This window comes from Pinus tabuliformis, chromosome 4_1, assembly GCF_031772625.1.
Source record: "Pinus tabuliformis cultivar Carrire ecotype Pingquan chromosome 4_1, CPIR1, whole genome shotgun sequence".
In the NCBI taxonomy this organism is placed as follows: Eukaryota; Viridiplantae; Streptophyta; class Pinopsida; order Pinales; family Pinaceae; genus Pinus; species Pinus tabuliformis.
This window is the reverse complement of record NC_142303.1, coordinates 71,743,280-71,952,424: the sequence shown is the minus strand read 5'-3', so window position 1 is coordinate 71,952,424 and position 209,145 is coordinate 71,743,280. Positions and strand designations below refer to the sequence as shown.

At 37.8% G+C, this 209,145-nt stretch overlaps 5 protein-coding genes and 2 pseudogenes across 12 annotated transcripts; 4 read left to right on the top strand and 3 right to left on the bottom strand.

Moving 5' to 3' along the window:
* Nucleotides 1-46,890: 46,890 nt before the first annotated feature.
* LOC149174204 ((-)-limonene synthase, chloroplastic-like) lies at nucleotides 46,891-50,938 on the bottom strand. The gene is made up of 10 exons (XM_089419238.1): nucleotides 50,614-50,938; nucleotides 50,288-50,490; nucleotides 50,079-50,194; nucleotides 49,708-49,916; nucleotides 49,038-49,147; nucleotides 48,723-48,821; nucleotides 48,423-48,638; nucleotides 48,175-48,313; nucleotides 47,808-48,056; nucleotides 46,891-47,565 (listed from the first exon to the last, which is right to left on the bottom strand). Exons 1-10 carry the CDS (start codon nucleotides 50,878-50,880, stop codon nucleotides 47,266-47,268), a joined length of 1,908 nt encoding a protein of 635 aa, XP_089275364.1. The 5' UTR covers nucleotides 50,881-50,938; the 3' UTR covers nucleotides 46,891-47,265.
* Nucleotides 50,939-65,275: 14,337 nt separating this feature from the next.
* Nucleotides 65,276-66,487, bottom strand: LOC149174203 ((-)-limonene synthase, chloroplastic-like). Its single transcript, XM_089422551.1, has 3 exons — nucleotides 66,348-66,487; nucleotides 65,975-66,223; nucleotides 65,276-65,733 (listed from the first exon to the last, which is right to left on the bottom strand). Exons 1-3 carry the CDS (start codon nucleotides 66,447-66,449, stop codon nucleotides 65,434-65,436), a joined length of 651 nt encoding a protein of 216 aa, XP_089278677.1. The 5' UTR covers nucleotides 66,450-66,487; the 3' UTR covers nucleotides 65,276-65,433.
* Nucleotides 66,488-74,615: 8,128 nt separating this feature from the next.
* LOC149174202 ((-)-limonene synthase, chloroplastic) lies at nucleotides 74,616-144,797 on the bottom strand. The gene is made up of 7 exons (XM_089422550.1): nucleotides 144,678-144,797; nucleotides 76,519-76,628; nucleotides 76,186-76,284; nucleotides 75,886-76,101; nucleotides 75,638-75,776; nucleotides 75,257-75,505; nucleotides 74,616-75,014 (listed from the first exon to the last, which is right to left on the bottom strand). The coding sequence occupies exons 1-7, from the start codon at nucleotides 144,756-144,758 to the stop codon at nucleotides 74,715-74,717; spliced, it is 1,194 nt and encodes a 397-aa protein (XP_089278676.1). The 5' UTR covers nucleotides 144,759-144,797; the 3' UTR covers nucleotides 74,616-74,714.
* A 3,941-nt stretch (nucleotides 144,798-148,738) lies between these two features.
* Nucleotides 148,739-149,374, top strand: LOC149174201 (oligopeptide transporter 7 pseudogene; annotated as a pseudogene).
* Nucleotides 149,375-155,297: 5,923 nt separating this feature from the next.
* LOC149174199 (uncharacterized) lies at nucleotides 155,298-188,922 on the top strand. Of its 6 annotated transcripts, XM_089419234.1 has the most exons (6): nucleotides 155,298-156,397; nucleotides 182,792-183,945; nucleotides 184,090-184,231; nucleotides 186,580-186,658; nucleotides 186,835-187,117; nucleotides 187,233-188,922. In XM_089419234.1, the coding sequence occupies exons 4-6, from the start codon at nucleotides 186,644-186,646 to the stop codon at nucleotides 187,466-187,468; spliced, it is 534 nt and encodes a 177-aa protein (XP_089275360.1). In that variant the 5' UTR covers nucleotides 155,298-156,397; nucleotides 182,792-183,945; nucleotides 184,090-184,231; nucleotides 186,580-186,643; the 3' UTR covers nucleotides 187,469-188,922. The 6 variants fall into 6 exon arrangements, with proteins under 6 accessions (XP_089275360.1, XP_089275361.1, XP_089275358.1 ...); XM_089419235.1 differs by lacking the exon at nucleotides 182,792-183,945 and having other exon boundaries at nucleotides 184,090-184,218; XM_089419232.1 differs by lacking the exon at nucleotides 182,792-183,945.
* LOC149174200 (E3 ubiquitin-protein ligase PUB22 pseudogene) lies at nucleotides 173,130-173,591 on the top strand (annotated as a pseudogene).
* A 2,891-nt stretch (nucleotides 188,923-191,813) lies between the features above and the next one.
* Nucleotides 191,814-203,711, top strand: LOC149174198 (uncharacterized). 3 transcript variants are annotated; one of them, XM_089419230.1, is made up of 4 exons: nucleotides 191,814-201,143; nucleotides 202,907-202,978; nucleotides 203,283-203,384; nucleotides 203,485-203,711. In XM_089419230.1, the coding sequence occupies exon 1, from the start codon at nucleotides 192,624-192,626 to the stop codon at nucleotides 193,998-194,000; it is 1,377 nt and encodes a 458-aa protein (XP_089275356.1). In that variant the 5' UTR covers nucleotides 191,814-192,623; the 3' UTR covers nucleotides 194,001-201,143; nucleotides 202,907-202,978; nucleotides 203,283-203,384; nucleotides 203,485-203,711. The 3 variants fall into 3 exon arrangements, with proteins under 3 accessions (XP_089275356.1, XP_089275357.1, XP_089275355.1); XM_089419231.1 differs by having other exon boundaries at nucleotides 191,814-202,978; nucleotides 203,517-203,711; XM_089419229.1 differs by having other exon boundaries at nucleotides 191,814-202,978.
* Nucleotides 203,712-209,145: the final 5,434 nt, after the last annotated feature.

Below are 209,145 nucleotides of genomic sequence, written 5' to 3'. Positions count from 1 at the left end.
GGACCATTGACTGTTCCTTCTTCTGCTTCTATACCATCTAACTCTTTAAGAAAGTATGCGTTGTTTCCTTTGAAATCATAGATGATGTATGGTCCTTTCCATAGGAAGTCAAACTTCCCATGTTTCCCCTTGTCCTCTCTTCTAGAATCCCATCTTAACACTTTATCTCCAAGGTAGAAATCTTTTGCCTTGGTTCTTCTGTCAAATATCTTCTTAAGATTCTCCTGCAACACTTGGGATCTTTGGTACACCTCCTCCCTGGTTTGCTGCAAATTGATAGTCTAGTTTATCCTTCTTTGAATATAATTAGGTTCCACTTGAGCTTCTTGGAGTATTTTCATGACAGGAACCCCTAGTGATGAAGGAAATACAACCTACATGCCATATACTAACTCATAAGGGCGGTTTCCAATGGATTTTTTGGTTGTAAGCTTGTATGCCCACAAAGCATTTATCAGTTTTTTGTTCCAAGTTTTCTTGTTTTATTCCAACAGTTTTTTGATGATATTAATGAGACTCTTGTTGGAAGATTCAGCCAGTCCATTCCCTTGAGGGTAGTAGGCTATGGAATGGCCCAATGTAATGTGATACTTGTTATAGAAACTAATAATTTTCTTTGACTTGAAAGCTGCAGCATTATCAGTAATGATTTTAGTGGGGCAACGAAACCTGGACAATATATTGGTCTCTAGGAAACCTATGATCACTGTGCCATTGGCATGTCTGGAAGGAATGGCCTCTATCCATTTAGTGAAATAGTCAGTGCCAGTGAGAATCCATCTCTGTTGGCCAGAAGAAGGTGGATGAATTTGTCCAATGAAGTCAAGACCCCATTGTTGAAAATATTTCTCGATGGAAATGGGTTTTAGGGGTAAAGGTAACAATTTTCTTTTTCCTTCAAAGATTTGACATTTATGGAAAGAAGTTATAAATCTTTTCACATCTGCAAACAAGGTTGGCCAATAGAATCCAGCCCTTAGGATCTTATCTGCAGTTGACTTCCAATAGAGATGTCCACCACAGTCTCCTGCATGAAATTATTGGAGAGCCTTGTCAGCTTCATCTTTTAATAAACAATTTAACCAAATTCCTTCATGATTTTTCCAAAAAAGAGTATTATCTAAGATACAAAACTTTAAAGCTTTCATTTTTAAAAACCTATTCTTAGTTATGGATAACCCTGGAGGAGCCTGTAGGTTTTGTAAAACATAAATTACATCAGCATACCAAGGTGAGTCTGAAAAATCCTGGCTGATTTGTGGAGTCGCCATCTCCTGCTCGTTATCTAGTTCATTTATGTCTAGGGCTTGATAATTAGTTTCTGCCATAAGTTTAGCCAATCCCTGACCTTTTATCAGTTTGGTAGGTTTTATCTCTATATCATACTCTAAGATGGTAGCAATCCATTTACCTCTTTTGCCCTCAATTCCATCCTGAGTTAGGATGTCTTTGACAACTATATTAGGAACATAAGATATCACATGAGAGTATAATATGTAGACTCTAAAGTCTTTAATGGCTTTTACCAATGCAAAGGCTTGTTTCTCCATTGTTTTGCATTTTAATGATGCATTTCTGAGTGCTTTACTAAGAAAGGTTATAGGTTTTTCACATCCTTGATCATCCTTTTGTAATAAAACTGCAACTATGGTGTGTTCTGATGCAAAAGAAAAAATGATGAAGTCTCTATCAAATTGTGGACTGGTGAGGATCGATGTTTTGGTTAAGGCCATTTTGATTTCTTCAAATGATTGCTTGGCCTCTACTGTCCATTTGATACTTGAATCCTTTTTTAGCATGTTATTTAGTAATCTAATGAGTTCTACTAAGTTAGAAATGAATCTTCTTACAAAATTTATCTTCCCTAGGAAAGCTTGAATTTCTTTAATGCTTCTTAGATGAGGTATCTGTAGAATAGCTTTGATCCTAGAAGGGTCAATTCGAATGCCATATTTGGAAATGATGTGACCTAAAAGCTTACCCTCCTCCAGACCGAACAAGGACTTCTTTGGATTCAAAGAAATGCCATATTTTTTGCATTTTAAAAAGACTTGCTTGAGATGGTCCAAATGTTGTTGATCTGATTTAGAAAAAATAGTTAGATCATCCAAATATATAACAAGAAAATCATGAATTTCTTTGGCAAAGGCAATGTCCAATGCCCTTTGGAAGGTTTCTCCTACGTTTTTTAGTCCAAATGGCATTTTGATGTACATAAAAGTGCCCCATGGTGTTGTAAAAGCAGTTTTCTCTTGGTCATGAGGATGAACCAAGATTTGGTTATATCCTGAAAACCCATCTAAAAGTGAAATTATACAAGAACCCACTACCCTTTGCAAAATATGATCCATTTTGGGTAAAGGATAGTTATCTTTAAGAGAAACCTTATTCATGTTCCCGAGATTGACACATAACCTAATTTCCCCAGTCTTTTCCTAGTAGGTACCAAGTTAGACACCCACTCTGAAAATCTAATAAGGGCAATGATCCCTGCTTCATACATACGTTTGATTTCTTTTTCAATTAATGGTAATAACACATGGTTAATTCCTCTGAGTTTTTTCTTAAAGGGATTTTGATTTTATTTTAGAGGTATAGTATGCTGAATAATAGAGGTGTCATAGGATTTCAAATCTTCGTAACTCCAGGCAAAGACATCCTGGAATTCTCTCATAAGTTCAACATACTTTGGCTTCTGATCAGGAGGTAAATATTTTGAAAGTTTTATCATTTTTGGATTGTCCTCAGTTCCTAAGTTGTATTCTTCAATATCTGCTTTTAATGGTTCGATTTTAGGTTTCTTGGGAATGTCATTGGAATCAAACAGATCTTCTAGGGAAGTCAATCCTTTGGGTAAATGATTGCCCTTTGGGTTGATAACCTTTGTTTCTTCTTCAATTATTTCATCTAGGTTCATTTGTTTCAGATCTTGAACTTCGTTTTGTGTGAATTTTGTGGGATGAAGAATATTTATTGAATTTTCCTCCAAAATGTTTGTTTCTACTTCATCTATTTGATTAGAGCTAATAACTATATCAACATCTATGTTACTGTTAGAAAATTCTTCATCTAAAGTTAAAAAGTTATTGATCTGCTCATCACTATCAAAAACCTGCCAGTTCTTTAGATTGTCAAGGATGGTTGGTCTGTGCCTAATATCAATAGTATACTGATTATTAGGTTGAAAAGGTAATTTGCAAGTGTTGGCAAACATGGCCAGGCTGTGGGCTTGCATGTTGTGTTTTCAAGGAATAGTTGCAAGCTGTGTTTCTAAGAAAGTATTGAGAATTTCTATGACTGTTACTCTATAATATCCTAGTCTAGGATCCCTAGTTGAGTAAGTTCCTTTAATCTGTTTGATTATTAATTCTGAATCTCCTATGATTGGCACTCTGATTTCTCCTAATCTTTTGACAAGTTTAAGACCCAACAAGAGAGCCTCATACTCTGCTATGTTATTGGTGCACTTAAAATTTAATCTGTAGGCATGGCCTTCAACATGATAATTTTCTAAATTATACACCCAAACTCCTGCTCTTGCCCCTATTTTATTGACTGAGCCATCAAACTCTAAATGCCAAAGGATTTCATGCTCATAATTAGTGTCTGGGGTAGTAGGAGCTTGTTTAACAGTGGGGTCTAGTTTTTCGTTCTCATATGATTTTTCTTTGTTATTTGATATTTCCTTAATATGAACACTTGATTTTTCTTTTTTAATTTCTTTCGATTCTGCTGCTAAAACTTCTAAAGTATTAGAAGGATTGGTTTCTGCATTGTAAAGAATGAACGAGTCCATATTAGAGTGTACTGAGTAGATGGGGAAATTTTGGGGTCTTTCCTGACTACTTACTACATATTTCATCAATGTTTCTCTGTATAGTTTCTTTGGTTGTCCAAAAACCGATATAGTAGCATATGACATATCCAATTGAAGAGATCCTTGAAGCTTAGCACCCCAAGATATGGATAATAACATGTCATATTTAGGTCGTATATCTACTACCACTATATCCATTAAAAAAAAATTTGCAGGGTATTGAACCAATGAGACACACAAGTCTTTTATCAATCCTAAACATCTCACCTAACTAGAATCAAAAGAAAACAAATATTTGTATGGTCTAGTGATGTCTAGGCCTAGCTTTTCCATTACAGACTTGGGCATGAGATTATGAGATGCCCCAGAGTCAAACATGGCATTGCGAAGGATCTTATCATGTATGTTCAAGCTCACATAGAAGGGAGGAATTCCTCCTTCCAATGGTTTTTCGTTTAGTTCTAGGCCAAAGATTAATTCGGGCTGGTCATCAAAAAGATTAACTGAGTCTTCAGTTCCAGTAATTTTCAGTGATCTATTGATTTGAGTTCGGTAGGCATCATGTTTAGCTAATTCAAATAATGGGACAACAATTTTTTAGCTTACCTACTTCAGTTTCTAGATTAAAGGGTTTTTCCATTTGGGCTTTTGGATTTTGAACAATAGTATTTTCTCTGTTTTCTGTGTTTTCTGTGTTTTTCTCCATTTGAGGAGTGGAATCAAGATTTGTTGTTTCTCCTAAATCAACTTCTAGAGGTTCTTCCAAAGTTCCTTTAGAAGGAAGGGAAGTGGAGGGTTGTTTATTGTTTGGTTGATTATTAGAGACATCTTCAATTATGGGGTTAGAAGAATTAGTGTTTGATCTAGAAATAATATGTATAGGTGTGGTTACTGTCTTACCTTTTTTGGGCTGATTTGGAATATTTTGCTTGTTTGCTTCAGGGACATCAATTCTCCTACTTCCTAGGTTGTATTGCTTGTGAACCTCAAAGATGGTTGTGTCATATCCTTCCCTAAAGTCGAATGATTCACCTGATTGAGTTTGAAACTGTTTAAGTATGTGGGCTTGGTTATCCTCTTGGGTCAAGAAAAATTCTCCTTCATTACCAAGCCCCACCAGATTAATTTGAGTATCTTCTTCTGGTTCTTCAGAGTTTAAAGCTTCTGCATAATTCTCCTAGAAAGGGGGTCTAATGTTTTGGTCAGGACCACTCTTCCCAGTGTTTGGGTTTTGATTTTTCTTGAAATTGGGATTTTTCCTTATGTTGGTTTGCTGACCATCCCAAGGAGCTTTCCTTTCAATCGTCTCTATCTGTCTCCTAGTCTATCCATTCCTCTAATTATGGCATCTAGCTTTTGTTCAAAGGGTGAGATTTCTTCCTTTAATGGTATCCTCCTTTCACTCCTAGCCTTGGCTCTTTTATATATCAAGTTGGCTTCAACACTGACTGCTATGCTTTGCATATCTTCCAAAGTATGAGGGGCTTATTCTCTCAGCTGGAAAGCCATATCAGAATCAAATCCATCTGGGAATTTGATTAAGGCTAAATCAGGTGGGGGTCTAAGATTTTGAGGGATGGCATTATAAACACTGTTGAATATGGTGCAATAATCCTGCACAGTTTCTTGTGTTCCTCTCTTTAGGTTTTCGTATTCAGATAGAATCTGAAGAGGGTCTTCATTTTTCTCCCATCTGTTCAGGAATTGTCGATAGAGAGTTGCTAGGCTGTCTATACTATCGGCTGCTAAACCTCTAAACCAAGTTCTGACTTCCCTAGATAAACTCTAAACAAATATTCTCATTTGCACATCATCAGTATCTATTTCATAAATTTCAAAATAATCAGTCATCTTCTTGGTGTGTTGTTGGGCTGTATAGGTACCATTACCATCAAAAGTAGTGATATTACTTTGGTAATCCTGGGGCATGGCACCTAAGTTTGCTGGTAGTACCAATAGGGCATACATGGAAGTCCTTTACTCTGTAAAATGCCAAATTTTTCCATAAATTCATCAATGTCTTCCTACATATTCTAACATTTTCTTTCCACGTTCCGCATTAGAGACCTTTTGGTCAATATTTTCTTGATTTCTAGGATGGTTCCAATTCTATCCTCAATATTCAGTTGTTCTAATTGGTGCCTATTTATGCTATTTATAAAATTTATTAACCTGATAGCTTCTTCACACTTTCCTCCTAGCTCTTCCTTGGTTTTTGCAATCTCTTGAAGAGCAGTTTTGACTAAGTCAATATGTTCAAAAATGATTTGGATTGATGACCAAATAGCATTGATTGATTGCGTGATGTTGGTCCATAATATTTTTCTGATATCTGCTAAAGGCTTTTCAAATGTGAGATCCTTTTCTAGTGCTTTTACTTGTTGAGCCAAGCCTTTGTTTTTTCTCACTTCTTCAGCAAAATTGATTTTTGACACATCATACTTCTATTCTAAAGTAACAAATTTCTTCTTTACCTTTTGCAATTCAGTGACCTGGAGCTTCATCTCCTCCATGGATTTGATCAATTCTTCAATGGTCTGATTTGAAGCTCCTGCCTGTGCTGTACCTGTACTTGTACCTGTAACTGCCATTGTTTCAGCTGTCGTCAAAGGTACATCTAGAGCAGTTGCAAGTGTAGAAGGAACTGCAATGGAAACCACTAGTACTACATTTTGAGGTTGAGAGGTCCACTCACTCTGCCTCCTCTTTAGTGTTTTCTCTAATTCCTGCTCTGTCTCCTTTAATTGCTCATTTAGCTTGAGGACCAACTCCATAAGCTCTTCTTCAGCCTTCTTTTCAATTACTTCAACAGTGTGAGGATGCATCAATGGTGGCAATTTCAGTTGCTTTCTCATGGAAGCTATATCTTCATTTTTCTTCTTTATCAGGTTCTCTGCATCTTTTACATCCTTTGGGTTATGAACCGATCCAATAATCGAATCCTCCAATGATTTGATTCTATTGTCTTTTTCCTGTGAGGAGGCTCTTTCCAACTGTAATTGAGCACTGGTATTGTTCAGTGAATTCTCCAATCTATGTGCCATCATGGCCTTGCTTGTCAATGTTGAATAAACCATTTCCCCTGTTTTCTTATGCAATTCTATTTGATCTATGGGGTGAATGTCCTTGGCCAAGACCTCAAAATCAGTTTTGAGGTAGTCTGCAAGTGATTTGGGTTGCTGTACTATAGGCTTTAAAAATCTCATCTGCATTTTTCCTTCTTTGATGTCATAAGCTGACATCAACCTAGTTTGATTGGTAGGAGCCATATTTAAGTATTGTGTCTAGTCTTGGGCCTTTAACTATTCATTCTTGGCCTTTATCTCCTTGAATTTTTCTTTGATGTTAAGGTCTTGTCAGATGAAGACCTAAAGGATGAAACTTCAGTTCTTTGTTGTCTTTCAAGCTCCTTTCTTTTGAACTAGAAGGTGTCCCACCTACTAGGAAAGTATGCTGACTGTCTCCACCTTCTTTCCTCAAACTCCCTGTTGTTTCTTCAAAAACTCTTCTTCTGAATGTGGATTTAGCATGTGCCTCTTAGCACCAGGCTGGTCTGAAGGACCACTAGCAGGGGTAGCTACTTCCCTATATCTTTTAAAACTCTTTTCATCATTCAGAGGAGTTTGCAAAACTGGGGGATCTCCCATATTAACTTGAGCTGGATTGGTCTGTGGTTGAGCCTATTCTTCAGAGATTTCAGGCTGCTTTGACATATCTGATTGCCTTAACGCTGGAGTACTGGTTTCTTGTTCTTTTCCCTGTGATGGTTCTGCAAGAGGTTCACTAGTTTCCTGGAAGTGCCTTTGAGAAGTGTTTTCTGTAGAGGCACTAGTTCCTGGAGTTGGCTTCTGAGAAGTTCCAACTGGTACTTGTTCAAAAGAGACTAGATCAAGTCTCTTTTCTAGGTATTTCATCAAATTATCCACATTGACCTAATCACTATCCATCACAACTAGAGTTCCTTCCATCCATTCATCCATATTAGCATATTTCTCTATTTCAGGGATTCTGTCATGAAAATATGGTGATAACCTATTTTTAATTCTCCTATCACAAATGAAACTATGTGGGTCATATCTCCAACCAAAAATTTTATTCAATTTCATTTGTTCTAGGATTTCTTCTACTACTTTGCCTGCTTCTCTATTGTTGCAGACAAATGGGCCTAAGTGATCCTTAATTCTCAACTGTGCTTTTTTCTGGCCGTGGTAAGTGAATATGATCTGAGTTTATCATTGCCTATAATACTCTAATGCAAAAAACCTCATAGGAACATATTTTGGTAGTTTGAATGGAGGAAGCTCACAACCATATATCCTAATCTCTGTGATTCTGGTAGAAGTACTAGTTACCTACCTTGTACTCTTTGGATAGTTGAAGGATTCTTTTGATTTCGTCACTAATCCTAGGAGGAGGATTTCTTGTCAGCATGGTGGTCACTAGGTGGGCAAACTGGTCAATGAATTCATTATATGAATAAGGACATGCAAATGAATGGTGAAAGATAGAAGTCCAAAAAATGACTGATCTAGGATTACTCTTTGTATCAATTTTATTTATAGAGAATGGGAACTTGTCAGACTGATAGTAAAGGATAAGGTGATAGATGAATGTGGAATATGTGAACACTTTTTCATTTTCCAGCCTCATGAACTAGTCATGTATTTTCTCAGCAATAAATGTAGCATAGTTGTACTTGACAGCAGGAGGCTGACCAGGGGTAAAGATGGACATCAAAATTAGGGTCAATTCATCCACGTACTTACTAGTATTGAAACCCATGACTGCAGGCACCATATCAACTATAGTTTTGCCTATCGCTGTGAAGAAAATTGACAAATAAGGAGGGGTATTTTTGGGTTGATGCTGCTTATCTATGAAAGTCTGGTAGAGGTGATTGAGTTCAGACTGGGAAAATTTGGATGATTTCTCTAGCAGATCTCCAAGGGAAATGGGGGTGAGGTTTTGACTAAGCTAAAACTGAAGCATCTCATTGATTGAGTCTGCAGTAATTGTGAAGAGGATAGTTTGATTGGGGACATTACTGCTCTGAGGTTGGGATCATAATTGGCATGACACTAATGGATAATGTTAGGGAAAATGCACACAGAGGGAAGAAAGTACATTGAGAGATTTGATTGCCAAAGTCCTATGGTGTCATAGCCATTCATGTGATTGTCCCCACATTGGCAAAACACTTTCAGGTGGTCTTTGTCAGTATCCAAGTCTTTTATTTGAAAGTAGTTATCTGCTAAGGGAAGATAATCCAAATCATAGTGAGGGGTAGTAACAGGTGCAATATTGAGGGCTATGGGGGTTTCCATTCTGGTTCTTATGGATTCAGATAGGAAACTAGGGTTCTTTAAGTGAATTGATGAAACAGAGGGTCTGGGAAACTTGAATTCTAAGTACAACAACAAAATTATAATAAAATTTGGGTGTTTCATACTAATTACAGAGGAAAGCACGTATTCACAGGGTTTCTGAATGAAAACTGGTAAATACCCGTTTTTAATGACGGGCAATGGAATGCAGGTTCACTGGGTGCGAGTGGCGGACTTGGAGTGGTGTCAACTACAAATTTGAGGGTGGCTAACAGTTGGTTTTATGAACTGGTTGACCTACACATTCAAGTTGCTGCATGCATGCTTTTTAGAAATAAGGACGAAAAAATGATTATCATTGTTTTTAATGCAAAGTCAACTTTTAGCGGGTTCAGGATTTGGAAAGATGGTGTCAGCAGGGAAATGATTTGACGTTTTATCGGTAGCAGGAGGCGGTAAGTGGTTTTCATCGCATCGCTAATGGAAGGGAGGCGGTATTTAGGTGCGACCATGCGATTCCATACAATGAGAGACACAAAGCGATGGCACTATTCAGAAAACCACTCGCCGTCGGACGCTAAAGTTCAATTGTGGAGGGTTGTGCGATATGCGCGACAACCATCAGATCTGAGGGATCCGATCGGACGGCTATCAGGGAGGTGAGGTGGTGGAAGATTAATGGAGGGCCGGCTGAACATAATTAAAGGTTTTTAATTACATCGGGGGCAATGAGATTGGTCGAAGAAGTTTATTAATTAACCATCGGGGTCAATTATTTCTTTTATTAATATGGCGGGGTCAGGGTTCTTAATTAGTTACAGTTTGACTAATTAATCCCAATTATCAGTGTTATTATGGTTATTTTGCAACCAAGGGTGGGATATATAAAATTTGGGGTTTTTTCATATTTATAATAATATGGGAGTGGGTAACTTTATAGAGGGGAATTATATAATAACATAAATTAGCTATTAATATGACTTTGTGAAATATGCGCTAAGTTTAAAACATTTTCATGCGTATATTTAAAACTTAGGCTAAGTGAACATGAGGGTTTTTATGGAGAATGTTTTATTTTCCCTATTTTACTTAGGAAAAGATTTTTTAGGGAAATGAATAACTTATGAAGGGGTGTATTTATTGATGAATGGGCTTAAGTACTTAGGCATTATGAATTATTGGGCCGAGGGTTTGGTCCCTCCAAAATTTAGAGAAATACTCTAAGCCCCTCTAATTTGATAGATACCTTGGAACTTAAGGGAAGTTAGTGAAAATTTTAGGGGAAATGAATAGGGAAGTTAATTATTTTTGACTTTGCTTTCTTTGATGTGTCTTCCATGTGATACATGCTTTTTCCTTGTGATGAAAGTGAAAGATTTACACATTTAGACTTATCATTCACCACATATTATTCTACAACCATCATCTACTTACCCTACCTACTTAACCTAGCATTTTCACTTCTTTATTAGGGTGCACTTAGACTGGAAAACCCTTATCAAACTTTTTCTTTTACATAGTGATAACTATCTAAATCTAACCTTATTACATCCAAGGGCTCAGATTAAACTGTTGAGCTCCTTTTATTAACTCTACCTATCTAATTATCTGCCAAGATTACACCGTTTGGTCAGATCTTTATTCTCTATTTCTACAACATGAAATTGAAAGATGAACTAGTCAACTTTAAACTATTTGACTATTCATGAATTGTGGCATAGGTGACAAGCTGCACACAATTTTTATTATACAAAAGTAAAATGTAGTGGCATTTAGACTTGCACACTTTCCTAGTCTTTTCTTTTTGTTGGGGTTCATTTTCCTTCATTTTTTTGACCTCTTTTATTCTTTTCATCGTTTGATTTTTCTTTTAGGGTATACCTTCTTTACGTTTTTTAAATTTTTTGATTTTTTACAAATATGGAAAACCTTTGGAACAAGTAAAGGTATGAACATATTACAAAGCTAAACCAAGTCAATCATGATATATGACACCTATTGGTATAGGGCCATAACAGGGGCTCCACTTGGGGATGGCTTTCCCTGGTGGAAAGTCAAGAACAGTAGATCACTGGTCTCTTAATGACTTTGAATATGCTTTGCAATATTCTTTTGCTTGCTGCTTTATTGCATGTATGACAGTGATACTTCTAAAGCTTAAGGCCTTCTCTTCGGGCTTCAACTCCAAAATTTTACTGTCCAATCAACACTATAACATTACAAATGATATAATATGTACTTATGAGGAACATGGTAACATTAGTAAGTAGGATCAAAGTAATGCTTTAACATCCGACCATTGACTGGTCCTTCTTCTTATTCTATACCATCTAACTCTTTAAGAAAGTATGCATTGTTTCCTTTGAAAGCATAGATGATGTATGGTCCTTTCCATAGGAAGTCAAACTTCCCATGTTTCCCCTTGTCCTCTCTTCTGGAATCCCATCTTAATGCTTTATCTCCAAGGTAGAAATCCTCTGCCTTCGTTCTTCTGTCAAATATCTTCTTAAGCTTCTCCTGCAACACTTGGGATCTTTGGTACACCTCCTCCTTGGTCTGTTGCAAATTGATAGTCTAGTTTATCCTTCTTTGAATATCATTAGGTTCCACTTGAGCTTCTTGGAGTATTTTCATGACAGGAACCCCTAGAGATGAAGGAAATACAACCTCCATGCCATATAATAACCCATAAGGACTGGTTCCAATGGATTTTTTGGTTGTAAGCATGTCTACCCACAAAGCATTTATCAGTTTTTTGTTCCAAGTTTTCTTGTTTTCCTCCAATAGTTTTTTGATGATATTAATGAGACTCTTGTTGGAAGATTCGGTAAGTCCATTCCCTAGAGGGCAGTAGGCTGTGGAATGGCCCAATGTAATGTGATACTTGTTATAGAAACTAATCATTTTCTTTGACTTGAAAGCTGCAGCATTATCACTAATGATTTTAGTGGGGCAACCAAACTTGGACAATATATTGGTCTCTAGGACACCTATGATCACTGTGTCATTGGCCTATCTGGAAGGAATGGCCTCTATCCATTTAGTGAAATAGTCAGTGGTAGTGAGAATCCATTTGTGTTGGCTAGAAGAGAGGGGATGACTTTCTCTAATGAAGTCAAGATCCCATTTTTGAAAAGGTTTGTCGGTGGAAATGGTTTTTAGGGGTAAAGGTAACAATTTTCTTTTGCCTTCAAAGATTTGACATTTATGGCAAGAAGTTACAAATCTTTTCACATCTGCAAACAAGGTTGGCCAATAGAATCCAGCCCTTAGGATCTTATCTTCAGTTGACTTCCAATAGAGATGTCCACCACAGTCTCTTGCATGAAATTCTTGGAGAGCCTTGTCAGCTTCATCTTTTAATAAACAATTTAACAAAATTCCTTCATGATTTTTCCAAAAAAGAGTATTATCTAAGATACAAAACTTTGAAGCTTTCATTTTTAAAAACCTATTCTTGGTTCTGGATAACCCTGGAGGAGCCTACAAGTTTTGTAAAACATAAATTACATCAGCATACCAAGGTGAGTCTGAAAAGGCCTGGCTGATTTGTGGAGTCACCATCTCCTGCTCGTTATCCAGTTCATTTATGTCTAGGGCTTGACAATTAGTTTCTGCCATAAGTTTAGCCAATCCCTGACCTTTTATTAGTTTGGTAGGTTTTATCTCTATATCATACTCTAAGATGGTAGCAATCCATTTACCTCTTTTGCCCTCAATTCCATCCTGAGTTAGGATGTCTTTGACAACAACATTAGGAACATAAGCTATCACACGAGAGTATAATAAGTAGACTCTAAATTCTTTAAAGGCTTTTAAAGTCTTTAATGGCTTTTACCAGTGCAAAAGCTTGTTTCTCCATTATTTTATATTTTAATGATGCATCTCTAAGTGCTTTACTAAAAAAAGCTATAGGTTTTTCACATCCTTGATCATCCTTTTGTAATAAAACTGCAACTATGGTGTGTTCTGATGCAAAAGAAAAAAATGATGTGTTCTGATGCAAAAGAAAAAATGATGAAGTCTCTATCAAATTGTGGACTGGTGAGGACTGGTGTTCTGGTTAAGGACATTTTGATTTCTTCAAATGATTTCTTGGCCTCTTCTGTCCATTTGACACTTGAATCCTTTTTTAGCATGTTATTTAGTAATCTAATGAGTTCTGCTAAGTTAGAAATGAATCTTCTTAAAAAATTTATCTTCCCTAGGAAATCTTGAAGTTCTTTAATGCTTCTTGGATGAGGTATCTGTAGAATAGCTTCGATCCTGGAAGGGTAAATTCGAATGCCATCTTTGGAAATTATGTGACCTAAAAGCTTACCCTCCTCGAGACCAAACAAGGACTTCTTTGGATTCAAAGAAATGCCATATTTTCTGCATTTTAAAAAGACTTGCGTGAGATGGTCCAAATGCTATTGATCTAATTTAGAGAAAACAGTTAGATCATCTAGATATATAACAAGAAAATCATAAATTTATTTGGCAAAGGCAATGTCCATTGCTCTTTGGAAGGTTTCTCCTGAGTTTTTTAGTCCAAACGGCATTTTGATGTAGATAAAAGTGCCCCATGGTGTTGTAAAAGCAGTTTTCTCTTGGTCATTAGGATGAACCAAGATTTGGTTATATCCTAAAAACCCATCTAAAAGTGAAATTATACAAGAACCCACTACCCTTTGTGAAATATGATCCATTTTGGGTAAAGGATAGCTATCTTTAAGAGAAACCTTATTCACATTCCTCAGATCGACACATAGCCTAATTTCCCCAGTCTTCTTCCTAGTAGGTACCAAGTAAGACACCCACTCTGAAAATCTAATAGGGGCAATGATCCCTGCTTCATACATACGTTTGATTTCTTTTTCAATTAATGGTAATAACACAGGGTTAATTCTTCTGAGTTTTTTCTTAAAGGGCTTTTGATTTTATTTCAGAGGTATAGTATGCTAAATAATAGAGGTGTCATAGGATTTCAAATCTTCGTAACTCCAGGCAAAGACATCCTGGAATTCTCTCATAAGTTCAACATACTTTGGCTTCTGATTAGGAGGTAAATATTTTGAAAGTTTTATCATTTTTGGATTGTCCTCAGTTCCTAAGTTGTATTCTTCAATATCTGCTTCTAATGTTTCCATTTTAGGTTTCTTGGGAATGTCATTGGAATCAAACAGATCTTCTAGGGGAGTCGATCCTTTGGCTAAATGATTGTCCTTTAGGTTGATAACCTCTGTTTCTTCTTCAATTATTTCATCTAGGTCCATTTGTTTCAGATCTTGAACTTCTTTTTGTGTGAATTTTGTGGGATGAAGCATATTTATTGAATTTTCATCCAATTTTTTTTTTCTACTTCAACTCTTTGATTAGAACTAATAACTGTATCAACATCTATGTTACTGTTAGAAAACTCTTCATCTAAAGTTAAAAAGTTATTGATCTGCTCATCACTATCAAAAACCTGCCAGTTCTTCAGATTATCAGGGATGGTTGGTCTGTGCATAATCTTAGTAGTATACTGATGATTATGTTGAAAAGGTAATTTGCAGGTGCTGGCAAACATAGCCAGGCTGTGGGCTTGCATGTTTTGTTTTCGAGGAATAGTTGCAAGATGTGTTTCTAAGAAAGTATTGAGAATTTCTATGACTATTCCTCTATAATATCCTAGTCTAGGATCCCTAGTTGAGTAAGTTCCTTTAATCTATTTGATTATTAATTCTGAATCTCCTATGATAGGAACTCTGATTGCTCCTAATATTTTGACAAGTTTAAGACCCAACAATAGAGCCTCATACTCTGCTATGTTATTGGTGCACTTAAAATTTAATCTGTAGGCATGGCCTTCAACATCATCATTTTCTAAATTGTACACCCAAACTCCTGCTCCTGCCCCTAGTTTATTGAGTGAGCCATCAAATTCTAAATGCCAAAGGATTTCATGCTCATAATTAGTGTCTAGGGTAGTAGGAGCTTGTTTACAAGTGGGATCTGGTTTTTCGTTCTCATATGATTTTTCTTTCTTATCCGATATTTCCTGAATGTGAACACTTGATTTTTCTTTTTTAATTTCTTTTGGTTTTGCTGCTAAAACTTCTAAAGTATTAGAAGGATTGGTTTTTGCATTGTAAAGAATGAGCAAGTCCATATCAGAGTGTACTGAGTAGATGGGGAAATTTTGGGGTCTTTCCTGACTAATTACTACTTATTTCATCAATGTTTCTCTGTATAGTTTCTTTGGTTGTCCAAAAACCGATATAGTAGCATATGACATATCCAATTAAAGAGATCCCTGAAGCTTAGCACCCCAAGATCTGGATAATAACCTACCATATTTAGGTTGTATATCTGCTACCACTATATCCATTAAAATTGTTTTTGAAGGGTATTGAACCAATGAGACACATTGGTCTTTTATCAATCCTAAACATCTCACTTGCCCCAGAGTCAAACATGGCATTGTGAGGATCTTATCATGTATGTTTAAGCTCACATAGAAGGGAGGAATTCCTCCTTCCAATGGTTTTCCATTTACTTTTGGGCCAAAGAATAATTCAGGCTGGTCATCAAAAAGATTCACTGAGTCTTCAGTTCCAGTAATTTTCAGTGATCTATTGATTTGAGTTCGATAGGCATCATGTTTAGCTAATTCAGATAATGGGACAACAATTTTTAGCTTACCTACTTCAGTTTCTAGATTAAACGGTTTTTCCATTTGGGCTTCTGGATTTTGAACAACATTATTTTCTCTGTTTTCTGTGTTTTTTGTATTTTCCTCCTTTTTAGGAGTGGAATCATGATTTTTTGTTTCTCCTAAATCAACTTCTTGAGGTTCGTCCATAGTTCCTTTATAAGGAAGGGAAGTTGAGGACTGTTTATTGTTTGGTTGATTATTAGAGACATCTTCAATTATGGGGTTAGAAGGATTAGTGTTTGATATAGAAAGAATATGTATAGGTGTGGTTACTGTCTTACCTTTTTTGGGCTGATTTGGAATATTTTTCTTGTTTGCTTCAGGGACATCAATTCTCCTACTTCTTAGGTTGTATTTCTTGTGAACCTCAAATATGGTTGTGTCATATCCTTCCCTAAAGTCAAATGATTCCCCTGATTGAGTTTGAAACTGTTTAAGTAAGTGGGCCTTTTGATCCTCTTGGGTTAAAAAAACTTCTCCTTCATTACCAAGCCCCATCAGATTAACTCGAGTATCTTCTTCTGGTTCTTCAGAGTTTGAAGCTTCTGCATGATTCTCCTGGAAAGGGGGTCTAATGTTTTGGTCAGGACCACTCTTCCTAGTGTTTGGGTTTTGATTTTTGTTGAAATTGGGATTTTTTCCCTGTGTTGGTTTGCTGACCATCCCAAGGAGCTTTCCTTTCAATTGTCTCTACTCTGTCTCCTAGTCTATCCATTCCTCTAATTATGGCATCTAGATTTTGTTAAAAGGTTGAGCTTTCTTCCTTGAATGGTATCCTCTTTTCACTCCTAGCCTTGCCTCTTTTAGATATAAAGCTGGCTTCAACACTAACTGTTGTGCTTTGCATATCTTCCAAAGTATGAGGGGCTCATTCTCTCAGCTGGAAAGCCATATTAGAATCAAATCCATCTGGGAATTTGATTAAGGGTAAATCAGGTGGGGGTTTAAGATTTTGAGGGATGGCATTATAGACATTGTTGAATATGGTGCAATAATCCTGCATAGTTTCCTGTGTTCCTCTCTTTAGGTTTTTGTATTTAGATAGAATCTGAAGAGGGTCTTTATTTTTCTCCCATCTGTTCAAGAATTGTCGATAGAGAGTTGCTAGGCTGTCTATACTATTCGCTGCTAAACCTCTGAACCAGGTTCTGACTTCCCGAGATAAACTCTAAACAAATATTCTCATTTGCACATCATCAGTATCTATTTCATAAATTTCAAAATAATCAGTCATCTTCTTGGTGTGTTGCTAGGTTGTATAAGTACCAGTACCATCAAAAGTAGTGATCTTACTATGGTAATCTTGGGGCATGGCACCTAAGTTTGCTGGTAGTACTAGGGGGGCATATCTGTTTGCCATTGCTATAGGTAATGGTGAAGCAACAACCGGAGTTGGAATAACAGTAGATGAGGGAATCCTTCAACAAAGTTCAAGATGAGGGAAAGTGGGTGATCATTAACAAAAGCAATTAATGATTTCTTGTTAAATGGCCACAATGATAAACTAAGAAGCAGGGAGCAATTAAGAATTCCCTACCTATGATAGCTTAGAAGAAAACATTGAGAATATAAACGATTTTAAAGACAGAATGTAATACAACACTTTGTGAAATATACTTTTTCGTTTATCATTCAGACATGAAACACATATGAAATATTTAAACCAAAAAACTGTAAAAACATAAGATATAAGATACTTATTTGTCCTTTGTTTGACACATGAATCCTGTAAAAGTCCTTTTCTTTATTACTTTGTCCAGCCATTCATACAATAGTTGTTCAACAGCACTTCTATTCCAAATAAAGAGACTACAGAAATGTCTAAGAATCCACCCTTTGTACTTCGAATGAGGAAGTACTTATACAAAAATTTTCAACAAAATATCTCATAACTGAGAGAGATATATTCTAGGAAAGCTAAATATATTCTACATGAATATAGAGACAGATGGCCTCGAAAATAGAAACTAAAAGTGAACTTCTTGGTTGATGTCCTTGTTTTTGTTGGATGAGCTGGAGGCAGGCCCTGTGATTGGGCATCTTGCTGTCCTGCTCGTAATTCTGTGATGGCTGAATGTTTTCATCTTTTCACTAATACTCTTTAACCTGTGACTGATACTCTTTATCTTCTTTACCTTCATTCACCTTCTTTTACCAAAATTGACTATGGTAAATATTTCAGTTTACTTTTTACCAAGGTAAATCATAAAATGTCTGTCATATCAGTCCACCATTCATCCCTTGGTATCCTGGTTCTTGTCACTTTCCTGAAGATTTCATCAGCCTCTGTGTATTTTACAAAATTTGGCTGTACATGAAACAAGTGTTTCAATTCATGCTCAACATAAAAAAGGTTCTCTAGGCTATCATATAGAACTATGCCTGTAGGTAATGCTTTAGGTGCAAATGAACTAGCAAAGGAATTGGCCTGGTTATCTGCATACTGATCCAATTTGTCGACATAATCCTCATCCCTCATTAACTTATCATTGATGACTAAAGGACTTGGAAGTCCTTTACTCTGTAAAATGCCAATTTTTTCCATAAATTCATCAATATCTTCTTGTATATTCTGACATTTTCATTCCAGGTTCTGCATTAGAGACCTTTTGGTCAATAATTTCTTGATTTCTAGGATGGTTCCAGTTCTATCCTCAATATTCAGCTGTTCTAATTGGTTCCTATTTCTGCTATTTATAAAACTTATTTACCTGATAACTTCTTTAAGCTTTCCTCCTAGCTCTTCCTTGGTTTTTGCAATCTCTTGAAGAGCAGTTTTGACTAAGTCAATCTGTTCAAAAATGATTTGGATTGATGACCAAACATCATTGATTGATTGAGTGATGTTGGTCCATAATATTTTTCTGATATCTACTAAAGGCTTTTCAAATGTGAGGTCCTTTTCCAGTGTTTTTACTTGTTGAGCCAAGCCTTTGTTTTTTCTCAATTCTTCAGCAAAATTGATTTTTGACACATCATACTTCTGTTCTAAAGTAACAAATTTCTCCTTTACCTTTTGCAATTCAGTGACCTGGAGCTTCATCTCCTCAATGGATTTGATCAATTCTTCAGTGCTCTAATTTGAAGCTCCTGCATGTGTTGTACCTGTACTTGTACCTATAACTGCCATTGTTTCAGCTGTCATCAAAGGGACATTTGGTGCTAGAGCAGTTGCAAGTGTAGAAGGAACTGCAGTGGAAACCACTGGTACTACATTTTGAGGGTGAGAGGTCGACTCACTCTGCCTGCTTTTTAGTGTTTTCTCTAATTCCTGCTCTGTCTCCTTTAATTTCTCATTTAGCTTGAGGACCAGGTCCATAAGCTCTTCTTCAGCCTTCTTTTCAATTACTTCAACAGTCGGTGGATGCATCCATGGTGGCAATTTCAGTTATTTTCTCAGGGAAGCTATATCTTCATTTTTCTTCTTTATCAGGGCCTTTGCAACTTTTACATCCTTTGGGTTATGACTCAATCCAATAGTCATATCCTCCAATGATTTGATTCTATTGTCTTTTACCTATGAGGAGGCTCTTTCCAACTGTAATTGAGCACTGGTATTGTTCAGTGAATTCTCCAACGTGTGTGCCATCATGGCCTTGATTTTCAATGTTGAATAAACCATTTCCTCCATTTGCTTATGCAATTCTATTTGCTCTATGGGGTGAATGTCCTTGGCCAAGACCTCAAAATCAGTTTTGAGGTAGTCTGCAAGTGATTTGGGCTATTGTACTTTAGGCTTTAGAAAGCTCATCTGCGTTTTTCCTTCCTTGATGTCATAAGCTGACATCAACCTAGTTTGATTGGTAGGAGCCATATTTAAGTATTTTGTGTAGGCTTGGATCTTTAACTATTCATTTTTGGCCTTTATCTCCTTGAATTTTTCTTTGATGTCTAAGGTCTTGTCAGATGAAGACTTGAAGGATGAAACTTCAGTGCTTTGTTGTCTTTCAAGCTCCTGTCTTTGTAAACTAGAAGGTGTCCCACCTACTGGGAAAGTATGCTGAACGTCTCCACCTTATTTCCTCAAACTCCTTGTTGTTTCTTCAAAAAAATCTTCTTCTGAATGTGGATTTAGCATGTGCCTCTTAGCACCAGGCTGGTCTGAAGGACCACTGGTAGGGATAGCTACTTTCCTGTCTCTTTTTAAACTCTTTTCCTCATTTAGAGGAGTTTGCAAAACTGGGGGATCTCCCATATTAACTTGAGCTGGATTGGTCTGTGGTTGAGCCTGTTCTTCAGAGATTTCAGGCTGCTTTGACATATCTAATTTCCCTAATTCTGAAGTACTGGTTTCTTGTTCTTTTCCCTGTGATGGTTCTGCAAGGGGTGCACTAGTTTCTTGGAAGTGTCTTTGAGAAGTGTTTGATGTAGAGGCACTAGTTCCTGAAGTTGGCTTCAGAGAAGTTCCAACTGGTACTTGTTCAAAAGAGACCAAGTCAAGTCTCTTTTCTAGGTCTTTCATCACATTATCTACATTGACCTGATCACTATCCATCTCAACTAGAGTTCCTTCCCTCCATTCATACATATTATCATATTTCTATATTTCAGGGATTCTGTGATGAAAATATGGTGATAACCTATTTTTCTTTCTCCTATCACAAATGAAACTCTGTGGGTCATATCTCCAACCAAAACTTTTATTCAATTTCATTTGTTCTAGGATTTCTTCTGCTACTTTGCCTGCTTCTCTATTGTTGCAAACAAATGGGCCTAGGTGATCCTTAATTCTCAACTGTGCTTTTTTCTTGGCCCTAGTAAAATGAATCTGATTTGAGTTTTTCTTGGCCCTAGTAGTTTGAATGGAGGAAGCTCACAACCATGTATCCTAATCTCTGTGTGATTCTGGTAGAAGTACTAGTCACCTACCTTGTACTATTTGGATAGCTGAAGGATTCTTTTGATTTCATCACTAATCCTAGGAGGAGTATTTCCTATCAGCATGGTGGTCATTGGGTGGAAAAACTGGTCAATGAATTCATTATATGAATAAGGAAAAGCAAATGAATGGTGAAAGATAGAAGTCCAAAAAATGACTGATCTAGGATTACCCTTTGTATCAAGTTTATTTGCAGAGAATGGGAACTTGTCAGACTGATAGTAAAGGATAAGGTGATAGATGAATGTGGAATATGTGAACACTTTTTCATTTTCCAACCTCATGAATTGGTCATGTATTTTCTCAGCAATAAATGTAGCATAATTGTACTTGACAGCAGGAGGCTGACCAGGGGTAAAGATGGACATCAAAATTAGGGTCAATTCATCCATGTACTCACTAGTATTGAAACCCATGACTATAGCTATCATATCAACTATAATTTTGCCTATCTCTATGAAGAAAATTGACAAATAAGGAGGGGCATTTTTGGGTTGATGCTGCTTATCTATGAAATTCTAGCAGAGGCGACTAAGTTCAAATTGGAAAAATTTGGATGATTTCTCTAGTAGATCTCCACGAGAAATGGGGGTGAGGCTTTGACTAAGCTGGAACTGAAGCATCTCATTGACTGAGTCTAAAGAAATTGTGAAGAGGACAGTTTGATTCGGGGACATTACTGCTCTGAGGTTGGGATCATAATTGGAATGACAATGATGGATAATGTCAAGGAAAATGCACAACAGAGGGAAGAAAGTACATTGGGAGATTTGATTCCCAAAGTCCTATGGTGTCATAGTCATTCATGTGATTGTCCCCACATTGCAAAACACTTTCAGGTGGCCTTTGTCAGTATCCAAGTATTTTATTTCAAAATATTTATCTGCTAAGGGCAGATAATCCAAATCATGGTGAGGGGTAGTGTTAGGTGCAATATTGAGGGCTACGGGGGTTTCCATTCTGGTTCTTGTGGATTCAAATAGGAAACTAGGGTTCTTTAAGTGAATTGGTGAAATAGAGGGTTTGGGAAACTTGAATTCTAAGTACAACAACTGAATTATAATGAAATTTGGGTTTTTCATACTAATTACAGAGGAAAGCAAGTATTCACAGGGTTTCTGGACAAAAACTGGTAAATACATGTTTTTAATGACGGGCAATGGAATGCAGGTTCACTGGGTGCTAATGGCGGACTTGGAGTGGCGTCGATTGCAAATTTGAGGGTGGCTGACTGTTGGGTTTATGAACTAGTTGACATCAACATTCAGGTTGTTGCATGCATCTATTTTCCGGAAATAAGGACGAACAATTGATTATCATTGTTTTTTATGCAAAGTCAACTTTTGGGGAGTTTAGGATTTGGACAGATGGCATCAGTGGGGAAATGATTTGACATTTTGTCAGTAGCAGGAGGCCGTAAGCGGTTTCCATCGCATCGCTAATGGAGGGGAGGCGGTATTTGGGCGCGACCATGTGGTTCCATACAATGAGTGACACATAGTGATGGCACCATTTAGAAAACCACTCGCCACCGCACGCTAAAGTTCGGTCGCGGAGGGCTGTGTGATATGCACGACAACTGTCAGATCTGATGGATCTGATCGGACAGCTATCAGGGAGGTGAGGTGGTGGAAGATTAATGGAGGGCGGGCGCAACATAATTAAAGGTTTTTAATTAAATCGGGGGCAATATGATTGGTTGAAGAAGTTTATTAATTAACCATGGGGATTAATTAATTCTTTTATTAATATGGTGGGGTCGGGGTTCTTAATTAGTTACAGTTTAACTAATTAATCCCAATTATTGGTGTTATTATGGTTATTTTGCAACCAAGGGAGGGATATATAAAATTTGGGGTTTTTTCATATTTATAATAATACGGGAGTGGGTAACTTTATATAGGAGAATTATATAATAACATAAATTAGCTATTAATATGACTTTGTGAAATATGCACTAGATTTAAAACATTTTCATGTGTGTATTTAAAACTTAGTCTAAGTGAACATGAGGTTTTTTATGGAGAATGTTTTATTTTCCCTAAGTAAAATAGGATTTTACTTAGGAAAAGATTTATTAGGGAAATGAATAACTTATGAAGGGGTGTATTTATTGATGAATGGGCTTAAGTACTTAGGCATTATGAATTATTGGGCCGAGGGTTTGGTCCCTCCAAAAGTTAGAGAAATGCTCTGAGCCCCTCTAATTTGATAGATACCTTAGCACTTAGGGGAAATTAGTTAAAATTTTAGGGGAAATGAATAGGGAAGTTAGTTATTTTTTCTTTTCTTTCTTTGATGTGTCTTCCATGTGATACACGCTTTTTCCTTGTGATGAAAGTGAAAGATTTACACATTTAGACTTATCATTCACCACATATTATTCTGCAACCATCATCTACTTACCCTACCTACTTAACCTAGCATTTTCACTTCTTTATTAGGATGCACTTAGACTGGCAAACCCTTATCAAACTTTTTCTTTAACATAGTGATACCTATCTAAATCTAACCTTATTACATCCAAGGGCTCAAATTAAATTGTTGAGCTCCTTTTATTCACTCTACCTATCTACTTATCTACCAAGATTACACTGTTTGGTCAAATATTTATTCTCTATTTCTACAACATGGAATTGAAATATGAACTAGTCAAGTTTAAACTATTTGACTATTCATGAATTGTGGCATAGGTGACAAGCTACACACAATTTTTATTGTACAAAAGTAAAAAGTAGTGGCATTTAGAATTGCACACTTTCCTAGTCTTTTCTTTTTGTTGGGGTTCATTTTATTTCATTTTTTTGACCTCTTTTATTATTTTCACCCTTTGATTTTTCTTTTAGGGTAAACCCTCTTTACATTTTTTTGATTTTTTGATTTTTTACAAATATGGAAAACCTTTGGAACAAGTAAAGGTATGAACATATTACAAAGCTAAACCAAGTCAATCATGATATATGACACCTATTCGTATAGGGGCATAACAGTGGCTCCACTTGGGGAAGGCTTTACCTGGTGGAAAGTCAAGAACAGTAGATCAGTTGTCTCTTAATGACTTTGACTATGCTATGCAATCTTCTTTTGCTTGCTGCTTTATTGTATGTATGACAGTGATACTTCTGAAGCTTAGGGCCTTCTCTTGGAGGTTCAACTCCAAAATCTTACTGTCCAATCAACACTATGACATTACAAAGGATATAATATGTATTTATGAGGAACATGGTAACATTAGTAAGTAGGATCAAAGTAATGCTTTAACATTTGACCATTGACTGGTCCTTCTTCTGCTTGTGTACCATCTAACTCTTTAAGAAAGTATGCATTGTTTCCTTTGAAATCATAGATGATGTATGGTCCTTTCCATAGGAAGTCAAACTTCCCATGTTTCCCCTTGTCCTCTCTTCTGGAATCCCATCTTAACACTTTATCTCCAAGGTAGAAATCTTCTGCCTTGGTTCCTCTGTCAAATATCTTCTTAAGCTTCTCCTGCAACACTTGGGATCTTTGGTGCACCTCCTCCTTGATCTGCTACAAATTGATAGTCCTGTTTATCCTTATTTGAATATCATTAGGTTCCACTTGAGCTTCTTGGAGTATTTTCATGACAAGAACCCCTAGTGATGAAGGAAATACAGTCTCCATGCCATATACTAACTCATAAGGACTAGTTCCAATGGATTTTTTGGTTGTAAGCCTATCTGCCAACAAAGCATTTATTAGTTTTTTGTTCCAAGTTTTCTTGTTTTCTTCCAACAGTTTTTTGATGATATTAATGAGACTCTTGTTGCAAGATTCGGCTAGTCGATTCCCTTGAGGGCAGTAGGCTGTGGAATGGCCCAATGTAATGTGATACTTGTCATAGAAACTAATCATTTTCTTTGACTTGAAAGCTGCAGAATTATCAGTAATGATTTTAGTGGGGCAACCAAACCTAGACAATATATTGGTCTCTAGGAAACCTATGATCACTGTGTCATTGGCCCGTCTGGAAGGAATGGCCTCTATCCATTTAGTGAAATAGTTAGTGATAGTGAGAATCCATTTGTGTTGGCTAGAAGAGGGTGGATGAATTTCTCCAATGAAGTCAAGACCCCATTGTTGAAAAGGTTTCTCAGTGGAAATGGTTTTTAGGGGTAAAGGTAACAATTTTCTTTTTTTGCCTTCAAAGATTTGACATTTATGGCAAGAAGTTACAAATCTTTTCACATCTGTAAACAAGGTTGGCCAACAGAATCCAGCCCTTAGGATATTATCTGTAGTTGACTTCCAATAGAGATGTCCACCACAGTCTCCTGCATGAAATTCTTGGAGAGCCTTGTCATCTTCATCTTTTAATAAACAATTTAACAAAATACCTTCATGATTTTTCCAAAAAAGAGTATTATCTAAGATACAAAACTTTAAAGCTTTCATTTTTAAAAACCTATTCTTGGTTCTGGATAACCTTGGAGGAGCCTATAGGTTTTTTAAAATATAAATTACATCAGCATACCAAGGTGAGTCTAAAAAGGCCTGGCTGATTTGTGGAGTCACCATCTCCTGCTCGTTATCCAGTTCATTTATGTCTAGGGCTTGACAATTAGTTTCTGCCATAAGTTTAGCCAATCCCTAACCTTTTATTAGTTTGGTAGGTTTTATCTCTATATCATACTCTAAGATGGTAGAAATCCATTTACCTCTTTTGCCCTTAATTCCATCCTGAGTTAGGATGTCTTTGACAACAACATTAGGAACATAAGCTATCACATGAGACTATAATATGTAGACTCTAAAGTCTTTAATGGCTTTTACCAATGAAAAAGCTTGTTTCTCCATTATTTTATATTTTAATGATGCATCTTTGAGTGCTTTACTAAAAAAGGCTATAGTTTTTTCACATCCTTGATCATCCGTTTGTAATAAAACTGCAACTATAGTGTGTTCTGATGCAAAAGAAAAAATGATGAAGTCTCTATCAAATTATGGACTGGTGAGGACCAGTGTTATGGTTAAGGCCATTTTTATTTCTTGAAATGATTTCTTTTCCTCTACTATCCATTTTATACTTGAATCATTTTTTAGCATGTTATTTAGTAATCTAATGAGTTCTGCTAAGTTAGAAATGAATCTTCTTAAAAAATTTATCTTCCCTAGGAAAGCTTGAAGTTCTTTAATGCTTCTTGGATGAGGTATCTGTAGAATAGCTTCAATCTTGGAAGGGTCAATTCGAATGCCATCTTTGGAAATTATGTGACCTAAAATCTTACCCTCCTCGTGACCAAACAAGGACTTCTTTGGATTCAAAGAAATGCCATATTTTCTGCATTTTAAAAAGACTTGTCTGAGATGGTCCAAATGTTGTTGATCTGATTTAGAAAAAACAGTTAGATCATCCAGATATATAACAACAAAATCATGAATTTCTTTGGCAAAGGCAATGTCCATTGCCCTTTGGAAGGTTACTCCTACGTTTTTTAGTCCAAATGGCATTTTGATGTACATAAAAGTGCCCCATGGTGTTGTAAAATCAATTTTCTCTTAGTCATCAGAATGAACCAAGATTTGGTTATATCCTGAAAATCCATCTAAAAGTGAAATTCTACAAGAACCCGCTACCCTTTGCAAAATATGATCCATTTTGGGTAAAGGATAGTTATCTTTAAGAGAAACCTTATTCACATTCCTCAGATCGACACATAACCTAATTTCCCCAAACTTCTTCCTAGTAGGTACCAAGCTAGACACCCACTCTAAAAATCTAATAGGGGCAATGATCCCTGCTTCATACATACGTTTGATTTCTTTTTCAATTAATGGTAATAACACAGGGTGAATTCTTCTGAGTTTTTTCATCAAGGGCTTTTGATTTTCTTTCAGAGGTATAGTATGCTGAATAATAGGGGTGTCATAGGATTTCAAATCTTTGTAACTCCAGGCAAAGACATCATGGAATTCTCTCATAAGTTCAACATACTTTGGCTTCTAATTCTGAGGTAAAGATTTTGACATTTTTATCATTTTTGGATTGTCCTCAGTTCCTGAGTTGTATTCTTCAATATCTGCTTTTAATGGTTCCATTTTAGGTTTCTTGGGAATGTCATTGGAATCAAACAAATCTTCTAGGGGAGTCAATTCTTTGGGTAAATGATTGTCCTTTAGGTTGATAACCTCTATTTCTTCTTCAATTATTTCATCTAGGTCCATTTGTTTCAGATCTTGAACTTCTTTTTGTGTGAATTTTGTGGGATGAAGCATATTTATTGAATTTTCCTCCAAAATTTTTGTTTCTACTTCATCTATTTGATTAGAACTAATAATTGTATCAACATCTATGTTACTGTTAGAAAACTCTTCATCTAAAGTTAAAAAGTTATTGATCTGTTCATCACTATCAAAAACCTGCCAGTTCTTCATATTATCACAGATGGTTGGTATGCGCCTAAATTCAATAGTATACTGATGATTAGGTTGAAAAGGTAATTTGCAGGTGCTAGCAAACATGGCCAGGCTGTGGGCTTGCATGTTGTGTTTTCTAGGAATAGTTGCAAGCTGAGTTTCCAAAAAAGTATTGAGAATTTCTATGACTGTTCCTCTATAATATCCTAGTCTAGGATCCCTAGTTGAGTAAGTTCCTTTAATCTGTTTGATTATTAATTTTGAATCTCCTATGACAGACACTCTAATTGCTCCTAATATTTTGACAAGTTTAAGACCCAACAAGAGAGCCTCATATTCTGCTATGTTATTGGTGCACTTAAAATTTAATCTGTAGGCATGGCCTTCAGCATGATCATTTTCTAAATTGTACACCCAAACTCCTGCTCCTGCCCCTAGTTTATTGACTGAGCCATCAAATTCTAAATGCCAAAGGATTTCATGCTCATAATTAGTGTCTGGGGTAGTAGGAGCTTGTTTAACAGTGGGATCTGGTTTTTCGTTCTCATCTGATTTTTCTTTGTTATCTGATATTTCCTGAATATGAACACTTGATTTTTCTTTTTTAATTTCTTTTGGTTCTGCTGCTAAAACTTCTAAAGTATTGGAAGGATTGGTTTCTGCATTGTAAAGAATGAACGAGTCCATATCAGAGTGTACTGAGTAGATGGGGAAATTTTGGGGTCTTTCCTGACTACTTACTACATATTTCATCAATGTTTCTTTGTATAGTTTCTTTGGTTGTCCAAAAACCGATATAGTAGCATATGACATATCCAATTGAAGAGATCCCTGAAGCTTAGCAACCCAAGATCTGGATAATAAGATGCCATATTTAGGTGGTATATCTGCTACCACTATATCCATTAAAATTGCTTTTTTAGGGTATTGAAACAATGGGACACAAAAGTCTTTTATCAATCCTAAACATCTCGCCTAACTAGAATCAAAGGAAAACAAATCTTTGTATGGTCTAGTGATGTCTAGGTCTAGCTTTTCCATTACAGACTTGGGCATGAGATTATGATATGCCCCAGAGTCAAACATAGCATTGTGAAGGATCTTATCATGTATGTTTAAGCTCACATATAATGGAGGAATTCCTCCTTCCAATGGTTTTCTATTTACTTCTGGGCCAAAGATTAATTCGGGATGGTCATCAAAAAGATTAACTAAGTCTTTAGTTCCAGTAATTTTTAGTGATCTATTGATTTGAGTTTGGTAGGAATCATGTTTAGCCAATTCAGGTAATGGGACAACAATTTTCAGCTTACCTACTTCATTTTCCAGATTAAAGGTTTTTTTCCATTTGGGCTTTTGTATTTCAAACAACAATATTTTCTCTGTTTTCTATGTTTTCTGTATTTTCCTCCTTGTGAGGAGTGGAATCATGATTTGTTGTTTCTCCTAAATCAACTTCTGGAGGTTCTTCCACAGTTCCTTTAGAAGGAAGGGAAGTGGAGGGTTGTTTATTGTTTGGTTGATTATCAGAGATATCTTCAATTATGGGGTTATAATAATTAGTTTGATCTAGAAATGATATGTACAGGTGTGGTTACTGTCTTGCCTTCTTTGGGCTGATTTGGAATATTTTGCTTGTTTGCTTTAGGGACATCAATTCTCCTACTTTTTAGGTTGTATTGCTTGTGAACCTCAAAGATGGTTGTGTCATATCCTTCCCTAAAGTCGAATGATTCACCTGATTGAGTTTGAAACTGTTTAAGTATGTGGGCCTATTGATCCTCTTGGGTCAAGAAAACTTCTCCTTCATTACCAAGCCCCATCAGATTAATTTGAGTATCTTCTTCTGGTTCTTCAGAGTTTAAAGTCAGGACCATTCTTCCCAGTGTTTGGGTTTTGATTTTTCTTGAAATTGGGATTTTTCCCTATGTTGGTTTGCTGACCATCCCAAGGAGCTTTCCTTTCAATTGTCTCTACTCTGTCTCCTAGTCTATCCATTCCTCTAATTATGGCATCTAGCTTTTGTTCAAAGGGTGAGATTTCTTCCTTTAATGGTATCCTCCTTTCACTCCTAGCATTGGCTCTTTTAGATATCAAGTTGGTTTCCACACTGACTGCTATTCTTTGCATATCTTCCAAAGTATTTGGGGCTCATTCTCTCAGCTGGAAAGCCATATCAGAATCAAATCCGTCTAGGAATTTGATTAAGGCTAAATCAGGTGGGGGTCTAAGATTTTCAGGGATGGCATTATAGAAACTGTTGAATATGGTGCATTAATCCTGCACAGTTTCTTGTGTTCCTCTCTTTGGGTTTTCATATTCAGATAGAATCTGAAGAGGGTCTTTCTTTTTCTCCCATCTGTTTAGGAATTGTCGATAGAGAGTTACTAGGCTATCTATACTATTGGCTACTAAACCTCTGAACCAGGTTTTGACTTCCCTAGATAAAATCTAAACAAATATTCTCATTTGCACATCATCACTATCTATTTCATAAATTTCAAAATAATCAGTCATCTTCTTGGTGTGTTGCTGGGCTGTATAGGTACCAGTACCATCAAAAGTAGTGATCTTACTTTGGTAATCCTGGGGCATGGCACCTAAGATTGCTGGTAGTACCAGGGGGGCATATCTGTTTAACGTTGTTGTAGGTAATGGTGAAACAACAGCCGAGGTTGGAATAACAGTAGATGTTTGTGTTGTGGATGGAGAGCTAGAGGGGATGGTCTGATGTGGAGTGGTTTGAGGTTGAGATGTATGAGGAAATGATGATGAACTTGTAGAAATAGTAGTAACTACAGAGGGATTAGGGGTTCCTTTAGTGGTAAGATCAGATTGTGGTGAGTTATGCAAATACCTATCAATTGACAAATTAGCTGCTTGGGGCTTTAATTCTTGGATGAACTCAGGGTCCTGGACTAGGTCAATTAACTCAGAATCGGATGAAGTCCTAAACAAAGAGGTCTTAAAGTATTCATCAAAGGGTTGGTCTTCAAGGTAAATCCACCTAACAAGACAAAATGAGGATCTGAAGGTGGGTTGAGGACTAACAGAACTTTCTTGTCTCCTTAGAATTCTGGCGATTAGATTGGGGTACTCAAACACTTATGGTGGATTGGATCAGGATTAGCTCTAGTGTAACGAGTCCTTTCTGAAGCTAGGTTTTTTGGTTTTGTTTTTGGTTTTCTTAACTGATATAAAAAAAATCCTATGATTTCTTTAAGATGCTTTAGATTTAGGGTTTAAACTTTCTTGAAGATTTATTTTGACTGAGGAATTGTCTTCCCCAGTGGAGTCACCACTATGTTATCACTCATATTTTACTTGAAGTTGTCAGAAGAAGGAAAGGGGTTTGAGGTAACCACAAAACAACTTTTAAGTACAGAATCTAGCCAATCTGTTCTCAGAGAAGGCTCTCTCTTTATGATTTAGCTTTATTTTATGGGATATTAAGCTAGTTATGAAAGCTTGGGAGGTTTTGATTTTGTTTTCTGGTGGAATTTAGGAGAAGATGGGTAGAACAAAGTATCTCAGGGAATTGGGCTATGGATTCCACTGAAGATGGCTTAACTAGATCAGGTTGATTCAAAAAAGGAGGGCTTCACAGGGCAAGATAGCTAAACAGGAGACAAATGATAACTCAAAAGGGTGAAATGGTCTTGAACGGGAAGAAGGGCAATTAAGAATCCTTCAAAAAAGTTCAAGATGAGGGAAAGTGGGTGATCATTAACAAAAAGCAATTAAGAATTTCTTGTTAAATGGCCACAATGATAAACTAAGAAGCAGGGTGCAATTAAGAATTCCCTACCTATGATAGCTTAGAAGAAAACATTGAGAATATAAACGACTTTAAAGACAGAATGCAGTACAACACCTTGTGAAATATAATTTTTCATTTATCATTCAGACATGAAAAACATATCAAATATTTAAACCAGAAAACTGTAAAAACATAAGATATAAGATACTTATTTGTCCTTCGTTTGACACATGAATCTTGTAAAAGTCCTTTTCTTTATTACTTTGTCTAGCCAGCCATACAATAGTTGTTCAACAGCACTTCTATTCCAAAATAAAGAATCTATAGAAATGTCTAAGAATCCACCCTTTGTACTTCGAATGAGGAAGTACTTATACAAAAATTTTCAACAAAATATCTCATAACTGAGAGAGATATATTCTAGAAAAACTAAATATATTCTACATGAATATAGAGACAAATGGTCTCGAAAATAGAAACTAAAAGTGAACTGCTCGGTTGATGTCCCTATTTTTGTTGGATGAGCTGGAGGTAGGCCCTATGATTGTGCATCTTGTTGTCCTGCTCGTAATTCTGTGCTGGCTGATTGTTTTCATCTTTTCACTGATACTCTTTAACCTGTGACTGATACTCTTTATCTGCTTTACCCTCATTCACCTTATTTTACCAAAATTGACTATGGTAAATATTTTAGTTTACATTTTACCAAGGTAAATCATAAAATGTTTGTCATATCAATACACCATTCATCCCTTGGTATCCTAGTCCTTTGTCAGTTTCCTAAATATTTCATCAGCCTCTGTGTATTTTACAAAATTTGGTTATACAGGATACAAGTGTTTCAATTCATGCTCAACATAAAATAGGTTCTCTAGACTATCATAGAGAACTCTACCTGTAGGTAATGCTTTAGGTGTAGATGAACTAGCAGAGGAACTGGCCTGGTTATCTGCATACTGATCCAATTTGTCGACATAATCCTCATGCCTCATTAACTTATCATTGATGACTAAAGGACTTGGAAGTCCTTTACTCTGTAAAATGCCAAATGTTTCCATAAATTCATCAATGTCTTCCTGCATATTCTTGTTGACACGTAATCCTCAACGGATGGGTGAACTGGAACGTGAACAGTCATCAAGAAGATGAACTGTTCCGTCTCTTTTTTGTATATAATCAATAGTTCTCTAATGAAATTACATATCAGTTTTTCTTCCTCTCATTCTGGAGTTACCCTGGCCTGACATGGTATCAGAGCGCAGGTCCCAGTCCCAGATTCCTTGTAACTCCTCTGGCCATAACGCCTCTATCTGAACCTTTGCCTGGCGCCTCTGCCTGAATGCTTGTCTCTGCCTCTTAATGCCTCTGCCAGCGCTAACGCCTATCTCTGGTTAGAATATCATTTAGTTTCTGAAAATTGACACGCCCCGCTATTCTCAGCCTTGCCCATTCTACGTATCTGGCCTCTTTCTCCGTCATTTTTTCTATGTTTATTCAGAAAATGTGAATCAACTGCCTTGCCGATGCAAGGGCATTCGAGATATATCATGAACTTACTATAACAGGATCTGCAATCTTGATTCTGGTGCCCGTGTCTTCTCTTAGTTGGTTAATCTTGCTGCCTTGTTTCCCAATAACTTTTCCGATTTTGTTCGAAGCCACAACAATCCTGAATACATTGTCTCTGCCTCTAGCTGGCCGCTTGGCCTGAAACCCCATCAGAAGAGTACTGTTCCTCGCTCTCGCTGGACTCGTAATCGTTGTTTTCCCCCATATCTGAAACAGAGAATAAAAAAAAAAAACCGCACAAATCAAGGGTTTGTATGTGAGAGATCTGTGCAAAGTTTGAGTGGAAACAAATACACTCGCCTAGGATCACCGATTCGATCAGGCCACTATGAAAAGGGGCAGAAACTAATTTTTTTTCTATTGTCTTCCCACAAAGTCCCCGATGGCTATTCTCCGTCCCCGTCCCTGTTTCAAGGAGTGTTGTTCTTCGCGTGACAGACCCCAAGCCTTGGGCGCAAGCGCATCGACATAATCCATCTTCTAAGATTAATCAGCGATCAGTGTGATGAAAGTCAAAATCTCTGCGGCGAAGTGTGTTGCACATAGAATAACACCCCGTGCGATACTCACTTAGCACCTTTTTTTTATTCCACTGCATCAAAGACAGTCCATTGCACTCCCTCCGAGCTCCAAACGACAGCACCTCCTAAAGGTGAAATTGTGCAGAAGATTGGATGATTCTGTGGAAGAAGTCCAGCGATGGTTACAACTATTCGAAGGCCTGAAATCTCCTGTCAGAGAACTATTAGCACCGTCCGAGTGGTATATGTTTCCATAAAGTTTGGTATTAAACCGCATGTATATGCCTTGTTGATGATTGACTAGCATATATATATTGACCAGCTGTTCGAATAAGTTTTGAATGCGCTGTAAGCTGTTTGAATAAGTTTTGAATAAGTTTTGGACGTTGTTTCAATAAGTTTTGGACGCTGTTTTGTGGAGGATATTTTATAAAATTTTGGAGACATTTGAAGAAAACTTAGTGCATAAAGAATTTGAAATCTGTTGCCCTTTTGAGTACAATTTCACTGTATATCAGCAGAAAGTTTTTATTGGCAGAAGTTCTTTTTATCAGCAAAAGTTTTTTTTTAGCAGAAGTATTTTTACAGAATGCATTCAATCATCTCTATGGTAGGAATAGTTCTCACTGGCAAGGAGAACTATCCTGAATGGTCCCGGATGGTAAAACACACCCTCATCTAAAATGAATTGTGGAAAGGAGTGTGTGTCGGAGAAGAAGACAAAGACCCTGTGCAGCCTACATCAGACAAAGAACTCGCCATTTGGGAAAATAAGAACAGAAAAGCCTATGCATTAATCGCAGCATCTGTAAATGAAGAAGTAAGTCGTCATATTTCATCTTATTCCACTGCCTTTGAAGCTTTACAAAAGCTGAAAGAACTCTATCATACACATTCTGCACTTGAAGTTGTTCAGCTCATGATTAAGCTCTTCACTCTTGAACTGAAAAATAATGATCCTCTTGCTCTTGCATCTGAAATAAAGTTTATAATGCATGATATTAAATCCACTAAGGTTGATCTGGATATCTCTCTTATTGCCTTTCTCAAAGCACTCTATCCTACCTACTCCAATTATCTTGAGTCATTACAAGCAAATGGAAATCTTAAAGATATAACCTTTGACTCTCTTGTGAAAAATTTTGTTGAAAGAGAGAAAGCCTTTGGAAAGAAAATAGTCCCTGAATCTTCTGAAGAGACTGTTTGCCTTGCTCATAAAGAAAAGAATCCTGCTCAAGATTCTACAAGAGGAAGAGGTGGACGAAGAGGAAGAGGAAGATACTTCAGAGGCAGGGGGGGCAGACATTCTCAAGCAGAAAAGGCAGATCTGCATTGCATTCGCTGCAAACGAAATGGATCACATGATGCTTCTACATGCAAGCTACCATGGGACAAAATTGAGCAGAGAAGAAATCAGCAGAAAGGTAAAACAGATGACACAGACAAAGGTAAATCACCTGAATCCGCTCACTATATTGAGGCACAATGTAACATTGGAGTAAATGAAGATTTGTTTAATGCTTCACTTGCTTCTTCGAAAAATGATTGGTTTCTTGATTCAGGAGCAACCTGTCATATGACTCATAGGAAAGATTTCTTTGAAGATTTCACTGACAATGTTGATGGAGTAGTATACTTTGCAGATCAGTCAAAAATCAAGCCATCAGGGCTTGGCACAATCAGGCTTAAACTGCTTGGTCTTCCAGACTTTCTTCTGGATCATGTTCTATATCTCCCACAGCTCAAGAGAAACTTGCTGTCCCTGGTCCACATCCGCCAGCAAGGTCACTCCATTCATATGTTTGATGGAAAGATTGAGGTAAGAAAGGCATCTGACCACTCACTTGTCATGAGGGGTATAGGAGAAGAAAGACTTCTTAAACTGCAAGGAACTTCTGCTCATGCACAACATTTCTCATATATTTCTCATCATGAAGAAGGTACACTTCCGTCAAGTTTATTATGGCATGCTAGATTTGGACATTTAAACTATGATAGTCTCCGCTTGTTGAAGAAAAATGGTGTTGCTGGTTTGCCTACCATTCCTAGAAAACATAAGCAATGTGATGCTTGCATTCTAGGAAAGCATAGCAAACAGTCTTTTCATGATTCACATTCAAGAGCACATAGGAAGCTTGAACTCATTCATTCAGATTTATGTGGTCCAATGCCTATTCCTTCTGCAAATGGAAATAAATATATCATGACATTTATTGATGATTACACCAGAATGTGTTGGGTTTATTTATTGAAGAACAAATCTGATGCTTTTCAAACATTCAAGAATTTTCATAAGTGGATTGAAAATGATGCACAATCTCATATTGGGTCTATTCGCACTGATAATGGAAAAGAATATACATCAAATGAATTTGAAAACTATCTTCGCCAACATGGGATCAAACATCAAACAACTATACCTTATAATCCCCAACAGAATGGTGTAGCAGAAAGAATGAATAGAACAATCTTGAATATGGTACGATCCATGCTTTTCTTCAAAAATGTAAAGATAATGTTTTGGGCTGATGCTGTTCTATGTGCTGCATATATAAAGAATAGATGTCCATATAGTGCTATAAGAAACAAGACTCCTTATGAATTGTGGTATGGACATGTTCCTTCGGTAAAACATCTCAGGATTTTTGGTTCCACCTGTTATGCTTTAATACCAAAGGTACATAGAAACAAACTTGGTGCTAGAAGTCGTAAGTGTATCTTCCTGGGGTATTCAAACACCTCTAAAGCATACCGTCTCTATGATGAAGTAAATAAAAAGTTTGTTGTATCTAGAGATGTCATTTTTCTTGAATCATCCAAATCTGATAGTGTTGTTGAGCGGCAACTTGATCGCTTGGATAGATTCACAAAAACAAAATCATTTCAAGAGTTTGATAATCAGATTCCACATCTTGAAGGGGGGATTCCTATACTAGATCAACATGTGGAATCTTCTTCTGAAGAACAATCTCCCTTGCATGAAACTCCAACACCGGATGATCCTTTAAGTGATGTAATTGATAGAATTGGGAGACTCAATCTTGATTTAGTCCCAACTCAATCAACAGAGCAGCCTAGACCATCTCATAAAGGTCCCCCAAAGTGGCTGACAAAGACACTTGAAAGTGTTCATCCTGATGAAATTGGAAAAACAGGAACCATAAATACAAACCGACAAGATGGAGGTGATGTAGATAACTCTAATTCACCTGTTGATATGGATGTTACTTATGATTGTGAATTGAACTTGTCTACAGATTTTGAACCAACTTCCTTCAAAGAAGCTGCTTCTCATGATGAATGGAAAGAAGCGATGCAGAAGGAGTATGATGCCCTCATAAAGAATGGCACTTGGAAGCTAGTTGATCCTCCATTTGGAACCAAACCAATTGGCTGCAAGTGGGTCTACAAGAACAAGTACAAAGCTGATGGCTCACTTGACAAGCACAAAGCTAGGCTTGTGGCAAAAGGTTTTGCACAGAAGGAAGGGGTCGATTATGAGGAAACTTTTGCCCCCACAACAAAATGGGCCACCATCCGGACACTCTTTGCACTAGCTGCTCAGAACGGTTGGAAAGTCCATCAAATGGATGTAAAAACTGCATTCTTGAATGGAGATCTAAAAGAGAATGTTTTTATGTCCCAGCTTGAAGGATTTGCTGTGAAAGGACATGAACACAAATTATGCAAACTTTGAAGTCCTTGTATGGCCTCAAACAAGCACCACGAGCCTGGTATGAAAAACTAACTGAGCATCTTCTGAAACTCAACTTCAAACATTTTGATCTTGATGATGCAACTTTATTTGTTAAGAAAGTTGGCAAAACAGTTGTATATCTTGTGGTATATGTAGATGATCTTTTAATGACAAGGAACAATGAAAGCTATATTGCATCCATAAAGAAAGAATTAGGAAAAAGTTTTGAAATGACTGATTTGGGCTATGTTCATTACTATCTTGGCATTGAAGTAACCCAACATCCAAAATCCATATTTCTTTCTCAAAAGAAATACATTGGAGATTTGTTAAACAGATTTGGCATGACAGGGTGCAATCCTCTTTCTACTCCAATGGAACAAAACTTGAAGCTCACATCTATTGAAGGAAGGGAATTTGAGGATGCAACAAAGTATAGACAACTTGTAGGAAGTCTCATCTACCTCACTACTACCAGACCAGACATTTCATTTGCTGTTGGAATCCTCTCCAGGTTTATGCAAAAGCCTTGTGAGGGACATTGGTCTACTGCAAAATGAGTTCTAAGGTACTTGAAGGGAACTCAAGACCTTGGAATCAAGTATACACAGGTGGACGACTTCAACTTGATTGGATACTCTGATTCAGACTTCGATGGAGACAAAGAAACTGGGGTATCTACTTCAGGATATGCTATGAGTCTTGGATCAGGAGCTGTCTCCTGGAGATCACGCAAACAATCAGTACTAGCAGATTCCACAACAGAAGCAGAATACGTGGCAGCAGCTGAAGCAACGAAAGAAATTGTGTGGCTCAGGAAAATTCTTGAAGATTTGTAGGTAAAACAAATACAATCAACTCCACTCATGATTGATAACACCTCTGCAATAAAGTTGGCCAAGAACCCAAAGTTCCATGATCGTACTAAGCACATCAATACTAAATATCATCTGATCCGACATCATGTTGAGGCCAAAACAATCCATCTCCATCATTGTTCCACAAACGAGCAAATTGCAGACATCTTCACCAAAGCGCTTGGAAGAGAAAAGCTTGAAAGATTCAGAACGATGCTTGGACTCACCAACATCCCTTCAGATTAAGGGGGGGAATGTTGACACCTAATCCTCAACAGATGGGTGAACTGGAACGTGAACAGTCATCAAGAAGATGAACTGTTCCGTCTCCTTTTTGTATATAATCAATAGTTCTCTAATGAAATTACATATTAGTTTTTCTTCCGCTCATTCTGGAGTTACCCTGGCCTGACAATTCTGACATTTTCTTTCCAGGTTCTACATTAGAGACCTTTTGGTCAATACTTTCTTGATTTCTAGGATGGTTCCAATTCTATCCTCAATATTCAGCTGTTCTGATTGGTGCCTATTTCTGCTATTTAGAAAATTTATTAACCTGATAGCTTCTTCAGGCTTTCCTCCTAACTCTTCCGTGGTTTTTTCAATCTCTTGAAGAGCATCTTTGACTAAGTCAATCTGTTCAAAAATGATTTTGATTGATGACCAAACATCATTGATTGATTGAGTGATGTTGGTCCATAATATTTTTCTAATATCTGCTAAAGGCTTTTCAAATGTGAGATCATTTTCCAGTGTTTTTACTTGTTGAGCCAAGCCTTTGTTTTTTCTCATATCTTTAGAAAAATTGATTTTTGACACATCATACTTCTGTTCTAAAGTAACAAATTTCTCCTTTACCTTTTGCAATTCAGTGACCTGGAGCTTCATCTCCTCCATGGATTTGATCAATTCTTCAGTGCTCTGATTTGAAGCTCCTGCATGTGCTGTACTTGTACCTGTACCAGTAACTGCCATTGTTTCAGCTGTCGTCAAAGGGACATTTGGTGCTAGAGAAGTTGCAAGTGTAGAAGGAATTGTTGTGGAAACCACTGGTACTACATTTTGAGGCTGAGAGGTTGACTCACACTGCCTGCTCTTTAATGTCTTCTCTAATTCCTACTCTGTCTCCTTTAATTGCTCATTTAGCTTGAGGACCAATTCCATAAGCTCTTCCTTAGCCTTCTTTTCAATTACTTCAGTAGTTTGTGGATGCATCAGTGGTGGCAATTTTAGCCGCTTTCTCAAGGAAGCTATATCTTCATTTTTCTTCTTTATCAGGGCCTCTACAGCTTTTACATCCTTTGGGTTATGACCCAATCCAATAATCAAATCCTCCAATGATTTGATTCTATTGTCTTTTGCCTGTGAGGAGGCTCTTTCCAACTGTAATTGAGCACTGGTATTGTTTAGTGAATTCTCCAATGTGTGTGCCATCATGGCCTTGCTTGTCAATGTTGAATAAACCATTTCCCCTGTTTGTTTATGCAATTCTATTTGATATATGGGGTGAATGTCCTTGGCCAAGACCTCAAAATCAATTTTGAGGTAGTCTGCAAGTGATTTGGGCTGTTGTACTTTAGGCTTTAAAAAGCTCATCTGCATTTTGCCTTCCTTGATTTCATAAGCTGACATCAACCTAGTTTGATTGGTAGGAGCCATATTTAAGTATTGTGTGTAGGCTTGGGCCTTTAACTGTTCATTTTTGGCCTTTATCTCCTTGAATTTTTCTTTGATGTCTAAAGTCTTGTCAGATGAAGACCTGAAGGATGAAACTTCAGTACTTTGTTGTATTTCAAGCTACTGTCTTTGTGAACTAGAAGGTGCCCCACCTATTGGGAAAGTATGCTGATTGTCTCCACCTTCTTTCCTCAAACTCCTGTTGTTTCTTGAAAAAACACTTCTTCTGAATGTGGATTTAGCCTATGCCTCTTAGCACCACGCTGGTCTAAAGGACCACTAGCAGGGGTAGCTACTTCCCTGTCTCTTTTTAAACTCTTTTCCTCATTCAAAGGAGTTTGCAAAACTGGGGGATCTCCCATATTAACTTGAGCTGGATTGGTCTGTGGTTGAGCCTGTTCTTCAAAGATTTCAGGCTACTTTGGTATATCTGATTTCCCTGATGCTGGAGTACTGGTTTCTTATTCTTTTCCCTGTGATGGTTTTGCAAGGGGTGCACTAGTTTCCTAGAAGTGCCTTTGAGAAGTGTCTGCTGTAGAGGCACTATTTCCTGGAGTTGGATTCTGAAAAGTTCCAACTGGTACTTGTTCAAAAGAGACCAGGTCAAGTCTCTTTTCTAGGTCTTTCATCACATTATCTACATTGACCTGATCACTGTCCATCTCAACTAGAGTTCCTTCCCTCGATTCATCCATATTAGCATATTTCTTTATTTCAGGGATTCTATGATGAAAATATGGTGATAACCTATTTTTCATTCTCCTATCACAAATGAAACTATGTGGGTCATATCTCCAACCAAAACTTTTATTTAATTTCATTTGTTCTAGGATTTCTTCTGCTACTTTGCCTGCTTCTCTATTGTTGCAGACAAATGGGCCTAGGTGATCCTTAATTCTCAATTGTGCTTTTCTCTTGGCCCTGGTAAAGTGAATCTGATCTGAGTTTATCATTTGCCTATAATACTCCAATGCAAACAACCTCATAGGAACATATTTTGGTAGTTTGAATGGAGGAAGCTCATAACCATATATCCTGATCTCTGTGTGATTCTGGTAGAAGTACCAGTCACCTACCTTGTACTGTTTGGATAGCTGAAGGATTCTTTTGATTTCATCACTAATCCTAGGAGGAGGATTTGCTGTCAGCATGGTGGTCACTAGGTGGACAAACTGGTCAATGAATTCATTATATGAATAAGGACAAGCAAATGAATGGTGAAAGATAGAAATCCAAAAAATGAATGATCTAGGATTACCCTTTATATCAAGTTTATTTACAGAGAATGTGAACTTGTCAGACTGATAGTAAAGGATAAGGTGATAGATGAATGTGGAATACTTGAACACTTTTTCATATTCCAGCCTCATGAACTGGTCATGTATTTTATCATCAATAGATGCAACATAGTTGTACTTGACAACAGGAGGCTGACCAGGGGTAAAGATGGACATCAAAATTAGGGCCAATTCATCCACGTACTCACTTGTATTGAAACCCATGACTGTAGCTATCATATCAACTATAGTTTTTCCTATCTCTCTAAAGAAAACTGACAAATAAGGAGGGGGGTTTTTAGGTTGATGCTACTTATCTATGAAAGTCTGGCAAAGGTGACTGAGTTTAGACAGGGAAAATTTGGATGATTTCTCTAGCAAATCTCCAAGGGAAATGGGGGTGAGTTTTTGACTAGGTTGAAATTGAAGCATCTCATTGATTGAGTCTGCAGTAATTGTGAAGAGGACAGTTTGATTAGTGGACAATACTGCTCTGAGGTTGGGATCATAATTGGCATGACATTGATGGATAATGTCAGGGAAAATGCGCACAAAGGGAATAAAGTACATTGGGAGTTTTGATTCCCAAAGTCCTATGGTGTCATAGCCATTCATGTGATTGTCCCAGCATTGGCAAAACACTTTCAGGTGGTCTTTGTCAGTATCCAAGTATTTTATTTGAAAATATTTATCTGCTAAGGGCAGATAATCCAAATCAATGTGAGGGGTAGTGATAGGTGAAATATTGAGGGCTACGGGGGTTTCGATTCTGGTTCTTGTGGATTCAGATAAGAAACTAGGGTTCTTTAAGTGAATTGGTGAAACAGAGGGTCTCGGAAACTTGAATTCTAAGTACAACAACTGAATTATGATGAAATTTGGGTTTTTCAAACTAATTACAGAGGAAAGCAAGTATTCACAGGGTTCTTGGACGGAAACTGCTAAATACCTGTTTTTAATGATGGGCAATGGAATGCAGGTTCACTGGGTGCAAATGGCAGACTTGGAGCGGCGTCGATTGCAAATTTGAGGGTAGCTGACGGTTGGGTTTATGAACTAGTTGACCTCGACGTTCAGGTTGCTGCATACATGTGTTTTTCGGAAATAAGGATGAGAAACTGATTATCATTATTTTTTATGCAAAGTCAACTTTTGGCAGGTTCGGGATTTGGACACATGGCGTCAGTGGGGAAATGATTTGACGTTTTGTCAGTAGAGGGAGGCGGTAAGCGGTTTTCATCGCACTGCTGATGGAGGGGAGACGGTATTTGGGTGTGACCGTGCGATTCCATACAATGAGTGACACGTGGCGATGGCACTGTTCAGAAAACCGCTCGCCATCGCACACTAAAGTTTGATCGTGGAGGGTCGTGCAATATGCGCGACAACTGTCAGATCTGAGGGATCCGATCGGACGGCTATCGGGGAGGTGAGGTGGTGGAAGATTAATGGAGGGTGGGCCCAACATAATTAAAGGTTTTTAATTACATCGGGGGCGATGTGATTGGTCGAAGAAGTTTATTAATTAACCGTGGGGGTTAATTAATTCTTTTATTAACATGGCGGGGTCGGGGTTCTTAATTAGTTACGGTTTAACTAATTAATCCCAATTATCAGTGTTATTATGGTTATTTTGCAACCAAGGGTGGGATATATAAAATTTGGGGTTTTTTCATATTTATAATAGTACGGGAGTGGGTAACTTTATATAGGGGAATTATATAATAACATAAATTAGTTGTTAATATGACTTTGTGAAATATGCACTAAGTTTAAAACATTTTCATGCGTATATTTAAAACTTATGCTAAGTGAACATGAGGGTTTTTATGGAGAATGTTTTATTTTCCCTAAGTAAAATAGGATTCTACTTAGGAAAAGATTTATTAGGGAAATGAATAACTTATGAAGGGGTCTATTTATTGATGAATGGGTTTAAGTACTTAGGCATTATGAATTATTGGGTCAAGGGTCTGGTCCCTCCAAAAGTCAGAGAAATGCTCTGAGCCTCTCTAATTTGATGGATACCTTGGCACTTAGGGGAGATTAGTGAAAATTTTAGGGGAAATGAATAGGTAAGTTAATTATTTTTGAATTTGCTTGCTTTGATGTGTCTTCCATGTGATACATGCTTTTTCCTTGTATGAAAGTGAAATATTTACACATTTAGATTTATCATTCACCACATATTATTCCGCAACCATCATCTACTTACCCTACCTACTTAACCTAGCATTTTCACGTCTTTATTAGGGTGCACTTAGACTGGTAAACCCTTATGAAATTTTTTCTTTTACATAGTGATACCTATCTAAATCTAACCTTATTACATCCAAGGGCTCAGATTAAACTGTTGTACTCCTTTTATTCACTCTACCTATCTACTTATCTGCCAAGATTACACTGTTTGGTCAGATCTTTATTCTCTATTTCTACAACATGAAATTGAAATATGAACTAGTGTAGTTTAAACTATTTGACTATTCATGAATTGTGGCATAAGTGACAAGATGCACACAATTTTTATTGTACAAAAGTAAAAAGTAGTGGCATTTAGACTTGCACACTTTCCTGGTCTTTTCTTTTTGTTGGGGTTCATTTTCTTTCATTTTTTTGACCTCTTTTATTCTTTTCACCCTTTGATTTTTCTTTTAGATTATACCCTCTTTACACTTTTTTATTTTTTTTTTATTTTTTGCAAATATGGAAAACCTTTGTAACAAGTAAAGGTATGAACATATTACAAAGATAAACCAAGCCAATCATGATATATGACCCCTATTGGTATAGGGGCATAATAGCTAGATCGGACCCACAAAATCAATCGCCCTCTTATCAAACACCTGCAAATTTATCTGTGGATTTAAGTGCAATTCATCCCTCCGTGATGGTCTCCCTATCCTTTGGGAAGCATCACATGCCCTACAATATTCTTTTACATCCTTATGTATTGTTGGCCACCAAAGTCTCACGCGTAAGATCTTCTGCATGGTTGCTCTTCCTAAATAGTGGCCTCTCGCTACTCCTCCATGTTCTTCTGCAAGGATTCTTGGTTGTTCAAACTCTGGGACATATTGGCGCACCGTCAATAGTTAGAATCTATGAGTACTTCTACCCATATTTTTAAACCTCTCCCTGGCAAGGGGAAGCCAAGAAAAATTACCCTAGAGAATATTTACGATGACATTGAATCTTTAGAAAAGTGAAGAGAAGAGAGAGAAAGCCAACTTAAACAAGAACTATCTACAATTCTCACAAAACATAAAATCAAATTATCTACAATGCTTGAAAATAACTACAAATCATTAGAAAATAAAATGATAGCTCTTGAGATTGAAACCCAAGGAATGAAAGATAGGATTCAATAGATTGAACACAAAAACAATCAATGGTTCAACAAAATCACATTCTGAGAGATGAGATAAAAGAATTTAAAAGAAAAACTAAATAATAAAGCAACCCTGAGTACCATAGAAAATAACTTAGATATCAAACCCATAAAATAGGAAATGAACAAATTAATTGAACTAGGCCATGAGTGTCACAAAAGAGCTCTAAACCTTATAATTGTTGACATAAAAGAGGAAAATGATGAGGACAAATTAGAAATAGGAAAAGAAAAATTAAAAACCAAGTCACAAATCCAAACAACTTATCTAACAGAAGAAAAAAGGGTGGGAAAGATACTTGAGCATAAACATACACTCAGCCTTGTTAAGGTAAGTTTTGCTGACCATAAGTTAGATGTACTTACTAAATCGCCAAGCCTCGAAAGGTCAAGAATCTTTATAAATGAAGATCTTATTTCAGAAGATCAAGCTGAACTAAGGAAAGAGGTTCAAAACGTGAAGGAAGAAAGAAAGGAAGGGAAATGGGAAATCATTTGAAATAGAAAATATGTCATTAGATATAGAGTGCAAAATAAATGTATAAATAGGAATTAAGAACACTCTGGATCCTCTTCTGGAACTGTTGTGGTTTTGAATGACATAATGTTCCTATGTTAAGTTGGATCCCGAGTGTTATTGATCTTATTCTCTTAGTTGAATATTAGGAACATGAGGAATCTAGGGCCCCCCACATTGATGGATTCATTCTCTAGTCAACTTGGAATAAGAAATCCTCTCATAGAGGTTTTGGTGGCATAAATGGCTATATAAAAACTCGTATATCTTCTCACATTCGGCTTCATAAGATCGACCCCTTCATTCAATACATTTGGATTGATATTTCAGATTGAAGTTTGGACATCCTAAATGACCACGAGCTTAACTCTGATTATAGACCTTTATCATTAGCCCTAAATCTTGACATGCACACTAAACACAAGTAAAAGAATAATGAGGTTCAAAGTCATATCCTTTTTTATAGAAGTAAAATATATCTCTTCTTACCAAATTTAAAGAGAGATTTACGTTTCTTGATGTACAATTATAACATCAATCTCATCTAGAACAATTTTATTGAAAACCCTTTCCACTACCATTAACAAATTCTCTTCTGAGGTGTCATATAAAAAGGATAATAAAACTTCCAACCCTTGGTATGATAATGACTATAAAAGTGCCAAGAAATCTATTAGAGATGCTCCTAACAAAACTATGAAATTGGAAAAAATAAGTGTGTACAAAACTCATATTAAAAGGAAAAAAGGCCCTATATTAATAAGAGGCAAGAGCGTCTTCTTAACCTTTCTAAAGTTGAGCCTAGAAATTTTTGGAGGAATGTTCTCGTTCATAAAACTAAAGAAAATAATTTCATCCCCTTACATAACTGGGATATTTATCTTAAGAATCTTTACGACTCTCCAAACACCATGAGAAATATATTAAACACTCCTATAAAGGAGGATATCTTTTATTTGGAAGATGTGGAATTCGAATTAAGAAGCTTGCTAATGGGAGAGCGAGGTTTATTGAAGGCTATCAAGCTAAAAATTTCAAAATGTGAAAGTATATCCTCATCCCTCATATTCATAAACTTCTCAATCTGGAAGTAAAACATGGCTTCTCTAAGCCCTCAACGCAAAGCCTTATTGTGCCTATCTTTAAAAGTGGGGATAAAAATGTTCCCTCTAATGATAGGGCCATTATGATTAGCCACACTTTAGCCAAACTATATGGGCTCATTCTGGAAAAGAAGATTAACCTCTGGCTTGAAAGGCATGTTAAAAGAGCTAAAGGCCAAGCTCAATTTCAGAGATATCACTCAATTATTGACCATGTTTTCACTCTTAGGATCATCGTCGAGGAATGTTGCAATAGTGAAATTGATCTCTTTTTTGTTTCATTGACTTTAGAAAATCTTTTGACATGGTCCCTTGAGATAAGCTATGGTAAAGACTTGAGGAGATTCTCTCAAGTTAAGAGTTGCCATAATTCGGCTATACGAAAATGGTGTTGCCAAGCTTAAGACTACCAAGGGTTGGTTTATAGAAATTAAATGAAATATTAGTGTTAAGCAAGGGTGACCCCTTTCCCCTACCCTTTTTCACATTTACATCGATAAGCTAGAGGAGTGTTTGGAAGTTGTTGGTTACGATGGCCCGAAGCTTGCTAATATGGTCATACTCTTCTCCTTTATGCTGATGATATCATTATTCTTGCTAGAAGCTATGATGATCTTGACAAACAACTTGAAATCCTCCATGATTACTGCTCCAAGATGGGTATGATTGTTAATACTAACAAGACTAAGTGATGATAATTAAGTCCGAAAAGATCAACCATGATAATTTCATCTATGATAACAATTACTTGGAGACAGGGAAAATTTTAGGGGCTAATATTCGTAGGTGGGCTAATTTTCGATGCTTTTTCCAAAAAAAATATTCACCAATTTCAATTTTTTTCTTAAATGATTCGCCCAAATTTTATAGTACAACATTATTTTACTTTAAAAATCGCCAAAATAATATATCGAATAATATAAAATCATTGGAAATCTAAATATTCTACAAAAATATGACCAAAATTTTTACAATTTCCATATGAGAGACTAGTAAGATTCGCGAGGGTTTCTAAATTTTAAGATAAGCTTTCATCCTTAAAATTTTCCCTGCTTGGAGAAGGTTTCTTCATATAAATATTTAGGTATTGACATTCATCATCATTAGGTATTGGGTTCACAAAACTCCACAACAGGTCATTCCTCCTCTTTCTAAAACCATCCTCACCTGTATGGATTCACTATTTAACATTCATCATCATCTCAACTAGAATTATAGCACTCAGAAAAGGATTATTGGAGATTGCAAAGCTTATTATGAGCTTAAAAATGGTTGTAAGTCATGTGATCTCTAGGTTTGGAGTAAGAAGAAGTTCCTCTTTGGGACTCTCGTCACCCCTATTATTTTATATGGTTGTGAGGTTTGGGGTTGCAACATATCTAGGGAATCACGGAGGAAGATCGAGTTGATCCAAAAGCAATTTATAACCTACAACCTCAAGATTAAAGGAAATATTCCATATCCTATCCTCTTCATTGAAGCTAGCATAACCAATTAGATGTACTTGGGCCTGCACAAAATTAATTTGACATTCGGTCGCCTGATACAGAAAATCTGCTTGCGTACCTTTCTGAGATTGGCTGTTGCGTGTTTGGTAGTAATTTTCAACATTTTTGTTATCACATGGGGAAGATGAAGCCACAGATTTTTGCATACACCCATTGGAAAACGGATACCAACTTATTGCTGCTATGATTTGTTACAAAGGCACAGGTTGAAGGACCATAAACCGATATCAACTAATTGCTAATAGGATTTGTTACACAGGTACAGGTTCAAGCACCATAAAGCGATATCAACTTATTGCTAATAGGATTCGTTACAGAGGCACAGGTTCAAGGATCATTCTGCGGACCAAATTTTTTGTCTCCATAGTGGCATTGCTAAATCCATCTCGGTATAGGTAGAGGTGGTGGAGAGCTCTTGTTATGTCAAAAGCGTGTTTCCTGGCAGGCATTGGAATATAGCTATCGGGTCGTAGAAATTCCCAATTTAATTCTTTGATTACATCACTTATCATGGCGTTTATATGTTGGAGAGCATCTTCCTCTGTTGATCCCGGATTGTCTTTCATATAACACGATATGCAGGAAGCTTCTTCTCCACGGGTCCTGTCCGCCTGCATTGAGTACCATGACAATGACAATGACAGTATCGTGGTCATCCTTATGTCCATCGTAGATTGGAGAATATTTTGCAAATCAAGTGTTTGATTTATTTACGATCTAAGTTTTCAAAATTTAAAATATTTGGAAATCTGCAATGAAGTTAGGCTCACGACATCAATTAACTAGTACAAAACCAAAACCAGTGTGAAGGTCACTATACAAATTGCTTCCGTCAGCAAGTGATTGGTAATACCTTGTAGCAGCGTGTGTCACCGCGTAGTCGAAGGAAGGAGGATGCCAAATCGTTGAATCTCGACGGAAAATCGATTCCCGTCAAGACGCGCTCAGGAAGCGGTACGTCCAATGTGAAGATTGGTGTCAATGCTGCCGCTCGATAAGCAGAGCTAATTTTCCCGTTCTCGTAGTACTCCTCAAACGTTGGCAGGTTACCACTGGCGATCCACTTTGCTTCTTGAATATATGACTCGAGATAAGCCTCCCACTGCAAGTGCACACATTAACTAATTACCAGGCCAGTAGAACACTGTAACAAATAAATAAATAAATATTAATCTCTGCAAATATATATATATATATATATGAAATGCTAGCTTCCATACAGCCTTTCGAGCATAGTTGAGGGTGTCTCGGCCTTGTGTCTTCTCCGCCTCTCTGGCCATTTCAGTTAGGGCGCTGTAGAGTGCCATGTACACTGTTTTCATATAATCTGGAAGGCGGTCTGTCTCCGAGGGATCCCATCTGATGAGGCATTTATATATAAACGTTAAACACACAACTTTTGGTACTGTAGAGACATTATAGACACAAACGATTATTCTTCTAAAATTCATTGAATGCACATCACCACCTCCTGACTGCTTCTGTGAAGAGTTCGATTTCGTCCATGGTTCCAAAAGTGTCGTAGATATCGTCAAGAACTGTGTTAAGATGACAAGTTTGGACAAATCCCAATCTGAATGCACGATGTTTGGGGTCAGTCGCAATGCAGGACCCCAAAGTGTAGTATTCCACGTGACGGTGCCGGCTGAAGTCCAGTTTAGGCAAACCCGAATCTTTCCACCATCTACAGATATCATGGGCTTTAAAATTATTCCCATCGAGTCAATGTTTGTCCATGAAAAAGAAATCTAACAACACAACTCATCACCTGCAGATATCCTGTAACTCCTTTAGTTGTAAGGAGTGAAACATGTTGAACTCCAATTTTGCGAGTTCTAAGAGTTTTTCGCCATCCATATATTGTTCCCTGGAAAATGAAATGTAAAGTATTTCAGAAGAGTTTAAAAGATCAGTTGTGTGGTAGAAAATCATTAGGATAAACCTATTTCAACCCTTTTATTAATATTTTAATAATAAATTTAATTTTAATATCCACTCAAAAAATAAAGAAATCTTCACTTTCCCTTGAATATGTAAAATCCAAATGTCAAAAACAGAATTGACTTGAAGTGCGCGCTCCTACTTATTCTTCTTGAGCCATGGACTAGTAGGATGTCCAAATACATCCATGTAATTCCTAGCTTCCAATCTCGGCATATTTGTGTGCCAACCATATTCCAAAGCGTACTCTATCTGCTAGTCACATAATTGAAACAATAACATAGCATCATCATCGCATACTCTAGGCTAAAAAATAAATGAAAAACATCACCGCACCACATTGTGAAATGAAACAGTAATGACATGATCATGTATTTGTAGGTGCTGTCATCATTTTGTAACAGAAAAAGTGAAATCAAAAGAAATTGATTTATTATATTGTAATACGTGATGATATATTTGTAACAGAAAAAGTGAAATCAATTATATTGTAATACGTGATGATATATTTATAAGTTTTTTAGAAAGGTTAAATTTGAAATGTTTAGAAGTAAGTTGTGTGTGGGTAGAAAATTCAAATTATGATGTAAGTTTAGCTGAGATTTAAATTATCAGATAAATTAATATGTAAATAGTAATTAAAAAAAGTGTCAGCTCAGTAATCTATTTTAAATGGATAATAAGTTAAAATAGATAGATAAATAAATTTCATTCAACATCGTTACTATTCAATCTGCTGCCGTGTATAAATTGCAACCTTTAATGATGAAATGAGTAAGCTTCTGAGTTGTGTTGGCACCCCTGATACTCACCTCTTGTGAAAGACTACACACGGAAATCTCTTGCATGGCTTCCTTCAAATATTTTGAGGAGAAGATTTCAGCATCTTCCATGACTTTCTCCCCGGGAAAAGCAATGAGGGAAGCCCGATATAAATTAAGAGCACTTCTAATCTCTCCCTCCGTTTTACGGGGAGAGCACATAAACTGTCCGTTTTGGTCTTGGAAATCCTTCAAAACCTCTGAAATGAATACAATCTTTTAATGACGTCCGTTAAGAAAAAGACCATGCAATTTGACAGAGTTCAAAACAAAATTTAGATGGCAGCTTGGCTGGCTTCCTCAAAGAAATTTATCCAATGACCAGAATTCAGAATTTTTAACTCTGGCGATGGATGGCCAACCTGAGGACACCAGGTATCCGTGTAGACGAAGAGTTCGAAGTCCCAACGCAGTCGAGTTGAGATCAGTGACAACACTCTCTCTCCCACATCCAATGCCTTTTTCGACGCTCCAATAACTGCAGGCCATTGTAAATTCCTGATATAATGAGATGTATTTCATTTATAAGGCATAAATAAATAATGATGAGAAGGGTTATACGGTGGCTGACCTGTAAACATAATCCAACGCTGATTCTATCTCATTTTCGAAATGTCTATCGATCCCCAAACGTTCAACACTGTCGACCATCCAAAGGCGTTGAATCAGATCATTCAGGGGAGTGATTAATTCGCCATTCTCCTCTGACATTGAATTGAATAGCTTCTTTACTTCCCCAATTAGTCTCTCCGCACGTTCAAGGTAAGAAGGTTCCTAGGACATATAAAATAAATTGGGAAAATAAATTATTGCACTAATTCTGAAGGAATTAGGACTGACTATAAACAAGAATAAATTCAACTGAAGCTGAAGCTGAAGCTAAAGCTAAATACTCACCCCATAAGGCGCGGAAAGGGACTGTATGAAATCATCGTCCCAGAGGTTGGAATGGTAATCACCTCTGCGTCTTATAACAGCATCATCAGATACGGCGGTCCTCAAATTCATGCTCATGGAAGCACCTGTCATTAGTTTCCCTTGCCTGCGCATTGCGACATTTGGAATTGTTATATGGAGAGGTTTAAGCTCACGACCAGACCTGTCGATGAACGATGTGGGCAGGCACAAGTGGGAAGGCAACGAGATCACAGAAACAGGAAACATCCCTGCTTGCTTATAATATGATGATATGAGAGCTTTTGACCTATGAGATACCTCGAAATAATGAAGCAAAATATAAGCTGCCAGTGGTATATATAGGGCTTCTTGCCCATGTACGCTACAGTTTAGATACCTAGTTTTGTCCGAGCACTGCTTTCCATCCTTCACTTCAGTTTATCAGCGTAGATTCCTTTCCTTGTCCCGACGTTCTTGCATGGTCAGTTGATAATCCTTTTGTTAAATTAAAGTTATTAAAGAAAGGTGTGAACTTGGATTATGCACATATATAATTTTTTTTAAGTACATATAAATTTAGTTAAGCATACATTATTTAGAATAATAAATTTGTGTTTGTATTTCTTCATGTACATAGATAAAAATATGTTTAAAAAATAAATATTTCATAATAAATAAACGAATAGAGCATAACATCGCAGTACGTCTCCACAACTTAAGGAATTTATGATGATACATAAAGTATTATTACCTAATTATGCAGTGATCTTTTAGATCTCATTATAGATTTCTTTTCTGTTTAGGATGCTCCCTTTCTAGGTTAGTGAATACCAGAATACTTAGTAGATATCAAAATGGATAGTACCTTTTCTTATGGATATATAATTTTTCGTTTGAATTAAAGTGGATACTTCTTTGTATAAAATTAAAAAATAATTTAATATTAATAACAATAAAACATTTAAAATATTAAATTATATTTTTGAATTATTATATATTAATCTTTTATTTATAATTATAGAGTTGAAGTGGATTTTTACCTACATAAAACTAATAGAATATTTAATATTAATTTGGATTTTTTTAATGTATATATGCAAAAATATATTTTTATAATGGAAGAGTTTTTTCTTGATAAATAAAGTAATATAACATAATATTGCACTTCAAAACTAAAGGATTTTATGATGATAAATAAAAGTTTATCATCACCTAATAATGTAAGAATCTAATGTACTATTTTACTTGTTTTGTCTTATTGATATTGAATTTTTGGCTAGTTTCATGTAGGCAAGTACCCACATCAAATCCCTTTGGGTTAGGTGCACTAATAGACATTAAGATTTTATTAGGAATAATACCCACTAATATGGGGAGGTATGCCTTGGGTTTTCCCATGACATAATATATATGTATATATAGTTAATTTCACTAGCACAAAAAGGTGACATCAAAATAGATGATGGAGATTTTAGTAAACATGTTTATAGTGTGTTTTTAAGAAGCTCACGGGTCATATGCACATAGTTGAGTCCACTAGTTTGGGCAATTGTAGTGCATCCTTGTTACTAAGTTCCATAATGCAAATACGTAGTCATTGTTCAACCTTAAGGATGTCCATCCTATTACTAGGGGTATGATTAATATTATAAAATTTCAGGGTAGTGTAACACATAGATATTACAAAGAATATATGACTTATATATCTAATGAAAAATATTGTGCATGTGTTATGATGTCCATAGAAAAAAATGAAAAAATGTGTCCCTCTACTTCGTTTTCTTCTTCCAATGCACCAATAGTCGAGAACAATTGGGAGCAAAAACACACATGTGATTTGGAGAACATAATATTGTCATCTTTTCCATTAGGTACTACTTTTTCCTTATTTTTCCTCAAATAATTGAGTCTTTTTCCTTAGTCTTTCTCAAATGAATTGGAATAAAATTTCAACTTCAATAAAATCATTTTTTGTTTCATAAACAACTTTCTTGTTTTGTGTCTAATGGATCCTTGGAACCTAAAACCCGAAACTCATACTCCCAAGATCTTGATCATAGAAATGTGAACCAAAAACCTCTAATGCAAGAGGTAGAAATGGAGAACCAAACATTCAATTCCTAACCTTCATTATAATATAAATACTAATATATTCATATAATTTATATTTGTAAGACACCTAAGCTTTACATTTAGAGGGGAAGACCATTTCTATTATCCAAGATGTTTCACCAATTTTAACACCCTAGCACTAGTGAGATTCTTTAAACTAATAGACCACACATTTCTATCAATTGGTGCACAAAAATAAATATTAAGATTAGCTGAAAATATTAAATCTAATCTAAAAAGATTTGAAATTAAAATTAAATTATATAAAATTACTCAAATATTCAATATTAATTAGAACAAAAAAATATATATAAAATAGCATTTGAAATTATAATATTATTACATATTAATTTTTTATTATAGATTTGAACAGGATGTTTCCCTATATAAAACTAATACAAATTTTAATAATAATAACAATAAAATATTTAAAATATTACATTACATCTTTTAATCCTTATATATTAATCATTTATTTGTCACTATAGAGTTGAAGTGGATGTTTATGTGCATAAACCTAATCAAATATCCAATATCACTTTTGGATTTTTTAATGCACATATGCAAAAATAAATAAATAAATTATAATGAAAGAGTTTTTTTCATGATAAATAAACTAATAGAAAATAATATTGCAAGTATGTCTTCACAACTAAAGGAATTTATGATAATAAATAAATTATTATTACCTAATAATGTAAGGATGTAATGTACTATTTTATGTGTTCCCTTATTATTGATATTGAACATTTTGCTAGTTTCATGTACACAAGTACCCACATCAAATCCCTTTGGGTTAGGTCCACTAATCTATATTAAGAATTTATTAGGAATAACACCCACTAATGTGGGGCAATATGCCTTGGGTTTTCCCATGACATTTTTTGGGAAAAAAATAGTATATATTACATACTTTTTTACATATTATATGTTAGGGCTTGTCCAAGTGTCATCACAAAATCATGTGAGTCAATGTATCTTGCCACATCATTTGTGGAATGTAATTATTGAATTTCTAAAATGAAGGAAATGTAAAATGTATGGAAGACCAAGGGTCCCACATGGAATATGAAGAGTCACCTAATTTGTTATAAATACATCTCCATGAGTCAAGAGAAAGGACTTTTGAGACTAGAACTTTTTGCATAAAACTAAATATTAAGGCTAGCTAAAAAGATTATATTTAATCTAAAAATATTTGAAATTAAAATTAATTTATATAAAATTACTCAAATATTCAATATTAATTAGATCAAAAAATATATAAAATAATATTTGAAATTCTTATATTATTACATATTAATTTTTTATTTTTTATTTATAGATTTGAAGTGGATACTTACCTATATAAAAATAATAAAAAAAATTAATATTAATAAAATAAAATATTTAAAATATTACATTACATTTTTGAATCATTATATATCAATCTTTTATTTGTGACTTTAGAGTTGAAGTGAATGCTTATAAAGCGAATCGAATATTCAATATCACTTTTGGATTTTTTAATGCATATGGGCATTTTTTTATATATATATAATGAAAGGGTTTTTTCATAATAAATAAAGTAATAGAACATAATATTGCAAGTATATCTCCACAAATAAAGGAATTTGTGATGATAAGTAAATGATTATTACCTAATAATGTAAGGACGTAATGTATTGTTTTATATGTTTTCTTATTATAGATATTTTATATTTTTCTAGTTTCATGTACACAAGTACCCACTTCAAATCCCTTTGGATTAGGTACACTAATCTACATTAAGAATTTATTAGGAATAACACCCACTAATGTGGGGCAGTATGACTTGGGTTTTCCCATGACATATTTTTGTAAAATATATATATATATATATATATATATATATTACATATTTTTTATTTCACTAGCACAAAAAAGGTGGCATCAAAAGAGGTGATGGAGATATTTGTAAACATGCTCATAGTGTATTCTTAAGAAACTTATGGGACCTATGCATAAAGTTGAGCCCAATATTTTGGGCAGTTGTAGTGCATCCTTGTTACTAACTTCCATATTGCAAATGTGTCTACATTATTCAAACTTAATGATTTCCATCCTATTACTAGAGAAAGGCTTCGCCTACACACATGACAATGAAGTTCCATGCCATTAATGCAAAGTCATGGCTTGTCCAAGTGTCATCACAAAGTCACGTGTGTCAATGTATCTCACCACATCATTTGTGGAATGTAATTATTCTATTTCTAAAAAAGAGGAAATGTAAAATGTGTGGAAAACCAAGGGTCCCACATGGAATATGAAGAGTCACTAGAAAGTTCTAAAGTCATGTAGAAGCATAAAGGTCACATGAGAACTTTAAAAGTCATAGTAGAAGCTCAAGAGTCATGAGGGGGGTCAAGAGTCACATGGGAGGTGGAGAGTCACCTCATTTGTTATAAATACACCTCCATAAATCAAGAGAGGGGAATTTTGGGACCAGAACTTTTCACCTTGGTTTCTCTAGTTGGACATAGGAGAGAAGATCTTTCTATGGAGGAGAAAGTGGTGACTCAATGTTTCACAATTGGGACTAGTGTGACAACATTGTACTTGTATATTTTTCCACTTTCACTTAATATATGAAGCTATCAGAGTTGGTGCACTTTCATGCATATGTCGTGAATGATTGTGAGACTATTCTTTCATTGTTTACAATATATGCTTATATGAACACATACTAATGAAAATGATCTATCTCATTGGCTTCGATATGTACCATGTTGAATGTGAGTTGTTAGTTTCTTTTATGATAATTGTTATCATGTGAATGACTTTGCATGTTAATCAACAATTCTCCTTTCAAGCTCTTGTGTGTCTCTTTTAGGATAGTACTATCACTCTTCTTATAGACGCTCACTCTCTCTTTCCTTGCCATGAAAGTACCTTATATAATTTGAAATTGTATGTGTCACAGTGTCAATTTACTTTCTTGTTATAATTATTGTTGTATAATCTCTTATGTTGATAATTGCAGCCAAGGAAAATTCCTAAGAGTAATGGAAACCAACATTATTTCCGGTTTGGGATCTTGCTCCAAACTATGTGAGGTCTTATTGGGACTTGACACTGGGGAGACCCCCTTGGTAGATGGATTTCCAACACCATCAATAGTTGGTACTAGAAGGAGGGATAGATAACAAGCTAAGCACATTGAGTCTATTTGAATCCTTTATCTTGAATGGCTCATTTCCAAATCATAATCTTGGGATGTTTCTCTAATAGAGAAAATCTTAAACTCCTAGTAGAACTTCTTTCCACCATGTCTCAATTAAAATTTGATGGCGAGGGTGGAACATCCATAACTGAGCATACATCTCAATTTCTTAAGTATTTTGATATTAATGAATTAATTTATGAAGATGTTGTTTGTAAACTATTCACCCTCACAGTTGACGACCGAGTTAAATTATGGTGCCATACCTTACCATCTTCTTATATTCATTCATTTGAACAACTCTTTAAGGAGATTCATCAAGCATTTGACAAGTATGATTACCGATATGTTTAAAAAAGGATTAATCAACTTATGATGGAATCTAATGAATCAATAGAGGATTTTTCTAATATATTTCTGCACCTGTGTTATGGGTTTCTTGAAGAAGATAAGGATTAGTATTAATTCAAGGAAATGTTTCTACATTTGGCTCAAATCTCCTTGAAAGAGTCTGAATCTCAATATTTGGTTGATTCTCCTCTCCTAGATTTTTTTAATCATGAGACACCTCCCATCTCGAAGGAGGAAATTATTGTTCCTTTTGTCACTTATCCTCCTCCCTTTTCATTGCCTAACAAGGTTGTCTCTAGTTCTATTGTTGAAGTTGAGAATTCTAAAAATCAGATTGATGATCCATTCATCCCATCCTCATTTTATCTTCTTGTTTGATGCTCTATGCACAAGCAACCTAAGGTGAATATTGGTCCCTTGACTCCCCCAGATCAAATTAATATACATAACTGAAATATTGAATCTAACAACATTAAAAATGTTGTTTCTTCAAAGGACACTTGTCATCCTCTATTATCTACATGTCATGACCCTTTGTACCTTGATTTTCTTGATCAATCTCCTCCACCAGTCAGTACTTCAGATAATTTTGATTTTCAATTTGTTGGGTCAAATGGTGATCAGGTACAAGGTGGTTACATTTCACAGGTAGGGGGGCAAGAGTTTGAAGATGATATAAATCTCTTTTCTCTCTTTCAAAATCATTCCTGTCAAGATGATGGTCCTTCATTCTTGGTTGATTTAGAATCTAGTGATATCGATAGTTAATCAGATGATATCATGATGCTTAATCAATCACAAACCTTGGGAAATCATCATTTTGTTAACCATGACACCATTGATGTATGTGGTGATGGTTGCCTAGGTACATTCATTGATTTCATGATTTTTCAAGAAGGCTTCTATTTGAAAAGTTTAAATCTCATTTGAGGAAATTTCAGCCTAAAAGTTCCCATGGATTTTTCATGTAATTTCCATGTCATAATATGTAAACCAATCAAAATACTTTAAATTTAAAAATAGGTACATGTAAAGATTTTGGAGGGAAAATAATAAAAACTACTTATTGTAATTGTATTTGGCTTATCTCCTTATAGGTTGACTCAAATTTTAAGTCTAGACACTCGCTGGATGAAAAATTAAATTCCACATCCAACGACTACCCATTATGAATACATTTGAGAAGACCCACCTTAATAAAATGTGAAGATACATTAAAAAACATGTTTAACACACTTTTTCAATGTATCTTTAATTTTGATCAATGTGGGTCTTCTCAAAAGTATTTATAATATGTACTCATTCTATGTGGAATTTAATTCCACATCTGACAAGTTTCTACTCTTGAAATTTGAGTAAAACTATAAGGAGATAAGCCAAAAATACAATTAAAAAAAGTAGTTTTCTTATTTTCCGTTCCAAAATTCACAGATCTCATTTTATTAGTTTAACTATTATTTTATTATTTTTCCTTAGGATGGCACTTTTAGGATGAAATTTACTCTAATGATAATATGATTTGTTCAAAGAATATTATGTTATGGACACTCTTTCTTCATCCCACTATCTTTTGTGTTCTCCTACTTACAATGAATTAACTTGAGATGAAAATATTCCATGCTCTTCGTTTTCACAATCCTATGATCTAAAACTTTAAATCGACACAAGATAGTGAGATCATTCATGAAGAATAACAAAGCAATCAAATTATCAAGCATCCATCAAATGCTTTGCAAACTTCAGCCTTGCATCAGGATAATTCTTTAGTACAGGTTGCTGATGAGGTTTATTTGATATATATATATATATATATATTATATATATATAGAGAGATATATATATCCTTAGATACACAATCAATAGAACCTTATGACTTGAGTAATTTGTTTGTTGAAGTTGAATAATATGATCAAACCAATGATGTAGATGGATATTATTAAGATAATAGTGATGTTGTTGTAACTGGTAGTAATTGTCCACATATAGTGTAGAATCTCACTCAACTCTCAAATTGTACTTATCCAACATTTCAAAGTTTTGGGACTTGTCAGGAAGTAGAGACACTTCAACTCTCATTGATGGTTATCTGAGGTTCTTGAAATCCTGATGAGATCCCAAAACTATGTCAGATATGGATTCTCTCACAAAATTCTTTTATTCATATTGTTTCACTCGATGTAGACTCATTTTTGATAATTTTTTTGGTTTTTCAAGATAACACTTCATGTAAATCTCTTGCATCGAACTATGGATTGGAGTGCTCATTCTCCATGGATTCATAGAGTTATGAAGCTTACCATTTTAATCATGATGACAGAGATTCTCATCGGTTGAAAGAATCACATATATCAAATGTTTTTGATAATCATCAACTCTTGATCCTTATTGTGAATATTGTAATGCTAATCATTTTCCTTATGGCATAAGTTATCCTATTGAGTATTAATGAATTATTAAGTTATTTGGTGAATCAAATTCCTCATCTTGATAGATTAATTTCCCAAGTCGATATAAAGGTTAAATTTGATTCATCACGTGTTGATTCATTGTACCCTGATTGGTTTCCCATATTTTCTATACTAGTAGTCATCTTTAATTCTTCTAATCAGATACAAATTAGTGACTTTTCGTATTCAAAATGTGAGGAGAATGATTCCTTTATTCAAATCATTTGTGAAGTTTCTCAGATTGATCCCTTTTTATGTTCAAATAATGGATAATAGGACGTCCTAATCAACCCATATGATCATAACTTTGGCCTTAACAATAGTCTTTCAATTCATTATTTTCCCATGAGTGTATATGATGATAATTTTTTTACATTTGTTGATTCCATCTAGGCCATATATTCTTATGATTCATCATTTGACTTTTCAAATACTTGTCAAGTAGTTAAAGCACTTCAGCTATTGTGAAGGTTATGTTAGGGTTTCGTGATATTGACAAGCCTTATAAACATGATCAAACAAATTTTCCCTTACAATATTCTCCCCTTGATTTCATGCCATTAATTGAAAATTCATTTTCTCAAGGATTTCAAGGTTTTCAAGAGGATTGTTTTGGATTTCATGATCAAATATATCATTTGTTGGAAGCATCTTACTTAGCAATCTCTGTCACTAATAGTAAGCTTCAAATTTCCTTGATTTTTTCTAATGATGATAACACAAATGAAGGTATATTCGCAAGAAGCTTTCAAGGTTGGTATGATAGTTTTTCTAACCAAAAATTTAAGGATACGAGATCGTTAAGGTTAGTTTTTAAGGCACATATTTCTACCTTTAGTAAATACCTTTTATCTTCTATGCAAATTATTCACAATCATATTTAAATTTTATTTTTGCACATTTCTTTATATTTCTTTTAATTGCTCATATCTTTGTATTTGTGGGTCTAGAGTTGTTTCGGTGGCTACATTGGAAATTTTAGTACACTTAACCATGACCTTCTAGCCGGTTAGATTAGGAGTAGGTCTAGACATTCATTTTAGTTTTTTTTTTGCATTGTATGGACCTTGCATTATGCTCCACATCTATTTTTTGCATTTGCTTTATCTCTTTCTTCCATCTTGCATGTTGTTTTTCTTTTTAGTCTTACATTTTTTTTTCTTTTGTCTTTCTTATTTTGTCATGTCTTTTCTTTTGGGTTTTGTTCAATAAGACCATGCATAAAATATTCTTTAATGTCTTTCTCATGAGACCAACATGGTAAATTTTTGAAAAGGAAATTGTCTTGGTGAGTGACTCTTGGCTAATTCGTCTCCCTCTTATTTGTTTGGGCCTACATATCTTTTAAAGCCTATCATGTTTGAATGGAAAATACGATTCATTCAATTAGAAATCCATAAGCAGAACTCTGAGGCCTGTCTCTACCTTAGAATATTCAATCCATGACTCAATATTGTACTTGAATGGTGTTCGACATGGCGATCCAATCAAGTACAGAAGGGGAAGGGGAAACCTAATGGTGAGCATATTTAGTACAAAGGTATATAAACTTTCTCTGATGGAACAACTTCATTTTATCTCAATAAGTCAGGATCCCTCTTCCACCTTGGCAGTATAAATGTTCATAAAATTCCAATGAGCACATTGAAATAAAATAAAATAAGACATGGAAGAAGAGAAAGACTTCCTTCGCAGGGAGGTGAAGCAAGTAACCTCATCAAGGTACTGAAAAGGATGAATGGCAGCGAAGAAAGGCTTGTGTTCCGGTAGTCACTTCGTTGGGGTATTGAACAAGCTTGCTGACAGCTGAGAAAAACCAGAGATGAAATGAAGACTCTGATATTTCCAAAGTCACAACTAAATATTACCCTTCTCCTAGATCAAAACAATTGTGATATGGTAAGCTTCATGAATATTTTTTCTTCCGAGAAGGGGATAGGAGAAACTATACTTATAACCATGATAAATGGGGAAGCTGAGGCAATCCGCATAGTGAATTAATATTTCTTAAAAGAATATACCTTGTTCATAAAGGTAAACCTAAGAAGGGAAGCATGAGTTCTTCCAATGTTTGTCCAAGTGTTGTCGCTATGACAAACACCCTCCAAAATTTCAACTACATTTGAATTTTGGAAACTACTTAAGATCCCATGATCTATCACTTCAAACTGTTCATGGTCGCTTCATGATTGGTTAATGATTTTCTATGTGTTTAAGTCTCCTTCTGAGATTTTGAGTATCAAAGCCACTTTCTCACACATGGGAAACCTTTCATGCATTTGCAAGTACTCTTCTTTACAACAATTTCAACGGTCAATGTTTACCTTTGAAGAGAGACATTTCACAACCCTTGAGAGTAGTCACTACGCAATATTTGATAGTAGTGCCTCTGCAATCCCTAGATACAATGATTGTGTAGTGCCCAGTGATAGTAACTGTGCAACTTGTGATGATAGTCATTGTGTAACCCTTGCTGACAGTGATTGCGAAATTCATAAAGATAATGACTACGTAGTTCTTGTTGATAGTAAGTGCACAATCATAGTTGATAGTGAACATGCAATTGTATGAGATAGTCTCTCTCGCTAATAGTGAGTTTCCTCAATTGTTGTTTTTGTGCGCTTTTTCTTTCATAAGTGTCTCTTTCACTTTCACGACTTTCATTTATGCTTTCTTTCACTTTATCAAGTGTTACTTTTTGTTTTTCTTTTCTCTGTCATGTTCCTCTTTCACTTTTTCTAGATTTTGTAAGTTTCATTTTCACCTTTTCTTATTATTGCAAGTATTTCTTTTGATTGTTTTCACTCCTACATCTGTTGTACTTTAGCACACCATAAGAGGAAACCCTAGCTCATTATGTTATGTTATTTGATCATATATATTATATGAATATTTGGTAGACACTCTCCTATAACTTAGCGCACTTTTCGGTTGCATTCGACACTCCTGTGGTAACTCACATCCTATGTGTCACAAAGTGATGTTTCAACTATCACACTTAGAAATAAGTTTCACTTTGTTGTCACTTCAGGGTATGCATGTGGATTTTGAGTCATGTGTTGATGTTATCTAGGTGTGGGATGATCATTTCATGGCTTGTTTCTTCTCTCTTGTCTCACTGATCCGACACTTGCCTATTTTTGGAGCTTTCACTGTCTTTATGACTTGCTCAATATTTGACCAATATTTCTACCCTTTATAACTATGCATTGTGTAGCCTTATCTCATAGTGAAGCACCCTTTTCTCCTAGAAGTGTGCAGTATGTAGTCACTACCTCCAAGGATTGCATATTACATAATCATAATGCACAATATATGCTTTGTGCCCTTAAAACTATGCAAATCTCTCTCCTAGTGATTCTTCCATTGTACTTTGTGTAGTCTCAATCAATATTCAGGCCTCACTATCTCCCTGACCTACAAAACTACACAATCACCTTAGTATTCTCTAAATTATGCACTGTGCAATCATGGTGAGAAAGCCCGCCTCACTATGTCACTATCTCCCTCAGTTGGGGAGTTTTATCTTCTAGATCCTCAGAAATAACAAATTATGAAATCATAGTTAGTAAGCCTTTCTCACTGTCTCATTGAGTTTCTCAAATGCATGGTTCTTTGTCTCTTTCATTCCAGAACTATGCACTACGAAATCACAGTGAGCAAACCTTCTCCCTTGCCTCATTAATTCCCTTGATTTTGTTGTCCTACTTCCCTATCCCTCAGTTACTGTGCATTGCATAGTAATAGTGACTAGACCTTTATCATTGTCTCCTGGAAACACACATTGTGAAATCCTTGAACCTCCTCCTCAGTATGACACTCTATCCCGGGTTTAATTAGTTGATTTCATGAAGAAGTGTTACACAACATTTTTTCACTGTCCCTGTACTCCCCACTCCTTGATCCTGGAGGACCTCTAGAGTGAACCCCACATGCTTGGCCTTCATGAAGAAACTCCCATTGTGTCCCTCTTCATGAGCATCTCAAATCCCTTTTGCACCAATTCCCTAAAACATGGCTTCTCTAAGCCCTCAACGCAAAGCCTTATTGTGCCTATATTTAAAAGTGGGGATAAAAATGTTCCCTCTAACGATAGGGCCATTATGATTAGCCACACTTTAGCCAAACTATATGGGCTCATTCTGGAAAAGAAGATTAACCTCTGGCTTGAAAGGCATGTTAAAAGAGCTAAAGGCCAAGCTCAGATTTAGAGGTATCACTCAATTATTGACCATGTTTTCACTCTTAGGATCATCGTTGAGGAATGTTGCAATAGTAAAATTGAACTCTTTTTTGTTTAGTTGAGTTTAGAAAATCTTTCGACATGGTCCCTCGAGATAAGCTATGGCAAAGACTCGAGGAGATGCTCTCAAGTTAAGAATTGCCATAATTTGGCTATACGAAAATGTTGTTGCCAAGCTTAAGACTACCAAGGGTTGGTTTATAGAAATTAAATGTAATATCAGTGTTAAGCAAGGGTGACCCCTTTCCCCTACCCTTTTTCGCATTTACATCGATAAGCTAGAGGAGTGTTTGGAAGTCGTTGGTTATGATGGCCCGAAGCTTGCTAATATGGTCATACTCTTCTCCTTTATGCTGATGATATCATTATTCTTGCTAGAAGCTATGATGATCTTGACAAACAACTTAAAATCCTCCATGATTACTGCTCCAAGATGGGTATGATTGTTAATACTAACAAGACTAAGTCATGATAATTTAGTCCAAAAAGATCAACCATGATAATTTCATCTATGATAACAATTACTTGGAGATAGGGAAAATTTTAGGGTCTAATATTCATAGGTGGGCTAATTTTAGATGCTTTTTCCAAAAAAAAAGATTTACCAATTTCCATTTTTTTCTTAAATGATTCGCCCAACTTTTATAGTACAAAATTATTTTACCTTAAAAATCGCCAAAATAGTATATCGAATAATATAAAATCATTGGAAATCTAAATATTTCTACAAAAATATGACCAAAAATTTTACAATTTCCATATTAGAGACTAGTAAGATTCGCGAGGGTTTCTAAATTTTAAGATAAGATTTCATCCTTAAAATTTTCCCTTCTTGGAGAAGGTTTCTTCATATAAATATTTAGGTATTGACATTCATCATCAGCTCAACTAGAATTATAGCATTTAGAAAAGGATTATTGGAGATTGCAAAGCTTATTACGAGCTTAAAAATGGTTGTAAGTCATCTGATCTCTAGGTTTGGAGTAAGAAGAAGTTCCTCTTTGGGACTCTCGTCACCCCTATTATTAGTGAGGTTTGGGGTTACAACATATCTAGAGAATCACGGAGGAAGATCGAGCTAATCCAAAAGCATCTTATAACCTACAACCTCAAGATTAAAGGAAATATTCCATATCCTATCCTCTTCATTGAAGTTATCCTTTCCCCCATTGAAAGCATGGCTATGTTTAGGCCTCTCATGCATGTATAAGAAGAAGATTTACAACATGGAAGTCAAGAGGTTCCCCAAAATCACCTCTAACTCTAGCCAAGACCCCCATCTCCGGTTTACGCATGGATGATGCAAGGATGCCTAGTCTTGGCTCGTCTATCGGGGAATAAAGGAAGAGATCATCCTAGAGACGAAGGATAAAATTAAAAATGCTATTACTTCCAAATTTAAGGAAAAATTGTGGGTTGATAAGGAGCTATAGGGGAAAAGGAAACTAAAGTATTATAAGGAGGTGATCAACATCACTCTTGCTAACCAAAATTATCTTTATGCCTCAACTAGTGCTAAGAAAACAATGAAGAAAGAACTAATTCTCATGAGCTTCGAAGTGAAACCAGAGGTTGGTCTATCCCTAAGACACCTTGGGATGAAAAAATTTGCCACCTTTGTGATACTAAGAAGGTTGAAGATGAAAAACACTTTCTCTTAGATTGTCGGCTCCTACTCACATCTTATCTCATTTCCATAGCATTTGCCATAATACACAAAACTATAGTAATCTAGCAACCCTTCTTTCTCCCTTTTTTTTATCATAGAAATAAAATTTTAAAAGTCTTAATTAATTTCATATCTTTAGGTCAAATATGCCATATCTAAAGTTAATCATCAATGTTACATATTAATTTGTTTAAAGTAAAAAAAAAAAATGTTACATATTAATTCCTTTAAAGTAAAAAAACTAAATGTTAATAGATTTGTTTGTTTACTTTTGATAAATCCAAATGTTTAAATTAGTCTAGTTTTTAATATTTATATATAATTGTTTATTTATTATAAAAAATTTATTATAATATTATGTTTCCCATTGATTTTTTTACCAAACTAAAGCACACCTTACTATTCTTTTTTAAATTTATTATTTTATTATATACATATATAAGTGTATAATTATTTAATTTCATTTTATATAATCAGCTCAACAGTCACCAATTAGATGTACTTGGGCCTGCACAAAATTAATTTGGCATTCGGTCGCCTGATACAGAAAGTCTGCTTGCATACCTTTCTGAGATTGGCTGTTGCGTGTTTGGTAGTAATTTTCAACATTTTTGTTATCACATGGGGAAGATGAAGCCACAGATTTTTGCATACACCCATTGGAAAACGGATACCAACTTATTGCTGCTATGATTTGTTACAAAGGCACAGGTTGAAGGACCATAAACCGATATCAACTAATTGCTAATAGGATTTGTTACACAGGTACAGGTTCAAGCACCATAAAGCGATATCAACTTATTGCTAATAGGATTCGTTACACAGGCACAGGTTCAAGGATCATTCTGCGGACCAAATTTTTTGTCTCCATAGTGGCATTGCTAAATCCATCTCGGTATAGGTAGAGGTGGTGGAGAGCTCTTGTTATGTCAAAAGCGTGTTTCCTGGCAGGCATTGGAATATAGCTATCGGGTCGTAGAAATTCCCAATTTAATTCTTTGATTACATCACTTATCATGGCGTTTATATGTTGGAGAGCATCTTCCTCTATTGATCCCGGATTGTCTTTCATATAACACGATATGCAGGAAGCTTCTTCTCCACGGGCCCTGTCCGCCTGCATTGAGTACCATGACAATGACAATGACAGTATCGTGGTCATCCTTATGTCCATCGTAGATTGGAGAATATTTTGCAAATCAAGTGTTTGATTTATTTACGATCTAAGTTTTCAAAATTTAAAATATTTGGAAATCTTCAATGAAGTTAGGCTCACGACATCAATAACTAGTACAAAACCAAAACCAGTGTGAAGGTCACTATACAAATTGCTTCCGTCAGCAAGTGATTGGTAATACCTTGTAGCAGCGTGTGTCACCGCGTAGTCGAAGGAAGGAGGATGCCAAATCGTTGAATCTTGACGGAAAATCGATTCCCGTCAAGACGCGCTCAGGAAGCGGTATGTCCAATGTGAGGATTGGTGTCAATGTTGCCGCATGATAAGCAGAGCTAATTTTCCCGTTCTCGTAGTACTCCTCAAACGTTGGCAGGTTACCACTGGCGATCCACTTTGCTTCTTGAATATATGACTCGAGATAAGCCTCCCACTGCAAGTGCACACATTAACTAATTACCAGGCCAGTACAACACTGTAACAAATAAATAAATAAATATTAATCTCTGCAAATATATATATATATATATATATATATGAAATGCTAGCTTCCATACAGCCTTTCGAGCATAGTTGAGGGTGTCTCGGCCTTGTGTCTTCTCCGCCTCTCTGGCCATTTCAGTTAGGGCGCTGTAGAGTGCCATGTACATTGTTTTCATATAATCTGGAAGGCGGTCTGTCTCCGAGGGATCCCATCTGATGAGGCATTTATATATAAACGTTAAACACACAACTTTTGGTACTGTAGAGACATTATAGACACAAACGATTATTCTGTTGGAATTTTCTGATAAATTCCATAACAGACAGACAAAAATTGCTCTGTTTTTTGCACTCTGTTTTTGCACAGAAAAACAGAAAATCGCTTGCTGGAAACGGTGTTTCAGCAACACAGTTTGGTGTTGCAGCAACTGAGTTTGGTGTTGCAGCAACGCAGAATAACACTCTGTTTTAACACAGAAAAATACTCTGTTTTTAACTCAGAAAACAGAAAAATTCGGTCTCTGGAAATGGTGTTGCAGCAACGCAGTTTTTCTTCAGTTGTTGTAACTTGTGTTACAGCAACGCTGTTCGTGGTGTTGCAGCAACGTAAATTTTTTACGTCAAGTATTTTTTGAGTTACGGTGTAACAGCAATGGTGACGGTGTAACAGCAACAGAAAAAAATAACTTGTATTCATCAAAATAAACTAACTGTTACAGATTTGTCTTCCTCATACTGAGGGAATTTCACAACTTCTATTACAAAACAGATTTACCAAGGAACGCTTCTGTTCCACACAAATAACATCTACCCTTTCTATCAGCAAACAACCAGAAAGCAAATTACATTCAAATTTCTGCACTGCTGTGCATTTCACTGTTCTGAAATTATTCTTCTTCCTCACGTTGTTGCGTGCTCTCCTCTGCTCTGTGTGATTCTTCAGCTGCTAACCTTAAAACAGAACTGCTGTGTGGTATTTATATGCTAAAACATATCTGATTAAAACAATAAAATATTACAAAATATCTTCTAATGTTTATCTCTGTATTTAATGCAGCAAGGCGGTGATGCTTCTATCAAAAAACAAGTCGGCTGTCTGCAGGGGAATTCAATTGAAACTTTAATGCATATTTATGTGCAAAAATATCGGGCTTGACTTTGATGCACCGATCAGCCTGGAGTATTTACTGCAGATCAGATTCTTGTCCAGTTGTTCATTGTTGCAGTTGGAATTAAATTCCAACACTCCCCCTTAATTTCAACTGCTGCATACCCAGACATTTTCTGAAATGATCAAAACCTTTCTTTGCTAATGGTTTTGTCAAGATGTCAGCTAGCTGATCCTCTGTTCTGCAGTGCTGCAAAACAATCTCACCATTGTTAACCAATTCATGTATGAAGTGAAATTTGGTGTCTATGTGCTTTGTTCTTTTATGGAAAACAGAGTTTTTAGACAATGCTATTGCTGAGCTATTGTCACAGTAAATGGTTGTGCCCTTTTCTTGTTCATGACACAAATCTTTGAGAACTCTTCTCAGCCACACTGCTTGGCATGTTGCTGCTGTTGCTGCCACATACTCTGCCTCTGCTGTTGACAAAGCCACAACTGGTTGCTTCTTGGAATCCCATGAGATGGCTCCCGATCCCATATGAAACACATATCCCGATGTGCTTTTCCTATCATCAACACTTCCAGCCCAATCACTGTCAGTGTAACCTGTCAACATGAAACTTTCAGAAGAGGAGTATAAAATACCAAACCCCTTCGTTCCATTCACATACCTTAGAATCCTCTTGGCTGCCTGCCAATGAGTCTCTTTCGGTCTTTCCATAAATCTGGAGATTAAACTCACAGCGTGCATGATGTCCGGCCTAGTTGCAGTCAACTACATAAGGCTACCAACTATGCTCTTGTACAGTTTTGGATCAAAATATTTGCTGTTGTCTTCTTTGGTTAATTTTAGCCCCACTACTATTGGAGTCACAGCAGCCTTGCTGTTCTGCATGTTAAATCTCTTCAACACAGCTTCTACATATTTATCTTGAGAAATGAAAACACCATTTTCACTTTGGTTTACTTCAATTCCAAGAAAATATCTTAAGAAGCCCAAGTCAGTCATTTCGAATTCACTTTTCATGACTGCTTTAAAATCAGCAATGAGAGAAGCATCATTGCTAGTAAAAATCATATCATCTACATATAAAACAACAATAATAATCTTACCGTCATTCTGCTTTATGTAGAGTGTGGGTTCACCATCACACTTATCAAACCCATTCTCAATCAGATAAGCATCAATTATGTTGTACCATGCTCTTGGAGCTTGCTTCAGCCCATAAAGAGCCTTCTTCAGTTTACAAACTTTATGCTCTTGGCCTTCAACTTCATAGCCCGGAGGTTGATCAACATAAACCTCTTCTTTTAACACTCCATTCAGGAATGCAGATTTAACATCCATCTGATAAATCTTCCATTTGTGTTGTGCTGCAATAGACAACACTGTTCTCACTGTTTCCATCCTTGCTACTGGTGCAAAGGTTTCATCATAGTCTCTGCCTTGTTGCTGCTTGTAGCCTTTCACAACAAGTCTTGCTTTGTGCCTGTCAATCTTGCCTTCAGCATTACTTTTGGTCTTATAGACCCACTTAACTCCAATGGCATCCTTGCCTTCAGGGAGGTCCACTAACTCCCATGTTTTACTCTTCTCAATTGCACCAATTTCTTCATTCATTGCTTCAATCCATTTATCTTCATTTACAGCATCTTCAAAATGGATTGGGTCATCAATATGACAATACAAAGCGAATAATGAATTCAGACCGGTATTGTTACTTACCTCTCCTTGTTCATAAATCTCATTTAGATTTCTGAATCTTGGTCTTCTTGGTGTGCTTGGAGTTCCATCCGAACTTGAGGGTATATCTGATCCCTGTGGTGTTTCAGCAGTAGCTGTTTGTGGTGTAACAGCATCTGTTCTTCCTTGACTTCTCAAGGCTGTTCGGATTCCAGCTTGTGGTGTGGTTTGTTGTACTTGCTGTGGTGTAGGAGGAGCCACCAAGGAAGGATTATTTGCTGCTGTCCCTTCCTCTTGTTCTTCATGAGACACTATTGTCTTTACATTCACTGTTTTTTCCAAGCTTCCATCCCAAGCTTCATCTTCAATGAACTGCACATCTCTGCTTACTATTAATTTCTTGGTGGATGGATTATAGAGTTTGTATGCTTTTGACTCATCACAATAGCCAATAAAGACACACTTCTCCCCCTTACTATCAAGCTTTTTCCTTAGCTGATCTGGTACATGTGCATATGCAACACAACCGAATACTCTCATGTGAGTGACAGTTTGCTTTTGACCACTCCATGCCTCTTCTGGTATTCTGTTCATGACAGCTTTAGTTGGGCATCTATTCAAGATGTAAACTGCGCAAGTAACAGCTTCTGCCCAATACTCATACGGCAAATGTTTTGCCTTCAGCATACTTCTGACCATGTCAAGAATGGTCCTATTCTTTCTTTCAGCAACACCGTTTTGCTGAGGTGTATACCTTGCGGTAAACTGCTTTTGTATGCCATTCTCTCTGCAAAAACGCAGAAAGTCTTGGGAGATGTACTCTCCTCCTCTATCTGTTCTGAGCACTTTGATATAATGCCCACTCTGCTTTTCAACAAGAGTTTTGAAGTGGCGGAATTTCTCAAACACTTCACTCTTCTGTTTCAGCATATACACCCATGTCTTTCTGGTGTAATCATCAATGAAGGTTAAAACATATTTATTTCCAGCAAATGATGGTATTTGCATCGGTCCACACACATCAGAGTGAACAATTTCCAAGGGTGCTTTTGCCCTTATACTCTTTCCTGCTGGAAAGCTTTCCTTGTGTTGCTTGCCCAAGATGCAGCCTTCACAAAGGCTGTCCGGTTTCTCAATCAACGGAAATCCCTTTACCATGCCCTTTCTGTGCAACAGATTCAGGCCTCCGAAATTGAGATGTCCAAATCTCAAATGCCACAACCAATTCACATCTTTCACCTGTTCTTGAAAGACTTCTTGTGTTACAGCCGCAATAGTTTTGCCTTCCTTCAAATCTGCCCTGAGTTTGAGAGGAAACATTCTATTGCTGGTCATCTGCACCTGTGCAATGATCTTCTTACTTGGAGGTATGTCTCTGATTGTACACGTATCATCTTTGAAGAACACGTTGTAACCTTTGTTTATGAGCTGTCCAATGCTCAAAAGATTACATTTCAGACCAGGTACATAGTATACAGCTTGCACAGTCATCTGTTCTCCATTTTTTGCTCGGATATTGACACTGCCCTTACCCTTGACAGTTATCTTATCATCAGTCCCTGTTGTTACCTCAGATTTCACATTTTCATCCAGATTGGCAAACATTGCAATATTTCCAGTCATGTGATTACTACAACCTGAGTCTAAGAACCAAAAATCTTCTTGTTTGTCTTGTGCTATGTTACATGTTAACAGCACGTTCTTTGGGTTCTTATCTTCTTCATTTGCAAAATTAACATTTTGCCTATTATTCATGTCATTTTGTTTTTTCTTGCATTCATTGGCGTAGTGCCCAAATTTTTTACAATAATGACATTGGACTTGGGATTTGTCATACCTTTGTCCATGAGCTTGTTGTTTGCTTGAACCTTCAGCTTGGTTCTGATTGCAACTCCTTCCGCTTGTGCTAGCAGGATAATTTCTGCCTCTGTTTTGGCTTCTTCCACGACCTCTGTTATTTGCTCTGCCTCGACCTCTTCTTTGGCCAAAAGACATCTGAGTCTTGAATGCTTGCTCAAATGAGGAATCTGTTCCTCTACTCAGTCTGTGTTCATGAGATAACAGAGAAGCACTCAGCTCATCTACCGTGAACTGTGAGAGATCTTTTGTTTCTTCTATTGCCACCACAATAGATTCAACTCTTGAGGGTAAACATCTCAAGATTTTCTCTACAATCCTTCTATCTTCAAGAATATCACCATGAGATCTTATCTGGGTTATCAAGCCAATAACCTGAGTGAAGAATGAATCTATTGTATCAGATTCCTTCATGCTGAGATTTTCAAAGTCTCTCCTCAACATCTGCAACTTTGCAGTCTTCACCTTCTCCATGCCTTGATAGGCAGTTTGGAGAATATCCCATGCCTCCTTAGATTTTGTTGCTGCTGCAATCCGCGGAAAAACACTTTCATGTACTGATTGGAAGAGGAAAAAGAGGGCTTTGGCATCCTTCTTTTTGTCACCCTTCAACTGGTCTCTTTCTGTTGCTGTCAAAGCAGCCAACGTTGTTGCATCTGCAGGTTCAGCATAGCCAGTTTCAACCAGCTCCCATATTCCTTGAGAAGCAAACAATGCTTTCATTGTTATGGACCAATAACTATAATTTTTCCCATTAAACTGAGGCAGTTGGGGATTTGTCAAACCTGTTCCAGCATCTGCCATCTTAACCTGTATTGGTAAAGAAAAGATACTGACTGTATTTTGAAAACAAGAAAAAACTTTCTCTGCTGGAAAAATCTGCTCAACAAACTTCTTACAGCTCCTACAGTGAAAAACAAGCTCTGTTTTTTACTCACTGAGTGCCTAGACTAGCTCTGATACCATGTTGGAATTTTCTGATAAATTCCATAACAGACAGACAAAAATTGCTCTGTTTTTTGCACTCTGTTTTTGCATAGAAAAACAGAAAATCGCTTGCTGGAAACGGTGTTTCAGCAACACAGTTTGGTGTTGCAGCAACTGAGTTTGGTGTTGCAGCAACTGAGTTTGGTGTTGCAGCAACGCAGAATAACACTCTGTTTTAACACAGAAAAATACTCTGTTTTTAACTCAGAAAACAGAAAAATTCGTTCTCTGGAAATGGTGTTGCAGCAACGCAGTTTTTCTTCAGTTGTTGTAACTTGTGTTGCAGCAACGCTGTTCGTGGTGTTGCAGCAACGTAAATTTTTGACGTCAAGTATTTTTTTGAGTTACGGTGTAACAGCAACGGTGACGGTGTAACAGCAACAGAAAAAATTAACTTGTATTCATCAAAATAAACTAACTGTTACAGATTTGTCTTCCTCATACTGAGGGAATTTCACAACTTCTATTACAAAACAGATTTACCAAGGAACGCTTCTGTTCCACACAAATAACATCTACCCTTTCTATCAGCAAACAACCAGAAAGCAAATTACATTCGAATTTCTGCACTGCTGTGCATTTCACTGTTCTGAAATTATTCTTACGATGGCCCGAAGCTTGCTAATATGGTCATACTCTTCTCCTTTATGCTGATGATATCATTATTCTTGCTAGAAGCTATGATGATCTTGACAAACAACTTAAAATCCTCCATGATTACTGCTCCAAGATGGGTATGATTGTTAATTCTAACAAGACTAAGTCATGATAATTTAGTCCAAAAAGCTCAACCATGATAATTTCATCTATGATAACAATTACTTGGAGATAGGGAAAATTTTAGGGGCTAATATTCATAGGTGGGCTAATTTTAGATGCTTTTTCCAAAAAAAAAAAAGATTCACCAATTTCCATTTTTTTCTTAAATGATTCGCCCAACTTTTATAGTACAACATTATTTTACCTTAAAAATCGCCAAAATAGTATATCGAATAATATAAAATCATTGGAAATCTAAATATTTCTACAAAAATATGACCAAAATTTTTACAATTTCCATATTAAAGACTAGTACGATTCGCGAGGGTTTCTAAACTTTAAGATAAGCTTTCATCCTTAAAATTTTCCCTTCTTGGAGAAGGTTTCTTCATATAAATATTTAGGTATTGGCATTCATCATCAGCTCAACTAGAATTATAGCATTGAGAAAAGGATTATTGGAGATTGCAAAGCTTATTACGAGCTTAAAAATGGTTGTAAGTCATCTGATCTCTAGGTTTGGAGTAAGAAGAAGTTCCTCTTTGGGACTCTCGTCACCCCTATTATTTTATATGGTTGTGAGGTTTGGGGTTACAACATATCTAGAGAATCACGGAGGAAGATCGAGCTAATCCAAAAGCATCTTATAACCTACAACCTCAAGATTAAAGGAAATATTCCATATCCTATCCTCTTCATTGAAGTTATCCTTTCCCCCCTTGAAAGCATGGCTATGTTTAGGCCTCTCATGCATGTATAAGAAGAAGCTTTACAACATGGAAGTCAAAAGGTTCCCCAAAATCACCTCTAACTCTAGCCAAAACCCCCATCTCCGGTTTACGCAGGGATGATGCAAGAATGCCTAGTCTTGGCTCGTCTATCGGGGAATAAAGGAAGAGATCATCCTAGAGACGAAGGATAAAATTAAAAATGCTATTACTTCCAAATTTAAGGAAAAATTGTGGGTTGATAAGGAGTTATAGGGGAAAAGGAAACTAATGTATTATAAGGAGGTGATCAACACCACTCTTGCTAACCAAAATTATCTTTATGCCTCAACTAGTGCTAAGAAAACAATGAAGAAAGAACTAATTCTCATTAGCTTCGAAGTGAAACCAGAGGTTGGTCTATCCCTAAGACACCTTGGGATGAAAAAATTTGCCACCTTTGTGATACTAAGAAGGTTGCAGATGAAAAACACTTTCTCTTAGATTGTCGGCTCCTACTCACATCTGATCTCATTTCCATAGCATTTGCCATAATACACAAAACTATAGTAATCTAGCAACCCTTCTTTCTCTTTTTTTTTTATCATAGAAATAAAATTTTAAAAAGTCTTAATTAATTTCATATCTTTAGGTCAAATATGCCATATCTAAAGTTAATCATCAATGTTACATATTAATTTGTTTAAAGTAAAAAAAAAAAAAAAAAATGTTACATATTAATTCCTTTAAAGTAAAAAAACTAAATGTTAATAGATTTGTTTGTTTACTTTTGATAAATCCAAATGTTTAAATTAGTCTAGTTTTTAATATTTATATATAATTGTTTATTTATTTTAAAATTTTTATTATAATATTATGTTTCCCATTGATTTTTTTACCAAACTAAAACACACCTTACTATTCTTTTTTAAATTTATTATTTTATTATATACATATATAAGTGTATAATTATTTAATTTCATTTTATATAATCAGCACAACAGTCACCAATTAGATGTACTTGGGCCTGCACAAAATTAATTTGACATTCGGTCGCCTGATACAGAAAATCTGCTTGCGTACCTTTCTGAGACTGGCTGTTGCGTGTTTGGTAGTAATTTTCAACATTTTTGTTATCACATGGGGAAGATGAAGCCACAGATTTTTGCATACACCCATTGGAAAACGGATACCAACTTATTGCTGCTATGATTTGTTACAAAGGCACAGGTTGAAGGACCATAAACCGATATCAACTAATTGCTAATAGGATTTGTTACACAGGTACAGGTTCAAGCACCATAAAGCGATATCAACTTATTGCTAATAGGATTCGTTACACAGGCACAGGTTCAAGGATCATTCTGCGGACCAAATTTTTTGTCTCCATAGTGGCATTGCTAAATCCATCTCGGTATAGGTAGAGGTGGTGGAGAGCTCTTGTTATGTCAAAAGCGTGTTTCCTGGCAGGCATTGGAATATAGCTATCGGGTCGTAGAAATTCCCAATTTAATTCTTTGATTACATCACTTATCATGGCGTTTATATGTTGGAGAGCATCTTCCTCTGTTGATCCCAGATTGTCTTTCATATAACACGATATGCAGGAAGCTTCTTCTCCACGGGTCCTGTCCGCCTGCATTGAGTACCATGACAATGACAATGACAGTATCGTGGTCATCCTTATGTCCATCGTAGATTGGAGAATATTTTGCAAATCAAGTGTTTGATTTATTTACGATCTAAGTTTTCAAAATTTAAAATATTTGGAAATCTGCAATGAAGTTAGGCTCACGACATCAATTAACTAGTACAAAACCAAAACCAGTGTGAAGGTCACTATACAAATTGCTTCCGTCAGCAAGTGATTGGTAATACCTTGTAGCAGCGTGTGTCACCGCGTAGTCGAAGGAAGGAGGATGCCAAATCGTTGAATCTCGACGGAAAATCAATTCCCGTCAAGACGCGCTCAGGAAGCGGTACGTCCAATGTGAGGATTGGTGTCAATGCTGCCGCTCGATAAGCAGAGCTAATTTTCCCGTTCTCGTAGTACTCCTCAAACGTTGGCAGGTTACCACTGGCGATCCACTTTGCTTCTTGAATATATGACTCGAGATAAGCCTCCCACTGCAAGTGCACACATTAACTAATTACCAGGCCAGTAGAACACTGTAACAAATAAATAAATAAATATTAATCTCTGCAAATATATATATATATATATATATATATATATATATGAAATGCTAGCTTCCATACAGCCTTTCGAGCATAGTTGAGGGTGTCTCGGCCTTGTGTCTTCTCCGCCTCTCTGGCCATTTCAGTTAGGGCGTTGTAGAGTGCCATGTACACTGTTTTCATATAATCTGGAAGGCGGTCTGTCTCCGAGGGATCCCATCTGATGAGGCATTTATATATAAACGTTAAACACACAACTTTTGGTACTGTAGAGACATTATAGACACAAACGATTATTCTTCTAAAATTCATTGAATGCACATCACCACCTCCTGACTGCTTCTGTGAAGAGTTCGATTTCGTCCATCGTTCCAAAAGTGTCGTAGATATCGTCAAGAACTGTGTTAAGATGACAAGTTTGGACAAATCCCAATCTGAATGCACGATGTTTGGGGTCAGTCGCAATGCAGGATCCCAAAGTGTAGTATTCCACGTGACGGTGCCGGCTGAAGTCCAGTTTAGGCAAACCCGAATCTTTCCACCATCTACAGATATCATGGGATTTAAAATTATTCCCATCGAGTCAATGTTTGTCCATGAAAAAGAAATCTAACAACACAACTCATCACCTGCAGATATCCTGTAACTCCTTTAGTTGTAAGGAGTGAAACATGTTGAACTCCATTTTTGCGAGTTCTAAGAGTTTTTCGCCATCCCTATATTGTTCCCTGGAAAATGAAATGTAAAGTATTAAAGCTATTAATAATTTTTCAGAAGAGTTTAAAAGATCAGTTGTGTGGTAGAAAATCATTAGGATAAACCTATTTCAACCATTTTATTAATATTTTAATAATAAATTTAATTTTAATATCCACTCAAAAAATAAAGAAATCTTCACTTTCCCTTGAATATGTAAAATCCAAATGTCAAAAACAGAATTGAATTGAAGTGCGCGCTCCTACTTATTCTTCTTGAGCCATGGACTAGTAGGATGTCCAAATACATCCATGTAATTCCTAGCTTCCAATCTCGGCATATTTGTGTGCCAACCATATTCCAAAGCGTACTCTATCTGCTAGTCACATAATTGAAACAATAACATAACATCATCATCGCATACTCTAGGCTAAAAAATAAATGAAAAACATCACCGCACCACATTGTGAAATGAAACAGTAATGACATGATCATGTATTTGTAGGTGCTGTCATCATTTTGTAACAGAAAAAGTGAAATCAAAAGAAATTGATTTATTATATTGTAATACGTGATGATATATTTATAAGTTTTTTTAGAAAGGTTAAATTTGAAATGTTTAGAAGTAAGGGATGAAAATAATATGGAGAATGATAACCGGAAGGGAAAGTTGGTGGAAAAAATCCCTCGTCACAAATCAAACCAGAACAAAGTTATTGACAGACATCATTCCTGTGAGGCCTTGCACACAAGTTTGGAAACTTGTAAAGAAAATATTCCCCTCAATCAAGAATCATATATCTAAAACTTCAGGAAATGGGAAATCAGTGTCAATTTGGGATGACAAAATAATGGGAAAAGAGCCCCTAAACCTTCAACTGGACCTCCTTGGCATACAAAGATGGATGGCAGAAAGAGGGTTGAACACTCTTCGTTCAATTTTAGCATGAGAACAACAAACTTGTCATGAGTGGAAAATCACAACAATCCCCTTAAACTTAAAAGGACAATGGGAGAAATTAAAGCATCACCTCAAAGGGGCAGCGCCCATAAGAATTGAGGAAGAGGACGACTATGTTTGGAATCCAAGTGGAGGAGGATACATGGTTAAAACAGGGTACAAAGCTCTTCAAGATCAGCAAAACCATCAGGACTGGAGCATCTAGAAAGTGGTTTGGAAAACTGAATGTCTCCCTAAAATCAAAGCATTTATACGGACTCTTCTCAAAGGAAAAATACTAACTACTGAAAACTTAAAAAAAAAAAAAAGAATTCAGGGTCCCTCTAAGTGCTCCATGTGCTTGGTAGAGGAAGATTCCATCCAACATCTCTTCTTGGAATGTAGGATAGCCAGAGAATGTTGGAAGCAGATTTCAAGCCCGCTGGAAATCAATTTAAACTTCACAAACACTTTCTCAGAGTTTTATAAAGCATGGGAGAAGAATTACCCTTACTCTACAAAAAACAAGGCTACAATAATCAGACTCTGGAAATGCCTTCCAATAGTATTGTGTTGGCAGATTTGGCTAACTAGAAATAAAAGCATCTTCAAAGACCAAATGCCAAGAATAGGTAAAATCTTTTCAAAAACATGGGGTTTAGTCTAAAAAATTTTAAACACTAAAGGGCTGTCAGCAGTGGATCACAACAATCTTCAGCAAGAGGAGAGAGATTGGATTGGGAAAGCTATATTGGAAAACAATGGGAAAGCGGGACCAAAGAAAGCTCCTACAATAAGAAATTGGAAACTAAGGATGAGTGAAAAAGAACTTGAAGAGTGGAGAAAAAAAAATAGATTCGGTTTTTTTTTCGATGGGGCGTCGAAAAACAATCCAGAGAAAGCAGGAGCAAGAGGAGCGATAAGTGGGGATCTGAATAGGGATAAATTAAAAACCATTTTGGAGCGATCCAGGCGATCTACAATGGCACATCTCGCTAGGGTTTACACTGCGGCTGCATCTGCAGGGGCCGAATCATCCCAAAACTCGCCGAAAGCAGAGGTTCTGCGTCGTCAAAACGTGAACGCGTGGTTTCTACGCGGACTTTTCCATCAAAATGGCACAAGAAAGGGTTTTTTCATTGCAGAATCCAGCATTTTTCCTGCGATTGACCCACTGGACAAGACAGCAACCAGTACGCCGATCCACCTGAGCAAGAATCATGGTAAACAGAGCAATCCCTGCCGCCTTTCGATTGCTTGCATACAAAACGCCTAGAAGAGGGATCTCTCAGCAGTAAGGGAAAATACCCGCATGGGCGTATGGGAAGATGAGAACTGCCAAGCAGCTGGCCAGGCCAAGGGCCTCCCCACTGATAACAGACAACCCATATTGGCCGTCTGCAAGCACCAAACGACTGTCGAGGAAAATAGCCCAGATCTGATTCCTGAGATCATTACGGCGGCTGGACAGCAAAAGGGACAACTGCGCGCTAATGGGTCTGGATCAAGCAAATCTTATAATATTATTGTTGAATGTCTTGGATCTGCTGAATCACACACTGGATCTACTATGGCAGTACCTGAAAAACTGTTGATAGGAGGTGGACAGCCCTATTACACAGTGGGAAGACATATAAACCCTAGATCTGCCATCGATCCACCAGATCTGGCTTATAATCCAGTAAATCGGGGCCTGGATAAGGTAGATCCGTCATGTATGAATACAGATCTGAAGCAAATCTTTATCAGATCGATAGAAGGCAGACATTATTTTGTACAGATCAGGAAAGGGATGAGCGTTCTAGAGTTAAAAAAGGAGATCCAGATCAAACTGGGAACCCCAGTAACATACCAAAATCTGATATTTTCAGGACTCTACTTGCAGGACCAACACACACTCCAGCACTATGGAGTTGTTAAAGATTCAACCATCATCCTCAAATTGAGAGACTGTGAGGCGGGTGCAAGGGGGCCAGCTCAAAAACTACAGGCTCTTTTCGTGATGCAGTCAAAGGAAAGGAACCATTACAACACAGACCAACACCCACAACAGAGCTACCAGGCCCCTACATTGTGGAACAGAAGCCGGAATCACCTATGCTTACATTATCTCTACCGGAGGTAACGGATCTATATACAGATTTAATCCATAATGCAATTATATGTAGATTTGATGGTTACTGGCCAAAAGCAGATGCACTGCATCAATGGATTTTCACATCATGGTCACCTAAATGTGAAATATATCTATGCCCTAAGGGTTTTTTCATAGTTAGATTTAGCACAGAACTGGAAGGAGACAACATCATTAATCAAGGGCCTTGGTTTTGGGGCAATGTTGGTCTCTTTATCACCCCCTGGTTCCCGGACTTTGATGCCAATACCATGGTAGTTTCAACAATGCCAGTTTGGGTAAGGCTGCATAACCTCCCACTGCATTTTTGGCACCAAAAAGCTTTAACGGCCATTGGGAACTCCTTAGGAAAGTACCTTAAAACAGATGAAGACAGAGCTATTCGGGGAATCTTCACATATGCCAGAATATGTGTAGAGGTGGATCTAAGTCAAGGACTACCAGATCACATCACATTGAATTTTAATAATTCACTGTGGACACAACCGCTTGCCTATGAGAACACGACATTCAGATGCCGCGGCTGCTTGCAGACAGGGCACCTACATTATGCCTGTCCATTGGCTAGTAAGGAGCCAAAAGGGAACAAGAAACAACAGAAAAAACCTAAAGGTTGGCAGCATACCGAACCACTGGGGGAGGAGGAACTGAAGACAGAACCCACAGACATGCAAAGGAGACAGGAAAACATACAGGAAGAGAGCACCGAGGGGCCCAATTTGGGGCCAAATAACTTGGTATGGCAACAAGAATTACCGCTGGAAATAAGCGGCATCAAACGAGCACATAGTTCTGAAGGATCGAAATTTGATAAAGAACAACCAATGTACACAGAGGAAAACCAACTTGCTAAAATTATTCCCACCCAACACTGGAATTTGGTGAAAAGTGGAGAAGAAAAAAAGCAAGAAAGTATAGGCATGCTGACATAATATCTCTATTCTTGTTAATTTTGTATTCTTATGCATCCTGATTTTCAGGAACAGCTCATATGCATATGCTCTAAGCATCTACAAAATGTAATTTTCTTCATATGAATAAAATTACGACTTTTTTCCTACGTGAAAAAAAAAAAAAAAAAAAAAAAAAAAAAAAAAAAAGAGGAGTGATAAGTGATCCATATGGGAAAGAGATCGTCACCTACGAATGGGGCCTAGGAGAAACCACAAATAACAACGCAGAATCCTATAGCCTTCTATTAGGCTCAAGGATATTAAAAAAAGCAATTTGAGATCTTATAATAATAAGAGACTCTGCAATTGTTATTGAAGCAATGATCAAAAGTAAAAATCCCAATAATTCGACAATGAACAAAATATATAAGTGGACAAGATTGAATCTAAAAGGATTAGGAAGGGTCAGCTTCAAACATGTCTTGAGAGAACATAATAAAGACGCTGATAACCTCGCCAATAAGGCTACAGAAAGAGAAGCAGGAAGCATCAAGGAAAACAACGAAATATACCACAGCTCCATCCCATAATCTATTACATTCCTCATCAAGAAAGAGCAAAAAATTGGAAAAAATCATGAGGAAAAACAAAAGAACAGTGAGAGTACACCAGAAGATCAAAAGGAAGATTTGTTAGCAGATGCACTCAATGGGTACCTACAGGAGTATAATCAGCAAATCCAAATAAAATATAACACCATCCAAAGCCCGTAGGCCAAGGAAGATAGAAATATTCTCTACCTGAATCGAGCCGATATCTATCATATCAGTGTCAAGTTTCAAGAAAATATGTGTTCATAAATCATAATCGAATGACCATATTCAAACATTGTAACAGGACTTGTATCCTCACGTTCCTTAACAGGCTTAGTAATTTCAATGCTAGCCTGTGTAACTCTCCATTGAATAGCAAAAGTTCCCAGCTATATGTTTTCAGTTTCCTGTGTCAAGCTATCAGTGAAGCATTCTCTCAGTTAGGCATTTTCATACACCTGTGTCATCCGTCGTCCCTTTGCAAGCTCTCTGTTACTCTCTCAGCCATCTCCAAACACGGTAACAGCAATTGTATTCTCGTTTCCCCCAACAAGCATATCACTCTCAATAACTCCCTATGTATCCCACCCTTGAATCGATATAGCATTCTGCCCTGTGTCTCCGTTCCTTTGTGTCATTCTATCAGTGTGTCTCCCTCTTCTTGAAATCTTGATCTTTTCCTTCAGATCCATTTGTCTTCCCATAATGTTTTCTCCATTATCCATTCAGCTTCCGGAAAAATCTCGGTGGACATCCCTTCAAATCGGCTACAAAGTATCTCTTCAAATCAAGTTCAGAGCATCTTCTCTTTACCAGATTAGGCACTGTTGTGTATCAGTCTTTATTGTGCGGTAACAGGCTGCAACAGGACAAATTCTTATTCCAAGGAAAGCGAAGCAGAGCAAAAGAATCTCAGCATAAGGTATATTAAAAACGGCAGTAAGATCAGCAAGAGCACATACAAGAGGAATAGAAAAATTAAAAAAGATATACCAAGTCAGAGGATCAAAAAGGAGTGCAATCCTATAGAAAGAGTTGCAAAAAATAATGGATGCCCAGCATGCAGGGCAAATAAGTTCATGATAGGCAAGTTCAACGAAGCACTCAAGGATCTTGTTGTACCTCTAAGATAATAGTGGTCAGCTATCAATGCCAGAGCATCTAAGATAAATGTTTTGGGGGTTTTGTTTGATTTAGGAGACCAATGAATAAAACAAATATAGAACTAATATACCTAACCCTTTGAATAATATCAATATCTCAGTAAAGGGCTGTTATAAAATTTCACACAGTGATAAAGCTTGAATAATGGTGAGCAGAAAACAAAAAATAATATGGTTATCACAATTCTCAGATATACAATTACATAATCATAAGTATGAAAACCTCTAACTCATGTTCAGAAGGTTCAAGAGAATATGCTTATGATTACAACAAGATGTTGATGATTTATCAATTCAGAGGGAATTAATTAAACAGACAGTCCATTAATCCATTCTCTTTAATGATTATCACTTCAAAAAGCTTATAGGAATATATTGAAACACAATTATTCCTACCTAGTTATCTTTGTAAAGTCATAAGAATATGAAGAAAAACATAATGAGTGATACTAGAAGAACTTACATGAAACACAAACTGTGCAAAACAGAATTCAGAATCCTTTGCTTTGTATTGAGGTTCCAGAAAAGTCAAGTACATCAAATTTCTAGGAATGCTTCATCAAGGGTGCAACAAGGTTCAAAGCTCAATAGTGAGTAATGACCAACGAACAATGAACCCCTAGATAACTCGAGAAGAGAGTTATTTATACAAAAATAAGAAAATATCCTAAACCGTTTAAGCATTTATTCTAGGAAAAGGAAGAATCTTCATGCAAGAATATAGAGATGAAATGAGGGGGAAGTTAACTAAGCAATTGTGAACTTGAGAAACCTTTCTTCTTCTTACCCTTTGCTTATCCTAACATTTTTCTTCACTTAATGGGTGCATTTAAGCTAGCAAACCCTTTTCTTTTCCCTTTTTCTTTTGAAAAACAAACTATCTAATTCTAACCTTATAACATCCAAGGGCTCATATTAAACTAATGAGCTCCTTATTATTCTCTACCTAACTATTGATCTGCCAAGATTAAACTTTTTGGCTAGATCTTTATTCTCTAACTATAAACATGAACTTTAAAGCATGAAGCAATCAAGATTAAACTATTTGACTGTCATGGGTTGTGGCATTTATGACAAGCTGCACACAACCATTATTTTGCAGAAAAAGGTAAAATAGTAGTGGCATTTGAACTTGCACACTTTCAAAGTTTATTTCTTTTTCTTTTCTCTCTAACCTAACATTTTTTTTTTTTTACCTTGATTTTTTAGGGCATCTATCCTAACATTTTCTTTGATATGGACATATTTATGAAAATATTTCCTAACATTTTTATTTAATATTCTTTTTGTCCATATCTTATCTTAACATTTTGTAAACATATTTTCCATTTTTTGACTAATTTATTGTATCTTATCAAAACCCAAAAATTCTACAACATCGGCTCCAACTGGGGACTGCTTTCTCCTATAGAATTCAGAGAACCTGCAGATCCATGTGCCTTCTCCTCGGGCTCTGGATTCTTTGCTGTAGGAATTCTCACTGACCGCTTAAAAATAAAAGAAATTGGAATATTTTACAATGAAATGTATCCCAACTTCTTAGTACTGAATGAAATGTTTGAAAAACCTTCCATTTACAGGATAAGTGGAATATTGTCCCTCAAGATTTTGCAGCACAAAGGTGTTGTTACCCTTTACTTCAGCAATTGCTAATTAACCAAACCATAGATTATCAAACTTGCCATGCTTTCCCTTTTCCTCTCTCCTGGAGTCCCATCTTAGAACTAGGTCACCTTCTCTAAAGTCCCTTTCCCTGGCTCCTCTATCAAATAGGCTTTTCATCTTATTCTGATATTTCTTCAATTTGTATTGAACTTCATCTCTATTTTCATTAAGTTCAATAATCTGATTTATTCTCCTTGAAAAACCATCAGGTTCATCTGTTGAATCTTGCAGGGTAGTATGGAGTTGAATGATGTAACAGAATCTAATATTTCTGGCAAAACTCAATCATTTTAACACTATATAATGTTGTTTCATTATCTGTGACAATTTGAGTTGGGCAACCAAACCTAGATAACATGTTTTCTTCAATGAATTTAATTACTACTAAATCAGTAGCATTTCTTACTGGAATTTCTTTTACCCATTTAGTGAAGTAATCTGTTGTTGTGAGAATCCATCTGTGTTGATTACTTAAAGTGGGATGGATTTCTCCAATAAAATTTAATCCCCATTGAAGGAAAGGTGTTGAGATTATTGATGGTACTAGTGGAAAAGCTGCTAGTTTCTGCTTACCAGCAAACATCTAACAAGGAACACAACCTCTGACCTTTGCCCCTACTTGCAAGAACAATGTTGGCTAATAAAATCCTCCCCTTAATATCTTGTATGTTGTTTCTCTCCAAACATAATGTCCTCAACAAAATCCTCTATGAAACTGATCAATGATTCCTTCAGTTTCTGATTCTGTTAAACATAATAACAAAATATTTAGTGGATATTTCTAGTACAAATTCGCATTTATGATGCAGTACTTGACTACTTTCAATTTAATACTTTTACACTGGGCTTTGGAAAATGATGCTGGGCATTCAAAATGAGGAGAAAATTTACAATGTCTTTATACCAATCTAAAAATAGAAATTTGTCATCAATATGTAAAGGGCTAATCTCATCTGAAGGTAAAGGTTCTTGTTGATTCTTTTCTTTAGGTTGAAGAGAAGGTTCTTGTGGATTCTCCCCTTGTAGAATTAGGAAAGGTTATTGTGGATTCTTTCCTTGTGTAAGGACAGAAGGTTCTTGTGGATTCTTCCCTTGTACTTCTAAAATAGAATTGATTCCAAGCACTTTGCAATTAGATTCTCCTAGAATCTTAGCTAATCCCTGGCCTTTTACTAGCTTTGTAGTTTTGATAGTTAGATCAAACTCAAGTATTTGAGTGATCCACCTACCTCTTTTCCCATCAGTGTCAGGTTGAGTTAAAACAATTTTTACAGCACTCTTAGGAACATAAGAAGTAATAGGTGAATGTAGGACATACATCCTGAAAGATTTTAGGGCTTGAAGGAGGGCATAAGCTTGCTTCTCGATTATGTCATATTTAAGCTCGACATCTCTCATACTTACTAAAAAAGGCTATGGGCTGGTCATTGGAATCTTCATTCTTTTGTAATAGGACAGCAGCAAGGGTTGTTTCTGAGGCAAAAGATACTGAATGGTTTAGTATAATCAGGGTTGGCCAAGGTGGGAACTTCAGAGATAGCTTTCTTGATCTGATCAAATGCGTGCTTGGAAGAGTCAGTCCATTTAACTTCATGATCCTTTTAGAGCATATCAGTTATATCTTTTACAATCTCTGCATAATTCGAGATGGATCTCCTTAAAAAATTAATCTTACCCAGAAAATCTTGAATTTCTTTCTTGTTTCTAGGTAAGGTCAATGTTTCAATGGCATACACATGCTTAGGATCAATTACCACTCCTTCCTTTGAGATTATATGGCCTAATATTTTTCCTTCTTTAATAGCAAACAAAGACTTTTTAGGGTTCAATGATATCCCAAATTTCCTACACCTGTCAAAAACCTTGTTCAAGTGCTTTAGATGTTTCTGATCAGATTTAGAAAAAACAGTAATGTCATCAAGATAAATAACTACAAATTTGTTTACCTGACCCATGAAAGCTACATCCATAGCTCTCTAAAATGTTGCTCCAACATTTGATAAGACAAATGGCATTCTAGCGTACATAAATGTACCCCAGGGTGTAGTGAAGGTTGTCTTTTCCCTATCTGCTCGATCAACATTCACCTAATTATAACCTGAAAAACCATCAAGCATAGAAAGTATTTGTGCTCCCGAAACCATTTGAAGTAATTGATCCATCTTGGGCAAAGGGTAATTATTTTTTAATGATGCTTTGTTCAAATTCCTAAAGTCCACACAAAGCCTGATTTGTCCATTCTTTTTCCTAACTGGAACTAAATTTGCAACCCAATTAGAATATCTAAGAGGGAGAATGATTTGGGCATCTAGCATTTTCTTAATTTCTCTTTCTACAGTTGGTAGAAGGGCTGGATTTATCCGCCTAAGTTTCTGTTGATAAGGTTTTGCTTTTGGCTTCAAAGGAATCTTATGTTGTATTAATGAAGTGTCATAGGTCTTAAGATCAGCATAAGTCCATGCAAAAACATCCTTATAATTTTGAAGTAACTTAAGATACTGAGCTTTGATCTCAGGGTCTAGAGATGCACAGATTTTGATGCTTTTGACATCATCATTTGTTCCAATGTTAATTTCCTCTATGTCCTCTTCAGAAGAAATGGACTGAGGATTTCAGAGAACATCATTTTGATCAAACAATTTTTCTAAAGGTATCAAGCCTTTTGGAATAAAATTGCTAGACAATTGGATCATATTATGATCAGCAATTTTTTAAATGAAATCTGAAGTATCATTCTCACTTGTATTTTCATTTATTTCAAATCTATCTTCATCAATTTGTAGAAGAGAAAATTGATCTACAAGTTGCAGAAAAGATTTCAAGTGTTCATCATCTTCAAAAATCTGCTATTGTTTCAGATTGTCTGGGATAGATGGTCTATATTTGACTTGTATTTGGTAGAGTACATTAGTCTGATCAAGAATTTTAAATGAACTAGCAGAAACAACTAAGGCATCTGCATGAATATTGTAATCTCTTGGAATATAAGTCAAATTAAAGGCATCAAAGAAGTTTTCAAATAAATCCCATATTTCATTTCGGTAAGACCTAAGTCTAGGATGTTTAGTCTGGTAAATACTTTTCACTTGTTTGACAATAAGCTCTGAATCAGGAAAAACACTTAAGTTTCGAACCTTTAAGGTTTTGGTTAATTGCAATCCTAAAAGGAAAGCTTCATATTCAGCCACATTATTTGTAACTTCGAAGTCGAGCTTACATGATTGGGTAATGTTTTCTTTTTCTGGTGATATTAAAATTACTCCAGCGCCTGATCAATATTTTGTACAGGTGCCATCAAAGAATAGTTTCCATATATAAGTTTTATTTGGTACTGGACTTTCAATTACATCTTCAATTTTAACTTGAGTTTCATGCACTTGGTTTGAAGAGAGTTGAAAGCAACCAAAATCTTGGTCAATTGCATAAATGGGATGGTTCCTTGGCTGGTCTATTTTACAAACAGTGTGTACAAATCTCACCTCCCTATATAATCTTAGTTGTTCTCCCCATAAACTGGAATAGTAGCATAAGACATGTCCATCTGAAGAGTTCCCCCTAATTTGGCACAGCAAGACCTTGAAAGGAGCATTCCAAATTTGGGAGGGATATCTATGACAATTATATCAAGTACTATACTTTTTGGAATTTGGGCTAGGGTGACTACTAAATCCTTAATCAATCCTAAGCAAGGCACCCCCTTAGAATCAAAGGTGTACAAGTCATGATAGGATCTAGTTATGTCAAGTTTCAAATGATCCATGATAGTTTTTGGCATGAGGTTATGTGATGCCCCAGAATCAAGCATACAATTATAAAACATGGAATCATTTGTCTTAAGAGTTACATAGAAAGGAGGCACTATTTCATCTATCATATCTGAGCTTGGGCCAAAAACAACTGCTTGTTTTTCATCTTTCAGACTAATGATATCACCTTCAGCATCAACCAAGGTATTTTGTATCCATTTGGAGACCTTACTTTTATACCCAGGGTTTTTAGAAAGTTCTGAAAGAGGAATTGGGATTTTAACTCTTTCTAACTCTTTTTCAACATTAAAAGTAGTCAATGCATTTTTTTCATTTTGAGGAATATCAATTGGCTGTTCTAATGGTCGACTGAAAGTAGTTTGAGTTTGAGCAGCTTTGGCACAAGGTTCAATTACTGGAGTTTCCTTACGAGGTCTTCCAGGGCCAGGCCTTGGCCTAAGGTCATATATTTTGTTCAACTCTGCAATTAAAAATTCAGAGAAAGCATGGTATTTAGAAACCTATGAAGATTCTTGATCTTCTTGAACCTGATTTTGTTGTCAGAGAGGAATGATAACTGTTTGATCAGAGGAAGTATCCATATTATTTATATCTTCAGTGATGGTCATAGTATTATCATTAGGTTGTTGATCATCTATCAACAAAGGAGTGGGAACTTGTTGATCATTACTAGGTCTCTGAAGAATTCGTAATGGTGGATTTCTTTGATTCTGACCTTGATTTTTATTTTGGGGTCTGAAAACTGTTTGTTGAGTTGTCCTAGGTTGAGTCTCAATATTGGAAATTCTATTAGATAGATTTCTAAGAAGAGAAGTTATGTCATCTATTTTAGAATCTTCACTTTTAGTCTTAGAGGAACTAGAAGCCTCTAGTGTCGATTTGATTTTTCTTTGGGCCTTTTCCTCTTTAGCTTTCAAAGTAGTTGAAGCAGCCATGTTTGCTTCTACCTCAATAGCATTTGTTTACATATCTTCAAGAGTTCTTGAAGTTCTCTCTCTCAGCATAACAACAAAATCATCATCAAAGGCTTTAGAAAATCTAGACTTTGTTGCTGCTACAGGGGGTTTACAATCAGGGGGCATTTTATGATGAAGCTTATTGAATCTTTTGATAAAGTCTGATACAGGTTCACCAAAATTTCTTTTAAGTTAATCAAACTCAGTAAGAAAGTAAAGAGGATCTTTTTTCACACCCCACTCGTTTTTAAATATAGTTGTAAGCTCTTCCCAATTTCTAATGGTATTTGCAGGTAAATGCCTAAACCAAATTCTTACATTTCCTTGAAGTGACTGTACAAACAATCTCATGTAGATGTTTTCTCGTTCAATATTGATGTTATCTGCAAAGTCTAAAAATGCTTAAAGATGGTCTTCAGCAGAAGGACCGCTCCATTATACCTCTGAAGGTATTTCAAGTATCCAGCTGGGAATGCATCGAGATTAGGAGGTAAGACTAAAGTTGCATATCTAGCATGTACAATAGGTTGGAAAGCCATAATGGGAGGTGGTGTATGAGGTGTTTTTGTGGATGTAGAAGTTGAAGAAGATGAAGAAGAAGTTGAAGAAGGTGATTGAGGGGTTGAAGAACTAGTTGGAGGTGAAGAAGGAGGGGATCTCCTGAGTGATTTCAAAGGAGTCCTAAGAACTAACTTTTGGACCTATGGATGAATACCTTCCTTTGTTTCAAAGAGTGGATTTGAATACACTGAGAAGGTATCTTCAGGTTGTTCAGAAGTAGAAGCTTCAGGTTGTCCAAAAGTGGCAAGAAACGAATAAGTGGTAGGGATATGAAATCTGTTGGTTTATATTCTGGTAAATTAACACCCAAGTCAAATTCAATTTTAGGAGATCTTGGTGGTAGTGAGGGTTCTGGATGAGTTTCAAATGAATGAATGAGGAATGCTGATTTAAAATCAACTCCTCTCTTCAAGAGTTCAGCAACCCTAGGTGATAGGTGGGAGTAATCTGGACTAGATGGAATGTTACTATAAGGATCAAATGATGGTAAATCTTCAACATGCAAGACTGAAGAAAAATAAGAAGAAGAGGGTTGATGTCCCCTTTTAGAACTAGCTTTTCTCATAATTTTTTCAGGATCTGACAAAGGATCAACTAGGTTACCATCTGAACGAGATCTGGTGTGCTTAAAAGGTGCCAGTTTGAGAGAGTGGAGTTGCCAGGTGAAGGATTTTAACCTTTCTAGACCTTTAATCACCTTAAAGGAATAGAATACATATTGTTTCCCCAGGAAAACTTAATGAAATTAAAGTCCCCGACAGCGGCGCCAGTCTGATGTTGTACCTCTGAGATAATAATGGTCAGCTATCAATGCCAGAGCATCTAAGATAAATGTTTTGGGGGTTTTTGTTTTGATTTGGGAGACCAATGAATAAAACAAATATAGAACTGATATATCTAACCCTTTGAATAATATCAATATCTCAATAAAGGGCTGCTATAAAACTTCACACATTGATAAAGCTTGAATAGTGGTGAGCAGAAAACAAAAAATAATATGATTATCACAATTCTCAGATAGACAATTACATAATCATAAGTATGAAAACCCCTAATCGATGTTCAGAAAGTTCAAGAGAATATGCTTATGCTTACAACAAGATGTTGATGATTTATTGATTCAGAGGGAATTAATTAAACAGACAGTCCATTAATCCATTCTCTTTAATGATTATCATTTCAGAAAGCTTATAGGAATAGAATGAAACATAATTATTCCTACCTAGTTATCTCTTTAAAGTCATAAGAATATGAAGAAAAACATAACGAGTAATACTGGAAAAACTTACATGAAACACAAACTGTGCAAAACAGAATTCAGAATCCTTTTCTTCGTATTGAGGTTCTAGAAAAGTCAAGTACATCAAATGTCTAGAAATGCTTCATCAAGGGTGCAACAAGGTTCAAAGCTGAATAGTGAGTAATGACCAATGAACAATGAACCCCTAGATAACTCGATAAAAGAGTTATTTATACAAAAATAAGAAAAATATCCTAAACTGTTTAAGGATTTATTCTAGGAAAAGGAAGAATCTTCATGCAAGAAGATAGAGACAACTATTGAACTGCTTCTTGTTGTCCCCGTTATTTAGGTTCTGCTGGCTTTGGTTTTTGATAGTTTGCCTTTTAAGCTACTTGTTTGTTTGATCTTTACGCTAGACGTGATGTTCACTTATGATCTTTCATCTGATACACTTTGACCTCTGTGAATATCCTTTACTGTGTCCTTTTACCTTTATTGTACATTTCAAGTTTTTATTGTATATTTCAACAGTAAATCATTTAACTTTTATGTCTCAGCATCAGGTAATTTGGATTTTGATCATCTCGTTTGTCCTTAACTATATGCAGGATTTTGAATTCATTTTCTTGTAAACCTGGGACAATAGGTTTTGTATGATCCCCTGTAAAACACAACAAATGTTAAGAAAAACACAAGTTGGCAGGGAGGGCCGCGTTGGCTTCATTTTGAGTTGAAAGGTATATGTAAGGAGTCTGGAGCGTTATCGGAAGGCAAACAATGGTTATATGGGTTGCAGACGCTTAGGGTGGGGCAGGAGGGTTTATACAAGTTTTTATGTGTAAACGGGCGAAAAGAGCGAAGGTGAGGGTTTAACGTTTAAACGGGTAAACGTTAAACTTTTCAAAATTTTGGCGCAAATTAGAGTGAATAAGGAATACCACGTTCGGGAGTACGGTGGAGTGGTAAGCGAAGCCATCGCACCGCTTTTGTGGTGAAGGTGGTTTTTAGAGGCGGTCACCCAATTCCACTTATCGTGTGACACGTAGTGTCTGGGGTCAGGGGGGAAACCACTTTATCGGGCGGGTAAAGGATGGACATCGGGCGCGGCCGATATGATCACGGGCCATTCGATGATGGGGAGGGATAATCAACAGTGATCGGGAGGCGAAGCTGCGCGGCAATTTAGACATAAAGTTTTTTTGGGGCGGGACCATGGGTCCAATTACCGGTGGTATAAGATTATCCTAGGACTTAATCTCATCAAGGACGCTTTAATACAGGCTTAAAGACTGTGGGTGGGGTTTTAATATATTTGTGGGATATGGGGTAGTAATATAGTTTATAAAATAAACTAAGGAGCGGGGTTAATTTATATAAAGGAGTTAAATACATACAGGACAATGGGTTTCTCGGAAATTTATATAATAAAGTTAAAAAAGTTAATATGCGGTGAAATGAGCAGAATGGGTATTGTACTTATGTATAATGAAATGTTATGCGCGTTCCATACACTTAGTACTTTAGGATAAATGTATTTGGTGGGTTTTTGCATAAAACATGTTTATAAAGGGGTTTTCCTAGGCAAAAGAACTTAACCTTAAGAAAAGGGGTTTTGTGAGGGGGATGAATGATTTATAAGGGAATTTAGCACCTTTCCTTCTTAAGTCATCAATTCGAGGGTCCGGTCCCACCAGAAGTTAGAGAAATGCTCTGAGCCTTTATAACTGAAGGTTTTAGTATTGGAGATCATTTGGGAAGAGGAAATTAATAAGTATGTAGTGGAAGATGAGATGAAATGAGGGGGAAGTTAACTAATCAATTGTGAACTTGAGCAACCTTTCTTCTTCTTACCCTTTGCTTATCCTAACATTTTTCTTCACTTAATGGGTGCATTTAAGCTAGCAAACCCTTTTCTTTTCCCTTTTTCTTTTGAAAAACAAACTATCTAATTCTAACCTTATAACATCCAAGGGCTCAGATTAAACTAATGAGCTCCTTATTATTCTTTACCTAACTACTGATCTACCAACATTAAATAGTTTGGCTAGATCTTTATTCTCTAACTATAAACATGGAATTTAAAGCATGAAGCAGTCAAGATTAAATTATTTGACTGTCATGGGTTGTGGCATTTATGACAAGCTGCACACAACCATTATTTTGCAGAAAAAGGTAAAATAGTAGTGGCATTTGAACTTGCACACTTTCAGAGTTTATTTCTTTTTCTTTTCTCCCTAACCTAATGTTTTGTTTTTTTTTTTTGTCTTGATTTTTTAGGGCATCTATCCTAACATTTTCTTTGATATGGACATATCTATGAAAATATTTCCTAACATTTTTATTTAATATTCTTTTTGTCCATATCCTATCTTAACATTTTGTAAACATATTTTTCATATTTTGACTAATTTATTCTATCTTATCAAAACCAAAAAATGCTACAATAGATCTCAGGTTGGAAATGAAAATAGAGAACATCTATAAACAGAGAGACATAGATAATCAGAAAGCCAAAATAATAGAGCTAAAAAACAAATGCAAGCATCTTGAGGAAGCCATAGCCTATATCAAGTCAATCACTCAGAGCCAGCAAGGGGAAAACTCCACTCAGCAAAGCAAGAAGCACCACTCTCAACAGGAGCAGTCAGTCAACTAGTATTGAGAAATCATTTAATTTTATATGTATTGCAAGTTTATTTTACTTCTAGGACAGTATGTACGGCAATATGCCAAGCTAGTCAAAGGAATACATAGAAAATTGGATTCAAGCTTAGAAATAAGGACTGCGCTCCCATTTTCATCTTTCTACTTGAATCCAAACCCCATCGAATGTAATAGGAGTTTGCTTCTCTCTTTTTTTGCAATATAATCAATATTTGATCGTGTTAAAAAAATATATTAATTAGAAAAAATATATATATAATAGTATCTGCCATTCTTATTTTATTACATTTTTATTTTTTATTTTTTATTATTGATTTGAAGTGGATACTTCTCTATATAAAACTAATAAAATATTTAATATTAATAACAATAAAATATTAAATTATATTTTTGAATTATTATATATTAATCTTTTATTTATAACTATAGAATTGAAGTGGATGCTTACCTATATAAAAGTAATATAATATTTAATATCAATTTGGATTTTTTTTTATGTATATATGCAAAAATATATTTTTATAATGGAAGAGTTTTTTCATGATAAATAAAGTAATATAACATAATATTGCACTTCGAAACTAAAGGAATTTATGATGATAAATAAATACCCATTACCTAATAATGTAAGAATCTAATGTACTATTTTACATGTTTTTATCATTTTGATATTGGATTTTTTGCTAGTTTCATGTAAGCAAGTACCCACATCAAATCCCTTTGGGTTAGGTGCAATAATATACATTAAGATGTTTATGATGATAAATAAATACTCATTACCTAATAATGTAAGAATCTAATGTACTATTTTACATGTTTTGTCATTATTGATATTGAATTTTTGGCTAGTTTCATGTAAGCAAGTACCCACATCATTATCCCTTTGGGTTAGGTGCAATAAAATACATTAAGAGTTTATTAGGAATAACACTCACTAATATGGGGAGATATGCCTTGGGCTTTCCCATGACATTTTTTGGGTATATATATATATTACATATTTTAAATTTCACTAGCATGAAAAGGTGACATCAAAATAGATGATGGAGATTTTAGTAAACATGTTTATAGTGTATTTTTAAGAAACTCATGGGACCTATGCACAAAGTTAAGTCCACTATTTTGGGCAATTTTAATGCATCCTTGTTACTAACTTCCATAATGCAAATGTGTCTTCATTGTTCAACCTTAATTACTAGGGCTATGATTAATATTATAAAATGTTAGGATTGAGTAACACATAGATATTAGAAAGAATAAATGACTTATATATTTAATGAAAAATATTGTGTATGTGTTATGTTGTTCATAGAAAAAAAATGAAAACATGTGTCCCTATACTTCGTTTGCTTCTTCCAATGCACCAATAGTCGAGAACAATTGGGAGAAAAAACATACATGTGATTTGGAGAACATAATATTGTCATCTTTTCCATTAGGTACTACTTTTTCCTTATTCTTCATCAAATAATTGAATCTTTTTCCTTGGTCTTTTTCGAATGAATTGGAATAAAATTTCAACTTCAATGAAATCATTTTTTGTCTCATAAACAAAGTTCTTATTTTGTGTCTAACGGATCCTTGGAACCTAAAACCTGAAACTCATACTCCCAAGACCTTGATCATAGAAATGTGAACCAAAAACCTTTAATGCAAGAGGTAGAAATGGAAAACCAAACATTCAATTCCTAACCTTCATTATAATATAAATACTAATATATTCATATAATTAATATTTTTAAGACACCTAAGCTTTACATTTATAGGGGAAGACCATTTCTATTGTCCAAGATGTTTCACCAATTTTAACACCCTAGCACTAGTAAGATTCTTTAAACTAATAGACCACACATTTCTATCAATTTGCGCACAAAAATAAATATTAAGATTTTTTTTCCGAAGAAAAAGCGAACTTTTTATTGAAGTGATAAAAAGTTACATTGCATACGCTTAAGCATTTCTGTTGCTGCTATAAGACTGCTTTTGCAATCAAAAACGTCCTACCTTCAAGAAGGACCATCTGTTCTCAAGAAGAGGCTGCTGAAAATAGTTCTAACCTGCTGCTTAAGACTGTCTAGCCATAAATCATAACATCCCTTTCAAAAAAGGGCAGCAAAAACATCAAAATAAACGGGTCTCCTCAGGAGAGGAAAACAACCCTTGCAAAAAGGATATTAAGTTCTGAGTTTTTCCATTTGCAGTTTTCATTCCAAAAGTTCATAATAAGAGTCTAGGAAATATGTATGACAAAAATATATATGAAGTAAAGTTGTGACTGCAACCAAGTATCTAGGAATGAGGCGGCTGATCCGATATAAGGATCTGTCCATGGTTTCCTTCTACAATTTTCCAGCTGCCCAGATTCTGCTGCAAACCTTCCTTAGAAAGTTTGTCGGCTGAATCGTTACGGTCCCTGTAAATATGACACAAAGAAAAACTGTTAAAGGAAGTTTTTAATACCTGTATTTCTTCCAGCAAAGGTTTTAGAATTTGATTTTTGCATGTACTTTGCCCATTAACCCAATTGATAACATTAAGTGAATCTCCAAAGATCTGAATTGTGAAGATGTTCCTTTGGATGAGCCAACAGAGAAGTAGTTTCAAAGCTGACATCTCTCCGTAGTTATTTGATCCTGTCCCTAGTCTAACTGAAGCTTTGAGGAACTGATTTGCATTTACATGAATGACTATTCCTGCTCCTGCCCTATTGTTCTGCGAGGCACCATCAAAAAATTCCCAGGGAATGCCCTCTTTTATTTGTACGGCTTTGTCTTGTCTTAGGGATTTGTACTCCTCTGGTTCTGGGATACTTGAGTAGATAGAGACACTTTGGATTGCTGTGACAGTCGTCGGAGTTTCCTTATCCTGAAAAATACTTCTGTTTCTGGCAATCCAAACCCCCCAACAGATAATGAGAGGTAGATTTCACATATTCCCTTCAGGATATTGTTGCCACCATTTTGCCCAAACCTCAGACAGGTTTTCACCTACCCATTCGACCATTTTATTCATCAATTTTCCTCCCTCCCCCCATATCTTTTTGTTTTCTGAGCAAGATAGGAACAGATGGTTGATGGATTCAGCTTCAGATTTGCATAAGGTACATCTCCCTGGACCATGCATATATCTTGACTGAAGAATGTCCCAAGTTGGGATTTTCCTTTTTAAAATGCACCAAAAGAAAAGTCTAGCCTTTGTCAGACATTTGAGCTTCCATAAGTGCTTTTGCCACCATTCCGGAGTCCCCCATCCTTTCCTAGACATGATGAATTTATATCCACTTTTTGGAGAATACTCTCCAGTGTCTACATGGGCCCAGATCAACTGATCCAGGCTGTCTTTCAATCTGACATTTGATCTGGAGAGTTCTTGAATATAAATATTCCATTCATTCCACCATCTATGCTCTAGGTCTAGGTCTTCTCCATTTTTCCAAGCTTGTCCCCATATGGTTGACTGGCCAACTTTTTCCACCTGATTTAAGAAGAGTATGCCTTTGTTTTCTAAGTGACTGATTAACCCGAGGGGTAATGCAAAATTTTCATTGCAGCCAACCCAGGGATCCTTCCCTATCTTCAAATTCCTTCCATTCCCAATCTTCTTTGCCATCCTTGTTCGATCACTTTGAATGACTCCACAGTTGCTTTCCATACCACCGAGACATTCTTCTTGTTCTTTGTTGGGTTTCTGATCCATTCTTCTAAAGGAACCGGGTCTATATATTTCCTTTTTACCACTCTTGTCCATAAATTTTCCAACTTTATAAGTCTCCAACCTGATTTGGCTGCCAACATGAGGCTGAAGTCAGGAAGGCTTTTTATTCCCCATCCTCCCCAATCTTTTGGCCTTGCCACTTTCTCCCAGGCAACCCATGGAAGAACAAAGTTCTCCTTTGATCCAGCCCACAGAAATCTGCTACAAATTCTCCTTATTTTCTCCAGAATTCCTTTCGGAACCCATGTTAAAGCTGCCCAGTAGACTGGAATGGCCAGTAGCACTGATTTGATTAGAGTCAGTCTCCCAGCTCTGGACAGCCATTTGTAGCTCCAATGTGAGATTCTGGCTTCAATTTTGGCGATCAACCAGTTCCAATCCTCTTTCTTATAGGCGTTGGGTTTCAGCCAGAAGCCTAAATACTTGAAGGGGGATTCCCAATTACTCGTTTCATAAGGAAAGAATGAATAGATCTGTGATTTTTCTTGTCTGTTCAGTCCTTCCACTATTAACTGAGATTTCCTGGAGTTTATCTGCATTCCAGTTGCTTTCAAGAAAAGATCAAGTATGTTTTTTAATTCCTTTATTTCATTAGAATCTCCATTTGTGAAAACCAATATATCATCTACAAAAAGAAGATGAGATATGAACATGTTGACTGCTACTTCTATACCTCTTACCTTGCCTTCCCTTTTGGCCTTTTGAATCAGCTGGCTTAAACCTTCTGCAACTAAAAGAAAAAGTAGAGGGGACAAGGGACAGCCTTGCCTCAATCCCCTCTGTCCTTTGAAAAATGGAGTGGTTGCACCGTTGATGAGAACTGCATAGCTGACGTTTGTGATACACCCCATGATCCAAGCTGATGAAATCCGTTTTAAAACCTAAATGAGTTAAAAGCAAACGGATATATATCCAATTTATCCTGTCATAAGCTTTTGATAAGTCGATTTTTATAACTACACCCTTCTTGTTCTTCTGCTTTACACTGTGCAGTACCTCCTGCGCCACACCGATAGCTTCATGGATTTGTCGGCCATTCAAGAACCCAAATTGTTCAATTGAAATGTGCCTTGACAGAATTGTTTTAATTCTGATCGCAATCACTTTTGCAATAATCTTGTATATACTGTTGCATAATGAAATTGGTCTGAAGTCTTCAAAGGTTTCGGGAACTTCCTTCTTTGGGATGAGGGCTATAAATGTTGCGTTGAAAGGACTATAAACCTCTCCTTTCTTTCTGGACTCTTCTACTACTTCAGTTACTTCTGCTCCTATCAGATCAAAAAAATGGTGAAAGAGTTCTATGGTCCATCTGTCCGGCCCAGGGATTTTTTCTTTTGCCATAGATTTGATGACACTTTCAACTTCCTCCTTTGTTACTGGGCTCATCAACTCCTCCGCTTCTTCCTCCTCCACATACCTAGGGAAGCATTGCGCTGTTTTGATAACCTCGGCGATGGTGACCTCACCTTGATCTGCAAATAAGTTCTGGAAATGGCTTTGCCCTAGCGCTGACAGTGATTCAAATGTCTTTGCCTCCCTTCCTTCATCATTTTTTAGGTTCCAGATAGTGTTTGCGCTCTTCCTCCCTTTTGCATAGTTGTGGAAAAACTCATTTTTTCATCCCCTGCTTTAAGCCAAATCGCTCTGCTCTTAAGCCTCCATTCCTCCTCTTTTGCCAGAAGAATTTGATTTTTGAGTTTCTCAAGGTATAGGATCCTCGCTTTTGATTCCTGTGTCGCATATCCATCCTCCTCTATACTTTCCAGCTTTTGAAGTTCCTCACTTATCTGGATTATTTCCTCGTTCTGTTTTTCCTTTCTGTCCTTCGCCCATATAATTGTTGCTTTCTTCAGTCTTTTGAGGTTTTCCATGAACATGAACCCTTTATCCTCTGAGGTGCTTCTGTCAGGATGTCTCCATGTTTCTTTAAAAAGTTTGTTGAAAGAAACTTCTTGCAACCAAGATGCATTAAACTTGAAGGGTGCTGGCGGCTTTGTAGGAGGCTTAGAGAGTTCTAAATAAACTGGAAAGTGATCTGAAGGCCCCCCCTCTTCAGCCCATTGCCTAAACATTGGGATCATGGAAGATAGTTCTTCATTTATGAGGAAACGGTCCAGTCTTTTTGCCACTCTTGCTTCTCCTACTCTTCTATTCCTCCAAGTCGGCTTTAACTTAATAAGATTAACATCTATCAGATTGTTGGCAATTAAGAGATTTTGGAAGAAATCTGTAAGCGAATCCTCCCTTGCCGAGGGTCCCCAGGCCTCCGCTCTTCCTATTGAGAAGTTTAAATCTCTGCCCAGCACCATGTATTTACTCTTCACCATCGAATTGGACATCAGATCGTTCCAGAAAGGCACCCTCCCCTGACATGGCCCATAAATGTTTAGGATTGTTAAGGCGAAGTCAAATTCTAGGGATTGAAGTTCCATGCCCATCACCTGTTTCATGCCCCATTGGTTCCTTATCTTGATTTTCCCTTCCCTGTAGCCTACAACCAGTCCTCCAGAATGTCCTACTGAGTCCATAGCCGAAAATTTCCAACCTAGAAGGAGGGCATTTAGCACTGATTCTACTTCTGCTCCTTTCCCCAAAGTCTCCTAAAGTAGAAGGATATCCGATTTTGAATTCATGACCATCTCCCTAAGAGCCGGTTTTTTGGGTTTACTGGCCAAACCCCTGCAATTCCATGATGTAAGAATCATTTTAAAGCATTTCCAGGGGCCTGCACAGCTCTAAGTGCCCTAGTGATTGACAATTGCTTTCCATCTGCCACATCATGCTTTGCTTTAACCTGGGCCATGGAAAGATTTGATTTCCTTCCCCTTTTTTTTCTTTTCAGGCTCAGAGGAGGGGACAGACCTATGCCACCCACAGTATCTAAGGGATCAGGTTTATTGTCCTGAGATTTGAGGTTATAGGGGCATATGGGATGAGGGACCAGGGGGATTGGTTCAGAAGAAACAACTTCACAATTCAGATCTAAGGAGGGGATGGCGGCCGAAATGATTTCAATACAGGTTTCCACATTGTTCCCATCATGAATTTCTTTATTATCATTGATAACAGGAATGAAATTTTTTGAAAGAGATTCAGGAACCATACAATCTTCTTTTTTTCTGAATTAAGAAAAGGGGTATTTATTGGATCTAAGCACTACCCTTTGAGTCCTCGCTATTGATGGGATTTTGAGTTGCTGCCGCTTCCTCGATGGGCTCCATGGTAGCTTCTTCGCTCCCAAGCTCAAGATCTTCTTCTTCCCTTCTTATCAGTGAATCTTGATTTGCTACATTCGAGGTCTGCCCCCCCTGCTGAAAATCCATCTCCATTTCTCCTTCTATCTGATGAACTGAAGTCTCTTTTCTCTGAAGAGTCTGATTATGACAAGTTGCCTTCTCCAACTGTGCTGACGTCCTCTGGAATCTTCTCTGTCGCCTACCCAAGGGGCATTCCTTGGCCAAATGTCCATAGACGTGGCATCTATGGCATCTGAATGGCAAGTATTCGTAGTCCAGGATCTGTTCAAAGACGTAATCTTTGTACTAGAGATTAATCTTCTCTGCTAGTCCTCCACTTGGGTTTAGGCTGACTAGAATCCGTGCCATAGCCTTATTCTGGGTTTGCAGGAAGGACATATCCACTTCCAGAAATGTGCCCAACCTATTCCCTATTGCCTTGAAAACCGACTCAACCCAAAGGAATGAAGGCAACCCCGGAGCCCTTACCCATACCGGAAAGACATTCGTTTTCTCATGAATTGCATCAAACAGAGGACTCCATTTTTTTTAGAAGAACAGGGATGTTCCCGAAAGCCCAATTCCTTTCAACGACCCAATCTGCTGCCTCTTTGTGCTCAAAATGCGCCATAAACCAGCCTTTTGCTAGAGTCGAAACCCTGAATCCTCTAATGAGATCAGACTGCCAATTTTGTTCCCCCCACGATTTGATGAAATTGGAAGTGTATTTTTTCCCTCTCGCCTTGCCGACCAAGGTGCATTCAGCCACCTCCAGAGCCTCTTCTATCTGCACGTCCATTCCCAAAACCAAATTCCCTTCTAAATCCTGCGAGTTTATCGGCCTCTGCTTTTTCCTTTTCTCCCCTTTTTTCCTTGTCCCGACGTCCTCCTCCCTTATTTTCTCGCTTGTCTCATTCCTTTCTTGTTGTTCCGGGCCGGGATTCAATGGGGAAAGCCTTGGCTTGTATGAGGCTAGAAACGAATTGCTTATGGTGTAATTAAAAGGCTCTGCTAGAGATTGATTTGTTACCTGAGTCCCCAATTTTGATCCTGTAGGGTTCTTTCGTGGGTCTGGAAGTCCTTCAGAGTCGACTTCCTTCCGTCCTTCTATCCTTTTGGGGCTGCCCTGACCTTTGGCAATGGATGCTATGGTAACGGTCGAAACCCTTCCAAAACCCCCTTCAGACCTTTGCCTTATGCTCGATCCGAAATTTACGATATCCTCTAAACCTCCAGATAGAACCGGACCAATGGAAGAGGGTTTCCCTTTGCTGCCTTGGGTGGATTGTCGAAGGCCTGCATGCAACTCATCTCCGCCCGACCTTCTTGTCTGCTGCAAACCCTTGGTGTCCTGATGAAAAAAGACGTTCCCCTCCAACTTCTTTGTCGACTGTAGGAAGGGATGGTTAATCCTTAGCGTTTCCAGTGAAAGAGGGTCGGAGCTAAAGTTTTCTGTCGCTCCAAAATATCGTTCAATGTTCTGGGCAGTTGGGTCCTTCCCCCATACCGATAGGATATCCTCCATTACAGGGTCTAGGTCAACAAGTTCGCTAGGGTTAACCATGGTTACTAAGGAGGGTCACAGATAACTCGCCGATCGGTTTCTTCGATGAAGGGTCGCTGCCAGCACAATAGTCCTGTCTCCTTTCTTTCCTCAGTAAAAACCCTTGTTACTGTGCTTCAAATTGTTGACCCCCAGCTGTCTACCCCGTGATATTTTCCAACCTCCACCTACCCTTCTTATCTGTCGTTGTCCGCCGGAGTACTGTTCCTCCCTTCGTCGTGATCCGGTGTCGATTTCTGATGGGCCCTAGGCCCTCGGCCCAGCTGGCCCTGGTTCCGGCCTATGCACCTGCACCCAAACCCTCGCCCTCCTCCATCGCCCTCCACCCGCGTCTTCGCTTGAGACAAAACTTGATAACATTTTCCAAAAATAAATATTAAGATTGGCTAAAAAGATTAAATCTATTCTAAAAAGATTTGAAATTAAAATTAATTTATATAAAATTTCTCAAATATTCAATATTAATTAGAAGAAAAAATATATAAAATAGTATTTGAGATTATAATATTATTACATATTAATTTTTTATTTTTTATTATAGATTTGAAGAGGATACTTCCCTATATAAAACTAATAGAAATTTTAATATTAATAACAATATAATATTTAAAATATTGCATTACATTTTTTAATCCTTATATATTAATCATTTATTTATCACTATAGAGTTGAAGTGGATGTTTATCTGCATAAAACTAATCCAATATCCAATATCACTTTTGGATTTTTTAATGCACATATGCAAAAATAAATAAATAAAATTATAATGAAATAGTTTTTTTGATGATAAATAAAGTAATAGAAAATAATATTGCAAGTATGTCTCCACAACTAAAAGAATTTATGATGATAAATAAATGATTATTACCTAATAATGTAAGGATGTAATGTACTATTTTATGTCTTCCCTTATTATTGATATTGAACATTTTGCGAGTTTCATGTACGCAAGGACCCACATCAAATTGCTTTGGGTTAGGTCCACTAATCTACATTAATAATTTATTAGGAATAACACCCACTAATTTGGGGCAATATGCCTTGGGTTTTCCCATGACATTTTTTGGGAAAAAATAGTATATATAATTACATACTATTTCACATAGTATATAATTGCATATTATATGTCGGGGCTTGTCCAAGTGTCATCACAAAATCATGTGTGTCAATGTATTTTGCCACATCATTTGTGGAATATAATTATTGTATTTCTAAAAAGGAGGAAATGCAAAATGTTTGGAAAACCAAGGGTCCCACATGGAATATGAAGAGTCACTAGAAAGTTCTAAAGTCATGTAGAAGCCTAAAGGTTACTTAAGAACTTGAACATTCATAATAGAAGCTCAAGTGTCATGAGGGAGGTAAACAGCCACATGGGAGGTGGAGAGTCACCTAATTTGTTATAAATACATCTCCATGAGTCAAGAGAAGGGACTTTTGGGACTAGAACTTTTCGCATAAAACTAAATATTAAGGCTAGCTAAAAAAAATATATTTAATCTAAAAAAATTTGAAATTAAAATTAATTTATATAAAATTACTCAAATATTCAATATTAATTAGATCAAAAAATATATAAAATAATATTTGAAATTCTTATATTATTACATATTAATTTTTTATTTTTTATTATAGATTTGAAGTGGATACTTATATAAAACTAATAAAAATTTTAATATTAATAGCAATAAAATATTTAAAATATTACATTACATTTTTGAATCGTTATATGTCAATCTTTTATTTGTCACTTTACAGTTGAAGTGGATGCTTACCTGCATAAAACTCATCGAATATTCAATATCACTTTTGGATTTTTTAATGCATATGTGAATCTTTTTTTATATATATAATGAAAGAGTTTTTTTCATAATAAATAAAGTAATAGAAGATAATATTGCAAGTATGTCTCCAAAAATAAAGGAATTTATGATGATAAATAAATTATTATTACGTAATAATGTAAGGATGTAATATATTGTTTTATATGTTCTCTTATTATTGATATTTAATATTTTGCTAGTTTCATGTACACAAGTACCCACATCAAATCCCTTTGGATTAGGTACACTAACCTACATTAAGAATTTATTAGGAATAACACCCACTAATGTGGGACAGTATGACTTGGGTTTTCCCATGACATTTTTTTGGAAAAAAGAATATATATTACATATTTTTTATTTCACTAGCACAAAAAGGTGGCATCAAAAGAGGTGATGGAGATATTCATAGTGTATGCTTAAGAAACTTATGGGGCCTGTGCATAAAGTTGAGTCCAATATTTTGGGCAGTTGTAGTGCATCCTTGTTACTAACTTCCATATTGAAAATGTGTCTACATTATTCAACCTTAATGATTTCCATCCTATTACTAGAGAAAGGCTTGGCTTGCAAACATCACAATGAAGTTCCATGCCATCAATGCCAAGTCATGGCTTGTCCAAGTGTCATCACAAAGTCACATGTGTCAGTGTATCTCACCACATCATTTGTGGAATGTAATTATTCTATTTCTAAAAAAGAGGAAATGTAAAATGTGTGGAAAACCAAGGGTCTCACATGGAATATGAAGAGTCACTAGAAAGTTCTAAAGTCGTGTAGAAGCATAAAGGTCACATGAGAACTTTAAAAGTCACAGTAGAAGCTCAAGAGTCATGAGGGGGGTCAAGAGTCACATGGGAGGTGGAGAGTCACTTCATTTGTTATAAATACACCTCCATAATTCAGGACAGGGGAATTTTGGGACTAGAACTTTTCACCTTGGTTTCTCTAGTTGGACATAGGAGAGAAGATCTTTCTTTGGAGGAGCAACTGGTGACTCAATGTTCCACTATTGGGACTAGTGTGACAACATTGTACTTGTATATTTTCCCACTTTCACTTAATATATGAAGCTATCAGAGTTGGTGCACTTTCATGCATATCTCGTGAATGATTGTGAGACTATTCTTTCATTGTTTACGATATATGCTTATGTGAACACATACTAATGAAAATGATCTATCTCATTGGCTTCGGTATGTACCATGTTGAATGTGCGTTGTTACTTTCTTTTATGATCATTGTTATAATGTGAACGACTTTGCATCTTAATCAACAATTCTCCTTTCAAGCTCTTGTGTGTATCTTTTAAGATAGTACTATTACTCTCCTTCTAGAGGCTCACTCTCTCTTTCCTTGCCATGAAAGTACCTTATATAATTTGAAATTGTATGTGTCACAGTGTCAATTTAGTTGCTTGTTTCAAGGATTGTTGTATAATATCTTTTGTTGATAATTGCAGCCAAGGAAAATTCCTAAGAGTAATGGAAAATGACATTATTTCCAGTTTGGGATCCTACTCCAAACTGTGTGAGGTCTTATTGGGACTTGATACCAGGAAGATCCCTTGGTAGATGGATTTCTAGCATCATCAACAGTTGGTACTAGAAGGAGGGCTAGATAACAAGCTAAGCCCGTTGAGTCTATTTGAATCTCTTATCTTGAATGGCTCATTTCCAAATCATAATATTGGGATGTTTCTCTAATAGAGAAAATCTTGAACTCCCGGTAGAACTTCTTTCCACCATGTCTCAATTAAAATTTGATGGCGAGGATGGAATATCCATAACTGAGCATACATCTCAATTTCTTAAGTTTTTTGATATTAATGAAGTAATTTACGAAGATGTTGTTTGTCAACTATTCACCCTCACAGTTGACGACCAAGTTAAATTATGGTGTCATACCTTACCATCTTCTTCTATTCATTCATTTGAACAACTCTTTAAGGAATTCATCAAGCATTTGACAAGTATGATTACCAAGATGTTTAAAAAAGGATTAATCAACTTAGGATGGAATCTAATGAATCAATAGAGGATTTTTCTAATAGAGTTATGCACATGTGTTATGAGTTTCTTGAAGAAGATAAGGATTAGTATTAATTCAAGGAAACGTTTCTACATTTGGCTCAAATCTCCTTGAAAGAGTTTGAATCTCAATATTTGGTTGATTTTCCTCTCCCAACTTTTGTTAATCATGAGACACCTCCCATCTCAAAGGAGGAAATTATTGTTCCTTTTGTCACTTATCCTCCTCCCTTTTCATTGCCTAACAAGGTTGTCTCTAGTGCTATTGTTGAAGTTGAGAAGTCTGAAAATTAGATTGATGATCCATTCACGCCATCCTCATTTTGTCTTCTTGTTCGATGCTCTATGCACAAGAAACCTAAGGTGAATATTGGCCCCTTGACTCCCACAGATCAAATTAATATACATAACTGAAATCTTGAATCTAACAACATTAAAAGTGTTGTTTCTTCAAAGGACACATGTCATCCCCTATCATATACATGTCATGACCCTTTGTACCTTGATTTTATTTATCAATCTCCTCTACCAGTCAGTACTTCAAATAATTTTGATTTTCAATTTGTTGGTTCAAATGGTGATTAGGTGCAAGGTGGTTACATTTCACAGGTGGGGGGACAGGAGTTTGAAGATGATATAAATCTCTTTTCTCTCTTTCAAAATCATTCCTGTCAAGATGATGGTTCTTCATTCTTGGTTGATTTAGAATCTAGTGATATTGGTAGTCAATCAGATGAAATCGCGATGCTTAATCAATCGCAAGCCTTGGGAAATCATAATTTTGTTGACCATGACTCCATTGATGTATGTGGTGATGATTGCCTAGGTACATTCATTGATTTCATGATTTTTCAAGAAGGCTTCGATTTGAAAAGTTTAAATCTCATTTGAGGAAATTTCAGCCTAAAAGTTCCCATGCATTTTTCATGTAATTTCCATGTCATAATATGTAAACCAATCAAAATACTTTAAATTTAAAAAGAGGTACGTGTAAATATTTTGGAGCAAAAATAATAAAAACTACTTTTTTTAGTTGTATTTGGCTTAACTCCTTACAGGTTTACTCAAATTTTAAGGTTAGACACTCGTTGGATGAAAAATTAAATTCCACATCCAACGAGTACCCATTATGAATACATTTGAGAAGACCCACTTTGATAAAATGTGAAGATACATTAAAAAACATGTTGAACACACTTTTTTAATGTATCTTTAATTTTGATCAATGTGGGTCTTCTCAAAAGTATGTATAAAAGGTACTCATTCGATGTGGAATTTAATTCCACATCCAACGAGTTTATACTCTTAAAATTTGAGTAAAACTTTAAGGAGATAAGCCAAAAATACAATTTAAAAAAAATAGTTTTCTTATTTTCCCTCCAAAATTCACAGATCTTATTTTATTATTTTAACTATTTTTTTATTATTTTTCCTTAAGATGTCACTTTTAGGATGAAATTTACTCTAATGATAATATGATTTTTTCAAAGAATATTATGTTATGGACATTCTTTCTTCATCCCACTATCTTTTGTGTTCTCCTACTTGCAATGAATTAACTTTAGATGAAAATATGCCATGCTCTTCGTTTTCACAATCCTATGAGCTAAATTTTAAATCGACACAAGATAGTGAGATCATTCATGAAGAATAAGAAAGCAATCAAATTATCAAGCATCCATCAAATGATTCGCAAACTTCAGCCTTGCATCAGGATAATTCTTTAGTACATGTTGCTCATGAGGTTTATATATATATATATATATATATATATATATATATATATATATATATATATATATCAATAGAACCTTATGACTTAAGTAATCTGTTTGTTGAAGTTGACAAATATGATCAAACCAATGATGTAGATGGATAGTATTCAGATATTTGTGATATTGTTGTAACTGGTAGTAGTTGTCCACACACAGTGCATAATTTGACTCAACTCTCAAATTGTACTTATCCAACATTTCAAAGTTTTGGGACTTGTCAGGGAGTAGAGACACTTCAACTCCCATTGATGGTTATCATAGGTTTTTGCAATCCTAATGATATCCCCAAACTATGTCAGATATGGATTCTCTCGCAAAATTCTTTTCTTCATATTGTTTCACTGGACGCAGACTCATTTTTGATAATTTTTTTGGTTTTTCGAGATAACACTTCATGTAAATCTCTTGCATCGAAATATGGATTGGAGTGCTCATTCTCCATGGATGCATAGAGTTATGAAGCTTACCATTTTAATCATGATGACAAAGATTCTCATCGGTTGAAAGAATCACATATATCAAATGCTTTTGACAATCATCAACTCTTGATCCTTATTGTGAATATTGTAATGCTAATCATTTCCTTATGGCACAAGTTATCCTATTGAGTATTAATGAATGATTAAGTTATTTGATGATTCAAATTCCTCATCTTGACAAATTAATTTCCCAAGTTGATATAAAGGTTAAATCTGATTCAGCACGTGTTGATTCATTGTACCTTGATTGGTTTCCCGTATTTTCTATACTAGCAATCATCTTTAATTTTTCTAATTAGATACAAATTAGTGACTTTTCATATTCAAAATGTGAGGAGAATGATTCCTTTATTCAAATCATTTGTGAAGTTGCTCAAATTGATCCCTTTTTACGTTGAAATAATGGATAATATGACGTCCTAATCAACCCATATGATCATAACTTTGGCCCTAACAATAGTCTTTCAATTCATTATTTTCCCACGAGTATATCTGATGATAATTTTTTTACATTTGTTGATTCCATCAAGGCCATAGATTCTAATGATTCATCATTTGATTTTTCAAATACTTGTCAAGTAGTTAAAGCACTTCAACTATTGTGAAGGTTATGTCAAGCCTTCATGATATTGACAAGCCTTCTGAACATGCCAAACACATTTTCCCTTACAATATTCTCCCCTTGATTTCATGCCATTAATTGAAAATTCATTTTCTCAAGGATTTCAAGGTTTTCAAGAGGATTGTTTTGGATTTCATGATCAAATATATGATTTGTTGGAAGCATCTTACTTAACAAGCTTTGTCACTAATAATATGCTTCAAAATTTCTTGATTTTTTCTAATGATGATAACACGAATGAAGGTATATTTGCAAGAAGCTTTCAAGGTTGGTATGATTGTTTTTCTAACCAAAAAGTTAAGGATACAAGATGGTTAAGGTTAGTTTTTAAGGCACATATTTCTACTTTTAGCAAATACATTTTATCTTCTATGCAAATTACTCACGATCATATTTAAATTTTATTTTTGCACATTGCTTTATATTGTTTTTAATTGCTCATATCTTTGTATTTGTGGGTCTAGAGTTGCTTTTGTGGCTATATTGGAAATTTTAGTACACTTAACCCTGACCTTCTAGCGGGTTAGATTAGGAGTAGGTCTAGTTTCATTTTAGTTTTTTTTGCATTGTATGGACCTTACATTATGCTCCACTTCTATTTTTTGCATTTTCTTTATCTCTTGCTTCCATCTTGCATGTTGTTTTTCTTTTTAGTCTTACATTTGTTTTTTTTATTTTTCTTTTGTCTTTCTTGTTTTGTCATGTCTTTTCTTTTGGGTTTTGTTTAATAAGACCATGCATAAAATCTTCTTTTGTCTTTCTCATGAGAACAACATGGTAAATTTTTGAAAAGGAAATTGCATTCGCAAGTGACTCTTGGCTAATCTGTCTCCCTCTTCTTTGTTTGGGCCTACATATCTTTTAAATCCTATCATGTTTGAATGGAAAATATGATTCATTCAAGCAAAAATCCATAAGCAGAACCATGAGGCCTGTATCTACTTTAGAATATTCAATCCATGACTCAATATAGTACTTGAATGGTGCTCGACATGCCAATCCAATCAAGTAGAGAAGGGGAAGGGGAAAACTAATGGCGAGCATATTTATTACAGAGGTATATAAATTTTCTCTGAAGGAACAACCTCGTTTTCTCTCAATAAGTCGGGATCCCTCTTCCACCTTGGCAGTATAAATGTTGATAAAATTCCAATGAGCACATTGAAATAAAATAAAGTAAGACATGGAAGAAGAGAAAGGCTTCCTTTGTAGGGAGGTGAAGTAAGTAACCTCATCAGGGTACTGAAAAGGATGAATGGTAATGAAGAAAATCTTGTGTTCTGGTAGTCACTCTGTCGATGTATTGAACAAGCTTGCTGACAGCTGAGAAAAACCAAAGATGAAATGAAGACTTTGATATTTCCAAACTCACAACTAAATATTATCCTTCTCCTGGATCAAAACAATTCTAATATGGTAAGCTTCATGAATATGTTTTCAGCTGAGAAGGGGATAGAAGAAACTATACTTATAACCATGATAAATGGGAAAGCTGAGGCAATCCACATGGTGAATTAATATTTCTTAAAAGAATAGACCTTGTGCATAAAGATAAACCTAAGAAGGGAAGCAACAGTTCTCCCAATGTGTCTCCAAGTGTTGTAGCTATGACAAACACCCTCCAAAATTTCGACTACATTTGAATTTTGGAAACTACTTAAGATCCCATGATTTGTCACTTCAAATTTTTCCCAATGTGTCTCCAAGTGGGATCCAATGTGTCTTAAAATGGGATCCAATGTGTCTCCAAGTGTTGTAGCTACGACAAACACCCTCCAAAATTTCGACTACATTTGAATTTTGGAAACTATTTAAGATCCCATGATCTGTCACTTCATGATCGGTTTATGATTTTCTATGTGTTTAAGTCTCCTTATGAGATTTTGAGTATCCAAGCCACTTGCTCACACATGGGCAACCTTTCATGCATTTGCAAGCGCTCTTCTTTCCAACAAGTTCAACGGTCAATGTTTACCTTTGAAGAGAGACATTTCACAATCCTTGAGAGTAGTCACTATGCAATATTTGATAGTAGTGCCTCTACTGTCCCTAGATACAGTGATTGTGTAGTGCCCAATGATAGTAACTATGGAACTTGTGATGATAGTCACTGCACATCCCTTGCTGACAGTGAATGCGCAGTTCATAACGATAGTGACTACGTAGTTCTTATTGATTGCAAGTGCACAATCTTAGTTGATAGTGAACATGCAATTGTATGAGATAGTCGTTCTCTCGCTAATAGTTGCAGTTATATTATCATTCTAGTGAGTTTCTTCAATTGTAGTTTTTGTGTGCTTTTTCTTTCATAAGTGTCTCTTTCACTTTCACGACTCTCATTTATGCTTTCTTTCACTTTATCAAGTGTTACTTTTTCTTTTTCTTTTCTCTAGCATGTTCCTCTTTCACTTTTTCTAGATTCTGCAAGTCTATTTTCACCTTTTCTTATTGTAGCAAGTATTGCTTTTGATTGTTTTCACTCCTACATGTGTTGTACTTTAACAAACCATAAGAGGAAACCCTAGCACATTATTTTATATTATTTGATCATATATATTATATGAATATGTGGTAGACACTCTCCTGTAGCTTAGCGCACTTTTCGGTTGCAGTCGACACTCCTGTGGTAACTCACATCCTAAGTGTCACAAAGTGATGTTTCAACTATCACACTTAGAAATAAGTGTCACTTTGTTGTCACTTCAGGGTATGCATGTGGATTTTGAGTCATGTGTTGATGTTATCTAGGTGTGTGATCATCATTTCATGGATTTTTTCTTCTCTCTTGTCTCACTGATCCCACACTTGGCTATTTTTGGAGCTTTCACTGTCTTTACGACTTGCTCAATATTTGACCAATGTTTCTACCCTTTATAATTATGCATTGTGTAGCCTTATCTCACAATGAAGCACCCTTGCCTCCTCGAATTGTGTAGTATGTAGTCACTACCTCCAAGGATTGCATATTACACAATCATAATGCACAATATATGCTTCGTGCCCTTAAAACTATGAAAATTTCTCTCCTACTGATTCTTCCATTGTACTTTGTGCAGTCTCAATCAATATTCAGGCCTCACTGTCTCCCTGACCTACAAAACTACAAAATCACCTTAGTATTCTCTGAATTGCGCATTGTGCAATCATGGTGAGAAAGCATGCCTCACTACGTCACTCTCTCCCTTAGGTGCGGAGTTTTATCTTCCAGACCCTCAGACATAACACATTATGAAATCATAGTGAGCAAGCCTTTCTCACTGTCTCACTGAGTTTCTCAAATGCATGGTTCTTTGTCTCTTTCCTTCTAAAACTGTGCACTATGAAATCACAGTGAGCAAGCCTTCTCCCTTGCCTCACTAATTCCATTGATTGTGTCGTCCTACTTCCTTATTCCTCAGTTACTGCACATTGCATAGTAACAGTGACTAGACCTTTATCATTGCCTCCTGGAAACACACATTATGCAATCCCTGAACCTCCTCCTCAGTATGACACTCTATCCCGAGTTTAATCAGTTGATTGCATGAAGAACTTACACTAGGATATTTCCAGATTGATGTCATCTTTTCATGAGTGAATTTCATCTATAGGTACTCTATCTTCACATGAAAGGATGGTTCTCTAGGAGGATTCCAAGGAGATCATGCAATAACACACTTGTGAAGCTGAGGATAGAAAGAGACTATGCAATAAGAAGATGAAGGGACCTAAGATCATGACAAAAAATTGAAGATCAAAATCACAAGGAAGACTTCACATCATCCAAGATTTGAGAGGATGGAGATGAAACACATGAAAGATTTATCATGAAGATATAAGGGAGATCATCAAGAAGAAGGTACAATAGAACACATAAGGCTAAGAAGCACCATAGAAACCATCATGATGGTATGAAGAAATCTTGGACCATGACAGAATGGTGATAAATCATGCTAACTTGGAAGGTTCTAATACTTATCCAGGTCCTTTAGAGGATGAAGACAAAGAAAAAGCAAAGATCCATTATGAACAAGATACATGATTGCAGCCAGGATAAAGTCTTTGCCCACACACATCACATTGAAGTTCCATGTAATCAATGCCAAGTCATGGCTTATCAAATTGTCATAACAAAGTCATGTGTGTCAATGTATCTCGCCACATCATTTGTGGAATGTAATTATTGTATTTATAAAAAAGAGGAAATGTAAAATGTGTGGAATACCAAGGGTCCCACATGGAATATGAAGGGTTCTAAAGTCACGTAGAAGCCTAAAGGTCAGATATGAACTTGAAAAGCCATAGTAGAAGCTTAATAATCATGAGGGAGGTCAAGAGTCACATGGGAGGTGGAGAGTCACCACATTTGTTATAAATACACCCTCATAGATCAAGAGGGGAATTTTTGGACTAAAACTTTTCACCTTAGATTCTCTAGTTTGGCATAGGAGAGAAGATCTTTCTTTGGAGGAGAAAGTGGTGACTTAATGTTCCACTATTGGGACTAGTGTGGAAACATTATACTTGTATATCTTGGCACATTCACTTAATATATGAAGTTCTCAAAACCGACACACTTTCATGCATATGCCTTGAATTATTGTGAGACTATTCTTTCATTGTTTGCAGTATATGTTTATGTTAACACATACTAATGAAACTAAACTATTTTGTTGGCTTTGGTATGTACCATGTTGAATTTGTGTTTTTACTTGCTTTTATGATTGTTATTATCTTGCGAACTAATTTGCAGGTTAATCAACCATTATCCTTTCATGCTCTATGTGTCTCTTTTAGGATAGTACTATTTCTCTTCTTCTAGAGGCTCACTCTTTCTTTCCTTGACATGAAAGTACCTTCTATACTTTTCAATTGTATGCATCTCAGTGTCAACTTAATTGCTTGTTTCAAAGATTATTTTATAATCTATTATGTTTATAATTGCATCCAAGGAAAATTCCTAAGAGTAATGGCAACTAGTAGTATTTCTAGTTGGGGCCCCTATTCCAAATGGTGTGAGGTCTAATTGGGACTTCATACCGGGGAGACCCCTTTGGTTGACGAATTTACAACACCGTCAACAATTGGTGCTAGAAGGAGGGCTAGATGACAAGATGAGCATGTTGAGTCTATTTGAATCTCTTATTTTGAATGGCTCGTTCCTAAATCATAATCAAAAGATGTTTTTCTAAAAGAGAAAATCTTACACTCCTGGTGGAACGTCTTTTTAACTTGTCTCAATTAAAATTTGATGGCGAAGGTGGAATATCCATAGTTGAGAATACATCTTAATTTCTTAATTTTTTGTGATCTTAATGAAGTAATTAATGAATATGTTGTAAACTATTCACTAGCACACTTGAAGGTTGAGTTATATTATGGTGTCATAAATTACAATATGCTTCTATTCATTCATTTGAACAACTCTTCAAGGAGCTTCATCAAGTTCTTGAAATATACGATTAATGATATGTTTATAAAAGGATTAATCAACTAAGGATGAAATCTAATGAATTAACAGAGGATTTTTCCAATAGATTTTTTCACTCGTGTTATGAGTTTCCTAAAGAAGATATTGAATGGGATTAATTCAAGTAAATTTTTTGACATTTGGCTCAAATATCCTTGAAATAGTTCAAACTTGAATATTTGGTTCATTGTCCTCTCCCAACTTTTGTTAATCATGACACACCTACCATCTTGGAGGAGGAACATACTGCTCCTTTCTTCCCTTGTCCTCCCCCTTTTCCATTACCTAACAAGGTTACCTCTAATGCTAATGTTGAAGTTGATAAGTCTAAAAATCAGATTGACGATCCATTTATCCCCTCCTCATTTTATTCTCTTGGTTGATGTTCTATGCACAAGAAACCTAAGGTGAATTCTACTCCATTGACTCCCTCAAATCAAATTAATGTAAATAACTTAATATTGAATCTAACAACCTTAAAATTGTTGTTTCTTCAAGGGACAACTATCATCCTCTATCATCTACATTGTTAGGCCCCTATAATACTAGTGATTCCCCCATTGCTCTTGTCATTGTATCCCTTATTGTTATTATCATGCCCCTATTGTCCCCATATTGTTATTAGTATGCCCCATAGAAACCCACTATTGTTATTTTTGTGCCCTTATGTTATTACTGTTATGTCGGCTTGATTATATTATGACCCCTTAGACTCCTATATATAGAAGGGAGGTTTAGTCATTTGTATCATCCAAGAATTGTTCATTTGTTTAATGTAAAGGAGGTTGTTGCCTCGAAGAGGCTGAATTCTAAGGCGTTGATCTATCTTTTCTATCTTTTTGTGAGCTAGTTTCCTAACATTTGGTATCAGAGCTTTGGATTCTAGGGTTTCACTGCTCCAAATAGGTCATCGTGGAATTTTTGCTATAACTTTTCTTCTGCAATGTTTCTGAAGCTACAAAACAAATCCATTTGATCCGAAATCGTTCTAAACTTCGAGTCCGAATTTCAGAGCTTGTCTCGCTATATTTGCGGAGATATGATCTGAGGAAGTTAGGGTTTTTGCAGACTCTCGAAATACATTCCAAACAGGTGACCTGGGGAAAATCATCATAACTTTATTTTGAGCATTAAATTGAAATTTCATAAGAAGTTTCAGAATCAAGACGGCCTATAGTTTTTCGTGTATCAGTTTCAGGTACTAAGGTAAAAACAATGACACATGGCACGTCATACAAGTTCGCTCTACTGAACTAGTTTATACTCAGGTCACCGTGGGAGATTTGGCATAACTCTTCCTTGGAGAATCCAATCTTGATCAGACTTGCAGGCTTAGAAAGAGGACTCAAAGTGTTACCACAGGACGAGATTTCAGATATTCTAGATCCGCAGTTATAGAGATACAACAAATTAAATATTGAGCTCTTACAAAGTAAAAAAAAAAAGGTCTGTAGTTTTTTCAAAATTTTACATAAGATTGGTTTGAAAAATTAGTTTGAAGGAATTCAAAGGGAATAGTGAAGAATTATTAGCATTAATTAATGCCCCGAAGAAATAAAATGGAAACACCTAGTAAGAAACCTGAAAGCTCTAGCATGACTCGTGAAGAAGAGGAAGAAATGCAACATGATATATCAAAATTACAAGACCAAGTACAACAAATTTCACTTTCACTAAAGGTAAATGAAGCCAAGATGAATGGTGTGGAAGCTAATATGAATGGCATGCATGTTAAGATGGATGGCGTGGAAGCTAAGATGGATGGCATGGAAGCTAAGATGGATGGCATGGACGCTAAGATGAATGACATGGACGAGAAGATGGAAGAATTGAAGATAAATTTGAATAAGTTGCTACAAGAAATGATCACTAATGGTGAAAGGGTAGTAAAGGAAACTCATGATGAGAACAAAAGAAATGTTAATCATGATTTCATAGACTCTAATGTTGGATTGAAGACCCACCATGTTCCAAAAATCGATATGAGGAAGTTTGATGGCAAGGATCCCAGAACATGGATAGTACAGATGGAGCAATTTTTCGATCTCCATAATGTGCAAAACACACAAAAGGTACGTATTGCAACTTTATATTTGGAACCAAATCAGTTTGTATGATATCGATGGCTTTGCTCTTGTAAACAAATTGTCGCTTGGGAAATTTTTATGAAAGAAATGATAGCACATTGTGAGGATACAAAAAGCAACACCTTTTTAGCCAATTGATAAATCTCAAACAAAAGGGTTGAATGATGGAGCACATTGAGGACTTCCAAAAATTGAACATAAGGGTAAAGATATTCCAGAGGAGCATAGGATTGATGTGTTCATAAGGACTTTAAAGGATAATATCCAACATGAGGTTCGCCTTTGGGAACCTGATTCATTAGAGAAGGCATTCAGGTTAGCAAGAAAAATGGAAAGCAAAATTATGGAAACCACGAAGCCTACCACTCACAACTATAAAGATGGAAGTGTTGTTGCCCCTAGCCTTCCACAACCTACAAGGTTGACACCACAAAAATTGGAAGAAAAAAGAGCAAAAGGGCTTTGTTACAGTTGTGATAGCAAATACACTAAAGGTCATAAGTGTGCTGAGAAGAAATTATTCTACATAGATTGTGAAGAGGAGGAAGAAAAGGAACAAGAAATGTCAAAAGAAGAGGATATACTCTAGGAACAAACCCTAGATAAAGAAGAAATGAATCCGACCATATCTTGTAATGCATTGGCTGGAATTACCACTCGTCAAACTATCAAGATAGAAGGACATATCAAGAATAAAAAAACGTAATAGTGTTGATTCATTCGGGAAGTACCCATAATTTTATTCATTGTAAGATAGCGAAGGAATTGAATTGTTTCCTATATCCAGCACCAGAGTGTCAAGTGATGGTTGCAAGTGGAGGAACCATAAATTGCTCTGAAAAGTGCCATAATATCAAGCTATCCATGGGAGAATATGTATTGAATAGCCCAATGCTTTCCATTCCAATGGGTGGTGCTAATGTTGTACTAGGAGTCCAATGGCTACAATCCTTGGTTACAATACCTTTTAATTTTCAAGAACTTTTGATGAAATTTTGTGCGGAAGAAAAGGAAGTCGAATTAAGGGGCATTGCAGGGAAACTGGGAAAGGTAATCAGCTCTAATTGTATGACAAAGCTTCTAAAGAAGGAACAACGAGGTGTAATTGCACAATTATGTTCGCTAGAGGTTCCCACATCGAAATCATCTATTTCTCTAGATCTTCAAAAAGTCTTCGACAATCATTCCAAGGTATTTGAGACTCCCAAAGGTCTCCCAACTATTCGTGATCATGATCATGCTATTCATTTGATTCCAGTAAGTGTTCCTCTAAACATCAAGCCGTACAAATGTCCCTATGCCCAAAAGAGTGACATTGAACGTATGGTTACAGAAATTCTAGAGGTTGGTATAATTCAACCTAGTCAAAGTTCTTTCTCTGCTCCAGTAGTATTGGTGCACAAGAAGGATGGATCATGGTGCATGTGTCCAGATTATAGGGAGCTCAACAAGCTCACTATTAAAGATAAATTTCCCATTCCTGTCATTGATGAATTATTGGATGAATTTCATGGATCAATTTACTTCACCAAGTTGGATCTTCATTTAGGATATCATCAAATCAGAATGAAGACTGAAGACATTCTAAAAACAACATTTAGAACTCATGAGGGTCATTATGAATTTTTGGTCATGCCTTTTGGCCTTACCGATGCACCTTCTAAATTTCAAGGTTTGATGAATTCCATTTTCAAACCCTTCCTTAGAAAATTTGTGTTAGCACTTTTTGATGATATACTAATCTACAACAAGTCTTGGAAGGATCATGTTGAACATGTTGACAGGGTGCTCAAACTGTTGGAGGAGAAACAATTATATGCAAAAAGCTCCAAATGTTTCTTTGGAGTACAAGAGCTGGATTATCTGGGTCATATTGTATCTCATGAAGGTGTTAAGGTAGACCCTAGCAAAATTAAAGCCATTAAGCAATGGAAAATCCCCACATCCATAAAGCATCTGCGAGGATTTCTCGGGTTGACACTATATTATCGCAAGTTTGTTAAGAATTATGGGAGAATAGCATCACCTCTAACAAAATTATTGAAGAAAGATGCATTTTCATGGACTCCAGAAGCAACAACGGCCTTCGAACATCTTAAAGAGGCAATGTGCCAAGCACCGGTTTTAGCTACGCCAGACTTCACAAAAACCTTTATTGTGGAATGTGATCCTTCAGTGCTCGGAGACAGAATAAGTGTCCTCGGATCATGACTAGCCTAGGCAGGTTAAGGTAGCTGAGCAGGAAAGCTGCGAGAAACATGAATTCTTCAATGGAATTGGTGTTGTTTTAATGCAAGATGAAAGACCCATTGCTTTCGAAAGTTGTCCAATCAAGGGAAAGTATTTACACAAAGCTATTTATGAGAAGGAAATGTTGGAAATACTACATGCACTTAAGAAATGGCGACCCTACCTAATGGGAAGACACTTCAAGGTAAAAATGGATCATGATAGTCTTAAATACTTTTTAGAACAAAGATTATCCTCTGAAGAGCAACAAAAATGGGTCATAAAGATGTTGGGTTATGACTTTGAAATCATCTACAAAAAAGGGAAGCAAAATGTTGTGGCAGATGCACTCTCAAGAAAGGATGAGGATGTGGAAGCATTTTTGTGCGCCATTTATATTATCCAACCAGATTGGATAAATGAAGCAAGGGAGGAATGGAAGAATGACAAAGAAGTGTGGGCACTCATTCGAAAGTTACAACAAGATCCCAGTACATCTGATACATTTAGCTGGAAAAATGATTCGTTATGGTACAAAGATCGCTTATACCTATGTAAGAATTCCCAACTCAAACAAAATATTCTTATGGAATTGCACACTTCTCCCTTAGGAGGGCACTCAGGATTTTTAAAAACTTACCACAGGTTTAAGAAGGATTTTTTCGGGGATGGCCTTAAATCGGATATTCAAAAGTTTGTGGCGGAATGTTTGGTTTGCCAACAAAATAAAGTTGAAACAATTAAGACCCTAGGTCTATTACAACCTTTATCCATTCCAAGCCAACGTTGGGAGGAGGCTTCAATGGATTTTATCACAGGTTTACCCAAGTCCGAAGGAAAGAGTGTCATCATGGTGGTAGTTGACAAACTTACCAAGTATGCACACTTTTGTGCATTATCACAACCTTTATCCAGCCATCCCTCCCGATAGTCGACCGACTGCTCACCCAGAAAATTGCACAGTTTTCATGAGCAAGTCCTCTACTGCCCAGCAGTTTTCTCAGCTCAGAAACTGCGCAGAGGTGACCAACAGGGCAGCCTCCTAGCATCAGCACAGTTTTTCTCACCAAGAGCTATTTTCCAGATCCCCTCAGGAATTGCACATTTTTTGCTACCAATGACCCAGCAGATGCCTGCCAGTTCCCCTAAGAAATTGTGCAGTTTTGACTATTGGGCTCCCACTTCCCTCTTGTTCCAAAAACTGCACATATTTTTCCTGCCTAGCCTTCCTGCAAGCCAGACAATTCCTCCAAAAAATTGTGCAGTTTTGTCCTCCAAATGAGCCAGACCCTACAAACAGTCATTGTCGATCTGGATTGCCCCTCTTCATCACCCAATGACTCCTGTGCAGTTTTCATCAGCAGTTCCCGGAGCCTCCATCCCAGCTCACAACCTTGTCTCGTCTCCCGATCACCTGCATCCGAAACAATCATGAATCATGGTATACTAGGAGGTTTTTGGACTTGATGTCATCTCATCATGAGTGACTGCAGATACAAGTACACAAACAAACATGGTGCGACGATAGATGGGATGAACAAAGGGAGCACATGCAGGAGGACATGTTCACCAACAGACAAACAAACAATGCATGCAAAGAGATGTGCTCGCGAATGGATGATCATGAAAATATGTGTTCGCAGACGGACAAACGAGCAAACATGCAAAATGTGTTCAGGGATGGACAGATGAGAAAACATGCAAAATGTGTTCATTAACGGACGGATGGACGAATATGCACTTTCACAAACAGACGAACCTTTCAAGCCTTCCAACATACAAGAAAGGAGCAACATGCGAATGTAACATCAAGCGAACCCAACAACCATCGAAGACTCCGCGCATGTTTCGATGCGGAGTTGAAGCCATGGCACACCATGAGGACATCCATCACTAGCAACAGTGCAGCTCGACATGCACACCAACAACAGCGTGAATGTACCAGCACTGTCATGTCGAGTCTTGTCATGAGTCATGTTGTCCACATCTCTTCTGTGGGCCATACTGTCAAACAATGTAATGTAACGTGGAAGTCCAAGAGACCCACTTGTTTTACGAAAAGTCATGGAAGTCAAATAGTCATGAGGGTAATCGAACAGCCGCAAGGGTCAGTTTCACCCTTGGCTATACATACCCCCTAATTTGTACATGTAAAGGAATTTTCACCTCAACTCCTCCCACATAGCCTTGAGTGTCTGTAATCTTTTCTTTGAGGAGTAAGTAGTGGCTCCAAGCCCCGCTCACGAGGTAACTTAGTGATTTATGGTGCAACGATGTGTCTTGGAACTTTTGCTTAATTTAGAAGCATGCTAACAGACCAGCATGTTTTCACACATGTATTGTAACTATTGTAAGACTAATCTTGAACACTTGTAATGCATGTTGCTTTAACCTGTGTTTAACACTTGAACTAATTCACTTGTTGTAATACACATATGTTAATGAAAATGTGTTGTATCTGCTGTTAACACTGTCTCGCCCGTGTTGACTACTCTCCTTGACATCAGACAGACCTTTCACATAAAACTTTCTATAACAACCTCTTCACTCGTGCGGACTAATCTGTTGAGTGTTATATGTGTTATCTTCCCTTGTGTGTTGTGACTGCCGCATCCATGTGGATTGTTCCTTCGAAAGTTGTGCACGTCCTATTGTGTTATGTGTTCTTAGCAGAGCTGGGGCTTCCCCAAACTGACTTGGGACTCACTCCCACCCTCTCCCTCTACAGTGAAAGAACCATTAACACAAGTGACACTTACAATCACCAGGCACGCGAACCCCACTTCTGGAAAGACAAAGCAGACGACTCTCCTATGCTGACAAGTAAGAGTTGAGGAAAATATTTAAGATAATGGCAATCCGATTATTATACTGGATGGGACTCCCACACCAAACAACTTGAGCTCTAGTTGGGACTTCATACCGGGGTGATCCCCTGAATGTTGGCATGTCTAGCACCGTCAACATTTTTGGCACTAGGAGGCGAGCCAGTTGTATATGGTTGTACATCCTCTCACACTCACTCATCAACCATCTAGTCAAGGCAGTAACTCACATTCCCTCTCACCTACACGCGACTCTGCAGTTGGTTACTTCTCACCTCCTAGGAATGAACATGAGATTTTGTATCATTACCTTCGCTACATCCGTCCCATCACCGGCAAGTTCGCGAAAGGAGTCGGACTAATCCCAAGCATACAACGTCTTTCATACGCATCAAGCAAGCCAAAAGCCACTCCCACAGGGATTGTTATATCATCAACGGAAGAAGAAGTTCTTGGCACACTTGAAGGTCTGGCAGAAGCTATTGAAGATGGAGAGGAACCTCCGTCTTTCGACAAGGCAAACGAGACACCCTTTTGATCTTGGGATCAGACTCTGGTATAGGAGGCGGAGGGGAAGTCAGCATAGGAGGTGGAGATGAACCAATGGACTTAGAGCCGGAACCATAAGATTCTCAAAGAGAGGAGGAGGATGAAGAAGAAGAAGATATGGATGACCCAAATCTAGAATGGATGACTCAGGGACCATTGGCTCTCCTGGATATTTTTCACAAGATGCCGAAGAGAGCAGAGAGAATGATCATCAAGTTCAACCCTGACAACATGGTGAAAGCAAAAGACCATTTGGATAACTTATACCTGCAGTTGCAGACCCTTGAGGTACGACATGATGAGGTAGCTTATAGATTCTTTCCATGCACCTTGGACGACCACGTAACTGCATGGTATCACAACCTTCCACCAAATTCCGTACAGAACTGGGGTTCATTTAAAATCATGTTCCTTGAAAAGTTTGTTGATGACAAGATCCTAGCTATGTTACTCAAAGAATTGGGAAGCCTAAAGATGGAGGGGAAAGAAAAGGTAAAAGACTTCAACCATAGGTTTACACGCATATTGAGAAAATTTGCAGCGGACACCAAACCTCATGACACCATCATTGTTGATTACCACACATCCGCACTGCTGACCAGCATTGCGCAGTTCGTCAAGCGAGCTGCAAAACCAACACTTTTGGAAAAGTGTGAAGAGGCTATTGCTATAGAAAAAGAACTGCACGTGATTGGAGTCATCAAGGATGATGAATCAGGAAAGGAATCCAAAGATGCGAGAAGGAAGTCCCAAGTGATGGCAAGCAAGGGTAGAGACAAAGAAGAAAATGATATTGAAACCCTCACTCGCCTCGTCAAGTACTTGACAATAAAAGTGTCCGAGATTAACAACGAAAAATGGACACATCTACAAGCAACCATCTACCTAGACAGAGACAGGGAAGCACCTCATCAGGCAGCAACCAGTTCGCTCAAAAAACTATGCAGAGCTCTATATGCAGTGTCGAACAATGTGAAGATCCTGAGTTTTGTTCATTCCAAGAAGAAAATCACCCCGATAAATTATGTTTGGACTGGAAGCGAGTCGCAAGCTCGGTATGCAGCCATACATTCAATGTAGAAAACAATATGCAGGAGCAAACGGATGACAGAGATGATGACGAAGGTATTGCACCTGATGAAGCATCAAGGTATGGGCATGTGATGAACGCATATCAGTGCTCGCAAGCAATGCCAAAGACAAACACCGAGAAGTAGCCCCCAAAGCAAAATGACCGTTACAATCTTAGGAGAAAAGGGGCTCCCCTTACAGTTGGGGAAGCACAAGAAAATGTTAAACACACATGAAGCGATCCATCCAAGATGAATCTTTGTTCTTGCAGGACGTTTGTTTTTGAAGCATCTGTTTGAAGAATGACTGGTTTTATGACAGTGCTTACATGGATGAAGATCAAAACAGTGATCTTTCAGATGGCCAACTCGGTCACAGTGTTGGCATTTTACAATCTGTTGTTGTTGCTGTGGAAGAGAGGCAGAGTCTGGAACAGCTAAAGCTGAACTGTCATGAGGAGCAGGTGAACTGTCATGAATGAATCCAGCACTCTGAAACTGAATGGGCTTTGAGTAGTCTGGAATATGAAAGGACAAGTCCTTGTCATATCCAAGACCAGTTCTGTGCTTGTTGTGGACAAGCTGTTCCCAAGGTCTAATGATGGGCTTGGGAAGTGCAGACTGAGTTTCTGCATCTGCATGTACAACTTCTGCTTTATTTGAATGAACGGTAACATTATTGTCTCGCTGTTTATGGGAGCCTGTTTCAATCTTCTGTAATTCTTCCTGCTGTAGCTTTGTCTCAAGCTGCAAAAACTCAATATTCTCATGTGCATTTTGGAGACAAATTTTAATATTGGAAAGAGAGGTTTTGTTGATCTTAACCATCTCATCAACAGTGGAAAGTATTAAGTTATTCAGTAGTTTCAATACATCATCTATTCTATCCATTTCAGACCAATATAATCAGAGAAGTGATGTTGTCTTCAGCTACAAATTGGTCTATAGAATGATAAATAATTGCAACTATTAGATGAGTAGCAGGATACCAATATCACCAAGTCACTGTAGCAGACAGCACAGTACCAATTTCAATGTAGCAAATGACCAGTGTGCAACCAGCAAGCACCAAAATAAGAGTTTGCTCATTATCAGCGCGATGTTCTGACAATACAACCGACAAAACTTTTCTCCATAAAGATTACAATCAGCCCACCAAACTCTTTATGCAACAATCGAATCAAGTAATCAATGCACTATATATATAGATTGTGTTTGTATTTCTTCTTTGGATTTGAAGCCAGCAACATTAATGGTCCCTCTTTTTATACACAAGACTTCCAAATTTGTCCATGGCCATCACCTGTAAGAAAGATTTATGAAAAATAGAACATGAGTTGAACAAAATCAACTCATAACATTTTTTTTTTTTTGATATGGAACCTAATATTTGATGAAAGCCATTAGTATATATACATATAGCAGTTATAGCTCATGACAACTCCATGCTAGGCTTGAGAAATACGCTGCCCATAAATGGAAGCACAAGTCCACACTATATGACAGTGCCTGTTTTAATATGCAGGCATGCCCAGAAACAAAATGTGTCTGCTTGAGAACAATACTTCACCATATGCTTTAGTGTCTGAGTGATACGCAACCCAAGAAGAAAGTGTAACTCGGCCCACAATGAGACTAGCTTGAAACTGTCTCATGAATGAGGGAAACGATTGCTAGTTCCTTCAATAAGCCACCAAAAGGGAAAGAAATCTGCTTTATCTTTGAAAACAGAAATAGTGTACTCCTCTGAATTGCGATGCCAGCTTCACGCAGCTATTCGATTAAATATTCGTTCTGTGGAAATCAGCAACTCATACAACACAATTTTTATGCAAGAAATCCATACATTGAAACACGAAGGGAAAATATCATGCCCTGTACAAGGAAAAACAAATTTAGCAATGCGCTGAAGCAGTGTGGACACTGTAGGACGTTTTCTGGAGTACATGTTCAAACAGTTACCATTGTTGTCACCGCCAGTGGCATTTTTTTTTTATCAACTTTCTTCTCATTTGCAAGAAGTCCGCCGGTGAACTGACATTGTTGATACCTTTAGGCTTCAGGAACAACCTTCTTCACAATGTTCAATACATTAAACGCATGACCAATACAATGCACTCAACTTGTAAATACAGCAGCTGAATTTTTATTTTTATTTTTTTTACAGTCTGGCGATGCCTTCTCAACAATTTCCAAACCCGCTGAATGGGCTGAAAAATTCACAGGAGTCAAAGTTTCACAGAGAACAGCAGAAGCCATAACCGGTCCAATTCATCATCGTCTTCAGCTAGTATTTGCTTCTTTTCTTCAGTTGTAACCCCAGAAGTTGAGGTTTCTGCCTTTGAGGTAACAGACAAGCTTGAATCTGAAAGGAACAATTCACGCCCACTCATACGATCATTTTTCGCTCTCTCAGCAAATTTTTTTTTTTTTTCAACCACGGGATATCTCAGACCGACTTACATTTTCCTTCTGCTCAGCGATATTATGTTATGCCCTCACCAGCATTAAAGAAAAAGGAAGGCACTTTTAAGTCTGATAAAACAATGAATATAATTGTTAAGAACAAAAATCATCATTCCTCCATCAAGGATTTGTAGAATATCTCATACGCTTCAATAACTTACAAATACCACATGGCCTCTCAATCAAGGAAGGTTGACAAATCAACAAGCTTATGCACCTTGATTATCGAGGTACAGTCTCCACTAACGGTGTGTGCTCCTATCACCATTACATACATACCTGTCTTCCATTGCTGCTGCTGGAAATCTTTTGGAAGTAATAGCTCTATTATAGAGCTACCATCATCTAGTATGAGACGTCCTTGCTCTATAACTGTAACCAGGCTCGTTGAAATAAAAGTGTGCCGAGTGTCATGGTCGACCCTCCTCCTGTTGTTTTAGTAGAGGGAGATGGTCGAACAAGGATTTAGCACCCTTTATGTGCGATAACAGCTTTGATGGAATGCCCTTGATTACATGGACACTTCAATATCTATATTTCAGTGCTTCAAATGCCAGTTGGCATGTCTGGTCAGAATTCTTCGCTTCGATGCCAAAAACCTGAAAACACCGCAATGCCTGATAGGTTTCCTCCCGGCTTCCGTAAGATCCGTCCTTTTTTTTTCGCTTGCCTCGTTGAGAAGAGCGAGGAAAATAAAAGGCGTAATTGATCACAGGTTGCTCATTAGTAGTTGCTCTTCTCGAATTCTGGAAACACCACTTGATTGGGCAAATTTTGAAACGGTCTCGTGCAGGTCTGTATGCAATTTCGCTACTGAAGGACCGATTGTATGGGAGCGAAATTCAAGATGTAGAGCAGCGGAATTCAAGATGTGGAGCAGGAGCAGCATATATGGAGGTAACACAGAGCGTATTTATTGGCGCATAGATGATTAACGCAGAGCGATCAGCGGACTGCTGTGGAATGAGTGGTGAAATTGGGTCATGAAAATGCCGCCACACTGACACATATACAGAGGGACAGTCCCGCCTCCATGGGAACCGGAGATACAGTGACAGGCATGAACTGGAATAAACCTTTTTTTGAGCTAATCCTGGAACCTTTAGATCACCAGGCGCATAATAAGGAATACCAAACACTCTTCTTCTGTAAAATAGGAGTAGATTTTTTTTTTGTATGCAAGGTAGAACATAGGCAGAATCGGGAGTTACAAAGCAGAGGAAAGCCAAAAATGGCGCTGGAGAAATAACAGGTTGCAGCTAAAATTTAGTTGAGAAAATATTCATGAAATGCAGAATTGATGGCATAAATTATCTGCACATAAGGGCCATAAAACAAATGGCTCAAATTAATTATGCAGGGCAGGAATACGCCTACTCTGATACCATGTTAAACACACATGGACAGCAAGAGAGATATGAAAGATAAAACATGCAAGTACAATTTTTATTGACAAATGATATACATTTATAGTACATTATGTGACCGTTGGGTTTCACATCCCAAGGTCTCTTGGACTCCTTTTGTCCATTCGGCTTCCACACTAACCCATTTAGGATTAGGTGTCCAACAGAAAAAATGAGAATGTTGTTGAGGAAGGTCGATCCATTAGCCACCCCAAAGCAGAAAACACAAAACAAATCTGGGAAGACAGCGGCAGACAAGAGTATGACCATGAGAAGCAAACTACAGAACACTCCACTAGACAACACGAACATCAGTCCTGCCCCAGACACCTCGATGAGCCTACCACCTCTGGACTACAACATTGTAGATGACATGAAGAAAACTCGAGTGAACATCAGTTTGTTCAAGTTAGCTAAGATCGAGAGTCAACGAGACATCCTGTTGCGTGCATTGGGGGAGACAGCAACGGATAGTGCAACCTCTACCAACAAGGGAGCTAGCACACCTCCCAGATCACTTTCTACTATCCTCAAGGCACTCCGGATGGAATAGGAAAACGCAAGTTGTCCTCCATTCCATCCATCATTTGAAACTTTTAACTACAATGTTCACAATTTCTTGGTTGATTCTAGCGCAATAGCCAACATCATGTCACTCTCCATTGCGAAAAAAGATCAATGCACAATGGAATGAGACATCCGCGCGAATCATCCAACTTGATTGAACATCGCTACCAGCCATTTGTGAACTGTGAGACATGATCATATGACTATCTCATGACAATCGATTCCACCAATGCATCAACATAGTTGTTGTGGACATACCGGAAGCATACAGTCTACTACTCAGCAGAGACTAGTCCAGCAAGCTAGACGGATATTTTTCTACAAACTGGTCCCACATGTGGCTCCCGTACAAGGGCAAATGCAACCAAATATGGTATTTTCCGAGAGGTATATGAAGCACAATTTCACTCCCTTTAATGGCGAGAATGAATCATTGGCCTTCGTAGAACTTATGTTTGGCAACTGCCTCCTAGAAACATCATTGGGGTGTTATCCTGCACGACTAGCTCCAACCCCACTAGACACGCAGTTGGGACTCCTTCCATGCCCAACTGATGGTAATGAAACATGTACAGTGAATTGTACCAATAGTAGCAGTAGCAGTAGCAATAGTAGTAGCAGTAGAAATAATAGTAGCAGTAGTACTAGCATGTCAAACGGTTCGTGTACAGACAAGTTGTGGACCATGTACTTTGACGGATCAAAGACACGGGACGACTCAGGAGCCGGGTGTGTCTTGATTGACCCATACAACAAAAAGCATCTGGTTTCAAGTCACTTGGATTTCGAGTGCACAAACAACGTTGTTGAGTATGAAGCACTCGTGTTGAGCTTGCAGAAAGCCATTAGCCTCAACATGGTCGCGCTCAAAGTGGTAGGTGATTTAGAGATAGTGGTACGACAAGTACGTAACACCATTCATTGTTTGTCATCGCATCTCAAAAGTTACCAGCAAGAGATACTGCATTTCATGACCAACACTGACATCTTTAAAGATACATCGATAGATGATGACGAGCAAGAGCACTCTCTGCAAGCAGAAGACGGTAACAGGAAAGGTCACCTTATCACAAAGAGTGTGGCAACATTGGAAAATATTTATGACTTGCAAGAATGTTTTCAGGGGCCAAGGAACAACAAGACCCACAGTTCCACCATGATGCACGAACTGATCAACCTGGGAACAGACCAAGATCTGAAGTTTGTCAATCTTGGTACATGTTGCACACAACATGAGCAGCAAGCCTTTGTCCGCTTCTTCAAACAATACCGAGATGTGTTCGCATGGACGTATGATTATTTGAAAACCTATGACACGTGAGTCATCCAACACGTCATTTCGATCAAAGAAGGGGTCAAGCCATATCAACAAAAGCTCATACAGAAAGAGCTCACTAAGTTGTTGGATGCACAGATCATATACAAAGTTCATCATTCCACGTTGGTTTCAAACCTTGTTCCTGTATGTATGAAGTCCAGGGAAATCCGCTTGTGTGTTGATTTTCGAAACGTTAACCGCTCCTCAGACAAAGACTACAACCCCGTGCTGTCTATGGACCACATTTTGCTAACAGTATCTGGGGCACATATATTTTCTCTTCTCAACGGTTTTTCAAGATACAATCAGCTTCTGGTAGTAGAACCTGACAGACTTAAGACTACCTTCCATACCAAGTGGGGTACATTCGATTACAAACGAATGTCGTTTGGGCTTGTAAATGCAGGCGCAACCTTTCAGCATGCCATGGACATCGCTTTTCACGGACTCATCGAACAGAGCGTAGTGGTATACCTTGATGACGTGACTGTGTTCTCAAGAAGACGAGAGGACCACATACGCTATCTAAAAAAAAAAAATCTTTGAGCGATGCTGGAAATACGCGATTTCCTTGAATCCAAAAATGAGTGTATTCGCAATGTATGAGGGGAATCTTCTCGGACACATTGTTTCCAAAATAGGGATCAAGGTGGATCCTGATCAGGTTCAAACTATTACACATATTCCTTGCTAGTTAACAAGAAAGTTATGCAATCCTTCTTGGGCAAGATAAACTTGCTCTGAAAGTTCATCTCAGATTATGCGCAGATAGTCAAGCCCATGTAGGACATGATCAAGAAAGATGGAGTCTATAGATGGGGCAAGAAGGAAAAGTTTGTGTTCACTCGGATCAAGCAGGCCATTGCAGAAGCACCTGCACTCTATACCCCAAAATTCAAGAAATACTTCCTACTATACACCTTCGCCTCTGATAATTTGCTCATTGCAGTAGTCACTCAGAAGGACAAGATGAACGATGAACGCCCGATCTCCTTCATGAGTGAAATCATGCAAGGACCAGAATTCAACAACCCTGCCGTCGACAAGCAAGCATATGCAGTTTACAAGGTGGTGAAACACTTCAGGCCCTACTTGCTGAAGAACCACTACACAATCTTCGTCCCTCACCCAGCAGTCCGCACATTGCTTGTACAACAAGAACTGCATGAACGACATGCGAACTGGATGACAGTCTTGCAAAAGTACGATCTTTAAATCAAGCCAATCCATATGATCAAGGATGCACACGCTTATGCCCAGAAGTGCCCGGTCTGTCAAAGATGCGCCGACAAGACACAAAGATCAGTAGCCCCACTGCACCCTGTTGCAGTGACCGAACCATTCCAACAGTGGGACCTAGACATCATTGGGAAAATATTCTTGCATTTGTTAAAGCAACACCGCTACATTCTAACAACAACTAATTACTTCACGCGGTCGACAGAAGCAATTCCGCTCAAACAAGTGAACAAAGAGGAGGTCATCAGCTTCCCCCAGTAGAACATCATTTCACGCTTTGGTGTTCTGGTATCACTTGTTTTTGATAATGCAACGTAACTTTCATGTTTGAAACTTTATGATTTTGCATTACAGAATGGTGTTGTGCTGAAACACTCATCTAACTATTACCCGTAAGGAAACGATGTAGCAGAATACACGAATAAAAACCTCATCCCCATAATCAAAAAGATTGTTTTCTCTGAGTAACGCAACTAGCATACCGCCCTGACGAATGCAGTATGGCTGACTGTGTAACACCCAAGCCCTATCTAAATTCCTCACCATACTTCCTAGTCTATGGTAAAGAAGCCATCCTCCCACCCAATATCTACTTGCCTGCACTTCAGCTTTCCCAAGAATCCCAAGGCAAGCCTTGTCGGCTAGTTCAGCATAAGATGGATGCTCTCCATAAGCTTCAGGAAGAAAGGATGAAAGAAAATTAAAAATTTACACTCCACCAGAACAATATCAAGGGATGGTTTGGTAAGAAGTCTATAGGTAAAGCTAACTTCGGTGTTGGTGACTTAGTTCTGAAATGGGATAAGCCCCATGAAGACAAAGGCAAACATACGAAGTTCCAATCCCTGTGGATTGGTTCATACACAATCCAAGAGAAACTTGGCCCACACACATACCATCTGCAATCGCTTGATGGGAGGGTTGACAACCTTCCTATCAACGGCCAAGATCTTAGGCATTATTTCCAGTAGGTCGGGCCGCGCCCCGTGCCATGTACATAGTCTGCTTTTTGCTTGTTGTTTTCATTTTGTTTTCCTTGCTTACTATCTTTGTTCTTATTTGGTTTGTTATGCTTACTATTTTTGTTTATGTTTGTTTTGTTTTCTTGATACGTGACTATTTTTGTTTTCGGAAATAAGTGTTGCCAACTACTGCGTTCTGGCTTTTGAATAGAGTATGTGGCTGAGATTTGAAGAAACTTGTGACACTGTAGCACTTGGCCAGTCTTGTGTCCGTCTTGTTTGTGTTTGCTTATAACCTTCAACCGATGAAGTCTTGATGGAAAATACGAGCCGTCTGCAAGGGAATTTTTGGTCCAACCATGAACCTGTGCCCACACTGGGAAGCCCCATGCCTATACTCATCCTTTTGCTCTGTGTGTTCAAGCTCATCCAACTAGTAGAAATGGAGAAGGGGAAAATCTAAACGAGAAAACCTATGTCAGAAGTCTTACATGCTTCTCTAAAGGAACAACCTCTTTTGCTCTTAATAAGTCGGGATCCCTCTTCCGCCCCAAAAATAAATAAGTGCCTATGCAAAGTCCTCCTGAAAAAACACAAAGGCGAAAGAAGAGAAAGGCTTCTTGCGCAGAGAGGTGAAGCATGCAACTCCGTCGAGGTACTAACCAGGATCGCTGGCAGTGGAGAAATATATGTGTTCCTGCATGACTTCGTCAGGGTACTATCCAGGCCTATTGGCAGCAGAGCAACACTAGAGATGAAAACTTATACTCTAAAAATCTTCAACTTGTGAGCTAAACTACCCTTCCTGATTTTGAAACACTGTGATTAAGCTGAATTTTTTACTGTGTTTGACTAAGTTAGAAAAGGTGAACTATGTATGTCCATGGGCTAAGTGGGGAAGCTGAAGTAACCCGCACAGCGATTCAATACTCCCTGAAAGGCCAAGGCCCTATCCTATCAATGAAACAAAACAGAGAAGCTGGAGTTCTACCAGTGTGTCGCCAAGTTTTGTAGCGGCTACAAACACCATCCAAAATTTTGGCCTGCATCCAATTTCAGAGCCTCCTTTGAGAGTTTTACTTGATGACTACACTCACTCAGTTTCACTCCATGAGCTTGTGTGAGTCCTCACACCCACCTTGCTTGATTATTCCACCCAAGCTTTTGCATGTTGATGTCACTCTCATGCTTGTGACCATGTTCTGGTTGTACTCAAGGTTTTTTCTTTGTGTGTACATGTTGTGTTCGCTATGTAAACATTTCTCACACTCACACACAGAGTCACATACACGATCGTGCAAGCGTCGTCATGGTTGACCAATGATCAATCACAAGTTTCGCTCTTGTCGCTCACACCGTCGGTCAGTCATGTTGAGCATGTGTGTCTGGATGGTTTGAGTCGTCTCGACGTCTAGTCATGTAAGTGTGTGTTTGCAAGATCATGTATGCATATTTCACTCGTTCACACACTTAGCCACTTTGTTGAAGTTATAACGACCAGATTCCCCTCTGACATTCAAACCATCACCCCGCCATCAACTCGATTGACTGTCACCCAGAACAATCCAGAAGCACCAAGCAAGCCATTTCAATCTGCGCTACCCGCAAGTGAATCAATCAACCTTCATGCTACTCAACTAAAGAGTTTGACCCAGCAGACACCCCGGGATTGACTCCCCTCAAAATTGTGCAGAGGCTGCAGACCTTACCCGCTCCGCTGATTGAGAAATTTGTGCAAACATGCCGGACACACACCAAGTGCCCGTACCTATCTCCCTCAGGAAATTGTGTAGTTTTTCCAGCCAGCCCTCTCGGCTGTCGACCGACTGCTCACCCAGAAAATTGAGCAGTTTTCATGAGCAAGTCCTCTGCTGCCCAACAGTCTGCTCAGCTCAGAAACTGCATAGAGGTGACTAGAACACCAGCCTCCCAACATCATTGCACTTTTTTCTGCCAGCAGCTCCTGGAAGTTGACTGCCAGTTCCCCTTAGGAATTGCGCAATTTTTGTTGCAAGTGACCCAAAAACTGACTACCAATTCCCCTAAGGAATTGCGCAATTTTGACTGTCAAGCTCCCTTTGCCTGCTCGTTTCGGAAATTGCACAGATTTTGCCTTCCCGTAGCCTGGACTGTTCCTCCCAAAAACTGCGTAGTTTTTTCCTCCAGCTGAGCCAAACCCCACGAACAGTCACTGTCGATCCAGATTTCCCATCTTCATCACATAGTGACTCCTGCGTAGTTTTCATCAAGAGTTCCCAGAGCCTCCATCCTAGCTCACAACCTTGTCTCCTCTCCTGGTCACCTTCATCCGAAACGAGCATGCATCATGGTAGACTAGGAAATTTTTGGATTTGATGTCGGCTCGTCATGAGTGACTACAAATACAGGTACACAAACAAACATGGCACGATGGCGGATGGGATGAATGAAGGGAGCACATGCAGAAGGACATGTTCACCAACGGATGAACAAACGATGCATGCAAAGATATTTGCTCACGAAGGGATGATCATGCAAAGATGTGTTCACAGACGGACAGATGAGAAAACATGCAAAATGTGTTCACGGATGAACGGACGGACGAACATGCACTATTCACGAACAGACAAACCTGTCAAGCCTTCCAACATACAAGAAAGGAGAAATATTCGAATGCAACATCAAGCGAACCCAATGACCATTGAAGACGCCACGCATGTTGCTGTGCGGAGGTGAAGTTGTGACACACCATGAGGACATCCATCACCAACAACACTACAGCTTGACATGCACACCACCAGCAGCACAAATGTACCATCACTGCCATGTTGAGTCTTGTCACGAGTCATGTTGTTCACATCTCTATTGTGGGCCATACTGTCAAACAATGTAATGTAACGTGGAAGTCCAAGAGAACCACTTGTTGTACGAAAAGTCATGGAAGTCAAACAATCATGATGGTAATCGAATAGCCACAAGGGTCAGTTTCACCCTTGGCTATAAATACCCCCTCATTTGTACATGCAAAGTACTTTTCACCTCAGTTCCTCCCACATCGCCTTAAGAGTCTGTAATATTTTCTTTGAGGAGTAAGTAGTGGCTCCAACGCCCCACTCACGGGGTTAGTGATGTATGGTGTAATGATGTGTCTTGGAACTTTCGCTTAATTCATAATCGTGCTAAGAGGCCAACACAATTTCACACATGTATTGTAACTGTTTTAAGACTAATCTCGAACACTTGAAATGCATGTTGCTTTAACCTGTGTTTAACACTTGAACTAATTCACTTGTTGTAATACATATATGTTGATGAAAATGTGTTGTATATGTTGTTAACTTTGTCTCACCCGTGTTGACTACTCTCCCTGACATTAGACAGACCTTTCATATAAAACTTGCTATAACAACCATTACACTCACGCGGACTAATCCACTGAGTGTTATACGTGTTATCTTCCCTTGTGTGTTGTGACTGTCGCATCCATGTGGACTGTTTCTTTGGAAATTGTACACGTCCTGTTGTGTTGTGTGTTCTTAGCAGAGTTGGGGCTTCCCCCAACTGACTTGGGACTCACTCCCACCCTCTCCCTCTACGGTGAAAGAACCATTGACACAAGTGACACTTACAATCATCAGGCACGCTAACCTCACTTCTCAAAAGACAAAGCAGACCACTCTCCTGTGCTGACAAGTAAGAGTTGAGGTAAATGTTTAAGATAATGGTAACCAGGACATCATACCAGATGCGACTCCCACACCAAATGGTGTGAGGTCTAGTTGGGACTTCATAATGGGGTCATCCCTTGAATGTTGGTGGGTCCAACACCGTCAACAGGTTCTAAAGCTTATCATTTTAATCATCATGACAAAGATTCCCATCGGTTGAAATACTCACGTTTGTCAAACTCTTTTGAAAATCATTGACTTCTTATCATTCTTGTGAATATTGTAATGCTAATCATTTTCCTTATGGCACAAGCTATCCTCTTGAGTATTAACGAATTCGTAAGTTATTTGGTCAATCAAATCCCTCATATTGATAGATTAATTTCCCATGTTGATACAAAGGTTGAATTTGATTCAACACATGTTGATTCATTATATCTTGATTGGTTTCTTGTATTTCCTATACTAGCATTCATATATAATCCTTATAATTGGATTCAAGGTAGTGATGTTTCATATTCAACCTGTGAGGAGATTGATTTTATTATTCAAATATTTGTGAAGCTACTCAAATTAATCCATCTTTATGTTCAAATAATGGAAAAGATGATGATGTCTTAATCAACCCATATGATCATAACTTTGCCCTTAAGACTTGTATTTCAATTGATTATTTTCCCATTAGTTTATCTGATGATAATTGTTTTAAATTTGTTGATTCCATCAAGGCCATAAATTCTTATGATTCATCATTTCATTTTTCATGTACTTGTTAAGTAGTTGAAGCACTTCATCTATTGTCAATGTTTATGTCAGGCCTTCATGATCTTGATAAGCCTTTTGAACATGATCAGACTCATTTTCTTTTACAAGATTCTCCCCTTGATTTCATGCCATTAATTGAAAAATCATTTCTCAAGGATGTTAGGGTTTTCAAGAGGATTTTTTTGTATTTCATGATTGAATCTATGATTGACTTGAAGCATCGTACTTAGCAAGCTCTGTCACTAATAATAAGCTTTGATATTCCTTGATGTTTTCTAAGGATAATAACATGAATGAAGGTATATTTTGAAGAATATTTCATGGTTGGTATGATTGTTGTTCTAACCCAAACGGTAAGGCTACAGGATGGTTAAGATTAGTTGTTATGGCACATGTTTCTACCTTTAACAAAGACCTTCTATATTTTGTGCAAATTATTCACGATCATATTTTTAATTTTGCACATTTCTTTATATTTCTTTCAATTGCTCGTATTTTTGTATTTACAGGTCAGAAGCAACTTGAGTGGCTACATTGGAAAATTCACTACACTTAACCCTAACCTTCTAGCTAGTTAGATAAGGAGTAGGTCTAGTTTCGTTTTAGTTTTCTTTTGCATTGCATGGACCTTGCATTGCGCTCCGCATCTAGTTTTTTTATTTTCCTTTTTTATTTCTTCCATCTTGCATGTTGTTTTTAATTTTAGTCCTACATTTTCTTTATTATTATTTTTTTCTTTCTTGTTTTTTCATGTCTTTTCTTTTGGGTTTTGTTCAATAACACCATGCATGAGATATGCTTTTGTCTAGCTCAAGAGAACACTGTGTGATTTTTTTTTAAAGGAAATTGCATTGACGAGCGAATCTTAGCTAATATGTCTTCCTCTTCTTTGTTTGGGCCTACATATCTTTTAACGTGAACGATATTTGAACGGAAAATACGATTAATTCAACCGGAAATCCATAAGCAGAACCATGAGGCTCATATCTACTTTAGAATATTCATTCCTTGACCCAATATGGTACTTGAATGGTGTTCAACATGTTGATCCAATCAAGTAGAGAAGGGAAGGGGAAAACAAATGGCGAGCATATTAATTATAGAGGTATATAAACTATCTATGAAGGAACAAACACTTTTTCTCTTAATAATTTGGGATCCATCTGCCACCTTGGTAGTATAAACACCTATAAAACTCCAATGAGCATATTTAAATAAAATAAAATAAGAGGTGAAAGAAGAGAAAGGCTTCCTGCGTAGGGAGGTGAAGCAAGTAACTTCGTTGGGGTCCTGAACAGGCTCCCTGGAAGTGAAGGAATTCTTGTGTTCCTGTAGTGACTCTGAACTAGTACTAAATAGGCCTGCTAGTAGCAGAGCAACACCATCGATGAAATTAAGACTCTAGTCTTTTCAAACTCGCAACTAAATATTACCCTTCGCCTAGATCAAAACAATTGTGATATGGAAAGCTTCAGGAATATGTTTTCAACTAAGAAGGGGATAGGATAGAATATATTGATAACCGAGATAAATGGGGAATCTACGGAAATCCACATAATGAATCAATTCTTCCTGAAAGACTAGACCTTTTGCGTAAATGTAAATGTTGGCTTGATGGGGCCTAACCTAGGTTCAACGCTACTTGCGCCAATCAACAAAACCCTTAATTGCTGGCCCTTTCGGCAACAACCCGCGTAGCGCAGGCTGTAGTCTCACCTGAAGTAGTATTGGAGGATGACAGAACCGTGTTTCTACATCTAGAGGCATGTGTGATGGGTTCCTGCAGCTTCTAGGGCTTAGTTTTGTCTCCGCGAACCCTAACCCTTTCGGTACAGTTAATAATAATAAATATCATACACAACAATTATATCTTCATGAAAGTAATTACCTAGTCATAACATGCATAAATGATCTTGATCTACCACTTTTTCACATTAGATAAACATATATTCATATACTTTCAGAGACAGAGTGAATACACTTAATTGCATAAAGAAACACAAATGAACATATAGGCAAAGTATGGATCAGAATTGTCTTTATTAGATGGGATCTTCAAAGTAAAAACTCTTCTTCCCTGCGCACTTAGCTGCAGGGGCCCACACACTCAACTTGCAGACTTACCAAGGTCTCCGCGCACTCAGCTGTAGGAGCCTTCCCCTTCGCCTAAGTACAAGAAATAGATTTTCCTACCTTAGCTTCCTTTCCCAAAACAATGATCTTCTATCTTCTTATTTTCTTCCTAGAATTGCTATGACTTATATTTATAGCCTTTCCTTTTACAATATCATGGTTCGTAGACCATGGGCGGGTCTCAAAACTTTCCTAACACCTAACCACCTAAGGGACTAAAGTCCCTTTTACTCTTACTATCTTCGTGCTCTGCTTCCACAAATCACAAATACTTTACATTTTTACAAAAAGGAAATATAAAATTTAACCCCAAGGACCCCATCCCAACAGGCCCTCAACACAATTTAGTGACTAGTCCTTGAGTCACTCAACTGGCACTTCAATATTTTCTTGGAGTTCGTGGAACTACAACTTCAGAACCTGCAGATCAATTGTTCCTTGTGTAGTTGCCTGCTGCACTTCCTTGACTAAGTTTTTTGTAGTGGGGCCTTCCACCTCGAGGCCCATTATCCTTTGATTCTATTGCATGCCCTTTAGCTTTCTTTGCAGAGTGATATGGCTGGCCTCCTCTGTCCAAGGCTATATTCTTGCCATAAGAATGGCCTCTTTCCAATGCAGCTCTTCAATTTCATTCTGAAGTTGCTTCCCTTCTTGTAGTCACACAAACTACTGTATTAGCGCCAAAGTGTGCGCAGTCGACCTAATCTCATCAAACTACTGTTATTTTTCTATAAGGTCAATGCCAATATTCTCTAGAGTGGGGCCCTCATGTAGAGAAGTCCATAGCTCCATGGCCTGCTCGAACAACTCTGTGCAGTCCTTGGCTGCTTCTTCTAATGTGGCAATTCCTTCCTTTATAGAAGCTCCTCACTACTCTTGAACCTCTAGTGGAGTCGTCGGCTGCAGCTTCAATTGCAACTCCAAAATTTGCAGCCGTAACTCAAATCATACTCTATCGAGTTCATCTTTGGACTCGTTGACCGATGCGGCCAACTTCTGGATCTTTTCTGTAGACGTTGCATCAGCTGCAATATTAAGTTCAGGCAGCTCATTACACACCTGTTTAATTGTTGCTTCTAAATGTTGCCTGCACGTAGCAATTTCTTCCTTCTCCTTCAGTGTATGTGCCTTTTCTTCGAAGATCTGCTGGTTATTTGTTTTGATAAGCCTTGGTGCAACTCATGTAGGGTTTGGATATGGAGTGTCGCGAGGTTGATGCTTAGATCCTTGATCTACGAAATATGGGCATTGGCCTCTTCTGAGTCGATGCACAGGGTCCCTTCTGGCAATTGCATCAAGCAGAGATCCAAATTCTGATCCGTGTCCAACATTGTCACACTTGCTTGATGCAAGCTTGCCTGAATCCCGCTCACTTGACCTATGCTCGCTTGCAGTCGGCCTGTCTGGATCTGTAGATCGCACAGATCCTTCTACACATTTCCCAATGCCTACTGGTACTACTACTCAAATTGGGTCCATAATTCTATTGTAGTGTCCCAAACCTTATTGCCAATTTCCTCTAAGTCCCCTTCAGTGAGGACTAATGGATCCACCTGGTAGAATCTAGTTGACTTCTACTTCTTCCGCGGCCCCGAGGTTGTCTGCTTCATTCTTTTCCTGACCACAAAGGGGGTTCCTTGCTCCACGCCCCCGCCCCCTTCTACATCTGACCATTCTTGGTCCTGGGTGTGCTTAGAGTCAGACTGTTCAACCTCAATCTTGTTTTCCTGGGTCGCTCGCTCTTTGTCAGTAGCTTCCTTAGCAACAACTTTCTCCCAAGTTGTAGCCTTCTAGGCCTCCTTCTATTTTTCTGTTGCTAAGGTGCGTAGTGGTACCTTTTCCTTCCTTGCTCTTTCCTGTGCCTGGATCTAATGGGTAAATCCACTCTCTTGGCCATTTACCAATAATCTCTGTGACGTCTTCCTCGCCAACAAGATAAGACAACTTGTGACATATCTTCTTCGGATCCCTTCGCGCGCGAACATATACATTATGGAAGTCAACCTTGAAGTCGACGTAGGGCTCATACTGATCATGTAAGGTAGGTGTCAGCATCAGCCTTTGGCTGGTCACCGTGCATAGATCCATATCCACCAGTACCCAGAACATCTTGTTCTCTGTGACCCGCGCAATGTTCTTCGTTTCCCTGAGCAAAGCAAACTTCGCTGCCTCCGGAAGATCTGATTCTTGAGGAGGAAATTGGTTGTCCTCTGACGTCCTCCATGCTACTAATGTTATCGAGAGTAACAACCTGCATAATGAAATGCCTTGCCCTCATCCTGGGCCTCTCGACAATTCTCCAAGAACTCCTTACACAAGTAGTGAGCCCAGTTGTACTGGACTCCTTTGACACATTGTGTAACAAAAGAGATCACGATTGCTGAAACCTCGTCTGTGTGACACTTCCGCATGATCTTGCATGCCAATATTTGTGCGGCGAACTGCGCTGCAGGATATGAAATGGAGCGGATGGAATATCGCGCGACTTTTTAACTAAATCGAACTCGCTCTTCATCTGATATGTGATTTTATTCTCCTTTGTTTTCCCTCCAAATGTTTCTGTTGGATCCACACCTTGATAGGGTAGTGAGGTGATCCATTGGATCAACATATCGGTAATTGGGATGGATTCTCCCAGCTAGAGACACCCATCATGCACCAAGGTGAGTAACTTCCGCTTTCTCAACTCCCAAGACCCACTTCATTGGTTCTAATCGTGTAACCCAGGTTTTCTCATAATATATTTTGACAAGTATCTGGCTGGTGCAAGCTAAGGGAACTTCTCATGATCTCCCAATTCCCAATCCTCCAGCTTGAGTGTCGGAATGCAGCCCAACAACGCACCCTCAAACACCACCTTCTCTCACAACAATGATGTAGAGATCATAAATTTAGCATTATCCGGGTCTTTAGGCACCTTGGTTGTGCCCTTGCACAGTGGGATGTACTTCGAGAGCCGAGTCATAGGCTCATCCTCCTCGTCATCCATCTCTTAGATGCCTCCACACAGTTCTTCTTCATCTAAATCAAGGGGCTCATGTGGCTACTGCGCTCTGTCCATCTTCCCCTTCTGGTGGATTTTCGTGGGAAGTTTTCGCTGTGATTGCCTCACCGGAACCTACTGTGGCTTCTTCTGCTTCTTGTCAGCTGCAGAGGACTTAGATCTAGGAGACCTAGGTGTTGTAGTAAGAAATCCCGTAGGAATAGAGGGTGTTGCTTCAATGGAGGGTGCGGCTTCAGAGGGCGCAACTTTTGTTGTGGGGGAAGTTGCAGTCATTCTCTCAAAGATGATATCACGGTGTCAATTAGGTAAGTTGGTGAACTCTAGTTGTGCTAGAATGTCCTCCCAGACCTTCTCAGACATACAACACTCGTTCTGGTAGCAAAGTTTAAGGAAAACTTGTTGGAAGCAAAGTATTTGAATGCAGGGAAGCCTGCTAGATTTATAAGTGAATTCTAATTTGAATCCAACTATTCCCTCCAAATTTTGATCATTATTTCATCTTTGGCAGCATATTTCCAAAGATTTTCCCCATAAATGCCCCCTCCCCTCTCCTCCTGATGGAAATTTTTCCATCCAATCATCTACAGTGCTTCCAATGGCTACCTTTTGACCAGGCTGCGTGGCACCAACCTTTATGGCGTAGCTCCCCTCGGCGCCCTACTTTCTTCCATTGCGCAGCCCTCTTACTTCGTCTTTCCAATTTTTGGGCAATGTAGTTTATAGTCTCGTACTTCCTTGCAGCTGCCTGAAGTACTAAGACTATCCTGCCATCGTATAGTCATTACGCAGGGGCGGGATCACCCTTGTACAACTTCAATCGACTGCCATTGACTATGCCTGGAAACAATTCTCTAGTCAGCTTCATGAGCATAATTGCGCCACCATCTGTAATTTCCTTTACCACATAGAGTCCAAGCCAATGCATTTGAAACTTTCCAGGAAATGTCGTAAATTTTTTGTCATATAATAAGACTAAATCATTAACCTGGAAGGTGCGCTGCTTTATATGTCGATCGTGCCATGCCTTTTCGTGCTCCTTTTGCACCTATTGGTGAAATCCTTCTAAAACCAATCCTCCTTTAATTCCATCAGCTGCACGAGACGTTCCTCAATAGTATCACAATCAGCCATATCGGTCAATGTTGCAATCCGTAGACTTGGCACAATATATTCCATGGGCATCACAACCTCTTGCCCATAGACCAACCTGAAAGGGGTTTGGCCTGTCATATTTTTACAAGTGGTTATATACACCCACAGGACTACTCGTATGCGCACATCCCAGTCATTCTGCTTCGCATTACAAACCTTTGTTAAAGCGCTCTCCAGGGGATTGTTGAAGGCTTCAACCGTACCATTGGCTTGAGGGTGATAGGGTGTACTTTTCTAATGATAGGCCCAGAATTCTTCGAGCATCACGAAAATCATTTCGTTTAAGAAGTGTGTGCCCCTGCCACTCATTAATATCTTAGGGCAGCCAAATTGGGACAGGATACACACAAAAATAAACTTCGTTGTGGTAGCTGCACTACATTTCTTTACCGGTTGCACTTCCGCCCATCGCGTCAAGTATTCGGTTGCTATAATAATATGTCATGCTCCAATATTTTACCTTGGTGGCTGGATCGAACCCACAAAATCAATCGCCCTCTTATCAAACACCTGCAAAGTTATCTGTGGATTTAAGGGCAATTCGTCCCTCTGTGATGGTCTCCCCATCCTTTGGCAAGCATCGAATGCCCTACAATATTCTTTTACATCCTTATGTATCGTTGGCCACCAAAGTCTCGTGCGCAGGATCTTCTGCACGATCGCTCTTCTTGAATAGTGGCCTCTCGCTACTCCTCCATGTTCTTCTGCAAGGATTCTTGGTCGTTCAAACTCTGGGACATATCGACGCACTATCAATAGTTAGAATCTATGAGTACTTCTACCCATATTTGTAAAACTCTCCTTGGCAAGGGGAAGCCAAGAAAAATTACCCTAGAGAATCTTTACGATGACATTGAATCTTTAGAAAAGTGAAGAGAAGAAAGAGAAAGCCAACTTAAACAAGAACTCTCTACAATTCTCACATAACATAAAATCAAATTATCTATAATGCTTGAAAATAACTACAAATCATTAGAGAATAAAATGATAGCCCTTGAGATTGAAACCCAAGGAATGAAAGATAGGATTCAATAAATTGAACACAAAAAACAATCAATGGTTGAAAAAAATCACATTTTGAGAGACGAGATCAAAGAATTAAAAAGAAAAACTAAATAATAAATCAACCCTAAGTAGCATAGAAAATAAATTAGGTATCAAACCCATAAAAGAGGAAATGAAAAAAGTAATTGAACTACATCATGAGCACCACAAAAGAGCTCTAAACCTTATAATTGTTGGCATAAAAGAGGAAAATGACGAGGACAAATAAGAAATAGGAAAAGAAAAACTAAAAACTAAGTCCCAAATCCAAACAATTTATCTAACAGAAGAAAAAAGGGTGGGAAAGATGCTTGAGCATAAACATACACTCATCCTTGTTAAGGTGAATTGTGTTGACCATAAATTAGATGTACTTACTGAATATCCAAGCCTCGAAAGGTCAAGAATCTTTATAAATGAAGATCTTATTTCAGAAGATCAAGCTGAACTAAGGAAAGAGGTTCAAAAGGTGAAGGAAGAAAGAAAGGAAGGGAAATGATAAATCATTTGAAATAGAAAATATATCATTAGAGATAAAGTGCAAAATAAATGTGATAAATACGAATTAAGAACACTCTGGATCCTCTTTTGGAACTGTTGTGATTTTGAATGGCATAATGTTCCTATATTAAGTTGGATCCCGAGTGTTATTGATCTTATTCTCTTAGTTGAAACTTGGGAACATGAGGAATCTAGGCCCCCCCCACATTGATGGATTCATTATCTAGTCAAATTCGAATAAGAAATTCTCTCGTAGAGGTTTTGGTGGCATAAATGGCTATATAAAAAATCTGATATCTTCTCACATTCGGCTTCATAAGATCGACCCCTTCATTCAATACATGTGGATCGATATTTCATATCCTAATGCCAATAGGATTTTTCTCACAATTTGTTACTTCTCTCTTATCTACTCTACCTCCTACAAGAAAAAAAACCTAGATAGGATTTTCCCCTTCATCACCTTCGAACAGGACACAATCTAAGGAATGAAGGTAATATCCTTTTGATTAGGTATTTCAATGCTAGAACCACTACTAACCAAGTTGTCTCCTAAGTAATAACTCTAACCATAACCCTCTATGGCTTGATGAGGACTATGAATTAGCTAATAAATTCCAAAGAAAGACTAAAGACACTACTGAGAACCTATTTGGTACCGATCTTATCAAGATCTACAATTCCTAGGACATGGTAATTTGTAATGGGATTAATAAGTGGCCTTCCTCTAGCCCGATGACTTGTATTCATGGGTAGGGAAGTAGTATTGTGGATTATACAATATCAGACACCCATGTTCTCAATTGTATTGTAAGTTTGGATATCCTAAATGACCACGAGCCTAAATATGATTATAGACCTTTATCCTTAGCCCTAAATCTTGACATGCACACCAACCACAAGTAAAAGAATATTGAGGTTCAAAGGCATATCCTTTTTGACAGAAGTAAAATATATCTCTTCTTACAAGTTTTAAAGAGAGATTTAGGTTTCTTGATGTACAATGATAACATTAATATCATCTAGAAAATTTTTATTGAAAACCCTTTCCACTACCATTAACAAATTCTCTTCCGAGGTGTCATGTAAAAAGGATAATAAAACTTCCAACCCTTGGTATAATAATGACCGTAAAAGTGCCAAGAAAGCTATTATAGATGCTCCTAACAAAACTATGAAATTGGAAAAAATAAGTGTGTACAAAACTCATATTAAAAGGAAAAAAGGTCCTATATTAATAAGAGGCAAGAGCGTCTTCTTTACCTTGCTAAAGTTGAGCTTCGAAATTTTTGGAGGAATGTTCTCGTTCATAAAAATAAAGAAAATAATTTGATCCCCTTACATAACTGGGATATTTATCTGAAGAATCTTTATGACTCTCCAAACACCATGAGAAATATATTAAACACTCCTATAAAGGAGGATATCTTTTATTTGGAAGATGTGGAATTCGAGATTAAGAAGCTTGCTAATGGGAGAGTGAGGTATATTGAAGGCTACCAAACTAAAATGTTCAAAATGTGAAAGTATATCCTCATCCCTCATATGCATAAACTTCTCAATCTGGAAGTAAAACATGGCTTCTCTAAGCTCTCAACGCAAATCCTTATTGTGCCTATCTTTAAAAGGGGATAAAAATTCATGGCTTCCAATCTCAACATATTTGTGGGCCAACCATATTCCAAAGCGTACTCTATCTGCTAGTCACATAATTGAAACAATAACATAACATCATCGCATACTCTAGGCCCAAAAAAAAATTGAAAAACATCACTGCAACACATTGTGAAATGAAAGAGGAATGACATGATGATGTATTTGTAGTGCTCACTGTTATCATTTTGTAAGAGAAAAGGTGCAATCACAAGAAATTGATTTATTATATTGTAATAGAAATGAAAATGTGGCTGAAATATTCACTAAGCTTCTTGCAAAGGCTAAATTGCCTAGCTGAGACTTAGATTACCAGACAAATTAACATGTAAGTAGTGATTAAAGAGAGGTATTAGAGGTTGCTATCGCTATTCAATTGTAGGCGGTAGATGGATAGTCAGCTGAAATCAGTGGATAATAAATTTCAATAAACACAATTACTATTCCATCTGAGGCTCAAGCCGTGTATAAATTGCAACCTTTAGTAATGAAATGAATAAGTTTTTAAGTTGTGTTTGCAACTCTGATACTCACCTCTTGTGAAAGACTGGACACGGGAATCTCTTGCAGGGCTTCCTTCAAATATTTTGAGGAGAAGATTTCAGCATCTTGCATAACTTTCTACCCAGGAAAAGCAATGAGGGAAGCACGATATAAATTAAGAGCACTTCTAATCTCTCCCTCCGTTTTACTGGGAGAGCACGTAAACTGTCCTTTTTGGTCTTGGAAATCCTTCAGAACCTCTGAAATGAATACAATCTTTTAATGACGTCCGTACAAAACATTTATAAAATTATATATTTGCATTAGTACATATTCATCTTTCATTTATTATAATAAATTTATTTCTTTATAAAATGTTATACTCTATTTTTTTTTTCCCTTTGGTGGTAAGATGTACTCGCTCTATGATGTTGTCTATATGTTTTCTTTCCTATATTGATGGATATCGTAATTTTATCATGTAAAGAAGTATGTTCCTATTCTATAGGAGTGGTTATATCTATATGTCTCTAGTTTGGTGTGTGGTTTAGATATTCTCTCAATCAACTCATTGTATGTCCAAAATAGTTTCCCTATCTTGAGGCACAACTTCTTGTATGTATGTAATATCATAGTTGATCAATGTGAATAGTTTGCACTATGAAAATTTATCTTGGTATCAGAGCTCGTGAGGGCCTAGGTCTTGGCCCCTTTTGGGCCAAGGGAAATAAGAGAATATATTTAAATGGTTTTAGTTTTTTTTTTGTTTGTCTGTAATTATATAAGGAAATGACATGTTTAAGCATTGAGCGCTAGAAGTCAAAGTTGGCAATCGGCGAGCGTGATTGCAGATCCGAAGTGTGGCCGCTGAGGAGGCACACACATTGTAAATTAGCATAAGGCAGATGTCATTGATCAGGAATGGGATGTTTGCAACATGTGGATAAAAGTTTTTTTGTGTTGCAGATGAGTTTGTAAAGCCAAATGTAGAGAAGGATGATCATCATACTTATGTCGCTTGTTGTGTGGAAGAGGTGTCATCGTCGACAAAGCTTTGCGATGGAGGCAGTGGGTTTGTTGACGTGGAATGGACTGTTGTGATTGGGTTACAACATATGGTGAGCTGATGGACAATCAAGAATGGTGTCGAAGCCTCCATGAGGTAGAGTTTGGAGTTGAGATTGCCTTCAGTGCAGAAAAATACAAACACATGTTGTTGATGTGTGAAGGCTGTCAGATCTCTAAGTCAATGTATGCCTTATTAAAGCTATTTTCCAAAGGTAGTAGTCTGGGGTTATTCTCTCGACCGAGCAGCATCAAGACTACCATTGCTTCTTATTACAGCAGTGTGTGTGGGTTCTATGGACACTAGCGATGATGTGTTGTGCCAAGGGATGTGTCTAGTCTCACCTGTGCTATTTTTCTGTGTGCATAGTGTCTATGGTATTATTGTGCCACTATAAGCTAGAGCATCATTGTATTTTGTTGCAGCATATTTCGGGTCTTATGGAAATGGTGGTATCATCATTCCGTAAAACCTTAATTCTCTAAATCATGATGTTAAGGAGTGTTTTTTTTTCCTTAGAGCACAATCTTTCCGTGGCAGAATTTGTAGTTTCAAAAGGTATCAATGACAGTTAATTGGCTTGGGCCACTCACAATGAACTTGGAGACATCAAATTGAAAGAGGTCATGGAGATGCTGATAATGCGCCAAAGATTTATTAATTTGAAAAGTTAAATACTTTATTTCAAATATCATCGAGCCCTTTGTGGGTGAATTAAAGTCAATGCCATGGAATTGTCGTGGACGTATATGGAATATACAAGGAATGTTCCTCAGATAGAACACCAAAGGACATTGCTCACAAATAGATCACATATCAATACACCAGTATTCTTGACGTGGTTAAAACCCTCAAGAGGGAAACAACCCACAAGCTGAGCCAATGCGGCCACTTCAGGCAATTTATTAATAAAAATAAATAAAATTTACATAAGCTTCTCTCATGAACGGTCAACCTACAAATGACCCTCCATGCTCTTTAAATAGAGATCATGGACCAATCGGGTGTTAAGCCATGGATCAAGTGTCGATAATACCCATGAGAGAATGAACTGTCAGATCGCTTCATGTCTAGAACATATCGTGATCGTCAGATTGTAAGCTACAAAAGTACATATTAAATAGACACACTTTACCTAATTCTACACTAGACCAAGTTATACTTAACTATTTCCTATGTGTCGGAATATCATAACATTCCCCCTTAAGAACAACTTGGGATAGGATTGAAGGATGTACAAGTATGACAATAGGACAAGGAAGGAGGCATTAGAGCATATCCCCCCTTAGTGATAACTTCCTGAACTCCAGCCATAAATCGAAGTTTAGTAAACTTCGCCTCTGTGAGAGTCTTTGTAAAGATGTCTCCAACTTGATCATCGGTTGAAAAATATTGCACTTCAAGAACATGGTCATGAATGAGCTTTCTGATGAAGTGCATGTGTAGTTCAATGTGTTTGCTGCACTGATGTTGGACTGGATCTTTGCATAGTTGAATGACACTTCGATTATCACATTAAAGTGTAGTCGGATGTTGCTGCTGAAAGACAAACTCTGACAAGATCTGACGAAGCCACTAGGCTTCCTTACTAGCTTCTAGGGCGCCGTGATACTCTTCTTCTGTTGAAGAAAGAGAAATGACACTTTGTTTCTTACAAGCCCATGTAATAGGTCCAAAACCAAGAGTGAACACATAACCTGCAGTTGACTTCTGATCATTAGTGTCACCAGCCCAATCGGAATCAGTGAAACCAACCAATAGAGGAGATGCTTTTGCACTGTAATGAATCCCAAACTGAATTGTACCTCGAACATAACAAAGTATTCTTTTAGCTGCTTTTGGATGACTTTCATGTGGGTTTTGCATAAACCGAGCAATAAGGCCAACAACAAAGGAAAGGTCAGGATGGGTATGGGTCAGATACAAAGTTTTTCATACAACTTGACGGTATAAGGTAGCATCAGCTTCAAGGGAAGTACAAGTGACTAAAAGTTTGAATCTAGACTGAAAGGGAGAAGGGGCTGGCTTACAGTCTTCCATGTGAAAGTGACGTAGAAGATCACAAGCATACTTGGGTTGGGAAAGGGAAATACATTCCTTGGATTGCAAGACTTGACACTAGTAGAAACTGAGAAATTAGTGACTAGGTGACTAAAAGAGTTAGTCACTACAACTTTTCCAAGTGAAATACTACAAAAAATGAGCAATGTTGAGTGACCCATATAAAAACAACTACATAAACGATTAATTTAGTCCCGAGTTAAAATATACAACTAGCTAATCAGTAATACAACTAAGAATGACTAATGCAAATGACTAATTCAATTTAGGAACAAGTACTACATAATATGAATGTTAATCATTTTAATTATATCACTTCAACAATCTAAACTTACAAGGGGTTGAGAGGCTATTATAGAGTTGTTAAAAAATTATACTTCCTTAAACACTTATTTTTGATAGCCTAACTTTGTAGTTAAGTTTCAACATTCTACAAACTAATATTAATTTTAAAAAGCCATATATTCAAATTTTAAAAAAAGGGAAAGGAAAAGAAAACCAGAAAACAAAGAAAGAAGAAAAAACACTCTACTAAATCAACATATAAAATAATTACGCCGTAAGGCGTTCCCTCTGAAATCAACTCTCCTAAATGCCACTTTACACCGTCAGATCTGTTGTTAGACGACTCAATTATCCTCTGCCATCGATAATTCCATATCCTCTCACGTGCGGATGATGCCATAACCGTTTCATGGGTCTGGCCGGATGAAGCGATAACCGTTTCACACACATAATTACCCGTCTCTTAGACTCCACAGTGTACATAGCCTTCTCTTTTATTCCGTTTGGCATTGATATATGACAGTAATCATAGAGATTTAGTACCAGAGGCCATTGTCTGATCACATTTTCTGCATTTTCTGCAATGGAAAGTTTAGTTCTATAACGGAAATGAGTAGCATACATCATCTGGGAAATGCAGTGGGAGATTCGAAAAAAATTATTGAAAACGAAAAAGAGATTTCTACAAAAGAAGATTCCGATGACCAACGAGCAGGTGGCTCTCACTGTGCCTACAACGGACCATCCAAGCATTCCCATCCTAACTTTCAGGATGTGGGTTCTCAGAATTATTTCTTGCATTCTACTCTCGTTTCTAAATTGGTTCTTTGGGTACAAAAGGGAACCCCTCTCGATTAGTTCAATCGTTGCTCAGATTGCAGTCCTCCCTCTTGGCCGACTAATGTCAGCAACCATAACCAACAAAAAGTTCTTTGCAGGCAGCAAATGGGAGTTCTCACTGAATCCATGGCCATTCAATACAAAGGAGCATGTTCTCATCACAATATTTGCGAATGCAGGGGCAACAGGTGTATATGCAATTTCCATTGTTAATGCTGTCAAAATTTTCTACAAGAAGAGCCTGAGCTTTTTCATTTCTTTACTCATTATCATGACAACCCACGTTAGGTTTTGACCATTTTTGCTCAAATTTTCTTCAGAGTTAAATTCCCCAATGCTTGTTGTTTGCAATATTTCTTAATGTTTTAGATATGCAAATGTCAGGTATGGATGGGCAGGGGTCTTCCGAAAATATCTAGTGGAACTTGCTACCATGTGGTGGCCTGCAAACCTTGTTCAAGTTCTCTATGCAGGAAAGGACTCTCATTTCATATGATTAGATAAAACGAATTCCTTTTACATGTGGGGTTTTTGAGATGTTTGATGAATTTTGTGTGATTTCTTATAACGGTTATTCTGTTTCAATTGCTTTGATTGCAGAGCTCTTCATGAGAATGAGGAGAGGCCCAAAGGAGGCCTTACACGAAACCAATTTTCAATTTTTCATGATATCCCTCTCATGTAGTTTTGCCTATTATGTAATCCCTGATTCTCTGTTTCCCATGGTGACATCCCTGTCATGGATCTACTGGGCCTTTTTAAATTCTGTCCTTGCACAACAATTGGGTTCAAGACTATAGGGCCTTGGCATCAGCAGCCTAGGATAGATTGGTCCATATATGAATGTTTAAATACATAATTACATGTTAGTTATGTTTATATATATAAATATTTACGCAGTAAGGCTTTCCCTCTGAAATCAACTCTCATAAATCCCACTTCGCAACTCTCCTAAATGCCACTTCGCACCACTTTGCATCGTCACATTTGTTGTTAGATGATTCAATCATCCTCTGCCATCGATAATTCTGTATCCTCTCACGTGTGGATGATGCCATAACCGTAGCGTCTCACGTGTGGATGATGCCATAACCGTAACCTCTCACATGCGGATGATGCCATAACCGTTTCATGGGTCTGGCCGTATGAAGCGATAACCGTCTCACACACATAATTACCCATCTCTTAGACTCCACAGTGTACATAGCCTTCTCTTTTATTCGGTTTGGCATTGATATATGACAGTAATCATAGAGATTTAGTACCAGAGGCCACTGTCTGATCACATTTTCTGCATTTTCTGCAACGGAAAGTTCAGTTCTATAATGGAAATGAGTAGCATACATCATCTGGGAAATGCAGTGGGAGATCGAAAAAAATTACTGAAAACGAAAAAGAGATTTCTACAAAAGAAGATTCCGATGACCAGCAAGCAGGGGGCTCTCACTGTGCCTACAACGGACCATCCAAGCATTCCAATCCTAACTTTCAGGATGTGGGTTCTCAGAATTATTTCTTGCATTCTACTCTTGTTTCTAAATCAGTTCTTTGGGCACAAAAGGGAACCCCTCTCGATTAGTTCAATCGTTGCTCAGATTGCAGTCCTCCCTCTTGGCCGACTAATGTCAGCAACCATAACCAACAAAAAGTTCTTTGCAGGCAACAAATGGGAGTTCTCACTGAATCCATGGCCATTCAATACAAAGGAGCATGTTCTCATCACAATATTTGCGAATGCAGAGGCAATAGGTGTATATGCAATTTCCATTGTTAATGTTGTCAAAATTTTCTACAAGAAGAGCCTGAGCTTTTTCATTTCTTTACTCATTATCATGACAACCGACGTTAGGTTTTGACCATTTTTGCTCAAATTTTCTTCAGAGGTACGTTAAATTCCCCGATGCTTGTTGTCTACAATATTTCTTACTGTTTTAGATATGCAAATGTTGGGTATGGATGGGCAAGGGTTTTCCGAAAATATCTAGTGGAACCTGCTACCATGTGGTGGCCTGCAAACCTTGTTCAAGTTTCTCTATTCAGGAAAGGACTCTCATTTCATATGATTAGATAAAACGAATTCCTTTTACATGTGGGATTTTTGAAATGATTAGATAAAACGAATTCCTTTTACATGTGGGGTTTTTGAGATGTTTGATGAATTTTGTGTGATTTCTTATAACGATTATTTTGTTTCAATTGCTTTGATTGCAGAGCTCTTCATGAGAATGAGGAGAGGCCCAAAGGAGGCCTTACACGAAACCAATTTTCAATTTTTCATGATATCCCTTTCATGTAGTTTTGCCTATTATGTAATCCCTGATTCTCTACTTCCCATGGTGACATCCCTGTCATGGATCTACTGGGCCTTTTAAAATTCTGTCCTTGCACAACAATTGGGTTCAGGACTATAGGGCCTTGGCATCAGCAGCCTAGGGATAGATTGGTCCACCAATTCTTTTTACCTCGGAAGCACTCTCGCTACTCGTTCGTTTTCAATAGCCAACAAGGCTGTCGGATTTGTGCGTGTAATGTATGTGATAACGCCATTAACATACTGGCTCAACTTGTATCGTGCAAGAACATTCCCAATCTTTTCTATTCAACTTCACTTGCCAACCTTACAACGTCTCTGGAATCGTTGATTTTGTTGTTGTTTCAGGAATTTATTTGTTTGTTTTGCAGATTTCTTGATTTAGAAAGCTTTTATGTCTAGTATTCCTATGTGATTTTTCTGTTTACTTAAATTTATTAAACTTTATTTATATTACATATGGTTAAACTTAATTAAACACTATGAGAGAACTCCTTAAGCTGATTGCAATGGAAGCCAAATACTCTGGTGGCGGAAAGGAATATAACAGAGGTTATTTGTGAGGTGATATGTATGAGCGCGAGTGACTAAAGTTTATTTTGGACAAGTATATGAAAATTATTAGTTAGTATGTCTGGAGGTTAGGAGGTTATTTTAACATGCTATCAAGAAAAACATATATCTATATGTTTTTTCATGTTTCGTAACAAACATGCATACTCTGTTTTAATAAGATAACATGATTATGCCAGCAAATTCCAAGTGTTTGACTTTTTTTTCCTGACTGCAAGCTTCCTAGATATTCCACAAATATTTCAAAATCTACGAATACATATATATGCACTTAAGTCAATGCATATATTGAAACTACATGTACTCAATGAGGCTATCCTAAATACTAGATGAGGGTTAGTCCTGCTGCGGTGGTTCAATGATGAGGTGGGAGTTTGGTCCCCATAGGTTTGGTGGCATAATTTTGGCTTCAAGTTTGGTTTGTTCGGTTGAAAAATAAAAAGAATATTTTGAAAATTTGATAAACATGAGCATTTTAGAAATTTGATAAATAAGAATAAAGTTAAAATGTTTCAATCATCAATGTAAAATTTTTAGAATATTCAAATAGTCAAAAACTGCTTCAATCTTGTCTATCAGATTGTAAAATTTTCAGAATATTTGATTCAAATAGTCAAAAACTGCTTCAATCTTGTCTATCAGATTGTAAAATTTTCAGAATATTTGAATAGTCAAAAACTGCTTCAATTTTGTCTATCAGATTTCCCAATATTTGAATAGTCAAAAACGGCTTCAATCCTGTCTATCAGATTTCCCAAATATTTTAAAAGTTAAACTCAAATATTTTAAAAAATAAATTATTTCAATATTTGAGTCAAATTTCTAAAATATTCCTAAATCCCATCACTATTATATTTCGAAAATATTTCAATTCTACGATAAAAATAGAAACTCAACTGAGTATTCAAACTTACCATCCCCAGTAAGACTAATATGGAAATGCAATATCAAAAGAATCTTCGGTTCCACAATAATGAAACAACGGGAGAGGAGAGTTGGCTCGATCATTATAATGGGCTCGTTTCAAAACGGGCTTGTCTTCACAATTGAACATCAAGTCCAAGTCTGGAACAATTTTTGGGTAGAACTTCAGCAGCTACGCAATTCCCAAAAATGTAAACAGATCTCTGGTCTGAAAAGACTTTCGATACGATTCCACATACATCCTGCTATTAACAATCACCAGCCTGAAATTTGCAGATTTCTTTGCAGCTTCCATCATGACCAACGTAATTCCATTCTTAGCCCAAGGCTTCATATCCCAGCGAATCCACTTGAAACAAAAGGGGTAGGACGTGGCTTCATGATCATAACTTGAGTTCCTCATAACTTGAAACCACAATGGCGAACACATGGCGTTGGGTGAACAACCTGGCAGGAAACAAAAGTATCATAGAAAAGCGACTTGCTCTAACAGTAAGCCGTAGAAAACAACAAAACATCGAGTTAGAGACTCGTATCTGCGAAAGATAGACTTAAATTTGAAGTTGTTATATCAAAAATTGGAATATCAAAGGCATTTGTGGTGTGTTATTACATCTGCATAAGATATTGCAAATCCTAACGTTTAAATTTCACACGTTGATGACCCAATGCCTGATTGTTCACTTTTTTCTGGAATGCCCTTTTTCTAAGGTCATTTGGGACTAAGTAGCTGTTTCGCTAAATATGAGGATAGACGAGGAATGGTCCTCCATCGTGGAATGCTTATGGTATTGGTTTGCTCATCAAAAACCCTGTTCTTAACGGGATCGGTATTCCAGAAGCTTTTTTCTCTTTGAGAACTAGATCTTAAATTGTCATTCTACTAGTGTCAACATTATTGGCCATTTTTTTGAAATTGGCCTACTAGTGTCAACATTATTGGCCATTTTTTTGAAATTGGCCTTTGGACCGCTTGGTGGTGTTTTCTGCTTATTGTTCACTTTCATGATCTCAGGGAACATTTTCCTTTTGGTTTCTTTGATGGAACCTCAGTAGATGGTTATTGTGGATGATGAGCACTTATTAAGCTCTTCCCAAATAAGAAATTCCGCTTCTATTGGAATGGATGTGGGAATGGAGGTGGTGATACAAATTGTCAGGTAGAGATAGTGGCATTGTTGGCGTTGTGGGAATTACATGAGAGTGCTGCTTGGATTACCATTAATTCCATTAGGGATTGCTAGAAACTCTAACATTGTCATTAATTAGTTGCAAGGGAACTCTCTTGACATTCCTTTACTGCACCATTAGATGGCAAATATCGCTGCCCTCTGCTCCTCCTACAATGACATTTCTTTCTTCCATGTGTATAATGAACAAAACATGGATATAGATGCTTTTTTCAAATCGGGATCACTCTCTTTCCCTCGCGGAATATTTTTTGAATTTTTTTACTAACATTCTATATATAATTCAGGCTCTTTTGAGCTCTAAAATCCCTGTTGGACATTCTTTGGCTTGTTTTGTGATCAAGGATAGACGTTCTATATGAGCCACAGTAAAGGTTAAGCCATGTTTCTTTACCTCTATGCACCTATTTTGCTCTATCTATTCTACTCTATTTCTTTGTTCTCTGGGTTAGACATAGTTTTGACTCCCTTTCTCGAGGAAACAACCGTTTTTAATAGAATTATGTAACTTCTCATTTATAATAATGAAATTTTGGTTTTGGAATTATATTTATTTTAAAAATAAATTTCTAGATAAGTATAAATATATATATGATTCATTTATGTTTATTTGAATATTGAATTCCAATACTTCAAACACAAGAGTTTTAAGTGAAAATACGTATCGTTGTCTAACCAAAAGATCAAATCAGGGTCTTATCTATCTCTACAATCCATTCTTTGGCAACTACACTAAATAACCAACAAGAGAGAACCTTATATTGTGGATACTCTTGTCCTATCAACTATGCAATTCCTGAGACCCCCCTCTTTAACTAAGATCCAAAATTATATTTACACCCTTTGGCAACATTTGTTGACACTTTCGCTGTCATCGTGGAAGAGTAACAATTTAATGCTACTCTTTCCTAGCTATTGTCTTATGACCCTCCTTTGGCAACATCTGGTGACACTTTCACTATCATCATGGAAGAGTAATAGTTCAATGCTCTTTCCTCTTTCTTAGCCACTGCCTTACGGCGTTTCCTTTGCAACATCTAGTTATCCTCAACACATATTAACATGGTCCACATCTTTGTCTTAAATAGAAAAAATAATATTTCTATATATGCTATCACACTTTCGTTTTAATTATTTTTATTAACAATTGAATGTATAAATATACATATAATTGAATATATAGCTTTATCAATGTGCAATAAAGACGGAAGAGGTCCTTCTCCATCATTTTAATAAAATAATTATCCTCAACACATATTTGGTCCACATCCTGTCTTAAATAGAAAAGATAACATAAATATATATATATATATGCTATCACATTTTCGCTGTAATTTAATTTTTATTAACAATTGAATATGTAAGTATACATAGTTGAATATATAAATTTATCAATGTGTATTAAAGACGGAAGTGGTCCTTTTTTATTGTTAGCATGCGCTGAAGCAGTAACAAATCCCTCTTTGTTTCCTCCTTATTTTTCAGTGATCCAGAGTGTGCTTTATTTTTCCGCTTATATTTCGTGGGCTCATTTATTATTTTGGTGGGAGCTTCAACCTTTTAGAGCTTCAAACTCTGTTTTTATTGGCGTTGTTGCATTCCAGAACAAGTAGCCATCCCGACCGTAAGGCAAAGCTTATCATCCCAAATGCTTACTGCTTTATTTTGAAGGCGGTGGCAATCCGCATTTAGGGTCTCTTCTTGTTGTTTTGACCAATTATGAGTGAAGTTACAGGAGGATTTCATGTAATGTTGAAGTTAATTTGGGAGATGTTTGGAATCAAATTGTCTGTATATGATGTATTTTTAAATACGCAACTGTTATTATATCAAGGATTGGCTATCACTTCCATAGAATGTGATGGATTCAATCCGTTGTTGGTAATGGTTTTCAACGGGGTTGCTACATGATTGGATTTCTGAAATAAGTTTGTAACCATGGGCATTTTTCATTTTGGCGGAGTAGGGTTGTGAAGTGGAGCAGTATGGAAAATTGGGGGCGTTGAAGAGTGGAATGGGTCTGGTTATGGCATAGACAGGCAGAACTTGAAGTCACTCAATCTCCTCAGTCTTATATTGTGAATGTTGGAAGGGAGCGGGGGATGTTGTAGGTGATAACTGCCAATGAGCAGTAGAAGAGGCCACTACCTTCGAATGTCGATGGAGCAGCTAGTCATCATTCGATGGGCCATCATTCAATGAGCAATACTTCTAGTACTCCTCCCTCTCATCCGCATCGGTTAGAAGGCTTCAAGGGAAGGATGCGTTGTTGTATGCCAGTATACAGCAATCGAGGAATATGTTTGCCGGTGCACTTGGTCTCTATGAAACTGTTCTGGAAATAGAACCTACCAATGCCGAGGCTAGCATTGGAAAATGAATTTGTCTCCAAATACGTCTCCATATACAAGCTCTTATTCTGAAGGAATTTGAATGCTTTGCAGAATTTATTGCGCCCAATCCCCAGAATGCTTGTGCTCTCACTCGCCGTGGAGTTTTGTACAAGGATGATGCAGCAGAGGTTTATTTCTCCCAACTAACACTGTTTGATTTTTTTTTATTTTTTTATTTTTATTTTTTTTTATATTGTGTACTGTTTTTTGCGTTACTTGTTTTTTCGAGCCTCTGTAGAGTAGTAGGTGTTTTGTAATTGATTTTGAAACTGAATGCATTTCAGCATGTATGTTAAAGAGATCAGTTCCTGCTTTCTTAGCTAAAAACGTCAGTGTACACCCAGGTGCTAGTTTAGAAGTTAGGTTTAAGTTATGGATGAGAGCCAACAAATCTGACAATCGATCCATAATTTTATACTATTACAACCAGATTGGAAAAATCTCAATTTTTTTTTAATACAAAATCGGCTGCTAGATGTATTCAGAAAAGGAAGGGGAGACTAAGCTCCGGTGTTACAATGGAAGAGTTCATAGTATGAGCTTGCAGCTGAATTACATTGAGACATTCCGCTGGAATGCTTTCATATTCCGTTTGAAAGATTCTAGCACAAGTGTAGATTCTGATAAATTGAGACAAAAGCAAACTGACTTTACAATACATCTAGTCTATACTTATGTGACTGATCTGTCGAGCAGTGGAATCCTCCGGGTGGCTGTCAGCTTCTGCAACCTTTATACTAGAGGAACTGGTACTTGGGGCGTTGAGCTTGTCCATCATATACTTGAGGATATCAACAGACTCCTGAATGTGCACACAGGTATTTGTTAGAGCGTTGAATTGCTCCTGCAGAGAAGAGATGCGATGAAGGAAGAGGTTGAGATCGGCCTCATATTTGGCTGTGATAATCCTTGTAGCAGCATCGATTTTTTCGTCCAGGAGACGCTGATGCGTTTTGACTTGTTCAAGTTCAGCTTGTAAATCACGACAATGAAGGCAATCTTCACTGCGATCCATCCAAAGAGCTTCAAAACTGGCCTGGAGCGACACTGGAAGAGGGCTCTCACAAGCTGTTGCGGCGACACTGGGAACCCAAAGGAGGGTCAGAATAGCAGGGGAGAGAGTTGAAAGAAATCTCTGTGACTCGGGAACAGATCTGAAGGAAATATCAGACTTTAATTCATGGGCTAAAACTGGGCGAAAGGAAGCATGAATGTGCAAAACAGAAATGCGGTGAGGCGAAAAGGCGATCCTTATCAAAGTGGAGAGGAGGGATCGGGCATTAGGGAGCTTGAGAAAAGAATAGAGATCGTAAGCCGACTGTTAACCACCGAAACGAGAGCAAAGGTGTCAATGAACATGAAGATGGGGGCTTGCGGGTGAAGGGGAGGCGTCTTGGAATAAATAACCGGCGGGCAGAGACCTATGAAGTACCGGATCACGTGAAAGAGGCATGGGCGATCACGGATTTCACAGGAATAGCTTAGATTCAGAGGAATAGCAAAATCTGCAATGAGATACGGAGTGATTTTCGGCGGCTTGCGACGGAATGCATCGGGCTTACTGTGGATTTGATCAGGGTGCTTTTTTGCTGAAACGTGGATCATTTGATATAAACAACTTAAAACAATCATGGAAATCAAGGGATGAAATAGTGTAGGTCCTCATTGTTGTAGAGAATGCTTCCTTTGGGCCGAGAGCAAGCTTGACTGGCCCTTTTGTCAGCTTCTCGATTAATGGATCGAAGGATGTGATAGAAATGGAACTCCTGATCATGAGATATCAAGACTTTGCATCTACTGATGGTTTGTTGCAAGAAAATGTTGGAAGCTTGCCGCCTGCTGTTCATTAAATTAATAATGATGGCAGAGTCGCCAAAGATGAGGGCTTTTTTGATTCCCTGGGCCTGTAGCTGAAGAATGCCTTGATAGAGGGCCAGAGCTTCGGCCCTGTTATTTGAGAGGATTCCCAATCCCCATTCAAAGGAGACTAAGTATTCACCAGAAGGGTTGAAGATAATGACGCCTGCTCCTGCAACTCCCGTGTTTGATTTAGAAGCTCCGTCAAAAAACAAGGAGTGGGAGTTACTTGAGCGAAGCCAATTGCTAAAGTTGTCCTGCTTTAAGCGGATTTTCCAACTGTGATTGTTAGCTTTGCCCAGATTGCTGCAGACTTTCACTGTTGGTGGGATACTGATCTTGTCAATTAGATTTCTTATAAAGTCTCTTTCCTCAGCGCATAGACTAGTGATGTCAATTTTTTTGGTAATCTTAGAAGCAATAGTTTTGATCGCCAGACTTTTTGCCTTGATATGAAGGTGCCTGATCGAAGTTTCTTTGTCTCTAAATGTCATGCTGTTCCGAGCAATCCAGATCCTCCATAAAAGAGCAAATGGGAGGGCGTCCCACACTCTCTAAGTCGGATTATGTTTCGTGGATTGCCAGGGGTAATTTCTTTTCCAATTATTTAGAGCTTTGCCAATGGAATGTTGAGGATTCCAGATGGGAGGCGCAGAAGGATTGATGTTGTTCCAGCATGGGACTGCGAAAGGACAAGAGATAAAAAGATGCTGTATAGACTCCTCTGCTTCTTTGCAATTAGGGCATCTGAAGGGTCTAGCAATACCTCTTTTTTTGAGGTTCTTTGCAGTGAGAGTTTTTTCTTTCAAGAGGATCCACATGAAGAATTTAACCTTAGGAATTGCTTCTGCTTTCTTTAAAGTCTTCCAGTGTATCCATGCTGGCGCTGGGTGTTCCTTGCTGTTTAAGTAATCATAGCCTGCTTTAATTGAGTAACTGGTTCCTGTAGGGTCCCATCTAAATTCATCCTTGTTGTTTTTAAAGGTGGGAGCAATGCTGTGCAGATGTTTGCAAAAATTGTCAAAGCTGTCTTTGAGTCGTTGAGGAATGGGAGGAAATTTTCATTGCATCCAAGCATGGGTTATTGCATCCCATTGAGAGATTTGGTCTAAATTACATATACCTTTACTTTGGAGAAAGAGAATTATTGAATCCATACCTGGAAGGCTGTTGATTGGTGGGTTTCCCATGATTTTATCAGTGCCGATGTTGACTTTCATACCTCCTTTAGGCACCTTGGAAACGTTTTGCGCCATGAATGTGATGGCTTTTTTACAAATCTTCCAAATCTTTGTGCAGTTTCTATTGGGAATATCAGTCGTAAGCAGATGTTGCCTTGGTTGATTGAGGTATTTTGCCTCCAAGACTTTTTTCCACCAGGCTGTTTGGTTTTCCATGAGTCTCCATATCAGCTTTCCACCAAAGGCTAAATTCATGAGAGTTGGAGATCTAATGCCAAGGCCTCCTTTCTCTTGGTTTTGGGTGACTTGTTTCCATCCCACCAGGTTGAATTTTTTCTTCTCATTCTTCCCTCCATGCCAGAGAAAGAATCTGAGAACACTGTCCATTTTGCGAAGAAAGGAAGCTGGAGCTTGAGCCAGGGAAAATTGATAAAGGGGAAGAGAGGAAAGGCCCGATTTGAGGAGCACCAGCCGCCTCGCTGGATTGAGCCAAGAAGTTCCCCACTTCTGAACTTTTCTCTTCATTTTGTCTAAAGTTGATTCCCAAACATCTGCCCTTGCATTCCCTATACTCACCGGCATTCCCAGGTAGCTGAAATAGTCCCAATTTAACTTACAAGGGACACCAAAAATGTTAGCAATACTTTGAATCGTTTGAGCTGAAGCATTCCATCCGTAAACACAGCTTTTGAGATGGTTAATCTGGCCCCCTGAGTATCTCATGAATTTATCTAGCAAGGATTTGAATCTTCGAGCTATGATTGTGGTCGCCCCACCCAACAGCAAAGTATCGTCAGCGAATTGGGAATGGTTGATGTTTTTATGCCATCTTCAAATTTAATACCAGTGATGAGGCCTGCCTGCCTCTTATGGTCAAGCGCACAGCTGAATGATTCTGCCATTAAGATAAAGAGGTAAGGAGATAAGGGGCAGCCTTGTCTTAATCCTCTTGAGGATCGAAAGGAGGGTCCAGGTCTTTGTTGTTTGGAAATCTTTCTTCCCGGCTTCTCTTGACCATCTAGAGAGGACCCCTGATCCTTGGAGTTGCTATGAGTGATTCTAGGCGGGAGTGGATCTGATGATAGGTTGGAGGGAATGATCATGGAATGGGGGGAAGAGGGGGGCTCAGAATGATTCAAAGGAGCAGGGTCATCTTCGGGGAGGGAAAGGACGTGGAAGGGGTTGGAGGAGGGAGAAGAAGGAAGAGGGTTCAATTGGAGGTCAGAAGATTGAGGTGGATGAGGGGAAGAAGGAAGAGGGGATGAGGGCGGGGAGGAGGGAATATGAGAGGTGGGAGGGAGATGATTAGAAGGTTCATTGGGTAGTTTGTGGCCAGGGGCTGTTTTTTTCTTTTTGACCACTTCCCATTGCTCTTCTTACGTATTATTATCAACATTAGAAAGCTTAGTGCAACGGTTAGCAAAATGAGCGTACTTGTGACATACCTTACACTTGAAAGGGATCTGCTCATAGTCGAGTTGCTGAATGTGCGACCAGTCGTCAAATTTGAGCTTGATGGCTTCTGGAAGACCTTTACCCAAATCAACCTCGACACATATACGGGCACATGCCTGCATATTATCTCTTGGATCGCTCCGATCAATGTATTTTCCGACCGCATTTCCAATGGCACGCACTGACTCATCTCCCCAGCAATGTAATGGGAGGTGAGGGAGACGAACCCAAATAGGAACCGCATTAGGGATATCTAGCTCCGGGTCGAAGTCCGGCGTCCATTTGTTTAAGTACAAACCTCTGGAATCCATGAAGTAAGGGCCATTGCGGAATATCAAATCCTTGTCTTCCTTTGTCTCAAAATGAAAAGTGAAGTATCCCTTCCCGCAAAATCTGATAGAAATTTTCCCTTGAATTTTATCTGTCCAATTCCTTTCCACCCACCTCTGAACAGTTTTTGGTGAGGGCCAGAGACCTGTAAATTGCCCTATCAGTCCCTTTTCCGCCAGAGCAAGAGCAGCCATTTTGGGCAGAGTAGGAGGGAGAGAGACTTCTTGTAACCCCTCGATTTTTTTGACAAACTTGGAAATTGAAGGGCAAGCACGTTGGGGCGGTAAGGAGTTTATCAGTGCAGAAAATGCTTGTTGTTGAGCTGCCTCCTCTGGTGGAGCCTCCGGAGGGGCCATCTGAGCAGCTGAGGGTCGATCCGAAGAAGGTTGCAGGCGGTCGCGCGTGCTAGGATCTTCAAACAGGTTGCAGGCGGCAGCTGCAGCAGGAGCGCGCGTGCTAGGTCATCTCCATCCTGGAGAAAACTTTGTTATTTAGCAACTCCACTTTCATTTCTAGCAGGGATGTACTTGGATTCAATCTCAAATCTTAAAAGACTAGTAATTTGCTACTTTGGTCTACAGGCAAATGAATTTCAATTCTAAGGTATGTGATTGAAAGAATAAGTAAATTATATCAAGGAAGTATATCTGAATATAACCCCTTGCTTTTGTTCGGCATGTGATAACACCAGTGAAACTATGGTGGAGGTTTCACAATCAAATATTTTTGCAGAGAATGTTATTTGGGAAGCACAAAAACTTGGGCAAGAGGTTCACAATGTGACTATGGAAGTGCTTGAGAAAGTGACAAGAAGAGCTTCGAAAATACAAAGACAAGGTTGAGGCAATGGAGGTCAGTTTAGAAGTTGGGATCTCATTAGAACCTGATAATAAATCTCCTGAAACGGATAAAGATGATAATCATTTGCAGAGTTGTATGCTCCTTCCAAATGTTGACGGGCCATCTGTTGAAAATAGTGATATTGTTTAGTCTGTCTAATTGTCTTATGTTTCCAATGAGGGGATGATAAAGTGGAGAAGGTTGGGAATTAATTTGGAGATTTAGTAGCTGAGTCTATGTCTCAAATTAGCGATACTTTCACATAAGAGATTGGATGAAGAATGTCCCCACTGGAGAGGGTATTTATGGCTCAGTCGATTTCATCCATTCTGGTGAGATAGATAAAAATGTTGGATGCTGGAAACCCTTTCAAACTAGCCAGCCAAGTGAAGTGATTCAGGTTTGCTTCCATTTATGATGTGAATTTTGTTTTTATTATGTTAAAACAATGGCATTCTTCATGTAGAGCAAGTTTTACAAATGAAGCTTATGTTCATTACAATGTCATTTGGAATCATCGAATATGTTGTGATGAATGAAACCAAATTCCTTTCTTTTTTCTAAAAGATATTGATTATTTAATTGGTCGGGTATTATTCATTTTGAGTTCATTGTTTGGAGTCTACCAGACTGCCTCACGGGAGGCCATACTAGCAGCAATGTACTCTGCCTCGGCGGTGCTCAAAGCCACCGACTTCTGCTACCTGCTCATCCAGGATATCAAGGCAGATCCCAAAGAGAAACAACACCTTGAAGTGCTCTTTCGGTCCACCACACTCCCTGCCCAGTCAGCATCGGTATATCCAAGTAGTCTCACATCTCCGGCAGTGTATCTCAACCCATGAGTGATCGTGCCACGAAGATATCTCAACAGATTCTTGGCACCAATCCAATGTGAGCGGTGAGGCTCAACCATATGTTGACTGCAAAGCATATATCTGGATGGGAGTTCACCAAGAACATCAATGCTCCGACGAGTTGATGATACTCGGTAGCATTTCGTAAAACAGGTCCGGCAGCACTACCGCTTAACTTCTTGAAGTCAAGCTCCATCGGGGTAGTTACGGGCTTGCAGTCCACCATGCCGAATCTCTCCAATATCTTTACCACATATTTTCCTTGAGATAGGAAAATCTCCCCTAGCTTCTGCCAGAATTCTAGTCCTAGGAAATAGTGCATCAGTCCTAGGTATTTCATCTCAAACTCAGAAGCCAACTCCCTCTTACATTTGTGAATGAGAGGGTCTGCCCCTGTTAGAAAGAGGTCGTCAACGTACAACACCAGTATGAGAGGATTGTCATCTTCAACCTTAAAGTAAAGGTTAGGGTCGGCTTCACTTCTACTGAATCCCAGCTTCATCAAGTAGCTATCGATCCTTTCATACCACGCTTGGGGTGCTTGCTTTAGCCCATAGAGGGCCTTCTTCAACCTGCACACATGAGATTCTCGATCATGAATCTCAACCCAAAGACTTCCTCTTTGATCGAACCATGCAAGAACGCAGTCTTGACATCCATCTGATGTAGGTTCCATCCTTGCGAAGTAGCAAGGGCTTTGATCGAGCGGATGGTGGTATATCGGGCAACAGGTGCAAATATATCGTCATAGTCTATACCTTCCTTCTGAGAGAAGCCACGAGCAACAAGACGAGCCTTATACTTTTCCACACTTCCATCAACTGCATGCTTTATCTTGTAAAGCCATTTTGAAGTGACAACTGCTTTGTCTTGGGGTTTGGGGACCACATCCCAAACATTGTTTTTTTATGATGGACTCATATTCCTCGGTCATAGCATCCTTCCATACTTTATGCTTGACAGCTTCTGTGAATGACGAAGGCTCGTTTTGGATGATCGTGCTCATGATGGTCAGGTATCTCTGATACCTGTTCAGCTTCTTACTTTCACGGAAGGTTCCTCTGGGTGCAATGTGTCCTTCAACATCATCAAGTGTCCCCCTAAGCCATGAAGGCCTCTTCCTAGAAGAGGAAGGCTCTTGCGGAGGAGGATCAATAGGATCCATAGGTTCTTCCACATCGGGCATCGTCTCATCTTCCTTTTCCTTCGGTTCCCTGGTGTCCGCTTCTTTAGATCCTCTTAGAGTAGGAAGATTGTCTACTTTGCTAAGAGCCATATCTTCATCAAAGGCGGCGTCATGGCTAATTTCGACTTCCCCTTGACCAGCCACATAGATTCTATAGCCCTTAGTATTTTCGCTATAGCCCACGAAGATTCCTTTCTTTCCAGATGCACCGAATTTATTCCTTTTCTCCTTGGCACATGAAAATATACAGGACTTCCAAAAATTCTAAAATGAGATACGTCAGGTTTCTTACCAGTGAACATCTCTTCGGGAGTCTTGGAACCCAATGCTTGATGAGGGCATCAGTTTTGTACATATACTGCAGTATTTGTAGCTTTAGCCCATAGAAACTTCGGAAGTCTTTGATCATGGAGCATAGCACGGACAACTTCCACAATCGTACGGTTCTTCCTTTCTGCCACACCATTCTGCTTAGGAGTATATGGTGTAGTAGTCTCCCTCTTAATGCTAGCCTCTTTGCAAAAGTCATGAAACTCATTGGATTCATATTCAGTCCCATTATCAGTCCTTAAGATCTTGATCTTCTTTTCGGTCTGATTCTCGATGAAGGCTTTGAAGTGCCGAAACCAGGAGAACACTTCATCCTTCTTTTTCGAGAAGTATATCCAAGTCTTGCGAGAATAATCATCTGTAAAAGTGAGTTAATATAATATCCTCTCAAAGAGTTCACAGGCATCATACCGGATATGTTTGAGTGAACCAACTGCAATATATTAGAGGTCTTGCTTTGGCTAGAGGGGAATGGTCCCCTTTTGAGCTTCCTTCGACACATCTTTGACATACACCTTCTTGCTCTAATCTGAACTCGGGCATCCCGGTCACCATTTTTCTCACATTAGGTAGAGCTTTATAATGAAGGTGAGCAAACCTCCGATGCCATAGTTCGGACTGAAGAGATGTGTCACAAGACATGACACCTAGTGGACTTCCTCCGACTTGATATAATGAATCAACTCGAAACCCAAGAGTGAATGCATCTTTAAAGTTCTTTTTCCATACACGTACCTTGCCATCGCTGAAGGCCACCTTGTAGCCTTTGTCTTCCATTGCCGAAATGGACACCAAGTTCTTTTTGAGATCAGGTACATATAATACATCTTGTAAATGGATTGTATTTCCCTGATTCAATTGAAGAGTGACATTCCCTACGCCTTTCACGAGATATTTTGAATTGTCCCCAAGAACAATTTCCAGGTTGGTCTCCTTCTCTACCAGATTAGAGAGAGCTTCTTTGTAACCAGTGAAGTGCCTTGAGGCACCACTATCAATAAGCCAATTTCCCAGCGAGTCCGGGGGAGCAGTAGTAGGGAGAGCCGTTGGTAGATAATATTCATCTTGCTTATTGTTAACAACGTTAGATTCATACCTGGAATTTCTTGCCTTCTTGAAGGGTTGTCCTCTTCCTTGATTTCCGACATTTCTTTTACCTCTGCCATTTGACCTGCTATTCCTTTGATTTCCTTGAGAGTGATTTTGATCATCGTCCTGGTGTGAGTCACTTTTATCAGGGCACTCCCTCGCATAGTGGCCCGTTTTATTGCAATTGTAACATCGTCATTTTCTTCCACCCTTCGGTCCAGCCTTTCCTTTGAATTTAGCCCTGGAATTGTTTCTTTTTTTAGCATGAGAAGAAAAGGTAGAGGGATGACCTTTAAGTACGAACATTTCTTGCTCTTCCATCCTTGTTTCTTCTTGAATGCATCTGGCCATCAATTCTTTAAATCTAGGAATTATGTTATTGTTGAGAAGAGTAGTCCTGAATATATACCATTCAGGTGGTAGTCCTCCAAGAGTTGTGAGTGTCATTTCTCTGTCAGGAATTACTTCCCCAATAGGTAGGAGATCGTTCTTGATCTCAGTGATCCTTAAGAAATATGCTTGCATACTCTCATCTTTGCCCTTCTTAATTTCCTTCAGTGTATTTCTAAGGAACAAAATTTGATTTGCATCATTAACTTTAAATAAACTCACCAGTCTATCGTAGATTTCCTTGGAAGTGGTCAACTCGGAAACATAGGCCACCGAGCGCTTGTCGATAGAGTCTCGGATGATCTTCCTTGCTTTGACTTCTCCCTTGGTCCATTTGTTCCTAGCAGCAACGAATGCATTTGATGGAGGCTCAACAATCCTGCCTCTCACATGGTCCAACACTTCTTGCTCTTCCAATGTTAGATCGAGAGACATCTTCCATCTGTGATAGTCAGGATTCTCACGGAGTTTGTCTTCAGCAGGGAAGTGTGCTGAGGACCCCATGACTTCTTTAAGATAGCTTTAACAGCCTTCGGTGATTGCTCTTGCTCTTGCTCGGGCTTTGTCTTCACCTCAGCTCTGATACCATGTTAAATTATGGTATGTTCTATGCTTAGAGCAATTTACTTCTTTTACTTTTATTAGCCACTGATTAGCAATCACAACATAAAGTAAAATGTAGATAGAACATTAAATGATCGACAGAAAACAAGCCAAGACAAGAGACACAAGATGTAGCGGCTAGCAAGAGACAAACCCCAATGCGGGGAAACCCTTTGATCAAATCTTCTTTTATCTTCAATAGTTAAGCAGAGAGAAATAGTACAATGCAGAATTCTGAAATTTTATAATAGCAGCAGCAAAACCCTAACCAACAAAGTCAAAGCTGGTCAAACAAGTCAGATTTGACCTCCAATCAGCTTGGTCAATATCCTAGTCAACTTGGCTTCCAATAGCAAGAAGAGTCAACCCAAAACAGTCCGAAATTACAGTCAAACTTCAATCAATGCTGGACAGATCTGTGGTCAACCTTTTGATAGTCAACGTTGGTCAAACCTACGGTCAAATCACCTCGGTTTCCATGCCAAAATTTGCGGTCTGCCAGGGAGAAGCAGCCACACCTAATCCGTAGTCAAAGAGGAGTCCACGCTGGTCAAAGTACCTTCATGCAGCCTTGGTCAAACTTGGTCAACGCTGCTCTAATGAAATTTGCGTCTTCCTTTTTCAGCCACACGTGTGAGAGAGAGAGAGGCTCATCTAATGCGTGGGAGAGAGAGAAGATGAGTGATGAGATGAGTTGCAAATGACTCAACCTCTCTGCTATTTATCTGAAATGCTGGGCATGTGTGCCACACACTTAGCTGTTGGCCGACCTTGACAATTTGTCAAGTAATTAGAAATAAATTCATATCTCCATAAATACTTGTCGGAATCGGATGATCTTTCGATCAATCCTACACCTCTCGACGAGAGGAATCTAGGAAAAATATCAACAACCATAAATAAGGTGACCCACATGGAGTTTGGCCCTAGTTGCCAATTTTAACAAGTACCAACATCAATGTTGTTTCAACAACTTTTCATAGATTCACAACAAGTACTATTGCTTGCACAGATTCTTGTGTACCGGTCGCTTATGTGAGTTATCTATGTTGTGTTTATTCTGCCTCAGAAGCCACTATTGTTCTTAATTGGGATCTGCATTCTAACTAGCAATGCATGATGTGTTTTGGCAATCAAAGGTCATTACCATATGAGGCGCCGATGATAACAACTTTTTCTGATATAGCGGGAGGTGTGTGACCATGTTCTATGTTGAGTTTGTTTTTTCTTTTCCCATGAAAAAAATCATAATTTCCATTGTCAAAAAGAAAATTACATGTTGTATCATCCGGATAATGGATATTCAAAATATAAGAAATGGACCAAGCCATTCTATCCAATGCCATGTTCATTAGGACCATCAGTATATACATAAAAGACATAACTATATACATGTAAATAACATCATAAACCAATCATATAGTTCAAAACAGAAAATAAAAAAGATGCTTATAGCTGCCGAATGGTCATGGCAGATAATTCGGAATCATCCCCATCCTGTTCAATGAAAGGTCGATGGAAGTACTGATAAATATCCTGATCTCGATGTTCTTGAATTATCCACTGCCCCTTGTGTTGCTGCGCGACCTCCTTGGAAAGAACGTTAGAGATCAAATTCCTTTCCCTGTATATATGCGAGCATACAATAAAATCAAAATGTGATTTTAGTGTGATGACCTCATCTAGTAAACCCCTGAGTGTGTGCACGTGACAATGAGATGCAAAGTTGATCCAATTGATAACAAGTTTTGAGTCCTCGAAGATCTGAATCCTGTTGCAGTTTTGGTCAAGTGCAAAGATGAGAAGGTGTCTGAGACTGTTGAGTTCAGAATAATTGTTGGTGCCTCTCACCAATCCCATTTTGAGCTTGTAAAAATGTGTTTCTGTAATGTAAAGTATTGCTCCACCCCCACATTCGTTGTCTTGTGCCGACCCATCAAAATATGCCCAAGGGAAAGTATGATCAATTACTTCAGGAGTAATGACACGATGGGTTTTGATGCCAGTTCCTCAGGAATCAAGTGATATAATGTGACAATGTGATTGCAAGTCGTTGTCCATTGGAAGGGTGCGTCCTGGAATATGGATCGATTCTTGACCAACGATATACCCCAGCATACTAGCAGAGGGAGATTCTTGATTTTTTGTGATGCTGCAGAATTCCACCAAATTTGCCAAGCATTTGTGAGATGAGTCCCATTCCATTTGATATTGATATTAAGGGAGAGATAAATTTGTTGCCACACCTGACATGTCACTAGGTAGTGTAGGAAGAGATGATCAATGTCTTCAGCCTGATCCTTGCAAAGACAACATCGAGATGGACCATGAAATGCACGACGAAAGAGATGATCAATGTCTTCAGCCTGATCCTTGCAAAGACAACATCGAGATGGACCATGAAATGCACGACGATTGAGATTATCATCGGTAGGCACTCTATTTGATAATATGCACCACATGAACAGTCGGGCTTTATGTGGTGCCTTAAGCTTCTAGAGAGGTTGCCACCACCAATCTGCCCCCACAGGTTCCTGTTCTGATATAAGAAAAGTGTATCCATCCCGGGGAGTGTAGCGACCGGGAGGTGTTGCAGCCCATATGATTTCATCCTCCCGGTCAGTAATCATAATATGTGACTCTTCTAGTGCCCCAATAAACCTGTTCCAATCCAAACTCTACCTCGTTGGTAACTTGAGGTCCTGTGTAGATAACCATTCCTGTGAGAGCCATGATGTGTTCCTCCCAATTGCAATATGTGAGAGTTGAGTGATACCTTCCAGTTCAAGTAACTGTGTGAGCTCCAGTGGTAAGATATGAGCATTTCCACAACCCGACCAAGCATTAATGCCAAGTCGAACAAGCTCACTATTTCCAACCCGCCATGCCAATCCTCGCTTCATGACAAATATGGAGTGTGTGATAGCTTTCCATATGATGGAGGAACCAGTGATACCCCGGTTCGGTCTACAAATCCATTCCATTACTGATAGAGGGTATATATATTTGAAATAAACCACCTCTTTCCATAAGCTATCAGATGTAATAATCTGCCACCCCATCTTTGCTGCAAGCGCTGTTGCGAATATGTTCAGATCCTTTATACCCCATCCTCCCCATTTTTTTGGTTTTCCAATTCTCTCCCATTTTACCCATGCATACTAACATTTTTCCCTCTCCATAAGAATCTACAACATAATTGTTGTATTATGTTGATGATGCCTTTTGGTATCCAAGCCAACGCCATCCAGTGTATTGGTATGGCCTCCAATACAGATTTTATAAGTGTTAGTCAGTCTGCTCTAGACAGCTATCTCTCTTGCCAGATGTTGATGTGACCTTAGATTTTTGCAAAAGTCCAGTCTACAATGCAGTAATCATTAGGCTTGAGTCTGAAGCTAAGATACTTGAGACCAACCTCCATTTGTTGCCTCGTGAACTGAAATTGATGAAGTGCATGTCTTTTCTCGTTTTGTAAACAGGACACCAGCAAAATGATTGATTTGTTGTAATTGGGCACCATACTTGTAGCTTTACAAAACATGGATAGAATATTCTTGAAGCAAGTGGTGTCATAGATTGTTAATTTTAGGCATGTCCTATGCTAGAGCAATTTATTTGAATTTTCACAGTTAGCTCAATATCTTTTCCAGATTAGCAATCACATCAGCATTAAAGTAAACTGCAGATAGAACATAAATATAAATCGCAGAAGACAAGCCAAGACAAGGGTACACAAGATGTGGTGCTAGCCAGGGACAAACCCCAATGTGGGGAAACACTTGATCAATTCTTCTTATATGTTCTTCAATAGTTCAGCAAAGAGAGAGAGAGATAGTACATTTACAGCACAAGTCAACACTTTGACTTATCTAGATAAGAGCATAGATCATCTCTAGGAAGATGATATGTGAGATCAGTTGAAGACATGCTACTTCAACTGATTCTCTAAGGTGACTCCTTCACCTATCATTGTGCTACATCTCGTCATCATGCTGCACCTCACCGTGCTGCACCATGCTGCACCCATCATCACAATGTTGGACCTCATGCTGTTGTTGTCCCAGTGTTTAGCATTGCTGTACCTAGTGCCACGGCTGCACCATGCTGTCACCCATGTGCTTGCTGCACCATTGCTGCTTTGTGTCCTTGCTGCACCAAGTACTATACTGTTGTCCCAATGTACTTGCAGCACTGTGCTTGCTGCTGTCCATGCTTTACCATGTTGCTGCTGTCCATGCTTCTTGCTCTGTCCATGCTTCACCATGCTTGCAGCTGTCTCATGTGTCACCATGCTTGCAACTGTCCCATGTATTAGCTTGTTGTCCCTTGCATTGCTTGCTGCTGTCTAACTGTTGCATCTAAACATGTTGTTTCACCTTATTGCACCATGCTGCTGCAATATACCATACTGCTGCATCCATCACATCATGCTGCACTCCTTTGGGGTCTTTAACACTCCATGTTAACCCAACACGTGGCTCCCACAGGCTGCTCCGAATCTGATCCAAATCTGGTCAATATCCTTAACCCAACGCACCTCTAACACTGCTCCAAATCTGCTTGTCACTTTGTTGTTCCTAACTATTTTGGTTAGGGCACTTGGGCAGCCCTAAAATCCTCCCAACAGTGCTTGAACAACCCTCCAAATATGCTTGTCACTTTGTCGTTCCTAACTGTTCTGGTTAGGGCACTTGGGCAACCCTAAACTCTTTTCAACAGTCCTCGAATAGCCCTCCAAATATGCTTGTCACTTTGCTGTTCCTAACTGTTCTGGTTAGGGCACTTGGGCAGCCCTAAACTCCTCTCAACAGTCCTCGAACAACCCTCCAAATATGCTTGTCACTTTGTTGTTCCTAACTGTTCTGGTTAGGGCACTTGGGCAACCCTAAACTCCTCTCAACAGTCCTCGAATAACCCTCCAAATATGCTTGTCACTTGGGAAACTTCAACATGAATTTGTCTTAGGCAGCTTCACCATGAAAATGTCCTAGATCTAGGGCACATAGAGCTAGGGCATCATCTTCTAGGAGCTACGTAGATCCTTCTTCCCCATGGCAGCATCTAGGGCAGCTCTTCTTAGGGCATCATATCTCTTATGATCTATCATCCCACCAAAACCCAAACACAAGTGGAGGGGAAGAGATCACAAGAAGAGTGTGTACAAATGACTAGCAAGCCACCTCTTTTTATACTAAAACGTTGAGCACATGTGGGTGTTATTTAGTTGCTGGCCGACCTTGATGAATTGTCTTATAGCACAAATAAATTCATAACTCCATGAATACTTATCGGAATTGGATGATTTTTAGATCAATCTTGCACCTCTCGATGAGAGGGATCCAAGAAAAATATCAGTTGCCATAAATAAGATGACCCACATGGAGTTTGACCCTAGTTGCCAATTTTAACACAGATAGATCCATCTAAAAAAATAAGTACATCATCTACAAATAATAGTTGCATTAGATAGGAAACATTTGTCATCTTGACACCACCTAATGACCCATCAACACGAGCATTGGAAATGAGTCTACTTAACCCTTCCATGATCAGGGGGAATAATAGGGGTGATAATGGACACCCCTATCTAAGGTCACATTCAGCATGGAAAAATTGGATGCAGCCCCATTAATGAGTATGCTATATGATGCATATGTAAAACAACACAATCCATTTTATGAATGAGTGAGGAAAGCCAATATTGGTCATAATAAGTTGTAGGTAAGTCCAACTTGCTCTATCAAATGCTTTTGATAGGTCAATCTTGAGTATGATGCTCTTAGTGTTCTTGAGCTTAATGGAGTGAATCCCTTCTTGTGCAGTCCCAATGGCTTCATGAATCTAGCGATGATTGAGAAATGCAAATTGTTCCTTGGATATCATCTTAGATAAGATGGGCTTGATTCGGATTGCAATGATTTTCGAAATGATTTTATATATGCAATTTGTTGGAATTAATGGAGTTAATGCTTACATTCCATATTTGAGAAATTGGTTTGTGATGGTTGAGAAATTCTCTCAACCTCTCTATCTAAATTAGGAATAAGTTAGATCTCAGAAACTCTATTTAATAGAGTAATCTGAATGTAAATCTGTGTGTGAGTGTGTTTACACATGCACCATTTGTGCATAATATATGATTGAGTTTCTGTGATTGTGTGAATTTAGCTGTTTTTATCATGGTATCGGAGCTAGATCTGAACCTGTGTTATCCATCTGAGGAGCGCTGCCTACCTGAGGAGCAACTGCGTGGAGCTGGACTGTCTTTTCTGGGCTGTCTGTAGTTAATTAAAAGTGCGTGGATTGATCCATCCAGGAACGAGATCCAAAACTTGAGCCTCAGGCAGGACGTGTCAAGCGCCGACCCTTTCAGGCTTCCAAACGTCCAGAGGCCCCGGGGCGTGGCGATGCCGTAGTAGATCTTGCCGCCGTCGGGCTCCCTGACGCTGTCGGTGGTTCTGCTATCATTGGGTACTGCCAACTATGATGTGCTGGACTGCTTTTATCCGGAAATGCCCAGAGCTTATATGAATACAGTACCCATCGTGGCTGACCCGGTCATGTTTCACAGGGAATCCACGTTTGGAATCTGATTGAAAAAGGTGAGGAACGCGCGGTCGTTTTATTGCAGAAGGCTTCCACTTGGATATCTGATTGGGAATTTATCGACAGGCAAAAAATTAATATTTTCCAAGGTCTCCTACAGATCATAAAGGGTGAATCCTGCCATCAGGCGATCATGTCTGCCTTGGTTGTCCTCGTAGCAATATGTAAAAGGTCCAGAAATAACAGATTAATGGCTATAAAGGCAGGCACAGTATTTTGTCTGATTGAATTACTTCCAGAGGCCGAGAAGCCAAAGTGTGAAAATATATTAGATCTGCTCGACATGCTAGTGGATTATGCAGAAGGAAGGGCTGCCATGGCTGATCACGCGATGGGCATTGCTGTCGTCTCCAACAAGATTATTAGGGTTTCAGAAATTGCCACTCAGAAAGCAGTTCGAATTCTTTGGTCGCTTTGCATATATTCTTCAACTGCGTCGATTCTTCGGGAGATGCTTCAGTGTGGAGGTGTGTCTAAACTGTGTATGCTTCAACAACTCAGTTGCGCAGAGAAAACGAAGCAGAAGGCGAAGGAGGTATTGAAATTGCATGCAAATAACCAGCAGTTCAACTATGTGTCTGATGCCAGTATTTAAAGATCAAGTAGTAGTTTAACTATGTGTTTGATGCCAGTATTTAAAGATCAAGTAGCAGTAAGGCTCAATATGGATGGTTGTCCAGATAGTATGGCAGTTGCGGATCTAGGGAAGGATCCCTCATTAGTGGTAGACGTGGAAGTGGTTTCCTAATGAGGTTATGCGACGGATTGGGATGCTGTCCAGTAATTGACTTCGGGAGGTCCTTGATTCGGGAGTTGAGGAAGGGAACTCGGGAATCCAACTTGCCAACTACACCTTTCCGAGGGTTACGAGGCAACTTGATGGAGCATCTACTGATAAGCTTGATTATTTTGTTATTTTCATGTAATGTAATCATTAAGGGGGGATGTTGGAATTAATGGAGTTAATGCTTACATTCCATATTTGAGAAATTGGTTTGTGATGGTTGAGAAATTCTCTCAACCTCTCTATCTAAATTAGGAATAAGTTAGATCTCAGAAACTCTATTTAATAGAGTAATCTGAATGTAAATCTGTGTGTGAGTGTGTTTACACATGCACCATTTGTGCATAATATATGATTGAGTTTCTGTGATTGTGTGAATTTAGCTGTTTTTATCACAATTGCATAAGGAAATAGGTCGATAATCATCAAATGATTGAGGGTTATCAACTTTGGGAATGAGTGCAATAAATGTAGAAATGAACCCCTCGTGCATCTTCCCGATAGTCTGCAGTCCTCAATTGCTATGAGTAGATCAACTCCAATATGATAAAAAAGGTAAGGTAGAATTCATTAGGCCATCCATCTGATCTCTGGATTTTGTCTTTTTTGAACCACTTTAGTATAGCTTCGATCTCTCCCAATGTGACCAACTTGTTTAGTGTCTCCTCTTCCTCTGCCTCCATAAATCTAGGTAATGTCCCGGCTATGCGAAGTACTTCTGCAATGGTAGCTTCTCTAGGCACCCTGAACATTTGGGAGAAATGTCTAGTACCCATGTCGACAAGTTGATTGAATGTATTGGCTTCCCTTCCATTATGATCTCTTAAAATCCAAATTGTATTACTCAGTTTCCGCCCTTGGCACATTGTTGAAATAATTTCAAATTTTCATCCCCAGCCTTTAGCCATATAAGTCTGCTCTTTAATCTCCAAGTCTCCTCTTGTTGTCTCAGGAGTTGAATCTTCTCTGTTTCCAACCTTATCAGGTGTTCCTTTCTTTCCATTGATGAATAACTAGCACTACTAGTGCCCTCCATCTCCAATATGTCAGATTCAATTTTCAGAATAGTAGTTTCATCCCTTATCTTTTTCCCTTTAGCCCATATTATAGTCCTGTGTTTGATTCGAGCTAAATTGTTGGCTATCACCTCAGCCAGTGTGTTGTTATCTTGTCCATAGCGAATCTAGGATTCCATTACTATTTTGTGTAATTCTTCTTCCACCAGCCAAGCTGAGTTAAATTTGAAAGGAGAATTTAGCTTATAATTGGAATTCATAATTTCCAAATATATCGGGAAGTGATCTGATATACCCCCCGATCCCACCCACTATCTTATTCTGTCCAGCCTCTCCACCAGTGGTGCTTTAATAATAAATCGATCCAATCTTCTAGCCAGTGCATCCTCGCCTATTCTCCTATTCCGCCATGTAGGCTGTATCTTGGCTGAGTCAATGTTCATGAGGTTATTATTATCCAACAGGTGCTCAAAATACTCCGTCAAGGGATCAGTCTGAGCCCTATTACCCCATGATTCGACATGTCCCAAGGAGAAGTTCAGGTCTCCTCCTATAATGATATTGTCATTATTCATAAGAGATGTAGTCATCAGATTATCCCAGTATCCCACCCTATTATGACAGGGTCCATATATATTAATCAATCTGAGAGGTACATCAATTTCAGTGGCTGTAATGTCAACTCCCAATAATCCTTCACCTCCCCATATATTGTCAATCTTGATAGTCTTGTTATTGAAACCCATGGTGCATCCCCCGGATCTCCCTCTCACATCTAGTGTATGGAATGTCCGGCCAGGGAGTATGGTCGATAGTATAGTGTTGATAGTTCCCCCCTCTCCCAAAGTCTCTTGTAGAAATAAAATGTCAATCCTCACCGTGCCTAAAAGTCTTCTCAGTGCCAGTTTCTTGTCCGGGCTAGCCAAACCCCTGCAGTTGAAGGATAGGCACTTCATGGGATAACCCAATTAGGGTTGCCGTGTGCTCTAAGAACTTGGTCAATGGATATCTGAATACTAGTCGCCACCTCGATACTAACCCTGTGGATGGCTTTAGAAATGTTGGATTGCCTGCCCGTGGGCAATTTCTGAGCTTTTGTGGGGGGGTCCTCACCCAGTCTATAGGTGTGGGGTTTGGGGTGGGCTAGTGATCAGAGGTTATATCTATGTGAGCTATTTCTGGAAGAATCCTCCCATTCGGGATGAATTGTAGGTGAACCCATAATAATGGAAGGCTCAATAGCCAATATAGTGGGGGGAGCTGATGCAACAGGACAAGTAATGGGACTCAAATTACATGCATCTAAACCCAAACCTGATGCTTCTAATGATAACATAGCAATGCCAGTATTCATAAAATTATGAGAAGAGGGAGGAGAGGATATGAGAGTACCCAGAATCATTTCAGGCCCCTTTGAGCGTGATCGAGTGACCCGAGCATCAGGTGTCTAGGCGCCCACTTGATGAAGATCCTCCCCAGCCACCCTTCGCCTTCTCGGAGGTTCTGCTGCTATGTTCAGTGTAGAAGTCGAGTCAACATCCGCTTGAGTCTGAGTGCTCGTTGTAACTAGTCTTCTGGGGGTCTCAATAAGCACATTTGTAATCAATGGGCAATCCTTATACAAGTGCCCAACCTCATGACACCTTCTGCACCGAAATGGAATCCCTTCATAATCGAGGATCTGCCATCTTATTATATCCCGGAATTGTAGCCGAAGGCTTTCAACTAAACCTTCTCTGGTATCCAGATGTACCAGAATCCTGGCAATGGCTAAGCTGTCGGATTCCATATATGATCTATCATGATCAAGATAAATGCCCAGGTCATCCCCAATGCATCTGAAAACATCATCCGACCAAAATTGTAGGGGCAATCCCGGTAGTCTAACCCATATAGGACCCGCCCCCATTTTCTCTTTCTCCAGGTCGAATAGTGGTGTCCATCGCTTGAGAAGAACCAGAGTCATCTCAATGTGCCAGTACTTGGACAAAACCCAGTTGGCCTGGTCTGGTCGCGCGAATATAAGAGCAAACCAACCTCTCGTCATGGTAAGAACTGTCAACAACTGATCCAGTAGGTGTCCCCAGATCTCCACTGTCTAGTGCTTTAACCTAGCAGGGGTGTAATTCCGACCTCTAACCCGGCCAACAATCACAGTGCTCTCAGTATCCGCGGCCTGTGCCATACTGATGCCCTCTCCAAATACCAGTAATCGCCCATTTCACGCACCTTGGTACATTTGGATTTTTTCTTTCCCCCTGACCTCTGTGAGTGGTTTACCGGATTTTGGTCAGTCTCCTCGGGTTGATTCTCGTCTGAATCCGATGCTCTGATTTCCTCATTTGCTTGTTCCTGTCGTGGAATGCCATCAAAGCACCTAGATGTGCGAGCCGAGTGTGGAGGTCGCAAGCCTTGTGGGTCGGCACCTGTAAAACCTTGTGTGATATGCCCTATATTGTCAATGCCAAATGTGTCTTCCCCAAATACGCTCGTGCCCCCACCTGCCATGAAAGTCTCACCATGAACATTTGTCTTTTATCCCTGCTGCTCGTATTCCCAGTATTGGAGCTCAGATGGCGACAAAATTTGCAAAATCGGGTGAGTCTGGTCCTCTTGGTAGTGTAGGTAATCCACATTCGCAGTTGTGCTCGGGTGAATAAACCCTAGGTCATTGATGTTTCCCTCCACATTAACCATCTCCGTTATATATGCTTCTACCTGGACGTCCGGTTCTTGGGGTGGCTCCAGTGTACGCCCAATTGGTTGTTGATGTGGATCCTCCGCCCAAATTTGGGTAGCATCCATTGAATCTGAAGAGTAATCGACGAGTTCCTCTTCCATACAAATGGTGTTTGCACTATCGCCTTTCCAATGTCCCTATGCTCTGTTGTTTACTACAATCTTTGACAAGTTCTGGCCTAGTTGTTCAAAAGCTATCATCCACTGTTCATTCTCCGCTGCCTGTTGGCCCAGCTAAACTGCACTAACCCAGTGATACTCCCAATTGCCATGGTCATGTGCCCTTGGTGCTTCGTTCCATGTCTGCCTATGCCATTGTCAGTTAGCCATTCACCCATATGCCTCCCCCGAGACCGAGGGTTTCACCATTTTCGCACTAGGGTTCTCCTCGCTAGGGTTTCCTCCCGTTGTGGTAAAGCCTCTCCTCTAGGACCAATGTGTATCCATGTTGAGTTTGTTATCTATGTGGGATGATCATTGCTTATGTAATATTTCATTTTTATTTTTTTTCTTGTCTCTCCAATATTTCTAAGACGAACAATTTGTTTGTGTGATAATATTATGTGTCAACATCTCAAAATGGTTCCTTTGCATTAGATGGAGGCAGCAATATGTGGGAGAATGCTTGGTATATTGCTGCAGATCGTATTCATGGGAAAGGGTTCTCTAGTACCTCAGACATACCTATTCACACCCCTTTACTTAAGCACAATAGCAATAGTATCTAGAAAAATTGTTGAAGTCATGGAGATTACAACTCCTGCATCAGTTAATGCCACTGATGCAAGGAATCTTGTTTCAGGAATGAGGTCAGCAGACTTGGCAGTGTCAAGGAGCAATTTATTGCCAGCTAGAAGGACTAGGGCTTCTAACTTAGGGAGGGGTGGGGGTAAGCATAGCCCCCGGGCAATTATGAGTTCACCTCCCCCACTCACATTGTCACCACCAGTGTGGAGTAATCCAATGAATGAAGGGATGCAGGGGTCCACCATTTAGAGCAGTATGCATCGTGAACCCCATCAAATGACTGCAGCAAGGCATCTCTGTCAATCTTAACAAATTGGACACAACCCTACACCATAAGTGCTGCTCCATGGATGCCTCACTTACCTTTCCCTGGACCATGGGTGGTCCCTCCTCAAGAACCACCATAGAGTCTGGCTTACAGATTTTTAATTTTGCAGTTCAGAAGGAACTCAGGATGCACTTAATAACCGGAGGAATTCTGTATCACCTTCTGTACGATATATGCCAATTAAACCTATTATTCCTCATTTCCCAAGTATGGTGGGGGATAATACAATTCACATTGCTGTGAATGCTGGTACAAATGTTCCAAAAATAGGTGTGGTAGTTGGTAGGCAGTCCAGCAAGGAGCAGAAACCTAGAAAGAGGAAAAAGAAAAGTGTTTTAGAAGAAATTGTTCGAATTGGTGGTTTGCAAGTGACATCCAGTGTTCCTAAACACCCTACTGAACCCACATCATTATCTTCCCTTGGGCTATCAATGATTGTCTCAGCTACTTCAATTCTCTCATTGCATAAGGTACTGGCATCCCGGGTACACCTTCTATTTCTCTGTCAATAACGGAGAAATTGTGCCCTATCTAATGGTCAACAATGGTCATGGCATCAACAAAACAGTCCCTAGTTATGGCTTATTATATCAATGCAATAACTCCTTTTCTCACTTCCAGACTTCCTTCAAGGGCTGCGGCCTTCCTTCTAGCAATTCAAATAATCCTTCTAGACTAATTCTAGTCGTCAAACATGCCTCAAGACCCTTCTGCTTCCATAAGACAAGGTCTACAGCTTACCTGGGCTGTTACTTACCTTTTCGGCCCCCTGTCCAAGCACTATTAGGCCTGTGACCTGCTTGATGAAGCCTCCTAGTGCTGTGGCGTACCTGAAGAAGAGTGATCCCACACAAAATATTCCCAACACACATTCTGAACTGCCCTTAAGTCTGCGACTGCCTTCCTGTAGAATCTCAGCCTACAAAATAGGATAAACACCACCCAAAACATGCATCAAATTAACCCCGACTTGCTCCTAACAGCATCAGCCTCCTGCCAAGGAACTCGGCCCATCAAACAACCCAAAACAACCTTGCCTTCTTCATTCGCTGGAGACATCTTCCTTTTGCGGCTATTTCATAGAGGAGAAAATAAGATATGTGTATGTATGAAATGAGGTTGGAGGTCACTTTCTTTTATAGGAGATGGAGAGGGTTTCAACTTGATTAATTCACACCAAGCCGACCTCGTTAAATCGCTGATGTGTGGGCTTGAATCCAAAAACATATTTCTCCTTGTCCAAATTTGCAATCTTTAGTTCAATTTTGGTCCTCTCAAAAAGAGGAGTTCAATGCCACAATTATTTTCTTCAAATAAGCTTCCCAAAGTGGAATTTGGCCCTAGTTTCCAATTTTAACAGTGGTGAATTCCTCATCAATAAAATTCCTTCCTACCATAAAATACGTAACAAAGCTCAAATATCTTTAACTGCAGTAGCAAGAGACTGCTCTCACATTCCAGATCCTAAGCATTGGATTCATTCATTCTTGAAAGCTAATGGAAGCATTGAAAGCTGACATTGGCATCCCGTGCAGAATAGCATACAAGTATTGCACTGCTTTGAAAGCTGACATTGGCATCACATGCAGAATAACATACAAGTATTACACTGCTCGCAGGATCCCAATGTCCAGTCTAGGTTACTGAGAATTTCATTAACGATGTATTAGTCCTCAGAGACATCGTGGTAACAAGATTTCATTGTTGTATGTTCAGGTTTGAATGACATACATGCTTCAGTCAAACCTTATACAAATCACCTTGATACGGGCAATCCTCAAAAGATCTCATATGATCTTCCTGCATCAACCTAATTAGTAAACGATATCTACAAGTTCTACTGCTTATGAAACTTTATATGGCATGGTATCTAATATGACATTGTGGTGATTCTCATAGTCACAGAGCATTGTTTCTTTGCATGGTTTTGTGCACCAGTCATGAAAATTGAGTGTTGTTCTCAACTATGCCTTGCTACTGCATAAACATTCCCTGGCAGCATTTCCATTTGAGCATATGGTAACAACGACATGCAATTTCCTGAGTCAAAAGAATTCTATTATCACCTGTTGTAGTCCAGCGGTGTGCCATCCCATCGCTTTTTTAATCCCAATGTATATATCCATTGCCAAGGAAATCTTGGCATCTACTTAAATTGATTTATTGTACAAGCATAAGGTCTTGTGGCACTACACGGTTAAATCCAGGTCTCCACTATGCACATGAATATCTGTTTTTAAATCCAAATCCAGGGTTTTTAAGTCTACCTTCCCTTTAGGTTGATATAAAATGAAGATTGTTTGAGTGTTCCGGCGGATTGCTATCACCGAAATTTAATCTCTGGGGATGGTTGGATCATTAAAGAGATTAGGAAATAAGCTCCATGCCAAGTTTGTTGGTTTATTTCGGGTCCAGTTCCCCTGCTTTGGTACAGAGTGTGTACGTCTTAATGGAAAAAGTATGGTTTTCCGAGACTTTGCTGGTGATATGAAGAATCATCTTCCAATGCCTCAATTACTTTTTACAGGAGTGAGCCTGCATTAGTTTTTCATTCCGTGGGGAATAATTTACATAGTGTAATGATGATATCAAAAGTAGGGTAACAAATAATTAATTCAAGCAAAAGAGATACAAAAGAATTAAAAAAAAATGTAGAATGTTGTGAATGATGAACTGTAACGGGTTCCCCACCTATGCATTGCAATTTCCTACTACTGCTCTGCAGTATCTCGTGGAGAATCAATTATGGAATGAAGGTGTGACTACTCTGCCTTATCTGATTTTTTTAAGGGAAAACTTGTGAATATCATTATTTGGAAGAATAGGGGCCTGTGGTCAATGTTTCCCATGCTGCCCACAAAGTGCCTGTCTAATATGCTGGGCAAAAAGGCAGATTCAAAAGGCATATATTTTGGCCTATTACTGTTTATTGCTACCATGGTGGATCTTTGTTATGCTAGCCCCTATTTTGACAAAGGATAATTCAAATGATAGCAATTTCCTATCCATTATTGTCGATTGTGTACCTTTTTCTGTGGCCATTGCAACATTCCTTGGTTCCAAGCATGTCCAATTTCCTAACTCTTTATGTAGTTGATTGTTGCTCATCTTATCTAGTACCTTTATTTAAGATTTTTTTTACTAGGAACTCTTGGGTATTCATGGAAAAATGATCTTAAACCAACCCCATTTCTATGAGTGAAAGGAATGTGCCTCATTCAAGGGTACTGGAGAACAAAAAGCTCAGTGTTTTTCTCTCAAATCTCACCTTTTGTCTCGACAAAGTCAAGAGTACCATCTTGGGTCTTGGACCTGCTAGAATATGGGATTATGTTGGCCTGCAAGATGATGGTGATGATTGTTGAGAAATCTAGCTTTTTGCAATGGTTGTCATTCATATCTCTTTGAGCCACAACTCCTTAGATCCAAGCTTGTAAGACTTTTGTTATAGGTTGCTCCACTCGAACTCCAAATGTAAACCTTTTGATTATGGTGCCAAATGTTTCAGTATAAACATCTTATTGAGGATTCTATTTATACAAGAATTGGCAGATTAGGTGATTGTTGGACAAATCAATAACCAGATTGACTGTGTAGTAAAAGCACACTACCACAACAGAAATAAATGCCAAGTAATGCAGTCTACGAATATGCTCGAAATTGACTAACAATATTCCATTTAGAGATAATGCTCGTGGATTATTGCAAGGCAAAGCTTTGTTACAATACTTCCATAATTTTCATTTCATAATTGGGGCAGAGAAGGCCTCTACCTCCCAGGTATCATGACAAGAATTTCATACTGGGTAATATCGCAGTATTTTCTTGGTAGTATAGTTTAACTCTAGTATTGAATATATATTCCTGGTTCATGAGTTCATATTGTCCTATAATAAAGATAGATTGTACAGTGCAGTTGGGCACTTGGAATGTAGTCCAGCGAGACTACTGTGTAGACAATCTATGTAAAACATGTAAATAGAAGTAGAAATTGATATTTTCCTTTTGTAGTAGGCAATGATCATAGATAAGGATACGATGAAATGCCCCTTTTAGTTTATCGTATTATTTTGATAAATAGTGGGCACTTCATCACAATTTAGGATCCTTGTTCATTGCTGAATTCTGGAATTTATCTGTCAGTTGTTACTCATTAAAAAAAAACAACATAAATTTTACAGGATGTGTTACAGTTAGCATCTCAAAAGAGTTCTGTATTAGTTTCGGACTATGAAGCTAAGCTTGCTTCTGCAGTTGTGGCAGCAGCTGCTGCTGCATCAGTCACCAAGGCTGCAGCAACAGATTGCATCTGATGCTGCTTTACAAGCAAAGCACATGGCAATCTCTGAGTTCTGATGGTAAACAGGATGTTATTTTCTCTAGTGAAGTTGGATTGCTTGAAGGCAGCTAGGGCCATTCCTACTCAATCATTGCAACTGCCAAGGAAGCTGCCACAAAGAGGATTGAAGCTGCTTCTGCTACTACAAGGAGGGCAGATAATTTGGATGCAGTTGTGATGGCAGCTGAACTAGTTGCACAAGTTGTATCTCAAGCAGGAGCTGTTGTGGCCATGGGTGATCCTATTCCATTACTGCTGAATGTTTTACTGGAAGTTGGTCCAGAGGATTATTGAAAGCTAATGGTCCAAGCATAAAATATTCAAAAATATGATAATCTTCACAGTGAAACACCAACTCAAAAATCTGTTATTAAAATGACATTATTGTATAAGAGAGATGCGTTCAAGAACGAAACCTCAAGGAATACGAAAGAAGGCTTGAAGGGTTCTGCAACAGATTTGTTAAAGCATGTGGAGAAGGATGTCACACAGATGCCAGATTCTTCACAATATGATATCTCGACAAAAAAGGATGTGGAAGCTCATAAGAAGAATCAAGCTCTTCGTACAACCCAACTTGTTGTACTTGTTTCTGTTACAGAGACAGTCACAAAGGGGGAAATAACAACTCTTGTAACTGAACCTTGTTCTAAAAATCACAGGGATCCATTTGCTTCAAAGGCTAGCGACATTAAGGAGGGATCACTTGTGGAGGATGGTGATCCAGCAAGGATCTTTTCACTTCTCTGATATTTGCTTTAGCATTGCAATATCCTTTATCATTCCCGCTGTCATTGCTAAGAGAAAACACTGATTGGAAATCAAATTTCTGTAAACAACCTAAATGCCTTGTTCGGTTCTCAAAATCATGTTGAATCATTGACTAGGTTGTCTCCGATGAAGAGGGTCTTTAGGCTGTTTGGTTTTCAGCCAAAGTACTGAGCTTGAAGGATGGGAAAACTTTTATCTGCTATGATTAACTGCTTACAGATGAAGGTCATCTAAATCATCAAACTTAGTATCTTGCATCTTTCTCTATTTTACAAATCTCTTTCTAAGTTATTTTTTAAGTGGAAATCATTGATTTAATAAAGGAAGCATACATGATATGATTTATGGTATGTCCTTCAACTTATGCAGGTCCAGGTAAGCTTCAAGAATGGATACCTCTGAAGCGAGATAATGGAAAAAAACCTAGAATTCGTATGGCTCATCCTATGACCGTAATCAAATTTGAAGGCAAATGGAAGCGCTGCAGAGCAACTATGGGTAATTATATCTGGTATGTGGGAGATCATGTGGATGCATGGATTTGTGATGGCTACGCTCTTTTTATTTTCTCACATAAAGTTTAGATTAGAGCACCAAACAACTTTTGCACAATCTCTTAATTTTTATACTTATCTATGGCTTTTTGTCTATATTGCATGATTTAAAGGGAAGTGGCCCTGAAATTGTTCTTCCTTCTTACATTTTATTGTCTATAAATTAACATCTTTGATTTCTTATATTTCTTCTTATTTTTGTGACTTGAAGCATGAAGTTATACAGCTTTTTGTCCATATTGCATGATTTAAAGGGAAGTGGCCCTGAAATTGTTCTTGCTTCTTACATTTTATTGTCTATAAATTAACATCTTTGATTTCTTATATTTCTTCTTATTTTTGTGACTTGAAGCATGAAGTTATACATATGCTTCACTCAAGATCTCTCATTTCTTTGATCTGTTGTTAGTGAACGATGTGGCTTCATGGGTTTGTTCCTGCAACGGTCTGCTAAAATGGGTCATCAACTGGTCAGTTGGTTTGACTGTTGTCTGGAGTCAACCATTTGGGTTGCTGGGTAGTAACTTTCCATCTGATTTGTTGCCTCACAGTTGTCATACTCATTTTGACTCATTTCTTTTCAAGCCTCCCCACACACCCCCAATACACACTGCAATCATTGTGGTTACATCAGTTGAAGAAACCAGTTGGTTTCAAGTCATTGGTACCATTCCATAATGGTTGCTCCTGATATTAGCAAGCAACCATTTGGGATTATGGCATGATTGGTTGGGGTGAGGGTTTTCCCAAATTCCCATGGTTGAGTATCGTCAAACCAGTACAATTATCGGAATATGTTGTTTGCTTCAGCTAGCTGATTGTTTTTTTCTTTCCCACATCAATGGCATCTGTAAACATTTTCTAGTTTTGTAAAACATCATAACAACTAAATCCTAACTTGCTTAAAATTCTCCCCTTTATCTTGAAGATATATAAGTTTCAATTGTTTTCTACATATGTTACTATCATGTACACATTATGCTGAATGATTGTTCACTGGACAAGTGTTTGAACAATGCTTTCCCTTAGGCTCTGACCATACGTGTTTGAACAATGCTGGCAGCTGCAATAGTGCTCACTGCTCAGGACTAGCCCAAGGTCACATATTTTAGCACTAACAGTATACTAAAAATGCTTATAAGATACCAACTGTTCAATATAATTGTCAGAGCTTGTCGTTTGATCCTCCAATGAACTTCATCCTTAAGGGGAATAAATGAAGATGAGGCATGCATATAACTATTGAAATTGTTGTAATTTTACAAAATTCATGAAGGAATTCACACAATTTATCACCAAAGCTTTCAATTTACTTGCCATTTCAAATCAAGATTTAGTATAATTAATATTTATTATGGTCACGTAAGTAAATAGTTTTTTCCTTTACGTAAATAAAAGTACATTAAAGTACTTTAGTCTAATCAATAAATTAATGGAAAATCGGTATGCAACCTTTTTCGCTCTTCACTTGTATAAATGTTAGAAGACTTATTGCTGAACAAACAAATATTTGATTGTTTTCTCTCTTTGCTCTACTAGTTTATTTTTCTGATTTGGTATCAGAGCCAAGGTGTGAATAAACTAAGGCTGAAAATGAGTGAGGGATTCAGGGATTGGCCTGCCCAGTGATGGTTCGGTGAACTACATTAGATTGCAGAACCCCTGACTTTGTAGCTGTCTAATAATGCCTTCTGGTAAAAAAGTTCTCTCCACTGCCAAGGATAGCATCAACTCCAATCCGCACGTGGGCCCCATCTCTGACCCTCCAAGCCAAATGGTTCTTGATCACTGAGAAAACTAGGGTGAGTGCTTTCCAATGATTGGAAACATTTTGTATGCTCTTCCTCCCAGATTAAAGCTAGTCAATTAGAGGGTTGGGTGCAATGTATTTCTGAAAGATTATCTTGCTCCATAAGCTTTATGAAAAACGATCTTAGTGTTCTAACTGCTGGACTTGCTTCTCTGACTTGGTCAATCTATGCATTTGAGAGTTTGTAATTTGCCAATAATAATATGTTCCCTGATTGTAAACTGCTTGCTACTAATTACGAAAGTCATTTGTCTAATGTGCAAATCGAAAGGAAAGTATGGGGAGAACCACCTTTTGGGAGAGGTCTACACGAGAAATAAAATCTCACCAGAAACCTACGTCTGCCATGATTTTTGTTTTCCTTTGAACTCTACTTTTTGGCATTGTCTAATGAGAATGGCCAGTGTTCTTGTGCATGTCATGTATGCCCATCTTATCATGAATTAACCAAAACTGGATTTTTTATGGTTTTGATATTCTCTGTGTCACTTTCAGGCCAGAACTCCATAAGGGCATGGATTGAAGAAAGGAAAAAGCACTTCATGCCAGTTCTGCTAATATGTATATACAAGGAGTAAGTGTTGTGATCTAACCCTGATAAAACAACATGATAATTTTGAAGTGGATTATATTTTTATTCTGTGCTTGTTTTAACTGTTAATCATATTAGAGGATTTAAAAGCTGACTCCCAAAGCTTCCTTTGATTTTTAATTTTTCATGTTGGTGTGGCACTATATTATGTTCAACAGGGTGAAAATCCAGAACCAAAACTGTCATCATCTCAACTTCATATACCTGTTCCACTGGCTAATTTTTTTTCTGCAAAACAGTCAGGATCCGATCATTCACAAGCACAATTATCTACATCTGGCAACAAAGTAGGAGACGAAGTACATGATTTTTTTGAACAAGAGAATTTATCTCAACAACAAGCTCAATTGGACAAAGCGAATTGGTCTGTTATGAACAATGATGACAGCCAGAACAATGAGTCCCACCACATACAGCAGCCATCATATAACACTGAGCCTAGTAAGTAGCAAAAACATCCTTTTTAAAGCTAACAATGCCTGTGATAATGCAATATTTGATCATTCTCAAAATAATTACGTATTCTCATCTGTGATGCTTTCATTCGTGCCAACAGACATGCAGCCTGATGACATGCGACATTCATCACGCATGGCATTAGGTGTCAGAAGTCCTCGAGAAGGTCCAAACAATAATGTTATGAAAAGTCAATCAAGGAACCAACAGTTGATTTTTGGCAGTCCAGTCAATGGGTCTTCAGCTGGTCATATCAGATCAAATCAGGCAAATTCAGCTGGAGATGGTCGAATGCGGAGCGAAATTAGTCAAGCACGGAAGCTTGGCAGGGCCTGATATACAACAAGGACACATTGTTGTTCAAGGCTCGAATCACAGTAGGAACAGTTCAGAGGGGGTGGAAAATGTGGAAGCTCGGGTTAACTATGATTTTCTTGGGAGCCAACTTCTCTTGAAATGTCAGCTTCAAGTAGGTTCACAATTCCATGGTACAAGGTTGCAACCAGGATTAGAAGAGTAGCCGTGGAAACAATTTTCATACCATAAGTATTTGCAAGAGTTGCAGAGGCAGCAGCAAATTCTGCAGCTAGAGCAGCATGCCGACAGCAACAGGCTCAAAAGCTAGAGCAGCAACCAAGGCAGCCACAATCCCAACAGTTAGGGAAGCAAGCAAGACAGGCACAAGCCCAGCTGTTAGAGCAGCAGGTAGCAAATTCTGCAGCTAGAGCAGCATGCCGACAACAACAGGCTCAACAGCTAGAGCATCAACCAAGGCAACCGCAATCCCAACAGTTAGGGCAGCAAGCAAGACCGGCACAAGTCCAACTGTTAGAGCAGCAGGTAAGACGGTAGCAAGTCCAGCTGTTAGAGCAGCAGGTAAAACGGTAGCAAGTCCAGCAGTTCATGCAGCAAGCTCGATGGCAGCAAGCCTAGCAATTAGAGCATCAAGCTCGCCAGCGACAAGTCTAGCAGTTACAACAACAAGCTCGACAGCAGCAAGCCCAACAGTTAGAGCATGCTTGACAGCAGCAAGCCCAACTCTTAGAGCAGCATGTACGACAGCGGTTGGAACAGTAAGCTTGAAAACAACAAGCACAGCAGTTAGAACAACACTCTAGGCAACAACAAGTTCTTGCTTGTGACAAACAAAATTTAGGGAACCAGTTTTCTCCATCACCCTATGGTTCTTCTATGCATAATGTGTCTAACTTTATGCATTCTGGTGGCTTGATGTCTCAGATGACCATTGAAAGTCATAACCCATCACTTTTATTAGGTAATCTTCACCGGTTTAATGTCGGAAGTATGAATGGGATGTTAAATTGTACACCCTCTCTTCCGGGTTTATCTACTGAAGCATTATTATCCGAAGGTCCATATTTAGCATGGCTGGACATTGCTCTGATGAGTGCACATCTGGATCCATCTGTTTATGGCTCTTCAGCTAGTACCATGAAGGATGCAGTTGGCCAGCCACTGAACTTGTATACCGGTTCACAGGTAGCAGTGCAAGAACTAGCATATACAACGAATAAGATTCCTTCAGCTGCCAATCATCAAGTAGGAAAACCAGTTGTCCGTACTCCAGTATTAGGAGCTTCTGCATTGGGTAATTCTCGCACAAGTTCATTAGATCCAATATCTGTTGAAAATGACGGGAAACAAAAGGCACTTAACAAATCCTTATTTGGGCAGAGCTTTCCATATAATTTTACACAGCCATCTGAGACTTCTCAGGGAATAAGTAATTTCTCCAAAGGTACCGCTATTCCAAGAAATTCCCAAGTGCATGACTTCCATTTGAACCAGTAGCATAGAAGTTGGACTGAAGATATAAGACAAAAGGAAAACTTTCAGGAGGGGCCTTCCCAAGTGTTAGTTAATTCAAATGCACCTTTTGAAAGTGTTTTTTACAATTTTCAACCGATTCATTGGCACTGTGTACATTCTTCTCAAGTTGTAGCTGTTGACCTCTACTGGTCAACTACCCATGCAGTGCACCCCGTTTTCTTGACAGAAAGAAGCGGCACCTGATCAGCATGTCCGTGCCATCCTGCCATCATCAGCAGCTTGATCATTTTTTTTGTAAACCCAGTCTGCATGTATAAGTTGTAAATAATCTAAGCAGATCAGAGTCATGTATGTAAAGCTGCCTAGGTGGACCTAATTTTCTATGATAATCTATGTCCCGGAAGGTTTTTCGTCTCACCGATCCATGGATCGGCAGAGTTTTCCTTCAAACCTGACCCCAAAGCCGGGATGGATTTTGTCATTAGAACTTTAGGAAAATCCTAGTGTGTTAAATCTGCTAGATTATTGTTGTGTCGCAGAACTGGGTGTTTTGTGAGGGTCTGTATTAAATGGGCTTGTCCCTTAAGATGTAATTTTGTAAAAGTCATGATGTAATGAGTCCTAAGTCCTAGGTGATGTTTCCGAAAGGCTTAGCTCAGTGATCCATTTTAAAATGAATTAAAAAATAAAATAAAAAATGAATAAAAATAATAAAATAATAAAAAATAATAAAAAATTAAAAAATAAAGCAAAACCCTAACTAATAAAATAATAATATTTTAAGTTAATAAATCGACGGATGAGATCAAGAGATGTCTTGATCCTCATCAACGGTCGAGATCATCTCTACATGGATCACTAGAACTAGCCGTTAAGATCATTTCCTTTTTATAGGGTCTTAGGTGGTCATTTCAGGTTTATCTGATCTGTGAGTCTGTACTGAAAAGCTTTCTTGTAAATCTGATTTTCTGGTTAATAAAAAGACTTTGGGGTTCAAAACTGGCTGGTGTTACTCTCCGGAATTGCTGTGAGATGATTATTATTTTTTTTTTTTTTTTTTTTTTTCTGCATATTTCAGTTTTCAGCAGTTAATAATAGCTGGTTTTCAGAGTATTGTGAGTACAGGTATCTTGCTCACGTGCTAGGGTTTGAATGTTGTAGGGTTTCTGGAATAATGGCAGGTATCTCCATTATTCCTTGAAATCTAGCAGCATTTCTTGCCCTCTTTACTGATGTTTGCTTGAGGTGTGCAAGAGATCTTTAGGTAAAAGGTACAGGTGGGCGTTTGGGGAAGTTCTAGGCTGAACCAACCGACTCCCACAGGCTCTTCTGTGCAGAGCCCAGCTGATTGTGCCCTGGGTTAATCATTAAGAGTTTCTTTTCTGTTTTACATTGAGAGATTTTCTTTCTGTTCACAGTGAAGTTCAAAATTTCTGATATATTGAAAACAATTACTGCTGTTATTGCTAAATCTGGCATTTCAGGGGCCAAATCTGTACATTTATTGGCTGTTCTAGGTTTTCATTTTCAGTTTTGCTTTTATCAGGTTTAATTAGGGTTTTTTAGGTTTTATTTTATCACATGAAAAATTTCAAAATCATTTTTGTCAGGTTCACGTGGGCTGGCTGACTTCAGATCTCAGTGTCAGATTATCAAGCCTACGCTATCAGTCAGTGAAAATTGCAATATCACGATTCATTTAAGCTGTCGACAAGGGTCAAGTGGAGAAAGCAGCGTATCTCAGGCAGCCGACAAACAATTTCAGTATAAATCTCAATACCGCCGTCAAATTCCTTTGCTGGCAAATAGAAAGCCGTGACCCTATCTGCTGCCATCAAATCCAAAAGAAAAGCGTTGAAACATTAGGGCAGCGAGACAGCCTTCCAAGTCCACCATCAAAACACACTGACAGCATTAGAAATACGATTCTCAGTTGACGGCTAGGGTTCTCTGGAAAATCCGAGCTCAGTTGAAGTCTTTTAGCAGAAATCCGTCTGTCATCTGCACCAGAGTTTATCATTTGATCTACAAACGTGCATAAGAAACGAATCTAGCCGTCGACGGTGCCAGAGGAAGCGTGCTTTCAAAATTTCGTTCTACATGCTGAGACTTCTATCTATCTGCTGTTAGATTGCAAGACGTTTCATGGCTTGAGCCCATCATCGCAGGTAATGGTTTACTGTTTCACGCATCTGGTTATATTTACGAAACCCTTGCTCTCGCCTTCGAGCCCTGTTACGTATCTCCTTCCTCATGCAATCGTTCAAGCATCTGGGATTTACGATTGGATCTACGCAGCAGGTAAACATATAACAGGTATTCGTATCGGCTTCAGGTAAAATTTTTACGCCTGCGTTTAAGCTTCAAATCAATATTTCCCTGCCGTCGTTTTGTTTGATACGCTCAGTTAGCAGCTCCGTATTGTATATAAGTTTTGGTTCTCATTTTCGTTTTAATGCGTTTTGATTTTTTTTGTTATGTTAGATGCGTAGGTCTCCATAGGTTTAGATATATTTCGATTTAGTTTTGTTTTAATTTCAATTAGTTGTTTTTAGATTAAATTTTGGTTAGATTTTATTATTTCAAATAAAAAAAAAATGAAAAGGGTTCAGTTTAGTTTTAACTTAGATTTTAATTCATTCTTTTAGTTTAAGCTAGGTTTTAGTTTATTTAGAGATTAATATAGTTTTAAGAATTTTGCCTTTTTTATAAAAAATAAAAAAATAAAAATTTGTATAGTTTTATTTTTAGATTTAAATTCTAGATTTAATTTTAATTAGATTTTAAATTTTTTTTTTTTTTTTTAGATTTTTATTTTATTTTTATAACATTAAAAAATAAAAATTGAAAAAAGATTTAAAAAATTAATTTTTTTTTTTTTTTTTTTTTTTTGTGGAAAATCATTTTGCCAGTTTCAGTTGCTTTCGTGATATATCTTTCATGCTGAGATCTGAAATTTTCAAGTCGAAACACGAAATCCTATGTCTGGTTAATAATTCATAATGCTCATGGTGGTTTAAGGCATTTATCTCTTCAAAGCTTTCAGTTGCCGGATATCGTTTTGGTCACATGATTTAGCTGATGATAGATGGTTGCTGTTCATGGTCCATGTTTCTTTATCATTTAAAAAGTAATCATTTAAAAATTGACTCCACAAGGCACTGGTCTATCAAATCTCTAAATCCATCTAGTGCTTATCATATCGTGTATCGTGTCTCCCACCCAACTGTTTGGCAGTTGGTCTTCACTATCTCGCAGGGTCTACCCCCCTTAGCCGCGGGAGACGGGCTTAAACGGAGGGATCGGGGATCAGAGTGACAGCCCCCGGTCCGAGCGTTGTCGTGCCAATCTGCGCGACAACATTTTTGGCGCCGTTGCCGGGGACAGAGTTTTTCTGTTCTTGGGGTTTCATCGACATTCAGCTTCTCATCTCTCATCTCTGAGCTGGCAGATTCAAATATTTTGGCATCTTTTCATCACATATCAGCAGCATCTCTTCGGTTTTGTTTCTTGTTTGGGTGGCGACTCCATTTTTTCTCATTTTTCCCAGACAAGAAGCTTTCCTCATATCTGCTTGTGTTTACTTTTTGGATCTTAGAATCAGAGTCATTGTTCAAGTGGCGACTCCACTTCTTTCATCTTTTGATTTTCTTGAGCAAAGAGCTAGTTCTATCATCCATCTGATCCCTTATTATTTATCATGGATTATTCATTTAAACAATGTCGTTTTATTCACCATCTCCATGATTTTCCAGAAGAGGCCATTTCTAAATTACCTATTTTTTCAGGTGGTGGTCCAATCGCTGTTAGAAGGCATCTAGGCTTGTTTGATCGCATCATGATCATATATTGCAGATCCCCTCAATTTAATCATGAAGATATCAAAATGCGTCTATTTGTCCTTTCTTTAGAAGATGATGCTTTGAATTGGTTTAACAGTTTTCCTAAGGAATCTTTCACTTCTTTAGAAGACATTATTGATGCTTTTAAAGATAAATATGGTTATCCAAACAGCTTGCCTTCTGCCTCTAAAATTGTGCAGCAGAATGAAAGTAATTTAATAAGAGGTCCAGCTGAAAGATCCCAAGACGATTCATCATGTCAGAATGTGTCGTCCACCGGAAATATTGCAGTTCATGATAGTGAAAAATCAGGGACAAATAATAGTGAAAGGGAAGAACAAAAGCAAATTATACAAGATCTAATGATGCTGGTAAGAAACATGGAAAGCAATCAAACTAGTCTTATCAATGATGTTAAAACTTTAGGCACCCACCTGGAAAAACGTAATAGGGAGTTGGAGGTTACGCAAAATCAGCATGCTAAGGAAATTGAGGCCATGAAAATTAAATATGAAACAGAAATTAGAAGCATGCAAAGCAAGATGTCAGTCTTAGAGGAAAATATGGTGACCATGAAAGCTGATCATGATAGGGAAATTGACTCTATGACATTCAATCATAACAATCAATTGGCTGACATGCAAGCGAATCATAAAGAAGAGATAAATTTCATGCAACATTGCTTGATGGACATAGAGGAAAAGAATGATAAGGTAATAAAACACATGCAAGAAAACCATGCCATGCAAATCAGCGCTATAAGGGATGAATGCTCTAGTCAGATGGATGCCATTAGAATACAAGTTCAAAAGATTCAACAATGGTCAGATGATAAGAGAAACCAGGAGCCTTCTCATTTGCCGCAACAAGTTCCATCTTACTATGAGGAGGTCATTAAGTGGATAATTGAAGGTGATCCAGATAAGCTTAAAAACGATAAAAATCAGATGCAAGACACAAAAAGACTTAGCATGCATAACTTACACACTTCATCTGATAGTTTCGAAACAGAAAGTTCCAGATCATCAGCAATTCATCCTGCCAGAAAAAGAAAGCGCAAGAGGAAGAAGATTAGACGAAGATTTGATGCATCAGACGGCCGTGAGCAGCTTGATTTTCGGATAGGAAGGAGTCCTACCATATGCAAAATTGGACATGGCACATCCGACAAGCAGCCGACAGATTTGCCTGAAAGCAGGCAAATGCTCAGTATGCACTATATTGAACACATCTGATGCCGTAGGGCATCCTTTTGTATCGTATTTCTAACCCTACTCCTTGTTTTTTCCGCATTTTCATTTCTGTTTTAGATAGTTAATAAATGAAGAGCTTTTTCTTTTCTGGTGCTTAATGTATATGTTGATTTTTGGATGGACGCTACTTATTTTTTGTGTTGTATGGATGCAGATTCTGGATTCTCACATTCCTGCAAGCAGCAACGTGTCCCCAAGTAGAGCCAGATGTTGACCTCTACTGGTCAACTACCCATGCAGTGCACCCCGTTTTCTTGACAGAAAGAAGCGGCACCTGATCAGCATGTCCGTGCCATCCTGCCATCATCAGCAGCTTGATCATTTTTTTTGTAAACCCAGTCTGCATGTATAAGTTGTAAATAATCTAAGCAGATCAGAGTCATGTATGTAAAGCTGCCTAGGTGGACCTAATTTTCTATGATAATCTATGTCCCGGAAGGTTTTTCGTCTCACCGATCCATGGATCGGTAGAGTTTTCCTTCAAACCTGACCCCAAAGCCGGGATGGATTTTGTCATTAGAACTTTAGGAAAATCCTAGTGTGTTAAATCTGCTAGATTATTGTTGTGTCGCAGAACTGGGTGTTTTGTGAGGGTCTGTATTAAATGGGCTTGTCCCTTAAGATGTAATTTTGTAAAAGTCATGATGTAATGAGTCCTAAGTCCTAGGTCCTAGGTGATGTTTCCGAAAGGCTTAGCTCAGTGATCCATTTTAAAATGAATTAAAAAATAAAATAAAAAATGAATAAAAATAATAAAATAATAAAAAATAATAAAAAATTAAAAAATAAAGCAAAACCCTAACTAATAAAATAATAATATTTTAAGTTAATAAATCGACGGATGAGATCAAGAGATGTCTTGATCCTCATCAACGGTCGAGATCATCTCTACATGGATCACTAGAACTAGCCGTTAGGATCATTTCCTTTTTATAGGGTCTTAGGTGGTCATTTCAGGTTTCTCTGATCTGTGAGTCTGTACTGAAAAGCTTTCTTGTAAATCTGATTTTCTGGTTAATAAAAAGACTTTGGGGTTCAAAACTGGCTGGTGTTACTCTCCGGAATTGCTGTGAGATGATTGTTTTTTTTTTTTTTTTTTTTTTCTGCATATTTCAGTTTTCAGCAGTTAATAATAGCTGGTTTTCAGAGTATTGTGAGTACAGGTATCTTGCTCACGTGCTAGGGTTTGAATGTTGTAGGGTTTCTGGAATAATGGCAGGTATCTCCATTATTCCTTGAAATCTAGCAGCATTTCTTGCCCTCTTTACTGATGTTTGCTTGAGGTGTGCAGGAGATCTTTAGGTAAAAGGTACAGGTGGGCGTTTGGGGAAGTTCTAGGCTGAACCAGCCGACTCCCACAGGCTCTTCTGTGCAGAGCCCAGCTGATTGTGCCCTGGGTTAATCATTAAGAGTTTCTTTTCTGTTTTACATTGAGAGATTTTCTTTCTGTTCACAGTGAAGTTCAAAATTTCTGATATATTGAAAACAATTACTGCTGTTATTGCTAAATCTGGCATTTCAGGGGCCAAATCTGTACATTTATTGGCTGTTCTAGGGTTTCATTTTCAGTTTTGCTTTTATCAGGTTTAATTAGGGTTTTTTAGGTTTTATTTTATCACATGAAAAATTTCAAAATCATTTTTGTCAGGTTCACGTGGGCTGGCTGACTTCAGATCTCAGTCTCAGATTATCAAGCCTACGCTATCAGTCAGTGAAAATTGCAATATCACGATTCATTTAAGCTGTCGACAAGGGTCAAGTGGAGAAAGCAGCGTATCTCAGGCAGCCGACAAACAATTTCAGTATAAATCTCAATACCGCCGTCAAATTCCTTTGCTGGCAAATAGAAAGCCGTGACCCTATCTGCTGCCATCAAATCCAAAAGAAAAGCGTTGAAACATTAGGGCAGCGAGACAGCCTTCCAAGTCCACCATCAAAACACACTGACAGCATTAGAAATACGATTCTCAGTTGACGGCTAGGGTTCTCTGGAAAATCCGAGCTCAGTTGAAGTCTTTTAGCAGAAATCCGTCTGTCATCTGCACCAGAGTTTATCATTTGATCTACAAACGTGCATAAGAAACGAATCTAGCCGTCGACGGTGCCAGAGGAAGCGTGCTTTCAAAATTTCGTTCTACATGCTGAGACTTCTATCTATCTGCTGTTAGATTGCAAGACGTTTCATGGCTTGAGCCCATCATCGCAGGTAATGGTTTACTGTTTCACGCATCTGGTTATATTTACGAAACCCTTGCTCTCGCCTTCGAGCCCTGTTACGTATCTCCTTCCTCATGCAATCGTTCAAGCATCTGGGATTTACGATTGGATCTACGCAGCAGGTAAACATATAACAGGTATTCGTATCGGCTTCAGGTAAAATTTTTACGCCTGCGTTTAAGCTTCAAATCAATATTTCCCTGCCGTCGTTTTGTTTGATACGCTCAGTTAGCAGCTCCGTATTGTATATAAGTTTTGGTTCTCATTTTCGTTTTAATGCGTTTTGATTTTTTTTGTTATGTTAGCTGCGTAGGTCTCCATAGGTTTAGATATATTTCGATTTAGTTTTGTATAGTTTTGTTTTAATTTCAATTAGTTGTTTTTAGATTAAATTTTGGTTAGATTTTATTATTTCAAAAAAAAAAAAAAATGAAAAGGGTTCAGTTTAGTTTTAACTTAGATTTTAATTCATTCTTTTAGTTTAAGCTAGGTTTTAGTTTATTTAGAGATTAATATAGTTTTAAGAATTTTGCCTTTTTTATAAAAAATAAAAAAATAAAAATTTGTATAGTTTTATTTTTAGATTTAAATTCTAGATTTAATTTTAATTAGATTTTAAATTTTTTTTTTTTTTTTTAGATTTTTATTTTATTTTTATAACATTAAAAAATAAAAATTGAAAAAAGATTTAAAAAATTAAAAAAAAAAAAAAAAAAATTTTTTTGTGGAAAATCATTTTGCCAGTTTCAGTTGCTTTCGTGATATATCTTTCATGCTGAGATCTGAAATTTTCAAGTCGAAACACGAAATCCTATGTCTGGTTAATAATTCATAATGCTCATGGTGGTTTAAGGCATTTATCTCTTCAAAGCTTTCAGTTGCCGGATATCGTTTTGGTCACATGATTTAGCTGATGATAGATGGTTGCTGTTCATGGTCCATGTTTCTTTATCATTTAAAAAGTAATCATTTAAAAATTGACTCCACAAGGCACTGGTCTATCAAATCTCTAAATCCATCTAGTGCTTATCATATCGTGTATCGTGTCTCCCACCCAACTGTTTGGCAGTTGGTCTTCACTATCTCGCAGGGTCTACCCCCCTTAGCCGCGGGAGACGGGCTTAAACGGAGGGATCGGGGATCAGAGTGACAGCCCCCGGTCCGAGCGTTGTCGTGCCAATCTGCGCGACAACAGTAGCTAGTTTTGATTCTAGGAATTCAGAAGATGAATGCAGGGTAGTATGTGCATCAGGGTTCTTATCAAATGGGAAACACTGATATTTTTGGTAGTCTAGCATCTAAGCCACAGGGGAGCTGGAGTGCACTTTTGCAATCAACTGTTGCAGAGTCACCTTCTGGTGAAGCTGATCAGGATGATTGGAGTAGCTTGAGTTTACAGAAAACATAACCATCTTCTGGTGATTACTTGCCCTTGCAGTCTAAAACAAAACAACAAAGCATTTGGAGTGAACAAAATGTTACAGTGTCAAGCTCAATGAATTGGAGATCTTTCAATCTCTTGAATAATTTAAATTCCCAGCTTGGAGTTCAGAGTGTTCAAGGTTTTTGTACTAGTTCAGAGTGTTTCAAGGTAGCTACTATGTTAAAGATATCAAATTCAATGATTCCTTTTAGTTTACAAAAAAAACGAAAAAATTTGTGAGCACTCTTACAAATTGTCAGCACGTAACCCATAATAAACTCAGAAGCAATGATGGGACATAAGTCTCCAAGCACATGTTTTGGGCCAGACAATGATGCAGAAAATTCTTTGTCACAGGTTATGATATCCTGGGAAAATAGAAAATTGTATGAAGCCATGCAGGTACTGTGTGTATTCTCATCTTCTTATGTAAATAGCTTTATGATATTAGATCAGCCATAAAAATGTGGTGAGTTTGTGTTTGTTAGAAGAGATTTTTAACTAATTCCAAATCAAAGATGGTCCTTTCATGGCTTATCATAATATGCCTATGGACATCTTAGTTTTTTCTGAAAGTAGCTCTGATGTTGGCTGTTGTCTGTGCCCTGAGGAGGCCTCCATTGGGACGTTGCTAAAAAGTGATAAAGAACTTCCCCAGTAGGCCAAAAAACTTATATTTAAGGTGGTTGAGTGTCATTGCCACCTTGTCCGTCTAGTGCTTGTTATTGTATTTTCTAAGACAAGTTGGTCATGACAATATTTTATTAGTTGAACCAAAGTGTTTCATTTAATGAATGTCCAAAACAAACAAGACACCAATGAGAAATCCATATAGGGTGAATATAGTGTATTGAATATATAAATGAGGGAGAAACTTTGCTTTGTGGAGAGCACTTTTCTTGCTAAAAGTGAGGGTTAGTTTTGTAACTTGTTTCCATGGATCTTTTCACCTTAAGCAGATACGACAACCTACATTAGATTCAGAATTGTCATAGCTCATGTGTGTGGAAGAGGTGTTTGTAGTGACAACACAGCTCTGGTCAAGGCTCAAGAGAGGTGCAACAATCTTATAGAGTGTGATCGATCATAGGTGTGTATACACTAACCTTAGGAGCATTGCTATCTTTAGCATAGGGTCTATTTTAGTGTGTTGTTCCAGAGTTCGCTGTGTGCTTTTGTTAAGCTTTAGTCAACTATTGTTCTATATTTGGATTAGGCACTAACCTTAGGAGCAATGTTATCTTTAGCATAGTACCTATCTTAGTGTGATCCCTAAATTCAGTTAATTACTACCATGCAACTAAGGTTGATACCAAAGTTGTGACAACACGCAACCTTAGGATGGGTTTGTTGGAGGTTCTAGAAGTCAAGTGGTTGTGACTTCTGGAAATGCCTAATATCCTAAGGCTGAAAATCCAACCTTGCATACCAACACCACCCTGGTCATGAGACTTAGCACCACCTATAGAAAAGTTCCAAGGCATTTCTACTCAAGTTGTGACCTATGGCAGCCTTTCTGAATATTTTCTCCAGTTGGAGGTTAGCGGGACCCTGTACATTCAGTTGAATGAAATATAATAAAGGCATGATGTGTAGTATTTTTTCCCATCTCTTGGACTAACGTGTGAGATATCTGAGTTATCTAGTGCAATTCAGCCTCTAGAAGTTGTGAAATCGAGTCTGCCACATCTTCTTTTGCTGAAGTATTGGCTTGAAAGGTGCAGACCCAACCACTACTCTTTTTCAAGTTATTGCTTATTGGTGTTGTTGTTGTTAGAGTGCACATGGTAAATTACCAAGCGTTCATTAAAAGGTGTCAAAATATCTTCAGAGTTGAGTTTCCAGGGTCTATACAATCTGTAAAATGCATGACAAATTGAGAAATATCATGGAAACGCTGGATCTCAATTCAATATCTATTTGTCTAGGCTCAAAGTGTCCAGATTTCCTTCTTAGTGTGACTTGATAGATATCAATAGTACAATTACACATAGCTTTAGGTTTTTGTTTATTATACGCTAAGTGGCCAATGTCATGAAGATCATGAGTTTTATAAACTCAGAGTATATAAACTCAACTCGCAAACATATTTAGAAGTGCTAGATACTTTAAATACGGACACCACTTAGTTCGACCATTTTATAACAGCTATTTATAGTTGCTCATTCAAGCACAAATAATAGTGTCATTTTCTTACTTCATGTTGATGAATATTGGCAGAGAAGTTAAAATTGCAAATTTTACTTAGTTTAAAGTTCAAATTAACAACGAATTCAAATTTTAGAGGCATTTGTTTGTTTTTTGCAGAAGTCTCTGTGTTTTCTACAGAAGTATCTGTGTTGATGAGATGGATGGGTCATATGCCTACAATTTATGGTTCAGGTCCCCTGGAATTGTGGAAAACTACTTGTGTGCTATTAGAATAATTTTGAACAACCCCATCTTAATGCCCTTAATTTTTAGTTTTTATATTGTACCTCTTTGTATTACTTACCACTTAGCATAGATCCATCTAAACCCTAGATTTGTTAAGTGTCCGCATTGATGAGATGGATGGGCCATAGGACCACAATTTATGGTTCACGTCCCCTGGAACAGTGGAAAAATATTTGTGTGCTATCAAAATAACTTTGAAAAACCCCATCTTAATTCCTTCCTTTCTAGTTTTATATTTTACTCCTTTGTATTGATTACCACTTAGCATAGATCCATCTTAACCCTAGACCCGTTAAGCATTGAAAGCAATAAAAAATACCCAGGTGCAAATCTTTTGAATGCTCAAGTGGTGGGGTTAGAATAGATATATAGGGTTGTTAATTTTTGACATTAGAGATTGGATGTTAAATTTTAATTTTTATCCAATGTTGACATTAGAAGTCAGATGCCAAATTTGTTTCATTTTAATTGATACACATGACACAAAGGGACATTTGACACATGTCCTCCACATGGGGTGTAGAGTGTACCGCTTCGTGCAATGAAGGGATAATGGACAAGTGCATTGTGATTTTGGTTTTGCACCCTTCCCTGCATATGCAACGGTGCAACCACATCTCCTACAAAATTAATTTAACATGGTATCAAACTGAATGCTTCAGTCCTTGTAAAGTTCAATTAATATGAATAGCAGTTTGGAAGCATGCCATACTAATGTGGTGATCCATTTACTCTCCTAATACTTAGTATTTCTATTATTCTTTGAGTTCAATACAAATCTAAGAGCATGAAATTACTAGATTGCAAAGATTTCTTGAGGTTTTAGCTTTCTTTTCCTTTCATTTGTATTATATCTAAATTATACTCACATGCGATTGTGTTTACTTTTATTCTGCTTGCAATTTCAAATGCACAAGGTGATTTACTGGCAATATGTAGGCCTCTTTTTCTTCACGTGAGTGGACGTCACTGATAATGAACTAGTTTATTTGGAGAGCATTCATTTATTTTTTGAGATATTGGATATACTGATATTTCCCATCTGGCAGGTAAAATGGCTTTTGACATCTGGATTAGTTTTTTTTGTTTTGTTTTTCAAAGGAATCGCTCTTTGTATTATGTTAAGTTATCATGTACTAAAGTGAAATTTTGTAATAACGACGCCTGACAATTTTGGCCATCAAGTGAATGTTTAAGCTAAATCTAAAGCATTGAAAATTTCACCTAGATTCTTATCCTGATGAACTCCCCGACTAACTTGAAGATCTTGCTTCTGGTATCTGCGGATTTTGGCCTTCATTAGGATGTTATTGAGGAATATGACAACATCCTTGACTGTACCATCATGTTTTATATCAGTGCATCATGTTGGAGAACTGAATTGTATTACAATACTACATTAGGGATCTAGCTTGCTTTGTTGACATGGATATAGTCCTTTGTATCTATAAAAAAGTCCTAGAGAACTACTATCAATCATTACTATTAGGGAATTAACATTGGAATCCATAACCACGAGCACCGAACTTCCAGTCCTCAATCATCAATGTGCTATATTATTTCCACTTTTCTCATCGTTACCCCTCATACTGCATGAGGATTGTATGTGCAATTTTTATTAAACATTACAGGGATTTGCACGATGATATCTTAATGAGAAGTGAATACTTGGACATGGTAATTTCATTAGGTTGCTTTAGTATTTTGGATTGGATGAGATTATTTTATCCCTTTGGGATCAATGGTAACGGCTTCTCCATTGGTTCTCTATTCAGGGTGGCATATCTATGGTTGATGGATTAGTATGCTATTGGATATTTGGTTATGGTGCTTAAACTTTGATTCATGTGACTATTCTTAGCATCATGATGTTGTTATTGGTATGTTGCTTATTATGTTTAGAGAGTACTACACCTATGGTTGTGTATGATGGGTCTAATTCAAGGGGTTGGCTATGGTGGTGATGATAAATCAATGGTTGATTGGTTAGGAGGGTACACTTCACATGTTCTCCTTCTTTTACGTTGTTAATCATCACTTGGCACTTGGTGAGACCTAGATGGGGTGATATTTGATCAGTTTGTTTGTTGAGGTTCCTTAGAACTTATTGATATATTTCCTATGGTCTTCACATGCTGGCAAGGATGGGATCACATTTGAGCAAAGTGTTTGGCACATCTCGCTTTGTTCTCTTGATTTATTATTGGGGTTGTATTGGCACATGTGGAAATAACATATTATTATTTTGGTGAAGGCAATCCCTTTTTATACCATGGGGGGCACATACTTTACGACTTGTACTATATCTTGCACATTATATCATATAGTCCTACCCTTGATTTGAGCTGCTCATACATATGGTTGGTCCCACTCTTTATCCATAACACATTTGTTTACATAAAAACAATGTCATATTCATTGGGGTTGTACATCACTATTTCATGGAGTCATGGGTAAACATGCCTACCCATGAGTTATGAAGGACACATTATTGATCACATGGGCTATCAACCTTTTAATATTATGGAGTTGCCATAAAGATGTCATGGGTCCAAATGTTCACATATTGTCACAGAGGTGGATGCATATAGTATGCTATGGAGCTGTTTTTATTTCTTGGCACATGGATCCATCATGTGATAGTTGTTCACGTAAATGGAGCTATGTCTTTGAGTCGTGGGTTGACCTTTCCATTACTTATACCATGAGCTACAAGGAGGACGTGTGACACTTTAATTTAATGGAGCTAGATTTTTATTACGTTGACTGGTTGAGTCTGCATAATGATTGATTAATATGTTGTGTGTATCAGGGGTATCACACGAATCTACCTTGAATTGGATCCATTGTTTGGTTGGAGTTTTGGTTCCTTTTTCACACTCAAGTGGGTAACTATATTATTTTAACATTGTTGGCTTGCCTAATGGATTTGGTTACATAAGAAATTTTTAAATTTGTTTTCCTTGGATATTTGATTAATTCTTCTAGGAGAAGTAAATGGATCTCAACAGCTTAGTGCTATTTTTAGTAAGGAAGTTATCGAGGGGGTTATTTTATTGTATTTCTTGGAGAACTAATGGATCTAGGAAAATTGTTACTTCTTTATGTTGAGATGTTCCTGAAGGTTAAATATTAAGTTTCTAAGGTGTTCTTTTTATGGTGACGTTTTATTTGCTTTGTTTATACAGGTCATTTGGCCACATAGTGGCCAGTATCACCCAACTAAAGAAAACTTGTTCGAGTTTCTTGCTTTTCTGGGAAAAAATGGCATTGACATTGTTGATATTGAGGTATATGTCGTATAAATATTTTAGTCTACTTTATTTTATATTCTAGTGTTCATCATCCTTCATGTCTTATATTTTGAATTGTATCTTATTTCATTTTCAGAAGAGGAACTCAGTATTGATGGTAAAAAGCAGAAATTGAAGAAAGAGGAAAACAACAACACTGGAGTGATGGATGTAAAAAGAGAAAGAGAAGGAAACTGGTCTAGTGATACCCTTAAATCCAATATCCTGCATGAGATCCAGATTGATGGTCAAGTTTTTAGAGTTGGTGAATTCACCTGCAATGCCTTGGCAACACAATGTTAATGTTTTGATGTGATGAAACAATATTTCATGTGTAAATTGTAGTCCAACCAATATTAAGTTGGAAACTCATATTGTAATACTTGACATTTCATATAATATAGTTTGTGGATGAAATTATTTATAGTTGTACTTGATATTATTTAGTATTGTCATTAACATATGTAATTTTGCGTTTTCATGTTATATGAGCACATTTTATGATTTTTTTTTAATCGTAAAATCATACTAATTAATTTATGTTGATTAATAATGAATACATAAAATCAATGGAGTTCGAGATCATGTGGTCTCATGACGCAGGGTAAAACCTCGCTATATCAATAGTATGCATATAAAAATGCATATTCTCATTTGTCCCAAGAATTTCTATGACCAGCTTGGTCAAACTTTCATAAGCTAAGGCCAAGGCCCCTTCATTTAAACCAAATGCGGAAACATTTCATTAGACTTTCTATAGTTTAACCCTTCATCAATCTTTCTATCGGGACTTTATAACTCAACCCTTCATCTAACCTTTAATCAATCCTTAAGCCCGCACATATATAACCAACCCCACTCTATAACTATGGTTATTCACGAACTTACCCATAAACTTCTTATCGGCGCTTTATTTCTATTATAATGTTTACATAATAGAAGTATTCCACAACACACATAAACCATACCTTTTCGCCTTCTCTTCGGTCTTCGCACATTACCCAATGCTTTCCTTTATCGCAATCGCAATCTTTCTCCACCATTAGAACATGCCTTCGGAACTCTTGACTTGTGATATGTGACTGCTTTCCCCACTGTTGATTTCATTCACCAGATTAACCGTTGTCGCAATATCACATCAAACCATTCTCCGACTTCATCGCCTCTCGCATGCGATATGCGATCACAACCGGACTTCAAATAAAATGAAACCACGCCTATAACCTCTTCGGATCTGCATTTTCCAATTTCTTTATCACTTCAATCTCCACCGTTGATCTTACTCTTGATCTGACGGCTGTACTTCTTCCCGATCAATAAACTTGCCCGACGCTTTATAATCGTTGATCAAGATCTGCTTGATCCGACGGTCCACAATGATATCGGGTGGAACACTTACGCGATGTTTAATGTCTTTTCAGACCCGATGAGAATTATAAACACTCAATCTATAGAAGTTCGTGTCCGCCCTTGTCGTTAAAGCTCGATCTCTTTACGGCCTGATATCCGTTGGATGACAAGGCTTTTAGATCCTATGATTTGCGACCCTTCAACTAGCACACGATTTATCCACTCACTTAATCCCGCAATTGACGATCAGGATTTACTACGGGACTTCAACTATGATCAAAGGAATTTGTTCTTTCCTACCCCCGCTGTTCTTTACTTTGGGTTTGCGCCGTTTCTTCAATGTCCTTTTGTGGAGTCGCTTCTTTCATGGTTCCGGTCCTTCGCTGTTCCGCCACAATTCTCTCTTTAACTTAATTCCACTCGTGTCTTTATGATCCTCCACCTTCACTGTAACAGTAAAGGCTTTCTCCAATGTATACAAAGCCGAAACATAGCTCTATGGTTCTCTCCTCGAACCTTTTGCTAACAACAATTCTATCCAACATTCTTTTTGCTGGAATTGTTATCTCTAAGACAACTCTACCCACAATCGCAACTGTGGAGCTGCCTCAACAACTTCTACCCAATCGTAGTTGGAAGTTGTTCTGTTACGCTTCTTCGTATCTTGCCTCCCTTCTGGCTCTGTACCTACAACCTATATTGCACTGAATTACTCTAGCCACACACAGATTATAATTCAGTTACACAGTACACATTATACAAACTCTAAATCGAGTTGTCTGTATTAATAAACAATTATTTACACAAGAGCCTCTCTCTTTGGCCTAATTTTCTGATCAGTGGCATTTCTTCTCTTGCCCGTAGGCTTAACATTTGACTCTTTGACTCACTAGTTAATCTTCTAACCACTGACTGACTCTCCGTTCTCGCCTTTTAGGCTTACATTTATACAAAAAGGTTCTGTTGAACTAATTTTAATTCAGATCCTTAATTTGCTGAACTAACTCCTACTTATCCCTAAGAACCCTCTCTAGCTCCTCGAATCATGAAACCACTTTCTAGTCCAAGACTTTTAATTGATTTCTAACTCTCTCATCATTATTAATCACCCAAGTTCCCCTCCAATCGAGAGCATCCTCACAATATCTAATTAATTCCTACTTTAACCACTCAAAACATTAATAATTACATACATAGGAATCCAACTTCCTTGAAAATACAAGACCACCTATGTCTACTAAAACATAATGAAATCGCTGAGTTGTATGCTCCTGCATCAGACTCCCAAGGTTAAAATAATCATGATCTCCTGATCATGTTCTTTTGTCTTTTGTCTCCCTGGATCCCATACTTTGTTCTGTAATTTGCCTTTGGTTGTTGATGTTGTTTGTTGTTGTTCTCCAGGTTTCCACATTTTATGTTACATTGCCCCACTAGCTATGCTCTCACAGTCTGCTGCTGTCTTTTTCTTGTTGTTGCTTTGCTTTCTTTCTGTTGTTTTCTTCCTTTGAGATTCTTTTCTCATCAAATTCATCATCAATTCAATTTCTATGTCCAACTCACTTCTTTGCTAGACTCTCTCCTCTTCCTCTCTTGCATTTCTTTTGCAATCTTCATTAGGTTCTTTCTTCCCTACTGGTGCTTTCAACGATTTCTCCAGTAGCTCCAATTCTGTCTCCCATTCACTGATCCTTTAATGAGAGTTTAGTCCTTCTTCTTTATTGACTACCTCAACAGTTTCCCTAGTTATCTCCACTGTGCCTATCATCATGATGGAATGATGATCCTTTACTATGTTTTCAGCTAACATAGTCTCTTCTTTAAATTTGCCTTTAATCTTCTACTGGTTACCTTCACTTTGTAGTCGCTGGTTCCTTATTTCCACCCTTACATCATTACCTTCTTTCATGATTATCTTTTTCTCTATTGAATCATGACTTTCCAGCATTCTTTTCAGCAATTGAACATCTATGTTCCATGGATTAAACTTTTCCATAGAATCCTTTTCTTCCATCTTTACTTGGTTGATCATCTGTGCCAAATTTTCTCTAGCATCTGCAACTAAACTTGCTCTCACCAAACAATTATTAAAATAAAAAACATAAGGCCTCTATGCCTCTTCTTCCTTTGGCAACACCTCAGTATGCTGCTCTGATTTCTCCTCTTTTATCAGCACATTTGTATGCTGATTTGAATTCTCAACAGAATTCATGAGACTGTCAGTTAGTCTCTCCTCCACACCATCTATTTCAATGGTTTCTTCTTGTTCTTGTCCACTATAGTGAACTCCTTCCTCTGCAATCTCACTGTCATACTCTGAATTTCCCAACAAATACTCCAACAATTCAAGTTCCCTGTGACACTTCACAAGTACTTCATCATCCCTTATAATTCCTGCATTTATACTTAAATTATCAATTTGAAAATCACAGAGTTCAATAGTCTCAACTGTTGCTTCACATATTAGTTCTTCAGACTGAATCTCTTCTCCTTTTTTCACAAGAAATTGTTCTTGTCTTCTAACAACTTCAAACATCCCTGTTTTACTAAAGTCTTCCTGTTGTTCGAAGTCTTCTACATGACTCATAAATATTTCGATGGTCTTCTCTTTAGCGTCTTCGAGCCCTCTAATTGGTTGCTTGATATCCTTCTCTACTTCTTCTTGCTTTTGGTCATCCTCATGAATCAAACTTCCTCTGCGTCCGGTCCTTGCAATACGCTGAAAAGTAAAACTTGTTCCCAACTGTGTATAGGCATTTACATTAGACCTATCTATCTCATTTTCTTTCAAAACAAAATTTGGATTATGCCTGTCTTCTTCCTCCTTTATGACAATATCACCTGAAAACATATCCAAATTGTCAGATTTAAAATCATGTGACCGTTCGATCTCACTTGAAGTTTCAGTCTTCATCTTCACCCAGAACTTCACCCTGTTTGCTTCACAAATGGACACTTCCATTTCTAACGCAGCCTCTCTGAATTTCTTCTACCAGGATCTTCACTTGCCTTTGCTGTAGTCTTCTCTGTAACTTAGAACACTTCACTTTATTTTTCCCCAAGGCCTAACCTTGTCTTTGGCTTTCCTCCAGTATCCTTCTTAATGCATCGAGTTGTTCTTTTAACTCTGCAATCTCCTTGTCACGTTCCTCTTGACTCATCCTCTTGCCACTTACCTTGGCATTCTCCTTCTTCACTTTTCTTTTGCTGTGGTCTTCCTTAGAACCTCTGTTATTTCTATTATGACTATCAGTAGTAATCTTCTTCTCTATCTTCGTGAGTTCCTCACTCATTCACTATGAGCTGCATTAAAGCCTCTGCAACATCAAGTCCTCCCTACTGCCACTTACCTCACCAAGATTTCCTCTGTACTTGGTGTTTTGGCAAGCACTTGGTTTTCTATTCTCTGGAACCTCTTTTGAGCACTTCTCTCTGCTCCTTCTAGGCTTCAACTCATCTACATATTTTAAGAACACAACTGTCCTCTTGTACTTCAATCACAATTGAAATACTAAGTTCTGACCACTTCTTCTTTCACTCAGAAACTCTTACCAACGTTCTTCATACCTTAGCAATTCTACCCACATCCTTTGTGGAATTGCCTTTGTGAGCTGCAACAATACCTCTGCAGTAACAAGTCTCATTCTTGCTACATATGCCTCACTAAGTTTCTCTCCCCGGAGCTCAGTGTTTTAGCATTTCTCTGGTTCTTTCCTTTGGAACCAATTGAGCACTTCTTTGCTTTAGGTTTCTGCAATCTTCTCACCTTCCTTTGTTGTCACCTCTGTATCAATGTTATTCAAACCAAAGATCATTTCCAAGCTTTCAAAAGCTTGCTTCTCAGTTTCCTTATGAGAACACTTCTTATCCTCTCTGTCCAACCTTCAGTTGGATTCTTCAGGTTCACTGCCACTTGTTTATCTAATATTTCATTTACTTTGTTCTTTAGAACATATTAGCTTCCCTTATCTATCTGCTTAAACCTGCAGAACTCAAATCAAAGTTAAATAAAACAATATCTGCATGGCTTCATAAGCAGTCTCCATCCATTCTTCACATTTGAGTGAACCTTCACTTCTTCAAGAAAACAAACATCACTGTGTTTTCTTTATGCTTCTGTAATGTTTTCTTAAGAGTATCACTTACTCTCATCTTACCTCATGCCTTCTACTTATCAGATTCAAATAACTTGATCTCCACCTCCTGTATACACATCTTTAAAACATACCACAAAATTTCCTTAACCTGCTCTGATACCACTATGACGCAGGGTAAAACCCCGCTATACCCACAGTAACATATAAAATGCATATTCTCATTTACCCTGGGAATTTTTCTATGACCAACTTGGTCAACCTTCAATAAGCTAAGGTTAAAGGCCCCTTCATTTAAACCAAATGCGGAAACA

Bases quoted from the DNA above. Each gene is read 5' to 3' on its own strand.
- LOC149174198 (XM_089419230.1), top strand. From the start codon at position 192,624: ATGGATTATTCATTTAAACAATGTCGTTTTATTCACCATCTCCATGAT.
- LOC149174199 (XM_089419235.1), top strand. The intron at 187,118-187,232 runs GTAAGTAGCAAA...TCGTGCCAACAG, and splicing joins ATCATATAACACTGAGCCTA to ACATGCAGCCTGATGACATG.
- LOC149174202 (XM_089422550.1), bottom strand. From the start codon at position 144,758: ATGCAAGATGCTGAAATCTTCTCCTCAAAATATTTGAAGGAAGCCCTG. The intron at 75,506-75,637 runs GTATGGAAGCTA...GTGCACTTGCAG, and splicing joins TCAACTATGCTCGAAAGGCT to TGGGAGGCTTATCTCGAGTC. The intron at 75,015-75,256 runs GTATTACCAATC...TACTCAATGCAG, and splicing joins GTGACACACGCTGCTACAAG to GCGGACAGGACCCGTGGAGA.
- LOC149174203 (XM_089422551.1), bottom strand. From the start codon at position 66,449: ATGAAAACAATGTACATGGCACTCTACAGCGCCCTAACTGAAATGGCC. The intron at 66,224-66,347 runs GTATGGAAGCTA...GTGCACTTGCAG, and splicing joins TCAACTATGCTCGAAAGGCT to TGGGAGGCTTATCTCGAGTC. The intron at 65,734-65,974 runs GTATTACCAATC...TACTCAATGCAG, and splicing joins GTGACACACGCTGCTACAAG to GCGGACAGGGCCCGTGGAGA.
- LOC149174204 (XM_089419238.1), bottom strand. From the start codon at position 50,880: ATGTTTCCTGTTTCTGTGATCTCGTTGCCTTCCCACTTGTGCCTGCCC. The intron at 48,314-48,422 runs GTGGTGATGTGC...ATGCCTCATCAG, and splicing joins TTCACAGAAGCAGTCAGGAG to ATGGGATCCCTCGGAGACAG. The intron at 47,566-47,807 runs GTATTACCAATC...TACTCAATGCAG, and splicing joins GTGACACACGCTGCTACAAG to GCGGACAGGACCCGTGGAGA.